Here is a 250,000-nt window from a genome sequence, read left to right as displayed (position 1 = left end):
GATGCATCCTGATTCAGCGTTCGCTAAAATAAGGCTATGTATTCGCATTATAGGCAATAAAATGTTACTAGTTTGAATGTATTTCCAATATTGTATATTCATTCATTTAACCATTTAACAAATATTTTATCCGATTAATCGATTGCTAGTTGCAGCCCTACAGCTCATGCTTGGAAGCAGCATTTCAGCATCTTGTTTGTCATTTGTTTTCAGCTCTTTTATAACAAACCGTCATTTTTCTGACCGTGCAACATCCGACATGTCAAGCTAAAAAGCTCCTCCTGACTTGGATGAGGCACTCTGCAACCGGCGAACATTTTGACATCCTGATGCGTGACATCACTGAGCAAACGTGTAAATCTGACACCGAAGTTAACGTCAGAGCGGAAATATGAAGCGACTCGTTCAAACTATCCCTAAATGTCATGTTTCATGACGGGACCCATCGAGTCCCTGCTGGTTCTGAAGGTCCGGCGCTCGGCCGGCTGAAACCCCGGGTTAGTAGTTACTATGGGGATGGGTGGTGGAGAGAACCGGAGCGAGTGAGGTAGGCTCTGGTTTTGAGGTGTAAAGCGTCATAAATAATGGAAGCTGAACCTCACATTGAAATGCAAAGGCTGGAGCTCAGGTCTGAGCAGAGGTAATGCTGGCTTTTTGAAATTTATTTTTCATAAGCATGATTCTCACGCAGCACCTCTGGACCCCCCAACACTCCACCACCCCCCACCTTATAGGAAACAGACTTTAACATACGTTTGCATTCCAAATTTCACAGAATCTGCCAGGGAAGATTATTCTTTATTGAATTCAGTCATCCATTAATCACACATCAGAAGCAATATCAAAGTGAGACTAGTTACTCTCAGCAGCATATTAAAATATTCTTCTTCTCTCTGTTGAATGAAACTGCGGTGTGGTAATAACGTATCTGCATATCATTTATGTGGAGCAGGTATTAAAAAGTTCATGAAGTGAATATTATTTACAGATTCAGAGGTTGGCGAGACTTCGCACACCTCCAGAGTCTGTCTGCATGAGAGTGAGATGGAGGAGAGTGAAAACAGTGTGTGTGTGTGCGTGCGTGTGCGTGCGTGTGCGGGGGGGCGTGCAGGGGTGCGTGTGTGTATGTGCGTGGGGAGAGGATGAATACACACTGCTTTGAGTTGCATTATGTCCAGAATAACATACCAGCATCAACTGAAGGAAACGAAGGTGGACATTCAGCCAGAATGTGGATGAGAATCCTAACTGTGTGTGACTGACTGGAGACATTTATGTGTGTGTGTGTGTGTGTGTGTTGGCGTGTGTGTTTGTGGAAAAGAGAGATGTGGCCACCACAGTGATTTTCCTCACATTGACCAGAGGAGAACCCTCTTGCTCTTAGATTTATAATGATTTCTCATGTAGATCAAATTTTAGCTCTCGTTTGTGTTTTTAATAATAATGCACCAATTGATCGATCTGCAAACAGAATCTGACAATTTTTTCCTTGATCTGTGAAACAATAAAAAGTCAGATTTTGTTTTCTTGTTCTTTAATTGCTTCAAAATGACAAAGTCCTATTGTTTTTCACTCTGTAAACGGATCAACAAACATCATGTTCTGCAGTTAAATGCAAAAAAAAAACTTTTAATCCCTTTATTTTTTATTTAGGTTTCAAAATTATATTCCAGGTATGAACAATTATATAAATAAAAATGTAAAAACAAAGCATAGCTAGGATGGACAACATAGACTTAAAGTTTTATAATGATATTTTGTTGTACTATTATGATAGTGATAAAACTGACGATTAAAACTATTATTGATAAACAATTCGATAAATGCTCCCCCCATAACATTTTAAATAACATTATTTAAAAGTCTTTTATTTTTAAACAAAAAAGCAGAAGTTGTTCCACAGGCATAATAATCTTTTTTTTCCATTTACTTTCAATTTCCTGATCTTCATGGTCAACAGATTAATTTTCCTTTCTTGTAAGCAAGACAAAGCGACATTATTCCTGTTTAAGCCAGCTGACTTGTGGTGTGCAGCAGCGGGTGGGGGCGGGGCATTCTCACTTCTCTAACCAATCAGAACTAGCAGGTCACACCTGAAAGTCAGCCAGAAACTGACTTGAACTGACTATTTACCCAGAATTCCCTGTGCTGTACTTTAATGATCAGTTTCACGGTGAGTTGATTGACTTTTATACAATTTAGAAGAAATCAGATATTGATCATTTCTACTTCCTGGTTGGTAAAGATTGAAGAAAAGTTGTGAAAATCTTTTCTCTCAATCTCAGTTTAGACCCTAAAAGTTAATACTCAAGAATCAGAACCAGATATCTCATCGCTGGATAGACACTCGCTTATATTTTTCATGTCTTTCGACAGAAAATGATGCAACTTGTCTGTTTGAGTGAGTAAGAAATCTTCTTATGCTTTTTGCATCTTTAAAAATCTCTTAGCGCTCTTCCACACCTGAAATCCTGTAAGACTCGTTGTCTCCAGGTTTGCATCAAGGTTTAAAATCTGTGTTGATTGACGGAGTTATAAAGATTTCTTCTTTTATTTTTCTCTTTTACTCTCAGTCTTACTGGTATTGAACTATTTTTGCCTGTTCAGTAAACATATTCAAATTAAAAACTATTTTCAGTTCATAATTACAGGTGAAATAAACAGGTTGGGGATAAAGCCTTGAATAAATCCAGGCAATCTTGTAATTTCATAATTTTCTGTTGTATTCTATTCTAAGTCCTTCATCAAAATCCCTTCAGCTCATTTTTATCCATTGTTAATAAAAAAGTTGCAATTTATAAACAGGTTTAACATCAGATGTGATTCAAGAAAAGCCTGATTGTTGCATCTCTGTTGAATATTTGACTGGGGAACCAAAATTGCAACATATTTTACATTTGTAGCTGTTCTCATTCACACTGTACTGTATCAAACCAAACTCTTTGAGCAACCTGTTCCCCTCCTCGCCTGTGGAGGCGCTGCACCAAGAACCACTGAAGGAAACTTCAGAAAAACCTCTGAAGAAGACAATGAGTTCAACTTTCTTCTTCAAGAAATGTAAACAAAAATGGAGTAGCATCAGATGTTAGTGGCTGTAGGATTTCTCTCTTGTCTTTAGTAAAAGATCATGAGACATTTCTGCTGCTAACACTAGACTAGCATGTATGTTTTGGCTGTATTTACCCAGAATTCCCTGCGCTGTAGTCCACTTTTTGCTTTTGGAACCGTCTCCAACAAAGCTTGGCGTTCACGTATGCATTCGAACCGCACCAGAGTTCACTTCAACCGAACTGAAACCAGTTAGATTGTTTTTTTGTTTGTTTTTTAGTCCACATCAGAGTTTGATTGCACATTCACACTTCCTCAAACAAACTGGATTTTCTGGGCAAACAAATTGGAGTTTGATTAAAGCAGACTAAACAGGGCTAGTGTGAATGAACCCTCCGTCTGCTTACACTATTTTTAATGACTGCACATATTATTTTTCTGATGCTGTAAAGTTGCCCTGACTCTACTGGTCTTTTTTTTTCTTTTTACTTTTTTACGAATCTGCATGGTTCTACTTCCTGTAACTGGCTGCTGTTACGCCTGAATTTCTCCACCTTAGGACAATGAATCTGTGTCCATCTTGACTTTTTAAATTTCAATACAATTGTTTGTATTACAGTGTTTCCTCTTTTTTGTGGTAGTTTTTGAGATTTTTCAGAGTTTACATCACAAATTATTTCAAAAGGGGAATATTATGGGTGTGCCGTGGTGGTGTAGGGGATAGCGCGAACAAAACAACAAATATTATGTAAAATCAACCTTTTGTAGCTTTATATCATTTTCTAATGTCATTCCCTCATAAAAAACATGCATTTTCTTTTGTATTACTCCTGTAACTATCGGCAACTGTTATAATGAAAGGTTAACCTGCACTTTATCCGTATAAAGGCTGATTCACATAAAACTCATTGCAATTTAGACTTTGCTCATATTTACCTTCTGATGTGAAGTATTGTAGTTGATTACTGCTGTTCTGTTTACTGTAAATATCTGACTGTAGACACAGCCTTGTTAATTCACCCCAAGCAGGTGAAAACAGTTTGAAATGTTCCTAAAATCAGCCTGACTCCAGACTCCAGGAGGAGAGCAACTTTCACAGAAACTGTTTTCAGCTGCCGCCCTCTTAGTAGAGCTGATTTGGGAGCCTGTGAAATATTACCCAAACAAATTCAATGTTTTGCTGTCTGCTTGTTTTGCTGTAAGTTTTATCAGCAACTTTCTCTTGTATTTTCTATTTATTATGAAACGCCTACAAGTTCGGAGCCAGGGAATTTGTTCAAAACATTTTAAGTTACACATATATAATCAGAGCAGGATCGGAGGGAATCGGCGCAACATTTGCAGTGAATTGCAACATGAGGCATTGCTGGACCCAAAACAACTTGAATTTAAAAGTGCAAAAACATGAACTCTTAGTTTGTGAAGCTTCTCCAGTATTTTTATTTTATTTTTAAAGCATGTTTCTGGAAACAACCAGCTCAGTGCACCAAAAATCATGTGTTTTCCACCTGTCTCTGTCTCGTCTCTCTGCACCGTCTGAGCTGAGAAGCTTTCAGAGAGATGTGGGACTATTCTGTTTCATCAACATAGCAATCAGTGCCACTCTCCCTCTGACACACACTCTCTCACACACATAGCATTGTGGGCTAGCTGCGTCAGACCAGAGCATCAATAAAGCCAGCGTGAGTTTGAGAGCCATTTAGGGGCCATTTTGCCCCAGACCTACAATCCTCTATACTGCTCACTACAGCACCTTGGTGACCATCAGCGTGACCCTGTGGAGGGAGAGACAGATGGAGAGATGAGGACGGGGCTGAAGAGATGATGGAGAAATTGTGGATAAAGTTGAAAAGCGAAAAACAAGAGGAGGCGGAGGGGAGGCTGCTTGGAGAGAATCAGTCGGTAAAGTGAAAGAAAGTGACAGAGAAGGAAATAAAATGGCGACAAAAGTTAATAAATCCTGTGTCAAAAATAAAACTAAAGACAGCGCTCTATCTAGAAATACAAAATGTGATCATTAGGTTTTTAAAATAAAAGTTCTAGGCCATTTCTAAAGTTTGTTCATAGATAAATATAGATAATGAATAATTAATTTCCTAGTTGATGACTTCATCAGGTATCCACATATCCATCGTCTGCTATTTTTAAAATAAAAAGATGTCGGAGATCACTATGAGGCAGTTTTATGCAAAATCAGCTGCAGGTTGTAGGTCATTTCTAAAGTTAAATAATGGATAAATACAGATAAATAATGAATACATTTTCTAGTTGGTGAGTTCTTCAGCTGTCCAGATAGCCATCATCTATTCGCCAAATATGAGACATCCTACAACCGCTAAAATCTGATGCCACTCCATTTTTATTTACTTTTTGTGAAGAAGGAAGTTGCGCTCAGTGTTTTCTTCACAGGTTTTCATGTTTCCATCAGTGGTTCCTGGTGTAGCGCCCCCACAGGCGAGCAGGGGAACAAGTTCCTCAAAGGTTTGGGTTCGTTTGACACAGTGAAACTGTGACAAATGTTGTCTGCCGGACTATCAGGTGGAAAAACACCATATATTACTTTACTTATGCATATAAAAACGTAAAGTTATTAGTATTTCTACATTTCCTAATTTCCTCACTCTTATAATTTCTTAAGTAAAGCGTTTTAACATCTGTCTTGACACTTTGAGTCCTGCTTTTGTAAATGGCACCAATTAGCACTGCAGTGCTGACGGATTCGGGTCATTTTTGGTTGATGAGGAGTTTAATTAGACAGGACGGTTACAGAGAGGCCACTGAGCTATAAATAACAAGCAGAGCTGCTCCGTTCCTCCTCAACTCCGGTCACCTCGTACTGATCACAGTCATTAATTATCCAGCTGTCGTCTTCATTAACATCCTACCTGCCTCGCTGATGAATCCATCACTGTCGTTCCTCACTGTGAGATTTCTGAACAGTCATCTTTTCATCAAATCCTGTCTTTCTTCATCTTTTTAGAACCAGTTTTCCTCTTCTATCCACCTCTAACATTCTGAACCCATCCCGTCTCGTCTGTCTTCAGATATCCCTCCTTCCTCTGGCCTACATCCCTCCCTCTCTCCCTCCCTCTCTTCCTCCCTCGCTATTGATCCAGCCATAGTTTTCTGTCTTCTCTGTGCTGGCTGGCTGGCTTTAATCAATATAGATAATTGTCTGCTTTCTCTTCATGCCAAACACGCTGTGTTTTTTCTCAATGAATCCAGGTCTTTCCCTTACACTACCCGCCACTCCCCCTCTCCTTCCCTCCCTCCCACGCGGGAATCCCTCCGTTAATGACAGGAGATAACCTGCTTTCCTTACCGATTTTTATCCTCCCTCCCTCCCTCCTCCTCTCCTCTCGTTCCCTTGTTCATTGATTACCGTGAGATATAACCCGGTGTGCCCCTGTCAACAAATGTAAACACTCTGGGCCACATGGCTGCCTCTGCTGGATAAACACACAAATTTACAGATATGGAAATGTTCAAATTTAGGCTAACTCAGTAATACATCATTTAAAAAGATCTACTAAATTACCTTCTCCTATTTATTTACCTAATGTTTAGAAATTACTTTTATAGTTTAGTTTTAATGGATTTTCTAAAAGTTAAATCCACCTTTTAAAAAAATAATAATAAAGCAAAACCAAATAATATAGTGCTGCAACTGAACGTTAAATTAGGAATTGATTATTCTGACAATTAATCAGGTAAAAAAAATTTGGCACATTCTGCAGATTTTCCATTCAATCTTAAATTAAATCAATATTAGAAATACATTTTACATGCAACTTTTTCAAGGAAGAAAAATATTTTATTGCCTAAAATACAATAGCATCATTTCTTTAGTGGGTTTATGCTTATTTGTAAAAAAAATGACACATCTGCAGCTAAAAAATACTTCTAAAAATCAATATGTGAAAAAGTCTGCTTGAAACTAAACTTTTTTTATTATTTCATTATATTTTTATTATTTTTGATTAACTGATTAATAAATGGATTTCCTAATGTGCCTAATAGATTTTCTTTGTTTTTTGCAGAATTTAAATTAGGTGAAGCTAAAACTGTAAAATTTAAAAATTTGAGATATTTTTATTCATTTTTTGTCTTGCTACTTTGTTGCTCTTTCAGCAAATGGCATTTTTTAGAGTCTGTATACTTCTGTATACCTCAGTTAACAATTAATCAACATAACTGATGACTGTTTCAGTTATAGATTCATCACGATTAGTCAGATTAATTGTTGCAGTCCTAATCTAATCTAATTTAACTTCTCAAAATATTGTGAATATAAAGTTAATCTAGCTAACACCTCCAGGGTCTTTTTTGTCAACACAGTCTAAAATGCTGGATAAATTTTTCTCTCAGTCCATTTCTACTTAATTTCTTTAACAATGTAGAGGCTTAAAGCATCTCCTCTGACACGTAGCTGAATTTATCTGGAAGTACTTTGTTTTTTTTTTAAATAAAGGGACTCAGATGTGGGAGAAATTTTGAGAAAAAATCAAAATCAAATTTTATTTGTACAGCACATTTCAGCAGCAAGGCATTTCAAAGTGCTTTACATCATTACAAACACAGAAACACAATGCAACATAGAATCAACAATCAAAACATGACATTAAGTCAAGTTCCATCAATAAATTTGTAATTGATTACATTTAAAATACAATCCTAAACAGGTGGGTTTTTAGTGGAGATTTAAAGGAAGTCAGTGTTTCAGCTGTTTTACAGTTTTCTGGAAGTTTGTTCCAAATTTGTGGTGCATAGATGCTGAAAGCTGCTTCTCCTCGTTTGGTTCTGGTTCTGGGGATGCAGATCAGAACCAGAACCAGAACCTGAGAGGTCTGAAGGGTTGATACAACAACAGCAGATCTTTAATGTATTGTGGTTCTGAGCCGTTCAGTGATTTATAAACTAACAACAGTATTTTAAAGTCTATTCTTTGAGCTACAGGGAGCCAGTGGAGGGACTTTAAAACTGGTGTTATGTGCTCTATCTTCCTGGTTTTAGTCAGAACGCCAGCAGCAGCGTTCTGGATCAGCTGCAGCTGTTTGATTGATTTGTTGGACAGACCTGTGAAGACGGCATTGCAATAATCAATGCGACTGAAGATGAACGCATGGATGAGTTTCTCTAGATCTGGCTGAGACAAAAAGTCATATTTAGGCTCAATGTCTTTCTGTTGATTAACATTGATTGATTGATTGATTAACTAAACTGTTAATCTGGATTTGGTAATTTAAAGAAATGTTGTGGGTATGGTTCTATGTTGGTTAACTTTCTGTTAAGTCTTTCTAAAAACTAATAACTTGCATGTTTGTGTTGTGTAATTGCTGCATATTCAGGTTAATTTGAGGCTTTCTGAGTTGTTTTTTAGGTAGAACACAGCTGCTGTTTGCTTTTATCGAAATTGTATCACAGAACACGACGACTTTGGCAAAAACTAAATGGATAAAAACATTAACATTACTGAACAGAACCAAAACGTCAAGTAATGTTTGCAATATTTCTCCTGCTGTTGAATAACTGTTGAGCTGTTAGACATTTAGCTGATCTTACTAATTTATTTATGTTAATAAGTTCTCATTATCTGTTTATTCAATTATCAGCTTTTTATATAGTTTATTTCCATTAAAGTACAGACATGCAGCATATTCTGCAAAGTATTTATGGTTGAATGTTCCTCATCTTCATATAGAGCTGTTTTGTTTTTCCAACTAATAGAAGTTAAAATTATACAACAAATCTGTAGTTCTTCTAGTTAGTTTTACATTTTTATACCCTGCAGTGTAAAAGTCAGAGCTAATCTAATCTTTTGTAACAAATACATAATGATATCATCACATTAAACAGCTTAAAGTGGAAGCCAATGCATCTGATTAGTAGTGAATAAGCAAAACGTTAGGACCAGAAAACACACTTCAGAAATGTTTCATCATAAAAACTCCTTGTTAATATATTTGTTTGTAAAACTGTGGGTTTTAATCCGGTAAATTAATACATATATCTTTATTTCCTTTATCTCTCTCTCCTTGAAACCTACACAAAAGTAATATCAGCTCTAACTTATTTAAACCATGCACTAAGAATCAGTTATTGTAATAAAAAAATGAGAAGCGGAGCGCGTACATGCAACTCAGTTTTAAAAGGGCTGTCCTGGATTTTATTTAGTCTATTACAAGAGCAACGAATAGAAATAAAACATTTACTCTTCTCCCAATAAGCCACAAAGGAGAATTCATAACGGATTCACTTATACAGTTTTTATAAACCAGCATGTCGTTAAATATTAAACTCCTGCATTGTTTTTTTTCTTTGCTCTTTAATTCCCTTTTTCATGTTTATTTACTCCAATATCAGTAAGTTAGATATTCCAGCTCATTGTTCTAGAGTAAACAAACATTTTTTACAAGTTAATGATGAAAATCTAAACTTTTACCTGTTTTAGCTCCTTTAGTTCTCATGAATTCATTCAAAACTTCAAAAAAGATTATTTTTTTCCAGATGAAAACAAATGCCTAAAGAGAAAACATGAATGGTTTTCAGTTCCCATGTGGCGGCTGACACACCAGAGCGTTCCGGCTCATAAAGGCAAACATTGGAGACCCACACAGCGTGCAGCCAGGAACCCACACAACCGGACCCTACAGGGGTGTCACACTCTAATTACACTGAGGGGAATCAGCATTTGGGAGGTGAAATAAAACCCACCATAATGATCTGAGGTTTAAAAAACCGCCTCCCAATCATTTGGGTTTCATAGCAACATCCTCAGGGTGCAGAAATATTTAAGGAATTAAAGTGAAAAAGCTGCAGAGACACAAGTTACAAAAGAGAAAGAGAAACTGAAAAGTTTAAACTCAAGAAAGCATCATTAAAAATCATATATAGACGTAATCAAAAGGATATTAAATCCAATATACGTTGAGAAAAGAACTCCCACTAATTTTGGTCTGTAAGGAATCAAATTATTCTTTATAGTATAAGGAATAATTACGTGTATTTTGAGTTATAATTTGTTTGGAAGTTACCTTAGTTTTTTTTTCTTGTTTACGTGCATCAGGGGCATGTAACCAACAACTTATCCCATTATTGTTCTTCTGCCATACGCATTTACCCATTTACCTCCTTTGCATCTCTCGCCTCGGCATTCCAGATGCTTAAAGCTGAAAGTGAAACTGACAGCATGACCTGCTTTGTGATTAGTGTAGCTAATAATTCTCTAAGCACTTTATTTCACTTGCAGAGCTTTGAGATTTCACAAAAAGTTAGTTGATTTTTAGCATCAAACCGGGTCCTGATGCAGCAGAACACTGTGAATATCACACCCTTGCTCCCAGTTCATATATACTATTTAAACCGGGAGAAAATCACTCGGTGTCCAACAAAATCCCTTTTATTTCCTGACAGTTAAACAGCAAGCACAATATTTTTAAAGTTTAAAAATATGTATGCAGTAAGCCATGAAAACAGAGGTAGGAGGCGCTGGTTTTATTAAATTTTATCTGAACTTTTAGCTTTCTGGATTCATATTTGGGTCTAAAGCTGTGAAGGTTTTGCACTGAGACACAGGACCAAATTCAAAGATTAATTGCTGCTGCTTTGAGCCTTTTTAATAATATGATGTGGGAATAGTTACGTTTTAAACTCCCTTTATTTTAAACTCATTTAGCTTAAAAAATAGAAAGACGAACTATCTTATCATGAGTAATTTCTTTTATCACTTGTTGGTAAACCCTGAATAATGATGTGCTTAGGCTGTAAATGCTGAAGTTTCCAAAATGTAACCCTTTCACACAAAATAAGTTTATTTTCTCCAATTTATTATCAATCCATCTCCAGTTTTCTTCTGTAAATTTTGAAGATACTTGATGAGGAAGAGCAAACTCACCTTTGTTTTCTCACTTGTCCGCCGCTGTAGCTTCACACACCACCGACTCTAACCGCTGCATTTCAGCCATTTTGAGTCTTTTTTGTGTGTGTGTGTGTGGGGGGGGTGATCATGCGTCGTGTTTGTGTGCGCTGTACGTGTTGTGTGTGTTGGTGCAGAGAGAATGGACCCTTATCCAATTTGTACTGGTCAGCGGTGTGAAATGGTGGTAGGTCGGTGGGCCAGGCGGGGGGCGTGCTCGTTCCAACGCCGCTGCGGCCGTGCAGCGTGTGTCGCCGTGCTTTTATCTCTCTCTCTCTCGGTTTCTCTCTTTCTCACACAGACACACAGCTAAATAAAAGACCTGATTATAGTGCAAATGATAAGACATACATTGTGTTCAGTGTATTATTGTTGTGGGGAAGCATAATGGCGTCACGCTGACTTCCCCGTCGTGTTACAGTCTGAACACACAATCATATTCCAAGCAGAAAAAGATAGACTTTTCCATTAAATTGGTCGTTATTGTATAGTCTACCCCCTGTGGATCTGATCCATACAATGACACCGACACACACCCGTGTTCTCTGTGTCGTTGTAATTATCTCTGCCCTGGATGCCTGTAATTGTGGCTGTGTGTGTGTGTGTGTGTGCGTGTGTGGGGGGGTGTGTGTGTGTGTATGTGTGTGTGTGTGTGTTAGGTCAGTTGCCTTCACCCTTCTGTTGTGATTATTTCAGAGCTTTTTTTTATCATTTTTGTGTGTATTATCAGGTGAAAGACGGATTCAAACAGCCTCTTTCACACAATCAGTTTTCTGGTAAATAAAATGTTTTGGCTGTGAAGTAGCTCTGAAGAGAATAAATAAAATGCTTTTATTCAAAAATCACCTGAAAGAAGTGACCTTGATGCTCTTGAAGTTTTCATCATTCTCGTCTTATTTTTCTTATAAAAGGATTCAATAAAGTCAAATGTAAAACAGATTAAATGTCCTCAGAAAATAAAGCAAAGCGAGGGTCACCATTTTCAGAGAAATGTTTCCAAATTGAAGAAAATAAGTCGTGATCAAACAGCAGGAAAGAGTCTGGAAAAGGTTGCAGAGTGCGTCCAAACTCGCTTTATGACTCACAATGGCTTCACAGCACCACGCTCATTGTCTACATCTGTAATTTGTGTGTGTGCGTGTGTGTGTCCCCGCGTGTCATTTGGTGAGTGAACATAAGTGGGTCTGGGGCGGTCTGTTGATGGAAGGAGTGTAAAAATAGAGAGATAACAGCCTCTCTGAAGCCAAACAGTCCAAGAAGGAGGGGGACGCCGTGGCCTTCAGCGCTCATTCGCCCCTTCGGACGGCCATTTTTTTTTATTTTTCTATCTGTGCGTCCGTCCGTCCGTCCTTCTCCACGGTTGGCACAACGATTCTGTCGACCCGCGTCAGCAAAATGGAGTTTAAGTGGAAGGTGGTGACAATTCTGGGATCTCGAAGTAAAGTGTCTAAACTGTTGCTGAGATGCTGAGGATGTTAAATCAGTAAAACAGATATTAAATAAATCAACATTTTGGCTCGATTGATCTGTAATCTCTCTGGGATCCTCCCTCATTTCGCTGAATGTTTGTTTCCAACATAAATACAACATGAAGTTTTCACAATTATTCATCAAATCTACACTGGTAAAATAAAAGTTTACAATAATTTAGTATATATTATATTTGTTAACATAATATACATTAATAACTTCTCTTCTGCACACAAAATTCATGAGACCATGAGAGATGAAATGATTTTTGAAAACCATCAACAGTCACTACGATGATGTGATTAATACTGATAAACCTCAGCACATCATAAAAATAATACGTTTTTTTATTTAAACTGAATTAGATGAAAATATAACTGAAAATCCACCATTTACTTACTTTTATTTTTTGTCTGTTTCCAGGTGGTTACAGAAAACATAAATATTTTAAAGGCCTTTACAGAACATATTGGAAGAAAAAATTAAAATAAAAACAGATGCAGGCAAGCTAACATCTTGTTACTCTACCTGACTCTCACATTTAGCCCTCAGTTCTAGAGCTGCATGAATTGCAGCAACAAGATGTGCAATCTTGACATTTTAAAAGCAATATTTACTGGACTTTTATACTTTAAGTGCCGTTCATTCACCCGTTGCCCATTACTGATATATCACATGGTTTGGATGGACTTTCAGTAAAAAGTTGTTGTAGTTTCCAATGACAGAGTTGTAATGTTGAGTGAGAAAAATGTGGATTAATCACAAGGCTGCAGTGTGAAGCATTAATACCATAAATAAATCCCTTCATAATATCAGGCACCATGCGGGCGACACTTCGCTCTGAGATCCTTCATCCCTGCTGTTGCTTTTCAGTTGAAATGTTGCATAAACTGCAAGTTTAACACAACTTATTAGTAAAACCAGATACATGCAAAGTAACGTCCTGTTATTGCAGTAATAGAGGACCGATAGAAAGTAATGAATTGGACTTTTTTGGTAACGTGCATTCGCACTGAAAGCTGATATGGTTGTTTGGATTGACTTTCACCGGCTTTGATGCAAAAATATGATCTGCATTTCATTAAGCAGGACATGATTTTACATTTTACTGATACGCTGTGACACTAACCTCATTCAGGAAGCAAAAAAACCTCAGCAGCTGCATTTGAACCCGGTTCTAAATGGGTATTTGATGAAGTTACTCAAACGGGTTCTAGAAGGTTACGGTTTAAAAACCACAAAAAGTTTACATCATTTTGTTTCTGCGGTTTAAAGCTCTTTAAATGAAATGCTGCAGAAAGTGACAAAGTGATCCAGGTGGATAAGAAAGTAGTGTGACATTTCCCCTCCCCCGCATGTTGCTGAGCATTGCCAGTCAGCTGGCTGAAAGAAAGCTTTTACACCTCCTTCATTCTCAATGCAAAATAAAATATTTTTATTTATGCGAAACCTAAACAACTAAAAGAGTTGCTTTAAATTTAAATTGTTTTTACTTATGTAAAAGTAAAAAGTAGTCATCCAAGAAATTAGAAAATAAACTTTTTTGCAAATCAATTTCATTCTGTTTGAAGCTTTAACAAAAACTGCAAGTCTGTTTCTGGTGAATTTTTGGTTAAAATAATTTATCTTAGCCAAAATTCAGTGGAATTACTAACAGTAGGTTAAGTATCCAGAAAATTTACTCAAGTAAGAGCAGAAATGCTTCAAAATAAAGTTACTCAAATAAAAGTAAAACGCAGCCATCCGAGAAATTACTCAATTAAGAGTAAAACAGTATTTCTTTAAGCGTGAAAGTATATTTCAATATAAGACTTTTACAAGAACTACAGGTGTGTGTCTCTTTGTCTGGTGAATTTGTGGTTAAAACAAGTTTGTTCTTTATTTAATGAACTCACACTGGGTACAGCATCCAGAAATTTAACTCAAGTAAGAACGTAAGAGTAGCGATACTTCAAAAGTAAAACGTTTGTTTCATAATATCCAAAAATTAATATAGAGTAAGTGTTATTTCTGCTGAAGTCAGTGAGTCAAAATAAGACTAAATCAATATTTAAAGCCATAATATTCATGAAGTTAGATTGTTTTGGTGTGAGTTTCTGTTCCAAACATAAGCAGTGAGCTCATGTAAAACATTTTTATTTCTGTGAAGTGGTGATCGTTTTCCTCCAGGTTATAAAACTCTTCGTCTCACAGGAGCGCAAACCGACTTCCACCAAAAACTGTGTTTAGAAGACGAAAGCAGAGCGCTGAACCCTCTTGTGGTCGTCCGCTCCGTGAAATGCTGAGAGGTTGGGTTCACAGCGAGGAGAGCACAGGCGGGTAAATCACACCACTCGACCTCCCTCTCCTCACCCCCGGCCCCAAACCGTCATCCCCCCCCCGGGGGTGATTGCAGGAACCTGCATCCCCATCCCATCTCATCCTTAAATTTGGAATCCGCCCGCAGCATCCTGATCCCCGGCTGCTGGAACTGAGGACGGTCACGCTCCCAGATTAGGGATTTCTGATGGGACAGCAGCTCAGCCCTGCAGCCGGGGTGTGTGTGTGTGTGGGTGTGGGCGTGTGTATGTGTGTGTTTCAGTTGGGGTGTTGGCGGATTGGGTGGGTTTTGAAAATGTTTGGCTGGGGGAAAAAAACAGCTTTTTGCAGGTTGTTAAAGTTTGGGCTGCTTTTCACAACATCTGGTGGGTTTTTACAAAATAATTGTCATTGTTGCCAATTGTTGTTATTGAAACCTTTAGAATCTGTTGAATGTGACATCATCAATGGTTAGTCATGGATTAATCAAGTGTAGTATTGATTAATACAACAAATCCCAGGGCAACATTATTTAAAAGGAGAGAAAAAACTCTTTGGGATATTTTTTTTTGTGGGGGTTTTATATCGTTTTTGGGTTGGAAACTGTCAGTCAGATCTGGCAACCCTGCTCAGTGAGCATCAGTGTTGCCAGATTGAGTTGCTTTTGTTTGTCTGGAAAAAACTGCTTTTTGCAGGTTGTTAGTTTCTTCTGCTTTTCACAACATTTGGTGGGCTTTTAAAACAGAAAGTTATTTTGAAATGGTTGTCATTGTGTGGCAGAAAAGCACAACATTTTTTAAAACTTCCAAAATATTGTTGCACAAAACTCCAGGGTCATTGTGTTCAAAGAGTCAAGTCCTCTGCAGGCCCAATGGGATCTGGTTCTGGTCAGAATGTAATAAAGGACAACCAGAAATGTCGCAAATTGTCACAAGTCTAAATGCAAGCAATGACATATTGGACACAAACTATTTATATGTATGACTGCATCTGGGGCTATTATGATGAATTCATTAGAAGTTGAGATTTGGGCTGGATTTTGTTTTGGGGCTGGAAACTGTCAGGTCTGGCGACCCTGTTGAGTGAGCATCAGTGTTGCCAGATTGGGCTGCTTTTGAACATGTTTGGTGAATTTTTAGAAAGTTTTTAGAGGAAATTTATTTCGAGTTGTCATTGTGTGGCAGAAAAGCATAAAACTTTTCATGAAATTCTGTGCTATTAAGTTGAGATTCTGTTTTCTTTTTTAAGCCACAATAAGCAATCAATTAATTGCACAATAAACTAAAATGAGCTCAATACTGTCCATTCTGATGATAAATATTTTTTTGAAGAGCTATTGTGTTTAGAGACTTCATAATCCACTTTATTCATAGTTTAGGTTCTGTTTTATTTTGGGTATTTAAGTATCTTCCAGTTCCAGTGTGGAGTGTTTGTCTTTGAGAGGGAAAACTTTTGTTATGCAATAAATTACTTTAAAATTGTCTCATACAACAGTATAATCAATTATTGTAATAATTATAGGGAAAATGTATCATCCAGAAAAATTGATTATCGTCAGCCAGATATGGCAACCCGGCTCAATTCATACAGCGTGTGTCCATGTTTTTGGAGTGAGATCGCGCTTTCATTTGCACTCTGAGGCTTCCTGAGCCGACGGTAAATAAAAGCCACCGCGCTTTGTCTCTTGACCTCTCCAAACCAGAAAGAGGAGGCAGCAATTTTCTAAGAAAAAAAACTAGGGGAGGGAGCGGGTGTTGGTGCGAGGCGGGGGCTGCAGGCAGCAACCGGCGGCCTCCGGCGTGCGCGGGTCTGGCTACCCCCTCTGAGGGGCCCCGATCGATACAAACTCAGAGCAATAAAGCTTTCCCCCTGTCATCTCCACAGAATACAAAGCAGAGCGGGGAAGGGAAGGGAAGGACGGGGGGATGGAGGGAGAGGAGGAGGAGGACGAGGCGCTGTTCCGCTAGCCACACCAATTTCCTAACCCCCTTTTTCACCTCCCTCGTCTTCTTTCTCCACCTTTCCTCCAAGCTCTCCACTTCTTCTTCTGCTTCCCTTCTTTATAATTAATGCTGTTTGAATAAATACACTTAATAATTCATCGCTGTTATTTAAGGCGAGATTGACGGATTGACTGAAAGAAAGTGTAAAAGAGAAGCCGAGCAAAGATCACATCTGGGGGAAAAGGACAGGAGGAAGCAGGAGAGCAGCTCTGTGTGATGAAAGAGCCGGGTTTAAATAGACGGAGGGAGGAAGAGACGGATGTGTGGATGGAGACGAGCTCGGATCGACGGGAAGGGGTAAAGAGGTCAAATAAGTGCTCTGTTTAATTGGGAGCCAATTTAAGTCGGGTCCAATCGATAAAGTTGTAAACCCGGCCATCTAATGGCCCGCAGCCCGTTCTATAGATCACCGGACGTCCAGCTCTCCTCCTTTACATGTTTCTCTGCACCTGTGGAGCCACACGCGTTGGCCTGACACCATAACTAGTTTTGCTGGATGATAAATTGTCCCAGAAGTTAATGTGATAAATGATGATATTGTTGTTTTGAGACCATTTTCAACTAATAATGGCATTTTAATGCAATTACACCCACTCAAAGATCAATAAACTTTAAATTAAATTAAACATTTAACACTGGAACTGGAAATGTCCAAAATAAATAAACAAAGCGACAAATAAAAGGAATTATGAAGTCTCTGGTATCACAATTATCCTTCAGAAAAGGGCTGGTAGAGACCAAAACTCCAGTTTTTCATAGAGAGAGAGATAACCGATAAATCATGCAAATGGAAATTGTTGTCCTTGTTTTAATTTATCATGCAGATAATTGATTTATTGCATCTGATCCGCAACAAAACCCTGCATGAAGAAAGCCAGCCTGGCTTCACACCGCTGGGATTTTCCGCCTCAATCCAAATAGTTGGAACATAAATATCCCGGCGGTCACATGACAACCTCATAAGCTCAGATTGAAAAATAATACGATCTTCTTTTTGGGGCGGAGGAAATTCTGCGCTCCTCGGGGGTTCGACTTTTCATCCCGTTTCAGTCCTGAAATTAAAAAACACTTCATTCATTTCATGCAAAACATTTTTAATTCAACTGTTTCTTCCTGCTTTGGTTTCTGAATCGCAGGTTTTCCATCGAGGCCTCAGCTTTTCTCAGACCGCCGTCTCGTTTTTCGGCCATCTCTCTGTCCGCCCCGTCGTTTCTTTTTGTCATTTACTCTGTTGCACACAATCTGCCCCCTCCCTCCTCATCCAATCGCTCACACTCGGCCCATCAAGGCGAGGCTGTGTGTCTTTGTTAGTCCAATTGTCACCATCTTCTCCTTTCCTGCTATTTCCTGCGAGGACGCTCCGTCACGCTGCTGCTCTCTCTGTTCCACACTCTCATTTTGGCCAATTTTTTCCCCCACATTTGCTCAATCCAGATGTCTTTCTTTGTATTTTGGTTATTTGTTGATTATTTTCCTTCGAATTTCCCTCAAGCAGACATTTTGTTTGCCGTCTCTTCTTGCTGTTTCCATTTTTTAAAAACACTTCTGGTCTCTTTTTGTCCGCCATTTTTCTCCAAAGTTTACGCCCTTCTACTCCAGCATCCCAGCCTCCATCTTTGAGTCTCAACGCTGAGATTCTGGAGGAAGAAGGAAGTACACCACAGTGGCCATTTCCTTCTTCCCCTTGTCCTCCCTCCCGTTCTTTCTGTGTTTTTATCCCTCCATCCCTGCGTTGTGCTCCTCAGGGAGGGTAGTAATAATGGTAGAGAGAAGGAGAGAGGGAGGGAGGTGCGATTATTGTCTTGTCGGGAGTCAGAGGAATCGATCGGCACAGAAATATGTGGTGCGAGAAAGAGGTACTGTATCGGATATAATAAACACTCTGGAGACATATTCAAGAAGGCGCCCGTGCACACTCACGTGCACACGGTGAAGATGCACGTGTGCACAGAACACAACACATTCAGTTCTTTTCCAATTGTGCATAAAAAAAAGAAAGAAACTCCTCCACAAATCAGCGTCCAAGCATGAGTTTACTCATTCACTCCCAGGCAGCTGCTTCTGTTTGCAGCAGATGCATGCTGAGGAGGAGGAGGTCGTCAATATTTAGGTGTAGAAGAAGTCCTCAGCTGCTCAACAGGAACATTTTCATGCAGATCGGAGATGGAAACTGATCATATCTCCAGTTTCTTTCAGGTCTGACCTGCCTTTTCTGTTGGTTTTCTAATGATTTTGATGCATAAAAGTGAAAGAAAAATGTCCCGACCGGTTCTTGATGGAGAGTTGAACATCAAAGCATGTGTCACTAACCTTTCTCTGATTTTTTTTGTTTCCAGTTTATAGACTGGAAATCTGGTTTAATACGTCCCAAAATATGTCAGATTTTTCACCGTTTGACTGTTTGGTTCGTCTTTAACCTTTACCTGAGGGGATGTTCTGCTGTTCTCCAGCATGTCAGAAAACAGAAACAGAGTGTGTCATTAACCCTAAACTCTGGTTTTCTGCTAACTGAGGAGATGCATGTCACCTGAAAAACAAATTTGAGACAACGTGTAGTCCTGCGCTGGTGTGAGAGCAGCAGACATTAGCATGCAGGACTTAGTTTGCTGCACTTTGGCACCTGCAGGGCAGAGAAACATGCTTATTCTTAATGATTAACACTCTCACAGGTGCACACACAACATCTGAGCAGAAGCCCTGTTCACACACACACACACCCCAATCTTACACTGCTGTTGCCTGGCAACGGGTCCATGTGTCCTGCGTTAGCTCTGTCCAGCAGCGCTGTGACCGCCGCCGCCGTTGACCACTGCTGCAGGGGAAAGACGAGTGGCGAGGAAGGGACAGTCGGAGGCAGAGAGAGACGGAAACTGTGGCTGTAATGTTACAAACGCTTCTCAGAGGCGGAAATAATCCGGTTTACCTCGACGCTGAAACCCAAAACTCGTCTGTCAAAGTAACGGCAGGACAGAGACGGATCAAAAAAGCAGAAACATCTGCAGGAAATTAATGGGAACAGGTTTAAATTGCTCTAAAGCACCTAAACAAAGTTTCAGTTCAGGGTTTAATTACAAAAAAAAAAAATTAAACTAACTTAAATATTTGTGTTTTATGCAAAATTTCATTTTATTTTTTTAAGGAAATTATATAAAATCTGTTTCTTTTTATGTCTCTCCACCAAGCTTTTACATTTTCAAAGGTTCACACATTCACTTGTCAGGAAAAGACATTTCAAAATGAGGGGAACTGGAGCTGGAATCAAACCGGCAACCTTTTACAACAGCATTTAGCATTAAAGTTGGAGTTTTGGATTTACAAGCAAGCTAAAACTTCACCTCTTGCACAAAATAAAGTTCAATAAATAATTACTGAAGGATAATTTAAATGTTAGGAAGGGTTAGAAGAGACTGAAGATGATGGAAAATAGCTCTTTTTTTTTTGATTAAATCAGCTATTTTCTGATTTAATCAAAAGAAGAACGATTTAGGGCAAAGAAGAAATAATAGAAACCAAAAAAGGTTGATATTCCTGTAGGAACAGATGAGATTAAAAAAAGTTTGTTAATCTAGATTACAGTTCAGTTAAACCAGACAACCTACCTTGACACTACAAACTACAAACCTTTCATTGGTTCAACTTCTGGCTTTGCATTTAAGAATAAAAATGCAAAACTCGGCTTCTGTTTCAGAGCGAAATCTGATCAATTCAAGTGCAATTATTCCAATTAATTCAAAAAATTTTAAAGCAGTGTATTGGTTTTACATTTAAAGGCCCAGTCAAAAGAAAGCAATCTTTTTTTTGTCAGGAGTGCAAAGCATTTTCATCCTCTCATTGAATCTAGATTTTACAGACTGTGGCTGTTTTTCATTAAAATCAGAAGCCATCACTGTAAAAACAAAATGTCAGTTAATTTACTCTAGATAAAGCAGTAAAACAAACTGAAATCCAAACAAATCTGAGTTTGTCTGCTTCCTGATTTACTGACCAAATATGGTCGTTGAAATGCTTTTCACAGATGTGAAGAATAAAAGGCTGAAAACATAAACTTATAGGTTTAAAGGCAGCTGAAGGGATTTTTAATTAAAACACAGCTTAACTAAGATCAAAAGCTTTAAAATGTTCTGGATTATTTAGAGAGAAATTACATTTAATTTGCTTTTTGTTATGAACATTATTTACTTTTTAATTTTAGACTTTCATCTTTATCAAATACAAGACTGTTGTTAAAAAATGTTTGAAATAGATCAGAACAATTACTTAATTTAATCTTTCTCATTTTCAAAGAGATTTGTTTGATGCAAACAGAACTTTTATTTAGAAAAAAAATTAAAATACAAAGATTTTCTTTTTTCAAATTCCTTTGACAAAGTTTCAGTTAAACAGATTAAAATCCTAATTTTATCCTCAACATTAAATAGAACAAAGTGAATTAAACATAGTGATATTAATTTTGTTTTTTTCTGCATTCTCTGCGCTGAATGTCAGGTGGGGGGGCAGACAGGTGGAAAAAAGGGAGGCAGCTTGTGTGTGTGAGGTGGCAGAGACCATGTGCCTGACCTTTGACCTCCACACGCCAAACAGCTCCAGCCTCCCCTCCCCTTTCCAGTCCACACACAAGAACCCACGCGCCGTCTGTCACCGGCCCCTGACAGGCGTGACCGAGGCGGGGAGGGGGGGCGCTGAGTTTCGGACCCCCTGCAGCCATTTTTACCCCCCTCACCCCCTGACTGCCCCCCCAACGGGGCAAATGCATTACTGCAAACTAATAAAACTAGGAAAATAATTATTATTTTCTCAATAATTAAGAAAATATTGTTTGATCCAGAAATAAATAAAAACTATAAATAATGGGGGGAAACTATAACTAACTGGAACTACATTGTTTGTTCATAAAACTAAATAAAATATACTGAAATTATAGATATAATGTCCTTTGTTTTCTTGATTATCAATCTATTTATTGGCCTTTCTAACTGATGTGAAATTTATTTTATTTTTATTTTTTCAGCTGTCGCCAAATTACGGCACTCCATGCGCCACAAAATGGCGGCAGCAAAAGTTGGGGAAAAATGCCAAAGTCATTTTAATTGAATAGATTTGTTTAAAATTGGCATCTTGTGTTGAGTATTCAAACACTGAATGTACAGTTAACAAGTTTAATATCTTATATTTTCCCAACAGTGGCAGCCACCACTAAAGCTATAAAAAAATGATAGATTGGGTTTTTTTATGTGTAATGTTGCGTTTGTATTATTCAGTGTTATTAAAAAAAATAAAAATAAAAAATCACGCTAAGTTTTTGCTCTTTGGGGCCCCCTGGTGGTGTGGGGGCTCTAAGGATATACCTTGGACCGGCTCTGAAATTACGCAATTTGACATTTTAAAAATGGAAACACACCAATTTAAAAAAAAAAAAAGTTTTTTGATTAAAAAGTTTTGGCTGAGATGTTTTTTTTGTTTTGTTTTGTTTTGTTTTTGTTTTTTTGGCAGAGTCAAAATTAGTGTATTTCACAAAACCGCAGTGTGTGCGCTTTTTTCACATCACACGAGTCACATGATCAACAACCGGATGTTGAAGACGTCAGGAAGTAGCTGGAGCATCATGGTGGTTCATGTTTTTTAATGACTTATTGCATGAACAAACTTATTCACGTGTGACTTTAATTATTTAATGGAAACACCACAAATGCAAATTTGTTTTTTCAACATTAGGGACACACACCTTTTTACTTTTACTTTAGAAAAATATGCTTAAGTATCTTTGCTTGAGTGTAATTTTTTTGTACTCATCTCCAGTGTAGACCAGAAACGGATCAAAAAAAGAAATAAAGTTTTAAAGATGTTCCAGCAAAACCTGATCATGGTACATCAGGAATATCTGGGATTCGGGATGCGAATGAACAGATGGGGCAGGATTTTTTACAAAATGGTAGAGAAAAAGGATCCAAGATGAATGAAATTAATTTAGTGGATTCTTGTGTTTGTGTGCAGAAAGAAAGTCTAGAAAAAGTCACATATTTGTGTTCAAAATAAATAAATTTTTGTTTAAATCCAAGCGTGTAGACTTCACCGATGGTTTCTGGAAATAGCTGAATCATAAAATCTAGAATATTACATTCTGTAAGATGTTTATGATATATATATATATATATATATATATATATATATATATATATATATATATATATATATATATATATATATATATATATATATATATATATACATATTTCTTTGTGATCGTGGGTGGAGATTTTTATATTTATTCCATGAACTTAAAACTTCCAGTCTCCTGAAATCTAATTTTATTCTGTGTTCATTGTAAGTGGGTGTCAGAATGACACCCACGTCACAGTTGTTCAGTTGTGCTAATTAATTTTAGCATTTAATATGAAATATTATGTCTTTTAATTGTTAAAAAAAAGAATAAGTAACTGGTTGTGAATTTTGTCTGCTTCCTTACATCTCAATTTTAAAAGTAAAATATCCTCCATTTGATATTTTAGTTTTTGTTTAAGTCAGAAATGTTATATCTTTATATCAATTAGGCACTCAGAATTTATAGTTAAAAATTATTACCTTCATTCAACGGAGGCTTTTTGCTCGCGTCCTTGCTGTTTGTTCGCTCCGAACACAAAGGGAGTGCTGCCACCTTCTGGTATGATTGTGGAACTGCAGACTATTCAAACCTACACCTCGTTAAACTGCTTTTTGCATTCATTTTAAAAATGTAAATTAAATACCGAAATTTATTTGAGGTTGATGTTTATATGTATTTTATCGTTCATTTAAATTCAAAGGAGAAAAAAAAGTTAAATAAATAAAAACAGACGCGATTGGATTTTATTTATATAATTACGCCCTTGAATTTCTTTTTTTTACACCTTGAACTTCTCTCTAATACTGACCATGACGTCATAGCACATGATAACATACAAAACTCACACTGGATTTTTATCATATTTGCAACTAGTTGTTATTTCTTTGAGTTAACATGTTTATTTTTCTGGCTATTACAGAAATATAAAGTTTTTTATTTTAAAATTAATACTACTGTAGGTCATTCATGTTTATTTCTATTTTTATAATTATTTATGTTAATTATTTTTGATTTATCTGCTAGTAGACTGAACATCTAACCTCCTTCTAACTGCATTTTAACCTTTTCAATATAAAATAAATAAAATGATGCATATTTAAAAGTGTAGGATAGACAAAGGATTAGAGAAAAGAGCTGTTTTATCTGGGAGCTGAAACTGCTCAGCATAGCAGTTTCAGCTTTTCTTCCAGGTCCAATTACTGCTGCAATCCCAGATGTGACCACAAACAGAAAGAAGAGAGAGAGATCTTTATTAGGAAAGTTTCCTGCCAGGAAAACTTTCTTTTTAAACCTTCCCCTGCTTTCATGCAGCAGCTTCAGCACATTTACTCACAGCTATTTCTGGAACAATTTTTGGCTGCAGTTCAGAAGTGGAGGCACTTATTTCAGAGGAACTCTGATTATAATTGGATGAAAAAGCACAAGATAAAGCTTAAAGTTTATAGGATTCAGATGCAGGCATGCTTGCTTGTGGACACTTTGGAGAAAAATGTGCTGGAAGAGAATCAGTAATGTTAACTCTGTTTTTACAATAAAAATAATAATACATTGTAACATGGTTTTGTGTAGCATTTACATAAATTAGACACAAAATTATTCCATGCAAGTCTAAAAAATAAAAAAAAAAGTGAAATAATCTTTAAAAAAATCCATCCAGTGTCAAAATATACATGTAAAAAATATTTTTTATTTGTTGTTGGGGTTTTTTATATGTATATATAAATGTTTGGTACCAGGATTCTTATGGTGAACATGTGTGTATTTTTTTGTAATGCTGGCAGTGTGTGCGTGTGTGTGGTTGTGTTTTCTGCAGATATCAGGATGTCCAAAGCACCAGGGGAGGAGAAACCTGGAGCTGAATATCCAGGCGACGGTTCAGGTACAAAACAATCAGTTGCATGAAATAAACCGCCTATCCTTGATGAATTTAAGGAAATAAATACATAAAATGTTCGAGGTTGCTCATTTGTGGTACAAAGATGTTTATTACGTCACTCAAAAACAAAAATAACCGTGCAAACAATTACTAATGGATAAAAACAGCGTGACTGATTGTGAAGGATCTCCTGTAGCAGTCTGTATTGCAGTGATTCTATGAAAGCCTCTGACTGAAAACATTCTGTTTTTGTACAACCGTGATGAAAAAGCAGCTCAGGATTTTCCTTAAAGTTCATTTTATGAAGAATGCTTCATTAAATGGATTAAATTTTGGGTGGGGGGAAGTGACTTGTCTGCATGATTTCTTCTTTTTTACCTTTTCTAATTATAAATTCAAATACTTTGAGAGGAGAAAACAGAAAGTTTTGATTTTCCACAGTTTTTTGCATCATTTGGAGAAACTTTTAATGGATTTTGGAGATGATGGCAGCATAAAACAGCCAGTAATATTCCAAAAAAATGAGGCTTTCAGCTCTCAATATGAAAAAAACTCTGGATAAAAACACAGTTCATGAAAAAAAACAAGTGAACAGTTTTAGTTTTAAAGGGTCTGTTCTCTTTTAATAAATAAAAACAGATATAAATTAGCCTCCAAATGCATTTAAATTGACTAAAGTAGTCAGTATTTAACCCTAATTATATGAATTGATGAACATGTGATTCAGATAGCATTATGATCATGTATATTTTTGTTTTTCAGACTCTGACAGAAACAGTCCTGATGACCAGGTTGGTTTTTAACGTTTCATAATATTAAATCTGATTACTTTAGAAATATCTGAACTTTTTATGTGCAATTTAAAAGTCTTCCTATAAAGTGGAATTTAGAATTTTTAAATATAAAATCATAAATCTCATGTTTCTGACTTTATTTTAAGGGTTTTTATGTTTGCTTGAAATCTTTGAAAATTAAATTTGGTGTTTTCAAGGTTTGGAAAGTTTTGACTTCTGTTTAGAAGTCCTTGAAAATGTTGAATATTCAAACTGTAAGCGTTATTTACAGTTGAAACCAGATATTTAAAAATAACAAAAAATCTTATTCACATGTTTTTTTTCCCTCACAATCTGAAGTTAAATCAAACCAAGATTTTCTTGTTTTAGGATATTTAAAATTACAAATACCAGACAACATTTTAGTTTTTAAGATATTAATAACAGTAATAAATCATATAATGGTGAATTTAATCTGTGTTTTTTAGTTCATTTGTATTGTTTTGGTGTTGGAAAAGTTTTAAAACTTATCTTAAAATGTTTTAAAATAATTTTACTGTGAGAAACGTGTATGAACATTTTATGTAATAAAATTACGGAAAATGTTTATTCAATCGGCACATTCAAAGATTTAAAGCAGTTTAATCAAATGCCAAAAGTTACGCTTTTTTTTTTTTCAAAGTGCTTATTTTATTTAAGAAATTATAGAACCGTTGAAAAGTTTGTAAAAGTGAAATGTTTAAATGTGAATGTTTTATTTCCAGCTGCAGATCCAGAAGATGAGAAGCAGTCCTTACAGCCTTTCACCCACAGCAGCAGGCAGCAAGGTAAACGCCTGATTCTGTTCAGTCGGTTTAACGCTAAAATAATCTGTTACACAGCAGAAAGAAACTAAAATTATTATAGAATTGATCTGCTTGTAAAACCTTTTTAATCACGGGGAGAAACATGGTGGAGAATGACAGCAGAAAGGATGGACGATGACTGGCAGGAAGGAGCAGCTGGAGGTCAGAGGTCAGCAGCTTGAGGAGAGGTTGACTGAAAAAGAGAGGGACAAGAGAAAAAAGAGAGAGAGTTTTTAAGGGAAACTTTCCCTTCAAACAGACAAAATTTAACCTGGAAACCAACCAACCATCCATCCATCCATCCGTCCATTCATCCATCCGTCCGTCCATCCATCCATTCATCCATCCATCCATCCATCCATCCATCCATTCATCCATCCATCCATCCATCCATCCATCCATCCATCCATTCATCCATCCATCCATCCATCCATCCATCCATTCTCAAGATTGATTGTTGACATTTATTTGCTCCTCAGTTTTTCAGTTTTTACTTTTGCATCTTGTGACTTTCTGAAAATGTAAAAACACCAAAAGAAAATAAACGGTTATAAATATTTTTCTGTGGAAAAAAATGGCTCCACTTATAATGCAGTAGTATCCTTAGAATTACTTTTTCTTTTAAATGATCTGATTATAAGTTCTTAAAGGTTCTGGGTACCAAAGCGTGTGGGTGCGTGTGCGTGTGAAGGATGCAACAGTAAATATTTCATAGCCATCCTTGTGATTTTCACTCTTTCCTCCAGAGTCGATCATCTTTGGGTTGTGTTAGCTGCTCTTATCGTCACTGTGAGCTTCTGAAAGCCTCAGCTGAGGCGGAGCAACAGCAGAGCATCAAAGTAGCTCTGATCTGGACTCTTTGTGAAGGAGAATTTGTCTTTTCTTCAAGGTAAAGAGCGAAGAGAGCTCAGAGATAACACACAGCGCCGCTGCTGCTGCCGCTGCCGCCGCTGCTCCTCCTGTTGCTCCGCCCTCCCAACAACAACAACAGCAACAGCAACAGGCTCAGCATCACCACACACAGCTGATGCTCGCCAGCAGTCAGCTGGCAGGGGTGAGAACACACACACACACACACACACGCCGAGAGAGAGACACAGCTGGGAATCATGCACAAAACTCAACAGCTTTTACTTATTTTTGTTTAATTTTAAGTTATAATGTGAGAAACAGAGATGGGTAAATTACCCACAAATTATACTAAAATAAGAGTAGCACTACTAAAATGTATTTTTGCTCAAGTAAAAGTAAAAAGTATTTGGTAAAAACTCTACTGAGTTACTGATCAAATTATCAATCGTTAAATATTTTAAAATTACATCATAAGTAGGAGCAAAATGTAAAGTTAAGTGGAAATTTTGGTATTTTAAGGATAAACATGACAATGATTGATATGAGTAACAAAATACAACAAAATCAGCCGAAAGAAAGTTTTTCCAAATTAGTTTCATTCAGTAATAAAACTGATGAATCTTTAACAGAAACTGCAAGTGTGTGTCTGTCTGGTGAATTTTTGGTTAAAACGTGTTTGTTTTTCATTCAGAGAAAGCAGAAATTTTACTTGAGTAAGAGTAGAGATACTTCATAATAACAAAACTAAAGTAAAAGCAGAAAAAATACTCCTGAAAGTAATTTTTATTAAAAAGGTTACTTGAGTAAATGTAACTGTTTTACTACCCAGCTGTTGTAAGAGTTGGTTTTGTTTCCCCGCAGCTCGCCGCTCTCCTCCCGGCCCAGCAGCAGCTGCTCCTCCAGCAGGCTCAGGCTCAGCTGCTGGCGGCCGCCGTGCAGCAGTCCAACGCCGCTCACGCCGCCGCCCACGCCGCCGCGCAGCAACAAGCCAATCAGCAGCAGCAACAGCCAACCAAACAGGAGCAGCCGGTCCAAGCTCCGCCTCCACAGCTGGCGCTGTCGCAGCCCATCCAGCTGACCGCGCAGGTAACGTCGGATTCATCAGGCAAGAGGCTGATGAATCGATGCTGCATATTTTCATACCAATATCACCGATATTGATACCAATACTGATACCAATATTTATGATTTAAGTATGATACAGTGGAACCTCAAGATGTGAGTTTAATTTGTTTTGTTTCGCTTATAAGCCAGTCTGCTCATATTTCAAACAAATTATCTGTATTCGAAATAACTCAAATAATTTTTATCCATTCCAGCCTACGTATCCCCAAACCACGATAATTATGAAAAAATACAGATTTTTTGTTAACGAATAGACAAAAGGTAGAGGATTAGGGCCACTAGAAAAAAAATTCAACAATAGGAGATCAAACAAATTAGTGTGCATTGCTTCTAAATAAAAGGCAAAAACTATCATTTAAGAGCAAATCAAAGAAAATGGTAGAGTTGAGATCGCAAAAAAATTTCAAGAGGTAATCTGAAACTAAAGTATTGATCCGACATTGATTCCAACTTTGCTACTTCACGCAGCGTCCATCTAGTGTGTGTCACTTCTGAAATGTGTGTGTGTCACCTCTGAAATGTGTGTGTGTGTGTGTGTGTGTGTTTGCTGCAGGACATCCAGCAGCTGCTGCAGCTCCAGCAGCTGGTTCTGATGCCGGGTCATCCCCTCCAGTCGCCGGCCCAGTTCCTCCTGTCCCAGCCTGCACAGGCGCAGCAGCCGCAGCAGGGTGAGAACGTGAACTTCACCTAACTCCCTCTGATAACAGGATCTCTTTGCTATCACTGATCGATTGGATTGTTTTGTTTTTAATTGGTTCTTCTTCCTTTTTTCAGGTTTGCTCTCAACAGCAAATCTGATCCAGCTACCTCAGCAAAGCGCAGGAGGCCTTCTCACAAGCCCGCCTCGCATGGGACTCCAAGCACAGGTAACTCATCTTTTTACAAGAAAGGAAAACATAAAACCTAAATAAAACCTTCCTGTAAACAATCCACTTTTATTTTTATGCACCTCAGGGCAGCTCTGCTGTCAGAAAAACATTTATATCTTTATCTGTACCACTTTAACATCACGTTGCAATTCAATTCTGTGTATTTTGGGGCATTTTATGTGACAAACCAACGCAAAGTAGCATTTAATTCTTAAGTAGAAGAAGAAATATTTACAATTTTGAAAAATTTCTACAAATATGTGAAAACTGAAGTACAGAAGTGTTCAGCTTTCAGCTAATAAATACAGTTTTATCTCGTTTAAACGAGAAAACTTTGTTATAATATGTAAAACTTATAATGAGATTTATCTCTCATTAAACTAAAATATCTTCTCTCTGAAATAAGAAAAAAATCAACACCTGTTGGGGTTTTTAGAAGAAACTGGGTGAGAAGAACACGCAGTAATTGTCAGTTTTAACACAGCGATTAATTGGGATTAATCGATTGTTGACGTAATAGTCAACTAATGTCATTATCGATTAATTGTTAACTAGATTCTCATTTCATTTGCTGAAAGAACAACACAGTTAGAGCAGTAATTAATCAAAAACTGAAAAAAATAAAATAAAGATTTTTTTTATTTAAGATGGAAAAATCTTTTTTGTTTGTAAATGTGTTAATCCAGAACTCCTACAGCGTCAGTTTTAGCTTCACCTGGTTCACATTATGTAAAAAGAAATCATTGGCTCTCCATTAATTGATCCAAAAACAATCAGTGGCTTAGTACACAGTATTTCTTAGCTACATGTTTCTTAGCTACAAATGATCAAGCATGCATTTTAGGTAACACCATTTTTATTTTCTTATTCAAAAAAGTAATTGAATTATTTGCATCCTTTAATGTGTTTCTAATATTGTATAAAATAGGCTTAAGTGGTTAACTGAAAAATCTTTATCTGAATAATCTATTACTTTACTAATTCTGATGTTTTCTGTTGAAAAGAAAGATGCTTTCCACTTTTTTCTGTTTCTAATCAGAATCAGGTGTGAACTGAGAGTAACTTTTTGCTTCCTGATGTTGCAGAGGGAGAAGAGCAGCGACGCAGGAAGCAGCAGCAGCAGCGCAGCCTCTGTAGCCGCCAGCGGAAGCAGCAGCGCTGTAACGTCTGTCGGAGCCAGCTCTGCATCCAGCAGCGCCATGGCCTCCTCCTTGACCTCTGGCTTGAATCCCGGCGGTCAGACGGCTCAAATGAGCGAAGAACCGAGCGACCTGGAGGAGCTGGAGCAGTTCGCCCGAACCTTCAAGCAGCGGCGCATTAAACTCGGATTCACACAGGTGAAAATGAGGGGAAGAGAGGCAAACAGAACATACAAAGTTCAGTATATTAATTCATTATCTTCTCTGTCAGGGTGACGTTGGCGTGGCGATGGGGAAACTGTACGGAAATGACTTCAGCCAGACCACCATCTCTCGCTTCGAAGCGTTAAACCTGAGCTTTAAGAACATGTGCAAGCTGAAGCCACTGCTGGAGAAGTGGTTGAGTGATGCAGGTGAGGCAGAAGTTTCATTTAATTTATAAGAACAAACATTTTTTCATAAAAGATCACCAGGTCCTGTCAAGTTCAGTTATTCAAGTAGACAAAATTTATCTTATGGCGATGTCGTGGCAGCAAGTATGTGGTGACAGCGGATTGGAACAACTCCAGATTAACAAAAACAAACCTCCTGCACAACCAGGTTTAGTTTCACATGCTATCAAGGACAAAGAGGAAGCATAGAAAATATAAAACATCTGCTCCAAAGAGGTCAAAACTCAAAGATTAAGTTGTTGAGGTTTTTATGTTTTGGATTCACCAAGCTTTTATTGATAAAAAATAACTTATTATCATTAAAATAGTGATGCAGATTTTATAAAGAAAGGGCCCCGAGTACAGAACCCTGTGGTACTCCATAACTCATCACATTAGGAAGCACTGAGTTCTGAAACTGCACGTAAAAGCTGCTGTTTTTAATTTTAATGTGATTTTAGTTTGGGTTGGTTTTTAATATTTACATAAATAGGCAGATTAAATTTAAATTACCTTACTTACTGAGTTATAAAATTTCCAAAAGCTTCAAAAATTACAACAAATATTTCATTTCGGGGTTGTCTTGTAGGTATTTTATAAGCTGTAGTTGTACATTAAGAACTTTTTGTTGAGGTTTTTGTCTCATCTTCATATTTTTGCATCTATAAGTTATTCTGATTTCTGAGATTAAAACTATATCTTCATGAATTCTTACTTATCTTCAGTTTCTCCCCAAAACAACTTTAAGAAATCTTTATTTAATCTTTATTTTTTGTGGAACCATTTACATTTTTGTTAAACATAGAGAATATTCTTTGATTTCAGTTTTTTCTTTTTACTTTTTTAATTTCTAATTGGTGACCTGTTAATTTTTATACATCTTTCTCTTTGCTTTTCTCTGTTGCTTTTTCCTGCAGAAACGATGGCGGTGGACAGCATGCTGCCCAGTCCGTCCTCCATCTCCTCCCCCATGCTGGGCATCGAAGGACTTCCTGGCCGACGCAGAAAGAAACGCACCAGCATCGAGACGAACGTACGAGTGGTGCTGGAGCGCAACTTCAACACGGTACGAGACGGATAAAAACTAAAAGATCAGTGAAAAACGTCAGGATTTGTTTTAGTTCAGCAACATATGCCAAAGAAATGCAGGTTTTAGACTTGACTCATAGAAATGCAAAAGTTTTATTCTGTTTTTTATTGACCTTTATTCAGAAGCCTGAGATTTTCAATCTGGCAAAAAACAACAAAATTGTACATGAATTATATTTATATGCTAATTATTTCAAGAGTAAAGTTTAACAATATGATAGTTTAGGTGTTTTTACTCATTTTAACTGATTGCAATGTAAATATTTTATTCAAATCAACCTTTTTCTGTTAATTTAATCAGAAGTTTGTTCTTTTTTTAATTAATGTTTTGATGATATTAACAAAAAAAAATGCAGAGATTATTTAATTTCATTTATGTGGTCAACTCAGGTGGATTGGGAAAAAAAAAATCCAGATTTTCCAAAGATTTATTTCTTTTTCCCCTCCTCTGCTGCTCCAGAACCAGAAGCCGACGTCGGAGGAGATCCTGCTGATGGCGGAGCAGCTCAACATGGAGAAGGAGGTGATCCGTGTCTGGTTCTGCAACCGCCGGCAGAAGGAGAAGCGCATCAATCCGTCGAGCAGCAGCACCCCACCCCTGCCCAGCCAGACCTCGCCTGTCGTGACGCACAAAGTCCACTGCTACAGCCCCCACATGGTACCGTCCAGAACCGAACCCTACACTATTTTTGTTCTGGTTTACAGCGCAAATATGTTAGCACACTTAAAATGAGACAAACCAAACTGACAGTTAACTTTTCAGCAGGAAATAGAAGCTTGTTTTTTATAAGTCCTTAATATTGGTGAAAAAGTACAAAATCTTGTTCCACTGGCAGGTAATTTCACTTATAACTAGTAACCTTTTCATGAATATTAAGGAATTATTGGATTAGAGCTGACCTATTATTCTTTCTATACGAAACATAAATATGTTTTGTCTAAAGCCTATACAAAACATATTTACGTTATTTGCACAAAATCATTCTTGGATAATGAGATTTTACCATGGTCAGTTCTGCTATGTTGAGGGGTTGCTAGGTAACGGGACTGGGCTTGGCTGGGGTTGCTAGGTAACGGGGCCGGGATTGGCTGGGGTTGCTAGGTAACGGGCAGTGCCTGCTGATTTGTGACGTTACTTTCTGGAGGTTTTTGAAAGAGCTCATTTTCCAGTCACCAAAAAAACCAGCTGGGTGTTTGTTTTAAAGGCTTGGACTGTTTTTAGAAGCAGTACAAACCAAAATGGAAGTACAAAAACATGCCAAATTTTTAAAATGAGCCCCTTTTTCTTGCTGTGAAGTTACTTGCACAGTTGAATAGTAACTAGTTATATTTACTCAGTTACATTTACTTGAGTAACTTTTTTGAAAAAAATGTACTTTTAGGAGTATTTTTACTACGCGGTACTTTTTACTTTTACTTGAGTAAAATCTCTGGATTCTCTACCCACTGAATGAAGGATAAACATGTTTAAATCAAAAACTCACCAGAAGTTTTTCATTGAAAACTGATTTGGAAAAAAATTATTTTGCCTGATTTGGTTATTTATATAAATATATATTGTCATTTTGTTCTTAAAATACCATAATTTCCACTAAACTTTATATTTTAGTCCATCTGATTATGCAATTTTTAAATATTAAATGACTGATAATTTGGTCAGTTACTCAGTACTTGAGTAAACTTTTTACCAAATACTTTTTTACTCTTACTTGAGAAATTTCTTGGATGGCTACTATTTACTTTGTAGTAGTGCTACTCTTACTTGAGTACAGGTTTTGGGAACTCTTCCCACCTCTGCTTGTAAGTCAGTTTTGTCTTACTTCAGGTTTGCTAAGATATTTGCACTAGAAACCAGACCTGAGCTACTTTTTGCAGTGTTACCTGAAAGTGGATGATTTTCTCTCCCTCCTCCAGATATCGAGTCAGAGTCTGTCCCAGGTCACCACCAGCCTCAGCACAACAGGTGAGCTGCAATTACTTGCTGGGATTTTAAGCCCAAAGGTCGCTGGCAGACGGATGAAACGGCTCCTGATGCGTCCGCGTTGTCTGCCGCTTTGATGAAACGCTTAAAAATGATTTTGGCCAGAGAACAGAACACAGTGATATTTTGTTGACATGGAGCCACGGCTCCCATCTTGAGCTGTTTACCTCCATGAGTCACGACTCGTCCCGGTGATTTATCGGCCTCGGCCGCAGACCGAGCGATCCCGGGCATCTCGGATTTGACAAACGACCTGATGGGTAACAAACACAGCTGGAAATTTATTGGCCCGCTGAGCCGCAGCTCGCACCGTGTAGCCTCAAACTTCTCCCTGCTTTGGAGACACAGAGGAAGAAGAACGGCAAAATGTTCATAACTCTCCACTGTGCTCCTCCTCTTTGTCGTAGGAGCCAGCTCTTCACCCTCAGCTTCCTGCCCTATGACCCCGATCAGCTCGGTGGCCATGTCGTCGTCTGCCACTCCTCCTCCTCCTCACAGCACAGCCAGCCCGGCTCCTTCCAGCCTCGGCACGGCCGGGCTTGCCACCGGGTCAGTCTCACCTCTAAACACAAAATCACACATTTAAAAACAAAGCAACCTTCAGGAACGGATGAATGTTTTTCTACATGTTTGAGTTTTGTTTTTGGGAATCATTTCAGGAACACAATGATGGGAGTAAGCACAGGGATGAACCAGGCCCTCATTGGCAGCAATCCTCTGGCTACCATGCAAGGTAAACCAGTGTGTGTGTGTGTGTGTCCCCTCTGGTCTCCATTTCCAAAAACCACTTCCCATTTCACCCTTCATCCGCTCTGTCTGAAATTAATTTCTCTTGTGAAGCCTCAGGTGACAGTCACCACCAGCCTTCCTCCTCTTCCTCCTCAGCACAAAGTTTTTGAATCGCTCAGTATGGTGAAAGATTCAATTTCATTCTCATACAATGCCGCACTATTATCACAGACCGGCAAGGGCTCCTTATGGCGGAGCTTAGGAGGCCGAGTCAGCTTACAGTCAACAGTTGCACGGACACAATCCCGTCCCTCACAATGTCCGCCCTGTTGGCTAAATAACCGGCTTTCCCCCTTTCTGAGTGAGATGATCTGCCGCCAAATCAATTAAGCATCACAAATAAGCCCAGCTTTGAATCCTGCATCTCCCTATAGCGCCACAGAACATCTCTCTTTTGAGCGCCGCCGTCCTCCGGGCCTTGTGTTGATGAGAAGGATACAGTCCGTTATGGAAAGTGCAGCTCTGGCAGTGCCGGCGCTGATAGGGTTTCAGGCTGAGGGAGGAAATAAAAGAGGAGCCCGGGTGAAAAGACGGAACTGAAATGAAGTGTTGACAGCAGAGGATTGCAGCTTTGGCTCCCTCTGGGGCCACACATGCGTTATATGAATGTTTACACTCATGGCGCTGTAATGGATTAAAGTGTTTAGTAACACACTGGAAGCAGAAAGATGCTGCCACTTCAACTGAGACTTAATCTGTAATTTATCAGAAAGGTCTTTTTAAGCCTTGAAGCGTTTATTTTTCAGATAAACGCTATAGTTGTGCATGTCTTGTCCTCAGTAACCTTCATTCATCCTCTTCTGACTTAATCTAGGTATTTACACAAACAAATATCACCACATCGTTTAAAAAATATCTATATATCGCACAAACGGGATCGGTTTCAGAAAAGTTTTCATCCTGATTGTTGTTTTAAATATGCCAAACCCGTAGGGGGCAGTATAGCACAAAGCTAAACTTCTGTCATTGCTTCAAAACAAGCACGACTTCTTGTTAGAAATTAAACATGGAGGCAAGAGGTCAATTTGTGTGGACAGATACATAGGCTAAGTTACTTTTAAATAGTGTATTAGAATGTGAAGTTAGTAAAACACATGACAATTAGAAATTATGTCAAAGCCACTATGTTAATTTATTGGCACATTATTTGTCGCAGATTTTTTGTGTATATTTTTGTACTTCTAGTTTTGTCTGAAGTATTTCTGTAAACTGCCCAAGCACTTGAAAAAACACCTGGTTATTTCTGAGCAATATGTTAAAGATGTTTAGTGTCTGGAAAATGATCCATTTCAAATCCAGAGTAATAATTACTTATGTAATCTGCTGTTTCCTCTATCATCCTCATTTCCATCGTCCTGGTATATTCGTTCCCTCTTGCTGTTTGCTGTGGTTTATTTTCTGCTTAATGAGATTATTTTATACGGAGCACCCTCGGGAATATGGGATTTTTTTCCCTTTTGTGTTCTTTCTCAATAAATTATTAAATTAAACCTTGGTCTATTTTGTATACAGTTAGTGATAACAAATGTCAATTTAAAACAGCACATATTAAAGATCATCAGTGAAAACATTCATTTTGCACATAGGTTTGTGGTGCATTTGTATCAGTAAAGAAAAATATATAAAATAAATTAAATATGAGATATCTCACTAATGAAATATTAACATACATGGAAAAACTGTTTAAAGACCTTATATTGTAGCTTATATATTTGCTACATGTCGCATGAACTGACTAGTACATTATTGCAAGAAAATGCTAAGGTTTTTCCTGGGAATGGGCTCTGTAATTTTATTCTGTATTTCTTCTGCTTTTTATTCACTTTCTCTTTTATTTCCTCCTTTCGCCGTCCTTGCTTGGCTTCAGCGCTGGCAGCCAGTGGCGGGCAGCTTCCCATCTCCAGCCTGGAGGGGGCGCCGGGCCACATGTTTCTGAGTGGACATGGCGGTCACTCCGTCCCCGCCTCCCTGCGCCCCTCTCTCTTCCTAAACCGCCCCGGCCTCCTGCCGATGGTGACCTGCTCCACGCCGACTTCCTCCATGCCCATGGGGCTGGTCAGCTGCGGCCCCAGACCTTCGTATTGCCAATCTTCGCCCAGCGGCACCAGCAACCTCATGAGCCCCACTTCCTGCCCAGAGGAGTCTGTGTCTCCCTGTTCAAGCCCCGCCTCTTTCTGCTCCTTCAGCGAAGCTTCACCGCCGCCACTGGGAGGAGCCATGGCCGAGTGATCGCCGACCGACAGCCAAAGCATCAGGAAGAGGAGGAGCAGAGCTTTAAAAATCAAAATCTACAACATCGCCTTTCAACCAAAGCCATCTCTCCGTCTGATCCATCTGTAGATTGTCTCTCTTTTGTCTTTTTTCCCCTCTGAAGTCTCCCGAAGCCAAAAATACACACAGACCGACGAGGGGAAGGAGGTAAAGAGGGTAGGAAGGATGGAGAGGATGGAGAGAACCGCAGAACGAAGGAGGGGAACTTTTGAAACCAAATAATGACCTACAGCTGGAGAGGAGCTTTTTTTGTTTTCGCTCGGCATCGTGAAATAAACGCCAAAAAAGAAAAAACAAAACTGTGGAGAGACTTGTCTGATAAGCTGAGAAGCTCTGAGAAAAACAACCTGAAATGTTTGTGTTTTCCGAGAGAAACCCAAACATTGCAAAGAAGTAAACCAAAATCTCCAAATACCAAAAACTGAAGACCAAAAAAGAAAGACAAAAAAACAACCAACAAACGGAGAGAAAAGCTTTAGCTCAAAAAAACTTTTATTATTCTGTGTCAAACATCCTCCATTCCACTCAGGATTCAGTTCTTTCTCCATTGTCAGTCAGAACATCTATTTTTCTATCATTTCTAATCATCGAGCTTTGAGGAATTTATAATCCCACATTTTTACAGCTGCAGGATATTTACCTACCTCTCACTTTCCAGCTTTACAGTGATTCGCCTGCCGTACATTTACACTGCTCACCTTGACAATAAGAAGAAGGCAAAACTATATTAGTCAATCCTAAAAAGCTGAAATTAGGTGTCTGATTTTTTCATTTTTTGGTAAATTCATTCATCTTAATATTGTCAAACCAAAGGAAACACACCAAGCTCAGCCTACAAAGAGGATTTACCTTCTACTCAAGCAGATGTGGACACATTGTCGAGGGATTTCTTGTTTTGTTTTGGGGGTTTTTTTTACATTATTTGCCTTCTTTGATTTATTATCCACCACCATCCCACCATCATCATGTCATCCTCCAGACCGTCACTCTTGGATACCAAAGCATCGCCTCTGGCAGCGTTCGTCTCTGGATTCGCCCGGGAGACGAGTGTCCAGACAAACCTCACACACAAATACAAGCATAAGAAACACCAAAAAGAAAAGAACAAAAGGAGGAGGTGAAACACCGACGTCCCCCCTTCCACCAACACCACCTACAAAAAAAACAAAAAACCTGCCCTCCAACCCATCTGCCCCTCTCCTTTGTCTCCAAAGATCAGATCAAAGGGCCAAAACAAGCGAGGAGGAGCAGAGGAGCCGAAGGGGGGGAGCAGGACGAAGAAGAGGAGTAGGAGGAAGCGCGCTTGAAGCGGCGGACCAAAAAAAAAAAAAACCTTCCCAAAACCAAAACCTACTTCTTCTTCTTCTGCTTCTCGTTCTGTGTAAGAAGTGAAACCAAAAACAAACAGAGTAATGGGGGGGAGGATGGAGGGGTGAGTAACTCCGTCTGTCTGTTCGTCTTTAACTGTGATCGCTGTTTTCGTTTCAGCAGACAGAATCACTCCCTCAGCCGAATCCGGCCCCCTCCCCGGCTTTGTTCGCTCCGTTCCTGGACTGATTAAGGAATAACCTCAACAAACTGACTTTATATATTTTATGTTGGGTTTTTTTATTTGCTTTTCCATTGTGTGTCTGTTTCCCCGATGCTACGTTCATACCTTCCCATCGCCTCTTCTGTTGCTCTTTTTCTTGAAATGTTTGGAAACGACTGTGAAAATGTAGCTTCCAAGATTTATGAAAGGCAGCGGGGGGAGAATATGCTGTTCAGAAAACCAATATCTTATATTTTTTAAAAACCAAACCAAATAGAAGAACCAAACCAATGCACAAGCTGAGTGACTGTGTGTCCGAATGTCTGAGCGCAAACTGATCCGAAATTATGGCTGAGTTTCTGTTTTTCAACCTGGACTTGTTTCTCGTCTTTGTAACAAAACAAGATATTTTCCTGTATTAGAAGTGAAACTAGTACTTTTTCATCAATATTGAGAAATTATTGACTTAAAACAAGGTATTTTTGCTGAAAAGTTACTTGTAAGTTAAATTTATCTTATTTCAAGTGTCTTTGAATATTTGAAATACTTAAAGATTTTGGTTTACTGTACTTTTTATTTTGAGATGAACACAAATCAAAGCAATTATCAACAATTTAGTGTTTTTTGCACTATTTAGTGAAAAATCTGAAGAGATGAGAATCTTTCAATTTGAGCAAATATGCTAGTTAAGAATATTACATTTGTAATCAGTGTTTCTATTTACACTAAAGACCAAATTAAAGTCAAGATCAGATCGTTCAAATTGCAGTTGGAAAAAATCTGGATTTGTTATTTGTCTCCACTTTATGAATGAAAACACAACAGGATCAACAGGATCCAGTGTCACCTTGGATAAAAACAAAACAATGTGTTGGTTTTGCTGCTCAAAATTTGCAAGCAAAATTCTATCCAAAGTGCAAATCTATTATATTTTGTAAACATAAGTACAAAAAATTGCTGTAAAAAATCACTTTAAATTGGGAGAAAAGGATTGTTAGTTGGATTTCTATTCTAAGATTTCAGATCCTCACTATTACGGTAACTTTGACTTAAAAATGTGAAACAAATATATGTAAAATGATCTAAATAGTTTATCTTAAAATATAAACAGAACAGTTACCCTTACTGCTTCTTGTTATGATTTTGATCCATAGACGTAAGAAACATAAAATATCCACCTGCTAAATTTGTATTCAGGTCTTTATTTGACAGAATATTACAATTTAAATAAGTAAATAAGTCAAACAGGCTGACATTAGCAAACAATTTTAGCAAGAACAGATCGAGAAAACCAGTCCAGTGTTGAAACCAGCAGGTTTTATTTTACAGCGACACAGAACTGCAGGCAGCAGGTGATGAAGATGGTGATGAAGATGGTGATGGGGGGTCAGGAGGCAGATTTTTAACATCCACTTTCAGTGGGAATGTAACCGTTTCTTCCTTTGACCTGATTCTCATTTTTACCGAGGCTGGGACTTTTATCCTCCGATGAAAACCGAAGACGACGATTTCTGAACCAAAAGCTTTAAAACTTTTTCCTCTCTCATGTGTTCTTTGTTGGAAAAAAAAGATATTTGTATTTATTGTATGAGGGAGATGTGTGCTTTTCCTGGGTGGGGCGGGAGGGTGTTGAGGGAAACAAAGTGTAATGTATTTTATGAACCTCTCTGTCCCTCACTTTGTTTATTTATTGATTATTTATGTATTTATTGGATTCTGTTTAAGTCTTTTTGACCTTTGTACTCGTTTTCAGGGGTCGTTGTGAGGCTTGTACCTACAGAGAGGCATTCTTCAGATTGTTTCAAACCAAAACAAACTTTAGTGACTGTTTTTAACTGAGACGGAGAGCGAGGAAGAGGAGAAATGTAACCGAGGAAACTCTCACTTAGAATTTGTTCTGCTGACTTCTGATGAGTTTTTCCTTCAGACTTCAGCTTTAAGTGACAAATTCCTCTTTAAATTCTAATAAAACGCCTTAATTTTTCTAACTTTCATATCATATATTTTAATTTTTCCACTGGCCTTCATTTTCCCCAGTAAGTTTTTATTTAAAAACGTCAGTAAATCTTTACAGGTCCAAAAGATTTTCTCATAATCTGTTGATTCTTAGTGCTTTACTGCAGTTTCCTTGACCAAAACTTGATCATTTGTAGAGGTTTGCATCATCCTGATGTTTTTATGCATCTGCAACCATAAAACTCAACAAACAAAAGAAGGATTTCAAATAGTGTAATTGTTCTGACTGGAAAATAATCAGAAAATAAACACAGGAATGCTGTTTATTTAGCATAAAATACCCTAGAAGCAAAATCACACTACATCTGATTTTAGGTTGAAGCAGTAAAACTGCATTTCAACTCTAGAAAAAATGAGCAAAAAAGTCATACGTTCATTCAGTAACTGACAACGTTTACGTTTTAAATAGTAGTTTTTAATGGTGAGAACATAATGTAAAAATATGCATTTTAAAGAGTCATACCCCAGATTCAGATTCAAACCCAAGATCTTCTTCATAAAGAAACTTTAGATATTATTTACATTTTTCCAATTTAATTGGACCAATCAAAGCAGCGGATGACTCTCCAACCTTCAAGGACTCAAACAAGAGATTTTCTCTATTTTTATCCACATATTTTACAGCAGAAAAATTGTTTTCTACCAGTTAAATATTAGTTTAATTTCCACTTTTTGGCACTCTGCTGCTTCAGTGCCTAAAAACATACAAATTTAGTTTTAGATACAATTATTTTAGCCACTGCTTATTCTATCAATTATTCTGACAATTAATTGATTAATTGAATAAATTGTACATGTTTTCTTACAGTTTTGGCTTAATTACTGCTGTCAGTGGGATGTTCTTTCAGCAAAGGGCCGTTTTTGAGTCTGCATACTCCAGTAAATTATTTGATTACTAGTTTACTTGATAGTCAATTCATCATAATTAATACGATTAATCGATTTAGTCCTAATTGCGTTCCTTTTTAATGTCTTCTAGTAGAAATTGTTATAAAGTAACTGAAAACCCTTTTTAACATCCAATTTGTCTCTTTTTTTGTACCAGTTATCTGTCTAGCTGCAGCATGAAGCATGTTTCAGAAACCATGCTTCACATTTCTCACATTTATCAGTGTTTTGACACATTACTATCGTTTTTTTATATCCTTTAACTTGATTTTAAATCCAGAGTGAATTTCCTCCATTTACTTCTCCTCTGTTCTCCGGAAAGCTCTCCGATTCCCCTTCGTCCCGTCGCGGGATCAGGACTCAAAACAAATACCTCTGATGCTCTGATGAAAAAAACCAAATAGACTTTCGAGCTTTAAAGATGAAAACTAAAACAAAGACGTGTCTGAACTCAGGAGTGAGGGATGTGAACCGTTTAAAGGCTTTAACCTCCATTTTCACTGAGGTGCTTGAGGGTTTGACAGAGAGGACGGTGTGTGCGCTCATCATTTCTGTCAGAGGCGTTTCAAACCCGGGTTTTCCGTGTTTTATTTGTATTTTTTTGACTCCATCTGTTTGTGTGCCTGTGCAGTCGGACTGTGGTGGCGACCGAGAATGATACCAAAGTTAAAAACTGCCACAGCGAGCCGCTACACCACAAACACATGCAGTTCCACGTGTATATATATATATTGTTAGTGACGAATTAAAGGAAACGAACGCCTGATGTTCATATAAACACGGATACAGCGGGCGTTTTCTACTGTAGTTCTTCTGTGGATGTGAATGTTCATTTTACTGCAACCATCTCCATGAAATAAGACTTTCCGATGGCCTCAGTGAGCGACTAGCAGACAGAATAAATGAGAGAATAACTTCTGGCCCGTGTTCTTGATTTATCGAGGAGAAAGCTAAAAAAATTTCCTTTCTATTTTTTCTACAATGCAGCTTAAATCCAAAGGTTAAGAGGACAGCAAAGATAGATTTTACTGCTAAAGAAAAAAACCTCAACAGTGAAAACCAAAGAGCTCCACTTTGATTTCTCCGCATTGTACAACCCCCAAGATTTTATGACAGGAACTCCTAAAGTGTTCTTTAATAAAGCCTAAAGATGGTGGTGATGAAGCTCAGAGAGGCACCACTCTGTATCTATGGGTGGGGGTCTGTTTTTATCATGTTAACGATATGCTGTTTTTTGACCTCAAGACTCTCTCTGTCTGAGTTTGTTTCTGAAACCTGGTTCTGTTGGGAACGTTTGGGTTTGAAACCGTTCTGTTACTGTCCCTTAACCCATCGCTATCTGTGTGCCTGTTGTTTTCCGGGGTGTGGGAGGGAGGGATGCTGGGGGGGCAAGAACAAACCTGTAAGTGTTAGAAATAAAGTGCGAATTTAGACCAAAGTCATTTCCTGTCCCCGTGTGGTTTATTTCCTGTCTGCAGGCAGAAAATCTAATTTTGGTTACATTCACACTGCAGGCCTTAATGCAGTTCAGATTTTTTGTGAAATCAGTTTTTTTTTTTTTGCATGCTCGTTCATACTTTCAAATATGACTTGTATGTCATCTTCCGTCTGAACTGCAAATGACCTGAAAGTTTTTCCTATCCGCAGTAGAGGGCGCACTAATCACACGTAGCGAGCGTCAGTGTTTTGCCAACCGCCATAAAGAAGAAGAAGAAGATGCGCGCTGTTTGCGGAAGTAAACACGGATGCTAACGGTGGCGCATATCTCACGGTTTTGAAGTTATTTTCCGACAGGTGACGTCACATTAACAACTTAATCCACATTATCGGCTGCCATGGTTGTTTTTCTTTTTGCGCGTTTCAGGACGCACAATAGTGACGTTTGTCGAGTATCAATGACGTTCACGTCTATAAATGCGACCTGGCCGTGTTCGTATTCGAAAAAACCCGATATGTGTTGAGATTATCATGAGAAGATCAGATTCAGGTCTTATTTAAGCAAAAAAAAAATCGGATTAGGGCTTCGGGCTGCAGTGTGAACGTAGCCTTTGATGCATATTACTGGAGAAGTGAAGAAAAACAAGCAGATTTTTGTAATCCGACAAAATCAGACATGGTAAAAACTAAACACTCTTGCAGCCTCGAAAGGATCCAGCAGAAATGTCAAAACTTTTTGTCACAAGGGCCAAAATCTCCAAGTCAAAAGGACTTGAACACCAAAATAAAAGCTTTTACCTGCTCAACAGTAAACTAAGCAGAACCAGATCAGTTTCTAGAACCATTTCCGGTTTGGCCAAATCAGGATCATGAATGTTAACAGAACAAATGTGATGATAAAGAGACTTTTAAAAGTTTGGGGGAAAAAAGTTGGAAAAATGATTCAAGTCTGTTGCACATCCCTGACCGTGGTGAGTCCAATATTTTTATTTTGTAATAATTACACACTACTTTGGCACATAAACATAAAGACTGAATCCTAAATAACCTATTCAAACAAATTATTGGCAAAAAAGTTAATTAATGGGTTAGTTACACTTTAAATAGGGGCGATTTATTATAAGCTTTAATACATCTAATTAGAGGACACACTTTATAAATTATTTTCAGTCTTTGCTCAAGGTACCATTGTTTTTGTCAAGGCTAGTTTAATTTTTTTATTATTATTATTTTTGTTGTACTTTTATTCCAATTGTTGATTCTGTTGTGTGTCCTGAAAGGCACAGTTAGATAAAATGTTTTTTTTTAGTAATTCTCTTGAACCACAATTCAAAAATTATGTCTGGTTTTCATTGGCTAATTTTCATTAAATTTTTATTTATTAATTTTGTGAGTTTTAAGTTATTCCAGTCAAAATTGGATGATTTTTAGTCGTTAACAGAGAGGCACCAACATTTTATATTTGTTTTTTAACCTAAAACAGGGACAGATTCATCTGATTTAAAGTTAGAAAAAGTTATGTAAACATCTGTTTATCTTTGTAGAACCTCCATCAATTTCTCTATTTTTTTTTCACTTCTTTCCACTTTTGTTTTGTTCAGAGTTTCAGTGAAACTTTTCCCCCTTTGTGTTTCTGTGTTTGTTGGTTTCCAGTGTGGCGAGGGAAGGCCTGAAAAATTCAGGGAAGATTGAGGCAGGAAAGGACAGCAGCCCTGCAGCCTGTCATGGATCCTATTGTGGATTTTTAATGAGCTCCTCGCTTCTGTTGTTCTGGATGTCTGGCAGCGCCACAAAGCTTACAGGCGAGTTGTTGCTGTAAAGGCAACAAAAATCGAATCTGCTTTCTTAAAACTGCATCTCCTCAGCAGTCTGTTTCGACACACTTCTCATCTGTTTTTCATGAGCTCCATCTTGGATTTGTAATGTCACAGATGAGCCAACAGGCCTCCTTCCTCCAGAGGCCACACCATCTCTCTGAATCTCGTCATTTCTGTCACTTTTCTTAATTTTTCCAGATGCTTCCTTTATAATATTTGCTTCCTAGCTGTGAGAAGCCGCCAGCTGTGGTGAAATACAGTCCCAGATATGAGGCTTCTGTGTGAAACCAGTTCTGACGGCTTCCCTTGGTGTCATTAAATAATGATGCTGCTGTTGGTTCTGGGTGGTTCAGATCTGGGTGGGCTCCTGTGAGTGTGTGTGTGTGTGTTTCCAGTCAGAACCTGTCCCTCTTCTGGGAACGATCGCGCTCCAGCCCACAGGAGTCCCCCAGGAGCAGCTGCTGTTTCTCTCCCCTCTCCGTAAACCCTGAATGAACCTCAGTGTTTGCACCTTTCACACTCTGCGGGCCAGATGTGGATCAGCCAAACCCAAACGAAGCGTCAGGTGTGAGGCAGCAGCTCCACATCCAACCACAGAGGTGACGAGAAATGCTAAAATGTTTCAAAAAACATCAGATTATTGAGTTCTTTCTTTTTTCATTACAAGTTTCTCTGAGCACAGTTGTGTTCAAAATGACATCATTAATCAGATCAGTCACTGTTTCCACAAAATAGATGAACAAGCTGTTAAAAATATAATACTGAACATCTTTTCTCAGTTGTTTTTTGCTATCAAAACTCTAGATTTTGTGATGCTAATTTAGAAACTTTGCATGAAAGTTTGATGTTTTGCTTATTTATGACAGTAAATGCAGAGTTGGATAGTAACTAGTTAAATTTACTCAGTTACAGAATAACCTTTTCGAAAGATTTTACTTTTCGGAGTATTTTTACTATCCTGTACTTTTTACTTTTACGTTAATAATTTTATTACCAAGTATTGCTATCTCTTTAAATTTCTACATTTTTTACTCACTGTAGGAAAAACAAATATCTCTTAACCAAAAATTCTCTGCAGAATTTGTTAAAGTTTTGTAAGTTTTTTTTATTGAAAGAAACTGAAAAAATATTTAGCCTGATTTTATTTTTTTGCTACTTACATGAATTATTGCCATTTTTGCCCTTAAAATATCAACATTTCTCCTTAACTTTATATTTTTGTCCATCAGATAATGTAATTTGTAAATATTAAATGATTGATCATTTCACCAGTTAGTACTTAGTAGACTTTTTACCAAATACTTTTTTTTATTTTTTCTTGAGTAATTTCTTGCACGACTACTTTTTACTTTTACTTGAGTAAAAATATGTTGAAGTAGTGCTGCTCTTACTTAAGAGCAATATTTTGGTACTCTCGAACTTTTTGTTACTCGCCACATCCACCATGGACTATAAATCAAGTAAGGAGTAAGAAATACTGCCACCTACAGGTGGGAGTTAGTAGGTTTTTAAACAGATTTTCACCATTTTTGCAGAAAATATGTAATGAACTCACAAAAGGAGTCAGTGATCTGCTGCAGAGAGATCAGCGAAGGTCTGCAGTTGGGGTGTCCAAGGTTTTTGTTGCAAGGGCCAAAACTGTCACGTCAAAAGGTCATAACGGCCAAAAATAAAGTTCTTTTACCCACTCAACAATAAAATAAGCATGCGATACTTTAGTTAAAGAATTGAGGTTTGTTATTGGACAGGGGTGTGTAACTTATTAAATAAACCCAAAACCTAAACACGTTCTTACAGGTTTTCCTTATTAAAATAAATGTTGCAAGTTATTTACGTATCAATTGGGAAAAAATAGAACAAAACTTAGTAAATTGTGAGCAATAAAATCAAGATTGAGGTTTCTTTGAAAATGCTTGCCATATTTATCAAAGTTTAATAATTTAATTTAAATCAGATTTGGGCGCAGCAAAGTGATCTTTTTAGTGAAAGTCACAGAATAGACGTGAATGCAGAAAGCATAGTTGTTAAAAACAAACAAATAAAAATATAATCTTACAAAGACCTATCTTTGTAAGATGATTTACTTTGTGATAAGTTTGGACTGAGTGAGAATAAATTTGATCATCTTCCTGTTTTTATGTCACGTATTTCCAGTCCATTAATGTTTATGAAAATAGTAGCAGTTTTAGTCTTGAGCCTTATTAACTGCTTTTTTGTTTGTTTGTTTGTTTGCTTGCTTGTTTTAACACAACCATGTAAATAAACTATACTAAAATTAATACTGTTGTCTTCATCAGGAGAAAAACTACATAGCCGAGTTAGTTTGTAATTTCTGAGTAGAAAAATGAACACAGAAGATTTAAAATGGCCTCATATTTAATAACTACACAATATATTTATGCTATGTTTAAGTTATGCTGATATTTTTCTATATTTTAAGCTTTTTGTATTTAAAAAAAAATCAGGAAAGCCCTTTTTTATTTTCTAAAATAATCCCGTTTAGACCGAAATCTGAGAGAATGCCTGTTTTACACATGCCACCAGGGGGCGCCATTAACCACTGTAACTACTGCCAGATGTTTACATCAGCTGAACATGCAGCAGTGAATCCCTTCTTAGTTTTATTGTTTGAATTTAACTAAATGACTCTTAGGAAATGGATGCATTTTATTTTTTGTGAGTTTCTGCATAAAGTAACAGATTTTTATGTATTTAGTCTTTTTTCACAACTTGGAATAGAATTAAATAAACTAGATGGAAAACTACTTTGACTTATTCCACAATGGGATAATAGAACAATTGCAGTCGTATAAAGACCATTAAAGTCAGTTAAATACAGAGTAGCTAAAAATGCAACTTTTTCTTCTTTCTTTCTCTGGTTTTTCACCCTTTTCTGGTCCAGCTTTTAGAATTTTGTTGCTCATTTCCTCGTTTACTTTTAAAGATCTTTTCTACATCCAAACCGCTGGAAGAGTTCTTCTATTTACGAAGTAATTTCAGTGAGTCAGAGTAGGACACAAAGATGCTCCAGTCTTTTATTAATCTTGTCTGCCAGCGTCGCTTCCCTTGCTTGGTTTACTATACTTCTTTGTACTTTCTGGTACTTTGCTATAAAAACAGGATATGTTCCAGTAGTTTGGAAGGTACTTTCTTGGAACTTATGTGGTACTTCCAGATATTTCATAAAATTAAAAAAAATACTTTTTCATAAGTTTGGGAGGGTATTTGCTACTCTGGTAAAGTACCTTCCATACTCTGGTACCACAGAGTACCATTACAATGGTACTCGATGGTACTTTGCTGCAAAATCAGGATACGTTCCAGTAGTTTGCAAGGTACGTCTTGGAACTTATGTGGTACTTTCAATTATTTTCCAGAAAAAAAGGATACTTTTTCATTGGTTTGAACGGTACTTTCTGGTACTTTACAGGAAAAATATGGTACATTCCGGTAGTTTGCAGGGCACTTTCTTGAAACTTGCACTGATACTTTCTGGCACTTTGCTATAAAGTAGGATACGTTGCAGGGTACTTTCTTGGAACTTACATCGTACTTTCAGGTATTTTCTTAGAACAAAAAAGATACTTTTTCATAAGTTGGTGTGCAGTTTCTTGTGACTTACAATGTTACTTTATAGTACTTTGCAGTAAAAACAGGATATATTCCAGGGGTTTGCAAGGTACTTTCTTGGAACTTACCTGGCACTTTCAGGTGTTTTCTTAGAACAAAACAGATTCTTTTTCATAGTTTGTAGGCACTTTCTTGCAACTTATATTGGTACTTTCTGGTACTTTGCTATAAAAACAGGATACATTTCAGGGGTTTGCAGGGTACTTTCTTGGTATTTACTGGGTATTTTCTTATGCTTTCCCACAAAACTGGCAATCTACCAGCCACAGGACAAACTCCTACCTCCTTATTTCCCCTGACTCTCAGTATGGAGTCCATCTTTATAAAACTAATTTTAAACAGCATTATTTGTAGTATTCTTCTTATTTTAATGTATTTCATCGTGTTTCTGATATCCTCTTTTAGAGTTTATTTCTTCAAAGATCCAGGTTATTTTCCAACCTCTTTCTGAAAGTTTGTTCATGGGATTAAAAATGAGCAAAGTCTGAACGGATGTCAATGAATACAATGAATACTGATCACGACTCCACAGGACTTTCCCTGTAAACAAACTCTCTATTCTGCTCTCACTTTTTGATCTGAAGCAAATGTAAATGAGCATTTCCCCGCTTTGAATACGAGAGCCGCCTCGTAACAGTTGCCGTGTTTCGCTGCATTTCACATGTAAATTCCCGCCCAACAGTTTAACTGTTTACGCTGCAGAACCAGTACAGCAACACTCCTCACACGTCGAGGTTATTTTGGGTAAATATTAAAATCACAGGGCAAACAGATCTCACTGTTCGCCATCATAAACCTTAAAGGTAATATTTAGAATATTTCCAGTTAAACTATCATGTTTCATATTTATATTAAAAGCAAGAATTTTATAGTCAAATCGTCCAGAAACTGTTAAAATGTCACAAATTTACAGTAGAAAGTTTATGAATGGTTAAAAGAGCTTTCAGTGAGTAGAGACCAGCTTTTCCCCATGTACAGTGTTTTACCTAAGTTGTTCATGGGGATTAAAAATGTAAACTCCTAAAATTCTGCCAGTCCAATCTTTTGATATTTTTCTAAAAATCCAAATGCTTTCCAGGTGTTTTTAGAGTCATTTCTTTGTAACTACAGAGACTTTCTTGAAACATGCAGTCTACTTTCCAAGAGTTGCATGTTACTTACGTGAGACATACAGAGCATCTTCTTTCACTTCTCTATAAAGAAGGATACTTCACAGGATACTTTCTGGTACTTTACTATAAACCAGGATACTTTCCAGGAGTTTGAATGTTACTTTCTTGAGGCATACAGTGTAATTTTTTATACTTCTCTTAAAAACAGGATACTTTTCAGTGCTTTACAAGATACTTTCATGGATCTTACAGGATGCTTTCCTAAGCTTCATAAGTTTGCAGGGTACTTTCTTGCGACTTAAAATAGTTCTTTCTGGTACTTTTCAGGAAAATGTGATACATAAACAGCATACAAACAGGATACTTTCCAGAGGGGATATCGGGTACGTTTTGAAATGTACAGGATACTTTCTGATACAAGATATACTTTTTTAGAACATATAGGTTACTTTCCTACAACAAATGGAATATTTTCCAGGAGTATGCATGTACGTTTTTGAACATACAGGTTGTTTTCTTAATGGGAACTAACTGGGAACTATCAGACCTTCTCATGATAATAAACCAATTGAATAGTTTGGATGTAAACTATTCAGTTGGTTACTGTATGTCTTTTTTTTAGACATAAAAAGTTTCATCTTTTTTTTTTGTCTAAAGATGAAACTCCTGATGATGGGAACTCTCGTCAGTTTTTCAGCTTTCTGCATCAGAGCCCGTGGTAACACGCCTATAATGTAAACATACGTGAAAACCCGTCATCGCCTGATGTTGGAGTCTCTCTGAGGTCCAGACTCCTCCAGATTCTGCCCTGCATCAGCCGCGGTGATGCAGACAGTCACTCTGTCGCTGTAGAAACCAAACGTTGTGCGGTAGGTGGCCGGCTGCTGCGGTCGGCTGGCTGGCTGGTGTCGTCTGGCTGGCTGATCGCCGCAGGCCTGGTGTGATGTCTGTTGCCATCGCGCTCTCAGCCAGAGCCAAAAAAGGAGCAGGACTCATGCATATTCCAGGATCCTATAGGCTGCACCGCTTCCAGCCAAACCTACACAAACACAGATCCAGCCAATCTCAACCCAACCCAGACGAACTCCATCTCCATCCAAACCCATCCAAACGTAACTGTGCAGCCAAGCCCACCGCTCCCCACCCTGCCTTAACATTTGATATTTTATATTCCAGACATCATTTAGCCAGCAGTCCGCCTCCAGGGCGACAGAGAGCTGCAGCGAGGGGAAGAAATCCCCCAAACTCCGGGTGGCTGGATCACCATGAAGGGAACTGAATCACATCGATGTCTGATGACCATGAAGAGCAAACTTCGTCTTCAAGCTCTAATGACTTAAATATCTTAAATGAGAGACAAAACCTCTAACCACAGTTAAATTATGAAAGATAAGAGTTTTCAAATCAAGTTCTTGTTCTTGTTGCTGGGAATAAACTAAAAACTTTTCCATTACAAAAAGTTTGGATCCCACTGATCCATGTTACGAAAAAACTAAGATCACCTGTGATGTTTCCAGAAGATTAAAGAAAGAAACTGCAGCTACTTGCTTCTAAACAAATACATTAATTATTTGATCATTAGCATGTGTTAGCATCTCTTTAAGCAAAGCCAGAGCATTGAGGCTGGGGTCAAACCAACGTCAGGCTGGAAAGACATCAGCAACTGTTGCTGGGAAGATTTTGAAGGCCATTTTCAAACAATTTGAAGTCAAATTGATTCAGGAGAAGACATCCCATCAAATTCATACAAAGATTAATATCAGACATTCCCAAAAGCTCCATCTCAGAGTCTAGAGGCCTCAGGTAAAGGTCACGACAAGTCAATTAGGAAAAGGTTGATAAAGGTTCACTTGTTTAGGATTGAAGAAGAAAACTTCCTCATTGTGAAAACATTGTTTGCAAAGCTGTATGTGAATGACCAAAGTAGAGATGTGTGGAGAAAACCAAGCAAGATATTCAACTAACCAGAGGTGGGGACTCGAGTCACATGACTTGGACTCGAGTCAGACTCGAGTCGTTAAAATCACGACTTGAGACTTGACTTGAAAAAATGCTCAAAGACTCGGACTTGACTTTGACTTTCATGCCATTGACTTGGGACTTGACTCGACTTGAAGCTGTTTACTTGAAAAGACTTGATATTTTTTACTCAAAGTCTTAAAATTTAAAACACATTATTTATAAAGTGGCGTCATTAATTAATTTCACTCATTCCGTATCAATATGCGCAGACCGTCACTATGGTTTTCCTCTCTCCTTATGTATGTATGTGTACGTAGCTGCAGCACAACCAATCAAATTAACAGGATTTGGACGTTTAAAAAAACGCGGCAAAGCTACAGAGCTCAGGGAACGAAATACGAAATAACGGCTCAATATGCTTCCGCGAGTAATTTCTTTTGGCTACGTAGGTTATGAACTTTCGACTAAAAAACGAACTGCAACTTGTAAAACATGCAAGAAGAGAATATCGGATGGAGATGCCACGACGTCCAACTTTGTCCGGCATTTGAAGCTTCACAAAGATCGGTAGGTGGCACTTTTCTTTTGCTGTAAGATAGTTGACTTTAGCTAACTTCGTGTTAGCATGTGTGCTCCGGGTTAAATTGGTGATGATTTACCATAAATCCGGTCCTTCAAATGCCTCCACAAATAATGTGCACCGTGTTAGCTCAGGAAGCCGGTGGATAGTGAGCGGGGCTCCGGAACAGAAAGCAGATTCTGGACCTGAACACAGGGAACAGAGTCTCTCTGTCCCATCATGATGATGAGCCGGGTCTAGTATCATCTAAGGATGGTTGGTGTATTTGAAGACATCTACGTTGGGAAATTATATTGACAATATATTGTTTACTGCAGTCAGTGCATTAAGTCAACTGTTTTTGACTTAATGACCGGCGTGACTGTCACATGTCGCACAGAACCCATTTCCAAGTAGTATAGCTTTGCTGGGAAAAAAAAAAAAAAGACCAAATACAGTGACTGTCCCAAATAAATTTTGTGTTTAGAATATCTGTCCCATATTTACGGATGACTGAAACTAACATACTTAGAAATAAAAGCAGAAAAATAAATGCACCAGACCTTCCTGAGTTTACTTGTGATAACTTCATTTATACTTATTTCATTTTTTGAAAACTATGATTGTTGTAGTGTTGATGTTTATTTATGAATAGAAGGAGTAAACTGAAGTCAAATGTAATTCATGAAAGGCTGTAATTTATTTTCTGACATCTATTTACTTCTGACAGATTTGAAGAATACCAGATGAATAAGAGGATCACAAATGAACCTCAAATACATATTTTAAAAAGAACAAATGGTCTAATATTTGAATTTTATGTATAATTGCAAATTATTAAAAAAATAAAATAAAAACGACTCGAAATGACTTGAAATTAAAGGTTCCTGACTTGAGACTTGACTCGACTTTTGCCTGTCTTTACTTGAGACTTGACTCGGACTTGAGGACAGAGACTTGAGACTTACTTGAGACTTGCAACACAGTGACTTGGTCACACCTCTGCAACTAACTTTGAAGCACGGTGGAGGAGGAGTGATGACTAGTGCTTGTTTTAGGAGTCACTGGATCTGGGCAACTTGTAGCTGTTGAGTCAACCATAAACTTTTCTCTATACCAAAGTTTTTTAGAGTCAAACGAGTCCTGCTAAAGCGTGGCACAAAAATCCCAAAAACAGGTGACCTAGTCAAAGTCCAGAGCTAGCCCTGATTGAAATGCTGTGGGCGGCAGAAATCAAAGTTGGTCAATTTTGATGAACTGAAGAATCTTTGGATGAAAAGTGGACCAGAACCAACATGATGACAGACGAAGTTCTGTCACGGTTAAAGTTTAATTTTTTAAACATTGTGTGTTATTTTAAATCTCTTCCAGAAGTCTGTATGATCAGCCTGAAGGCCGGCAGGTAGAGGCGTGTCGACTGACAGCAGGACCGCACAGGCTTGTAAAACACACGGCAGTAGACTATACACGTCAGGCCAAACATACACAACACATTCAAACCATAAAGACGACCGCCAGAGCTCAGGTCTGTTTAACCGTCTGCAACAGGAAGAAGAGGAAACGGTGACGAAGGCCAGAACCAGGCTGGGAAAAAGGAGAAGACGGTGGAGGAACTGAACTGAAGGAGTTCAGGAACAGAAAGACGAGACAAGGAGATAAAAGCTCAAACAACCATGAACCTGACAACACAGATATTAAAATCAACACCGGAGCAAATCAAACTCCTCGTTGGGATTTTTACAGGCGGGTTGCAGCGTCGGCGTCTCATAGGACACGTCCCACCCTGAGCCGACAGCAAACTAGAAACTACTAAACTGATGGAACGAACAAATAAAGAGTCTCCCATCATCACAACGGAGAGTTAATTAACGACTTAACTGTTTCTGTTGAAAGTACAGAATCAGCAAATTGACATTTAGGGGAAATATTTAATCCTGACAACATATTTGGTGAGGAGGAGCGAACTGATTAATGTCTTACTGCAAATTATATTTATATGTACATGACCATCGCAAAAAGAAATTACATGTTGAATTAAATATGTGTGCTTATGTAATTATTTAATTTTTATATTTCTATTGTATTTAAATAGATAAATAATTAATATATGCAGTAGATACTTAACTTATTTAAAAATTAATTAAATCAAATATTCAGTCGTATTGAGTAAATTTGAACTTTATTGAAACGTTGAAGTCTTTATTTATGGTAATTCTGAAGATTTTTTGATTACTGCTACTAAAAATATAACATGGGTAGAGAATCTGGAGATTTTACTGAAGTAATAGTAGCAAAATTTCATAATAACTACAAGTAGAAGTAGCAAAATTACCCATAAACGCACTTTTTTCCCCCAAAAACTAAAAATGTAATTGAGGAAATGTAACTATTACTACCTCACTCTGTCTAAAAGCAATCTGCAGCAGAAAGACAGTGCCTGGAATTCAATGTTTAATAAACCAAAACTACAGTTGGAGAGTGCCTAAATATTAAATTTATCATTAAAAATATTTAAATATCCAACTGGAAATGTCTGAAAAATCACCCGAAGGCCTCAAGAACTATGAAACATGAAAGTCAGACTGATTTGCAGAAACCCACCTGGTCTCTGGAGTTTAGGAAGCCGTTCCAGGAAACGTAAATCAATCCTTTAAACCCAGAGATCCAGTCTTAGAATACCCCGCCGCGCTCGGTGAGCCCATACCGACGCATGACGGAGCGGTCTGGGTATTTGTGGATGTGTGGAGGGAGGAAGTGGAGCACCGTGCCAATAGGAAGAGGGAATTCCTCCAGAGATAGTCCGAGGAGCCCGTTAGCACATGAGCTCAGGATAGACCGACACCGTTCCCCGCATGCCGGACCCGGTCCGCTGGCTGCTGCTCATCTTCATCCTCACTTCCTCACTCTTCATCCTGCCAACTTACCCCCTCCTGTCCTCTCAGGTTTCCCTTACTCACCTCTTTATCACAGACCTGGCTCAGATCTGCAAGTAGGCTGGGCTGAGTTCACAAAAATAATTGTACTCAAGTAAGAGTAGCACTACTTCAACATATTTTTACTCAAGTATACAAGAAATTACTCATGAGTAAAAAAATTTTAAAAAGTCTACCCAAGTACTGAGTAACTGATCAAATTATCAGTCATTTAATATTTAAAAATTACAGGATCCGACTAAAAGGACAATAATTCACAAAAGTAACAAAAAAATAACAAAATTATAAAAAAGGAAATGTTTCCAAATCAGTTTCTTTCAATAAAAAACTTATAAAACTTTAACAAAAACTGCAGGTGTGTGTCTGTGTCTGGTGAGTTTTTGGTTAAAACATGTTTTTCATTCAGTGGGTAGAAAATCCAGAAATCGTACTCAGGTAAGAGTAGAGATACTTCATAATAAAATTACTCAAGTTAAAGTAAAAAGTACAGTGTAGTAAAAATACTCCTAAAAGTAATTTTTCAAAGAAAGTTACTCAAATAAATGTAACTAGTTACTACCCAACCAGTAGGTTAAACCTTCATTGTCACATTCCCTTTCCTGATCTGAGCTTCCTGTGAAGCTGAATGTAGAGAAAAATTATGTGTAGCTTTGGATCAGCAACTAAACTGATAATGAAACATTTCAGGATAATAAGATAAAGAAAGGAAAGCTCTTTCTTGGACTTCTTTAGTCTTGAGATATTTACAAACCAGAAACAGCGAATGGATGTTTTTAGTGACGCACTAAAGCACCAGCGGGAGTTTCATGGTGGTTTAATATAAACCAAAAGTATTTACAGCGAAACTCAGGAGAACAATAAATACTGGATGAGGCGCAAGGGCGGGAGCAGATTGAATAGATTATACATCTACATCTCCCAAAATAAAATTAAGCATTCCTCCTTAACTCTGAGTATCTGTAATTTAAAAAAATAAGCAGAAAAACAAACATTTTGAATAGTTTTTTTTGTCCAATATTTATCCTGTTGTTTATCTTGAGGTGCTTCAGTTTGACCTGAGATATAATTTCTAGGAATTATTAAGAAGCAGTAAAATAAATGAAATAAAAAAAGTTTTTTTGTTAACATAATTAAATACTAAAAATGTGAAGAAACTAATTTAGCAGAGAAAAGCTTCTCTGGGATTACTGAGGTATGTTTACTTCTTCACAGCAGATCTGATTATTATGAGTCTAATTTGTATTTATAATTGTTGCTCCTGCTGATTTTAATGTATTTAGAGAAAACAAATGCCAGGCGAAGTTTTTCCTGAAATTCAATAAGTGTAAAAAGTTTCCAGTGACCTCCCATGGCCTAAAAACATCCTGATGGAAAGAGATTTTTCTTTCCATTTGTTTTCCTTTTCGGGACCTCATTCTCTGTCTCTCTGTCTTTCTCTTTCTCTCTCCTTCACTGTTTCTTCATCATCTTTTCTCTTTTTTTTGTTGTTTTTCTCTTCTGCTCGATGCAGCAGCGTGTTAATCCCATTATAGATGTGTGAATACCAGCTGGAGGGGTGAGGGTGAGACAGAGGGGAGGCAAGACGCTTCCCAAGCTGCATAATTTAAGTCAGTGTCCAAATTGTGGCCTGGGGGCAAATTTGTGGCCCTTGTACTGATTTTGTGTGGCCCCCAACTGCAATTCAAAAATGATACAAGTTTGGTCCATAGAGGGACATATTTTAAATTAAATGGTTTTTAATTTGTAGTCAGGCTAAAATAGTTACCAACATAATTTTCCTACACAATCAAATGTAAAGTGCAACACAAAGTATTCGTCTTCTTATAAACAAGACTTAACAGGAGAGACTTTTACTGGAAATCCGACTTTACTGCATCCAAATCAGGGTTTATTGTTTCTTAAGGTTGGCTAAAAATAGCAAAAGCATTTTGAAGGAAAATGATCCAAATTATGTTGTTATTACTGACAATAAATTCATTCAATTGAGCCCAAAGAAACTGAAAACTAGATGTTTTTCTTTAATACAGAAAACGAGCTAAATCTACTACATCTTCTAGAAAAAAACAAGAAAAAATATCTAATTTTTAACATCAGAAATTTTGTACAAAAAACTTGGTAATTTCCAAATTTCAAATGTCAAAAATTCTTTTGTTTTCTAAAAGATTTCTGAGATTAATCACAAATTTTCTGAGTTTTTAGCTTAAATTTGCTCCTTATTTTCTGTCTCCAGAAGGCCTAATACACCGTCGTAAAAATCCCTTTCAGGTTTTGGATACACGATAAATATCAGGCCAGTTGATTTTTAGTTTGCTTCTTCCCTCCAGTGATTACTTTTGAGTCTACAGTTTCGGCTGACATGGCAAAAAGTTTGGACACTTCTGTTGTAAATATTTTAAATACTCTGGTACAGAGAAAACCAGCATTTAGCTTCGTCACTGAGCACAACAGTTAATTAAAACCCATTTGTCCTCTTTGCTGCTGGGACACAATTACATTGAATTAAGTCCAACATCTGATTTCCATTGGCAGGTTTTTTTTTGTGTGTCCATGTGAATCATGAAAGTCGGTTTTATTGCATCATTAAGAGCCTTTGGTTAATGTGTGCTGAAGTCCTACCACAATCAGAACCCGACATTGATAGCAATGCTGTAAAAAAGGCCAGAAGGTTAAGGAACATGGCTGAAACTGAAGCTGAAGCTGATGGTGGTGCTGCAGCACAGCTGGTGCGGACAGGAAGCTAGGAAAGTAGCAGCTGAGAGAAGGGTTGTGATCTGTAGATTGTCGTTGCAGTGTCCTGTACATTTCCATATCAGTATTTTAGGCCCCATCCACACCAACACTGAGTGTTTTGATCTCTAATCCATGTGCAAACAGAAGTTTTGTTGAGAAAACAAAGATTTTTAAAAACAATAACATTCATACCTGCTGTCATTTTTTCCAATAGAGCCAACATCTATCTTCATTATGCCTCAGATACAGCTGATGTTTTGGACGTCCGTTATTTTAATTTTTAATGGTCCTATTGCTAATATTATCAACTTAATTTAGATTTAATATATTTAATAATCTTGGTAATTAACAGCCACTGTAAAGACCTTCCCTCCATCAATGAGGCATAAAAGCCACGGATTGGAGTAAGACAAAGCTGTAAAAAGATAAAGCAATCATAATAGTGATATGAATTTATGTGAAGGGAGCACTGCTTATACAACACCTTTCAAAATTAGTCATAACCCTTGAACGTTTTCTCATTTTGCTAAATTACAACCACATTCTTCAACTGGATTTTATGACACATCTACACAAAGTAGAGAATAATTATGTGGTACTTTATTTATGCAGTATTCAGACAGAAAATGTACTGAGAGAAAAGGAGGGAAGACATGCAGCAAAGGTCCAATAGCCTATATATATATGAGGCAATGATTATTCTGATTTTGGTTTGTAAATTTGCTTAAAAAATGTAAATGTAAAGATTCTTTAAGCTGTAAGTGAAACTGACAGCAGGACCTACTTTCTGATTAATTAGACTACTAATTGTCTGACCATTTGGGGTCACTCAGAGCATTAAAATGTAAGTCGAAGATGATTAATTGATTGATAGATTTGGAAGAATAATCAAACATGATGCGGATGTCATGGCAACAGTAACCTAACCCATTTTGATGCAGCAGAACACCATGAACTGCACAGCCCTGATCCCAGTACACATGCACTATTCAGAACGGGAACATGTTAAAATTGCTGGACATACTTCAAACACAGGACCTGATATTATACAAAATCCATTGAATTTCCTTAAGTTACTTACTTAATGTGTTAAGAACCCCCAAATCCCGACTGGAACCTGGTGCAGGGACAGCACTGCAAAAACAAACTATTTTTGTCTAGTTTCTAATTGAAATAAGTCAAAAACTAACTTAAATGTAACTTTTCATCAAGATCGGAGCTTGTTTTAAGTCAATAATTCTTTAATATTGATAAAAAGTATTTTTTTACTTACAGGAAAAATGACTTCTTGTAAGTGAAATATCCATAATAAGGGATTATTGACTTAAAATAAACTTCTATATCTTGCTGAAGAATTAGTTAAGTTAGTTTAGTCTAGTAAGATATTTGCACTAGAAACTAGGCCAAAAATATCTGGTAAGATTTTGTGTTTTGCGTTGAGGGAAGATCTCAGAATCGACAGGATGGATGGAGCTAAATACAGATTAATGTCCAGATCTAAATCCAGAGGAGAATTTGTGGCATGACTTGACAACTGATGTTCAAAGATGTTTTCCATCCTGCTTTTTTTTTTTTTTTAACAACAAAGAGGGAGAGAGGTCCGTTTCTACAAGTAGTTAAACCCCCTGAAACTGTAACTGAAGTCAAGTGGTTCTAAATACTGACCTTTGAGTCCTGATTATAAATGCACACCACACTTTTTAGATTTTTACTGGTAAAAAGTTTTTTCCTCTTTTCACATCAACGAAGTATTTACCAACAATAAATAAGATGAACTTTTAGTTTTAAGTGGGAATCAGATGGATTTCGAGCTGAATATTCCTCCATTGCCTGCGCTTTAAGTGGCCCAGAAATCTTCTTTCCATCCTTCGTTTGCTTGTTTTGGTTCTGAGCTGACCCGGCTCACGTATGCGATCCGGGTCCGGTTGCTGGGATGTCGGGCAGGCAATAAGGGCCCGTGTTAAGCAGCGCAGACAGGCCCAATGTGGCTCCTGGAGAGTTGAAGCGCCAAGAAAATAAACAAGCCTTTTGATCACAAAGGACCCATTCACTCCCTGCCTCACTCTTCCTTTCTCTCCACTTACCCTCAATAAGTAGAAGTTGTCAAGCTCTGTTTTTTTATCCTTCTTTAAAACCCTCTCTTGTGTGTTTCCTCCATCCATTTGCAACATCTTTCTTGCTTATCTGCACATGCAAGACAGCTTTGAGTATAAGACAAAGAGCAGCAGCGACAGACAGACATCATCTGACCAGCCAGAGGGCAGTTAGACAGGCAGATGGAGAGAAACATACAAGGGCCTCCTTCTTCCACAAACACGCTGTCGGGCTGGCGCAGAGCAACACGACATGGAAAATGTCCTCATCACTCCATCTTTAGCAGAAAAACATGAGCGCAAACTCTCACCAACCTAATAGGCTTCTCATTTTGGCCCTTGGAGTTGGAGGCTGTGTTTTCTTATGCGTGCAGATGGGCCGGCGTGAAAAGGCCTCCCCCGTTGAAAGCCACGCTGTCGAGGCAGTGCATGTCGCTCTCTGGGTGTGGCTCGGCTGCCATTTGACCCCCTCGGGCCGGTTTTCCATTTTCAAAACAAGCCAGATTTCCTCATGCAGAAATCGCTCACTTTAATGAAAATAAATAGAGGAATAATCCCGGTTCAGTCCGGAACATTTCTTCTGGGGTTTCATTTCGTTTTTCCACCATCTTGGTATTCACCCAAAAAGGCTTAGTCAGCACTTTTAAAATTCATAATTGCAAAAACATGAGAAGATTTTAACTTTTTTTTCTTTATTGTTTACCAATCAATGCTGATTGATTGCCCTGTTTACTGATTCCTCTCATTACCACCTCAGTAATGAACCCAGAGTGACTCTGGTTATCAATTAGCACCGATTAGCCCAGCAGTTCACACCAGTTTAGCCATCAGATCCCCTGCTGGGCTTTTGTTGCTGCTGCTTTCTCATGCAGCTTCATCCCCCGGCTGCAGAAAGTAAAACTCTGTCTTTTCTCTGCATCTGTGATTTTTGTATTGACTTTCTAAGAATCTACAACAAATCATTGGAAACTTCTGAAAAAGCTAATGGGTCTGAGCTTTCAGCACAGAAGCCTTTTCATAACGTCAAAACATTTAATTTAGAAAACATTTTTCCACATTCTTTTTCAGTTTTACTTCTGCAGACTTTTCAAATGGAAAATATCATGATTTTTTACTTAAACCTCCTCAAAAGAAGGTCAAATATTAGAGTTAATAATCGCAATTAGGATTATATTTTACGTAAACCAAAAAGCTTTTGAAAAATATTCACATGCGTTGAACTTTTTCACATTTTGCCATCTTACAACATAAAACTTTATGTACTTTATCACAGTTTTTGTCCATTGCTATGGTGCATTTCTCAGAACAGAATTGAAACCATCAAAACTACTTAATTATTATTCAAGTTAGAGTAAAAAGTGTAATTATACTTAAATAATTTAGTCACTTATGCACATCAAAAAAGCCTTTTCCTAATCCTCTGAGAAAAATGCAAATGCTTTTGTACATCATGCAAGTGATTATGTCCAATTCTCTGCTTTTTCATACATGTTTAATTGCTTTTGTCATGTTGCTCAAAACATAAAATCAAACTACATTCTGAGGCAGTGACTTGTTCAATGATACAGATATTTAATTTTCAGAGATGAACTAAAGATTTAGAGAAACTGAGTCTTGCAAGTAATCCAGGCTGTTTTCCTGATTGTATAAAATGCTGTAGCTGTGACTGAGAAAAACTGTATATTTTTATGCTGTAGAGAAACATTAGAAATGTTCGGCCCAAACTAATCTCAATTGGCAAATTTTAAACATGTTTTAAATCAAAATTTACTCAAATTAAACATTAAATGTGACTTTGTGTGTCACATAACTTCTAAATAATAATAATAATAACATTATATTTAAAAAGCAGTTACATGTGAATCTCAAAATGCTAAAAAAATGACAATAAAGGCAATATAAAAATAATAAAATCTCATTTAAACAGCCTTTCATATGTTTTGTTTTTGTGTTTCTAATTTCTTTCAGGATGCACGCAGACATTGTAAGCTTTTAAGATGTGCTTTTATTGCGGAATAAGTACAGCTGAATTTTAATGAACACGTGGTGTGAGGTTAGCTTTTCGATTCAAGCCATTTCCTGATGCTCTGTGGCATCTCCCCACCCACACAGCCACTCGGTTTCGCTCTCTAAAAACTCACAAACAAAAAGGAGAATTTTGTTTCATTTGCATTAATTTTATTTTATGGTATTTCCATTGAGCTCGGTGGATTCTTGTACGCAAATCTATATTTAAAACACAACCTCCAGACTGAAAAAAAGAAAAACATGGAAAAGAGAAAAGTTGGTTTCGCCTTTAAAGGTTTAATTGAAGCGCCTTTTGTTAGATTTCACAGGCGACTCTCAGTTTGAGGTTGTCGTGGTGAAAGAAAACAGACGTTCACGCTCCTCTTCCTCGAGGTGCTCCTCTTCGCACGTCCTCAGGTGGAGCAAAAGTTCATCCTGAGCTGAAAACCACATCTGGGACATCTGCTGTCACATTCTAACTGGCAGCCTGTCTGTGTGAAAAACCAAACATAAAAACGTCCGTAGCACCTCCAAATGTGATAGCTAAAATGTTTATTCAATATGGAGGAATTTTGCCCCATTTTTCAAATTCAGATTCAAACTACAAAATACTTTTTAATCCAAAAGGGAAATTAAATGTTGTAACTGAAATGAATTCAGATTCTTCAATGAGTTATTGCAGATAGTGATGGCTGTTTGCAGGAAGGATCTTTTGTAGCAGCCTGTATTACGTGTGCTGGATCTTCCCCGGGGTCTCCTCCCGGTGGGATGTGCCTGGAAAACCTCACCAGGAGGCATCCTAACCAGATGCCCGAGCCACCTCAACTGGCTCCTCTCCACGTGAAGGAGCAGTAATATAATCGTAATGGCATAATAATGCAAGATCACATTCTCAAAGATCAATAACCTTTAAATTGTAATAAATATTTAACACTGGAACTGGAAGACATTTTAAATATCCAAAGTAATTAAACAAAGCAGCAGAAACAACAAATAAAATTAATTATGAAGTCTCTGTAAATAAAATGGTCAATTAATTGATTTATTGCAACAGGCCTAAATGTAAACTGACAGTAAACAAATAATTTTTACCAAGGAACGTTGTATTTTTTCCATAAATGATGATCAATAATCAATATATTAGCTGTTCCTGGGGAGGTAAGTAGTCATACAGGTGGGTTGTTTTCAAGAGGGTACAAGCAGGAGAAGGTGGGAAATTAAAGAGTAGAAATGAGTAGAAAAGTAGGCCGGAAATGAGCCTTTTTATTGTTTGTAGGAGTTACGTCATCACTGATCTCAATAGAACCTTATAAGAACCAGAACTCAGTCTGATTAGGATTGTGAATCATAGCAAGGCTAAAGTTTGTGATGGTTGTGACTAATGAGCCGGAAATAAGGTGGAAAGAGCCGCAGCTATTCAACACTTTAGTGCTGCTGCCACTTCATCTCCTTCCTCGGCCCACCTTTGTGTAATTACTGCTCCTTTCTTCAAACACCTCTCCCTCCAAGAGCGGCGGTGGGAGCTGAAGGGCCCTTCATTAGCCCGGAAAGAAAAGGGCGTGTGGGAGTAACTCCGAGCTACATAATGCTAATGACAGCCTGATGAGCTGCAGGCGCTGTCCTCTTGTAATTACAATCAATGTAAATGCCCCAGTATCAATGTAAATGCCCCAGTATCAATGTAAATGCCCCAGTCATTCCTTTAGGACAGGACACCTGTTGATTGGACCCTTCCGTCCCCCAGCGGCCGAATAAAATGGCCGATTGGCCGCCTCGATGTCGCGGTTTACGGGTAAACACGGGCGCCTCTCGTCACCCGCGGCTGTAATCGGTATCCATGGCAACGCCTGGACGCGCGAAACGAGAGCGAGCGACAAAAAGCAAAGCGGCAATCAGCGACCGGGGTCTGCCTCAAAGATCGTCTATTAGTATGATGGGGGCACCATTGTTCAATAACTCATAATCATCTCAAGGATCATCTGTTGCTTGTTTGAGTTGCAGAAAAGTAACACGGGTTAAGTACTAAACACAGAAATATATTTATTTTTTCAGTAAATTAATCAGCAAAGTGATGTAGATAATTATTTTTCCTCATTTAAAACGGAAGAAAATAGGAAACCATTAAGTTAGTGTGATAACACTTCATTTGAAGACCTGCACATATGACTGACATGACACTGTCATAAACATGACAAAACAACTGTCATGGAGACTGTGCAAGGTTACATTAAAAGTATCCATTTTGCATTATTCAGTAAATAATGACACTTTTAAAGCAAAAATGCATTAAAACTTGCTTTAAAATATCAAATAGTCAACTTTGCATTAAAATAAACTATTTTCCTTTGATTCCTTCATATATGTGGATAACATATGGTATCAGTATCTGGTGTGAATCTTTATTGTTGTAGCATAACATTAATGAGATGTTTACATCTTAGTAAGCAGAGGATTTTTGTCCCTACTTCCTCTTTTAATATAATAAGAAATTTCTGCTTAATCGCTAAAAAAGAAATGATCATGTAATTAAAACCTGGCTTTCTCTTTGTCTTGAGAAAAACACCCACAAAACCAGGTTAAATCACAAGTAATTGAGGATAGAGTAGCCAAAAATTGTCCTCAAGTAAAAGTAGCACTACCTCAACATATTTTTACCAAAGTAAAACTAAAAAGTGCCCAGCCAAGAAATGACTGAAGAGTAAAAAAACTATTTGGTATAAAGCTTACTCAAGTACTGAGCAACTGATCAAAACATAAAGTATTCAATATTAAAAAAAATTACACCAACAGAGTCCAAAACAAAATCTTATGCAGAAATATTGGTATTTAAAAGAACAAAATTAGAGTAATTCATATAAATAGTATGTCTACGAAATAAAATCAGCCAAAAGAAACATTTTTCCAAATCTTTTTGTTGTTGTTGTTAATACAGAACTTATGAAATTTTATCAAAAACTGTAGGTGTGAGTCTGTGTCTGGTGAATTTTTGGTTAGAACAAGCTTGTTCTTTATTCAGTGAAGTTACTCACAGTGGGTAGAAAGTCCAGAAACTGTTACTCAAGTAAGAGTAGTGATACCTCACAATGAAATTACGGAAGTAAAAGTAAAAAGTACGGCGTAGTAAAAATACTTTTAAAAGTACATTTTTCCCTAAAAGTTACTCAAGTGAATGTAACTGGTTATTGTAACAAAACATGTTCTATCTTTTCATTAATAATCATAATGCTTGGCATATCATAGACGATCTTTGAAGAGTGGGCGTTCGGTTCCTCGCTCCCTCCCTCCCTGTGTGGGTCAGCGTGGGCGGCCCCGTGTGGCAGGAGGAGAGCGAAACACGACACCCCGGCCGTGTAAGAAGGAGGAGGGGGTGCTGGAGAGAGAACACGAAGTGACTGAGTGGAAAAAGGAGAAAAAGAGGGGGCACAGAGAAAGAAGTGAGTTGGCTTTGGTACTTTTGTTCCTCCCCGAAGCGCGGCTGTTGTCAGGAGGAAGATGCTGCCGCTGCCCCGGAGGACTCCAACATGCGACACCGCCGCCGCTGCTGCAGCGATAGGAGTGAAAATTTAAACTCGCCACATTCCGTTGCTCCAGAAGCGGCCAACGGCAGCACAGACTGACTCCTCCAAACTTTCACCATTCAGCCGGACCGGACTGGATTTCTCCCCCTCCTCCCCCACAGCTCCAGAGGCTTTGGGGCAACTTTACTGATTTAAACCAGCAACTTTCACAGTGAATCCGTGTGTTTTAAACTCCATTCGGGGTTTTTTTTTCTCGGCTCTTTTTTGGCTAGAACAACACCGGGGGGTGGAAGGAGTGCGGAGCCGCTGCTAACTCAGCTAAAAGCTACCGTCTGAAGTTACCCGTCGACGGGATTGGAGACGGAGGGAGCCGCCGAAGACTTCGACAAAGATGAAAACCCCGGCAGAGACGGGTGAGTGGACATTTCTGTGGTTTTTCAACCAACTTTTACAGACTCTGGTGTTTGTTGTTCCCGGTGAAAACGGCAGCAGTTAGCCTGTTAGCAGCAGCAGCAGCTCCAGGGAAAGTGTGACTGAATTATGGCGCTGCAGAGGATCCATCCGTCTGTTAAAAAGTTTCTATCGCTTCCAGCTCAGAACCAACATGACCCAAACCTGCTGGGCTTCCTGCATCAAAACAAGCCTCCATGTTTAGATCTTTACAATAACTGTGGAGTCACGGTTCACTATTACAGCTCTGTATTTACATCACTGAAATCTACTTTAAAGTAGAGTTTGATCTCTAAATAAACAAATACAGACTGTAAAGTTTATTTACAGTTTGGGCGATTTGAACACAATCTTGATTTACTCGGAAATGTTATTTAACTTATTAGGTAGGGGCAATGCACATGAATTAACTTTGCTGTAATACGCCAGAATTAGTCAAAATGCTATTTTTCATCTGTTATCCCGGGACAATGCTCAATTTGTTCGACTAAAAACAAAGACGTTACACATAACTACACAAATTATGTCAATAATGCAAAACAGAACAAACTGCAACACAATTGTCATAAAAAGCACAAGAAGTAATTAAAACTAAATTAATCTTTAAGAATACATTGAATTTATTTTTAGCAGCAAAACAGTTGTTGGGAAGGAGAATTAAGAGAATTCAGTATTATTATTCAGGTTTTAGTTACCAAAAATGGCAAATTTGATGTTGGAGATTTCATTTTTATTATCTCAGATAGTTTAGAATGTAACATCCATCTGTGCAAAATGCTCCAAATTATACATTAAACATATCCAATAAGGTACTTTGTGACAATTTTGAGAAACATTCAAGATTTATAACTGACTGTAAACAAAATATGAGTTCCCTTCATACCACTGATTGCAGAAAGGTTAGTTTAAAATACTAAACATTCATATAAAAGTAGTGATTGTTGCAGACGTTTACAAACTTGTGTGAAAATAAGGTGAAAAGTTGAAACCCAGCAAACATAATTTACTTGGTTTTGCAGGAAAAAAGTTTTACAGTGAAAATCCTCGAACTCAGTGGTGTTGGGAAGGAGACATAAGAGGATTTAAAGTGATTATCCTGCTTCTACTTTACAAAAGGGCACACTTTACGTTGGAGATTTTATATTAAACTGAAGCCGATCACGTGGTTGCTTCAGAAACTTTAGGAAGTGGTAATAATTAGTATCTTTGGGTAAAAACTATCCAAACAGATTACAAGAAAAAGCATTTAAGGTGGATACTCTGGCTCAATATAACCTCAGAAATGATGAAACCAATATGGAGATTCTTTGAGATTTGTTTATAAAGTAGAAATGCACCGATCTGTTTGCCAGAGATCAGAACCGGCCAATTTTTCATTGAAAATTCCCTTTAAATACTGAAAATAGTTGTTCCCCCCTACCCCATGCTTTCCCTCTCATTGTATCAAAATTTTTATCTCACATCATTCTTGGTATAGAAGTGCATTAAATATGAACTTGTCCTCTGTGTTTTTTAATTTAATTGCAATCAGACCAAGATAAGGGGAATAATCTTACTCTAACTTTATTCTCTGGTTGATGAAGGGTGTTTAAATCCAGTTTTTGATTCAGATTTTCATTTTTTTAAGCGTTCTGGTCATTAGGAATATGATTTCTGAACATCCTCCACCTATTCTTTTGCCTAAAATCAATTCACACCCACACATTTACCAATGTTTAACAGTTTATTTTGGTTCTGATTCCTATGAAATACCAGAGATTATGGCTTTTGATCAAACCAGAATAACTCTAAGTTGGTATATAATATTAATTGTGGATATATAACTACATTTGTTCATTTTAATCTATGTGTTGCATTTAGAAAAAATGTTAGTAGTTAAGGTGGGTATGAATTGATGTGTTATTGCTAACAAATGTGTGATTTCTGGGCCAAAATGACTATATTTGCAATGAAACTTTACCATTTTAAGTTGAAATCCTATTTTTATTACTATATAGCTTTTGATTGATCCATACAAATTGCATTAGTTCAACTAATCACAGCTGAATGACTGAAAATCGTGCAGTTAGTCAGGATCTCCTGCAGAAACTAGAGGGAAACTTGGAGATAGTTGCAATAAGAGGAATGAAAAATGCTGCCTGTTTGTTTACAAAGCTTTCAAATGAATCCCACTTCCAGAAAGATGAGGTTTAAAAAAAAGGAGCCACCTTCCACCTGAGATTCAAGCAGACCTTACAGCTCTTACAGTTAACATTCCTCCCATTTTTCTGTGACACCACCGATTTTGCTGAAATGATTATAATTTTTGCCCCATTGTGCATTTAGGTGCTCTTAAATTCAGTTTAGTCAGAAGAGCTTTGCGGTGACCTCGGGCAGGCAGGGATCCAGCAGCCCATAATAGACGCTTAAAGAGGGGAATGCCTCACCGCAACACAACGTCATAATTAGAAATGCGGCTTCATCCATCTCGTTGCAGCTGAAGGTGCCTTTTTATGTCCCAAACTGCTCTGGAGAAGCCGAAAAGAAGCTCAATCTTCACATGAAGGAGTGAAAACTTTATCTTTCTGAATCGAGCCTCCTTATTTTTGTGACTCCATCTTTATTTTTAGAGGACGGCTCAGACCAGCGGGTCATTGTCGCCTATTTCTGACTCCTGAACATTGTATTCCCTCCTAATGACTTCCAGCATCCAGGGGCTGTGTCACACTTCCGCTTGGTTTTAAAAGTAGACCGTCTAGTTTAACCCACATGCCACTCTCCTTTGTGTATTTTTGACCCGAGTTCTGGTTTGGTGCAGCTTGTAGCAGCTTGCAAAAGGCTTAGAGGAGTTTGTGTGGCAGCTTAGAGAAAGTTAACCCAGTTACATTAGTTTCTGTTGATTAAAGCCAGAGTTGGGTAGTAACTAGTTACATTTAGTTGAGTAACTTTTTGGAAAAAAATGTACTTTTTACTACACTGTACTTTTTATTTCTACTTGAGTAATTTTATTATGAAGGGTTGCTACTCTCACTTGAGTAAAAGTTCTGCATTATCTGCCCACTGAATAAAAAACAAACACGTTTTAACCAAAAATTCACACAGCTGCATTTTTTGTTAAGTTTCATAAGTTTTTTTATTGAAAGAAACTGATTGGAAAAAAATATTTTGTCTGATTTTGCTATTTTTTGTTACTTAAATGAATTATTGTCATTTTGGTGTAAAATACCAAAATTTCCATATTTTTACATTTTGGTCTGTTGATGTAATTTTTCAATATTAATTGATTGATAATTTGATCAGTTACTCAGTACTTGAGTAGACTTTTTACCAAATACTTTTTCAGTAATTCCTTGGATGGCTACTTTTTACTTTTACTTGAGTAGAAATATGTTGAAGTAGTGCTACACTTAATGGAGTACAATTCTGCAAACTTCATAAAGCCAGTTGATGCTTTTACTCCAAAGTTTTTACTTTAGAAACCATTTTGTGGTCTTGCAGACCTTTGCAGATATAAATATCTCCATTAAACAAAACAAATATGGGTCAGCCTGCACTGTCTTCCTATCAGGAAGTCACAAGTCTGGCCCCACCAGCTCCAGCTCCAATTTTCCACTGGTGTTCCTCCTTATATCAACAACACTCCACATGTGAGACGTCACAGCTGCGGCCGGCTGGGACCGCCCGCCCGCTCTGCGGCGTGTTGCATGTGAAAGGAGCCATACATTAGCAGTGAGCTGCTGTTTACGACTGGGAATCTTAATTGCGTGCGTGCACAGGCGTGCAGACACGTGTATGGCCGCCGGTCTGTCGCAGCGTGGCTCCACTTGATGTTGATGTGGTCACAACAAAACAAGTGTTTTTACTGTCAAGCTTCAGGAAGACCCCTTGGTTGTGGGTTGATGAGTGAAGTTGTGTTTACTGGAAGTAGAAAGGCAGTTTCAGCTAGCACTAATAAGCCTGGTTTAAGTTTTGGCTAATGAACCACATGCTAATGAACCACATGCTCTGTCTGTAAAAACATCAACAAACACCAATATGAACCGCTACAGTTGTTAGACTCACGGCTTAACCTGGAATAATAAAACTAAATCACATATAACCGCCAGGGATGTGCAACATGACATAAAATTCATATCCTGGTCAAGCCTGTCACAATAAACAATAGATTAAATAACCACATGATAAAACAAACTCAATAATTTCCATTTGCACAATTTATCATTTTTCTTTTTTCTCTCTCTCTACCAAAATCTTGGTGATGAAGGTCTTCAGTCTGGTAGTTGAGACCAAAGCACCAGGCTGAAGACTTTTATCATCCAGTTTTAGGTAGAAAGAGAAAAACAATCATCCAAATGTAAGTGATCAAGCTTGTTTTAATTCATCATGTTATTAATTGATTTATTGCGACAGGCTTACCTACAACCCAAAACTGGATCAACCTGCACCAAGTAGTGCCGAGCTGCAGAGTCAAAACAAATTGAAGCTTCATCTTCAACAAATGTACAAATAAAACCTGAAAAGTGAAGCAGCAGAAGTATTCAGCCCCCCTGAAGGCGTGCTTTATTGAGCCAGCTCCAGTTACACCCTAACCCTCCTACGACTGAAGCATAACTCAACCTTAGATTGAATTGGATCAAATTTATAGCCTTGCCACAGATTCACAATTAGATTTGGGTCTGTACTTTGACTAGGCTGTTCTGACATACAAATAGGCTTTGATCTAAAGCTGAGATTCTTAATTCCACATTTCCTGAGCTGATCTTGCAACTTTTAGATGCATCCTTTCTCCAACTTCTTATCAGACCTCTACAGGAGGGGATTTTGGTGCATAAAATGGATCTAGAAGTAGTTTTTATTATTTGTTTAAAATCCTAAAAGTAGAAACAATTTGTTTTTGCAATTTCTGGGGTCATGTTCATTAGGATCAGCCAGATGATGTAACAACAGACCATAAAACAATTCTTTTTTTTTCTGGTCCAACAGCTGCAGAATCGTGACAACTGGAAAAAAGCCAAACGTATTCTTCCCCACACCCACACAGAAACTCACAGATTGTACTTTCCCCAGTTTTTCCTCCCATTATGCGGTTACTGTGAGCGATTAGTTCGACAAAGGTCGACCTGATCACATTCCTGATTGCTAGCGAGCCAAGTCTGGGCAAGTGGGGCCTGGAAAAACCGCCACAGAGTGACGTCAGTGCCTCTCTGATGTGCTGTTGAGCAGCAGCCCGGGTCAGCGCCACTTCGATCATCTCCTGATGTTATGGCGGGCCTCTTTTCCAGGAAGTGTGTATGCACGGTGGCTCTGTGACCCGTAGCAAGCGCCGACTCCAGACAACAGGTTGCTCAAAGCACGACCATGCTGGCTAAACAAATAAAATTTCACATACAGGAAAGTTTGGCAGCTTCACCCACATCTTTATTGCTAAAATATATAAAGTCAGACTTCAAAATAATGTTTCCACAAAGGAAATTTGGCAAAACTTAATTTGAGAAGTTTGCATAAGACTGATATGATACTGTCATAAACATGGAGTCTTCATGAATGTTTACTACTGTTATGAACTATCCTTTGGTAAATGATGACACTTTTAATTCAAAGTTGACACTTTTAAAGGACTTTTAATGCAGCTTTGCATTAAGAATGTTATTTACCAACTGACACTTCATGACAACAGTAATAAATTTGTGACAGGTGTTGTCAGGTTTATGCACACCCTTTCAAATGAAGTGTTGCCTAAAATTCACACTAAGCGCTTAAACGGTTCCCATTTTTATTTCTGAAAATGTTTGAACATTTCAAAGAAACAGAAATATTAATCCACAATCTTAAATATTACAAAAATGTGTTTTTTAAAGTGTTTTTCCAATCAAAGCAACAATTTTAAAGTGTTTCAACAAACAGATGCTTTCATGATCTAATAGCTGGACTGTTGGGCAACGTGGAGTTAAGTGCCTTGCCCATTGGCACGTTTGCATGTGGAAGAATTGTTATTGTTTTAGAAATTAATAAAAACAAGGTGAGTTTATTTGCATTACGATATAATCACAAATTGAGAAATTTAAAGAATTTGCGGATAAAAAAATCAAATTAAAGCGTTTTGACAATAAATGGATCAATGAAATGTTGCTGTTGGGTGTAGAGAGGAGCGATAAAATGCTAATTTAAAACAACAGCCAAGGGGGATTCTTTATCTGCTTCCAGCTGAGATTACCTGCTGATCCGATTCCTCAGGGCTGGGTGTAGGCTCGTAACGGTTCTGGAGGCCCAGAGTTGGTTCACAAACACTGATTTAAAATAAAGTTATAGTATTTGCACACCACCAACAAACAGAACATTTTTATTCTAATGGAAATAAGTATTTTTTTGTTTTTTCGTGCTAGTACTTTCAGGAAACCAAAATGTAGTACAAACATTGTGAGATTTTGTTTCGCCAAATGTTATAAACTTGTATTTATGTTAATGACGTCGCTTAAAATGCTAAAGGTTCCAATATTTACCATCACAAGATTTCCTAACACATTAACACCTAGTCGCGTGTTTCTGTGTGTTATTTCTGCCTGTTTGTTTCACTGTAGCTCATAACTTTAAGTTGAACTACAGGAAAAGTTATTTTAAGTTGTGTTTTTATCTTTCAGCAGCTTCAATCAGCTGAGGAAACAGAACTAAACCACAAGCTGCTGTGGTTGAGTGAACTTTCTGTTTGCATTTACCTCCATCTGATAACCATCACTCCTCAGCACAGGATGCTTTATCAACTTTATCCCTTAGATCTGAGTGGAAATGCTCATCATCCATGGTTGAAATTATTCCTTTGCTCCTGAAGAGCGTTTAAAGGAAAATATTCACCTCTTTACTATAAAATACTTTTACAAGTATGTCGTCATTAAATGAAAAAATATTTCCTGTAAAGTTAAATTTTTTTCAAATTTAGAGGACTTCCAAATTATTAGAAAGCCTAAATAATCAGCACAGGGTATTATTCTGGTTACTGAAAATGCCTTTTATTCTGAGCTGATCCGTAAGAGCCTGGAGGTGTAAACTTTTCTCACACCGGTTCTTTAGTGAACGTTTCCAGCCATGAAAACATCAGGCAGTGAGCTGTGATATTCTCTGATTTTACACGCTTCACTTCATGTTTAAACATCTATCTAAACAGGAAGGCTTTCAGAATGCCTTGCCTAAAGGAACTAAAATGGTTGCCATGTTGCTGCCTGATTGAATGCATTAGTCTAAGTATTTTATTTTGCACGACAAAGGTAAAGTGAAAGAATGTGGTCAGGATCTGTGTCAGCCTGACCTGTTGGCTTGGTCCTATCTGTAAGTATTTATGACTGAGTGAATCTCTGTGACATTTGACCTCCAGTGAGGCCAATAAAACAGCAGAACAGGTCGAGTGGAACCAGCAGTCCACCTCAGCGATCAGATAAGGAGGAGCTCAAATGTTTCTGAAACGCCTGACAGGATGCCGGGCTTCTCGCAGAAAGATATTTTAATCAGGCCCGGGACTTTAACGCCTTAATTTTGATTAATTGGTTTTGACGCTTTTAATCACTTTTTTAATACATAAAAGAGAGAGTGTTCTTGCATTATTTTGCTACTTGAAAATGGTCTCAAAACAACAATACTGTCATTTATCGCAATAACGTCTGGGACAATTTATCGTCCAACAATATCGTGAAGTTGATATCGCGACAGACCTAAGTGCAACATCAACCAACAACAATCATCATGCATGCGTGCTTTTCTTCCTTCTTCAGTTCAGTTTCAGACTTTGTCTAAAACTGAACAGAGGTGTTTTCCGTTGAAACAGCAGATTTTAGACTCTTTCTAAGATCTAGATCACCAAACTAAATATTTGAGGTTTAACTAGAGGCAAAACTCCTCAAACACTATGTGTGATTTTAGCTATTTTAAGGAGCAATAATTGTAAGGTTGTCCTGATTCTTTACTTTTTTTTTCTTAGTAATTGGTGCAGAAATTAAGGTATTTTCATCATATTCTTGTTTATAATGTTGTCATTTTTCAGTCTTGTTTTTAATGTAACAAATCCATGTTTTCCCGATATGGTATAAAAACACACAGGCTTTCACAGGGTGCACGCTGCCTGCTGGAGTTGATGTTTTGCTGGCCTTTATGGCTCTGTAAAGTAGTTCCAGTGTTTCTGTCGAAGCCAAATCCACCACCATGTTTGTGAGGTTGGATCCAACAAACATGAGCGGTAGATCGGAGCCAGCCAGGTTATGTCCAAGTATTTAGGGTGACCCACTGTGGGTGGCAGTGTCATTAATTCGCAATAAAATGGGAGTATTGACATGACTTCCATCCATTCATCAGCATCGCATTACTTCACCAGTGGAAAGTCTTTGATAGTAAAAACAAACCTGTTGAATTTAGAAAGCGTTCAGGATTGATGCAGGATAAGCCTGAAGACCACCTGAAGAGGCTCTCAGGGGGAAACCTGCCAACTGGCGGCAGCGGCTCGGTTTGTGGTTGTTTGGACTTGGTTGATCCAGACCAGGCCTTTCCTGAACCTCTGTTGGCTTTGCACCTGCATTTTAAAGCTCCCACTGCTCTATAGAAAACATCCAGCTGTCTATCTATACTATCTATATTTTATTAATAACCCCACAAATAAACTCTGCAAAGAAGAGTTTTGCTGAAAAGCTGTTGAAATATTAAATTTTTGATCTTTATGTCAACAGTAAGGTCCTGTTTGAATCCCTTTGAGACAGACATCGACCCAGCAAGGCAGACAGAGACACTTTGTCCACACCTTTCGACATCTAGGATCTTTTGATTTGCAGGCCACCCTTCTTAAATCCAGGTTTTATGCTGAACTAAAAACTTATTTTTCATAATCAAACACGGTGAAAGAAACCAGGAACACACAGAAGACACAATGCTTCCTTTTTCTGCTGCATTAAATGTCTTTTATTCGGCTCATCAGAAGATATTTCTGAATACAGTTTAACCAGATGAATCATAAACTTTTACCTGGAGCTCTCACGCTACCTGTAAATGCTGAAAAGCCTGGAAGTTTGTTGGTTTTGATGGTTTTTGAAGTGTTACAGTTACTCCAACATGAGTTTTCTGAACCTCCTGCAGCTCTTTGCTCCTTCTGAAATCCAGTGAGGCATGAAACTCAGGCACCTGGTACTGAACCATGGATAATATCTGAAAAATCTAACAGGAGGTTTTATTATCACACATCGGGGCCATGTCTGTGGTACTGGTATTGGCTTTTAGAGAAAGTTTAGGAAAAGTTGGCATATTTATGAGTGTTTTCACCTCTGAGGTGTTGAATCTGTTTAAAGCTCACTTTTATTCATTTCCCATGGCCTAAAATAATACCCAGAAAAGAGGGGCGGGCATGTATAGGCCTGTAACGATAACTAATTTTGCTGGACAATAAATTGTCCTAGAAGTTATTGCGATGAACAATAATATTGTTTTGAGACCATTCAAGTCAGTGGTAATGGCATAATAATGCAAGAATACATTATCAAAGATCAATGGACTTAGAAGAGAAATGATGAATCATGCAAAAGATTGAGCTTGTTTTAATTTATCATGCCTTTAACTGATTTATTTCTTATTGCAACAGGCTTACCTGTATTCACATTAGCTATTCCAACCCTGAACACATCAAGCCAATAAATGAACTAATTTGGTTTGTTACAACAGATTTAGAAACCAAACCAAACTAACAAACTCATCAGCTGATTTGGACCAAATTAGCGTCGGGTGTGAACGTTCCTCTGAGGTTCAGAGGGTGGTTCTCTGCTGGGAACGGAGCAAACAGGTGATGATCAGCGTTCAGCAGCGCTCACATCATGTTTGTTCCAGTCATCACTCCGCTGGGAATCCTACAGCTTTGTCTCTCTCTTATGGCCGTCAGGGCCAGCCTTGGGAATCAGTGTGTGGTGTGTTTGTTGTGACTCTGTGTGAAGGTGCCGTACCGCTAAAGCTCAAACGCCTACTTTAAAGACGAGACGGAAACAAACTTTATAGACTCACAGTAAAATGCTGCAAAACATCCCAACTCAGAGCCGGATGGAGGAACTTTTTTAATCTTTTGCAAAATCTAGTTTTTGCTTTTCAGTTATGAATCTTATTTATGTTTTTTGCTCAACAGTTGGTCCACATCTACTCAGTATTATTTGTTGGATTTAATTTTGTTGCTGCTCATATGGTGATAATATTCTGAAAGATTCAGAGAAACGCTAGAAATACTGGAAACTGAGTTTAGCTAAATGCTAACAGGTCATGCTAACAATAAATCTTTTCACCTTTGACATTGACAGTTTTGAAAATAATGTGAAGCCCTATATGGCCTGAGCTGCTGCTGTTCATTTAGACTAAAAGAGAGATCAACTTCAGGGGCAAAATTTCTGTTTAATCTTCAGTTTCCTACTTTGATCTGTGATTTAAAAACATGCTGGATAGGAAAATGTTGGCATCTATAAATCAATGACATTTATCGATTTTAATGAGATATTCCAATCTGTATTTCAGAAAATCTGAAATCACAAATTGGCCTTAAAATGTTTGATGCGTCTGTAATCCGATTCCTTTTTTGGTCTAAGGCGCAATAGAAAATCTACCAGAAAAGAAATAGAAGGGCTGTTTATTACTTGGTTTATACATTCAATTATGTGTTTTTCTGGGTTTTTAAAAATGTTTTCCTAAGTAAGTAAAATGCCTTTGAGGTCTTCCATGTATTACTAGTAAAAAGATGTTTTTTTTCTACACTCAAGGGCATAAAAGAAACATTTTATATCAAGAACAATATGCACATGAGACTAAAACAACCTTGAAAGGTCTCAAATTTGATCAAAACGTACTATATTAGCAGGTAGGAGACTGTAATTAAGCACAGATGCATAATAACTGGGGGAAAGTCATATAAAATGTTAAAAATTGTTTCATAACGTAGTAAAAAAAGACCATTAAATGTAATGGCTATAAGGATGAATGATAAGCTTTGTTGCTTAATCACCTGCAGCACACAGACCAACCTGATTTCGACCCAAACCTTAATAAAAATAACAGTTAAATAACATTTAAGATGTAGCTTAGTTTAAAGAGCGAACTTTAGTCGTTTTTTAATAATCTGACTTATTTTCTGTCTGTGTAGTTTGTGTGAACACCAGTCGGTGACAGTGATGAATGAGCGAGAATCATAACATAAAACCCGTTAATCTCTTAGACTCCCACTCATTCTCCTCGCCCACTCTGAGCATGCTCCGTTTATTACGGGTCTGGACCCCCCACGTGCCATGAAAACGGCCGATATATGTCTTGTATTAATTACACACACACACACACACTCTTTTAATTTTCTCACTGCAGCTCGTGAGCGTGTTGCGCTCGTTTGGGCTGCCATCTCCCTGCGGTGACGCCGTCGTGCCTCCAATCTTTCATGTTTTTACAAACGGAGCGAGCCACTTTGTCTGCAGACTGGAAGACCCAGATTTAATGTAATGGAGGAATTAAGACTGCGGCGACTTTTTCCTCTGAGGAAAGGCTGACTAACGCTCCCAGACGTCACATATGTTGAAAGTCCCGTGTCTGCTGACACTCGTTTTTTAAAGTTTTTCAGAAGTTCAGACTCATTTCTCCAGAGCGGATCACTGTCGCTGTGATTGTTCTACAAGTCTCAAATGGCAGATAAATTACACAAACCAACGCCAGAGAGTGGCAGGGGCAGAACCGCAGCCGTCTGGCGGGAAAACAAATATTCGTGTTACAGTCTTGATGAAACTGCAGAAGTGATGACCCGCTGCATGCGGAGCTGATGAGGTGCTTTTGTTTAGGAGGGGCTTGAAAACTATTAGTCAGGAATGCTTGAGAGGCCAGATGGATCCAATCAACAAAACTTCCCACAAACACTGACTGATGATGTTAATCAGACACGAAGAACATGCATCAGATGATTAACAGCGCTTTAGTCTGGCTTTTTTCCCACAACACCTTCAGGCCGGGGCTTTTCCTTCACCCACAGGCTGTTTATGGATATTTGATTGAGGGCTGAAACGATTAATCGGATGATCAGCTAAATTAATAATCAATCTTTGGCTGTGAAAAAAGGTTTTAAAAGAATCTATCAAGGAGCTTTTTTCTGTCCAACTATTAATCAGTTTATCCAAAAAATAAACAGATTAGCCTGCACTGTATTGATGTTTTTCACATTTTGGTTTTGTTTAGCTGCAGATTTATCTTTGTTACAGATGATTAAGTGTAAATTAAGTGAATTCTGTGTAACTGCATTTTACGCAGTAAAATGATGATTTTCTTATAAAAAAGATTAATTATTTCAGTAATCACAATTTATCTGATTAATCGTTTCAGCCCTAAAATAATCGATTACTAAAAATAATTGTTAGCTGGAGCCCCAGTTTGATATGAATTTGTTTGAGAAATTATTGGCTAAACCATCAACAGGCTGCATGAAGAGCAGCTCCTTTAAATCTCCTGCTCCCGATAATCTATCCTTCAAGTTTTCCATCGTCCTGCCCACCACAGAGACGTGTTTCCCAGATCACACCAGTCTCGTGTGTTTTGACTGTTTATAAATGCCATAAATACTACTAATTTCATTGTGCAGTTTACTGTACAATGACAATAAATCAAATGTATCTAAGTTTTAAAATAGTTTGATTGGCTCTAAGTCAAGGTATTGGTTGGTCAGGTTGAGGTCTGAGCTTTGACTAGACCATCTCACCCCTGGATTCTAGCATGTTAACCGACATGACATGAAGCTATGGGTTTTGTGCATTTTTTCTGAGCATTTTTTCCATCAGACCTTGGGGTGAAATTCCATTTGCGAATCTTTTTCACCATGGAGCGGGGGTGTACAACTCCAGTCCTCGAGTGCAGGACTTTGCTGACGTGTCAAGGAGGTAATTCAGGCTATAAATTCAGGTGTGTTGGAGCAGGGATGCATCCAAACAGAGCAGGATGTTTCTTTCTCAAGGCCATTGCTGATGTCTCTCCGGCTTGGCGCTGTATTAGCACACACCTGTCTAATCCAGAGTTCCAAACTCTGTTTTTTTTGGATGTTACTTTATTTTTTGTGTGTGAAGCTGCAGCTAAATCTGTCAATAATAAATTAATTTATATGCTAGTTTTCTTATTTTTGTCTTAAAGCTCCCAGTTGTTGTTCTCATCCTAAACAGATGTGAAAAGGTTTTTATATTGATTCTTAATGCATTAGAGTGTAGGCTAACTTTGTAAAAGAACTTTAAAATCCCTTGGAATGAGAGTTAATCAGTACCAGATATGAATATTATGTGTTATGAGTTTGGCACCATGTAGTAATTAAAGTCGCTGTGATGTCTCCTCTGGCTGGGTCGGGAGGTTTTGTGACTTCAGGGGGGATTATGACATCGTTGTTGCTAATTTCAGATAGATAGATGCTGTTTCATCCTTCCTCTGTCACATCTCCCAACTGCTTGTATGCAGTTGTCTTAATCAACACTGGAGCCTTTCCGTCTGTTGGAAAACGCGCTGAAAGGAAAAACTGCCTTATTGGAAAGAAGCAAAATGAGAAGATGACATTTGATTGGCAGAGAGAGCGAGAGTGACTCATTCATGTAGCTCGTCGGATTCAGAGCTATAGATCTATTCAGGGCTGTGGTGACACATGTATGCGCGTGGTTTTGTGCGTGTATTCCTGCACACTAGTGTTCAGACGTCTAAATCAGATATCTGAAGTCACTCAGTGAGCGGTGCTGGGTTTGCTACTGTGCCTCTGTGTGTGTATTGGAGTAAAATGAGAGTAGTCTGCTGAACAAACCACAACACTGAAGCCATATTTGAGATTTAAAAGCAGATATTGCTTTCCTCAGATGTCCTCCCTCTGTTAAACCACAGCTCTGCATTAATACAATCACAAGTTGTTTCTAATGCTAAATATTTAGGTAAAGTAATAAAGGACTGTATACTTTGAATTTAATCTCTACGTAAATGCTTTATGGGGGTTATGGTTCGGTCTCCTTTAATGTGGTGCTGAAACAATCAATTGTGATCAATTATTCAATTAACCATCAACTAATTTAGCAATTGATTAATCATTAACTGGAATATACAGACTCTATGAAAGGTAATTTTGCTGAAATAACACAAATAAAGAGGTGGCATATAATATTTAATTTTTATGTAAATGTTTTTGGGGTAACATGGTTGAGTCTACTTTCATATAGTGCTGAAACAATTAATCATGATTAGTTGATTATTCAAATAATCCTAGACTAATTTAGCAATTGATTAATCATTAACTAGAGTATACAGACTCAAATTTTTTTTATTTTGATGACAGAACAACAGAGTAGTGATTAAATCAAAACTGTACAAAAATATGAATATTTTTGTAAAATATGAATATTTTTGTTTAAGATTAAAAAATATTTTCTTATTTATAAGTAAGAATAGTTTATTTGCATCTTTGTGTATTTCTAATGCTGTACAATCTGCAGAATGTGCCAGGTTGTTTTTTTTTTTACCCCATTTATCAATAAATCGTAAGAATAATCAATTGCTAAAATAATCACTTTACTTTTGTCATTCCCATATACTTGAGCCACTGTGTCTTAGTTTTTGAAAAACTGTTGTCATGATTATGAAGATAATCATAATAATTAATATACTCAGATATTAATGTCGAACATGTTTCACCTTATTTACATTAGTTGGGTTTCTGATTGCTGTTCTTAACCATTTGACTCCAGAAATAGGGCTGCACAATGGATTGAATCAATAATCTTTGTAATGTAAATGTTTGCAATTGCAAATAAGTAATATATCATATTCGTGTTACATTCATTCACTCTCCATGCAAATAAAATATTTGGCTAGTGAGATGTTAATGTTTCCTGAAATCGGGAAAATATAGGCAGATTATAATCAATATCCCAATATTTATTAAAAAATTATTTTGATATTATGGAGTCATGATCAAACAGCAGTCATCTTGTAAAAGCTTGAATTTATGTATGGCGGACTATTGACTTGTGAGAATATTAGCAGCAGAAAAACTCATAGAGAAGGTAAACTCACTTAAAGCACTTGAGAAATTAGACAACCAACTTTTGTGTCATTTTAACTTATGCTTTTGCACAACAGAGTGAAAATGCTGGTCAGAACCAGAGCAGATTGTTTATAAACTGCCAGAACTTTGGGGTTTCATGTGACTCTTGTTACATCTGTAGTAAATATGAGGCATGTTAAGCTTTTAAATCCTTCTATGAAGTACTAGTCTGAGACGTTAGTTCACCCAGAAAACATTTCTCCTGACTCCCTTCTTCCTTACTGGATGATTGGCCATATAAATCTTCTCTTAATAAACTCAAATTTAAGGTGGAGACTTTATTACTGCTGTGTTTGGTGGAAAAGGTGTTGTGTATTAATATCAGAGTTGGTTTTTCAACTTTGACGTCACCTCATTTGTGTGGACATTGTTTACTTTTCTGCATATTTGTTTGATCTATTATGGAAAGACAACAATTGATTTACCCAGAAAAAAACTATAAAATGTATTTTATTTTAGATTCTATGTCATGTGTCAGTAGGTAAAAAAAAAAAATCCCCGTTATTTCTTTGTCTCTTTCTCCTCACGCTCTGTATTTGACGTCTCGTTTGATCATTCTTTACAAGCCACGGGAAACACTTCTAAAGGTTTTCAGGTTTTTAACAAGCCTTTCTAGTAAAAAAGTGTTTCTCTTTTTCATCGCGCCGACCGAATGGCCAGTTTGATTCGCCTAATCAACGAAGAACCTGCCCGACTGTGGAGATGTCTGGTTTGGTTGACTTCACTCTGCAGGGTGTCGGCTTCACTCACTTCCTGCACACAGACAGATCCGTAACATGCAAACTTTAAAACTTTCAGTCTTTCTTCTTTTCTTTTTTTTTTTTTTACTTTCAATTATTTAAACCCAAGTTCATCCTCGTGCCCCGACGGCGGCAGGATGTACTACAGATCTCCTGCAGGGTAGTCACGCAGCCAGCAGCTCATTACAGGTGAATGTTCTACAGGGTTGTCATTTTCTGGAAGGGAAAGCATGCTCCGACGCGTTCGGCAGCACGTGTACATGCATGTATGTGTTCCTTCGCTGGGAAAACTGATAAGGCTTCAACCTTGGCTCAGGCGCTCCAGATTAGCAGATAGAGTCCTGAGCTGTGAGATCATCACCGATGCAATTGCTGAAGGATTTTGTTTCTCATTAACACTCGAGTAATGATGCGTTCCCATGAAGAGTTTTATTCCACCCACTGACGCTGCCAGGACCTAATTACCAGCTTTAATTGGATTGGAATTATGAAAAATCAAAACAGCTGTGTAACAATGAAGGCTTCGCTGGTTGTATCATATCATAATGACTGACTGAACATAAAGAGGTGCACATTGAACCTTTTTTCACTTCCGATGCAATCCAATACAGAGAAACGGAGCTCAATTGACTTAAAATGTTTGGGGGTTTTGAGACATAAATATACTAAATCACAAATTTATTTGAAAACTCTGCTCCGGTACAGCACACTTAAATAGCTTTACAAACTTGGTCAAACATCTAAAAACATGGTTTTTAGATGTTTTTTAGATTAGGGGTATAACAGCCAATGTAAAAATCAATAATAAACTGAAACTGACAAAAACGATGGGTTTACTGCCTTAGTGGAACAATACAAATAAACTTCCAGAAACCTTCTTTCAAATGGTTCAGAAAGTGTAATGAGGGATTCTATATAATGTAACAAAAAAGAAAGCACCAAACATAGAATTAGACTGAATAGATCTGTCCTTATGGACCGGACATATTGTCACGATACACAATCAAGAATTATTTTTTTAAATACTGGGACGGATACAGATATAGTTCCTGATGTTCATATTTCAACTCTACAGTTCTAAAAAGTGCATATAGACATTTAAAAAAAACGTTTTTCATTTCCTGCAGTTTTTATTTGAAAGTAAATGATACTAAGATGGTATTGGTTGATTTTTAAGCCTCCTTTCTCTTTGTTACCCCCAAATGAAATCCAGTGTAACAAACTGGAACCTAAACGAGGAGAATATTAATGAGAAAAGCAGTGAAAAGACTTTTAGTTACTCTGGAGGAGCTGCAGAGATTCACACTCGAGTGGGAGATTGCGTCAAAAAATGGAGGTTCACATTCCAGCAAGAAGCCAATTTACATATTACTGTATTTTCAAAGGTTAGAATGACCTAAATTTAATTGGAAATGTGTGGAAGAAATTTAAAAAATATCTTTTGATTCTCTATATCTAACCTGACTGAACCAAAGAAAAAGAATGTGGAAAAGTTTCAAGGTATTTTTTGCAACAAGACATGTAAGAAGAAAAAGTTTAGCAGCCAACTTCCTGCCTCTGAGTGTGGAGTTGGGACCTGCAGAGAGGTTTCAGAAGCAGCCAGGAAGTCACTTGTCTACTTTTTCCTCTGACTGAACTCGGTTTGATCTAATTATAAAGATTTGTGATAGATAAATCTTTTTCCCAGCAAACATTCCTTTTGTTGCTTCTTCAGCTCATTTGAAATGTGGAGGCAGTCGGCAGCAAGAAACGTTTTGTTGTGTAAATATAGAGTGGAAAAAAAATAGACAGGAGAGTGTTTGAACTTTCCGTTTATTAAACAACAAAACAAGGTTTGTAATGACAAAATACATTTTCTTTATCGTTCTGCACATGACAGTAATGTGGCTGCCTGCTCTGAAATTGTCCATCTCTAAACGGTGAAACATTGTTGAATTATTTGGTTTTCAGACTACAGGAAGTATCAAAGACATAGAAGCCAGATTCCAGCTCTGAGATCTGAGGAAGGGACTCATAGCATGTTTTCTAGATGCTTTGTACTTTTCTTAGCATTTCACTTTGATATGGGGGAAGTTTATCTATATTTATGGAGCATAGAGAGTTGAGTTCATACTATACATGCACCATAAATAGTTTGTTTACATCGTTATATGCGCTGACATCAGTCTCACCGCGCCCTCACTTTGGGGTTCCCACACTTCACCACTTCAGTTTGGTTGTGTGACTTTTTTCACTCAAATGAATGAGTTCATTCACACCAGCCCTGTTTAGTCCACTTCAGTCAAACTCCGGTCCATTTTCCTGGAAAGTCCAGTTTGTTTGAGGAGATGTGAATCAAACTCTGATGGGAACCATAAAAGCGAGCTCTGGTTAACCTACAAACTTTGATCTAGTTAGGAAGTGCACATGTGAACGCCAAGTGGACCAGAAACTGATTCAATACAGTACAGTGCATTCTGGGTAAATACAACCAAAATAAATGCACGTGTCTAGTGCTTACGAGAGAAATGGCTTGTGGTCTTTTACCAAAGTCAACAAAGAAAACCTTCAACTGCTAACATATGACTAAACTCTATTTTCGTTGATATTTCATGAAGAAGAAAGTTGCGCTCATGTCTTTTTCGGAGTTTTTTGTGTCATTTCCTTCAGTGGTTTTTGGTGCAGCACCCCCACAGGTGAGGAGGGGAACAGGTTTTTCAATTGGTTTAGATTGTTTGATGCAGTGCAGTGTGAAAGCAAACCATACCAGCTGAAAATGTAACAAATAAACTGACTCTACTGGGCTATCAGGTGGGGAAAATACAATTTAAAATCTTCATCTAGTCTCTTTCCAACAACTTTATTTTAATAGATCAGAAAAATGTCATCTGATTTTTGCGTTCAAGCTTTTCTTCTCTGAACAATTATTGCTTTTCCTGGAACGTTTCCCGTCTCTCTTTATGCCCTTCTGTCTCATTTTGTTTGTCTTGCGGCTGAAAAGGTAACTCAAGCTCACCTTTAAAAGCTTCTGTCTGCATCCTGGTTGGAGATTATTCTCAGTTCTCTTTAGCTGGTATCCTCTAACCTACGATGTGTCTCTTTAAGCCGCAGTGATCATGTGAAACCTGAGGGTTCACGCTGTCCTTGTTTCTCTTTGATCTTTTTTTTTGTCTCTTCCTCCGTCTCATCCTCATCTCTATGTTTCCACCTGAGTTCCTCCTCGTGCCGCCTCCGACTCCGCCCGGCTTTAAGCCCCTGGCTCCTCGCATCTGAACTCCATCCTTTAGGGGCAATTATGAGCTCAGCTCAGTGAGGAGAAGATTGTTTTTAAACAGCAGTTTGAGGCTCAGACCTCCTCATTAAAGCGGCGTTAGGCTGTCTTTTTGTGATTCCAGTGTGGCAGAGGGATGGTTATTGTAAAGTAAACATGGAAACCAGACGGTTTGATGAAGATGGCCATAAGTTGATCATTATAAACTGTTTGTTATTTTGGACTTCCTAGCTTGCAGCAGGGTGTTTATTTGTGTTTTTTTCCCAGGAATATAACCCGCCCAGCAGAGATTCCCCGTTTCCTGCTCTGTACCCATTTATTTCCTGCTTTTCTGCGCTGTCCTGATCCCGGCTCCGATAAACCCGATGCAGATCCCAGCCGGCCTGTTACCTCTGCGCGTTGCTCTGCGTGCCCCTGCAACGCACACCGACCTTTCCATAGGCTAAATTTAGATTCGGCAAAGAATGAGAGGAAGGGAGGGAAAAATAAACGGGGGATAGATGGATAGATGGAGTAGCGTGCTGCAGAAACTTTTTTTTTTCTGCTAGAGAAAACAGTTTTCCATTGGAGGCTGTGTTTGCTCTTACCCCCTCTAACAATACTCCAGTGATGTTAATCTGTTATTATGAGCAGCGCTCCAACAGCCGTGACGTCAGATTTCCCGAGGAAAGCCGGGCTGCGTGTCGAACCTGCACACTCACTGATTGCTGGCGTGTTTCTCTTGGAAAGGAGAACGCAGGTGGCTCGGTTCTGCAGGCTAATGGGGAATTCTGCTTTGCTCTTTTTCTATATTTAGACTCAGCAAAGGTCTGAAATGCTGCGTTTCACCTCTTCCTGTCTGGAGCAGAGTTTGCTTTATTGCACAAAGGCTTTTGTCCCGTGAGATCTGAGTGTTTGCTTGTACACTTCCTGAAAATTACCTGATCACTGAGGGGCAGCGCTGTCTTTTAAAGACTAATTTGGGTCCAATTTGACTCTAATAATCTTTAACAGAGATGATTATGATTCATTAGCTTTATTATTTGGTGGTGCTTCTTAATCAATTCTATCAAACCAGAAAGTTTCACTCCATGTAGTGTCTTTCTCAGAAAGTGATGATTAGATGCCTCTTTTTTTTGTTACAAATTTATGAAGTTTGCAAATGTTTTCAAACCCTCGTCAGCTGACAGTTCTAGCCTCCAGAACAAACTTTACATCACTCCATTAATCATAAAATTGTTCAAATTGAAATTACGAAAATAAGTTTGCTTAATGGAAACAGGGCAATTTTGAAAAAACTTGTTTTTTTGATCATTTTTGTGCTGGGATCAGGTGGTTCACTTTATTCACATCACAGGAGTCACGTGATCATCAGCCCGGTGTTACTATTGGTGGAAATGACAGAGAGCCTAAAAATCATTTTTCCCTCAATAAAGACTAATAAACACACGGACAAGGTCACGCTTTGTGTTTAAATATAAACTGGTTCCTCACCTGTTTTAGTCATTTGCTGCTGTGTTGAGGCTGAGTAATAGTCACTTAAGGGATCCAGTCATACATCCTGTTGTAGCGCTAAAACTCCTTCTGAAAGTAATTTAAAAATAAAGTTCACTTTAATCAAACTCTTGTTTGTTTGCCTAGAAAGTTCGATTCATTTGGGGAGCTGTGAATGCAAAATCAAACTCTGATTCAGACCAAAGAGGCAAACTCTGGTCCACTTACAAACCTCAGTCTCTGTTTGGTTAAAGTGAACTCTGGTCCGTTTCAAATGCATGTGTGAACATCATGTACACTACAGGCCAGGGCTGTATGCGCATGCTAGCGCTAGCAGCAGAAATGACTCATCATCTTTCACCAAACACAAAAAAGAAATCCTACACCTGCTAAAATCCAATGCCACTTCATTTTTGTTTGCATTGTTGTTCTCAATGTCTTCAGAGGTTTTGGTGCTGTTTCCTTCTATGGCTTTTTTTGGTGCTGCCCCCTCACAGGCGAGGAGGGGAATAGGTTTTCCAAAGTTTTTAGAACCATAGCAGCTGAAAATGGAATATTTAAATTTTAGCTCCCTAATCAAACCAAGTCTATTAGGTGTGAAAGCAGCGTGGATCTCTTTCTGAGCACTTCTTGTATCAGAAATGGACGAAGGACTAAACTTGTCCAGTATATTAGATCTGAACATTCCAGTTTCTCTCTTTTTATTTTTTCATTTTTCAACTAGCTAAGTAAAATAAATTATTTTCCAGCCCAATACAAGCTAAAATAACTGCACAGATGCCAGGAAACTGGGTGGTGTACTTCTGATTTCTAGTTTCATTCCCATCTTTATATAAGCAGCAGACTATTACAGCAATAAGTGCAGATCAGATCTACAACATCTGTGACCATCGGTCCAGTCCACTAAGAACATAAAAACCAGCCATAATTTCTATTGTATGATGCCATCTGTATCTGGTGCATCAGATTATAAAGTTAATGCAAACTTTAGAGCAGCTGTAGTACACAAGATCAAACAACAGACGTTAATAATTTAGCTGCATCATCACCTGTCCTTCTAGATTTTCTCTTGTTAATGTTTCCAAGGCAGGATTTCTGAACCACAGCATCATTTATGTTTGCCAGCATCATGCAGCAATAAACCGATAATACCACCACTGCCATTTATGTGGACCCAGGCCCAGAACTTCAAACTCCCGTGGCAACTTTTTCCGTTACTGAGTCTCATTTTGTCTCATTTGTCGTGACTCTTCTGTTTATTTTCGGCGCTGAAAGCTCCGGTTGCTAGGACACGGTTTGTCTTAGGAGAGGCTGAGCGAGGGAGGGACCTGTATGAAAAGGGAAAAAAGAAAGAAACGGCAGCAGCGTTGAGGGGGAGAAAGGCGAAATCTGTGAAAGCTTAACGACAAACGAACGAGCTATGAGTCAGCGGGGACATCTGCAGCGCACACGCAGTGGGCACGGTTGCTATTCCTGCGCTCTGTCTGTGTGCTCTGCGCACCCACGCATGAACCCACTTACCTCCGCTCACTAACCTGTCTCGTGTATCTTTGTACTTTGTGCCTGTGAAATATTAGCTCACCCACTTTAGTTTAAAATACCCTGACTGTGCACATCAAACTTTCCTACACGCCCCATCGTTAGGCAGCAGCGTTTTGTGTCATGGCGCCTCACCTGTGCCCAGTGACACCCGGCTTATTGTCTGAAGTATGGATCATATGCTCAGACCAAATTAGTAATCTGCCTTCAGATGGCTGCTAGCTATCTCAGCCAGCTTGTCTGTCTCTGTTGGCGTTCCCTCTGAGCTCCACAGGAGGTCTGAATGCAGCATGTGGTCCATTAGTCATCAGGAACGATTCGGTTTTCCTGGATTTATGATGCCGTTTCTCAAATCTTTACTGGTTAAAACACAAAGTTGCTGCATCTGATGCTTTTGGTCCTTAGATTAACATGAAGGAAAGCAAGAAAGTTGCATTGTTATAATATATAAAGGATGTATTCAGGGTTTATGTGTAGTATAAAGTTTTTCCAGTTATTGCCACTGTGTTTTCCAGAGACTCAAGTTTTTGTCCATGCTCTGAATTTTTGGAAATGTTTTGCAGGATGTTGCGCAGCTGCTGGCTTTGCATCACCACATGTTTCTATTCAAAACTTTCCTTCTGATTTGTTTTTTATTTCTTTTCATAAATCAAGCTCGGATTGCAACAAACGATTATTGTAGTAATTGATTACTCTTATTATGTGATTAATTGATTTATTGCTTATTGCTTACTTTCTAGGCATTCTTTTGCTTAGTTTTGCTTTTCATATGAAACGGCAGGTTTTTTTTATCAGGTTCAAATTATTTTAATAATTTTTAAAAGACAGAACGAGAAAGGATCATCATGTTGCAGGAAAACATCAGTTTGAAGCTATTAAGTTCAGTTCTATGGTGTTTTTTTGTTTGTTTGTTTCCCCTCCAGGGGGTCTTTTGTGGGCTCTAGTGTCCCTTATATGAAAGTAGGATGACAGGAAAGGGGGATGGAGAGGGGGGAAGACATGCGGCAAATATCGCCAGGTCCGGGAATCGAACCCGCGACGGAATTCAAGGACTCGAGGCCTCCAAACGTGGGTCGCGTTATTCCCTACGCCATCACAGCACGCACAATACTATGGTGTTTTTTAAAGTCAGTGTTTATTTCTGTTCAACTTCAAAGGCAACCAAAGAGTTCAATAGTTGGTCTTTAACCTCTAAATTGTGTAACTATATTGATGAATATTGATACAGTGTAGATCCACAGCCTTGAACTTGACCTTTGGCTATAATGTGGCAACGTTGTTCACCAGCAGCCACACTAATATTTTGTTCCTGTCTGAGTGGGCTTCTAGTTCATTGATGGGCTTCTGTTTAATGTGTTACTTTGACAGGAGCTGCTATTAAAACCCGGGTTGTTGCCAGATCTCCGCCGACTGCATGCGCCAAACTTCGCTGCGTTTCGCACGTTCAGGGCTGGACTTTGGTGTTACTATACCCAGCTCTCTTTTTCCATGACTCACTTTGGGTTTTATCAGCAGGTGTAAACGCTCAGTCTGGGTGGAGATTAGAGAAAGTGTGCGTTAAATTAACCAATGAGCACGTGCAGATTTGTAAATAAACAACCAAACAAGAACAGGGTGATCAGTTCCTTTTACTACCCGTTTGGTTTATTGTATAAAAAAAATATTTTGACTTGGCCATCATAACACTAAAAATAGGAGTGTGCCAAGAAAAGTGATTCACAAAAGAATTCAGATTCTCATTTACTATGATTCAGAATTAATAAAAAATAAATAAAATAAAACAAATCCTCTGTCTGTCAGCTGCCATTTTGTTGCTACACTGGAAGTTACTGGGAAGTACGTACATAATTAGGGGTGCAAATTATCAGTTAATCTAAAGTTTGATAAGCGGCCATTTGCTTAAAAACCTGAGTTTCTTTTGTATCTAGAGGGCCGACTGCCTTTCCGTAACATAAAGGGCAAAATTTTTCTGCTTGAGTTCTATTAAAGTGAAACTTAAGGAGCTTGTTGAGTGTTTATATTTCAGAACAGAAATGCATAAAGTGCATTTTGCATCCCATTCTGATATGACCCCGCCATCTTTATTTCTGTATTAACTGGCAGCCAAATTACAACATTTAAAAAGGTCTAAGCATAGGATATTAATCAATCAGTTGGAAGTAATTATAATCTTATAAACCATTTGTTGAAAATTAATCATAATTTGATTAATTATACACAATAAAGAGAAAACAAAAGAGAGAGAGATTCATTTGGCTCCATCTGTGTTGAATGCAAACATTTGGACTCAATTTTGATTTTTACCAAATACCCGGGAAGATCGAGGTTGACTTGAGCATCACTGTTTGCAATATTTTCACACAGTGAATGTAAATTGCAACATTGTCATTCATGGAGGAGGTTTATTTGCAGAAAGGTGGCGCTCTCTCCATGACGCTTTGTAAAACCAGGATGGAGGGAGGGAGTGGTGCCGTTTAACAGAGGGAGTCGATGTTGACTTAAATTTTTATCGCATTATTTTGTGGTAATGTTTGGATAGCAATTGAAAGTGATGAAATGAACTATCTATTACTTATTTTTTATGTAATTGCATCCTGTGACTGCCTGGTTCAACCACACAAACCCCAATACGCTCATGAAAAACATTCCCATTTGTAATGCACTTCTTTAGGACACCAGTTAAATGAAGAAGTGTGATTTGTGTCACTAAACTGCTCACAGTAACTGGAGTATTGTTGGAGTACAATTCGATAAACAATATCATCTTAGCATGGATTAATATTTAAAATACAATAAATGTGAAAGACATGTCATTCTTCCAAAGCAGACTGCAGTAGATCATGAGGATCCTTTGATCACCTACAGATTGAAGCCGAAATCATCATGAAAAATCGTTTTGAATCAGAAATTGATTCTGAATCAGATCATGAGAAAATAACCCATTTTTCTCATTGTTCTGCTTGGGTTCCCGTTCTCCATGAGTGTCTGCTGGGTTTCTTGGTCTCCATGGTGCTGAAGAACCTCTGAGACCAGAACCAGAACATCTGGATTTATTTTGAGATTCAATTAGACACAGCTGGGCTCCATTTACTAATTGGCTGGCTTTGAAAGCGATTGTTTGCACTGGATTTTATTTTGGCGGCAACATATGAATACATACCCCACTTTTCAAAGTTTAGTTTTTAATTGAAAGCTGACATAAAGAAGCTGCACTTCTTTATGTCGGACTAAAAAAGTGAATTTTATTTTAAGAGGAGCTAGAGAAAAGTAAATATTCCTAAAACGTGTGTTAAACAGTCCAGACATCCTGTAAAGTACAGATTTAGGAACTCACGTCTGTTTTTCGTCTAGGTTTTTTTTTGTGGTTCTTTTTCACTGTTATTGTGAGCTTTTAATAAAGTTCCTCCTATCAAACGCAGAAGGCAGTAAAGGATAAAAGGAGTAAATAATACAGTTGCATCATATGGCGCGTTCGGGCAATGATCGCATACATTGAGGCGTGTCGTTGTTGCATCATCCTGCTGTGATCAATAGGACGCAGAACGGCGGCGTGGCGGCAGCGTCCGTGACCATGTGCGTCGCCGCTGCACACATACAAGGGACTTTAAAGTGTGGGAAACAAATTGTAATCTTGGTATTTAGACGAGCGAGATTTTTTACAGCAGTTGCATGAACACACACACACACAGAGAGAGAGAGAGAATTAAGCTTTGTTATATTGTGCCCATATGTTTCCCAGCCTGAGTTTTCTCAGCCTGATTGCCAAGGCACATCTGGTCCTAATAAGGTGTGTGTGTGTGTGGGTGGGTGTGTGTGTGTGCGCGTGTGTGTGATTACGCTTCAGCTCTCCAGCCTTTCAGTCTGGCCTTCTGCACAAGTAGTGTTGAGTCTTTTACTGCGCTTGCAGCATGAAGCCCATACTTTTAACCTTTGTATAATAGTGTGTGGCTCGCAGAGTGTGTCCTGATAGTAGTTATCAGGCCGTATCTCATATTTAGTCTGCTCGTGTTTCAAGGCCTGATAATCTCTTAAAACAGTGTTGATTTTCCAGCTTTGATGCTGATAGGGGCTGTGGTTTGATATATCAGCCGTCTGTGGGAACAGATTCAACCGGAGTGATCATCAGCTGCAGCTTGAGGCGACAATGATTGGGTTTTATATTTTTCTAAGAAAGAAATTACAGATGACAGAAAAGTGTTTTTCAATCGTTCCTTCTGTTATACAGTGGAGTATCAGGGCCAGTTTTTTAATTAACAAGAATATAGGCACAATATTAGCAGAAAAATTTTATGAGAAAAAAGTTTGACATGACCAGCTCAGGTTGTGGTTCTTTCTTCGAAATAGTCTGTTTTACATAATCGCTTCAAAGTCCTGATAATGATTTGATGCTGATGTGATAACAGAGGAAGTATTTCTACTCAGAATTATTTCTTTAAAACTTATGCCAGTGTAGAACTTCACAATATGCTCAACATTCCTCATTTTAATTTTATGTTGTTGTTACCACTTTACCACTTTATTCTCCTTTTCATCCTCATAGTTGACCTGAATTCAAAGTTCAAATAAACAGAAACTGTAAAACATGCTTGTCTAACAAGATGGCCGCCATGGGTGCGCTGACATCACTCTGAACTATGGAAACCAAAGAACATTGATGGGAGTGGGGATCCACATTTTCCAAAAATAAAAACTTCAAAAACCCCAAATTGGATTTATTGCCCAGCCCTAAAACTGAACATGAAGTATTTTCTGTGGTGAAACATCACTAAGATGATCCCCTGTGTTTTTCCGGCAGGGTTCGCCTTCCCAGAGTGGGCCTACAAGCCGGAGTCGAGCCCGGGCTCCAGGCAGATCCAGCTGTGGCACTTCATCCTGGAGCTGCTGAGGAAGCAGGAATACAACGACGTGATCGCCTGGCAGGGCGACTACGGCGAGTTCGTCATCAAGGACCCGGACGAAGTGGCCCGCCTGTGGGGGGCCCGGAAGTGCAAACCGCAGATGAACTATGACAAGCTGAGTCGGGCTCTGAGGTGAAGCTTTCTGCCTTTTCTTCTTTAACTCACCAGAACTCGGGTTGGTTAAGAAGTTCAGACTCGATTTTACTCTGCAGGCATGTTTAGGTAGTTTTCTCTGCTCTCCGGTAAGGTTTTAAATATTCTTTTTAAATTTAAGCTGGCCTCTTATGTGTCCATTCCCCCCAATTCAACATTTACAATGTTACATGAAAATGACTGTAAATAGATGCGCAATTATACAACCGTACATCTTTGAAAAGCAGGAGTGGAGCCTCCTGCATAGTCAGCAAGAATTCAGCAAGTGGTTTCTAGATGGTAAGTCAACAACTAAACACTTGTTCTTTCTAGCAGCCATTGTATGGTAAAACCTGCTGAGCAGATGTCCTGCAGCTCTACTTGGGTTGCTAGGTAAAGGCACAATGCCACTGAACAATTGGGACTTTTTTAAAACGGCTCATTTTCCAGACACCAAAAAAACAATTTGCTGCCAAAAAACAGTTTTTTAAGTGTTTAGGTTGTTTTAAGAAGCAGTTGAGACCCAAATGAAAGTGTAAAAATGTGGAAAATGTGACTTTTGCATAACGTACAGGAAATATGCTTCAAATGAGCTTAAAATGCGGCTTTAAAGTCAGTTTTTAGACAAGCCTGCTTTGAGATGGACACCTTTTCATAGATCCTCCCTCAGCACACCTGTGCTTCATGCAGAAATCAGATCCTGATCTTTATTTCAAGATCAATGTTTCAATATTACTCTTCAAACTGTAGAAAATAAAAAGAAATGCATATATTTATGTGAAAGTGAAGAAGCTTCAGCCTGGGATTTAATGAGATCCATTAGTTCTCATATCTGTGACTCAGATGATCTGTCCTTCCATCCCTCAATCATCCATCCATCTGAATGTCCATCCATCCGTTCTGCCATTATCCATCCGTTCTGCCATCCTTCTGTTCTGCCATCCATCCATCTGTTCTTTCATCCATTCATCTGAACTTCTATTGGTCCATCTATCTATTCGTTCTTCCATCCATCCATCTATCAGTTTCTCCATGTCTCCTTACGTGTATCTGAGTCTGTCTCCATCCATTCACCCACCTATCCCTTTGTCCATTTATGTGTTGGTCCATCCGATTATCAATCTATCCGTGTGTCCCTTTGTCTATTCATCCCTTCATCTTTCTCTTTTTGTCCTTTTATTATCCATCCCCACTCTTCTTCTCTCTTTTACATGTGTATTTGTAGAAACATCTGCCATTGATTCATGCTACACTTTTATTGTTTCTTCTCTAAAAATTGACCAAAAGGACAGAAAACTGCAGAAATTTGCGTAAATAAAAGGATGAAACTTTGACCTGAAAACTGCAGGCGTTCTGGGAAAGAGTGGAATGGTTTTCAGGTTTGTTCTCCATCTTTTCCCGCCTTGTTTATAACTTGTGTTGGGTCGTCGTTGTGGCTGTTTGTGTGGTGCAATTAAAATGAGCCGTCGTGTTTTGAAGCAGCCTCTGCTCCGCGCCGAAGCTCCAGGGTGACGGCCAATTTAGAAACACACACCTTCACCCACTGCGGAGCACATGTGGGATGCTGCTGGGTTTTATTTAGCCACCCGTATGTTCTCATCCTTATTTACACACACATGCACACCCACGCCGACGTGCCCACGCACACACACACACACAAACACACACACTCTTAACATCCTGCTCCGTGTCAGTCCTCCTCCAGCCCATCTGTCCTGTCTGCTTATGAACTTTCTTCTTGCAAGAAAATTTTATTTTATGCCATTTAAATATTTATAAACAACACAATTTATCATAAATGTGATTCTAAATTTAAAGCAATTCATGATTTAGCATCAAAAATTAAACTTATCTGGACTGATCTAAAATCACACGATGCATAAATAAAGAGCAGACAGGTTCAGGTTGCAGGTACCTCCATGAACTTGGAGGGGCGTTTTTACGTAAAGCACAGATATAGAAACAAAGCTTCACCTTAATGGATAGTTTGAATAAGCAAACATGTCTGGCATCTATTAATACAAATGTGCCATAAATTGCTAGATAATCTGTCTGACTCAAACAAGATGCAGGCTGTTTTAAGGTGCAGGAAGAAGTGGAATTTTTCAGTTTTGGATGGGATCTAACTTTTCTTTGTATTTGACCTGCTGATTGCTGGTCGCTGGAAAAATTGACCAATTACAATAAATTCCTAATTAATTGATGCTTTGGAGCGCTGATTGCAGGACATTAAGGTGGTATTTAGTGTCAGTGCTTGTATTTGGATAGTCAATCTGTCCTAGACTCATCAGAACGTCTAAAGTTTTATCAGCACGTAAACAGTCGGTTTTAAAGATGAATTCTTACTTTCTCTCTGATCTGAGCGTTTCACATCAACGACAAGCTGGAACTGAACTCTGCAAGTTTCTTTGTTGTGGTTTCTGGAGCTTTTATACGAACCGCAGGCCGTTAATTGATTCTGACGTTGTTTGAAGAAACTTCCTTTAATCTTTGATGCTTTTCTGCGTCTTTTGAAGTGAGCTAGCAGTGGTGCACACGTGTGCTTTCATTCATGCATGTACAGTATGCACGTGTGGCTATGTTACTGCATTTTATGGCTGAAATATGACTCCTGTCTGTTTTAAGCAAAGATATTTGATAAGAAGAGGCGTGTGGTGATGCATTTTAAACTCACCTTGCTTCCTCCTGGTGTTTGCTTCTTTCACAGCTCTGCTCCGGTTCGCACCTTTGCTAAAACCCCAACGTTTACTATTTGGAAAGGTTTCACCACGTGTCCTCCATGTGCTCTACTTAGATTCACATTGAGTTATTCACCACTTCCCAGTTAGAATATTTACTTCATCTAGAAGTTTACAAACCTTTCTGATAACTACCTTCTACCTACCGACTACCTACTAGGAGTGCACAGATCGCAATTTTCGGGCTGATCACGTTCTATAAAAAGACTTACAATTCACATTTTGGTCAATACCATTAATTGACTATTATTTCAATTATTGATTCATCACAATTAATCGGACTCTTCTCAAACCAAACATTTCACTACATTCAAGCCATTTTTCTGATGAAGACTTGAACTTTGTAAAGAGAATTAATTAAATATCTTGTATTTTCATCAAAGTGTCTCTTTTGAGTCTCCAATCCCTAGTTAACGATTAATTGATTACTAAATTAGCTGACAGTTATTTCCAATTAATCATGTCAGCCCTAGTTTTTAGGTTATTCTAGATAAAAGAAAAAAACAATATAGTCACAGAGGAGTACATTTCCAACTCAGTACAAAAATACTCTAGATTTCAAAATTAATCTTTGTCAAAATGTTGAAAATTTGCTAAAAAACAAAAAACCATTAAAGCGTCTATTTACGACATTAACTCCAAGATCTTCTCTAAGATTATAAAGTCAGACATTTATGCTTGGAATCGTCTAGGAAGGAAGATCCACATCTGAAACCTGCAATCATCAGGATTCATATTGTCTATTATTATTGATCAAAACTAATGAAGGCAGCCTGCCTACTGTAACCACCTGTTTGTTCCTGAGTGATTAAATGACCTCAGCTCTTCATGATCTGATTACTTCCCCTGCTCACAGTTCCTGCCGGTTTTGTCCGTTTGCTGCTTTGTGCGGCCGCTCTCCATGTGAGAGTGTGGGAGTTCATCACAGCCGTTTCTTTCAGAAGAGGCCCTTCACTCTTTGAGTCACTGAGGGGCTCGACGAGCTCCTGCTTTCTCCCTCCTTTGTGCAAAACTCCCGTGACGAATATCATGTCTACGCTGGATTCAGCCTGAGCAGAATGACTCATATCCCCCATTATTGTGTGATTTCTTTAACCGTCGCTCCTAATGTGACCGATCACCTCAAGTTGTGTCGTTTCTTCATGTTTACCTTCAGGTTCCTGAAGATTAATCATCTCTCTTCCTGTCCCAGAATGAATATTTGTTACGCATGTGTCCATAAATAATAGCATTGATCTTTATGGATGGACGGATGTGTAAAAATTAATTGATTGGTGCTCAGGGTGCAGTTATACAAGCTTTTGTAATCTCATTCAGCCTGCACTGCAAAAAAAACTAAATTTTACTGAGTATTTTTTGTTTCGTTTCTATTGCAAATATCTTAGTTCACTTGAAATAAGACAAAATGAACCTTCAGGTAACTTTTCAGCAAGATATAGGAGCTTGTTTTCCGTAAGTAATTCTTGAATATTGATTAAAACATAGGGCTGCAATTAACAATTATTTTTGTAACCAATTGTTCTGTTGGTTATTCTGACAATTAATTTTAAAAAAATTAAAATTGGCATATTCTGCACTTTTCTGTGATTTGTAGCAAAAATGCAAATGCAGCTAAAAAAAATACTGTCTACTTATTTGTTTGTTTTGGGATTAATATTTGACTTTGCATAATGGGAGATAATTTTCCATGCAAAACTAAAAGAAAAAAAGGCATTTGAGGAGATCTGGGTTGAACAGATTTATATATTTTTCATATTAAATGCAAAATGTAATGTTTTGCATGTTGTTTCTTCAGCAAATAGCCATTTTTAGAGTCTATTAATGATTAATCGATTACTAAATTAGTTAATGATTATTTCAATAATCCATTAATCAGAATTAATTTGATTAATAGTTCCCGCCCTAATAAAAAGTACTGTTTCCACTGGCAGATATTTTCAGTTGTCATCTGTCAGTGGAGTAGCATTTTTCTCAATAATAAGGGATTATTGGCCTGAAACAAACCCCTTAATCTTGCTGAAATGTTACTTGTGAGTTAGTTTTGTCTTATTTCAAGTTTAATAAGACATTTGCACTAGAAAATACTTGGTAAGATTTTGTGTTTTTGCAGTGTGAACCAGACATCATCCATAAATCCATGTGCAGATTCACCCACCGATCTCCTCTGTGCTTCATGTAACTGGAAATGATGCGTATTACATTTCCCAGAATGAAGTGGCCGGTCTCTGCTGAATGAGGTTCTCCGATTTACTTGTTTTTGTGTAAAGTAGTATGAATGTGGCTGTTGGTGAGTCACACTGAGCCATTTTCTTGTCTTTTGGAGGAGCTGTCAGCAGCTGCCTATTCACTCTTTGCATCACTCTGTGTGCTGACGATGACTAATGCACTCCTACTAATGGAGCCGCCTGGATAAGACTAAATCTGAATGGATGTCTCACCTCCTTCAAGCTCACAGTGAGGCTTTGAATTGAAGCGTTGTGTTCAGTCAGGAAGCGGCCTGTTTATGGAGGTTTACATCACTCTTTCCATCAAGAACTCCCCTCCTCTAACAGCATTTTGTTTCTTTAAGCTGTGTTGATCAGTCTCACTGTGCATCATTGTATCTTTACCCACTTTGTTTGGTGTGTTTACTCTTTTCTGCACCAACCAGGCTTTTCCTTGCTTATTTCTTTGATAGCAGACCCACCTTGATGGCCTGTGGGTTTTTATTCTAAGGACTGTAGCATAAAAGAGAAAAGAAATGTTCTGCAGTTTCGTTGATGGAGGCCATAGTTTTGAATGCAACGGAAGGAAGGAATTATTATTCCTATTTATGCGTCAAAGAACCTTTTGTGTTGTTTTATAAGTCTGTGCTTTCATGCACATGAGAAAAGCAAAGTGTCTAGCCTCTAATCAGGGGTCCACAACCTTTACAAACATCCACTTTTACCCTCAATCCAGATTTTAAAAATTGTTTACAGCCTCAAATATAACATGACCTTTTGGAAAAAATGACAACTTCTCATTTTAGTGAATATCTAATTGGGAAGCAAACATATTATTTCCATTTTTAGGTTTTAAGTTGTGGTGGGACTCTATTAAAAAAAATTTGTTTATTGCAGGATCTGTTGTGCAAAATTCACTTTTTGCTTGTTTTTATACTTCTATCCTTTACTGTTTCTAGAAACTATTCAAGTGCTAAATAAAAGCCTTATGTAACCGTTTTCTACCAATAAGTTAATGGTTTTTGGTGTTTGAAAACAAGCCGTTTCAAAAACCCACTGATTAAGTCACAGTCGGTGGGTACAGCCCAGTTACCTAGCAACCCAAACGGAGCTCCGCCTACTCCACTATTTGAAGACAAGCCCGATTGGTCTGCTGGTTTTACTGCTGACCAACAATCGGAAACCTCTGCTGCATCCTTGATAGTTGTGCTTCTTCAGCATCGAAATATGCGGTTTTACAGCCATTTGCAGCCATTTTCAAGAGTCTAAAGGGCAAGTTTAAACGTTGACCTTGGGGGCGTGGCCAGCAACAGCTTATTTGCATAAAAGTGACAGAGCCCTAAAACGGCTCATTCTGGAACGAGTTCACAAACAGCAGAACTGAGGAGCTGAAATCTCATTGTAGGAGAATGATTTTGTTTTTATAACCCACAGACCTTTCCTAACTTACTTAAAAGGAAGCATAATGGGTCCCCTTTTAATATTTTTCACAGTATGTTACTAAAAATGTTTAAACTTTTACAGTGGACTTCAAGTATTCACAGGAGTTAGAGACCAACAGGTGCTGACAAAACAATTCGAACCTCTTATTTTAATAATCCAAACACTCAACATGCATTAATACACATATTAGAAACCATCTTGGCACTATTGCATAGACCTTAAAATACTGTTGGTTTATAGGTCACTGAACTTCTTAGCATCCAAATACTACCAAACATGGAGAAGCAGCATTCAGCTTCTATGCACCACAAATCTGGAACAAACTTCCAGAAAAACGCAAAACAGTCGAAACACTGAGTTTCTTTAAATCTAGACTAAAAACTCACCTGTTTAGAGTTGCTTTTGAAACATTATAAATGAAACACTGACCAACATTTTTTGTGTTTTTATGATGTGAAGCAGTTTGTTGCTGAAATGTGCTATAAAAATAACATTTTGATTGATTGATTTGATATTGTAGAAACGAATTAATTCAGACTAATTTATCCCCACTCTTGGGGTTACAGCCAATCAGCTTCAAAGAAAATAAATAAAGTTCCTGGATTGGCTGCTTTACAAACACCAGGAATTATTGTGTCAAGTAGCATTGAGAGTAGCTTCTAAAGCTGTATTTAATTTCCAATATGTTCAGTGGTTTGTATAAGCTTGAAAATCTCTCCTAAGGTTTTCTTTTCCACGTGATGAATTTAAACTGCTGCTAACTTCGGTAAATCTGGCTCCACGGTGAATAACCTGCAGGTGATAACATCTTCCTGTCTTCCGCTCTCTGCACAGATACTACTACAACAAGCGGATCCTCCACAAGACCAAAGGGAAGAGGTTCACCTACAAGTTCAACTTCAACAAACTGGTGCTCGTCAATTACCCCTTCATCGACATGGGCTCTGGTAGGTACACATTCGCAGCAACGTGAAAACTGCTGGCCGGGTCGGTGTTAAAGCGCGCTGAGGTGATTTACGCAGCAAGGAGGGGAAGCGTTACGCCTGCTTCTGGGGAAGGTTCTGTTGGTTTGTGTCGAATTTTAAACTGAAACATGAAAAACGAGATCCAGCTGTTGGATCTTTTACTCATCAAACGTTCATCTTCCTGCGTTTCAGACTTTATAGATAATTCAGTTTCATTTTAATCTTTTAAGCTTGCTTGTTTTAATGCACTTTTTTATTTTATATTCCAACATCTGCTACTTTTATTGGGGAAATGAATGCAAAGGAGCCATACTAAGGCTAAGGATTCAGACTATTTATGGTTACAGATGACACAAAAATAAGATTATGTCTTTTTGATATATTTTCTAACCCTATTTTTGAAAATAGCTTAACTTTTGTTATTTAATGCATATTTTAAATAGTTTGGAACTTTTGCATCATATAAAATTCAGTTAAAAACAAAAAACTGCAGACTGGCTTTGTTGTTTTTAATTGCCTTTGCATTGCATTTACTACACTTTTTACTATACATTGCACCTCTGGCAAAGACACATAAAAGTCTTTAAAGCAAGTTTACTGCTGTAGTTTAAAAACAAAAACTGTAAAAAGAGTAGATGAGAGTAGAATGTGAAAAACCCACAGTAGGCAGGAATAATTGATGCCTCTTTTCATTTATATTTAAGCCAATCAGAGTTTTTTACATTTTCCCTTAGATGATAACATTAATGGTTTTTGATGTGGCTCATTGCCCAGGGTAGCATATCACTGGGGGTGGCCTCAGCTACAGATTTTATTTATTTACTTGTCTAAGTTGGAAGTAGGCACCCACAGATGTGTACAGAATAGGCACTGAAATAAATGACTGTAAAGAAATATTTAATTGTTTGTAATGAATCAAAACTGACTTTGAGCATCGCCATTACGCTCATCAAACATGAACTTAAATGTTTTACACTAAAGAGAAATTCTTTCAAACAAAGTTTCACATTAATGAAACATTTTTTTATTATTGTGTGTAAAATACAAACGCTTTTTCAATTTAAATGGTAGGAGCTCAGACTACGGCACTTGCCCAGGGTGTCTTTTAAAGGGATGACAACCTGGACATGAACATGATGTATGAATGAATCACATTTCTCTTAAATATGGGAAAGAGAAGCGAACATGTTATTCAATTACAGCTAATGTGACAAATCTCACTCTGTCATTTTACGGCAGGGGTCACCGACCTTCATAACTCTAACTTTTAGAGTTATAACTCTAATAGATTGTTAGAGTTATAACTAGTTAACTAGTTAGTAGTTAGTTAGCTTTTTCCACCCTTTCTAATCAGGTTTTAGCTGAAATATTCTCGTTTCAGCTTCACCAAAGTTGTTAGATCTTTCTGCTGTAATAGGAGGGACAATACGAGCCAATGAAGAGCTAAATAAAACGTTTTTCTTACTTTTTAGTGGATGTTGATCTTCATTTTGTCAAAACTGACTCAGATTTCTGTTTTTAAGTTTTATTTCTTCTTTATTTCCTCCTTTAGAGGGAGCTGTTGAGCAGCTTTTTTTCTCCACAGGCTCAGTTTGCCAGAAAAAAAACCCCTAAAGATGTTGTTTCATTAGTGGAACAAATCAGAAACATGTTGAAGGCGTGGAGGCGTATATGCTGCTCTCTGACATTCGTCTTAATCTGCCCAGTAACCGACCGCATGCGTCTCCAGACCCCAGCGCGCCACGTCTGCGCTTTTCCCCTCCTCCCTGGGGCGCAGCCGCTTTGGGCCCGGCCACCCAGCGTAAACATGGCCCATATGGAGCGTTGGAGACCGGGTGACATAAGCGAAGCACGAAACTTTAATTATAGCCTCTGTGTGATGTGGCCCACACACTGACATGTTGTGATACGTACGCGCTTGCAGCTTCTCCTCCACCCGTCATTCCTGACACACATGGCACAGATGTGTTTTTCTTTTTTTAAACGACAGACGCTGGAAAAAAAAACAGAGGAACCCAGCCCATGTTTGTAATGGCAGTCGGGTCGACTTTTCCAATATTTAATCCCGGCATGTGTTCGGATGCCAAGAATTTATTGCAGTGCCACAGGCTCAGAAGGGGGAGGCAGGAGGAGCTCATCAGGCCTCGGCCTAACCTCTTGGTTCCTCTCAGCTTTTAAGGCTTATGGCTCAAGAGAAAATATAAGAATCCTCTTCATCTCATCTTGAATGTAAACAAATCAAAGGAAATGATTGTAGATTTCAGAAGAAAGAAGGTTAAATCAAACCTTATTTCCACCATGGGAGAAAAAGTGGAGGTGGTTGAGGAATATAAATAGCTCGGTGTTCACCTGGACGACAGGCTGGATTGGAGACGCTTCTATAAGAAGAGACAGAGCGACTGGAGGAAGCTAAGACCCGTCAAGGTTTGCAGCAAGACGCTGCAGATCTTCCATAACTTTGTTGTTTCATCTCTTCTGCCACGGCATCAGAGCAAGGGACCTAAAAAGTCTCAACAACCTTATAAAGAAGCTGGTTCTGTTCTGGTTCTGTTCTGGGGACGACTGTGGAAATCAAACCTTATTTCACAAGATGAAGATGCAAAGGCGGATTCTTCATAAAACTAAGAATACTATGGACAACCCTGGCCATCCTCTCCATGAGACTGTCTTAGAAAAAGTGTCTTCAGTCAGAGGCTTCTTTAGATTCACTGAAACACAGACTGCTACAGGAGATCTTTGCTGCCAACAGCCATCACCATCTATAATAACTCTGAAGAATCTGTATTAGTAGGAGTTACAACAACTGCCTGAAATAAAAGCCACTTTTTGAAAACATTTTCAATCATTTTTTAATTTTTTTTCTTTAGAAATATAGAGGCAGTAAAAATCAGTTACTATCAGTGGTGCTTTGAACTAAAACTTTTTTGAAGGACTATTTTGTTTACTGAGACTTCATAATTCATTTATTTGATTCATTTTGTTGTTTTATTTATTTAGGATATTTAAAATGTCTTCTAGTTCCAGGGTCAAATGTTCATTTGAATTTAAAGTTTATTCATCTCTGAGAATGTGTTTTTGCATTATTATGCCATTAAAATTATACTACTTGAAAATGGTCTCAAAACAACAATATTATCATTTATCACAATAATTTCTGGGAAGGTTTATCTCCCAGCAAAATGTTTTATTGTGACAGACCTAATTCTGTTGTTTTATTTATTTAGGATATTAATATCTTCCAGTTCCAGTGTTCATTAGTTTCATAGGTTTATTGATCTTTGAGAATGTGTTCTTGCATCATTATGCCATTACCATTATGTTACTTGAAAATGGTCTCAAAACAACAATATTATGATTGATCATAATAAAGTGATACGTTATGGGACAGTTTATCACTTATAAACGCCCACCGCTACAGGAAGCGAGTCTGAACTGTTCTCTTGTTCTGAACTGTTCTCTTGTTCTGAACTGTTCTCTTGTTCTGAACAGTTCTCTTGTTGGTCGCAGGTCGTGGAGTGCCTCAGAGCGCGCCCCCCGTCCCCACCGGAGGAACACATTTCCGCTTCCCGCCCTCCACCCCGTCGGAGGTTCTGTCCTCCAGCGAGGAGCTGCGCAGCCCCGGCGTGTTCAGCACCGTGGCGCGCCGCATGGCCCGCGGCTCCGTCAGCGACTGCAGCGACGGCACCTCCACCAACTCCGAGCTAGAGGAGGCGGCGGCGGCCGACGAGCGCGCCATCGGGCCCGACCGGGCCTTCCGGGGGCTCCTCGCCCCCCGCCTGCCTCACGAGTCCCTGTTCAGGTTCTACGGGGGTCACCCGACCCCAGCGGGGCTACCCAGGCCCGCGCCCAGGGTCCACCCCGACCCTCTGTCCCCGTTCCCCGTGTCCCCCCTGCCCGGGCCCGGAGGCCTGCTGTCCCCCGCCCTGTCCATGACCCCCACCCCCCACCTGGCCTACACCCCGTCCCCCTCCTTGTCGTCCCCCATGATGGGCTCCCACTTCTCCTTCAACCCGGAGGACATGAAGCACTACCTGCAGGCCCACACCCAGTCCGTTTACAACTACCACCTCAGCCCCCGGGCCTTCCTGCACTACCCCAACATCATCGTCCCCCAGCCGCACCGCCCCACCCTGGAGAAACCCGCCCCCCACCACCTGCAGCCCCCGCCCATGCCGCTGCCTCTCGGCCAGCAGCCGGCCGACGACGCGCACGCCTCGCCGTTCAAGTTCAAGCTGCAGCCGCCGCCGCTCGGCCGCAAGCAGAGGGAGGCGGGGAGCTCGCTGGCCGCCGCCTCCTCCTCCAACCACGCTTCCTCGTTTACCGGCGCCGGTCCAAACGCCGGATCTGCTGCGGGAGGAGCGCCGCCAAAGATCAAGGTGAGTCGGCTTTGGGTGCATCTCAGAGTAGCACTGGAATATTAATAAAATGATTGGTGTTTGAAAATGTAATTTATAAAAATGAAGACTTTTTTTTCACCGATGCATTCCTCGTGTTTCTGTAGTTCAGAGTGATGTCAGCACGCCCAGGGCAGCCATCTTGTTTCGCAAACATGTTTTACAGCTTCTGTTTATTTGGATTTGAGGTTACAATACGATGTTAGGGCCAAGCAACAAATTTGTTTTTTAATTACAAGAATAAAGTCGTATGACAGTGGATTTTAAATAATACAAGAATAAAGTGATTATATTAGGAGAATAAGGTCATAATGATACGATAATAAAGTCATTGCCAGAATAATGTTTTAATAATAAAGTCCTAATAATGCAAGAATAATCATTAACAGAATAAAGTCATAATAACAGAATGATAAATTAGTAATTTTATGACAACTCGAACATTGGAACGTTGAGCGACTTGGTCAACATACCTTACAGGTAAAATTTAATCTTTAAACACATCAGCGTCAAATTATTATCACTAGGATTTAGAAACGATCCTGTAAATGACCGAATCTATTTCAAAAAGAACCAAACTGAGCTGGTCACATCAGATCCGGATAAATATACTTTTTTTTAAGACTATATTCTCTTAATTAAACAGAAATTCTCATAGTCTGACCCTGAAACTGTCATAAAACCTTTTTTGAAAATAATGGATAAAAAGTTTTATTAAAATCGGATCTGTAACCAAAAACTGAGATTCTATTTTTAGGCCCCAGAGAATCGGAGATTATCGCTGATCTGTCGATCCCCTGCAGGTGGAGCCGGTCTCCGACCTGTCTGAGGAAGACGTGGAGGTGACCGACATCAGCGAGGAAGACGAGCTGAACCCCAACAGCGAGGATGAGGAGGGAGACATGTTCCCCCCTCTTCCTCACAGCCGTCATCATCCTCATCTCCATCTGAAGAACGGGAGCGGCGGCAGCCCGTCCGCTCCTCATCCAGAGGAAGACCCCGACGATGACGAAGAGGTGTTCAAAACTCCCGCCACTCCGCCTCCTGGCGGCGCCGCCGCCTTCCCGCTGGTGGGCCTGAAGACCGAGCCGGGCCAGGCGGCGGCGGCGCCCGTCAGTCCCGGCGGAACCCGCTGCATCCCGCTCAAACTGCGCTTCAAACGCCGCTGGAGCGAAGACCAGCGGATGGAGGCGGACGGAGACCGGGACGAGGCGGAGGACAAGAAAGTGAGAGGAGAGGGGGAGGACCAGGAAGACGGGAAGAGAGAGGGAGAGGAGAGCAGCGGAGCAAGAGGAGTGATCCTGGGCCTGATGCTGCCGCCGGCGCCGACCCAACGCCGAGCGAGCTCCGAGCTGCAGAGAGCTACGGCGCAGCTGTCGCTGGAAAACGCCAGCTGCTGAAAAACAAACCCAACATGGCAGGTTCTGCAGAACCAGACGTTCGGCCGGAGCCGGAAATCTGGCTTTAGTAAACGTAGCAGGTTTCATATAATGTTTTCAAAAAACCAGAACCAACAGTTTTGTTCTTTGCTTTTAGCTGAACTCATTTGGGTCGTTTGCAGGAAGATTTGTGCAATAATTCACAAATTCTGGCTTCAGTTACCTAAATCAGGTGTCCAAAGTGTGGCCCGAGGGCCTTTTGTGGCACTCAAAGTGATTTTGTGTGGCCCTCAACCAAAATACAAAAATCGCACAAACTTGATAGTCCAGCTCAGCGTTGGAGGTATGCAGTTAAACAAATCATTTTAAAAAAAGATGTGAATTAAAGTCTCCTAAATATTAAATATGGAATGTACAACACAAAGTACGCATTTAATTAAATTTTATAGTAAACAGAACCACAAATATTTTGCGATATTTTTTTTCTCTGAAGACTTTGATGCAAACACTTTTAAAGAAATCTATTTTCTGTTTTTGTTGCTCAGAATATACAAAAAATCCAAAGATAATAGAAAAAACATCAACATTTAAGATTGTAATTAATTTTTTTTAAACAAATAAAATTTGTGTTTCAGATCTACAATAAGTTACAGATCCCTCTTCTATTAAGTCAGACATCTTTATTTGAATAAATTATGTGTTCACTGCAAAAAATACCAAATCTGACCACTGATTTTTGGTCTAGTTTTCAGTTCAAATATTTTAGTTCAGTTGAAATAAGACAAAACTAACTTGCAAGTAACATTTTATCACAAAATAGATTTTTTAAGTCAATAATTCCATAATATTGATGAAAACGTTCCACTATCAAATCGTTTCACTTATAACAATGTTTTATTTTATTTGTGTAATTCGTGCTTTTTCATCAATATTAAAGAATTATTTACTTCAGACAAGCGCTTGGATCTTGTTGTAGAATTATTTATAAGTTAGTTTTGTGTTATTTTAAGTATATGATGTTTACTAGGCCAAAAGTACTTAAGAGTTTGTGTTTTTTGCAGTGTACTTATTTGTGCAGATAAAAATTAAACATTTAGCAATTTTTAAAATAATTTTAATTTAAACTGTTTTAAAATTCAATCTCACGTGGCCTTCAATTACTTTCAACTTGACAGTTTTGGTAAAAAGTTTTTAACTGAGCTAAATGAACAAATCATCTTCCTCCGCGTGACGCAGCGACCCGTTCGGAGCAAAAACAAGGAACAAAACGAGCTGTTTGCGCAGAATCATGTTGAAATCATGGTGTTTGCTTGGCGAATACAGCTGGACCTGCTCTGCGACACATCATCACGTCTTTAACACTAAAACTCAGATTTAAACCCGACTACAGAGTTGCCTCGGTCTACTTCTGATCACAATCGTGCCCAAATCCAGTAGATAAATGTTCGGGGGAGGCGACCGGACGTTGGGAGTCGCCTCCGGTTCTTGTTCGTTTCTTCTTTTACCCAACATGGAGCCGACAGATCCTGATGTTACTGAAGAATCAGCCGCCTGTACAGAGATTCTAGAAGTGCCTGGAAGACGCTCCGTCACTACAGATTATAATGCAGAAGAAGAAGAAAAAACGCATCGATTGGTTTGGTCTGGAAGAGACTCCATCTTCCTCTCCAGTTTCGCCGACGAGGGCATTTTCAGCGTTGTTGCCTTCAACCTTACCCATCATCAGCTTCTTCTATTTTTTTATATATATAAATATATATATGAAATAAAAATACTTATTTTTTCCTCTGGATTTAAATGGACAGTATTCTTCGGGCATTTGCAGAGATGATAAACTGATTAGTGTCTTTTGGGGGAGGGAGGGAAACAATGAATGTGGAGCATCAAGGCTAACTCAGGCAAACCTTCACTGAGACATAAAACAAGTATATTTTTAACATAAAAAGAGATTGTGCCCATTTTATCAATCAGATTTAAAAGAGATTGTGCCTTTTTGTCAGTTTTCTCCCCCAAGAACATGTATTATCTCTCAGAAAACCACCATGCCTTTGGCTTTTTGTAAAACTAAACGTATATATTTTATTCAAATATATATTAGAATCAGATATTCTATTTCAATATGGTCATTTGATACGAATTAGCTAAATCCTCCTATTTTTAATAGCAAAGATGTGTATATAAATATATATTCTGATGCAGCTGCGGCGACCCAGATCCGGCGGCTCGCTCTGATTGGACGGTCGGGACTTTGGTTTGAGACTTGAGCAGCTACAACACACAGCGTCCTGGTTAGTGCGGTTACAATAAAGGGAAACATGACATCACATCTGACATTAGACGCCTCTGCAGTCGCAGAAACTACACCCAAACACACACGCGCACACAGAGGAAACCTCAGAGCGACAAGGGACTTCCCATAATCCCTCATTCTGCCTGTGTGCGCGCTCTGTGGTTACCCCGTCTACAAACATCCAGCTTTTTTGTGATAAAGGCTCAACATTTGTCAGTTTTAAATAGTTCGTCGCCTCATTCCTGATTCACCAAACCGTTCGGAGACGTTTTCAGGACTAAACCACCTGAACTGTTAGACTCATGCTGCCTTACAGCCTCTTCTCTTTCCTCCATGCATTACTGTTACTCCTGTAATGATTTATATTATTAACATGACTACTTTATGATTATGTCGTACCCTTGTGCCGCGGCCCAAGCTCTTCCCCATGAATTCCCAGTTTGAGTTCTTGAACTGGTTTGCGGCAGGAGGAGGGTTGGATAATACTCATACAGCAGGGGGAAGAAATCCTTTTAATTTTTTTTTAGTTGTTTGTATATATATTTTTCATTATGGTGGATTCTGTAAGGAAAAAACGAGTGTTGTACTGTTTAACATTTTTAACATTTGTATTATTTGACACCTTTTTTCTTATCCTCCGTCTCTCCTCTCATGTTCTTGTTATTTTCACTCCGGAGGAGAGGCGGAGCTGTTTATTTTATTTTATCATGCTTCTGTTTCCATTCTGTATTTGTTCATCTGCATTTGTAATTAAACAATAATCAGGGTTCATTAAAAAGGTGAAAATGGTCACTTCCTCTGTCTTTATTTAATGTCTATATCTTGGTTTCCTCTTTAGAAGTGAGATATGGATAGAGTGACAAAGTCTTTCATTTTCCAACTACCAAGAAGTCGCTTCACTGCTTTTCCTTTGTATGGAAGTGACTATTACCTCTAGGAACCACTGAGTACAGTCACTGTTCCTCTGTACTGAAAACGCTCTGTTATCATAGGAAGGTTTGGACTAGAGCTGCTGCTCTTCTCCATCAAAAGGTCTAATATCTACTTTATTCAAAATAGTCACCGCTTTTCAACATCGAAGGGGCTCTTGCTGAGGAAGTAGAGGTGCTGCTCCTTTGCATCAAAAGGTCCATTTTACCCCATTGAAGTTTGAAGTAGAGTCACTGCTTCTCAATAGTAAAAGGTCTTCATTATCCCAAAGGAGCACTGAGTGGTGACAAAACCTGTCAAGACTGAACCATCTCTCCGTTCTTACCTGGAAACATCTTGAGATCCTGATGAGTAGCTGCAGAGGGAATGTTGAGGTTATTTCTAGGAACTTATCAGTTAACATGGAGAGTAGATTACATTTAATCCTTTCAAACTTGGTCTAGCAGATTTTTACTTATGCTATATGTATCACATTAAAAGTTGCATCATGAATTTATGCTAAGATATGTTCTAGTACATCATTTCACTTAGAACAATCTGTTTTCAAACACGTCGCAAAATATATAGACTCTTTTTGATAAATGTTTCTGTAGCCCTAAAGTTAGTTTACAGACTAAAATAAGCAGCCATTCAAGAAAAGGGTTTAAAGGTAAAAGGGCTTTATGATAATTTTTTATATTTGACTTAAGTTTTAAATCACAAAACAAACTTCCAGTAATTGCTGTAGTGAGCTTTTGTAAACTCAAATGTCTCCGACTCTATTTAGTCTAAAGCTTATATACAAAGCTTCTTATATAAGAAGCTTTGTATATTTCTGATGTTTTGTTTGTTTAATTACATCTTTGTTCCTGGTGTTTTGTTTAATTACATCTTTGGCGCCTCCTGCTGCCGCCTCTGGGTACTACAGCTCAGTTTCCCAAGCTTTGCCAAGCGGCTCTGTTGGCTTTGGTGGGGACGGCGGGGGAAACTGGCTCGTGAACGCAGAATGGTTTTATAATTGACTTTTCCTGGAGATTGTTTACATAAAACTGTAAACACGAGTTTGAGTCTAGACCCGCCGTTCAGCTCGTCTGGAAACTTGGACGAGGGAAAGCCTCGCTGTGGGAGGGTGTGGAGGGAAAATAAAAAGGCTCTTTAATATTAGTGTATCCATGTGAACTTTAGATGTAATTTACATAAATTCAGATGACATTTTTGACATCTGCCTCCCATCTGATCTGGAAACCTGAGATGCTGACCACAGCAGCTCTTTAAATACATTATGTCAGCTTTGGGAAGGAAACTTTTCAGTTTTGAAGCTTTGTGATCAGTTGTTCCCTAAAATTACTTTAAAGATAGAGTTGACAAAGATGAAAAGACAGCAATATCTATTCAGAAAATTGGCGGTAAAAACCAAATTAGACCTAAGTTAGAAGATAAATCCTCAAAAAAAAAAAATTGTTTGAAAAGGTAAACAAATACTGATTCCAGAAATTTGCTCAAAAAAACAAGCTATGATGCAAAGCAAGACAAATATTTGATGTAACTGAGAGGTAAGAGCAGTCCAGAAGATTTCTCGTTCATTAAATTGATCAATTACAGTTTTTTATGTCATATCTTATAAATTCAAAAGGCTGAGATATTTGGGGAACTTTTGCCAAATCTGGATTAACAATGCTAGCATATTTAAGCTAAGCTAATTATTGTAGTTTGGTTTAATCTGTTGTGTATTTCTGTCTATATTGATTGCACTGTACAACATCTATACCCTAAAATGTCTATTAGCCACTACAACATAGTAGTAGAAACAGTTGTCTTATAATAATTAACTTTGGGAGTTAGCATTCTCATTTGGTCTGTTGGACCTGTTTCAGTCTACCTGAAGGAGTAGAAAACCTCTAGTTTCTAGTCTCTTATCCACAGGATCTCTTATCCTGTGGATAAGAGAGGATCTCTGGATCCTCTCCAGGATCCAGAGGTTTGGTAAAACCTGAATGTTAGCTTACTGCTCTGCAGTTAGCAGAAGTTTCCAAACCACTTATTTTGTGTTTTGTTTTGTGTTTTGTTTACTTTCTTCTCTTGCTTTTACTCTTCCTGATTATATGAAATCAGCATCCAGTCCTCCTCCTCCTCCTCCTCTTTGTCATCTTCCTCTCTGCTGTGACAGTTTGAACCATTCAGCAGGCCGACTCACAGCCTGTTGGGCCTCCAGCAGAGAGGGGTTGTTGTCTGGCTGAGGGCAGAGGTCAGAGGTCACAGTCTGGAGACACAAAGCTGATCACAACAGAAGGCTAATTATCATGTATTGTTGCAGGAGTCCTGCTGGGACTTCACCCTTTTGCTTTCACCAACAGGTCGCAGTGAAACTTCAGTTAAAACCCAGTGAGATCCTCCTGATTAACATGTTTTATTGGCTGTTATTTATTATTTAATAAATAACAAATGTTTTATGGGACTATCTGCTGTATTTAAGCTGCTTCTTAACTAATCTGAAGCTAAAACAGCCACCTGTAAGTATATTTTACTGTAACAGTTTTATTTTACTGTAAAATATACTTACAGACAAAGGTGTTTCCATCCTAAATGCAAAATGTATTTACATTTTGTTCAGTTTTGGCCTAATTTCTGCTCTGAATATGTTGGGGATTTTTCAGCAAATGGCTTTGTTTTAGTGTCCAGTTAACAATTAACCGATTACCGAAATGCAATCATCTGAATACTTTGGCTTATTTCAGTCTGAGAAAGAGGCCATCGCATGAAAAATATCAAAGTTGTTTTAAATATTTGCTTAAAAGTAACTGAGTTGCTTTAAAGCTAAATTGTTGAGTCAGATCAGGTGGGCAGTGAGTGTGTGGATAATTTAATCTGTTACGGTGTTTATTCCACATGAACATAACTCTAAACATATCAAATGAGTCAGGATTTGCCTTAAAATTTAGATTTTCCACCTTTTAAAAATGTTTCTTATCTAAACTTAAAGCTCAGATATTTATAGGATATGAAACAGCGCCTTCTGCTGAGCTGTAATGATCAATGCAGCCACTGGTTTCCTTGATTTTACTTTAAAACAAAACGTATATTTTTATTGGAAACTATAAATAATTGTTCAGTGGAGTAATAATAATATAATAATGAGTTACTTCACTTATCTCAATAGTGTAAATATATTAGCACACTTGAAAAAAGATTAACTTACAAGTAACTTAGGAGTTTGTTTTAAGTATATTTTTCCTTAATATTGATTTTTTTTTTTTTTTTTTTTAAGTACTAGTTCCACTGGCAGATTTTTTTAAATTTCTGAGTTTGAAAAGTTGAAAATGTTTGAAAAGTCAAAACGTTTTGACTTTTGAAACTCAGAAATTTCTAAGTTTTTGTTCAAGAAAATTTCAAAGATTATTCTCAACTTTTCAAAAACTTCTTCTCACATTTTTTCTAGAAATGTTTGTATTTTTTGGCAGAAAAATATCAACTCCCTTTTTTATCTACAATGAGAAATCCACTGACATTTCTTTTTATCAAAATTATTTTTTTTCTATCTAAAATGTCGTAAGACACTGTTTATATTTCAGTCATTTTCTACAAAATGTAGACTACTTCACTTATTATGCTATTGAGGACATAAAAACAATTTTACTTTAGAAATAAGTATTTACAGTTTGAATTAAAAAAAAGAAATGTGGCCCTCTGGTTCTTACAACTTAACCACTGATTTAGGTCCAACTCTGATGTTAAAAGGCTCTTGAATGCTATTATGCTGTCAAATCCACTCTGCATTTTTTCCATTTGAATATTGAATATTTTATGTTGGAGAAGAGCAGTAAGGTATTTTTTTAAATACACACTTCAATCAGAGAGTTTAGAGCGATGAGTCCCCTTGGAGTGTGTGGTCTCCGGAGCGGTTCAGGAGTTAAGTGGCTGTAATGGGTTGAGTGTAAAGTGACTGGGATTGTTTCTGTGTGTGTGTGTGTGGGCACGAGTGTGTGTGAGAGAGAATTAAAGCTTGCAGCTTCATGATTCATTCTTAGAAAGTGTTAATACCAGTCGGATTTACAGAGCTCATTCACAAACGGCTCAGCTTCCTCCATCCTCACCGTCACCAGAGGCCGGTATAAAACCCTACAATTGTACTAAAGTAACATATTTTTACTCAAATAAAAGTAAAAAGTAGCCTTCCCAGAAATTACTTAAGAGTAAAAAGGTATTTGGTAATAAGTAGTATCTGATTTAATTATTAATAATTTAATATTTAAAAGTTACATCATCATATTGACCAAACTATAAGGTTAATTTAAATTTTGGTATTTTAAAGATGAAAATGACAATAATTTTTATTAATAACAAAAAATAACAAGATCAGGCAAAATAAAAATTTTCCAAATCAGCTACTTTAACAGAAACTGCAGGTGTGTGTCTGTATCTGGTGAATTTTTGGTTAAAAAAAATAAAATGTTTGTTTTTCATTCAGTGGGTAGAAAATCCAGAAATTTTACTGAAGAGTAGAGATACTTCATAATTTAATTACTCAAGTAAAAGCAGTAAAAATACTTCTAAAAGTAAAATTTATTTTTTTAAAAAGTTCCCCAAACCAAGAAGTAATTGAGTAAATGTAACTAGTTACTACCCAACTCTGACTGTTGATACATTCAACTATGCAGTTATGAATGATCAGTAAGACTGGGTGTGCGTGTGTGTGTGTGTGTGCGTGTGTGTGGGGGGGTGTGCGTGGGGATGTGTGTGTGTGTGCGTGGGCGTGTGTTTTCACAGATTTGACATTTCTCTTATTAGTTAAAATGTGTTCAGTGGATGATAGCGGGACTGATATGTCTGCTTGCTCTGTTTGCAGGAAAGGTTGCGCGTGCTCAGAGACACGTACAGCTTATGTAACACTCAGGCGGGTTATAACTTCACTACACTGGGTGTGTGTGTGTGGGTGGGTGTGTGTGTGTGTGTGTGGGGGTGTGTGTGTGTGTGTGTGGGCGTGTGTGGGTGTGTGTGTGTGTGTGTGTGTGTGTGTAGACTGCAATGCTGCAATCAGCCAGCTCTGTTTCATCGCTGAGCAAACTCACCATCTGAGCTAAACGAAACAACGCGCCGGGTTTGTTTCATCTGTTCGTGTTTTATTCTTTATAGAGCATCGGTGTCCAAAGTGTGGCGCGCGTGCCATTTGCCGCCCTCTGAATAATTTTGGGGTGGTCCTTGATCGCCAGTTGAAGAACTACAGAAATCTGACTGCTTTGCTTATTTCAATAAAATATTGTTTTTCTATGTTTATTTAGTAAAAATAAAAAATAAAATCATAATTAAAAATACTAAATTTTTGGTGGCCCCCATGACGAAACGGATAGTTTTGGGGAGTTTCAAATATTAATTAGAATTTATCAAAAATTAACAAATCAAAATTCTTATCATGACAAGAAATTCTTCGCAGTAAATGATAAACAATACAGTAAACGTCCACCCCTACAGGCCGGAGTACAAATGTCTGGACGATCCGTAATATTGATTTTTAACTTTTTCAAAAACCAAAAACCCTAATTTACAGCAAGCTGTTGTAACATATAATCAAACTCCACCTCTATGAGTTTATTTCATTTATTTATTTACTGATTTTAAACAAGTTTTTAAAAACTAACAAAACAAGTAACCAGCCGGACATGTCAGTGATGCATGATATATCGGCACTAACATTGGTATCGGTCACTTTTTTTAACATATCGGTTTCAGTCCGATAAAGAAAATTGGGCCAATATTAACAACCAATATTTGTTTAATCTTGTTGATATTTGTTTCTGGTTGTTTTTCCCAAAGGTGTCAAAAAAGAAGAGAAATATTGGTTATTGGCCATAACAGCAATATTAATATTGGATATTGACCCACATTTTTTATATCCTAAAACAACAAGTAATTTGCGTACAACTAATTTGCTGTTTGACAAGGAGTAGGAAGAAGTGAACTCATTTAATACTACTCCTTATCTCAATTTAATGAAATATATTGCTTATTGACTCAATAATTATCAGAAATTTGTAATTAAAAATATGCTGTGGTGTTCATATGCCTGTTCAATTTACTGTGCTACAGAACCTGCAAATAATTTGGATTATATACAACAAAATGATTACAAACTGACTGTCATAACAGGACAAGAAAATTCACCAACCCATAATAATAAGAGTAATAATGACAATTTCAAATAATCAGACATACAGCAGCAGAATAATTACTAACTCCTACAATATACACCATACAATATACTTACATAATCTGAGTTATATAACAAATAAGTGAGTAATCACTTGTTTTTAGAAAACTGTAATGGCTGTCATTGCAGCCTCTAAAGCGAGTGCTGCTGAGTTAACGGCTTTTCCATTATAGCTTTACACACCAATCTTTACATAACAATAAAGTGAGTGTAGTTTGGAAAAACTACTAGACATACTCGCTACCAGAGTTTTAATCCAAAATGGTTCCCAGATCAAAAACTATCATATAAAAAGCTACTTTCTGCTTTTCTAACTTCCAGTACCAGCTCGCTGTGCTGAGACGGTAATGCTATCTACAAGTGAACATGGACATCAGTTAGATATTTGTAGTTTTCTTGGAAAGGAGTTGAAATGGAATAACATCAAATTCCATGTTGAAAAAACAGCTGGATTTTTTTATTCATCCTGAAACATGTTAGCATTTTTGCTCATAATATATTATAGCCTGTAGTGAGCACAGCTAGCTAAAAGTTAGCTGCACTGACCCTAAAGAAGTAATCATACTGTATCAACAGGGTATGGTTATGCTAAACTGCTAAATCTAACAAAGTGAATCGAGTCCAGTTTGGTAAAACTGCTAGACATAATCACTACAGCTGTTTTTATACAAAATGGTTCCTAAGCAAAGGAAACAGATAATAAACAATTTCATAACTTCTGAAAATTCTGCTTTTCTACATTTTTAGTTATTAGTAGATGCTAATGCTAACTCCAGGTGGACATTTGAACATCAGTTTGATTTCTGCTGTTCTATTGATACCTTCTAGGAAATTTAAGTCATCATTAGTATTTGTTTTTAATAAAGTCTCGCCAGTGGTGGGCACTGCTAGCTAAAATGTTAGGTAACCTTAAAACACTAATCATAAAAAATTAGTTCAGCTAACGTGCAACACCAACAATAAAAAAAATATTATATTATCTTATTTGATCTTATCTTATGTAACTAGTTACTACAAAGCTCAAAGTTTATGTATGATATAATTTGAATTGTGGATGTCAGCTTCTAAGCCTTAATATAATATGATAACTGGACTTGCCATACTACTCTCCGCTGTTTGGTTAAGCTGATGGCAACAAGCTTAATGACCTCACCACACCACACGCTCATTGGCCTGCAGACATGAATCCTCCTAACCAATCATACGCTACTCCGGTGACGTACGGTCTCCGGCGGCAGCTCTGATTGGCCATGGGGCGGGACGATGGGATTCCGTCCTGTTTAGGACTTGCGCTGGTTGGCTGCAAGGAGGGGATACGGAGAGACTCAGCAGGAGAATTTGGGAGTTGGTGTTTTTTGTGGATCTTGGTGAAACTACACTCCACCTGTGGATCACAGTGACCACGCTGAACTTGCAGACCAACTACTATATAACACCGGGAGTTTATAAAACTTACATAAGCTCATGTAAAATCACAATCTAAATGGATGACATCTTGATCGGTTTAGGACATAATAGTTTGATGGATGTTTGGGGACTCTAGTTGAGTCATATTGGCGAAACTCGTCAAAATGTATATATAGAAATAAAGAGGTGATTTAAAAAAGAAAAGAAGCCTCTTTTCCTGCTCGGCGTTCCTGAGCAGAATCGCAGCTCTCCTATTGGTTCGCAGCTTCGATCTTCCAACAGCTGTTCCGTTTTCCCACACTCTTATTGGTTGAGACGTCCCGTCCGTCAAATTTACTTCGACGCGAAGCCCCGCCCTTTCTCCCTTTTAGCGCTGTTTTATTGGCCACTGTACTCCTTCTCACTGCGCCATTGGCCGGCCGGGCTGGTTGTCAAGTCTCCGGGTCTTCATTCACCATTTTGCGACTGTAGTGTAGAATGTCCAGGGCAGGAGTTACTGCTCCTTTTAAGTTGCTTTGCCGGAGAAAGATGAGCGGCCGCTGACGGGCAGCGGCGGACCACCGTGCCCTACTTTACCCGGCGGAGGAGCATCGTGTGAGGGGAGGATCAGAGGGGGATCTGTATTATCTCCGGTGAGTACAAGCTTGCCTACAAATCTCCTCCTGCAGCACTGCAGAGGGGCTTGTTGTGCCTTTTTCCCCACACCGTAACGTTCATGTTTATTGTGGCTATAAACAGAGTTAGCCGGGAGGGGAAAAAAAGGGGAGCGGTGCGGCTGGACGTCAAAAACTTTCCCGGAGAAATAAAAACAACGCCATTAAAAGTGAATGTGGACTTCCCAGAAATAATTTCCACCCCTCCATCCTTTGTGACACATTTTCTTCCTGTTTTGGGTGCTTTAAGGCGGCTGTCACTATTGATTTCTCTCTGTTTGTGGGCCTTCCTCCAGTTTATTGACACTTTCTCCCTCTCTGTACAGCACAAACTCACCCTGACAGCTTAAAGCCATCGACTTTTTGCGCTTTTCTTCACTTTGTTGTATTATTGAACATCCCCGTGGCCGTTTAGGTAACTCGACAGGCCACGGTGGGGTCAGAACCCCCCGTTAACCCAGTTATTTCCCGGTTCCTCCGAGCAGAGGACCTCTTAGCGGCCTGATTATGGAGCGCCGTAGCTGCGGCCTGGTCGCTGCACGCCTCGGCCTGCGGCTCTCATGGAGTAAAACTGGTAGTAACTGCGGTACTACGAGGTTGACACGGTACTACCAGCTTGAAGCAGAGGTGACGACATCCCTGCTTGTTGTTTGCATTCTCTGGGCCTTGTCGAGATGAAGTTAGCAGCTGTTATCTCTGGATTATTATGGTGCATTTGTTTACACGCCCCGGCCTGCTGTGAAAAGCTCAGTCGCAGCCCTGTTTTAAACTTAAAACAAGTGTAAAGCATTTAAAGAAATGTAAAATATCCACATCATGAGTGGATTGGATTTAAAAGTTTGGAAGTTTCAAATGTATACGCATAATAAAACGAAAACTAGAGCTGATTTGTGGTTTTCCACCCTGTCTGAAAGTTTTATTTGGAAATTTGCTGCCTTATGTTTTTCTTTACGCCACAAATCTCTGACCTGTGAATCAGAGGAGCTTAAATAGTCTCTAGGGAGATGAACTACTGTTGTGTCTAGCAACACACAGCTTCGGAACAATCAACAAGTATAATGGACACAATTTGTTCCCATTATCTCAATTTCCTAACTCAACCCATAACATTTAATTTAAAAGCTGGTTTGCACTGAAGAAAGCAGAGAACAGTAACAATGTCAAGGTTTTCAACTGTTTCCACATCAGGAATGGTAAAATAACACACTACATGGTTCATATAGTTTATAGTTTGGATGAGAGGAACAGTGAGTAGTTTTCTCTGGGTCATAAGCCCCTCCACCACCTGTTGCTGCTCACTGCCTATCAGTTTTTCCTCACTTAAAACAGCTGAAAACATCCAAACTTTGAAAAGGTATTAAGGAACTTTTAGTGTTTTTATGTCAAAATAATGCAATCCTGCAATCTGGTTTCAAATGAAAAATAAAAAGTTAATCTTCTCTAGTTTTGTAGACATTCTTAAGGTTTCTTTTTTCTTTTTTTTTTTAAAAATGTTCTGCTTTTTCCATCCAGAAGAATGTTTTTGTTTGTTAAGCTACGCGACTGGCCTGTGAATCATACGAGCTTAAATACACACCTAAACTGGAGAGAGGTGTACTAGCATTGTGTTTACAAACACAACAAACGACTGAGGAAGGAATCAGTTTGTTACATCAGCCATAAAGATGCATTTTGATCTTTTTTAAATTTTTTAAATCTTTTTTTCTCAATATAATTGATTCCCAATCCAGAAAGTTATCCTGGACAAAATGGAGAACAAAACAAACATCAGAACTAAATAAATATTTATTTTTCCAGATTTGGCCTGTTTTTTTTTCCCTTTCTTGCCTGGACTTTCTTGCATGTTCAACCCAGACCATGACAGCATATAATCCAGCCTGAGAAGGATATTTACATGCATGTTTGCATATCCTTTTGATATGCGTAGCAGCTAAATATGAACATTTAGGTCAAAACAGAGACTTCGCAGGTTTAAAAGGTTGATCTTATTCATTTTGTAGCTTTTTTGTTGTCAAATCTTAGCAAAATGTGTTTAAAAGCTGCTACAACCACAAATTACTCAATACCAACAATGTAATTCGACTTCTTCCACTAATTACTCATAAGCAGAGGTGAAGTTGCACTGTGTGTGTATGTCAGATAGCTCAATAAAATCTAATTATTGCCGTAAACAGAATAAAAACATGCATTATCTGCAGCATTATTCATTAAAACAGCTCACACTGAATTAAAGAAAATATACATACAATAGACAAACTTAATGAAATTCCAGACTATTACACTAGTGAATAAATTCAGAAATTACTTTACCATTCAAAACTTTAAGTATTTCTAAAACTATGTATTTCCTTTTATTCAAGTAAAAATGTTAATGTAGTATTTTTACTTTCACTAGAGTACATTTATGGCCGTTTATTTGTACTTTTACTTAAAGCTGTGTTATGTAACTTTTATAAAAACATATTTTTTACATATTTGGTGACAGTTTCACTATGCCCTGACAGTATGTTAAGTCGAAACAACCAATCAGAGCTAGGAGGCGGGTCTTAGTGCTGTCAATCACAATCTCCTTGCGCTCTGGTATGCTACAGCTAGCATATCCTGTTGTGAATGCTAAGGCTAGTTAGCATGGCCACCGATGACAGCAGACAAACACTAAGTTGTTTGCCATTGGAACATTTAACAGCCAGTACAGGAGGCTGATTGACAGCTCTAAGACCCTCCTCCTGGCTCTCATTGGTTGTTTTTGTTGGAGTGTTGGACTAGATCATACTTTTCACAGATTATTTGACTGGAAATGGTGACAGTTTTAACAAATATGTAAACATATTCTTAACAAAAGTTACCTACTGCTGCTTTAAGTGCAGATTTGAGTTTTTTCCCTAAATAATTCACTCAGCTTGTCATGTCAGCTCATGGAAATCCTCCAAATTAAAACCAATTGGACTTGTTACCTCTCGCTCCCCCGCTGCATAATTTCATCCCGGTTCAACTGGTTGCATCAGCGCACCTTTAATCTGTTATCATTCAGCTCATGGCTCTGACACCAGCTGTTGTACTCCGAGCACTACTGAGTAAACACATGCGGCATAACTCCATCGTGACCAAGTAAGGCCAGCTGCCAAATTATTTTATGACGGCCACTTTCCCCTAAATAGGGATTTACATAGAGTGCGGGGATGGCGGTGAGCTCACTGTCCACTATCGCTGCCAGTGTGATGCAGCAGACATTAAAAGGCCATGAATTGAACTCTAGCTTCCTATGACAAAACAGGCTGTGAAAAGAGAGCAGAGATGGGAACGAGGTAGGAAAGACATTTAAGTTAACAGACAGCTGACAAGTTGGCACTCATGTTGGTGGTTGATAGACGTCAAGACAGAAGATTTCGACAGCTGAAAATCGCAGCAGGAGTTTGGGAGAGATGACAGGCCTTAAAGGGCTGCTTTATTCCCTCTCTTTGAGTACATGTTGTTAACATATTTGCAGCTCCTTGGAGTCTGGAACACACAGCAGCCTTGACCTGAATCCTGCAAACAAACATTTCTACAAGGCGTCAGAATCAATGTAGCGCTGCCATTTAGGATTGTTTTAGTATCGGATTAATCAATTATGCTGATAAAGATGAAAATGCTTTTTTAAAATCTGAAATGCAAATTAAATATTTTTAGTACATCTTTGACTTCATTTGCTTGGGTACTGTGTTCTTTCAGCAAAAGTCAGTATGCTCTAGTTAACGATTAATCACAACATTAGCTTTAAAAAATGGCACATTTTACAGATTGTTTTGTTTTAAGACGTTTTTTATCCTATAATAGAAATGCAATTCAATTAATTGGTTTTATCTTAAATGCAATAGGTATATATTTTGGGGTTTATTACTGCTCTAATTATGTTGTTTTTTTTTAGTAAATGGCTTTTTTTGAGTCTGTATTTTCTGGTTAATGATTAATCGATTACAAAATTGGCCTAAAAATGGCACACTAAAGAGTTTTCATTGAACCACTTGCATCTTTGTATCCAATAACAGTAATCCATTAAAATATGAAAATAAACAGATAATTCAGTTAATTTGTTATTGCCTAAATGCAATAACATCATTCTTCTAGTAAATCTGACACGTGTGAAACTGAAACTACCCAAAATATTTGAGGAGTTTTGGGTGGAACATATTTACAGACAAAGAAGTTTATATCTTAGATGCAAAACGTGTATATTTTTGTAAAATTTTTGGGTTTATTACTGCTTTGAATGTGTGGTTTTTTTTTTTTAGGAAATGTTTTTTTGAGTCTGTATACTCCAGTTCATCAATCAGTTAATCTGATTAATCATTTCTCATTAATCTTTTCTCTTTCTAAAGCTATGAATGAGAGATTCTCTGAATGACTCTTGAGTGACTTTACAATTATTCTGCTTTTCTGGATAATTGCGACACAGAAAGAAAATGGAGACGAGGGGCAGAAATCGATATTGGAGGAACGAGGGAGTATAATAGTAGCAAAGAGAGAGGGAGGAATAAAGTAACGGGAAGTTAGGTAATGGTCTTCCACAGGAAATGGAGTTCGTAGGGGCGGATTGACTCCGCTTTGAAATACACAGATAAAGGTCGCCTCGGAGAGAGAAAGAGAAAGGGAGGGTTTCAGTATGTGAGCGCAGGAGGAATTCCCCCGCCTCTACTGCCCCAGCCAAGAAATAGTGTGTGAGTAAGGAGTGCACGCAGAGAGGCTTGTCTGGGCAAAACTCACTATTTCCATGCTGCGTTGTAAGACTGCATTGTGTTTACCCTACAATATGGTCTCCTGTTTTCTCTGTGTACCTGCAGTGGATGCAGGCTTCGTGTAATGTGAGTAGGACCCGTTATGTAATGAGTTAAAGTGTAATGAATATGCAGTGCACAGCATTCGGCTTTAAATTTGCATCTTAAAATGACTGGTTATGGGTTATATCCAGCTTTTATCGTGGTGCCACTTTTCAGAAACCTCTCGCTTTAACTCATCTTTCCGTATTGTGTGCAGTGTTTAGGCTTGTGTAAATGCCAGATGAGTAACCCACGCTTTCTGTTTTTTCTTTTTCTTTCTCGCAGAGTCCTTGACAAGTAAAGTGGGCAAGTGCCAGGGTCGCACAACCAAAGGCAAGACAGAATGAGAAAGACAGGCCCCGACAGAGGAGAGAAGTAGACGGATAAAACGCAATCGGGAACGCCAAGGAGATACTCTGGGATAAATAAATTAAAAGATCTGTTTGGAGAAAAGGCCAGCAAGATAAAAAAAAAAGATGAAGCCGATAAAGAAGCAAGGTCGGCGCTCCCCTCAATCCACTCGGACCAAAGGCGGGAAGCGCCGCGGAGTTGGGGAGACCTCAGATGGCGGAGAGAAGAGAGATTCAGATGAGAACAGAGATGAAAGCGGATCCCCTCAAAACCGAACTCTCTCCTCGTCTATCTCCTCCAGTTCCCACTCAGACTCCTCTCAGGCCGGTCTAGTGACAACGCGGGACGCTTCGGATGGGGAGGGAATGTCCGAGACTTTGGTTTTAATGGATTCAGGGAAGCTGCTGACATCCTCTGATGAAAGGTCCGGAAGGTCGGCGCTAAGCGGCAGCAGTAGCCACTGTGACAGCGGTGGCAGCAGCTGCAGCAACAGCAGCACGCCGAGTGCCAACAACAGTCCGAATCCCGCCTCCAGCCGGAAAACCGCCACTTTCAAGGCACGCGTTCCCAAGAAGAAGTACACTTCTGAGCACTGCTCAACAGCTACTGCCAGCAACCATAGCGACCCTCCATCCTCTACACCCCCTCCTCCAAGCGGTGGGGTCCTCAACCGGGGGTCAACGGGTTCAGGAGTTGAAGCCAATGTCTCTTATTCTGACAGCAACAGTCAGAGTGGGAATCTGATGGACAACTTTCCCAGTGGAGCAACTGGCAGGGAGAATTCCCAAGAATCCCCAGGACCTCCCACATTGTCTCTTGTAATGGAAAGGCCCAGAAGAAATGAAGAGCGAGTTTCCCCGAGCCCCCTGCCCCGATGTTCTTCAACAGACACTGCCAGCGAACACTCTGCTGATCTGGAAGTGGTCGGTGACATGCCGGCCATCCCACATTCTATGCCTCGGTCTGCGCCCAGCTTTTCCGACAGTCTGTCAGACACCCTGGCTAAAGGATTGAAAAACCAACGCGTCCTCGCCCGCCAGCTCAGGAGGCACAAATCTGAGGAAGTAGGGGGCGAAATGAGAGACAAAGGGAGGAGTTCAGAATTTGTGTTCAGGGCTGGAGTGGTGCGTAAGGTCAGCGGCGAATTCGGTTGTTTGGAGGTGCAACTGAACGGCGAAAAGACGATGTGCAGTTATCCTTACCGACATGATAGCCCTCCAGGGGTGGTAGAAATTATTTTAGATGCACCTCCACCTGGTGTCCAAACAATACAAATTGGCACCCGTGTCTGTGTACCATTTGGTGATGAAGATAGCAACGAGGGCCAGTTGCAGTGGTACAGAGAAGGTGTGGTGACTGAAGTGGACACACATCCTGCCGTGGCCAACCGTTACCGTGTCCTGCTGTCTGAAGGAAGGCCTCATTCTCTGGATGTAGAAGATGGCAGAGGTTCTACCCATGCTGTATGGGTCTCCCGACAAACTCTCCGTCTTCTGGTGCCACCGTGGGACCTAGATTTGCCATCCTGCGGTGGCCACGGAGGAGAAGAGGGCGTTAGAGAAAATGATAAAAAACATGAAGAAAGGGAAGATATAGATGTGGAACAGGAGGTGTGTAACCTCAGCCAAGGAATGAACACTGGCATGGGTTCGATGTTTGGGAGGGAAATATCGTACCCGGGTATTATCACTGTCTCCTCACCAGTTACTCGAGAATGGGAAATTGAGAAAGACCGGGAAAGGGAGAGAGAGCGTTTGAGGAAACAGGAGAGAGACAGAGAAAGGGAGAATAATGCAAAGCAGCAGCAACACCACCCATATTTGCCACTTACCCCTGAAGAAGACATGGAGGTGTCCCACTTCAACATGATCCCACTCGGGGCAATCATATCTGGGACCAAATCAAGACCAGTACACCAGATTGTCTCAAAGCCCCCGTCTGGCTACCTCAATTCCCACCTGCCTGTTGTGCGGGGCATTGGGATTCCTTCCACACACCTGGCCCTCAGTCCCCACCCTAATCCGTCGAATGTCCTCTTAGGCCTTGACTCAACAAATGCCGCAGCTGGTGCTGTCATTACTGCCCCCCAGCTGCCTCCTCTGCCTCCCATCTCCTCCTCTGTGTCCTCCAGAGCAGAGAAGGCTTCTGGAGGAGGATCAGCCGGTGGCGGAGGAGGACCAGTGTTGGGTTCGAACTCTTCCTCTGCAAACCGTTCCCGCACTCCTCTCACAGCAGCCCAGCAAAAGTACAAGAAGGGAGATGTGGTGTGCACACCAACGGGCATCCGGAAGAAGTTCAACGGGAAGCAGTGGAGGAGGTTGTGTTCTCGGGAGGGCTGTTCCAAAGAGTCCCAGCGTCGAGGATACTGCTCCAGACACCTTTCAATGAGGACCAAGGAGATGGAGGCCAGCGGAGGCGGCCGGGAGCGCAGTGGAGCCAGCAGCACCGGGACTCTAACGCCGTCCGATCTCCGACTGGGCAGTGGGAGAGCCAGCTCAGAGTTTGACTGGGATGAGACGTCAATGGAAAGCAGTGAAGCCAGCAGCCGTGGAGGAGACTCCCGTCCCCGCTTAGTGCTGCCATCCCTGCTTCCCCAGGACTTGTCTCGTTTTGACTTTGATGAGTGCGAGGCAGCAACCATGCTGGTTTCTCTGGGGGGTTCCCGCTCTGTCACACCTTCATTCTCTCCCATTTCCAATCAGTCTCCATTCTCACCAACCCCGTCACCCTCCCCGTCGCCTCTCTTCGGCTTCCGCCCTGCCACTTTTAGTCCAATCACTGCCCCACCTTCACTTAATCCACGCCGCCCTCGGCAGCTCAGTGGCACCAAGATGGGTACGCCGGGCTCTGAACGAGAGCGCCACCTGTCAGGAATTGTACCCTCCATACAGACCAACCTCACCTTTACAGTCCCTATGAGCCCCAGCAAGAGGAGGCCTGAGACCCACCCGCCCCCTCCTCTACATTTAATTCAGGACTATCAAAATAAAACAGACCAGCAGCAGCTGATGGGCGCAGGGGGCAGTATGGCTGGAGACCCAGCTGCTTTCAGAGTCCTCTCCCCCCACAGTCAGCCCACAACACCTTCCTCGCTTTCCTTTTCACGCCCTCGCAGCGCCACCAGCAGGCCGTCGTCCTCCGCTGCCTCTACGCCTCCACCCATGCTCGTTTCTCCAACGCCTCCTTCCCCATTACCCCAGGAACCCTCCCCACGCCGCATAGTACCCCTTCGCGACTCCCCAGTCATCGTCCGCAACCCAGACGTCCCCTTGGCGAAGTTCTCAGATGGTCCATTGGTAAAAAGAGAAAGAAACCAGATGAGGGAGAAGAACCAGCCACAGCACTCCACTCCCCCAGGCCTGCAGGCCCCGGTCCCCATCAACGGGGCCACCACCAATCCGGCCGTCCTCCTGAGGAACCCTGCGTCCACCCTGGTTCTGGTCACCTCCAGTTCTGTAAGAATACCTTTAGAGTCAAAGGTGTTTTTTTATGCTGATGTTTTAATATTTATCATGGGATTTTATATTAGGTTGTGCTGTGATATATTTCTATCCTTACAGATTTCACGTTTCTGCTTTTTTGCAACGATTGAATGCTTCAGAAATTTTTTAGTCTAATTCCTGTTAGATTACGATGGAGTATTAGGGCCAGGCTAAGAAAATAAAAACCTTAATCATGAGAATAAAGGTCTAGTTAATAGAAGAATAAAATTGCCCACTCCAACTTGATTGTCGTATTATTATGATTTTGTTCTTGTATTATTCCGACTTTATTCTGGAAATATTTTAATGCTATTTTTGTATTATTGCAACTTTTTTCTGATATTATTCCGACATTTTTCTTGTAATATTTGTTGTTGTATTATTATGATGTTATTCTCATATTATTACAACATACTCTTGTTTTCTAAAGTCGTTATTGTAGTATTAGTACATCTTTATTACTGTATTTTTCCAACTTTACTCGTAAAATTACAATTTTATTTATATCATTACAACTTTATTCCTGTATTTTACTGACTTTTATCTAAATCATAATGATTTAGATTAAGATAGTATATTCGTTTAATTTGTGTTACACTTCAGTGTTCAGTTGCAATGACTACTGTTACCAGAAACAGTAAAAGTCATATTTAAGTTTATTATGAAACATATTTTGGTATGATTGAATTCAGCCAATGATCCGACTCTTAACAACACTTATGCTAACTCAAAGACATTGAGACTCTCACACAGACTTGCTGTCAAACTTATTTCCATTTTGGGCCATATCAACATCATGAATGCTCTTAAAGGGCCGGTTGTCCCAGAATGTAGCGATAAAACGCATTAAAACTGTAAAATATCTAAATATCTGTCTCTGCATAGCATTGAGTAACTCCTAAATAATGTTGAACATCTTTTCACATTGATGTAATTTGGCAGTTGACAGATAAAATCTACATTAAACATAAAACTGTTTTAAGGTCCTCTTTATGTGTCTCTCTAGAGGCCAGAGGGCCATATAAAGAGCAATGGCGGGCCAGATTTGGCCCCTGGGCCTTGAGTTTGACACATGTTATCTAACAGGTTAAATAATTTATGTTTCCTGCAAACAGACTCAACGTCTTTCCAATGTCTCTCCGCAGTCATTGACCCCAGTCACAGCAGGTCACGCCGCGCTGTCCGGATCCTCTGTGTCCGCCCCGTCGGGCTCCGCTCTGTCCTTGTCCGGTTCCGGGGGCCGGGACCGGAAACCCGAAGGTTACCCGGACACCTCGGGTGGTGCGCTGCCGCAGCCGGTGGCCTGCCACCCCACGCCGACCGCCCTGCTGCCGCTCATACTGCCAGCTGAGTCGCCGCACCCGGCGCCGCGCAAGCAGATCATCATGGGTCGCCCGGGCACAGGTAAGGCAGGCGGAGGGCGTGGCGGCCAGACGACACCTGTGGGTTTGACCTTTTGTTTTTGTCAGAGGCAGAAATCTGCTGAGCCACGTTTGGTTTTACTGCGCTCCTCTCGGTTTCTTATCTCTCTGGGTTTACAGCCGTGTCATCAGAGTGCTTTGGCTATGACTCATGGATAGTTTACAGCTGCTTGTAGCGTAACATTTTAGAAAACGCTTTTCTGTCCCTGAGTTTTCAACTGAGGGGAAACATTATCCACTCCAGTCGGCTGCAAACTGCTGTCTTAGAAATGCTAAATTTTTTTCCGAGGGGAAAAAATTCCTGTTTTGTCCGGAGCTGTAGCTGTGAACTCAAGGGAAAGGAAAGTTTTTACATTCACGCCTTTTTGAAACACAAACTTGTAGCCAATTCTAAACTGGAGTCAATTTTATATCATTTACGCAAGTTTATTAAATGTACATTTCTAAAATTTGCTATCAGGAAACATTCGAGTGTGCCAAGTAGATAGGAAATGTCAGTGGTTCTGTTTGAGAGTCATAGTAGGAGTTAATTTGTAGGTTCTAACATTATTTAAATGTAACATGAAGAGTAAAAAACAAAATACACAAAAGACTGTTTTCGTCTATTTGACCAAAATTGAGCCAAAATTGAGAAGCTGTGTGTTGGAAAAACTAAGTGCACCCTTGCCTCTACTATAGGATTTAATAAGAAGAACTGCATTGATTTACTGATTGTCTCCAGGTGTGATCACCATTCAACACATTTTTCATTTAACCACTTAAACTTACTTTATTTTGAATTAGAAATTCATAAAATTACAGCTCTGAGAATGTTGTTCTTTCAGTAAATTACCTTTTTTTGAATCTGTATTCTCCAGGTGGCGATTAATCGATTACTAAATTAGTTGATGATTATTTCAGTAGTCGTCTGATAGTGATTAATCGTTTCTGAAAAAAACATTTATTTATCTTTTGTTAAATATCATCCAGATCTACAGTATCTCCTCAAACTGTTGATTTGTGGGTGTTTTAAGCATAAGTTTAAGGGTGTACTTACTTTCTTCCAATAGCTGCGCCTTTGTGTTTGCAGGTGCTTAGCTGTGTGTGTCCTGGGGTGAAACTGTACTGCATATCTGCGATCAGACGTTTGCATGAAAGAAAATGTGCTAGGAGGAGTACAGGTGCTTGGGTTCGTCGTGTTCTCTGTGCCTGTTTCCATGCCAACTTTGTGAATATGACAGCATGTGCAAGCGCTGGAAATGTAACGGTGATTTCTACCGTTTTCAAACGCCCCGACGTCGGAAATTCGGTCACTTCACGGCTGATGCTGACATTTGAGGAGTTTGTAGAGGTGTAAAGTGAAATGACATCACTTTTAGTGTTTTACATTTCACCTCCTGATGTTAAATAATCTCCTAACTTTAAAATGAAACCGCGTTTCCTCGCTGAGGTGTGAATATCAACAGCTTTTATAAATGAGTTGCTCTGGCAACTTCCCAAACCTGCTGCTGGCTGTGTGTAAAGTGTGACTCAGTGCGTGTAGTGCTTGTTTTTATCCTTTACACGCGTGTTTGTGAGAGATAAGAGGAACATCACTGAAACTTTTAAAAATCTGCAAGTCTTGATATGTCTGGTCATGTCCTCCACTCCTCTGTGAGACACAAACAGAGTCCGTCCCTGTTTTCAGACAATCAAACAGCCTCAGACGGAGCATTAAGGCCACTTGATGTGAATATGTTTCAGGGGGGTAATCGTATTGCCGACGTGTTGTCATGGATACGCCGCTCTGCCGGTTCAGTAAATTGTCCGAGCTGACTACGGCCGTGCACTTTTCTTTTTCTGTCTGCTTGTCACGTCCTTCGCACTGCCGCTAATGGCCACCTGCCTCTGTAGTGTAGTATTTTCTTTACCATGCATTTTTAAAAAAGAAAAAGGAAAAAGTGCCTAAAGGCTGCAGAAGCTCCAGGCAGCTCGCCTAAATATAACCTAGCGCCTCTGCAGCTGCATTGGCATCATAAGTTTCATTATTGCTCTCAGATGTACATTGCTGCGAGAAAACGCAGCACACATTGAATAGATTAGCATGTAGTTGATGAACTCATTTATTTATTTAACTTAAACACATTGACTACGGATTAACGACACACAGATTGATATTTCCTAGACGATAGGGCGATAAATCAATTTTAGCAAATAATCCTATTTTTGGTTTTTGAAGATTTAATTTTTGGAAAATATGTTTTTTCCCAACAACGCACAATGACATATCAGGACAACTGTAGACAGAACAATGAAAAAGAGCAAATTTATGTCAAAAGTCTCTGAAATTTTGATATTAATCTCAGAAATTTTCTGGAAAAGATTTCAATTTTCTGAGCTTGAAAAGTTTAAAATTTGACAGAAAAAACAGAAATTTTGAGATGAATCTGGAGAATTTTATTCTTTTAAATTTATTAGTTGGAAAAGTCAAATATTTGCTGGAAAAATACTCAAAAATGTTTGGATTAATCTTCTTAGACTGATATTTTTACAGTTTCAAAAGTCAAAAATATTCAACTTGAAACTAAGAAATGTACATATTTTTTTAATAGAATTTTTTTTAAATTTCTGAGATTAATCTCAAAATTTTTGGTAGATGTGTGCTCTTCTTCTTTTTTTTTCTAGTGGAACTCCAGCATGCTTGGTCAGCTGGTTAACAGCTGCTAGAAAAGATAATTGTTTTGTTGTTGACTTACCATCAAGAAACCACTTGCTGCATCATTGTTGGTTGTGCAGGTGGCTCTACTTCTGCTTTTCAAAGCGAACATTCTCTAAAGTAGCTCAAAATACTCAGAATCTCATTATCCAAGAGTGATTTTGTGCAATAAATGTGATGATCATGTTTTATCTAACTTGTTCATCACATGTTCAGTTCTTCACCTTTAGCACTACATAAATGTTATTTTCTGGGGAACTTTGTTATTCAGTAATGACCAAGATATTGGTGATGTTTATTTATGACTGAAGGGTGAAAGTAAAACTGGGACTGAAAGTGAGCTGCCAGCTCGATTTCTGACATCGAAGAGTCATGATTAGTCTGCAACATGTTACCATCACAATGTTAACATTTTTTAAAATTCAGGAGCCATTATTTTGCAATAGATAAAACTAATAAAACACTTTCCACTTGAAAGCCAGACACTGGTGTCTAAGGCCAAGAAATTCTCCACAAGAACATAATTTGTTGTGTTTTGACTCTGTGGCAAGAACAAGAACAAATTGGGCCGTTAGATTTTAAATTCCTCAAGAACTCTAGCAGATTTTCTAGGTTAGCAAGTATTAGCAAATATTAGCTCTTTTCTGGTTTAAACTGTGTTTGTGAGTTTCAAGAAGTAAAATCACAGAATTTAAGGAGAACTAGTGTTATATTTTTGTACACAGTTGAAATACGAGGTGTTAGCAGTTCTTAGCTGTTAGCAGGTGCTAATGTGTGTTACGTTACTAGTGTGAAAATGGTTTAACACCAAAGTGTTTCTGATGATTTCTGGAGAATTGGATTCATATTTTCTTCCTTGTTAGCAGCAGAAAATTGCCAGAGTGTGATCCGGTCTCACATGTGAAAACTTTTGGTGTTGCTCCAAGGTTGAGCATATAAGAGGCGCCTGAAGATAATTATCTTTGCTGCAGCACATTAATAAGTGCTTACAAGTCTTCCAGGTAATTTCTGGTGACTATTTTTGTGTTTATTTCATCATACATTTAATATATGAAACCACAATATTAATAGACAAGCAAGTGGTAAACAGCATGCAAGCAGGGAGAGCATCAAGCACTAATCTATATTAAGCTCCTACATTTGCTTGCAGTGTATTCTCAGGAGAAATACCAACTCTGCTCACACTTGGGCTCATTTTCTGCATCGTGTAGCCACAACTGTGGGAGGAAGCAGTAAAAAAGCGTTGATTTTGCACTTTCATTGGGTCACATTTTGACTCTCATGCACCTTCAGTGTAAATATTATATAGGATGGTGTTTTATATGCACAGCAGATAACACTGCAATCCTGTTGCACCTCTCATTGATGTTGGAAACTGTCTAAGAAGCATCTTCTTTAATTAGTATTAGATCCAATTAAAGATGAAGAGAAATGGCTTAACGTATTCTTGAAAACCATCTATTGCTAATTTAGTGCAATAAATTACATCCAGCATATAAAACAAAAAATAACAAAACGTTGAAGTTAGATGATGAGGATGTTTGAAACGTGGTAACTACATACACGTACTACATATTGTACTACTATACAATAGCTTAGAATAGAAATATTTTTATTGTCCTACAGGAGAAATATGGCAAGCAGTTGTGGCAAAGATTTAAAAAAAATTAAGAGACAAAATCCAAATGGGCACCCAACAGAAATGTTATTTGAAATAATAAAAACTGTGCAACTACCAGTAGACATATTTTTCACATGCTTTTTAGCTGCAGATGCCTGCTCTGCTACAAATGATCAAATGCCGTTTTTGCATTTTAGGTAATAAAATCTTTGCTTTCTCATTTCTAAAAGGTTTACCTTCTCTATTTATTAGATTTTTTTATGTATTTCTAATATTGTATAAAACAAGCTTCAGTGGCTAAATGAATAATCTGCGATTTCTTTTTTATTCAATTAATCGATTAACCATCAGAAGTTGTTCCTGTAACCCGGCCCTACTACTCCATCGTTCAATTCACAGATTGGATTATTTTAAATATAAAACATGTTTTCTGTCATTTCTAATTTCTTTTTTAGTAACAAAATTGATTAAAATTTGGTTTGGAATGAAAAAAATCTGAGATTGTGTTTTTTAAATTTAGAAGCAAAATTTGAGACAAACAGTCACAATAAGCAATAAATTAACTGATTGCATGATAATTGAAATTAGCTCAATAATTTGATCTGTTGTTCAAACAAAAATTGGGAGACAAAAGTCTTCAGTATAATGCTTTGGTTTCAACTAAGCCTCTTTTTGAAGGATAATTTTGTGTACAGTTATAATTAATTGTATTTGTTGTTTTTGTTGTTTATTTATTTTGGATATTTAAAATGTCTTTCAGTTCCAGTGTTAAATGTTTATTAGAAATGAAAGTTTATTTACCTTTGTGAACTTGCATTATTATGCCATTTCCATTATATTCCTGGAAGATAAGTTATCAGAATAACTTGTGTTATGAATTTGTTACAGTGACAGACCTGTAAGCAGCAGATTTGTGTATTTTGCCTGGTTGTGTTTACAAAAAACATGATATGAGCCAAGAAAAGTTCAGCCAGTTCGTGTCCATTTAACTCTAAAATATTAGACTCATTTTGTATCATAGCCGCCGATTGCCTCCAGCTTTCTGACTCAAGTGTGTTTGTTTATGTTGCGTAACAAAACAGTTATCAGTTCCTTGAGGTCTGATGTAAAAAAATATAATAAAAAATTCAGAATCAGCTGCAGCGCTACGTCCAGGACGAGTCGATAATGTATTCTAGTTTACGAGTTGTTGTGGTGAAGCTGAATTTGACCTCTGACCCACTCGTGTTCCCATGAGCTCTGACTCGTCAGCGGTGCTACCCCGCTTTAACAAACCCGCTTTATGTGTGTCAAACATTTGAATAAAGTGAACTTCCTCAGCTGAAGTTCCTCCTGCAAAGAGTCGGGTTAAAACTAGCAGAAAGTTGCAAACACAGCGGATTCAGTCGTAATAAACGTCAGAATCAGCATTTAAAACGGCAGAGTGTGTAACCAGCTGCGAAAATTATTCTGACGATTAATCAGAGAAAACAACTGGCACATTCTTCACGTTTTTCATTTAGCCACTTAAGCTTATTTTGTAAGATATTAGAAATGCATTAAATAATGCTAAGAAACAATTCAATTCCTTTTTTAAATAAGAAAATGCACATAGGATTTCTATAGTGAATGCTTGGTCATTTGTAGCAAAGGACATAACTGCAGCAACATCAGGACAGCATGTTTAATATTTTCTAAATAATTTGAACCAGGTGAAGAACTGTCACTCTAAAAAGACAAAGAATGTTTTTTAATTATCTTAAATGCAAAATGTATTTTTATTCAGCTTTAGCTTTATTATGGCTCTGAATATGTTGTTTTTTCAGCAGGTTACCTTTTTTTGAGTATGTATACTTTAAGGTAACGATTAATTGAGTACTAAGTTAATTGACAATTATTTTAACAATCGATTAATCATGATTAATCGTTTGAGCCCTAACTGTAGATGGAGCTCCATTTGGAATATTTTCCATATTGGAACCATTATTTCCATTTTAATACTTAATTAGCAGATTATTAATATAAAGTGAACCTTTTAGGGCTGCAGGATGGATGATTCTTTCAACTTGTGTTTTAAAGTATTTCTCTGTGGGGAATAAAAATGTGTATTAGGTGTAGAGTAGGGGTGTCTAAACTTTTTATCACATGGACTAATTCAGTCAAAAGTATTTGTGGGCCAAGAAAGTGAAAATAAAACTGAAATAAATCAAGTTGTGGTCCGCAAAAACTATGTAAAAGGTCCACAAATGGCCCCCAGACCACACTTTGGACACCCATCATGTAGAGAATGTCTCATTTTCATAAATGATGGTTTTAAAGTGGTAAAAGTGTGAAGAATGAATAGTTTTTTTGTATGTTTGCATGATATTTTTCAGTCCAGATCAAAGGAAGTGCTGAAAAATAACAGGTTCCCTCATCAGAGCCGCTCACCACATGACCCCTCAACCCTCATTACCCCGAGGGCTGATATGTATATGTCTGAATATGTCCATTTATGGACTTCCTGCTCAGGGCCTTTCTACGAAAGTGTGTTTTTCAGTGGAACCTGCAGCCAGAAGGCAGAACATCATCTTTCCTCTGAAATCACAACCAACATCGTCACATTTCACCTTTTTTTTTTTTCTTTGTTTTTTTCCACAGTTTGGACCAACGTGGAGCCTCGGTCGGTGCCAGTGTTCCCCTGGCATTCGCTCGTCCCGTTCCTGGACTCCAGCCAATCAGGAGCGGCCGGCCAGCCTGCTGATGGCCAGCAGCTTGTTAATCAGAGCAAAGGTAGCGACATGACCTTGACGTGACGTCTTTTCTTAGGCGGAGGACCAACCGGTTCTCTGGACGATATGTGAGCCCAGATGATGGTTCACATCGTTTGAGTTAAATGGAAGCACAGCTGTGGATGTATTTTAAGGTTTTCATGACAAGCAAACCACTTTATTGTGTGACATCATGAGGAAAATTAAATTAAATCACACAAGTTATCAGAGTTGGAGACCTAAACGGAGAACGACCGGAGCTGAAAGGCCATTCAGTTGAGAAGAATGCATTCTGTTTTTAAATGAAGTCTGATTTTAAATCATTTTAAACCTTTTATTTTGTAGAGCCTCGCTGCGGTGTGGCCCTGGTGAGCGAAGGGCGGGCGGGCCCCCCGGAGCCGGACAGGGGGTCGCCGTCTCGCCCTCCCCCGACCAATGACAATCCCCCAGCAGACAGGGGCGGGGCGGACAGCGAGACAGAGAGCGATACCGATGATCCGTGAGTATGCTGCAGGTTTTTTATTACACAGAAAGAAATATTGCTAAATGATTAGAGGAGTTCTACTTTGTAAAATTAACTTTTTGCACATTTCATAGTTCAGTTTGAGTCTAAACTGCTTCTAAAAACAGCCAAACCGCTTAAAAAAAACGAAACACCCAACTTATAGCTTTTTGGTCTCTGAAAATGAATCACATTTGATGGGCGGTGCACCGTTACCTAGCAACCCCAATGGCTGCTGGAAAAGACAAGTGTTTTGTTGTTGACTTACCGTCCAGAAACCACTTTCTGCATTCCTGTTGGTTGTGCAGCAGTCTCCAGTTCTGCTTTTCAAAGATGTATGATTGCATAGTTGCTCATCTGTTTGTGGCCATTTTCGCGTGCGAGTTTATTTGGATTTAAAGTGACGAGGCACTCTAAAATAAAATAAAATAGACAGCTAAAATCTCATTATTGAAGAATGATTTTGTGCAAAAAATTTTAATGAATATGTTTCTGTCCTGTGGGGCAAATAAGTGTCATTTTCACAGCAAAAACACAAAATCTTACCAAATATTTTGTTCTACTTTTTAGTACAAATATATTAGTTCACTTTAAATAAGACTAAACTAACTTACAAGTTTCATTTAGATAAAGGAGCTTGTTTTAAGTCAATTATTCCTTAATATTGATTTTAAAAATGTACTAGTTCCAGTAGGAGATTTTTACCAGACATTTTTACCATTTTACAAGTGAAATACTGGAACTAGCACTTTTATTTATCAATAATAAGAACTTCTTTACGTAAAACAAGCTGCTATTTCTTGTTGAAAGTTACCCGTAAGTTAGTTTTGTCTTATTTCAAGTGTAATAAGATATTTGGACTGGAAACTAGACTAAAACTATTTGGTAAGTTTGAATTGCTTTGAAAGACCGCAAATGGCCCGTGGGCTGCACTTTGAACAACGCTGCCGAAGATTTATTAAAACCTGTTCAAGGAAACCTAATAGATTACCTTTAAACATCAGGATTCCTTTGTGTTGGGTTACGTTTTAATTAAATTTCAGCTGCTGGGTTCAGTGCACAGTTGAGCATAGATTTCTTTCCTTGCGTGCCTGAATATTTCTCTCTGAAGTCAAGTAAAACCGTGATGTCTGGTAATATTTTCTCAGTTTCTGATCAAGCCCCTCGCACTCGTCGCTTCCTCTCTGCGACTCTGCGTATGACTCACAGCAAAGTGGGGAGTAGCTGTGATTAGATGCAGCTTGTCGTGTAGTTTGAGCCTTTTAAAACTCAAGGCCTCCGCCGACAGGTGCAGCAGAACTCGAAAGGAAGCGGCGCTTTTGTCTGCGAGTGTTTGTGTTTGTGTGCGTCCGTCCGTCTGCTGGAAGTTGTACAGTTCTTTCTCCTTCAGGCTTCGTGTCTGCATCTGGCTCATTTCTCTTTCACAGTGACTCAGACGTGCTGTCTGGTTCGTAGTGCGGTTATGAATGTTTCAGGGTCACAGGGATCTCAGAGGCTGGGGGCGCCAAACAAATACAAAAGTCTTACACCTGATTTTTTTTCTTTTTCCTTCCTGTGCATCGCTTTGAAAGGGCGAGTGTCATTGATGAAAACAAAGTCGACACACTTATCGACCTCGGGGGCTTTCAGATTTGCCAGGGTTGCTGTTTTTGTTTAGCTGTTGAAGCAAAATGACAAACGGAAACGCCCCCATATGTGAAAACATGTACACAAAATAAAGATGACATTTAATCCTCAAGCAAACTGACTCGCTGATCTCTCTGTTGATTTTTCTAACTTTTGCTTTGTCATTTTTTCACCAAGAGAATCCAAACAAATTTCAAGTAGAAACAGAATTCAGGTTATAATGGTTTTAAAATTTTTGCTCCTCACCAAAAAAATCTTACCAAGTGTTTTTGGTCTAGTTTTTAGTGCAGATATCTTAGTACACTTAAAATTAGACAAAACAAAGATACATACATATTTCTTGTAACTTTAGTAAGAATTATAAGGTTGTTTTAATATTGATTTAAAAAGTATTAGTTCTACTGCAGAGATTTTTTTCCCACATAATACGTGAAATAATCTGCCACTGGAACCGGTACTTTTTAAAAATCAACATTAAAGAATTATTGACTCTTAAGCTCCTATTTCTTGCAGAAATTTTCTCATTAGTTTGTATTGTTTTATTTCAAGTGCACTAGATAATTGCTTTAGAAACCAAACCAAAGTTACTTTTGTGTTTTTGTAACTTTTGGGCTCGATTGAAGAAAACTGAAAAAATATTTAATCGATTCTCTTCAATAAAAACAAAAAAAATGTCTGAGATACTTCAATTCCTCCAATATTAAGAAATAACATTTTAATTTTATGCAAATGGTTGGGACACCTCTAAATAAAATCATGTTTTATATATATATATATATATATATATATATATATATATATATATATATATATATATATATATATATATATATATATATATACAGTATATACATATTTAGATGTGTAGGCCCGGGGTCTTTCTGCATGGAGTTTGCATGTTCTCCCTGTGCATGGTGGGTTCTCTCCGGGTACTCCAGCTTCCTCCCACAGTCCAAAAACATGACTGTCAGGTTAATTGGTCTCTAAATTCTCCCTAGGTGTGTGTGTGTGTGTGTGTGTGTGCCCTGTCTGTCTCTGTGTTGCCCTGCGACAGACTGGCGACCTGTCCAGGGTGACCCCTGCCTCTCGCCTGGAACGTTAGCTGGAGAGGCACCAGAATTATTAGCATAAAGCCAGCTCCCATATCATGCTGAAAAATTACTTTTTAGTTACTTTTGTCTTATTTCTAGTGTGCTATGATATTTGTACTAAAAACTAGATCAAAAATACTTGGTAGGATTTTGTGTTTTGCAGTGAAATACAAAGCAAACTCATTTCCTTTCATTTAGCAAAGAAAATGTACAAAACTACTTCAAATTCTGCATCTACGATCATATTCTCCCCCCAAAAAAGAAAAATCTGATTACTGTTTTGTTTTTATAAAAATAGTTTATGTTTAGTTTATTCTTGACTTAGTTAAAAAAGTCACATTTTTGGTGATTTTTAGTTTTTAAACATTTTTGGTTTTTTGGCCCTGAGTACGTTTGAGCTGATAATTTTCTGAAACCATATTAATCTATATCCAGTACAGTTTAAATTCTTGTATACGAGGTGCATTTCTGCTCGCTCAGGGTTTTTGATGACCCACCAGATACGTTTCTGGAGCATGACGCAGCATTACGGGCCGATATTTGCATGCAGCAAACGAACTCAGATCCCCCCATGTGCTTCACAGTGGGAGGTATCCGTGATGTAATCATGCTTTTATCTGTGTGAAGATGAATAAAAGCAGAACCTTTGAGGTAAAGATCTGAAACTTTCACCCTTAAGACTAGTCCGGTCCGCAGCGGCTGGGTCTCCTCTTTGATTTTCTCTTCTCAAATCTACAACAGACCGTCTGAGTTCTTGGATAAAAACTCAATCTGTTTCATCATTTATTTTCAAAAAGATGTGTTAAAACCCGGCTGAGAAACTTTTGAAATAAAGTCATCTTCTGCAGAAAGGCAAAACGTGGGAGAAATAGTGTTAAATAATTCAGAGCTAAAAGCAATTATATTATTAGATTTTTACAGAAGCTTGAGATAACATTAAACTTTAGGTTGTTTTGCAGTTTTATTAGATACTAATTGGTTCATTGGCACTTGTTCCTAAAATTTCCAGGTGTTGATACGGAAAACCCATCAATACACTGCAAAAAGTCAAATTTGAGATAAGACAGAATAAACTCGCAAGTAACTTTTTAGCAAGATAATGGAGCTTAGTTTAAGTCAATAACTGTTTAATATTTATAAAAAGATCTAGTTCCATTGGCAGATTATTTAACTTATAAGAAAAATGTGCTGCTGTCAGTGAATAAACTAGTACTATTGTCATCAATGTCAAATCATTAGGGATTTTTTTAAAGTTAAAACAAGCTCGCATATCTTAGTTAGTTGTGTATTTGTTTTCTGTTTTTATTTGCACTAGAAACCAGTCCAAAACACTTTGGTAATATTTTGTGTTTTTGTGGTGTATTAATCTTCCTGAAAGTCCCTCAGTTTGAGGAATCTCCCTGATTTCCAGCTGGACTTTCAGTTTCCCTTTCCTTTGTGTTTTTTATGCAGGTTTTCCCCCGGTGTGGGGAACGACCCGTCTCCCTCCGCCGGACCCATGAAGAGACGCACGCAGTCGCTCAGCGCCCTGCCCAAAGACGGAGACAGGAAGGTGAGTCATCCGGGCTGACCTTCATTGACCTTTCTGACATTAATACCACAGACTTCAATATGTTTTACTGGGATTTATTATTATTATGGGCTTCTTCAATCTAGAAAACATCTTTACAAGCCTCGGGTTTTTTGCAGCGTCCATATCTAGTTTTCTTCTGGTATTTCCCAGATTTAGCTCCATTCATCTTCTCAACTATGGAGGACCAAAACTGATGAAAACAAGTGTTTTCATTTTAAAAAATCTATATATTTTGTTTTGCATTTTCTTTAAATATATTTTTGACAAGAACTTTTTATATTTTGTTCTTGACAAAAAACACTTGTAAAATGTAGAACAAAATATATACATTTGTCATGATTTGTGGTTAGAGCCGGTGAGGCAGACGCTGTGGACCCAGGTTGAAATGAGGGAAGTGATGATTTAATGATGAATAACACAAATAACCCAAAAGTCCAGGCAGCACAGAATGAGCGGAAGGCTAAGACTCAAAACTGGTAGCAATCAAAAACACACTGACAACAGACTTGACAGAAGACAAGACAGCAAGACAAGAACCCGACAAAGAACCCGAACACGGGTGGGTTTAAATACACAGGGAGACAATCAGGAGAAACAAGGGACAGCTGGGGACAATCAAGGGGTGGACAGGACAACTCGGAGACTCAATTAACTGAAAACGACACAAACATCTAAATTAACACAGAGAAAAAACCAAAACCTTAAAATATTTCTGCTTTTATTTCTAATTATGTCAGTTTTGGACCTCCATACTCAACATAAAGCCCTTATTTTATCTTAATTAGTTTTATTTTATTGTCATATTTTGTAAACATCAGTTTTTAATTTGACATAAACTATTGTTAAAGGATTTTTTGAAGGCAAAACAACAATTTCTTTTGATTCGTAAAAGCACAAGAAAAAAAAAAGTAAAACTTCCAAAACAGTGGATACTTTTTATGAGCACTGCAGGGTTTCTTAAGTAATTGTCTGCACTTGGGTTAAGCACTAATGTACAATATTTTTGGTCTAGTTTCTGGCAGAAATATCTTAAAATACTTGAATAAGACAAAACTAATTTATAAGTAACTTTTCTGCAAGATATAGGAGTTTGCTTTAAGTCAACATTTTCCTGATATTGATTAAAATCTACTGGTAGTAGTAGTGTTTTATTGGCTTGAAACAAGCTACATTTTACTGAAAGTTATGTCTTATTTAAAGTGTACTAAGCTGTTTGCCGTAGAAACTACGGTAATCGCATGTTTTTCTGCCTCTGAAATCCACCCAGAGGGAGAAGGATTACATCCGCCGCCCCATGAACGCCTTCATGATCTTCAGTAAACGCCACCGAGCGCTGGTGCACCAGCGGCACCCCAACCAGGACAACCGGACCGTCAGCAAGATCCTGGGCGAGTGGTGGTACGCTCTGGGCCCCAACGAGAAGCAGAAGTACCACGACCTGGCCTTTCAGGTTACCATGGAAACCCTCACTGATAGGACTTATTTCAAACAGACAGGCTGCATAAAAATCTTTAATCATTACAGATTTGATTTTATCAATCAATTTTGAAGATTTTGTTTTTGGAAGATTTGGATTTTTTTAGGGGAGATTTTTGTACCAAAGCTTTTGTTCCCACAGATCAGAGAGACGCCACCAAGCCCAGGGCGGCCATCTTGTTTGGCTAGCATGTTTTGACATCAGAAAGAATACTAGGGCCAGGCTACAACTTTTACATATTTTCATTACGAGAATACAGTCATAGTAATACGAGGATAAAGTTGTACAACAATAATGTAATATTAACAGAATAAAATCATAATATTACCAGAATAAAGTCATAAGGTTGGGAAAATTAAGTCACAATTTTATAAAGACATGAAAATAACATTAGGAAAGCTGATTATCTTGTATTGTTTTTACAGATAAGGTAAGGTAATGATTCAAATTTGAACACAATATTTTGGTAATATTAAAACTTTTTTCTCATATTATTTATTTTACGACTGTATTCTTGTAATATTATGACTGTATAAGACTTATAATTATAAAAAACAACTCTTGAATTTGAACCTGGCTCCAATTTTTAGTTGTACAATTGACCTGAATTCAAAATCCAAATAAAAGCTGCTTGTCAAATAAGATGGCCGCCCCTTTGATGTCACATCATGAAAAAAATCCAGATTTTGCAAAAAATTTTAAATCTTAAACAAACTAAAATTTGATAAACCGATTAAACAATTTATTGTCCATATTTAGTAGAGACTCTGCAACATATTCTGTAAATAAAATCTGAGTCTTTGGAAGTAAAACTTTGACATTTTTACTGTTTTCCATTAGATTTTCTGTTTTACGTTCTTTCTTCTCCTCCTGCAGGTGAAAGAGGCTCACTTCAAGGCCCACCCCGACTGGAAGTGGTGCAACAAAGACCGCAGGAAGTCTCTGTCTGAGGGCCGGGGGACGCCGAAGGAGCTGCGGGAGAGGAGCATGTCGGAGAGCATGGGTGAGTCTGCCAAAGTCAGCATTTTTCAAATCTCTGCAACATCCATCCATCCATCCATTTTCTGTTCACCCTTTGTCCCTAATGGGGTCGGGAGGGTTGCCGGTGCCTCTCCAGCTACGTTCCGGGCGAGAGGCGGGGTCACCCTGGACAGGTCGCCAGTCTGTCGCAGGGCTCTCTGCAACATATTCATTTAATTTCTTTACCGTTTCAACAGCTGGTTTATTTTGGTACCAAGTTAGATTTTAAGATCAAAAACAATTGAAAACTGATTCAATTGTTCTCCAATTTTACCTCTTAAAAGAAATTTCTGAACATTAGATATTTTTAAATGAAATCCAAAACCCATAATCTAATTTATTTGCAATAAGAAGAAAAACTCACGTTTCCAACATCATAAATAAATAAAAAACAATCTAAAATGTATGTGAAGTTTTATTCATCTTGTCCCTGATGAGGCTTTCTTCTCTTCCCCCCAGATGCGCTCTCAGAGTCCCAGGTGCTGGAGGGAAAAGGTGGAGGTCCGGGCTGGCCGGGGGCATCGGAGCGTCGAGGGAGGGGTTCGGGGGGCCAACACCCCCGTCCCCGAGCCTTTTCCCAAAGTGCCGTTCACACCCTGGAGCAGAGGGAGAGGCAGCGGGAGCTGGAGAAGGTATGAGGTCGTTAATCTGAGCCTCCCAGGCAGAAAAATAACTCAAGAGACAAAAAATAACAAAGAAACTATCTTATCAAAATGCTTTGATGGGACCTTTTCACGATTTTTAACTAGAATCTCGTAGCAAAATCATCTAACAACACAAAGACAGATGTCTTTAGATGGTAGTTTTCAACAAAGAAACCCAATTTCTCATTAATTTGTCCTTAAAGGATAAATTATACAATGTTCCTTTATACACAAAATATTCCTTAGATAGTGAGATTTTAATCTCAGAGGCCTTCTGTCTCTTTAAATCCTAATAAGCTGCTGCTGGCCACGCCCCCAGCCCAACGTTTACAATCAAATGTAAAATGACTGCAAACAGATGCGCAATTATACAACAATAACACATTTTGCTGGACGATAAATTGTCCCAGAAGTTATTGTGATAAACAATAATGTTGTTTTGAGACCATTGTCAAGTAATATAATGGTAATAATGCAAGAACACATTCTCAAAGACTTTAAATTCTAACAAATATTTAACAATGAAGCTGGAAGACATTTTAAATATCCAACAAACAAAACAAAAAAAAAAACAGAAGCAACAAATATAATGAATTATGAAGTCCCTGTAAACAAAATGGTCACATTCAGCAGTAAAGCTAACTGACCAAATGTGCTAGAGTTCCACTTGGGTTGCCAGGTAACGGGCGGAACGCCACTGTGGTTGCTAGCTAACTATTTAGTGCCAAAAAATGGTTGGGTGACCTTCTGAAGCACTTTTTAGAAAGCAGTTGAGACCCAAATGGAAGCACAAAATCATAAATTTTGCATAAAAAAGCCCCCTTTTAAAAATATTCTACAAAGGAGGAAGTTTCTGTTAGGCCTGTCACTACAACATTTATTCTGGATGACAAATTGTCCAGAAATTATTTAGATAAAATAATAGATAATATTGTCATTTTGAGACCATTTTCAACTAGTACAGCAACAATAATGGCATATTAAAGAAAATACGCCCACTCAGTGATGAAACACTCAACACTGCAACTGGAAAACATTGTAAAGGTGACTTATTATGCTTCCCACAAATCTATGAGTTATACAAAACATGTTTAGTACTTTTTCCCCCCACAAAATCATTCTTAGAAAATGCTATAATGAGCATAGTGAATTATGAAGTCTCTGTAAACAAAATTGTTCTTCAGAAAAAAGGCTAGTTGAGACCAAAATACCAGACTGAAGACTTTTGTTATTCAGTTTTTAGTAGAAAGAGAGAAAAGAGAAGAACTATAAATCATGCAAATGGGAATTGAGATCATTTTAATTTATCATGTGATTAATTAATATATTGCTTAATGCAACAGGCCTATTATTTAGGTTTTTGTTTAGATTGCACAGTTCTGCGGATGAATGAACTTGCAAAGCTTGTGTGAATAAAAGCACAGACTTCTTCAGAATCGTTTGATTGAATTCTACGAATCAAAAAGACACGGAATGGACTCTCCCCTGCGTGTTGTGTCGCAGGCAGAACCCACTGAAAGTTCTGTGGGAGTGCAAGGCTTTGGCTTCTCAAGCTTTCGCCTCTGCTGCTGCTGCATCGCTTCAAATCGCAGGGGAGCATCGCATGCATGCACGCACGCCGGCTGGCCGGCCGGCTTCTCTGTTTCAGGACGCGCGTTTGAAAGCTTGTGGCATGCATTTGATTTCTCCTGTTGTTTGGTTGCGTGTTTGTCAGCAAAAGTGCAAAAACTACTACGTGGGATGTTGTGAAACTTCTGCTCGTCTTGTAACTGCGACAAAAAAAGGTGTGAATATGAGACGCCAGTCTTGGCATTTCTGTTGGGTCTTTATTTCCATTTCTGTGTTGATGTAAGATCTTAATGCCTACTTTTAATCTGAAACGGAGAGTTTGATACCCAGCTGAAAGCAGAAGCTTGCATGAACTGAATAAAATTAAACACTTTTTGCTTATGCAATTCTTCCTGTTTTAGGTTATTTTCTCAATGATTTTTTTATTTGTTTTGCAAAAGCAGAACTTTACATACATTTCCTTGTCATCTGGTCTGCTTCAACATTTTCACACAATGTTCTTTCCTCAAGATGCTATCTATTTTGCGTAAAACACCCCGAAACACGATGCTGCCTCTTCCGTGTTCACAGTTCAGAAAGTATTCTCAGGCTGGGAAGCTTCCCTTTTCTTCCTGGTGGTCAAACACAACCGGACACAGGAAATGTCTCCAAAAAGAAAGGTCTTTGAAAATTGTAATCTGAGTTTTTTGTACTCAGTGGTTGTAAATCCAGACCTGCACCATTATGGTGTACAAAACATTTTAAACAAAACATAAAACATTGAAAAGGAGTCAAACCCTACCCAAAGCTACAGAGAGAAAAGCTCAAATATTTGACTGTTTATGATGCATTCAGAGTAATGACTTCTTCCTTGCTGCATGGCAGTTCAGTCCAGACTGATACAGGACACCTCACAGTAAATAATAATAATGTTCATTATGTCCAAATATTAAACTCTTAGTTTCACCAGACCTCATTTGAGAGAGTAATTTGTTCTTTGAAATCATGAGAATGAAGTCATAACATTACAAAAAATAAAGTAGTATGTGAAAAAAGTTGAAATAATGTGTATAAAGTTGTCAAAACAAGAAAATAAAGACATCATAATGTGAGAACAAAGTCACAATAATGTGAGAATGGTCATAATATAAAAATAAAGTCATACGTGAAGAAAGTCGTCATAACATGAAAATAGTTGTCGTAACGCGAGAAATAGGTCAACATAAAGTCTTAATATTATGAGAAGAAAGTCGTCATAATACAAAATAAAGTTGTAACATGAAAATAAAGAATAAAGTCATACTAGTATGACAATAAAGTTGTAATAATATAATAAACTTGTAATAATGTGAAAATAAAGTCATAATATGAGAATAAATTTGTAATAATGTGAGAATAAATGATCTTGTGGTGTTATACTTTGGTATCTATTTTACAAATAAGGAAATATTTCATCCTTACCTTCATCAAATTTCAGCAGCAGGATTTTGAAACGATTGTGGAAACAACTGAGTCTGGAAAAATGAACTACACCGGATTCCTGAGACCTTCATAACTATCAAATTTTCTTTTTCTCATAAAAACAACTGTTTTCTCCTAATTTTATAACTTTCATCCGTTAGTACCGCGTCTTTATTTTGCTAATATTATAAATGGGGTAAAAATACATTCTTGTAATCGAATTTAAAAAAATCTCCATGTCATCTAGTATTGTGTTTGCAAAATTTGGCTGAATATTCAAAAAAATAATTCTGTATTTTTATAATTTTTCTGTTCTTCCTGTTCTGCCAGGAGGACGGAACCGGCTTGTTTCGAAGCCGACCGCCGCCTCAGTACCACAGCTGCGCCAACGAGGATGTGACCAGCGATGAGGAGCGCATGGTCATCTGCGAGGAGGAAGGAGACGACGACGTGATGGGTGAGTTATCTGAGCTGAGTGAGCAGAGAGGCTTCTTCATCACCGCAAAGTGATAGTTTCACTTCTCATGATGGTCAGGAAACTCGGCCTTCTGAGTCAGAACGATTGTGTCAGCGCTGACAGAAAGAAAAAAAAAAAAGCCCCAGCAGACCTGTCATCTCGTGAGTGCCGACGATTAACTCCTGCAGCTAAAATAAGACCAGAGATTACAGTTTGGTCATGGTGATACTAGCAGTTTGGAGGCAGGAAGTCACTGCAAAACCAGCTCTGTTTTCATGTTTTATTCTCCAACAACAAAATGAATATCAAGAAGCCATTATTAGAAAGGCATTTAAAAAAAAAACCTACTTACATTTTACAGTTACTTTGACAAAAACAGCACTCAAACGTTAAACTGGTGAAGTAAAATATTTAAAATTGAAGAGTCTTACCAAAACCATGATTGAAAAAAATCAGCAACTGTTCCTGTTTATCAATCTGGGAAGGATGATATGGCCATTTCCAAACTATTTTCAGAAAGAAAAGTTGAAGTCCTTCAATTTCAGAGTGATGTCAGTACGGCCAGGGCGGCCATCTTGTTCTTTTAGCAGCTTTTTATTTGGACTTTGAATTCAGATCAAAACATGAAAATCAGGCTAAGATTTTATTTCTTTTACAAAAATAAAGTCATAAAGTTATAAGAATACAGTTGCATGAGAATACAATCAAAATAATACGAGAATAAAAATTTAATATTACCACAATAATATTAGAAGAATGAAGTAGTTATTTTATGAGAAGTTCATCTCCTCATTTTAAGACGTTCTGGTAAAATTGTGTCTTTATTCTTCTGATATTATGACTTTATTTTCCTATTTAAATAAAAATACTCATAGTCAAGCCCTAACACGCCCTTCATACAACTAACAGGAGGGACAATTGAAATAAAAGCCACTTTTTGAAAACATTTAGTCATTTTTAGAAAATAAAGGTAGAAAAATAATGCATTAAAAATCGGATCTGGTACAAAAAAATAGAGATTTTATTTTTATGCTATTCCGCCAACAATTCACTTTCTTTCTGCATTTTGATTCAGATTTATTTGCGTGTGTGTTGGTGAAGATTATATATTTATGTTTAATTATGTCATAACATGTACAAGTTTGTGTTGAGAGTCTGCTTTGCCGTAACGTTAATAGCGTCTCACATTTCGGCCCTCAGAGGATTCGTGCCCTGAAGGCTCCATTGACCTCAAGTGCAAGGAGAGAGTGACAGACAGCGACGAGGATGAACCGGACGGACAGGTTGGTGGAGGACTACTCATCCTCATGCTGGATATTTAGGTCTATACAGACATAAAATGTAAATATAGGGCATTAAATCAAATTTAAACCTGCAGCAAAAGTGAAACTCTAACAGAAGGAAGCATGTGGAAAAGTAAAAGCAGGAATGTTGCAACTGTATGAACCAGAATCAGCTTCATTGGGGGCAAAAATAAAGAACTTATCTATGGTTTCATGCAACATTAGATATAAATGTATAAACAGTTGAAATTACTAACACCCAAGAACAAAAAGATAGACACATTATAACTTTAACAAATCCTACACTGTGCTGGAGGATCCATCAGCAAAGCAAGGCAAGCATAAAAACGCTCCAAAAATGTACAAATATTAATGTTTCTAATTTAACAGATAAAATGGCATTACAAAATGTGGAAATGTTGTCAGGGATTTGGTTAATAACGTTGTTGTTGAATATCAAAGCCAGATTTTTGTATGTTTGTAGATGGATCCTAAACCCTAAAACTGGACAGGAAACACATGCAGCTCATCAGAAACCATCATTACTGTAAATCTGTTCATACAGCGTACAGATTTTATGATATTCACTTTTTCTACTCTTTATCCCTTGTATTTCTTTCTATTATTTCCCCTTACACCTTTTCTATTATTCCTACTTACCCAGGGCATTCTGGGTAAATTCAAACAAAACAAACGTGCTAATTTAGCGCTAGCAGCAGAAATGGCTTATGGTATTTTTTTTACCAACGACAATCAACCAAAACCTGACTCCACTACATTTTTGTTTACATTTTGCAAAGAAGGAAGTTGCGCTCAGTGTCTTCTTCATAGTTTTTGATTCTTGGCGCAGCGCCCCCACAGGCGAGTAGGGGAACAGCAGCAGCTGAAAATGTAACAAATGTTGCAGCTTTAGTCGCTATTTGAACCAAATGTACTGGACTATAAGATGAAAAACTTCCTCTCTTCTTCTGTTTTTCCTCCAGCAGGATGTCCAGCCGGAGAATCGCTCCTCCCCCTCCGTGTCCGACTCCTCCGCTAAGGGCGAGGCCGGAGGTCCTGGCGACGGCGAGGACAGGAACAGGAAGCGGGGCGCGGAGGCAGCGGAGCAGGAAGAGGGCGGTACCAGGAAGAAGGAAGTGTCTGGAGGCGGGTCGGGCGTCTCGGTCGGTCCGCTCCACCAGGGCCAGGTTCTGGGCGGGGTCCGGGTAGCCCCCCCGGCGGTTCGCCTGGCCGCCAGCGCTCCCATCGCTATCGCCAGCAAACCGGTGGATGGCGGCGCCGCCCTCAGCTCACTCTCGCAGGAGAAGAAGACCAACGTCCTGATTGGAGGAGGCGGCACTCAGCTCGCTGCGGGGGGTGGGTATCTATCTTCATCATCATCATCCTTACTGACTTACGCTCCTCGGACACCAAAGAGTGAGGTAACTCATCTCTTCTCCGTTTCCCTTTCTTCAGTCCAAACTCAGGCATCGGTGTTGCCAAGCAAGATGTTGGTTCCCATGGCAACAGTGAGGACCGGGTCCACGCCTCCTCAGCCCTCCATCTCCCTGGTGGCTCCGCCTCTTCCTGTGCAGAATGGCACCGCGACGGGAAACAAGGTGAGAGTGATTTCATCGTCTTTATGAGACCAGAAACAAACAAAATGGCCGCACGATTCAACTGAAAAACAGGCAAATCTGTTTGTGGGAAAATGTATTAAAAGATTTTAAATAAAATAAATAGATGCTTTCATATTTAGCTTGCTTCCTGCAGCTCCTTCACTTTTGCCAACAGCTTGTATTAATCCTGCTGTTCCTTTAGTATTGCAGAAATGGCCTCCTTTTATGGCAGGCCATTTTATCATAAAATCAGCTTTGTCTGACTATCTGAAAATTTGTTTTGACTAGAAACATCTACATTTTGGCTGCTGTGAATTGTGAAATTACCATTCAGGATGGTCAACACTCATTTTCAGATATCTAGAATGAAATTATAAAACCAATTCTATGTTAAAACGGCCTGTCAGATAATCTGCCAAGATTATGGCAGATTATTTGGTTTCAATGTATCTGCAATTTAATTTGCATTAGTCAAATCTATATACCTCCTATCTAAATGTACATTTAAATTGTTTAATTGGAATTATGATTACTTAGAACAAAAAGTGACATATCTCAAATTTACTTAATGACTAAACCTAATTTATTTGTTGATATCTGAAAGATATATTTCACAAAATCAGTAATTTATTCTCATGAATTAAAGCCTCCGTATAACTGAATGGTAAATCTGACTTATACAAGTCAGAATGTAATTAGAGATATTTTAATTAAACCAAAATGTGTTGCATCCAAATTTATGTTAAAACTTCCTGCCATACACTTTCTTTGACATGCAACATTTATGGCAATGTGACATTAATATTTGTTTATTTACTATATTTTCTTCACGTTTTTGTTTCTTTGTTTCTCCTTTCAGATCATCCAGCTCACCTCCATGCCCGTGGTGCAGACCAACGTCCATCCGAGCCCTGGGAGCCCCTTCCCCGTATCCATGGCGACAGTGATGGCTCCCGGAGCCACCCCGCCTCAGCCCGTCCTCCTGACCTCCCCGCCCACCAGGTCACTAAAGCAACATGTCAAAGCTGAAACATTAAAATGTAGCTTAAACATAAACACCTGCATATGGTGATTTTGTTTTTTACAGCTATGCTAACTGAAGTTACTATATAGTGGTAAAATATACAGATTTACTTAAACTCTTATAACTTAGAACAATTAAACTGGTCTCGATCCAGGCTAATTCACATTCAACACATTAAAAACAGTTTGGTTTAGGATCAGTTCAAATCTAACCTACATATTCCAGTACAGCCCATTATATGGTCAAATCAGGTCCAGTTATGTATTATGAGTATTTAGTCTTAATTTCTCCTAATTTAATTTTAATACGAGATTCAGTTGATTAAAAAATGCCAATAAGCTGCTGCTAAGATTGGGGTAGCACTTTAGCATTAGCTTCTGTTAAGTACCAGGTTGGTGTAGCGTTGTAGCATTAGCTTCTGTTATATAAGGTGCTGGTATAGCGCCGTTTCATTACTTTCCATTAAACACCGTGTTGGTGTGGCGCTTTAGCATTAGCTTCTGGTTCAGCATTATAGGGTTAGCTTTTCCTAAGTACCCAGAATCTACACAGACTCTTAATATTCAAGAATAATTTTTAGCATTTATGGTAATAAACATATTTTGAACTCATATACTTATCCTAACTTGTTATGGTTCTGGAAAATCTTACAAATGTATCTTTGAAATGCTTGAAAGGCACTTGAATTTGACTTTGTGGTAGAAGTTGTTTTTATGTTTTAGTTAGTTTACTGAACACCAGTGGGAAAAGCAGCCAAATAAAAACTGCTATAAAAACCTCTAGAATCCCTGAGAGCAGCTCATTAAGACAAACTTACATATTACGGGAAAGTAATAGAAGAATTAAACAATGTTCATATTGAATTCAAATGGTAGATCCTAACGCGGTTTGTCTCCTTCAGAATCACCTACGTCCAGTCCAGCCCAGGCGTTACCACAGCGACGCCCCAGCAGGGCGCCCAACCTCCCGGTCCGGCGTATCTCTCGTCACACCTGGCCACTCTGGGGTTCACCGCCATTGCCCCGGCCGGACAGACCCTGGTTCAGCCTCTGCTGGCTCAGACTCCGGCCCTCGGCGCTCAGTCGCAGACGCCGCCGGGTCAGACCGCCGCGGGCCGTCAGGTACAGACAACCTAACTTTTCCTAACTTACTAACATTTAGCGCACCAAGCTTGGATAAATTCCAAAGCGCTAATTTATAAGGTTGTTTATATTCATGCTCTTATTTTGAAGTGGCTGAAGACGTTTACGCAGCAATTCTATTTCTTCTCCTCCAGTTCTATCACCCTTTTATCTCAAGTATATTATTTAGAATAAAGAACATACAGGCACAAAATAAAACCCAGACAGCAGAGAAGAGATAAGCATAAATACAATATCTAAGGACTTTATAGAACATATAATTCAGAATGTCAAAATTAAGTTGATGCTTGAGGATTGAAGGTCAGATATAATTTGAATTGAAGTTGGTGCTTTTAGCATTAGCTTTTTTTAACTACCGGGTTGCTATAGTGCTTTAGCATTAGTTTCTGTTAAATACCGTTTTGGTGTAGCACTTTAGTGTCTAAAATTGGTACTTTAGAGTCAGGGGAAACTGCTTTGTAGATAGCGGAGTCCACTACTGGAAACTCATTTAAAAACTGTAGATCTGCTGTTTTTTATTCGCTTGTAAAGCAAAGCACTGCTCAGTTCTACGTAGATATTAGCTAAAGGTACGAAGAGCCTCTGTGACTCCTGACACAGGCAGCATCACAGAGGCAATTTTTGTGTGCTATCCACTCATAAACCCAACCATGACCTCCAGTATGTATTTCAGCAACCTTAAACCTGCTTTATATGGCCTTTCAGGTACTAACTGCCATCTACCCTGCACAAACCGTTGCCCTGGCGACCGGTGTGGTCCCGTTGGCAGCTGCTGTGCCGCCTACCGTGGCTTCTCCAGCCCAGGACGCGATAAACCCGGCTTCTCCGTCGACCAAAGCGGTGCAGGGTTCAGCGGTGGCGGCGACCTTTCAGCTGGGGACCGGAATGAAGGTGGAGGTGAAACAGGAGAGCCAGCTGGACTCTGAGACCGAAGGCTCATCAGGCTGCAACCCAAGCTGCTCGATGGGCAGCTGTGAAAACGGAGGCGCAACAGGTAAACGTCCACAAGTTTATGATCTGCAAACTTTACAATCAAAAACAGAACAGTGCCAGGATTTATCCATCAGGATTTGGGTTTTACTTGGGATGCACCAATACACTGTTTTCACTTCTGCAGAGTTTTTTAGTAACTACTGTAGTTACTGTACATGTACTTAAGTAACTTTTTTGAAAAAAATTACTTTAGGAGTATTTTTACTACAATGTTCTTTTTTACTTTTACTTTAGTAATTTTATTATGAAGTATTTTTACTCTTCTTAATTTTCTACCCACTGAATGAGAAACAAACATGTTTTTCTATCCAAAAATTCACCAGACACACACACACACACCCACACACACACACACACACCTGCAGATTTTGTTAAAGTTTTATATTGAGACAAACTGATTTAGAAAAAATTTCTTTCAGCTGATTTTGTTATTTTTTGTTACTGATATGAATTATTGTCATTTTAGACATTAAAATACAAGAAATGTAAAAATAAACAACAAACATTGTTTCAAATGGTTCCCAAAGTGCAAAAAGGAAATCAAAATATTCTGTAAAATTAATAATAACGTAATATCATGGCGTCACTCAGTTATAGAATTAGACTGAATAGGTTGCAAGACCTCAAATGTGCAAAAACTCACACTATATTCATGAAAAACAGTAAAATATGAAAAGATCTGTGTGAAAAACAAACTTTTACTTTCAAATCAGCATTCAGGTTGTTGTTTGGAACATATAAAAGTCATGGATGGACTCTTTTAATAATTAATTAGTTGAATATTGGGATTCTAATTTAATTTTTTTCTGAAAAACACAACCTCTAGGAGCAATATTTTGTGGCTTTGGGTCTCCTGGATATGAGCACTATGTGTCCTTTCTGCTGAAAACTTGTTTGCTTTAAGAAATATGATACAATGCAGATATGAAACAGAAACTCTGATGTGGAAAGCAGATTTTGGCTCAAAGGCTGCAAGGTTGTTGGGAAATTTCAGCATTTACAAACCAAAACAGAATAAAAGTTGGTTCTTTGTTTCTGTGTCAGCGAATAATTTGATTTGTTTTGTTTTTTCAGTGAAAAAAGAAGAAGACATCAGCCTGAGCATTAAGGAAGAAAATATGTGTGATGAAATTGAGAGGGAGCGACAAAGTGAGGCAGATGAAGAGCGAGATGGAGTGATGAAGGAGAGCAGGAAGGAAGCCAAAGAAACGGACAGAGACGACCGCAACGCGACAAATAACAGCAAAGAGGTAAAAACAGATTCAGCAAATTCTGTCATAACAAACATTATGAACGTCTTTATGTTTTCAAACCTGAATATTTTATTTACTGTATGCTAGCTTAGCATTCATGATAGTTGTTTCAGTTAAATGAAATTAAGTTTCCTCCACAGTTAAAGTGAATTTATTTCTTTAAGTTAAAAGATATAAATAATGTTGCAACTTTTCATAGAAATAAAAAAGTAAATGAATAAAATGCAACTCAGTTTCATGGAAAAAAATAAACAGGTGGAGCAAAGATGTAAAATAGATTCATGAGAAAATGTAGTGAAAACTCTTCAAATCCAAATATGGCATCAGTACTTCCTGCAAACACATGACCTCATTAACATGTTTTATATCTATTATTTGTCAGTATAGGTAATTAATACCTATATCAATTAATATAGGTATAAATTAATGTAGCATTAAAATGAATTAATGTAGGTAAAACTAATCTACAATTAGTAGATATTATTATTGTGATTGCTAATTATTATTACAAAATTTAGCAATAGTAATTAAATTACGGCTAATATATGTAATAAATGTAAGTTTCATCAATAATGTTAATAACAACTATTATTTATTTATTAAATAAATCAATAATCAATATAGCAATTTAACAGTATCACTGTTATCTATTAATTAAGTTATTATTATTGTTAACATTATTAATATTATTTTAAGAATATATTTCATATTCATAAAATACTAAATATTACAATATTATTATTATCATTAGTAGTATTACTACTAGTAGTAATGTGTTGTTGCCTTATTATTTATAGGAGTGATCATATAAAAAAATATATTTTTAGGGATTGTTAAGGAATTTCAAACATAATTATTTTCTAACATGATGACCCTCTCTCTTAATTAAGTTACTGAAATTAAAGTTTTGATTTTTAACATAAAATCGTGTCTCTTCCAACATTATGTTGATTTAATTTTAAGAGTTTTATCAGGAAACCCAGATATCTGACTTACTGAACCATGTGTTCCTGACCAGGCTGGACCTCGTTCCCCACCGCCACCTCCACCCCCGTCCTCAGGTCTGGACCCGCCTCCACCTCCACCAGCAGAAAAAGAAACCCCCTCCTTCTCTTCCTCCTCCTCCAAGAGAATTAAGTTTCGCCCCCCTCCACTCAAAAAGACCCCAGACGCTCATGACAAGTGAGTATCTTTTTAAACAAGCTCTAAAAACAGAAAGTAAACACATAAAAACAGGATTCCAGACATATTTCCTGCTGATTTTGGATGATAAAAAACTGAAAATCTGCCTGGTTCTTTTTAAAATCTGCTCATAAAAACACATTCTGAGGATGAGGCAGGACTCCCATCTGTTAGCACTCGTTTTGGAGCAATGCTGCATCCTTTTAGAGCCAACGTCCAGCTTCATAAGGCTGTAGTGGGAGCTCTGTTTACTGCGTGTGTGTGTGGGCAGAGTGCTGCACCCTGGATGTGCTTTATTTAGGCTGCTGGGAAGACGAGCGGAAACCGCAGAGAGAGAGAGGAAGAATAGCAGAAGTAGCCCTGAATGATTGAGAAAACACTCTGAGGAGATTCCCGTTATATTTTAATCAGATCATTGAGTTGGAATAGGGGTGTTCAAAGTGGGGGCTGGGGACCATTTGTGGCCCCTCAGGTGATTTTTGTGACCACTCAACCACAATTCAAGAATATCTTAAATAAATCAGGACAAATCACAACTTTGTAAGGTGACTTATTTTGCTTTCTTGAACAGTTAAGGATAGGTGTATGTATACAAAACATGTTCATGACAAAGTAATTCTTAATGAGATTTTTTTGTCTACTCAGTTCAGAATGAGTTGTTGTAGGGCTTCTTGTCACTTTATATTGAAATAAGCTGGTTCTAACCCCTCCTCCAACTCAACATTTCCACTTCCATGTGAAAATGGCTGCAAACAGATGCACAGTTATACAACCGTACATCTTTGAAAAGCATTAGTAGAGCCTCCTGCATAACAAAACACTTGTCTTTTCCAGTAGCCATCGTACAGCACATAGAGCAGTAAAACCAGCTGATTAAATGTGTTGGAGCTCAGCTTGGGTTGCTAGGTAACGGGGCTGGGCACGGCTGGCGTTGCTAGGTAACGGCACAGTGCCCGTGGAATGTGACTTAACAGTTGGGAGGTTTTTAAAACAGCTTGTTTATCAGGTTTATCAGAAAACATCGACTTGTTACCAAAAAACTGCCGAGTATTTTATTTTTATTTTTTATGTTGGAACATTTTTAGAAGTCGTTGAAAGTCAAAGCAAATGAAAGTACAAAAACGTGAAGAAAAAAAAAGTATTTTGTTTAAAGAGGTCCAGTTTAGATAAATTAGGACAAATTATGACTTTTAAATTAAAATCTATTCACAAAGATATTAGATGCAACACAAAGTAATCTTGTCCAAGTTTTATGGTTTCCTTTTGTTGTCATGGTAACTAGGACCACATCAACTCATTGACTTCACCTCAATGAATCCAAATCTGCGTTTAATTGCCGTTTTCTTGAATCGAGTTCAGAATGATAAGCAACTGAATGCCTTTCATTTAACAAGGAAAACATGAAAACCACTTGAAATTTTCCATCTACAATCTCGTTCCCACAAAAAATAAAAATATGATTATTTTATTTGCCCAAAATAAGTAGTTCATGCTTAGTTTATGGTTGAGTAGGTAAAAACAACTAAAATCGCAGTATTTTTAGTGATTTTAGTAAAATTATATTTTTGTCAGCTGATGAAGCGGCCATGTTTTCATCTTCAGGGTTTTGTCAGAGACGTCGTTCGAGGAGCGCTTTGCTGAGCTTCCAGAGTTTAACCCGGAGGAAATTCTTCCGTCGCCCACGCTGCAGAGCCTGGCCACCTCTCCAAGAGCCATCCTGGGAAGCTACCGCAAGAAGAGACGCAACTCCACCGGTGAGACGGACCTGCAAGACTTTTATTTTCTTCTTCCCTTTTATTTGGATCCCCATTAGTTGCAGTTTCCTGAAACTTCAAATTTTCTTTCTTAAATTTATAAATTTGCTGGATCTCTCCAGATCTTGACGGGGCGGCAGAAGACCCCAGCTCCCCCAGAAGGAAGACGCGCCGTCTCTCCAGCTGCAGCTCGGAGCCCAGCACCCCAAAAAGCGCTGCCAAGTGCGAGGGAGACATCTTTACGTTCGACAGACCAGGTGCGACTGTCGCAGAGTCGCCTCCAGGTGCCGCAGTGCAAAACACAAAATCTTACCAAGTATTTTTGGTCTAGTTTCTAGTGCAAATATCTTCGTGCACTTGAAATAAAACAAAACTAACTTAAGTAACTTTTAAGCAAGATATAGCAGTTTGTTTTAAGTCAGTAATTTCTTAATATTAATGAAAAAGTAGTAGTACCACTAGCAGATTATTTCACTAAGAACAACACATTTTTCCCATATGAAGTAATCTGCCAATAAAACTAGACATTGTTCATCAATATTAAGGGTTTATTGACTTAAAACAAGCCCCTAGATCTTGCTGAAAAGTTACTTCTACGTTATTTTTTGTTATTCCAAGTGTACCAACATATTTGCAATATGGAAACTAGACAGAAACTATTGGTACATTTTTTTATTTTTGCAGTGGAACCTTAAGAGACATAAAGACAGTTACAAAGTCAGACTTCTATTATATGTATTTAAATTGATGATGGTTTTTGGAAATGTCTTTTACTTGTTTCATAACTGGTGACTGTGTTATGTTTTTATGCTGTAAACCACTTTGAACTGCTTTGTTTCTTAAATATGTTATGAATGAGCTTGGTAATACTTAGTAAGATTGTATTTTATCTTTTTGCAGTGAGATGATGTATGAACCGTTTTGTGAGGTTGCTTTTTGTTCCAGCAGGTCCGGAAGGCGACGTCCCCCTGGGAGACCCGGACAGGGTTCCGTACTCGTCTCTGCGGAGGACACTGGACCAACGTCGCGCGCTGGTCATGCAGCTTTTTCAAGAACACGGCTTCTTTCCTTCAGGTAGATCCAGTCTCTGTCCTGATGAAAACAATTAAAGCGAAGTTTAGTTTTATTTTGAACTGTTGTGTTGCTGAAATGTCCTGTACAAATAAACTTACCGTAATTGATTAATTGATTGATCGAACATTGTCCTCCTCTTCTCTGTCTCGTCTCTGCAGCTCAGGCCACGGCTTCCTTCCAGGCGCGCTACCCGGACACATTCCCCACCAAGTTGTGTCTGCAGTTGAAGATCCGCGAGGTTCGTCAGAAGATCATGCAGACAGCGACGCCGGGGACCCTCGAGTCGTCCGACGCTGGGCCCGCCCCGTCCCACTGCCAATCAGCGCGGGACGATGGCGGGGCGGAGCTTCAGGGAGAAAAAGGCCAAAACTTGGAGGAACCGAAAAACGAAGGATCGTAAAAAAAACAAACAACAAAACGGAGGAGATCAGGAATCAGGAAAATAATTTCACTGAAAGATGAAGAGAGAAGGGTGTGTGGCACTGATTTCCACTAGACCTGGGCAAAAATAAGACTCCTCAAGACTAGCTTTGATTGTCTAATCTTAACGTGTGGGAACCACAGCAAGTGCTTCTTGAATTTCCTTTCATCCTGAATGTTGCCCAGGTCTGCGCTCAGCACATTGCAGTAGTTTGGGACTCAAACTCTGCGGTACACACTCTTTATCTCTCTGGTACACATACACACACACACACACACACACACACACAAACCAAATCAGACTGTTACGCTTGGTTGTTGCCGCAACCAAGGACACGACACACAAAGGCACTATGTCACTTACCTTACCGTGCAGATGCAGTTTGCTGTTGCCAGCCAGCCAGCCAGCCACCCCTCAGATGCCATCGACCTGACCTTTGACCTCCTCAGCACCATGGTCGGGCTGCAAACACAACCCCAACGACCTCCACTGATAACTCACAGCCCCTCGATGCTGCAGGACAGACAGCGCACACACACACGAAGATAATCAACCCGGGTCGGAGTAAGCCATCGGCCTGCACCGTTTCACGTGATTGTAGAGAGTCGGAGACGCAGAATCGGGACGTAGTGACCAATCTTTGCACCTTCAGTTGTTGCCATTACGACGGACGGAGCCGGATATCTGAGTCTGTATGAGATTATGTAAAGATTTGGAGGCATAAACTCCGGAAAAGCAGGATCTTAACCAAACTTCTCAGAAATGACGTTGCTTTTCTTCTTGTTACCGTTGCCGTGGAAATAACCAGTTTTACCGTGGCCTGTTTTTTCTCTCTGTCTCTCTCGTGGCTCTTATTGTGTTTCTTCTCCAGCATAAAAACTTTTAAAAAAGAAGAAAGAAAGAAAGCGGGAAACTGGACGAAGAAGGGGATAAAATCTGTCTGCGCCCTCCCTTCCCCACCCGGGCTCAGAAACAGGGCCGGGCGGGGTTTGGTTTGTGGTTTTGTAAAGAAAAACAAAAAAAAATCGTCAAAATCAGGTGTTTGCACAATTTGTGTGGCCTCTTGCTGTCGAGGGGGGTCGCCACAAGTTCAATCAGGAAAGTATTGTTTTTAAGAGATTGTTTTAGTAAAAATAACCTCGTCCCGTATGTTTTCCCAACATATCTTTCCCTCCCCCATTCAAAGATTTGTTAGAAAGTGCCCTTAAGCACTGGTCCCGGGTCAAGCGCTATGTAGCTCAGGATGGTTCTGGTTAGGGTTCAGTTCAGGGAAAGCAGATCCTAGACCAGCCCTGGAGGGCAAAACCTGGAGCCCTCCCACCCTTTCTCCTTTTCCCTCTCTTCCTCTCGTCTCGACACTTTATCCTTTCCCATCAAATGGTGCAATAGGACATTTATTTTTTTTGGAAATAGGTTTTTATTTTGGGCGGGGAGGGGCAAGGCTTTGTGCCATAGATATTCAATTGAAAGCAGCACTGCAAAAACACAAAATCTTACCAAGTATTTTTGGTCTAGCGCAGGGTGGGCAATCCTGGTCCTCGAGGGCCGGTGTCCTGCAACTCTTAGATGTCTCCCTGGTCCAACACACTTGAAACCAACAGCTGAATCACCTCCTAAATGCAGTCAAGTTCTCCAGAGTCCTGCTAATGACCTCATTATTTGACTCAGGTGTGTTGAAGTAGAGACCCATCTAAAAGTTGCAGGAGACCGGCCCTCCAGGCCTGGAGTTGCCCAACCCTGGAGCGTCTAGTGCAAATATCTTAGTACACTTGAAATAAGACAAAGTAACTTATAAATGACTTTTTAACAAGATATTGGAGCTTGTTTTAACTGCAAAAACACAAAATATGACAGTATTTTCATTCTAGATTCTAGTACAAGCATCTTAGCATACATTATTTTTTCTTTTCTTCCTGCAAAATGAAAGTTTATTTGTACACCATATTTCAGAAATAAGGCAGTGCACCTTAGAAACTTAACACAGCAACTAATTATGAAACATTCATTATTGAATATACTTGACAGAAGACTGACTTTGTAACTGTCTTTCTGTGTCTCTGAAGGTTCCACTGAAAAAACACAGAAATCCTAAAATTATTTTTTGTCTAGTTTCTATTGCAAATATCTTAGTGCACTTAAAATAACTTCCAAATAACTTGGAAGGTACTTTTCAGCAAGTTAAAGGAGCTTGTTTTATGTCATTAATTTCTCAATATTGATGAAAACATTATCGTCCCGTTGGCATATTATTTCACCTATTTAGGGAAAAATGTCTTGTTGTAAGTGATCTTGTACTTTTTCATCAATATTGAGAAATTTATCACTTAAAACAAGCTAATGTATCCTGCTGAAAAGTTACATATAAGTTAGCTTTATCTTATTTCAGTTGGACTAGAAACTACTCTTACTTTGTAAGATTTTGTATTTTTACAGTGAAGTCAATAATTCCTTAATATTGATTTTAAAAATGTACTAAACATTTTAACTTATAATATGGGAAAAACATTTTGTTCCACTTAAAACTAACACCTTTTCAATCCAAATTCAAAAATATTTTATTGATCCCAAAGGAAAATTAAATATTAATTCAGAAGTCTTCAGAGTTACTGTAGATGGTGATGGCTGTGGGCAGGAAGGATCTCCTGTAGCGGTCTGTGTTGCAGTGAATTTGAAGAAGCCTCTGACTGAAGCCTTTTTTGGGGTTGGGTTGTTGATAATTTTCTTGATTTTATATAAAGTCCTTCTCCAAAGGTTTATCAATATCAATGAATTATTGACATAAAATAACTTCTAAATCTTGCTAAAATGTTACTTATTTTAATTTTCTCTTATTCCAAGCACATTCAAGATATTTGCACTAGAAACTAGACCACAAATACGTTGTAATATTTTGTGTTTTTGCAGTGCAGTCTGAGAGGAACGAGCTGTTGTAATGAACTATGGTTTAAAAAAAAAAAAACAGCAAAAAAACAAAAAAGAATCACAAATATTGTCATTGTTGAAGAGATAGAGAGCTTAACTTACTAAAAGTCAACGACAATTATTTGAATAGCACTTTTTTGGCTCTTTGCTTCTTTGGTGAAGAGCGGAGCGGGGGTAGTTCTTATTATGGGTATCTCTTTTATTTCTCTGTATACATATGGATGTGTGACAAAGTATATATAAATATATTACAGGTATTTCCATATTTGTGCATCCATGTCTGTGTTTTGGGGGATGTGTATGTTTTTGCACATGCAGGCAGGTCTCCTTTCACCTCTCAGCAACATCATCGTCAGCATATTTTTCTGTATTCCTACTCAAGAGACGGTATTTTTATAGTCACCGTGACTATTTTCTCAGCCATCTAGACTGTTAATAAACTCAGCTGATTCAGGAGACATATATAAATATATATATAAAACACATATGCAGGAGACTCATTTTAGTACATATATGAATAAACACACACAGGTTAATAGTAGGCTATCAGCTTACGCCACTATGGGGGTTCTTTAGGGCTGTTAAGTGTCGATCTGCGTGCATGTGCGATCACATGCGCTCTTGCACACACCCACACAGACATGCATGCGCTCACACACATGTATGCGTGTACACTGTATGATTGTGCTTCTAAAATAAACCTATCCTTACTTTGGAGAAGGAATTTGTAGGATGAGCGATGTGAGTGTTATCTCATAAGCAGGCATGTTGACCATGTGCAATATTTCTAAATGACAACAAAAAGAAACTAAATATTAAAGATCTAACACAATGCCTTGTGTTGTTGAGTTTTTATTTGTAGTTTGCATCTCTTTCTATATTTAAAATATGTTTAAACAAGGCAACCTTCTAGATAAATATTTAAAAGAACCAGGTACAGTTTTTTAATTTAAATGCAACATTTTTTATTTTTGTGCACTAGATTTCCACAAAGAATGGCATTAAAAGTACCAGTAATGATTTATTATTTATTTTCTTTAGTCATTCTTTAACCTTTTCATACACATGTGAAAGAAGAAAACCAAAAAGCAATGGCAAAAGAAAAAACTGGACAGAACTAAAAGAAATAAACAATATTTAAATTCCTGTTGAGTCTGTAGACAAACTTGTAAAAGACAATAATCATAGTCAAACTATTGTATTTGTTTAGTAAATTATTTTTATACTTATAATTTGAAGAGTGAAAAATTATGAATGTGCTTTTAGATCCTCTTTGAAAATGACAACAAATTTCCTAAAGTAGATATTTGTCTAAATTTATAATTTGACTTTAAAAAAAATCATGTGACATTTGTGGCTCTAAATGAGTTCTATCTGGCTCTCTTGAGGGCAAAATGGCTGAAAAAAACTCCTATAAATATAAATTGAAAAACAGCATAGATTCTTAATATAATTGTTAATTTCCAAGTTCTTTCCAGAAAAATTCGAAAATTTATCTTGACATTTCTGAGTTTTTTGGTGGAAATTTACTCATTTTTTCCATTTGCAGTGGCCTCAAAGTAGGGGTGTATGATCTAAGAGCAGGTTTACTGCTTAAATTGGGATGTTTGGGAGTTGTAAATGTGAATTATTTTGTTTGATATTTAAAATTTTGTTTGATAATAAATGTTAAAATTGTTAAGGGTTCCAAGCAGTCTCAGCAACCTCATACTCCATTTCCCAGGTGGCATTGCGGGAGCTCAGTTTCTAGGTGTCTAGCAACAGCTTTCAGCCCAGACAGCTGGCGGCGGCAACTGGAAGGCTATTTTATAACATTATTCGCCGCTGCTTGTTCATATTTATTAGTCACTAAGCTGAAAACAGTGGGGAAAATAACTCTGACCTCTGCTCAGAGATATGAGCGGCAGCGGGCGGCCCAGGACCAGCTCGTTTGCTGAGCCGCCAGGTGTTCCAGGAGCCCTTGCAGCCTCCGCCGGATCAGCCGCTGCCGTGGGGAGCAGCACAGGAAAGTCCGGGGTCCCGCAGGCCTCCGGCAGCAGCTCGTCGGGATGCTCGAACCTTAAGCTTTCCAGTAAGTTATTTATACCTATTAGTTCTTAGCTTAAACTTTTATCCCTTGCATATATTACAGTAGCAATTTTAATGTTGAAAGATAACTAGATACAGAGAGTCATTTTCTCTCTGTGTAACGAAGAGCTAGCATGCTAACAAGATTGCTAACAAGTTCGTTAGCACGGCAGGTTTTTAAGGGTTTTTTCCCCAGTTGGAATAGTTACTATGCTAACGAACTTATTAGCATGCTAGCTAGCCTGGCTGTATTAGCCACTTGTTTTGTTAGTTCCCGGTCCGGATATCACCTCCTCCCTCCGCTGTGACTCCAGTTCAGAAGATCATTATTACGCCAGGCTATCAGGTGATCATCTGAATTTAAAATATAAAACCATGTCTGGCGGGGCTCTGGTTAATTTTACTGGGGTCAGATGGGAGTGAGAACATGAATTAGTCGGTGGTTCTTTGTGGCAAAGCCAGGCTCGGATAACTTGGATGCAGCATCGACAGGGCTCTTTTGTTGGTGTTCCTGTGAGAGGAGCATCAGCTGTCGGTCTGGCTCGCCTGGGGTTGGGTCAGGGCGGACCGATGCTCACCCACCAAGGTCACCTGTGGGGCGAAGACTCGGCAGCAGGTGGCCGACGCCTGGAGGATGCAAGTGATCCACGTCCAGCTTCAAAACACTGATGCCTTCTGGGATATCAATGAGTTTGTTTCCTTACTCAGAAACTAATATGAAACGCATCAAATCCATTTTAAATGTTGTATCTCATGTCATCACAATACATTCAAGGAGTCTTTGTGGTAGCAGTCAGTCTTGCAATGAATCTGAAGTAGCCTCTGACTGAAGAAGTCTCATGACTGTCCTGACATGTTAAGAATTCAATATTTGGGCAGAAAACACGATATAAAATATTTCCTCTGTAAATTAGTTAATTAGATGTCGGACTTTTCCTTTGAAGCTGGATTGTGTGACAGAATAATCCCTTTAAATGCTGGCTGGCATCACTGAACGCAGCTCTTCAGAATAAAGACAATGTTGGCCTATTTTTGCGGCTTCCCAGGTTAATTAGTCACACAGCCATGAATATGAACTCTGACATTCTGTGTATTAAAATCCATTAACTTAAATATTCCTCCAGGCAGCAGAGAGAAGGTCCAGCGATTTAACACCACAATGATCTTATTTTTAACATCTTTTTAGACTTTATCCCTAGATGGTTGATTAAATCTGTTGTTGCTTGTTGCCTAGGAGACATTGGGAAGGTGACGACGGTTGTAGCAACGCCGGGTCAGGGTCCAGACCGCCCACAGGAAGTCTCCTACACCGACATCAAGGTGGCTGTTTGCTCCGCTCTCTTTTGCTCTTTAATCACGGCCAAATGTTCCAGGTCACTGAAATGTTGGACTGCAAATAATGCCAAAGACTTTTAATGATTTATTTACCTGCAAATAGAAAAACTTTTCCATCCAGATGTGTTTCTTGGGTGGTAAATAAACAAATAAGACTTTAATTTGTGACTTGGAGCTTTACATTAAACATTTTCAGATTATTTCTCCCATGAAGTCGAACGTGTAATTTCTGATGGGAGTTTGCAGAAGCTACAGCATTATTGTATGGAGAACAAATCATGACAAAATTGGCAATAAATGTAGAAATAAATAAATGGCTTGATGAATATGTACCAAATATTGCATCCAAAGATAAAAGAAATGACGTTTATTTGTTTTTTAAGTGAAAAATTATCACTATTATTAATTTTTCCATTTTATTTCCTATTTTCAGAATTGATTTAAATCAATACTGATTTCATTATTTATTTTTGTAATTATATACTTTATTTAGGGAAAACAGGAAAGGAGAAAATGTATATGATTAAAAATGTAATATAAATACAGAATATGAAAACAAAATTTTAAAAAATTATGGAATGAAATGGATACTATTAGAACTATTCACCTGGAAATAAATTGGTCATATTGATGATCATAATTGAATATTGTTAACAATAGTAAACAAAATGTTTGTCACACTGTTTAATAAAATAAGTTTAGAATGTTTTTATTTTTTTTGGATATAATATTTGGCACATTGATCACTTTATTTAGCCATATATTTATTTCTACATTTATTGCCTATTTTGGCAGGTTCTGTCCTCTATATTGTTGGTAAAAGATCAGGAATCTGAGTTTCTTCTGCTAAAAATGGAAAAATAACATCATGTTTGTCAAATCGAGTCGACTCACTGAAACTAAAACTGGACGTGAAGCTGTTGGTCAGGTTTTCTGTTGCTTTGATAGATTCCAGAATAGAGCTCAGAAACCAGTAGCTCCCATCAGCCTTTACTGGTCTGACTGGTGTTCTGTAAATCCCGGCAGGTTATTGGGAATGGATCATTTGGCGTCGTGTACCAGGCCCGGCTCATCGACAGCCAGGAGATGGTGGCCATTAAGAAAGTTCTGCAGGATAAGAGGTTTAAGGTGAAGCTTTGGTCTGGACTTTATTTTAATCTGTTGGGTCTTTTATTTTGAAAAACTTCTCAATTTGTTTTTCTTGCTTTTTATTTTCAGAACCGGGAGTTACAGATCATGAGGAAGCTGGATCACTGCAACATCGTCCGTCTGCGATATTTCTTCTACTCCAGCGGCGAGAAGGTGTGGCTCCTCCTCTGGTTTGGGGAAAATGTCCATCCGTCTTTTCAGCTTCCAGTCTTTTTGTCTTTCTTTTTTGTCTTTGTCTTTCTTCAATCTTTCTTTTTATCTTTCTTTTTTGTCTTTGTCTTTCTTCAATCTTTCTTTTTATCTTTCTCTTTTTCTTTCTGTCTTTCATTATTTTCATCTTTGTCTTGTCTTTTCATGTTTTTCCTTCTTTCTTGGTTCTTTCTTTCTTTTCCTTTTATTTTCTTTTTGTCTTCCCGTTTTTCTTTTCGTCTTTCTGTCTTTGTCTTTCAATCTGTCTCTTCGTACTTTCTTCTGATATTATATTTTCTTATCTTTCTGTTTTTATTTCTTTTTCCTTCTTTCAATTTTCTCTTTTCATCTTTCTGTCTTTGTTTTTTTGTCCTTTCTTTTTGTCTTCTATTTTCTCATCTTTTTGTTTTTCTTTCTGTTTTGAAAATGCCTTTGATACAGTAAACATGCAGAAACTGCTCCTTGCTCCTCTGTGGTTCAGTAGTTTGTTGCTATAAACCGAAGCCATGATGGATTCCTGTAAACATGTTTTCATTCTCATGTTTTAAGATTCTCTTAATGTTTTTGTAATATTTAGCTTCAAACAATCTTTCCTGGCAGCTTGTTTTGTTTTTAACTCCTAAATCTTCTCTCTCCGTGACAGAAAGACGAGGTTTACCTCAACCTGGTGCTGGATTTTGTCCCTGAGACGGTCTACCGGGTCGCCCGGCACTTCAACAAAACCAAGAGCATCATTCCCATCATTTATGTGAAGGTAAAAATATCGTCAGATATCAGAAGTTTTGTTTTTCCTCCTGATGTGACCTGCTGTCTTTCCCTGCTCAGGTCTACATGTACCAGCTGTTTCGCAGCCTGGCCTACATCCATTCGCAGGGCGTTTGCCATCGAGACATCAAGCCGCAGAACCTCCTGGTCGACCCGGAAACCGCCGTCCTCAAGCTGTGCGACTTCGGCAGGTGAGTGGCGTGCGATGGCGGTTCCTGTTGAAGTGTTTCTGCCATTTTGATGGTTTTCTGTCCTTGCCCTCAGTGCCAAGCAGCTGATTCGCGGCGAGCCCAACGTGTCATACATCTGCTCGCGGTACTACCGCGCCCCGGAGCTCATCTTCGGCGCCACCGACTACACGGCGAACATCGACATCTGGTCAGCCGGCTGCGTGCTGGCGGAGCTGCTGCTGGGTCAGCCCATATTCCCCGGGGACAGCGGCGTCGACCAGCTGGTGGAGATCATCAAGGTGAGGCTGACCTCTGACCTTTGATTTACGCATGTATGGAGTCACACTGCTGCCCAAAAACCCAGAGGAGCTTTTTGGTTTACCGCTTGCTGTGATGCGTTCATGTTCCTGCAGATAAATGGAAAACAGAGCTTTTCTTTCCTGAGTCCTTTCTTCCATTATTTCTTCGTGGTTCTTGGCAGGAATGTGACTCCATATTGCTCCATTCTTTCAAGAAATGAAAGAATGACATTACATAATTAATGTTTTAATTATTTTTGTTGGATTGGTTTTTAGGTGCTGGGAACGCCAACGAGGGAACAGATACGAGAGATGAACCCAAACTACACAGAGTTCAAGTTCCCACAGATCAAAGCTCATCCATGGACCAAGGTGAGAAAACACTAAAAACAATTTTTTAATTTTTGGTTAAAACATGTTTGTTTTTCATTCAGTGGGTAGCTTTAAATTTTTACTTTGAATTTGGAATAAAATGCCACCCTTCAGCTCTTTGGCGCCCTCTTTAGGTGGAACCACCTGATTTCATTGTTTTTTTCCTCTTCAGGTGTTTAAACCTCGTACCTCTCCGGAGGCCATCACCCTCTGCTCCCGGCTGCTGGAGTACACGCCGGCGTCGCGGCTCTCCCCGTTGGAGGCCTGCGCCCACGCCTTCTTCGACGAGCTGCGCCAGCCGAACGCGCGGCTGCCCAGCGGACGCGAGCTGCCCCTGCTCTTCAACTTCAGCACCACAGGTCAGAGCCGCGTTCTTCCTCACCGCTCTCCTCAGTTTCTGCATCTTAAGGAGGAATCTGGTGTTTGCTTTTATGTGCAGAGCTCTCGATCCAGCCTCAGCTGAACTCGATCCTCATCCCTCCTCACGCTCGCTCGCATACGGCTGCTTCTGTCCACGGTGGGAAACCCCTTTTGTCATTTAGCCATCATCCTGTCGTATCATAGAAATACCCACGACTCCTCTGAAATCACAACTGATTTGGATTTTATGTGATGGGCAAACATGAAGCTAAAATAAAGTGTAAAGAATGGAGTTTTCAAAAACGTGCAAATTAAAATCTGAAAAGTGTGGCATGCATTTCTTATCACTCCCCCCTGAGTCACAACAACGTCTTTACCTGCTGATATTTCATCCCATTCCTCAGTAAGTCAGATTGGATGGAGAGTGTTTGTTTTCAAATCTTTCCACAGATTCTTAGTTGAATTTATGTAGGCCTGAACTTTGACTAGGCCATTCTAATTTAAAAATAACCCATATTTATTTACATTGATCAACTTTCACCAACATCTCTGTCCTATTAAAAAAAACTAAACCAGAAGTATTTTTGGTTTAGTTTCTGGTGGGAATTACTTGGTGCCCTTTAAAAAAAGATGGGAAACAATTTCTGCCAAATATAGGAGTTTGTTTTAGATCAATAATTCCTTAATATTGGTTAAAAATTCACTAGTTCCACTAATTGATTTTTACTTATAACAAAACATTTTTACCATGTTATAAGCTAACATGGCCATGCCACCAGAGGAGTTTCGAGTTGAACATATGGACACACAAAAAATTATTTTTTAAATCTGAAATGCCAAATGCTTATATTTTTGTTTATATGTTTTGGTTTCGACCTAATTACAGCTCTGAGTGTGTTGTTCTTTCAGCAAACTGCCTTTTCTTGAGTTTGTGTTCTCCAGTTAACAATTAATCGGTTACTAAATGAATTGACAGTTATTTCAATTAATCGATTCATCACGATTAATCATTTCAGCCACAAAGGAGAGTGAAAAGAAACACTGATTTCAAACTACAATTTCAGTTGAATTTGATTGGTAGGGATGGGTTGCCGAGGTAACGGGTCACCAAAGATTTAAAAATGTTGAACTCAATTCTAAAAAGTACGAATGGGAGTAAATGTGGCCTTTTTGTGTTTATTAGTGAGACGATATGCATGTTGTTGCTGGTTTTGGACAGAAGATGGCAGCATTGCAACAAGATTGGTTAAAACGTTTCGCTGTCTGTTTCCTCAGATGGTCCCGGTTCAGATTCATCTCACCACAGTTTGCTTCCTGGACCCGTGAACAGCATGTGAAGGGCAAACCAACGTCTACCTGCAGGCCTCTCTTTCTCAGACACACTCACACACACACACACACACACACGCACACACACACACACACAAACTCTCTCTCTGCTGCTTTCTGTCCTCTCTATAATCTGTCTCTGTACAGCAAATCTGTTAAGACTGTTAACTCTTTAGCTGCCGGGATGGAAACGGCAGGAGGTTGTTGTAGACACACACACACACTCACACACACCTGGTGTGGTGGAATGAGGAGGTTCGATAGTCGGGGCTGGTCCTCTGAAAAGAACGTTTTTAATCCACGTTTTGTTTTTATTTATTTACCATGTGGTCAAACGTTGATATTATTTTTAAAATCAGATCATTTTTTATTCTTACGTGTTTTTAAAACCGCGATGTTTGGAAAATCCAACCCAGAGTTTTGGTGTAAATGAAAACCTCCAAACTAGGATCAGGTTGGCAGGCGGCAGCAGCAGCCACAGAGATCCATTTTAGTCGTGTTTCTCACCTCTTACTTTTGATTTTAGTTTTAATTTAGGATGAAATGAATTTGTTGAAAAGTTAGTATTTACATGCAGTTGAGATTTTTGTGTGTTTCGCCGAACAACGGAGAAACACCAGACCATTGTTCAATCTGAAAACGCTTTGCAAAATGACGTCCAGCGACGCCTTTGGCTGTTTCTGACTAATTTTGTCTTTAAACGCATCGGATTTGTCTTGATTCAGAGTGACACCCGATTTTTGTGCCGTTAAAACATCTGTTTGAGAGTGCAAAGACCGAACAGCCTGTGTTTTTTATTTGATTTTTTTTCTGAAAATGGAGTAAGATGTAGAAATTAGATGGTCTGAATGTGAACCCTGCTGAATGCCGCTCCACATCTCAGGTTGTTTCAATGCCAGAAGAAAGACAGGACTGGTCTGTTGGAGACTTTGCTTTAAAATGACAGATTAACAAAGGAGTTTTACATTAATTTAGCCTTAAACTATATGGAAAACAAGGGAGGAGTAGGGCCTCGCTAAGAAAATAAAAAATAAAACAAGAATAAATTCAAAAATACTTTATTGATCCCAGAGGGAAATTAAATAAGTCATAATATTACGATTTTATTCTTGTATGACTTTATTCTCACACAAGTTTATTTTCGTAATATCATAAATTAATTCATATTATGAATTTATTCTCATTTTGACTTTATTCTTGTAGTTTTATGACTTTATCTTGTATTTTTATGTTTTTTGAGTATGACCCTAATACTCTGTCGTTAAATAAAAGTTAAAATTGAGCTAACTCCTGCCAGTGTGAAAACCTAAACACCGGATGTTTTTATTATTATCAGGTAGCATCTGTTGGCGAGTTTAACAACTTTACAACACAAAAATACTTATATTAACGTTAAAATTTTCAAGCACTTCTGATTGGAAACGACTGGCCATTCTTGCATTGCTTCGGTGTGGAGTGCGCAGCGTAGTTTCTTAGTTCTGTTTCTCTGCTGTGGCAGATCATTAGTGCCCTCCTGTGGTTGAACGTGGTAGCTGCATGTGACTGCCCAACCTGCTGGATGAAAGATTAACTTAGCGGTTTCTGTAGAAACCTGAGACGTTTAAAGTCGTCCACCGTTCTCATTCTGAGCCTCCAAAATGTTTATATCTTTACATCTATTATCAGTTCAGGGTTTTTATTTGCATTTCTTTTGGTTCATTTGCTTTTAAAAACGAGCTGCAGCCCCTCAAAATCGAGCAGCTTTACGATTGCGATTTTACTGCGTATCTGACAGAAGAAATAAAAGCTTTTAGAGAGAAAAATAAATGTAGAAATCCAGCGAATGTAAATCCTTGTGTTTGTGTCTGAGATTCTTACTGCGGTCCGAACTGTACGGTACCGGTGTTAGTCAGCAGAGCAGAACACGTGAAAGTTCGTAGTGTAGCGTGTTTGAACCATACGGGCCGCCTGGTGTTTCGCGTCGCTGCCAGCCGGTTTCTAACCGGCAACCTCTGGGTCTGATGAGGTCACTGCCGCCCACATCCTGCTTCCTTCCCTGCCCAGCGTCCGCTCCGCGCCGCCCTTCGTCCCTGCAGGGGGCGCCACCGTTCACGCTCGGAGCTGTCCAGATTACTGCGGCAATGAAAAAGCGTGAAATGAAAACGGATAAAATAAATAAAACCCCTGCAGGGAGGAAATCAGGCGTGTAGCGCCGATTTTTCTCCCACAGAAGCCATTTATTTCCTTATTGCACATGTAAATATCACTGATTTTATTTCTTTTTATTATAGACAGTTGGTTATACTTGACCTCCCTCATTCTGTCAACGTCTTAGTTTGTAAATAGTTTTTTTTGCTTTTGTTTTTTTCTCCACGATTCAAAATGTAAAAACTGCAAATAAGCATAAAACAACCACTCATCATGTTTGCAGATGATGTTTTTCTCTCTTTCTGTCGTTTTGTAAAAACTGTGAAGAATCTCGGCTGTTCTCCTTCTACCAGTCCGATCCAGGTTTGGTCCGGTCCTGTCTGGTTCTGATCCAAAATATCGTCATCCTCTAACCAAAAGAGACTGTACTCAGTTTGGGTCTAAAATGTCAGATTTATAAAAATTGTTTCCTTTTTAAATTTTTAAAAACTGCGTCCTTTTTAAAAAAATTATTTTCCAAACATTTGGAGAATTTTCCGTGTTTTTTTTTTTTTTTTAATCTCCAAAACGATGAAATTTGTATTTTTGGGTTTTTATTTAAATGTTCTAGACATCATGACGCAGCACAGCGCGGAAAAAGAAATCCAAGTTGAATTATTCTAGATAAGAATGAAGATTCTTCTTCCACATTTTGTTGAAAATTTCCCTAAATAATCGAAGTGATGATGTTTTGGCATCTGAACTGAACCTGTTTTAAGAATCATGAGTCCATTTTGAAGCGATGATCTCAGGACAATAAAATAAAGAAAATTATTTATTATAAAAAGTTTTAGGTTTTTCCAAATATTATTCACTTTCTTACTTTCTAAGTCAGTAAAATCAGATTAAGAGTAAATCAAACAGGCATTTTCTTCATCTGTTGCCTTAATTATGACGGTAACTTGTCGTGTTTGTAGATCAAAAATAAATACATAATACTACGGCTTTACTAGAAAAATCTTAAATTGTGCATGAAAAAAGGGAGATTTTCTCTGACAAAGTCATAAATATATATGACAAGTTTTTAAAATAATATGAGTTCAAAAATTGAACAGTTTGAATTGCCAACAGTTGAGATCTGGATATTTTCCACTTCAGTCTTAAAACATTTTTTGCATTGTTTTTAATCAGAAATCTCAGAAAATTCATGTAAAAATAAGACTTTATAATGTCAGGGAATATCTTAGTTAAAATATAGGAATTTATTCCTTCAATTGCAAAAAAAAAAAGATCCTTGGATCGGAGAAAATCAAAAATTTTGTTTCTTATAAGTGTGTAATTAATGTCAAAAATGTTATATTTTTCGTAGCGATTTGCCACATTTTTGTTCTTTTAAAATAACCCTTTTTTTTTTTAAAGGTTTTATTGGCTCTAGTGGCCTTTATTTGATAGTTAATTGACAGTAAAGTGGGTAATGAGAGAAGGGGGAAGACATGCGGCAAAGGTCACCAGGCCGGGAATCGAACCTGCGACAGCCGCATCGAGGATTAAGGCCTCCTTATGTGGGTTGTTATTAACCCCTGCGCCACCACAGCACATCCCATTTAAAATAACCTTGATAATCTGTCATTCCTTTGACACACTGATGACTTTATTTACATATGAAGTTAATTACATATTTAAAAACGGACCAAATATTGACAGGAATATAAAGATGCAGGTCTGCATCGACATGCAACAGTTTCTTTACATTTCTGTGCCCAAAGTTATGCTATTATATTATTTGGTTACTTATTTATACAGTTTGATGTAAACTTTTTAAATTCTTTATTTTGTTAGAATTATGCGTTCTTGCAGCAGGAACTTTATGTATGTCGGATTTTCAGGCTGAATTTCAAAACATTTTCACTCAGAATTCTCATCATTAACAGTTTCCAGCCTGTAGGTGGCGCCGTTCAGACAGGAAGTGGTTAGTTAGTGATATTTTGGACCAGAACCATGCGCCGTCTCAGACTGCAATATTAAAATACTGCACAGTATTTTACAGAAATGTTTCACATTACCTCAAATCTTTTATTAATCTGACGTGTTGCTCGTTGTTTTTTCTTTTTCCTGTGATAAGCTGTTGAAGTTGGTTCTGACCCGGGGGACTGTTCAAGTGGCGAAGGCTGAAGGAGAGAAAAACACAAAGCTGTCCGTCTCTGTTATCTGTGTGTACGATATCGACTCATTTGCTGTAATAAAGTGGTGAAACTGTGTTTAAAATGTCCGTCTGAATCATTTCAAAAGTTCTAAATTGCAAATTTATTGAATTTATATGGATTTGATATTTAAAACATGGATTTTCTCACGGAGAATTTAAACTTTTGGACCCATTTTTGTCTGCTTCCATTTCTCTGCCTGTTTTCTTCTTAAAGTTTTTTTTAGAGTTTCCTAATGGCATATACAGTGTTTCCTTTTCTGAACCTTTTGATTTCAGACTACATCTTGGATCATTGGACAGAAATGTAATTTAAATTTTTCTGATCTTAGAGTTCTTCATCAGAAACTCTAGAAACTGAGTGGGTTGGATAAATAGATAAAGAAAATCCATTAGATATAATTCTAATAAATTGTCCTGTGAAGAATTGTAAATTTACAAGATCAAAGGTATTTTCTATGACTAAAGTCTTAAATTTCTGGAATTAAAACGAATGAAAAATTAAGTCAAATTTTTGGGTCATTAGTGACATTTGTGCCACTAAACGGTCTTTTAAGGCTGGATTTATGTGGAAGACCTAGGTTGCAGTTCCACCTCCGTCCAGCTAGAGGGCCCTGATCGTGGTTTCTGGGTTCGCTGGAAACTCCTCCTCTCTCAAAGAAGGAAAGCAACGAAAAGAGTGAAGACGGAGTCGACTCTCCAAGGTAAACCTCACCGAGTTTGTGAGCTTCTACTATCTTAATAGCTCCGGTTAAACTTTATTCCGGTTTGAAATTAACATTCACGTCCACTGCTATCATTTTAACGTAAAGATGTTGTGCTATAAACTAACTTTGAGCTGTATGAAACTTTAGCGCTGCTAAGCTAGGAGCGTTAGCTTCAAGGCGGCGCCGGTTGGGAAAAAAACCGGCTTTGAGCCGCGGTAGTTTTTACCAAACTAGATATTTTATCACATTTTCTATGTTAAAACAGCATCAGGCGTCTGGGCTTGAATGACTCAAAGCGGATAAAAGTAGTTAAACAGCTAGCCGGGTTTCTATTGGTCTCGGTGCTTACTTAGCTCCCTGAAGTTGGTGTCTGAATCGTAGCTTAAGGACAGTATTTGATGTTTATTCAAATCTGTATTTCTTTAAATTATTAGAATAAATCAGAAAATCAAACAAAAGTAAGTTTCTAACATGAAGAGTTGTATTTGTATTATTGTAGATTAACAGCTCGTTAAAGCCCAAAAATTAAGCTTCTCTGATAACATAAATGTTACATAAGAACAATAAATACTGATATAGATGTTACATTGTGTCCGACATGAAATATTTGATGGTAAGACGTTAAAAAAAAGTCTGATTAAGCGGAGGTATTTTCAAATCTGAAACTTGTTTTCTGTATGTTTATTTGAAGCACTTTTTATATTTATCTTAAAAAGTGCTTTATAAACAAAGTACTTTAAATGATCATCAGCAGGATGACAGCTCTGTATTTTGCTTAATCTTTTTTACGTTCTAAGTTTTTGGATTTGTTATTTGTTGTAATGCTTCACAATTTCCAGAAATTAACTGCAAATTCAGTTTCGAAGAGTTGACAAAAATGTGTGAAAGATTTAGCAGTTTTGTTCAACCTGTGGTCTGAAATGTTTCATATTTATTTTATTAAGCTGTTTACAGTTGGAGAAAAGGTTGCTAATGCCACACAAATGGAGAAATTCCCATGTTTAGGATGTTTTCACAAATTTTAATCCTTTGTTATAATTAGATCACTTTGTCACCATTAGTTTTAAGTATCTTTACTGCTGAAGGTTTGTTTTGATTGCGCATTAATGTAAACTTCAGACTTACCTTCAACCTTTTGGTGAAAATCCAATAAATTATCTTCTCAGGGTTCGTACTTGTTTCACCACAGTAAAATTCAAACATTTTCAAACATTTTTAAGTGACTTACATTTTTTTCCAACAGTTTGGAGATATGAGTAATTTATTACCAATTTAAATAACTTGGGCAATTATAAAATATAAGACAAGTTACACAGATTAATAACGTATTGAGTGATTAGGAATATTAAATATTCATCAAATTGAAATGATCCAAACAAATCATGGTCATAAAATAAAATAACCATCCTGCTGAAATTAAATGCTTGAACAAAATATACTAAGAAAGTTTAGTTTAAAAAAATCTCTTAAAAAATTTTTCCCGCCAAGTTTTCTGACATTTTAGCAAATATAAATAATTTTGGTGACTAGCTGACCTAAAACAAGTAATTTTGATTTAACTTTAGAAAGTGAGGAACAAAAAGTCTTTTAATTAAATGTTATATTGAACTTTATTACCAAACTGCAGTTTGAACATAGCATTTCCAGAGCGTTCATGTCTTTATGTTTGGTGACGAGGTTCCTTTAACGTCGCTGCTCCTCTTCCTCCTCAGGCTGAAGCGCAGAGCCATGGCTCGTGGGCAGCAGAAGATTCAGTCCCAGCAAAAGAACGCAAAGAAAGCAGCAGAGAAGAAGAAATCTCATGGTGCCGACCAGAAAACTGCCGCCAAGGCCGCGCTGGTCCACACCTGCCCCGTCTGTCGGGTCGGTACCAACAAGTTCTTCAAAACCCAGACCTGATTACAGAAACTGTTAGACAAAATGAGCCATGAGTGGTTTAACTTCCAGACAGATGATTCCTCTTTCTATTTTTTTAACTGGTGAACCATTTCTTTAAACCTGAAGTTCTTCTGTTTGTTCTGGATCTTTCAGACCCAGATGCCCGACCCGAAAACCTTCAAGCAGCACTTTGAGAGCAAACACCCCAAGTCCCCGATGCCTCCGGAGCTGGCCGACGTTCAGGCGTAACGGGTTATTTTAGGAAGGTGATGATATGCCATTGTTTGAAAATATTTTTATTTATACTTTTGTTTGAGGAAAAGGATTCTGTTATCCAGATTTATATCTTGGATGTTTTTTTTTTTCTGAATCATTCCTGTTATTTGCAGAAACACGATGACCACAGATGACTCGGCTGCGTTGCTGGGCGATGTTGACGAACTCGGGACCTGTCAGTATTCAGAGGACAACAGGGGAGACGCACAACAGAAACCTGGGCAGACAAACACCAGCAGCCCCTTTTTATCCTCCATGTTTAAAAAATATATATTTATTACATGTTACTAACTTTTAGTGTAACAGATTTCAGTTTTTCCACCAATTATAATATTCTTCCACTGCAACAAAAAGTAGATTTCATGTAAAAAAATTTCCCCCAAAGACTGAATTAATGTTTTCACTGTACTTTGTTTTTTTTAACCTTTTCAATAAAGCAATCAATATATTCAACTTTTTAAGATTTTTATACATAAAGCATCACCATTAACTACTATTACAGTTTAATAGATTCTTCACATACAAAAACATTTTAAAAGAAACGAGGCATCAAACTGTAGAAAGCATCATTTGCCTGTTGACCTTCAGCAGCAACTGGAACAGTACTGTAATCATCATCTGGCACAAATCTAATGTTTTTATCCTTTTTACAGTAAAATAATGTCTTCTGTAGAAAACTAAATCTGTTTTTAAATAGATAAAAGTCTGAATGCCTGCAATAAATCTATGTGAAAGCAACAAGCTGAAGCCTCTGGATCCTAAAGCAGCGATTAAAGCGCGAACCGACCCGCCGTATCAGAGTTCATGTGGGGGCAGAGGGAGGAAGGGCGCCCTCCTCTTCCTCTCATAGACAGCCGCAGGTTTTCACCACCATGTTGCGATGCTTCTTCAGGATCACGTTGTTGTTGTCGTCGTAGAAAAGCACCGAGATGGAGCTGAGCTTGGTGGGGGCGCAGCAGGCCGACGGAACCTCGTCCGGTTTCATCAGGTGGACCTGCAGAACACAAAACGTTATTGATTAATGATCAGATGATTTTTACCGTCGACGCCATTAAAGGTTTGTTGTTGTTTATTGTTCTTGGATGGATAGGAGTCATTTTAAATAAATGTTTGAATATTGGCAGCCGGTGGTTAAAAGATGGCTTTTTATTATATTTTTCCAAAACAAAAAAAATCAAATAAAAATATGGCCATATTTTTATAAATAGAAAAAAATAATTGTTTAAAAAAGTGGATGGTTTTGTAGCTGTTTTTTTTCTTTTCAATTGTGGGTTTAATAGCGATCCACTGGCAATGTTTTCCCGTAATATTTTTACATATCCTGTCAACGTAACATCTTTTAATACAAAAACATAAAATTTACAAGAATTTGATGTGAAATTTACTCTTGATAGGAGCTCCGTGTAGCCATTATGAATCTGAAAAGCTGCTTTTTATTTTTATTCAGATGTATTTAATTCTGTTAAATGTAACAGAATTAAATACGGAGGACGGTGAGGCCATCGACCAATCGCTAAATGTTTGTTTCAGGCTAATGTAAAATTAGTCTGAAACATTTAAATGTGGCAAATAATCCAAATCTGAACTAATCTGTAGAAATGTTTCGGTGTGTTTGTGTACCGACCACTTGCTGGATGATGGCGTGGTTCGTGGCGTTCATGCAGGCGCCCATTGGATGGATGCATTCACCGTCGCAGTAGTAGGCGGAGTAACCGGCCGGAGCCAGAACCCAGTCCTGAACAGAACCAAACACGAGTTCAGCATGATTTCAGAGAAACAATAAATTCTCAAATAGATAATTCAAATTCAAAAATACTTTATTATTCTGCCCTGATGGGAAGAAAATAATCTGGGTTGTTGTAATCAGATACTTCTGGACATTTTTGCTTTAATTACTGATCTGAATGTTTTGGGGTTTTTTTTTAGCAAATTACCTTTTTATTTATCTGTATTCTCCAGTTAATTATTTCAATGACAGATTAATCTTCCTATTCTAACTCCTGACTCGCCACTAGGGGGCGTGTCTGAGTGAGATGGCAGGAATGTGACATTATAGGAAACTTTAACTGCAGTAGCCACAGTTTGACCTACAGAGGGCAGCACTGAGTCGGTTTTAGGCCAAATATCGTGAAATTAAACACATTTACACATAAAATAAAAAATTGTGGAGAACGATGGACCAATTTAGAAAGTTTATCTGCACAAATGAAGTTAATTTGTACTTTAGTTACTCTAAGTTTGCAGTACAGAAGTTCTGGACCAACAGAAGAACCAAATGTTCTGATGTTTCTGTGGTTCGACTCACCTTCCAGCCCAGGTCACTGAAGCTGACGTACAGCTCGTGTTTTTTGCAGGGTTGACCTTTACTCACAGAACCGCGACCTTGAAGAGAAGCAAACCGGCCCAGATTTAAACCGAACAGAACCAAGTTAAAGACTCCTGGGTTCTCCTAACGGAGAGGTTTGTACCGTGGATGGTGGGGATGGGCAGGTCGTATTTGGGTTTCTTCCTCCTGGGATTGGGCCGGACGGCGCGCGTCGGCCGACACGGGATCTGGCTCTCCCTGAAGAAGGTCACCATGAAGGGCTGCTTGGAGCGCGGGCCTCTGCGGCCCACCAGACCGATCCAGCTGGCCGACAGCGTGCGATCTGGAAGGAGAGCAACGCCGCTCAGAATCAGAAACACCCAGAACTTCTGCTAGAACCCGGTCAGGATACTTATTAAAAATCGTCTTCAACCTGAGGCTAAAGAACTGGTTGGATCTGATGGAGGAAACCCACAAAATGGAAAAGTTAACATTCATGTCGAGACTGAAATCTGAACTTTATAAAACAAAAAGATGGTGTAAACAAGGGGAGTCCAAACTGTGGCGCTGGGGCCATTTGTGGCCTTTGGACTGTTTTTTTGTGGTCCCTAGCTGCAGTTAAAAAAATGATACAAATTTGTTTCAATGGAAAATCTTTTTTTATCTTTTTATAACCAAGTTTTTATAATAATTAGAACCTCCAGATATTTTTACTGAAATGTTGGCTTTTTTACAACGTTCTTCAGCCAAAATCACCAGGCTGGAGACTTTTATCATCCAGGAAGAGAAAAAAAAACATCAAGCAAGTGGAAATCACAGATCTCGTTTTAATTTGCGGAGCGATTGGTCGATGGCCTCACCGTCCTCCGTTTCCACGTAGAGGCGGATGCCCAGGTTGCTGCGCGGGTGGAGCAGCCAGTGGTTGGAGGCGGAGGTGACGTCGAAGGCCAGCCAGCCCTCCTGTCCAGCGGGAACCGACTGCATGTCCAGCAGAACCAGCTCCGACTCTCTGCAGGAGCAGAACCACCAAACGTCATCAGAGAAACAAACCCGAGGCCCAGGGGCCGAATACGGCGCACTAAAGCTTTTAATGTGGACGTTTATCTTTATTCGGAACATTTCTCATCATAATATAAATTTCAATTTATCGTTGTTTCGGAACATTTAAAATGTTTTTACTACTTAATCTACTGTTTGTTCCAGAATTCACTGCAAAAATACAAATCTTACCAAGTATTTTTGGTCTAGTTTCTAGTGCAAACATATTACTGTGCTTGAAATAAGACAAAACTAACTTAAAAGTAATTTTTTTCTTCAAGATATACAAGCTTGTTTTAAGTTCATAATTCCTTAATATTGATAAAGATACTAATAATATGGGAAAAACATATTTTTTCCATATTAGAAGTGAAATAATCTGCCAATGGAACTATTACTTGTTTTAAAATATAAATATTAAGGAATTATTGACTTGAAACAAACTCCTATATGCAGAAAAGTTATTTTTAAGTTAATTTGATCTTATTTCAGCTATGCTAAATGTTTTACTGGAAATGAGGAAACAAACACGGTAAGATTTCCTGTTTCTTCAGTGAATCTGCACCTTTCAGGATCTTATGCATCCATTTAGTCAACATTGCAAAAACACAATAATGAGAATAATTATTCACAGACAAATAATGAGCTGCTGTCAAATAATGAGCTACATATTTTCACTAACACCAGATGATGGCGCCATAGGCAACACAACTACAGCCTCTATTCTGATTTTTTTATTCACACAATCAAAACATTCAGAGATAAGAAGATGCTGATTATTCAGCTTTATAAAGTCTTAAAGTTCAATAAAAACACAAAGAATCCAGTAAAGCTGGAGGATCTACCTGTTCCTGTTTTCTCGTTTGATCTCGTAGACAGAGATGTGCAGCGTCCGGTTCGCTCTCTGGCCGACGGTCAGCGTCTTGTAGATCCGAAACTCTGCCGCCGTCACCGTCTCACCCTGCGGCAGCGGCGTCAGGTCGAAGCGAAACTCCTTCCAGTACGGACGCGTCTGCAGCAGGTTGCGCTCCTGCTCCACTGCAAAGGGAGAGGAAAGGGTCAAAGGTTTCTGGGTTTAAGACAAACAAAATACAAAGAAACACTGAAGCTGTCCGTTTGCAGGAATACAAATTTAGAAGAGACTTTTTAAAGATAACACTAGAAATCACCACATTCATGCACTTCTGCAGCCAAACTTTCTTTTTTTAGAAGAGATGGGAAATATTTAAATCAAATAAAAATGATGACTCAGAAGATAAAATTTGACTTTAGAGGTTTTAATTAAATTAACTAAATTAAAACATTTATTTGTTTTAGAGACCAAATGATAGATATTTCTACTGTAGTCTTACTTTAAAAACTGTAAAGCCTGCAGGCTGAGGAGGATGGACAGAGGGACAAACAGAGGACAGTTGGTGGACAAAATGAATGGCTGAATGAAGACAGAAGGACAGAAATATTTTTCCACACTTGACCTGGAAAATATGCAATTTCAGACATTTTTTTTCCAGTCTCTTTATGAATCTCTTAAATATGAACACGAAACCAACCACAACAGCTGATCGTCCCGAACTAAAACTGGACTTTTTATAGTTCAATCTGAGTCAAAACTAAAATAAAGCTTCTTTGATAACAGAACGTTGCTTCAGCTTTTCATCACAACCAGCAGAGCAATTTAAATCCACAAGCAAGTTTCAGATCTTCTGCCTGGGATCCAAACATTAAACAGAAGCAGAATCATAAATTAAAGCGCAGATAAACGAGGATGATCAGGTCGAGCCCCCTGATTGGTCGGCTGCAGCAGCAGCTCTGCCTGGTAATTAGAGACACTTATTGCTGTGGACCGCAGCAGCTGCTCTGCACACACACCACTAATTACAGGCCTGCCCGGTATTTTTAGAGACGCTCCTCCACAGAAGCATTTTCATCTCGATCCGGGCCGTTGTGTGTCAGTGGGGCCTTTAATTCCCGCCAGCTGTTTCTTCCCATGACATATACAGAAACCCACACCCCGCCTCCACCGCCGGCTGCGTTCAGCCGCGTTCAGCCTTAGAAAACGTTTTCTGCAGGGAAACAATCGTTTGCAAATTATTGAGTTTTTTTTTCTTTTTAGAGTCGACTGATGAATTTCCTTTTTGCTAAAAGCTTGGAGAGGAGACAAATTATTCCCATGATAAAGTCTGCGTCTGAATCCCGGAGGAGCCGGAGGAAGGAAGCCGTCGGGAAGAGGATGTTTAGCTTTCAGGCTAACACAGATAGGCATCGACCAGACCGCTAAGCGGTTCTGACGGACTCCCTGAGGTCCAAACAGGTTCTGGGCGGCAGACGCACCAGAACCAGAATGATGCAACAAGTTGAGTTTAACGTAAACCTGGAAACCAGTTCGCATCGCGCTCATTTTTATGACAAACTTTAGCTCAACGTTTTTGTTTTAAGAGTTTTAAAAAGTTTTAGGACCACAAATAAAACCAAACTGATGTTTTATTAAACCGCCTAAAGCTGCAGTATGTCAGTTTTATTTAACATATTTGTTAATAGTGTCGCTATGTTTTGAGAGCTAACATGAGAAACATATGTGCTGCTACTGCTGTCGGAACAACCAATCAGAGCCAGGAGGCGGGTCTTAGCGCTGTCAATCAACCTGTGAACATGTTGCTAAAGGTGAAGAAACAACTTTATCCTCAATCATAGGTGGATATGCTAACTAGCATTAGCATTATGTGGTGAAAATTTTGTTTTATGCTCAAATGTTTTTTAATGTCCGGTGATACGTTTTTTTTTCCTTTAATGATTTTGTTTGATGTACTTAAGTTTTCTGTTTGCAATTTTACTTGATTCCTGTTAAGTATCTCAGTTTTCAGAAAAGCACTTTACAAATAAAATCCATTTTTATTATTATGATAGCAATGTCTTTATGCAGCATAAAGACATTAAAGCATGACAGAGGTGAAACAATTTAACGAGCGGCTGCTAAATAGACATTTAAGGTAAAAATAAAAAATTCAGAAAGAATTGGAAATGTTTTAAAAATAAGACCTTTAAAAACAATTCCTGGAGACGTCTTGTATAAATTTACCTTCAAGACTCAAAGGGGATCAAACTCTGAGGTTCAAACTAATCCAGGGGTGTCTAATGTGTGGCCCAGGGGCCATTTTCGGCCCTCTGGAAGATTACGGGCGGTCCATCCAAATTTTAAACTGTGCTTTTTTATGTTTTCTATCTACAATGAATTACAGATCCATTCTCTACAAAAATCAGATTTCTTTTATTTTAATAAAAATTTTAATTGTTCAGCTTATCATTGAGAAAACTAAATAAAAAGGCAACAAAGTTGGCCTGTCACAATAATAAATGTTTCTGGACGATAAATTGTCCCAGAAATTATTGCGACAAGTGATTATGTTGTTTTGAAACCATTTACAAGTAATATATTGATAAACTTTAAACTGAAAGATATTTTAAATATCTAAATAAAAACATAACAAAAAATAGCAGCAATAAAAACAAAAGCATATGACAGAAACAGTCCATAAAATGGATTCTGACATATCTCTAAACAAAATCTCTCTTAAAAAATATCACAATTACAATTATTGATCTCATTTTAATTTATCATGCAGTTTATTGCTTATTGCAACAGGCTTAACAAGAAGTTTGTTTTAAAATCTGAACAATTTTTGTGGAGGTGCGAGTCTTTCAGTGTCTATGTTCACGATTCAATTCAGAAACTTTTTTAAATTCAGTTTCAAGATTCTGTTGACTGGCAAACAGAAAAGAGTAAACAAATAAAACATTTATTTAAAACAAATCTTTTAGGTTCCATAAGTCTATAAGATTTAAAGCTGCAGTATGAAACTTTTATAAAAATGTGTTAAAACTGCCACCATGTGGTAACAGTTTGTTATGAGATAAATCTGTGAAAAGATTAATGTCTTTCCTGCAAAAATAAACAATCTGAGCCAGGAGGAGAGTCTTAGCGCTGTAAATCATCCCCATGAACGTGCTGCTAAATATGCTAATAGTGGAGAAACAACTTACCGTTACAGGAAAACCGTTTATCTGCGGCGGTTATGCTAACTAGCTTTAACATTCCCAACAGGATCTGTTGACGGGAAAAGCTGCAGCGGTATCAAAGAGCAACTTTAAAAAGTTCCTTACTGCAGCTTTAAGCAAACATAGGCTTGTGTAAGATTGTCATGATAACTAATTTTGCAGGACAATAAATTGTACCTCAAGTTATCGCGATAAACAATAATGTTTTGAAAACATTTTCAAGTAATATAATAATGGCATACAAAATATTCTGACATTCATTTTATTTGTTGTTTCTGTTTATTTTGATATTCAAAATGTCTTCCTGTTTAAAATGTTCATTAGAATTTAAAGTTTATTGATCTCTGAACAGAATAGAATATACTTAATTCAAGCAAATAAGTCATTTCTCCTTAGGAAGTACATTTAATTCTATTCTACTCAAAGATCAATAAACTTTAAACTCTAACGAACATTTAAAACTGGAATGGGAATACATTTTAAATATGCAAAACAAACACAAATAAAATAATCATGAAGTCTTGGTAAACAAAATGATCCCTTAAAAAAAGGGGGAAGTTGAGAACAAAGAACCAGACTGAAGACTTTTGTCATCTAGGGAGAGAAAAACAATAGTTTGTCTTAATTTATCATGAGATTTATTGATCTATTGTCTAATTATTGTTGCATTCAATTCTGATTTCCCATCAAAATGTTAAAAGGTCGGTTATCTCCACTGTCAGAACTAGGGGTGCAACCATTTATCTGCGCCAATTTCCTACATTTTGGGAGATCAGTGATCTTTTATGTGAAGTCCATCTTTTCCAACAATCTTATCTTCCTCAGAAAGATCTAAAAATCAGCTGCTGTTCTCTTCTGCTCTGCTTTTACATGTCTGACTGACGGACCGGCCCACCAGGTCATGTTGGCACGTTTACAGTTTATAGTAGTTAACAACCCACTGTTGCCAACTCAGCAACTTTCTTGCTGTACTTAGCAACATTTCAGACAAAATAAAAAAATTGTTTTGTCCAAAATCGGACCTCTACTCAGAACCGGTCTCCACCTTTGGCCACTCACCCAGGTTGACGAAGCTCATCACCGTGTCGGCCTCGCTCACCACGCTCCCCAGCGGCGGCGTGTGCGTGCTGAGCGTTGGCAGCGCGGCGTAGTTGACCTGCACGGCCGCCCCGTACCTCCCCAGGCCCGGCCCGTTCAGCGCCATCTCGTCCTCGTCGTCGGCTGACATGGCGTGGTACAGGTCCAGCATGAAGAGCGGCGCCGAAGAGGGCGGCCTGAGGGGCGGGTGCGGTCTGGGTCGGCCCGGCAGGCCCAGAATGTTCAGGATCTCCTTCTGCATTTCCTTCTTCTCGCGGCCACTGAGCCGGCGGAAGCTGGAGTGGACCACGGCCTCGGCCTGCTGGCTCCACAGCAGGACGGACAGCAGCAGGAGCGGCAACAGCAGGGTGGAGCTGGGTCCAGGGCCGGGTCTGGTTCCAGGTCTGCCCCGCAGCTGCAGGATCTGGTGCAGGTTCATCCTTCTGGAGCGCCGCTCTCCTCCAACTGCTGCAGCTCAGTCACCGCAGACAAAAACAGCCGAGATTTATGCCTGAGGTGTTTAGACGAGCGCCGGCTCTGTTTACCTCTAATCTCAAATCAGAAGGAAAATCCACCTCTCCCCTCAGCGCTCAGTCACGCAGCAGCAGCAGAGGCGTGCATGATGAGAGTCAGCATAATTACAAGCTATTTGAGCTGCAGTGAATATAGACAAAAAAAAGAGAAGCTTTGAAGCTGTAAACGTGAAAGATGTGGAGCAATTTCAGTGATGAGTGGGTGCTGGAGAGGAATTTGGGAGCGTTGTCATTAGGTTTAGAGTAATTCTCCTCTGGATCCAGGATAAGAGGAAGGAGTTGGAACCGGCAGGGATTCCCCAGGAGAACTTTTGATGCGCTGGTCGGCTCAGGAACGGTCCGATCCCGGTTCGATTCTCATTTCCCAGCAGAGGTGAGACGACTCTGCGCGCTGTGGACGCTCTGCGGAGTGAATCCTGAGCAGCTGTTCACAAGTAGGAGGGAGTTTCCCTCCTCCTCCTCTTTAACTTCTCTGCTCTTCATCGCCACCCCTCCCAGCGGTCTCCTCAGGAGACCTCATCTCACCGCCACACTTCTACCTCTTCATCTGTTTCCTTTCCTTCAGTTTGTCGTAAATTATTTTTATGTTTACAACAGAAAATTAAATGCATTTTTTAACTCTGAGCTGATAAATCCTCAATTTTTCCGGTGGAGTTTTCCTGCAGCAGGTCTAGAGCAAACATCCGCGCTCGGGTCCAAACCAGAAGGACTCTGAGGGAAGAAATGATTAAAATAGAGTAGAGAGGTTCAGCCCTGTGCCCGCTCATGTTTGTGCGCTCTTCTCTTCAAAGCGGGTTCGGTTCTTGTGGTCTCTTTGAGCGGAACGAGTAACACTGACCAAACCAACGTGGTCGCCGTCATTTTTGCCCGAGGCCAAAGGCAAGTCCCCGAAATGCCAGGAATTAATGCGCTACCCGCTTTGCTTTATGCACATGCCAAATCCTGGAGGATTTATCAGGAGAGGTGAAAGCACAGAAGAGGAAATATATATAAAAAAGAGGGAATGTTTGCCTCTGCAACTGGAATAACCCAACAGAAATAAAAAAGGCATTCCTGGGAGGAAGAAGTAGAGGTCTGTCACCAAAGTGAGGGGGTGAAGATGGATGGAGAGTGGACAGCAAACGAGTGGTCTGTGAGAGTACACACAGCTGCAGAGGAACAACTCAAACCATCACATAAACACGACAAAGTTTCAAATCTTCCATCACCGCCTGACATAAAACCAAAAATGTATCCCGGTCTGGGCAAGGCAAACACAAAGTTTAGCTTATTTCTCCCAAACCACCACCTGCCTCCGCTCTGTGTTTACCTCCTGTAGGAGCCATTTAACCTTTTCTGTGTTTATCGCCACCAGGGGGCGAATTTCATTTTGAGTTCTGTGTGTCTGATGGGGGATGGGTATTTAAGGTCAATGGTGATTCTGTTCAGGTGTTGTTAGTGGGAAGAGGCAACAGTTTTCCACTGTGTTTGGTTTAGGTTTTGAGGTCGAATTTACGTGTAGCTACATTGAAGTAGCAAACAATGGACATTGTTCTGTTCAATAAATGACCTTTTTATAAGTCAAACTAAAGATCGGCCTGATGAATCTCTACTGAACGCACGTAAGAACAACGCCTTCAAGCACAACAACCAGTAGCCTAAAATATAGGATTTTAGCCGCTACACCTCCTCTCAGTGCAGAGAAGTGAAGATCCAGGCGGGCACGTCTTTATCTTCTGCATTTCAAACACCTCAATTACAGAGAAATGTCCGGCGACTGGCTGCGAGTCTGGGCCTTGCCATCAGACACAAACGGAGGCCTGCACACACAGGAAGAGGGAAAAACAAATTAAGTTTGCTTCACTTCTCTCAATAAATTTACACTTTGAAGGAATACCAGCCAGGCACTCAGAATAAGGAGATGCATGCATGCAAATACACAAATACCTGCACAACTCATGCAAGCATTGCTAACATGCATGTTTTCACTTTAGCTTTTAAATTATATCAGATTAAAAATGCTTATGGTAGTGAAAAATTAAGTGGGATAACAAAGAAGCCTTTTTCAAAATTAGCAGCTAGCAACAGAAGCTAACTGCAGCCTTCTATCATCTTCCATAGCACTAATGAAACGTTAAACCCAAATTCAAAACTTTGACAGACTTATTAACTGAATAAGAACCGAAGATAATATTTTAATACATTCATATTCAATTAAATGTTTATAAATATTTTTGAAAAGCTGCATTGACAGCGCAGACTAAAAAACATAAGAGGTTCCCTACAAAAAAAATTAAGACTGTTAAGTTTTTTGAGTTACTGCCGTTGGAAATTGAAGTAACAAGATGGCGGGTGTGTGACATTAGCGTTCTGGTAATATTTGCCAACTTCGACATTCTTTCAACAGAAACGTACTATTTTCTCTGGTGAAACTGTTTCTATGCACTTTTTATTCTTCTCATTTGTTTAAGACGAGCTTTACAAACTTATGACATGATTTCTGAACAAGCAGAGTGATAAATCCAAACCTGGAAGTCGCCGTTTTCTAGCTTTCAGAAAGCCAAGAATGACGTCAGAGAGCGTCCCTTCAGACATTTCCCGGGCAAACAGTGGAATGAACCATTATGAGATTTTGGAGGGGGGGATCCAAAGCTTAGGCATTTTAAAACACTTGTCTCTTAATACCACAGATACCTAAAAACGTTAAATGTTACCTAAACATTTATATATTATGCTTACAATAATATATAAATGTTATTGTGTAAAAAGGGCGACTGTGGCTCTATGGTAGAATTGTCGTCTTGCGATCGGAAGGTTGTAGGTTCGATTCCAGCGTCCTCCTGCCACATGTCGATGTGCCTCGACAAGGCACTTAACCCCAAATTGCCTACCGATCTGCGTATCGGTGTATAAATGTTTGTGAGTGCGACTGGGTGAATGTGACTCTAGTGTAAAGCGCTTTGAGTGGTCAAAAATGACTGGAAAAGCGCTATATATTTAGAATTAACTGTTTAGGGAATGCTGACTGTAAACACTTCTATTTATACACTGAGAACGGAACTGGATACATTTTCCCCGTAAGATTTCAGGCATCACTTTCAATATAAAATGTTGCTCTCTTTACTCAGTTAATCTGTTTATCATTTAAAAGTCCAATTTTAAAAACTTTTTTGTAATATCTAAAACCCATTTTGCACCAAGAAAAAGTCCCTAACTTAATAATACTAATGACTTATTCAAAATGGGCACCAGAAAGTGGCATGATAGTTACCAGGCAGTTGCCAACACATTTAACAGAATTACCGTTGATCCCTGCCTATTTGTGGTTCGGTATTCATGGATTTTTTTACATTAAAAGAATTGATAGAAAAATCCATCTTGGGAAAATGAAATACCTTACACAATGCTAATTGACCTGCTATTGGCTGGTGTTCGCAAAGCAGAAGATCCAGGATCGCCACTTTTTTCCCTGGAGAAAGAAAACTGTAGATACTAGTTCTGGCCTTTAGTCTTAAAATTGGCGTTTTTAAAAGGAGTCTCGAGTATTTGTGTTTTTTAAGTTATTCCAATGGGTTCATACTGGTACTTGGAGTTTGACATGGGTCACAGTTTCCTGATGTTGGAACCATTGGGCACTGTGCACCATGTAGAGAATATTATAAGAATTATAATTATAAGAACTGCATCATCAATTATAAGAACAGTTTTGAATGTGTTTATTGGTGCAGCCATTTTGTTGCCACACCTGTTTCCATTAGATTTTTATCTTCAGGACTTTAATTTCTAAAACTCTAAAAGTTTGATGAGTGTTGAATCAAAGAAAAAACAAGACTAGAGGTAGTTTTATTGCAAGCATACTTTTTTAATACAAAAACAGAAAAAAAGTTTATAATTTTAGTTTATTGTTTTAATTTTACACAAGTGACTCCCTGTAACACCCCCTCCTCCCTCCATGTTGACTTCATCACACTGAGAGGACTGCAGCATCAAAAAGGTGGAGTAATCATTTCCCCATCACTCCCCCTCAGAGAGACAATAAATAAATAAAAATCAACCTTAAGATGTCTTCTTGATGTTATTTCATTAGTTTCCATAAACTTCATCTCTTAATTTGAGAAAACACTTAGACAACGTGGCCCTGTCAGCAACAGGACTTTTGAGGAAAAAACCTAGAAGAGACGTTGTCATTCATATCTGTGGTTCATCTCTACACATGAAGGGCAAACCCCTTTGGTCAGGAAAATGTAGTTGTTAGCGATAAAGAAAATTTAACAACAAGACTGCCACTAGAGGGCGCCCCAATGAGCAATGTAATGTTACAATAGCAGACTAGAAACAGGCTTTTACACACAAACCATGTCAACAAAAAAAAGCGGAGTGGGCATCTTCTCGGTACAAAAAATTCATAATTTCTTTAACCATAATACTAAATCACTCTCTGCCGACGGTGATATGACAAAAAACTGAAAATAAATAAATCTGTCTTTCAAGCTAAACAACAAAAAAGACCAACTGGTTCATAAATTAATCAGAAAACATTTGCAAAGTAAAATTTTGCATACAGTGACTCAAGTCAATGACCTCTGCTGCTTCCTGTAACAGTGCAGCGGGGTCACTAAGGGCAACACAGCGGCAGAGGATTAGTGCATGCTGGTTGTCGAACTCTTGCGAACACGGTTGTTAACATCATGTTAAGGTTACGCATGTCGTATATTGTCAGTTATGTGCTGTTAGTTGTCACCGTAAAAATAGTCCTTTCTATTGCTAGCTTGTGATTTTTGTGTAAAAAAGGAGAAAAAGAAACCACACCGCCCTTTGCTGAAATGCACGCTTGGGGCTGACAGGAGCGTTCCAGCGGTTGGGCGGAGTCACCACCTCCACCGATCCTCACAGGAAGTGTGTGTGTGCGTCAGACAGCGTTTCCTCAGCTCCGCCACTGCTGAGGTGACGGTTTTCTCGCCAAGCGACAGACATGGCAGTCGTTGCATATTTTCTCTGTTGACGCATCCTTGAGGCATCTGGACCACAAGTAAAAATAATTCTCCCACAATTCTTTTTCTGTTTGTGTAGCTGCGGCGTTGGCGGCGTGCCCCGATCCGCGCAGCACCGCGCCCCGCGCTCTACGGTCCGAGTGTGCCCGTAAAGCTAACATGTCCAGCTTTCAGTTAGAAAGCTGGACATGTGATCACGACAACGTGTGTAACATAAAGTAAGGCAGCATCATGTTTGAGAAGAGGAGACTGGAAGGCAAACCGGGGTCTTAAAGGGGGGAAAAGTTCTCGCTGACCCCTCGGATTCTGGTCCAGAGACCTTCTCCTCTTGTGCATGTCTTCAAGACTTGGGAAGGAGTGAGAGGGAGATTTACTCGGATCGCCATCTCCTTCATTCCCTGGAAAAACATCACCTATAGTGCAGGATTTTCACACCAGCCGTCTGGATGAATAATAAGAACAAGAACACCGATCGATTCTTCAGCTGGTTTACTTCTTCGCAGACCCTGGCGTCTTGGGGCTGGGAGCCTTCTTTGATATAGTTGGGATCTTTGAGGGTTTAGCGGCGCTGCCGGGCCGCCTTGGCGTGTCTGAAGTATCGGAGCAGACGGAGCGTGAGTCCTGAAGCTCCGAGGCGTCAGAGGCGTCGCTGCCACGGCGACTGCTGGCCCGGCTGCCCGCTCTGCTGCCAGCGCGGCTGGTTGGACCGCTGGCCGTCGCCGCCCCTCGCTTTGGATCTGATGGAGAGAGTTAGCTGTTAGCCGGCGTGGAACTGAAACCCAGTCAACCAAGCATTTTTGGTCTAGTTTCTTGTGCAAATATCTTAGTACACTTGAAATAAAACAAAACTAACTTTGCAGCAAAATATAAGAGCCAACAACTCCTTAATATTTGTAAAAAGGATTAGTTCCACTGAGATTATTTTGCTCATAGCAAAGAAAAAACGCTATCCACCTTATTTATTCCTGGGAGGCTTACTGGGGAAACGATTATAGGTCTTGCTTCTGGCACCCACCGGAAGTAGCAATATTTCACTGTAATTTGTAGGGTTGCAAATCTATATTCATGATAGAAGTTACATCTCTCTTATCGGTTATAATACAATATTTAGTCAAACTTGTTTAAGGACACACGGTCTGCTATCAGAGAGCTGCTCAGTACAGAGGATCGTAATTGTGAGTTTAATCACAGGGAGTGACAGGAACACCATCGTTAAGTTTTGTAAGGGAATGACGTGAATTAGCAGCGCTGCTAGCAGCTCGTTTCTCTGAAGATCTGACAGTAATAAAGAGAAAAGCAGAGAAGCTGGTCAGAGATCTGAGCTGCAGGTTTAGTATAAAACACCAGAACTACATAATATTAGCTTGGTGTGATGTGAATTTTATTTTTACTTTGAATTTAAAAAGTAATAAAGTTCATGATCTGAGTCTTAATCATTATGATTGGGCCAGTAAAATTTATTTATAAGACAAAATAAAATATCTGGGATTATTTAGTCCATCACAAACAGAACCTCGAGGTTCTCCTGAGTGTCGCTGCAAATCAGCTGCGAAATGACCGCAGCTGCTGCGCTTCAGACCGCAATACTGGACTAGAACCGAACCGAATCGCACATTAACTTGTTATAGAGAGCAACTTGACAATGGAAAGTGTCGTAAGATGCTCTTGTGGAGCTCGGGTAACTTGTGCTGTTCGTGACTGCGCTCTAATAATCAGACCACGTTTAGTTTGTGGCTGCAGCAGGTGTGTTTTGAACGGGCTCCCAAAACAAAAGCGGTAGTTTTCATCGCCTACCGACAGATAAGCAAATAAAAAGAATTTGGCTAAAAATTCTAAACCTGAACAGAGAACCCAAAATGTTTTATGTGCTCATTTCATTGTATGGATAAAAAGCCAACGGAAGAAAAGCCGCTTCTGCATCCGAAGCAACTGAGTCAGTGAAGTAGCTAACTATGCTAGTGTGGGTAGCTAACTATGCTAGTGCGGGTAGCTAACTATGGTAATGCGGGTAGCTAACTATGCTAGTGTGGGTAGCTAACTATGCTAGTGCGGGTAGCTAACTATGCTAGTGCGACTTGAAGAAATGCGGCCATATCTTCAAGTTGCCATCCCTCCCCGCAATAGCTGTAGGTTGCGGTAAAACAATATTGTCACATTTAAGCTTTGATAGCTGGTGTTCCCACATATTTTACAGCCTAAAAGTTCTGACGAAAGCCGGTTAGCGAGTTGCTAACATGTAAACAAATGGCGGTTCCGGTTTGCGGCGGAAGTCGAGCCCATAAATCACGCAAAGCCTCATGGGGGCTCGGAATAAGGTGGATACCTTTTTCACTTATATATAAGTGAAATAATCTGCCAGTGGAAATAATATTTTTTAAAACAAATATTAAGGAATTATTGACTTAAAACAAGCTGCTATATCTTGCTGCAAAGTTATTTATCTAATTTGAATGTACTAAGATATTTGCACTAGAAGATTTCCTGTTTTTGTATTTGCATATATTTCAGGATTTTATGCATTCCTTCAAAGAATCAGAACAAGTGTAAACACTGCAAAAATACAAAATACTACTAAGTATTCTTATGCCAATATTTCAGTACACTTGAACTAACTTGCAATTAAAGAGCTTGTTTTAAGTCAGTAACTTATTAATATTGATAAATTGTATTAGTTCCATTTACAACATTTTCCCATGTTACCAGTAAAATAATCTGCCAGTGGAACTAGTACAATTTATCAATATTAAGGAATTATTGACCTAAAACAGGCTCCTGTGTCTTGCTGAACAATTACTTTTCAGTTAGTTCTGTCTTATTTCAAGTGCAGTAAGATATATTAACTGGAAACTATATAAACGTACTTGGTCAAATTTTGTGTTTTTGCAGTGAACTCACCTGTGCGTTTGCTGCTGGGCGCCGTTCCTCCGTTCTCTCCAGTCAGCGAGCCTCGACTCGAGTGAAACGTCGGCCTCTTCAGTTTGGAGCCAGACGCCGCCCCCTGCAGGACAACACAGGAATGACCTCAGGTTAGCTGACCGAGCAGCCATTTTAAAACCGGGTCAACAGTTTGACACAGAAACAAAAAACAACAACACGGACAGATCTAAAACACATACACACAAACACAGTTACACTTGAACACAATGCTACAGTCGAACAGTGGAAGGTGTTTAATTCATGTACTACATGAAAACTAGACAAATATTTCTGAGGAAAAATCACTATTTGAATCATTTAAATAGTTAAGTGGCTGATAGAATTAATTATTCAGATTTCTTTTAAATTATTATTTTTAATTTCCAATTTTCTGTTTGGAAAAAAGCCTACAAAACAAAATTTTCTAAACTGCATCACCGTCAGGGACATTATGAGACCAATTTGTTAACCTGCTCCAGGTTATTTAATGCCTAAATCAATTTTCCCCAATTTCCAAATTCTCACCCAGTTAAATTGTGGCAGCAACAAAAAATATTCTAAAAATTTATGCTATAAAGGTATTTACACAGCAAATAAAATAAATCACAACAGAAATATATTGACTTATTAATAATCAAAATAAAAATGATTTATTTCTAAATTAAATTATTGAGGTGAAATGTTTATTTTTATATAACAATTTTTAGCTGTCACAACAATATTTCTGCTAGTCTCTGAACAACCGGTTTATATTATTTCTAGAACAATATTATTGTACATCCACTTTAAGTACATTTTTGGAAAAGTGATCAGACTCAATTGGAAATAGTCCGATATTCCTATTTCTAATAACTGCACAATATTTTTTGTTTTAGTTTTGTACAGTTTATTATGACTACTATTATTATTAGTCTTATTTTTTTATATATAGTGTAAGAACTTTTTATGTATACCTGAATTTCCTCTCTGCAGGACAGTGAAGGCTGTTTTTCCATTGATGCTGCAGCCCAGCTAGTTTTCACCCTATTAGGATTTACTTTGAATTTCAACACAAACAACCTTTAAAGCAGGGGTGTCCAAAGTGCGGCCCAGGGGCCATTGGTGGCCATTGGAGTGATTTTGTGTGGCCCCAAACTGCAATTCACGAATGATACAAATCTGGTATGTCAAAACTATTTACTTTTAATCAGGGTAAAAATGCTTATTAACATAATTTTCTTGATTGCGTTTTTATAACCAAGCTTTTATAATAAGTAGAGCCACATATATTTAGAGGCTTTAACTAGAAAAACTGACTTTCAAACAGATTTTATTTAATTTATTAAACTTGGCTGAATATAGCAAATATTTTTAAAGAAAGTGATTCAAAACTTTTTCTTGTAACAGAATAAATTTGTACAACTTCTGTGCAAAATTATTTAAAGTTTTGGACCTAAAATGAATAACATCCCTTTCCTCCAACAAACAACAAAATCAGACTACTTTAATTGCTTGATTTAAGTTTTTCCCAATTATTTTTTTATAGCCGCAGTGTTAGTGCAGTAGCTCGCTCAGAAGGGTCAGGGGTCAGAGGTCAGGGTGGGGAGGCGAGTGGGTAGGTTGGAGGTGAGTGCGTTACCTCGTGCCCAGGAGCGCTGTGGTTGTGACCGAAGTCTGGGCAGCAGTGGCACTTGGATGGCGTTGGAGTTTTACTGTGTGCAAGCCAGGGCTTGGCATAGTCACGCGAGTGAGTGAGGGAGGACTGAAGGGAAGAAGGGAAGGAAAGGAGGGAGCAGAGCCAAGCAGCGTAGGAGGAAGAGGAGGGAGCGGGTTATGGAGGAGGAGGTTTGGAGGGCAGCGCAGGGTGTTGTTGTGTAAGAGCAGTTCAGCAGAAATGGTTATAATTTTTTTTAAAATCAAACAGAGAACCAGGCGATGCAGGAAGGTTTTTTTTTGATGGGATGTTAGCAGGGTTGAAAACAGGAGAGAAGGCAAAAAAATAAAAAATAAAATAAAAAACAACAGAAAAAACACAAAGAACAAACATAAAACTTTACAGTCAAGGATGTGGTGATTTCAACAAGAAGAGGATGACGATAAACATGTAACATAAAATACACACAGAACCACCTGCAGTCAGGCTCAAAACCTGGACTCAAGAGCAGAACCAATGTGGGAACCAACGTATTTTTACTAAGTAAAAAAACAGCCATCCAAGAAATTAAAACGTACTTGGCAAAATATAACGGAGTATTAGAGCTATACCAAGAAAAAATTATCAAAATAAATAAATAACAAGAATAAAGTCATATGAAAATAAACTCATAATAAATAAATAAATATCATATTATGAATTTATTTTCATAAACATTGACTATTTTGTAAAAAACAAAATTATAGCCAGGCCTTATATTTTGTCGCTGCGTTGATCGGAATTCAAAGTTCAAATAAAATTGTCAGAGACGATGGCTTCCAGAATTAGTAGAAACTTTCTAGCTCCTTCCTTGAATCTTTAAGAAATATTAGCACAAAACTCTTGAGAACCCCGTTGTTGATGACAAAACTATAAAAAATGGCCAGCAAATAAAACATATCACTTTTAAAAATAATACTCAAGACCACATTTTATGAGTTTGAGACTTCACATGCGACATTTGGAAGGTTTTTCTTGCTTTCTCACGATGTGGCATATTTACAGGGTTTCACCAACTCCAATTTAAGACGTTTTAAAGCCTTTTCAAGACCATTATGAAGTAAATTTCAGACCTATATCTATGCAACTTTGTCCAACCAACTGGTGACACTTTTCAATGATATGTGCAAAAAAAAAAACATGCTAGCTACCTAGGACGGGAAAGTTAGTAGTGCGCTAGCGTCTTAAGTTAGAGCGCAATGAAGTTGTCACAAAAGTCCCCAAGAAAAAATACACAAAATATGAGATCAAATAGCCAAGGCCAAATTTAAGACCTATAATTAACGTATTAGAGGCTAACTTACCTTTTTAAATGATTTTATAATCTTGAGGCCTTAATTTTAGATGTGTGAATTTAAGACTTTTTAAGAATGACCTGATTTAGCGGTCATAAGACAGAAAATTGTACCCTAGATGAAGCCGAAGCCGTCGGTGTGGCAGGTGTGGAGGGAGCCGACGGGAGCGAGGCGCCGCTGTGGGAAGCCGAGGACGACGAACGGGTTGGCGAAGCATTGCGTGAGCCCGGTTTGGAGCGTCGACCCCGAGAGCGGAACGCAGCCAGGCCCTGAGACGCTCCTTCAGGAAGGATGAACTTCTCCCTGAGCTCCAGGTTGGTGCGACCTCGGGCTGCAGAATGAGACGAACACAGAGAGAGCAGAAACAAATCGTCAGTTTTTCTGTTGTTTTTGGTTTATCTTTGCTCCTCCAGCAGGGGGCAGCAGAGGCAGTGAGCAGAGTCAGGGAGAGAGAGTCGGTGCTTCCTTGGCTGCAGACATCACAGTCGGTGCGGTTTCATTTGAGAGTGCGCATGAGCAGAGTGCGTGTTTGGAGCAGTGGAAAGGTCAGGAGGTCATGAGGTTAAAGGTTGTGAGGAGGAAAGTGAAGTTGTGCAAGTGCAAAGGAAGGAGAATAAATTCAATATTCGCAACAAAAGCCAACCGGCCGTGGAGACACACTGTTATTGCTGCTTCTTAAGCTTTGAAAAGGAAAACCTGAACCTCTCCAGCGCCACCTACTGTCTTCTATTCATCATAGAACATCTGTAAACCTCCAGAAACACTAGTCTCCATCCTACTTACACTTTCTCCTTCCCTTCTGCAGTTACTGTTACATCACAATGTCATCTGCAAACATTATAATCCTTCTGTCTCTCAGACCGCACACCTCACCACTGTCTCACATACTTCCTCCTACTCTTCCCCCATCCTTCATGCTTTATGGGAAACAAACTTCTAAACCTTTGTGGAGAAGTCTTAACTAGTCATACATATACAACCCAGTCCTTCTAGGATGTTGCCATGTTTTTTGTGATTGCTGTAGCATAAATTGATTGATTTTGCAGCGCGTTTTGAAAAGATTATGGTCAAAGTTGCAATTTTTTAAGCTTTAGTGTTGCCATAACATGGTCTTAAAAAAAGTAGGGTTGCAACAACCAATTGTGTTGGTAATCTATTATTCTATCAATTATTCTGATGATTATTGATTAATTGGATGAAAAAAAGTGGCATATTCTGCAATTTCTTCATTTAACCACAACATTCCATACATTGTGGTATTCCTTTAGTGAATGCTTCATCATTTCTAGCAAAGGATGCATCTACCGAAAAACAACAACAAAAAAAACTTCCAACCTCAACATGTGAAAAGTTCAGCCCTTTCTGATCGGCTTACAGACAGGAGCTGATCTGGTGATTAATTTGTGGATTAACTGACTAATAACTGGATTGCAAAAGGTGAAGCTAAAAATGCCAGATGAGTTCTGGGTGAAATATTTACAAACAAAGAAGTTTTTTTTCATTTTTAATTCAAAATGAACATACTTTTACTCTGTTCTTTCAGAAAATTATGTTTTTGAATTTGTATACTCTAGTTAACAATTAATCGATTACTAAATTAGTTGACGATTATTTCAATAAATGAATAATCACGATTAATCATTTCAGCCCTGCAAAAAAGCTGAAATAGTTACACACAATCTTCCCTTTAACAGACAGGATTTTAACATAGTAAATATTTAAAGAGCGAATAACATTTCCAAATACCTCTAATACAAATAAAATAATGTCCTGAAGAGAAAGTATAAATAATAAGTCAATATTTATCATTCAAGTCAAAGTGAATTGTTTACACAGTATGAGCAAATCCTGCAGAATATCTCAAAAAAATATATATATTTTTTTACTGTTTAGCATCACATGCTTTCATCTTGCAGGTTCAGCTTTGAACATTTTTAAAGTTAAATTAGACGACGGCTAAAGCGATTGGTCAAAATTCAGCCGAGTCGCAGTGATTGGTCAAAAAGGACGGAAACACAGAAAACGTTAAGACAGATTTGCAGAAAAGTTTGCACCTTCACCTAAAATTTGCAAATGATGACTGAATTAGTTGCATTAATAGTTTTGATCATAGGGTTGACCAATTCTTGGAGGAATTGGTCAACAACATATGATGAAGTTGAGATCAGAATTAGCTTCTTTTATTGCTGCTTTTACGCAGAAAACATACACCAACTCAGGATGAAGCTCCTGAAAGTTTATTTCAGCTGAGAAAAACCAAGTTTGGTTTTGCTACAACAATAAATCACTTGAACAGATGTTGATGTGAACTCTGAACCTAATTAAACATTGAAAGCATCTCCAGTTTTCTGACATGAATGAAAATCCTAAGTTCCCTGAATGATTGCAGCACTTTCATTGCGTAGCTTCCTCTCTGATTAATTGGTACGTTCCTCCCAGCTCCTCTGTGTTTGCACAGCGTGAGCGTAAATATTTACTGTAGGCTGGTCACGCTTGTTCAGGGTTTCTCCCTTCGTCTTAAAACACTCAGGCAGCATTCTTGGACGGAAAGTGGTGCAGCAGCGCCAGCAGACAACAAAAAAGCCCGGAGAAGCCAGCCACAGAGAGACAGTGAGGAGGGAGATCGAAGCTAAATGAAAGGAAATAAAGTGAGCTTGGACGGCCGTCGTCCTGAGCAACCGGCCGGTCAGTTCAGACGGGTGCAGCCTGCAATCATGTCCCCACATGAAGCCAGCCAGCCAGGTGCACCCTGTAATTCTGTCTCCCACCAACCAGCAATCACATTTAAAGGAGCCACTCTGGAAGCAAGCGCTGTTAGAAACCCAGCCTGGCCACGCCCGGGTCGTAGGCTCCGCCCCTTTCTATTTAAACGACAGCTCACCCATTAACCATCGATAACTACTGAATTTATATTTATAAAGCTGTTTTTGCATTCTGCAGAAAAGCACTACACCTCCTCAGGCTAAAACAAATCAGCGGTTTTCACATTAAACTGTCTTTGCAGCCGTTATTAACCATCGCTAAGAGATGGCGTTAGAAGACCAGGGCTTGGCCAGGTCCTGCTTTGGTTGTGAGTGAAGAAAGCATGAGGCAAACATGTGGCACAGAGACAAGACTGAAGGCAACATCTGTGCACAGAAACATTTAGAAACGACACAAACATGGAGTAGGGGTGGGGCAATAATCTGGAGACATAGGTTGATGCTTAATCTGTACAATAAGGCACATTTTTGGTACCTCTGCTTTTTGCAGGGAGATTTTATGAAGAAACTTGCAACTATCGTATGATTGCTTAATCATTCATCGTAACGCGGAGTAACCGTTGCTTCCCACCCCTAACACGAACACACGTGAGACAGCTGATGTTAACGATGGAGGCTGACAGCTGGACGGACAGATGGAGTTATAAGATCAATGAAAAGGTGCGAAAGACAGAGAGGAAAGTGTAGATACCTCGGCAGCAGAAATAGCCAGGAGTGACTGTCACTGAGAGACACAAGAGACAATGTGAAATAACTGCATGCTCGAGGTGGGATGAAGAAAGTTTTGAACACAAATACAAACATACACACACTGCAAAAACACAAAATCTTACCAAGTAAATCTGGTCTTGTTTCTAATGGAAGTATCTTAGCACACTTGAAATACAACAAAACTAAGTTTAAAGTAATTTTTCAGCAAGATATAGGAGCTTTTTTAAAAGGAACCTACTATCTAAAATTCACATTTTGCACATTTTCATTCTTCATTTAGGTCTCACCTGCTTCTAAAAACAGCCCAAGTACTTTAAAAAAACACCAAGACGGTTTCTGGCAATAAGTTAAGTTCTTTTTGGTTTGAAAAACCTCCGGAGTGTAGCGTCTTTTCAAAGATGTTCGGTTGTATAGCTGCGCATCTGTTTGCAGCCAATTTCACGTGTGAGTTCAAACGTTGTCTTGTTCCACTTGCAGATTATTTCACCAGTGGTAAGCTGATTTACAGAATAAACCAAATTAATGTCACCTAACATGTTAGCTTTAACGCAACATAATGCTGATAGTATTAAGCTAGCATTAGCGTTTTAACTAATTTTGACTTCTAAAATAAACTTACTGGTGTACTGCACGGATTATCATGGTAGTGTAAGCTAACATATTTGGTAAATGCTAGAAATGTCTTGTTCCACTGGCAGATTATTTCACTTATAATTAGTATTTTTTTCACCAATGTTAAAGAATTATTGACTTAAGCCAAGCTCCTACATTGTGCTGAAAAGTTACTTTTAAGTGAGATCCGTTGCATTTCAAGTGTTCTAAGATATTTGACCTAGAAACTAGATCAAAGATACCCTGTAAGATTTTATGTTTTTGCAGTGCAGAGGCGATACTTCTTGGAAACGTTGCATAAAAAACACTTTAGATACACGAAAGGATCCAGATGAGCGTCTGTCGCCCCAAAAAATGGCAACATTCAAAGATTTCAGAGCTTTTCCAAGCAGGGGGAAACAGTACAACCGGGAAGACATTACGTTAGTCTGGAGATCACAATCAGCAACGAGAAAAGAGACAAAGATGATGCGATGAGAGATAGAAAAGGAAGACACCTGGGTGGGACTGTCCAGGTAAAAACGAAACAAAAAGAGACACGCAGCTGAGAGAAAATGTGAGAGAAATCCAACCTATACGAGATGAGATGGAGCTACTGGAATCGGAGCGGAGAATCTTAAGTCCTGGATGTTTCACTGAGGAAAGAGAGAAAAAAGGGAGGGAGAACGGAAGGAGGAGAGGAAGAAAAACTGAGGACCATGCATCATGCAATACTACCGTTTAATTTAATAAAATATGGAGAGAGAGACAGAGGGAAGGGAAGAGTCTGAGTACATGGAAATAAAACTTCAAATGGAGAGGATGGGAACAAAGAGACATCGTTCCGATCGGAACAGACGATCAGATCTTCACTGCGTCACCTGCTGACAGACGGCTGGACAGCGTGAAGTCATTTCAGAGCTTTAATGTGCGTGATCATGAATCCAAGAGCCTGACTGGTTCAAATATTCAGCTAGAAACATCACAGTCCAGATAAAAACTGTTAATATGATCATTTAAAACTATAAAAACCTGAAGCCAACAACTGAACTGAACAGAGACGCACCTGATCCCTTACTGGATAACAAAAGATATTTAACATATTTATTTATTAAAGAATTTGAACAAAGTGAAGCTAAACCTTTGTCACTTGAGTCCTGTTTGGGTTTTTTTTTTATCTTAAATGCAAAATATAAAAAACTTTTGTACAGTTTTGGCTTAATTACTGCACTAAGTGTATTGTTATTTCAGCAATTGCTTTTTTTGAGTCAACATACTGCAGTTAACTATTAATTACTAAATTAGTTGACAATTATTTCAATTGTCGATTAATCACAATTAATTTGATTAATCGTTTTGACCTTAACCTGAATTTAACACAATAAACAGTTTGTAAAGCAGAATATTTCATCTACAACCACAGAGTCTCAAAATGTTTAGAAAATTCAGCAAATGTGACCACAGGTGCAGAAAAACTCACTTTCTGTTCCTTTCCTGCATCCATCTGCTCAATTTCAGAACTTTTAGCTGCTTTTCAGCCAGACAATGCATCAAGCAACTCAAATAACTAACAGCTTTTAGTCTGAAGATGGTAAAGATCCAGAACCAGTCAGGTTCTTACAGGTAAACGTGAAACACGATGGTGGAAATCCCGTCCGGGTTCTAACAGAACTCACCTCTGCACGGATCGTTCTTCACCAGGAACTCGTCCAGAGCCATCCAGCCGCCGCCGACTCTCACCATCACGGTGCTGCGCAGAATCCTGACCAGACGCAGCTGCTGGGAGTCGCCGAACTGAGGAGGTTCAGAGAGGAAACACGAGTGGGAAAACCCAGTCAGCTGAACTGGTAATGGATTTATTCAGGATCCAACACAGAGAAACCCACAAACCAAAACTGGATCTAGTCATGCAATCACAGAGAAAAACACATGCACCAATTTTCAGCCACTCAAATCAAAGCATCAACCTTAATTTATGGACCCAAAAAAAGTTTAATTTTTTAAAAATTCACCCAGCGAAGCTCATTTTCAAGCAAAACCAACCCAGGAGGATTTCTCTGGACGTCTCTCCAAGCAGCTTCCCAGCTCCAGCACGCCATATTTTCACCCAACCACTAATTAGCACTTCAGCCGTGTCGCTGTCACTCGCCTCGCATTGTGCAATTAGTCAAACAAATCACAGCATGAACACAAGCGGACGGCGAGAACTGCTTCCAAGTTGCACAGCCACAAAGGAGCACTGCTGCTTCTTTCTTTATTCTTCTCATTTTTAACTCTGACTGCTGAAAAATTTTAGGGGTAGAAGTTTAGAGCCCCCTAGGGGTGATGGGGAAAATTTTCCTTTGCGTTCCCTTGCAGTAATGTATTTAGTACTCCATCTTGAATACTGAAAGTCTTTCTCTTACAATATAAAGTGTTTCCTTGTAGGAATTGAATGTTAGGGCTGAAACAGTTAATCAGATTAATCATAACTAATCAATTATTGAAGAAGCGCTTTCCCTGTGTGGAAAACATGGAAGCAGCTTCCACCCGTCCGCTCCCACCAGCGGCTGAAACTTTACCTGGTTTCCGAGGAAGAACTAGAAAAAGTCCGGCAGGAAACGGAGCAGAGGAACACGAGGGCAGGGGGGGAAGAAACAGAACGAGAATGAAACATTTATCACAGGACAAACATCTTCCTGATCTGCAGCTCCAGCTGGAAGTTAGTGGTGCGAAACGTGAATGCATGATGATGATGATGATGAGGGAAACAAACTCGCAGGCAGAGAAACGTTAGTTAGTCCAGCGTCCTGCAGACGGACGCCGGATATCATCACCCTGAGGATGATGATGGAGAAAAATGTTGTGATGAAGATCCAGGAGATGAAGCTGAAAATGAGGATGAGGAGTTAATGGCTGCAGCACAGAGACACGCCGACTCCTGACGAAGAGCGCTGCTCTAATTTACCATAAATTATTTATAAAAAAATCTAACTAAACCAGAAAATTCTGCAAAAATATTAATTTAGAGAAAATTTCAAGATGATCAAGTCACCAATTTTTATTATTTTCTGATATTTAGACACAAAATAAACCATCAGATTTCATGTAGGGCTGGGCGATATATTTTAAAATAAAATTTCATACCAGATCTGATTTTAATCAAGTTTACTCACTTTCTTTTCTAAAAGATAAAGTGCAAATGACAGAAAATATTTTCAAAATATGGCTTTTAATTCAGTAATCGCTTCTGTTAGTTGTATAACCCGAACCCTAGTTAAAAAAGATGGCCGCCCTGGTGAGCTGATTTCACTCTAAAACCAAAGAGTGAAAAAAATCCAGATTTTCCAAAAATTAATTCTTCAAAAACCAAAAATTCGATTATTAAAATTGATTTATCGCCCAGTCCTGATTTCATGAAAACCGAAGTTCTTGTTTTCCTCGGAGTATTTAGACATGTCAGCAGCCTCCCTCCTCCCTCAGAAACCTGCAGTGTTTCTGTGCTGCGTGTTCACACATTAACGGCCAGGTGATGGCAGAGTCCTGCCAGTGACAGGTGACTGGAATGTCGACACAGGCAAGATGAACACCTACAAATCCAACATGATGTGGGAAACAAACAGGTGAAAAACGCAGCGAGAGGTTATGTAAAGCCTGAGGTGAAGATGCAGATCAACGTGTCGTTTTTACTCTGAACGCAGTGAAACTGTTGTTACAGGTTAGTCTTTAGTTTGTTTTTTAGTTTGATATTTATTAATTTCACTGAAAACAAAACAATTACATACAATACAGGAAAATATACAAATCGATAAAATGAAAGGGAGCAGGAAGAATAAAAACATCGTATAAAATCTGCCCCTTTATTCCGAGAAAGCAATCAAACATTAGGGAAAAAAAACAAAACAAAGTTACTGGAGACGCAAAACGCCTCACAAAAAAAACCTTTTAGAATTTTATGTCACATTAAAACCTTCTAACTTTAATCCTTTTTATTGGGATTTTACTGGGACTATTAGCAAACAGTGAAACTGGATGCAAACTTAAAGCACACAAACAAAAAATACATTTTAAAAAAGAAAAATGCTGCAAAACTTTGAGATTGATTGAACTTCTCTCGTTTGGTGCTTTAACATCCGAGCTAAAAGTTCTTGAGGTCGATTCAATGGCGTTTTATTTTACAGCTTGTCGTTTTCTATTTAACTTTAACTTTTTGTTTGTTTATTTGTTGCTGCCTTTTGAACAGGACTGGTTTTATTTAGGGGCATCAGAATAAAACGGATAAGAATAAAATTCCTTTAATTTGGTCAATCCAATAAAATCCCAGTAAAATGTTTGGATATTTGTGGTTTTAATGCGATTCTTTTCTGTGACCTTCTGACCTTTTACCACCTCTAAATTAACTAAATTTATTTGCGCTTTCCTGTAAAAACAGTTGGACTCTGGTGCTTTATTTTGATGTAATCCTGAATCCGGACCGAACCGGACCCAGAGACTCACCCTGTACTTGTTTTCTCCGATCTGCTCCACCTGGAACCGCTTGGCGCACTTACACTGGGCCACCTGGCGGGTCACCTGCAGCGACACAAACAGACCCGGTTCAGCCGCGCTCCTTTGGCTTCATCCTGCCGTGTTTGTTCTGCCGCCTCGCCGTTACCTCGTCCTCTATCTTGTCGGCGTCGGTGGTCGGCCTGTAGGCGTCCTTGTTGGGGTGAAGCGCCGCCACGAACTCGTAGTAGTCGATGTAACCGTCTCCGTCTCGATCAAAGATGTCCGCCACGGCCGACATTTCCAGCTTACTGGTCGGAAATTCTGGGAAACACCATTTTCAAGTTTTTTTACTCCTTTATATTTGGTAAGATGAAGCAGAAACTGAACTGGAGGAACGTACTGGAGGCCAGGATGCCGTCGATGAACTCCTGCCGCGTGATTTTTCCATCTTGGTCCTTGTCGATGCGTCGGAAGAAATCCATGACGCGGGATTTCTTGTGGTTCATCCAGCGCATGTACTTCTTCCTCCACACGTCAAAGTCAAAGTTGGCGAATTCTTTGAGCTGCGAATGGATCAAATATTTTACTTATTATATATTTAACCCTTTTAGCTCCAAGAAAGAAAATTACTTACCAAGAGTTATAAATATTTACAGGTTAGGTTTAGTGTGAACAAAGGGAACCATAATACATTTTACTTTAGGTTCATAAACAATCTATTCCTTGCCCTATTTGTGTCGTTCTATTATAGAATTTCAATGAATAAAATGTGGAAATATAACAAACTTATTAAATAAAATCAGACAGATGAGTTTTCTTCCTATCCTCTTTATTTAAGAGTCACAGCTAAAAATTTAATAAAGATGGAAAAATAATCCTTCTGTTTGCAAAGCGAGTTGTTGTTTTTGGCCTCAGTCTACTAAATAAAACTAATTTAGAGCCGTAAATCTCACATAACCTTTGGTGAAAAGACAACTTGAATATCTACTATAGGAAACACAAAGCCAGGTTGTAGATCTCCATTCTAGAGATTGTACAATCTAGAAACGTGCTTACACTTATTTTACTTCTATGTTCATTTAGGAATATTATAATCAGGTCATTTTCTTTATTTGCAGGTTTTCTATATGTGATTTCTCTGAATGTTCTGAAAGGGATTTAAGTTATTTTGGGCAGAAATAGATGAATCCTTCCTCCCATCTAATTCTGCAGGAGGGAACTCAGGCTTTCTCTCTAACATAAAGGCTCTTTAACTGTTTGCACCAAATCCTCAGAGGTTTCCAGTCCAGTTAACTTTATAATGAATCCATCTGACTTCAGGTGGTTCACGGTTTTAAAAAAAGGCGTCACCTCCTCCTGGCGGTCCAGAGCGTCGTTGAGTTTCCGCTGGCGGTCCAGAGCCAGCAGCCACACCTGCTGCCAGCGCGCACAGAGCTGGTTGAGGCGCGGGTTTCCCCCCGAGAGCTGCATGCTGGGCTGCTGCTGCTGGTGTTTACCTGGACAGGAAGCAGAAAGTTTAACGGGAATCATAAACCATTAAGGTCGGCCTGTCGCAATAAACCAATCAATAAATGAGAGCGACAGTTTTTGTTGTCATTGTGTCGCTCTATCTTTTTACCAAAGAGACAAAAAGCTTCACATCAAGTTACTCCTCCCCTTTTGTTTCCATAGTAACGGGCTCGACAAACGGCAACGACGAGCCTCGGTTTTCCGCCACCAAACGCGGTAGGGACGACTGGAGGTGATCAATGTGGATTTAAAGTTTTATCACAATATGTTGTGATACTATTGTGATAATATAAGAGATAAAAACTATTCATTCTTGTGTTTGCAGCACAAAATGCAGCAAACATTTGACACAGTAGACTGTAATAGTTTACTGTTTTCTTCCCACTAAAGTCCTAACTGGTAGATTTTTCTGTTTCTGCCCAATGATGAATAGAATGAATAGATATGAAACAATCCATTTTATTCATTTTTGGTTTGCTTATTTTGGATATTTAAAATGTCTTCCAGGTCCAGTGATAAATGTTCTTCAGAAATTAGTTTATTGGTCTTTGAGAGGGTGAATTTGCATTATTAAGCCATTTTGTGCTACTAGTTAATTGCCTCCAATGACAATATTTCTAGGACAATTAATCAGCCAGTAAAATTAGCTGTGGTGACAGGAGAACCGGTGACATACGAGCTCCTCTCCTCTCCGCCAGGCTGCTGGGAGGCTCCGCTGGTTTCCTCTTGTAGCTTTTCGTCACTTTGTCCACGTCTGGCTGCTTCCGGGTCATTTCCTCCATGAACGTCTGGAACACAGAAACAGCAGAGGGGATTTAACCCAAACAGGAAATCTCCACTTCCACTTCCTGGAGGTCCAGCTGAGTCTCCGCAGGCCCACCTGGTGCTCCGTGATCAGCGTTTTCAGCTGTGGGATGTCCTGAGGAAGCGGCTCCGTGTCCCTCTGGACCAGCGTGGTCTCGGCCCACTGTAACCATGACAACAGCTCCTCCAGCAGGTTGGCGTTGTTGAGCACCTCCGTCAGAGCCGTCTCCAGCCGCTGCTCGTGCTGTTTGGCCCACGTCAGCACCTGTACAGCGAAGATGCATTGTCTTATTCTGAATTAGGTCTGACACTAACGACTTTAGTAATCGATTAATTAAATATTCTGATAATTAATCGGATAAAAAATGAAAGGTTTGTTCAGGCATTTTCAAGGTAAGTTTAAATGCAAAATGTACAGATTTTTGTACAATTTTGGACTGCTGACTGTTCTGCATGTGTTTATTCACAATATGGGCATTTTTGAGTTAACAATTAATCAATTACCAAATTAGAATAATTTGAATAATCGCTTAATCGTTTCAGTCATATTGTGACCAGACTCAAGTCTTTTTGTTTTAAATCATAAAACCATGGCAGTTATCAGAACCAGGCGCCTCCGTCACCTCCTCGAAGCGCGCCCTGATGATGGTGATCCAGTGTTTGATGGTGGTGATGGAGTCGGGGTGACACACGGTCAGGATGGCCTCTCCCATGCCGGCGGCCTTGTTCACGTCGGCCCTCTTCTCCTCCACCGTTCCCATGAAGTCGCGGTGCGTGTGCAGCAGCGGCTGCAGCGTCTCGGCCTCTTCGGGGAGAACTCCGCGGAAACGGAGCGTCTGCTCCGCCTCCGACAGCCACTCCAGCAGCATCTGCACCGCCGTGCGGAACTCCTCAGCCTGACGGAGGACAAAAATGAAAATTATCCATGTTTCTCACATTTTTTCTGGATAAAAAAACGGGAAAAAAGCGTGAATTGCATTTGGTTTTAGCCATCTTTTGTTAATATTTATAGCAGTGCTGTCAAGTGATTCAAAATTTTAATCAGATTAATCACTGCACCAATTAATTATACCAAACCAGAAGGAACCATAGATTGTATTGTCTTGAAATTATTTAATTTTTCATTTTTGACTAATTTTGACCCATGCGACAAAAACTTTGTACACCCCTGATGTAGGGAGCATAAAGGGTGAAGGTTTATGCCTCCAGATCTGGATTTAAACACTCCTGTACCTGTTTGAGCGCCTGCTGGAGGCGGGTCTGCTTGGTGACGGACAGAGCACACACTGTGTCCCAGCGGTTGCTGAGCTCCTGCAGCTGAACTTTGACCCACGCCGTGTCATCCCGGCCGGTCTCCATCAGGTCCCGGGCTGACCGCTTCAGAGCCTGAACGCTGCCGGTTCGTTTACCCAGTTCTTTCTGGAAAACCTGGAAATGTAGATCATACCTGCGTTAATCACTGCTCTAAAAGAGGAAGGAGGAGCTGATTTCTGCGTCAGCATCCTGACTCACCTTGTGTGCGTCCATGAGGTTGGACACCAGGTCCATGTCACCGTGGACCGGCTGGTCTTCAGCCAGCTGAGGCTCAACCCGGTACAGCCAGTCCACTAAAGCCTGAAGTGCTTCTGCAAACTGACCTGAGAACAGCAGAGCCTCCTCCAGCTTGTGCTGCCTGGAAACACGAGAAAAACACAATTTTAGTGATTTTTAGTTAAACCTGGAATATGCAACTTTTATGAAAAACATTTTTTACATATTTGTTGATAACATGTATGTTATGAGGCAGATAATCATGTCATACTCCAGTGAAAACAACAAACAACCAATCAGAGCCAGGAGGCAGGTCTTAGTGCTGTCAATCACTCTCCGTATGGTGCTACTCATCCCATCTCCCCTCTTGCTCTCTGCTACGCTGCAGCTAGCATAGCATGTAATGAATGCTCAGGCTAGTTACCATGGCTAGATCTGCTAGGCGATAAATTGTCCCAGAAGTTATTGCGATAAATGATAATGAGTAATATCATGGTAATGACATGATAATAATGCAAAAACTCAAATTCTCAAAGATCAATAAACTTTAAGATCTAGTGAACATTTAACACTGGAACTGGGAGATATTCTAAATATCCAAAATAAATAAATAAAACAGAACAGAAATAACAAATAAAATTAATTATGAAGTCTCTAACGGTAAATTGTTTCTCCAACATTAGCACATTTAGCATCGCGTACATGAGGATGATTGACAGCACTAAGCATCTCCCACTGGCTCTGGTTGGGTCGTCCTTTTCACAGATTATCTGTCTCATTCTGTCACAATATGATGACAGTTTTAAGAAATGTTGATCATTTCACGTCCTCCGTACCTTTCAACGCTCTTCCCACAGACGGTGTCCCACTTGTCCCGGACTTCCCCCACCAGGTGGTCCAGTTTCTGCTGGTCTGCAGGCAGCTGAGCTTTGTCCCTCATGGCCTTCCCTGACCTCACTGTGGTGTCGTAAACCGGCTGCTTGGATCCCAGCGCTTTCTGAAACTCCTGATTGAGGGAGAAAAACAGATTTCAGGGTGAGCAGAGATCTGGACTGGAAACCAGAGGAGCTGAAATGTGTTTAGATCGGGTTTCTCTGTGTGGTACCTTGTGTTTGGTCAGCTGAACTTTGATCTTGTCCGGCTCGTTGGAGATCTCCACCTCCGAGTCGAGTCTTTTCTCGGCTTCCTCCAGCCAGTCCGTCAGTTTCCTCCAGGCCTCATGGAACTGAGAGCAGAGTTAGAATTTAATTTCTAACCTTTAAACTAAAACAGAATTAAACTAAACGCATATTTCAAGTTACAAAATGTAATTTTTTTGTTTGAAAATAATTCCTGTATATCTTTTTGTTGCATGGGTCGGTAAACTACCTGCTTGGCTCGTTTCCGGGCCTCATCCAGGTGTCGGCCCCGGTCCAGGGACCTCTGGACCAGCTTGTCCCAGCGGGCCTGAACGCTGAGCAGCAGATTCTTGATCAGAACCACATCCTGCTTCAGACTGGCGAAGCGAAGCTGAGAGCCCGCTTTCTCCAGAGCCAGGACCTGCTCTCTGTGGGTGTTCACCTCGTTCACAAACACCTGGACGGACAAAGAAATTTAAATAAACCCGAGTCTGAAACCAAGGGCAGATTTTATAACATTATAAGCAAAATATCTGCCAAAGTCCAGGATATAATAATTATACAGGATATAATCTCAATGGTTCTATAAATCTGCCAGTAAAATTTTCTTAGATTTGTATTATTTTTAACATTTTTACTTCTAGAGTCGTTTCCTTCATTATTTTGTTTTAATTTCCACAAACCATAAAAAGTTTTTTTTTATATTTGTGTATATTTCTGTTTTTGCTAATGGCTAGCACTAACCACTAATGCTAACAGTGCTAACTAAGAAATTTGCAATTTCTGCAATTCTCACTGATCTAAAGTCAGGTACCGACCTCCACACCCTGGAGGAAGTCGAAATTAAGAGTTTTAAAGTCAAATTATGAGGATAAAAATAGTAATTGCAAGATTTAAAAGTTGTAATTTAAAACTGTGCATGTGCTACACATTGGCCAAAAAGAACCTTTGAACATTGAATTATGACTTATTCTCGTAATTACGACTTCAAAACTCTTAAGAATGACTTCCTCTTGGACTTTCGTTTCTGTCATCTGGTTGCCCCAGATATCTGTATGATTAAAAATGACTGCAAAATAAACCTTGACGTTTTATTTTCTAAAGTATACCTAATGTGTTAGAACCTCACGTGATGAACAGTAGAGAAATGCAGCCTTTATTTGTTTTAAAAAGCAGAAATTTCAGAAGAAAACATTCAAAATACACATGGGGATATTTAAAAAAGTGGTAATAGTGTATAAACAATAAATAATACACAATAAAATGATAAAGTCTTTCAAATATTTTTGTAAAATAAAAGGAAATGTTAACAAAAATGAAACAATACCACTGAAGATAGTTACATATATATTCTTACACATTGTTGATTTGGGCATTTTCAGTCTTCCGTACCTACCAAACACATTTTATCAATATTTGTGTCTAGTCTAGCTCACCTTGTGCTCATCGATCTGGAAGAGGACCGTGTCCAGAATGAGGCTGGGGGGTTGGGCCATGTTCAGGGTCTGTTCGGCCTGCGTCAGCCAGTTCATGGTGTCCTGGAGGGACGTCTGAAAACCTGTTGCCAAGGAAACGGCTTCCTCCAGCTTCCCCTGGAAGGTTTTTCAAAGCTTAAAGTCAAAACCATCCAGAAACAAACAACAGTCCAAATAGATGCTGCTGAATCTTCAGACTCACCCTGCGGTCGTCCATCTTGGTGTTGAGGCTGGCCCACTTGTTCTGCAGCATGGCCAGGTTCTGCTGGGTCTGGGTGGTTCCGGGTCCGGCTTCCTCTCCTCCTCGGGCCAGCAGCATGGACTCTCCCTGATCCAGCAGGTGGTGGTACTGTTCTGCCCGCTGGTTCAGCTGAGCCTGTAGCTCCTGCAGAAGCAGACGACACGAATGAAATGATCACCTGCCTCAGGTGAGCGAAGCTCTTTCTGGACAATGATCCGTTTGGAACAATGAGGCTCATTAAAGTTTGATTTGGACCATATGGAAAGTGCATCTGTGCAGACAACACCTCCTGAAATGGAGGATAAAAGCCTTATAAAGTCCTTAAGAAAGCACTTCATAACTAGCAACAGTACACCAAGGTGACTGTTGGTGTATTCTGGAAAATATTTCCTGGTCCTGGGTAACCTGCACTGCAAAAAAACATAATCTTACCAAGTATTTTTGGTCTAGTTTCTAGTGCAAATATCTTACCACACTTAAAAAAAGACAAAACGTTCCAGTGATATCAATTTCCATCCGTCTCTGCTTTACCATGTGCTGCTGTAGCTGCTCTCTGGCTGTTTCTGGGAGGCCTCCGGTCGGCTTGGCGGCAGACAGCTGGCTCTCCGTCCGCCTCAGCCATTGCAGGAACTCCTCCAGCTCACCATGGAAACCTTCAGCCTACAAAGAGACGGTTTGGAGAGGGGAAGGTCTGGATTATTCACTGCTGCGCTCCTCAGAGTGATTTCACTGGATGTGGACTGGGCGTACCTGCTGCAGGGCGGCCTCCAGGAGCGTCTGCCGCTCCTGGGTTTTCAGCAGCAGACTCTCCCAGCTGCGGTTGAGCTGGTCCAGCTGATCCCGCAGGTGGCTGGCCTCGTCGCCCGGAGAGGACTCCAGCAGCTCGGCGGCGGCGCTGTTCACAGTCTCCACCGTGGCATGATGGGACAGCACGTCGTTACGTAAAACCTGGGTTTACGCGGAGATTTAAATTTTAATAATCAGAATCGGTAACCTTCCAGAAGTTTAAAGGTGACCTATTCATTGAACTGTAAAAAAACCAATTAAAATCATTCTTAAATAATGAGGTGTCAGTTTCTCTCTTCAGCTGTTTTAGGGCCTCTTTAAATACAAATATCAAAATTTTGAATAGCAAAGACAACGCAGGTTGCAGACATACGTGGTGTTTTGCCAGCTCGATTTCGATGGCCTTGGGGTCGGAGCTGACGGGCCGCTGCGTGTCCAGAGTGGTGTGGGTGTGGCTCAGCCAGGCCTGCAGCTCAGAGAGAGCATGCTGGAACTGACCGAGAGCCAGCAGCGCCGCCTCCAGCTTGTGCTGCGGAGAAAAAATATAGATTCAAAAATTTACTTGTTCCTAGGGCTGAAATGATTAATGTGATTAATCATAATCAATATTTGAAATAATCGTCAACTATCAATCAATCGTTAAGCTTTGTAATTACAGTAATTAAGTCAAAACTGTTAAACTATTTACACATTTTGCATTTAAGATTAAAAGCAAACTGTCTGTAAATCTGTTCCATCCAGAATTCCTCCAGTTTTAGCTTCACCACATTCAAAAATAGTCACCAGATCAGCAATGTATTAACTGATTGATTGATTATTTTTTTTAGCTGTGGATGCAGCTAAAAAAAGATCATTTGTTCAGATAATTTGTTTTAAATGATCAAATGTTCTCTAAAGGAATGCAGTTATTGCATTTTAGACTAAAATAATGCATAGAAAATTAATTGATTTATTAACATTTTTAATGTATTTCTAATATTGTATTAAAAAGGCTTAATTGATTAGATAAAATATCTGCAGAATGTTCAAATTTTTAAATTCAAATAATTGATTAATCGCCAAATAATTAATTAATTGATTAAAATAGATGTTAGTAGCAGCCCTGACAGATTCGTCATACAGAATGAAATATTTGAAGCCTTTATTTCCTGTAGAATCTGTAGAAACTGCCATTTTTTAATCTGATTAATTGTCAGAATAAGTGATAGTTTAACTGATTACTAAAATAATCTCTATTTGCTGCCTTATCTGTTACTAGAAATCCATCAAACTGCGTTGTTTCCGTCCTTATTACCTGTCTTTTGGTGATTTTATCTCCCAGATTCTCCCAGAGGTGTCGCAGTTCTGTCAGCGGCTCCTGGATCATGTCCCGGTCGGTCTGGTCCGACACTTTCTTCAGCAGCAGCTCCCCCTGGTGGCAGAGCTTCTCCATGTCGATCTGCTGCTGGTAGACGTCCACCTTGTAATGCTGCTCGGGGGCGGTGACCGATAAACAACCGGGTCAGATTTACGATACAAACCTTTTGCGGTACTGATCAGGAGGAAACCGTACGAACCTTGAGCTCCTCTATCTGCTGTTTGACTGTTCCCAGATCAGTTCCTACGGTCGACATGTCGCACAGCTTGATCACGGCGTTGTCCAGGTAGTCGAACATGGACTGCAGGCACAAATAAATGCAGTAAAACATAAGCTCTGAATCTGAGGACTGCAGCGTAACCATAGCGACCCTGAGCGGACCTGCAGGGCGTCCTGGTACTGAACTGAGGCGGTCATGGCCTCCTCCAGCCGCTCCATCCTCTCCCTCCATGTTCGGTTCAGACTCTCCCAGGCAGCATTCATCTGGCAGGAACACAGACAGGATGTGGAGAATCTGTTTGTTCGTAGTGAAATCAATCTGCAAATATTCTCTCCCGTTTGTGGAGCAAATCTGAACCGACACAAAAAGGCAACCAGACACAATGAGCTGCCAGATAATGGGATGTAATTAACTAAAGGATCTATAACTGCATCTTAACGATGATAATTAACACTGAAAACTCAGTAATATTTCTGGCAGAAATATATTTTAAAAATGCCGTTTCACCGGAACACAGATTTTTCTCCTCATAATCAAAATATCCACATTTTTCAGTGTTTTTACACCAACATTCTTTTTGTTTAAATTGATTTAATAATTTATCCATTTCTATTATTGTTTATACTGTTAATCTTTTTTAAATGTTAAGTTCTTTTTCAATTATTATTTTTTCTTTCAATTAAATTGTTAATTTTTCTTTTCCTAATCAAGGTATTAGAATGTTTCTGTTTAAATCACAACCTAACAGCTTCTGATTGGTCCGGGCGAAATGAGGAAGATAATATTTTCTTTCCAGTTTTCTCACCTCATCGATGGTTTTCTTGACTTCAGGTTTCTCAGTTTCTCCGCAGGCGAAGATGAGGTCAGCCCCGAGCGTCCGGACGAACTCCAGCTCCTCCCTCAGGCCGTCCGTCTCCGCCTTGATGGCCTGGCAAACACAAGGATTTTAAGCTTCGACAAATACAGTGCGACTCTGCAGAGAGTCTAGTCCTGCTAGGATCATCCTCTGAACCTCAGCTGCTTCGATCTGCTGCTTGATGAGCGACGGGTCCACCCCGGGGTCCTCCAGCTCCCTCACGATGTCCTGGGAGTCTCTGAGCGTGCTCAGTAGAGCCGCCACGTCGGCCCAGAACTTCCCGGCGAGGTCCAGGACGTCGTTCAGCTTGCTCTCTCTCTCCTCGGCTCGCTGCCGGATCTCGTCCCAAAGGGAGCGCAAACGCAGGAGCCGAGAGCGAACGGCTGCAGGAGGGAAGAAGAAGACAAGTTTTACTTCCCCTAGGGCTGCAACTAACTATTATTCTGATGATTAATTGACTGTTCTGAGGATTAAATGCATAAAAAATGGAATATAACACATATTTCTCATCGAACCACTTATTATTACTCAGCATAAGACAGATCTGCTCTCAAGGTGCTAATTTGGACAAAGTGAAGCTAAAAACTGCTATTAGAGAAGTTTTGGGTAGAACATCTTTACAGAGAAAGTTTTTTGTCATTTTTAATGCAAAATGTATATTTTTTGTACAGTTTTGGCTTAATTACTACATTGCTCTTCAGTAAATTGCCTTTTTTTGATTAATGATTGATCGATTACTAAATTAGTGGACTATATTAGTTGGTTGGTCACGATTAATTGCTTCAGCGCTAATTTCCTGAGCTTTATGTAACGCCGGACAGATGCATCGCGGCGTCTCACCCTGAGCCGCCGGGTCGTCGTGTGCCGCCCGGCTGATGAGCTCCTCCCCGCGGGAGCAGAGGGCGGAGAAGCTGGGCAGCAGCTTGTCCAGCTCCAGCCCCTGAGCGCGGTGCTCCGCCAGCTGCTCCCGGATCTTCTCCACCTCGGCGGCGACCGGCGGAGGCTGCCGGAGCCTCTGCACCGCCGCCTCCAGAGTCTCCAGCAGAGGATCCATCTTGTCGTGGAACTGAGGGGAGAGAAACGAAGAGGAGGATTATGAAGAGGATTGGAATCTGAGTAACATGTTGAAATATTGAGATATGAATGCAGGAGGATCATTAAGGAAACAGTGATTCCCAACTTTTTAACCCCATTAAAAGGTTACACTCCTCTTCCTAACTCTCTAATTCAAGGCTTTTGAAAGTGCAGGAAGAGAAAAAGAGAAGTAGTAATTGCAGATGTTTAATTAACTTCAACAAGTCTGTCACTCGCTCATTCCTTCAGCGGCGCCACACTTTGTTTAAATGTAATTACATGATATCCATTCATGAATTTATCTATTTCTTTCTTCAATAAATGTTTGCAACTTAAATTAAATTAGTTTTGCCTGTTCATTCAACAGAAGCTCTGATAAACCTACAGCAGGCAAACCTTAAGAGAAATACTAAAATCAGGATTTATTTTCTATTCAGGTTATTTAATCGTGATAAAAACTAATACAAGCTGGCAGTAACTTGCAGGAAGTTTCTTCTTTCCAACGTTGCTCCGATTATTTCAGGGTTACAGATATTTGGTTGAAAGTCCTACCACAGCATTTCAATCAGATTGATGTCTGGACTTTGACTAGACCATTGAAATACCTTTGTTCTTCTAGATCTACTGCTGTTAAGGATCATCGTCCTGTTCATGACCCAGTTTGGGCCGAGATAAAGTCATGCTGCCATTTTTCTTTCTTTTTTGAGAAAAAACTTTCAGAATCAGAGTTTTTGAAAACAAACAAGGAATTTTGGTTCTACTTTGCAAAGACGACATTTTTTAAAATTCATTTATTTTTAAATTAGGACATTTGAATTCATTATTCTTTTATCCTTATTTTTTATTACATTTTTAATATAAATATATAAGAATAGGAATCAACAGATTTACTTCTAATAAATATGCATATATAGTTTTTTATATTTATTTTAGAAGGTTAAACTCTAACTTAAACTCCTATTTTCCTGCTTATTTATTATGGAGGCAGCAATATTGCACTTATTTATTGACTGATGTTTTTGGTGTTCACACATGTAATATTCCTGAACTGTGGTGCATGTGGAAATCTGCTTGTTTCTCCCACTTTGAGAACATTTTTGCACAGAATATTAATTTAATTCAAACTCTTTAAAATGCTGCCAATGCTTTGCAGTTGAAATGTTTGTTTTATCCATCATCACTTATTCAGAAAGTGGATTTTTAACAATACATGTGCAGCTAAAACAAGAGGTTGGGAATCACTGTTCCTTTAAATAAAAATATCTCAATATGTCACTTTAAACATTTCAAAGCTAAACTCTACAGAACAGGGGAAAGGGACTAAACAGACTGGAGGGAATATTTTACACAAAACAAACCATTAAGTCTTGATTTTTTTTTTTCAGGAATGTAAAAAAAATACATAATTACAAAGTAAAACTCAGGGAAACATTTCTGCTACAACAAGACTGATTGGAAAAACAAATTTCATGTTGTGAAAAAGTTTTATATTTTTTCCCCACAGCAGAAAGTGAAACAGAGTGAAATATTTCAAGCATTTATTTCTTGTAATTTCAATTATTCTGGTTCACATAAAATGAAAACCTGAAAATACCGATTATTTCAGTAATTGATTAATCAGTTATCGTGACGATTAATCAATTATTGGGTTTTAAAAATGTAATATTCTGCAGATATTTCATTAAACCCCTTAATTTAAGCCTTTTTAATATCTTATAAGAAATGCATAAAACTAAAACAATTCAGTTATTTTTTTTAAATTAAATAAATGAAATATTTGCAGAAACATTGCATTCAATTAGAAAACAATTGATCATTTGTAGCAATGGATGAATCTGCAGCTAAGAAGAATATTTCAATCATCATGTGAAAATCTTTCAGTAGGGCTGATCTGGTCTTATGGATCAACAGAGTAATAAATAAAACTGAGATTTTTGTTTTATATCATTTGAACCAGGTGAAGATAAAACTGTCACATGAGGATTTCTGCGTAAACTTAATTACAGCTCTGAATTTATTGCTTTTACAGTAAATTTTCTTTTTTGGATTCTGTATACACAAGGTAGCGATGAATCAATTACTAAATTAGTTAATGATTATTTTTACTAATCAATTAATCGTGATTAATCATTTCAGCTTTAAAATCTATATAATATTTATGTTTCTCTTTCTGAAATGAAGGACAGAAAATATTGAACTTTCAAAACATTCTTATTTTTCAGACATTCCTGTACTTTAGGAAGATTTTCTTTTAGTTTTTGTTTCAGCGTCGACGTCACAGAGCTGAAACTGAGCAGATTGGAGCTACTTTCTATCCGAGTGGAGGCTTGATGTCTTACCTCTACCAGCTGGGTGATTGCAGTGAGCAGTGACCATGGAGAAAATGGAGGTGAGGGGCAACAACACACACAGCAACATCCCACAATGAACGAGGGGCGGGTGGGATTAGGGTGGATTAGGGTGAGAAGGATGAATGTGGAGAGGAGGGAGGAGACAGAGATGGAGGGAGAAGTGTGGGTGGAGGAGACATGGAGTGGTTTAAAAGAGGGGTGGAGGGTGGAGAAACAACACGGTGAGTTCAGTCAGTCATGCTTTCAGTTGCAGAACAAACAGCAGCAACAGCGCTGATACAATGGTGCCTCAGGAGAAGAGAAATTAGACTGGAGCTACATTAGAAATGATGCAAAAACAACCATAAACCATTGACTGCTAGCTAAACAAGCTACTATAGCACAGATTATCACAGGACCTGAGGATGAGCTCAGATAAAAACAAAAAGATGTATTTATCCCCCAACAGATCTGTTTCTGTAAATGGATAATTTCCCCTCATAAGGAAATTAAATATCTGTTTCAGATAAAAAGGTAAAATTGTATTTTGTAGTTTCTGGAGAAACATTACCTATTAAATGTTTTTTTTTTACAGAGTTCTTACATGTTTTCAACAATTTTTTACAGTAAATTTTTCTACAGGTTTGAAATGTTCAACCTGCAAAAACAAAAGAATGTGGAGAAATGGATGGATGGATGGATGGATGGATGGATGGATGGATGGATGGATGGAATGATGGATGGACGGATGGAAAAATGGATGGACGGATGGATAGATGGATGGATGGATGGATGGATGGAATGATGGATGGACGGATGGAAAAATGGATGGACGGATGGATAGATGGATGGATGGATGGATGGAAAAATGGATGGATGGATGGATGGATGGAAAAATGGATGGATGGATGGATGGAATGATGGATGGACGGATGGAAAAATGGATGGACGGATGGATAGATGGATGGATGGATGGATGGAATGATGGATGGATGGATGGTTGGATGGACAGATGGATGGACAGACAGACGAATGAGCTTGATGAAGAAACTTATTTTGAGAAACTCCTATTTTTTCTATGTTGACAATCAGAAATGGCATAAAGTTTTTAAATATCCAAAATAAAAATAAAAACTTTTCTGTTTTCTCCAGATCTGGAAAACACTGAAATGCAGGGTTTTAGTTTCCAGACTGTGAAGGAACCCTTTGTTAGTTTTTGTTTGCATTTTTGATTAGAGACGCAAACCAAGAGGAACAAGTTTATGTTGGAGTTTCCATGACCCCCTTCCTATAAACACGATGCAATAAATCCTCGTTAGTTTCGAGAAAAACCACAAAAACATTTTAAAACATTTAAAAACAACCAGAAACTTCATGCTGTTTAATAACGATGTCCTTTAACTCATTTAACACGTTTATTTTTAGTAAATGGAGACATGAGGGAATCCTGCAGCTGGAGGACGGACATATCCGTACCTGTGCAGACTGGGACACTGCCTCGTCCAGCGCTCCGGCGCGATCTTTGACCTCCTCTTTGATGGCCAGGTAGCGCCTCTCTGCCTCGGTGTAGCGCTGCGTCACCGTCGCCCCCTCCTGGAGGCTGAGCTCGGCCAGCTGCGGCCCGATCTTCAGCAGCTTGTCGATGTGAGGTTTGTGCTCTGCGATCGACTCCCTGAGCAACTGCAGAGAAAAATCCTTCACAGTGAGAATAAAATCTGACCTGCAGAATTATATCCAGAAAAAATTAACTCTGCAAATTAGACAACACAATTAAAACATTGAGACGACTCAGACATTGATGTACACTTTAAAAACCTCGACTCAAAGAAGTGATTCGTCTTTTCCTTATTTACCCACAAGGGGGCAGTAAAGAGCTTTGAGTCTTTGAGAAATAAAAGTGGTCTGGGAAAAGCAAAACGTTGTCAATAATTTATATAACTTCATCCGTGATGAAGATTGTTCATCTTTGTCCCATTTCTTCTCAACACCCTGCGATATAGATTCCACACGACCACCACACCATTTAGATCAAATCCTTTTTTTAACAACTGGAAAAATAAATTACGTTTCTTCATTGTTTGTGTATTTTCCAAATAAAAGAAGATAAAAAAACAAAATAAAATTGTTCAACATGTCCTACCCTCATCTGGTCCTGCTGCAGCCGCAGAGCGTCCGTGTCGATCGCTGGAGGCGGAAGCTGAGTGATGAGGGCTTCGGTCTCGCCCAGCCACGGCTCCAGTTCCTCGTAGGTCTCCCAGAACCGAGCCACCAGAACCTGAGCCTGCTCCAGAGCCGAGAACCGCTCGCTGTGGCTCTGGCTCACCGTGTCGTAACGCGAGCTCAGAGAATCCGTCTTCACCTGAGGGAGGAGTTAACGCGTGACATCACACACTGGCTCATTTATTACAGGTAATCTTCATCTCCAGCGACGCTGTCATAACAAATACTGCTGGACGATGACAGAAATTATAGCAATAAACAATAATAATGTCATTTTGAGACCATTTTCAACTAATATAATGATAATGGCATAATAATTACGTTATCATTAATAGAATATTCTGTTGGAGAATAGAATAGAATATATTGTTGGACAATCAATTAAAAATTTGCCACATTCCTCTAATTTTTCATTAAACTACTTAATCCTTTTCTATACCACATTAAAAATACATTAAAAGATGTAAATAGATAAATACTTAAGAAGAAAATAAAACACTTGAGGAGTTTTGGGTAAAATATATTTACAGACACAGAAGTGCTTTTTTTCTTAATTCTTAATGTTTACGTTTTGTAGAGTTTTGGTTTAATTACTGCTCTGAAAATGTTGGGTATTTTCAGCAAATGGCCTTTTTTGAGTCTGTATACTCCAATTAAAAGTTAACCAATTACTAAATTAGCTGATTATATCACTAACAGACTAATCATGATTAATATGATTAATTGCTTCAGCCCTAAATGCCTGTCAAATACTAATAAACTCGACGATTTTACAGAACACGCTGCACTGCAACTGGATTTTAAATATCCAAAGTAAAACAGAACAAAAAACAATGAATAAAAACAAAATAAAAACCATACAATCAAAACCATAAATAAGTAGATTATTAAAGTTTCTGTAAATAAAGTTACTCTTCAGAAAATATTAATGATCACACTTTAAATTATGGAGCTCATGTTAATTACTCCTGCGATGAATTGATTAATGCTTATCTCTATAATGAGAGGCTGGCGACGCACCATCAGAGCGTCCTTCTGGGCGTCGCTGCAGGCTTCCAGCACTTCGTCTCGGACGCTGAGCAGTTGGTCGACGGTGTCTTTGTGTCGGATGATGTCGATGTTGAAGGCCCTCTGCACCTGCAGCTGAGCCACGGTCACGTCCGGCTCCAGACTCAGCGGGCCCAGAGACGCCAACTTCCGCTCCGTCTCCCCGACCCAGGCCAGCTCTGCATCCACCGCCTCTTCATACTGAGCCAAAGGGTTCAGTTATCGATTAATGAAGTCAGAGCATTACCCAAAAATTATACTCAAGTTAGAGTATCACTACTCCAACAGTCCAACTCCTCTGGTTGGAACTAAATTTAATTGCATCCATAATTAACACTGATTAAAAAACATTAACAAAAACAGATTTCTCAATAACTGGATGCTTCCTGCAGTACCTGCTGCGACCTCTGGATGGCAGCTTGCACCAGCTGCACACGCTGAGTGATGGTTTCATCGGCGTGTCGGTACCGCTGGTTGGCGTCGGCGACAAGCCGGTCCAGGCCTTCGCGGGCGCGCCACGGCACCAGATCCAGCAGGGCGTTGCCCACCTCGTTCACCGTGTCCAGAACCAGGCGCTTCTCAGCCGACACTTTCTTCAGCTCCTGCAGCAAAAAAACCAAAAATAAAACACAGCAACATGAAGCTGAATGCGTCTCATTTATCTTTCTAAAAACATTTTAAATGTCACATCATGAAAATATCATCTCAAACAGGCAAAACCTGGAGACAGGAAACAGATTACATAAACAGAAATCCTTTCAAAAAATGTTGCTGAGGTCCAAGAATAAAGAGCATTTCTATGGAAACTCAGCTGTGGGTGGGCTGATGCTGGAACCGTTACAGACAGAAAGAAACGACTCATTAAAGCAAATATGAATGACTTTTAAATCTGTGATTAAACGTGTGTAAACTGACCTTTATGCCTCTAAATAAAGTCTGAAATCGGCTTTAAAAATAAACGTTTACAGCTGAACAGCGACCACAAACTTTCAAATTCAAAAATACTTTAAGAATCCCAAAGGAAAATTAAATGGTGTAACACATATTAATTCAAACATTATCGTAGATCTCCTGTAGCAGTCTGTATCACAGTGAATTTGAAGAAGCCTCTTACTGAAGACCCTGTTTTCCTCAGATAGTCTCACGAAGAGGATTGTTTTTGTTTCAATAAAAACAAACGACGCAACTCCCCCACCTTCTGTCTCTCCTGGTAGGCAGGTGAGGCATCAGGCTCCACGTTGCTAAGCTCCGCCTCCACGCCGTCCAGCCATTGGTTGAGGTCATCGTGGGCCGCGGCGAAGCGCGTGGACAGCTGCAGGGCCTGCTCCAGCGTGCGGAGCGCCTTGCTGCTGCCGGCCGTCATCTCGGCGTAACGGGACTTGATCCCGTCCAGCTTCTCCTGGATCAGCAGCACTTCCTCACCTGGGAGGAAAACGCAGAGCATCCCGTCATGGAACCAGTGAAATTCAAGCACTTTTCAAGAGTTTTCAAGGCAAGTTTTCCACAATTACATAAAAACAATACAAATGAACTAAATGTCGGTTTCAATTCATTATTTCCTGACATTTATTATTGTTGCTAATGTTTTATGATGATATTTTACATTCTACTTCTATTTTACAGGGACAAGTTTAACTAAAATATTAATAATCACTTTCAAGGACGTCATACAGAAATCAAGCACTTTCCAAACCTAGAAAATGATCAGTTAAAATTCAAGCCTTTTTCAGGATTTTAAGAATCTGTATGAATCCTGTGGAAAATCCAGGACACTGAAAAGCAGCTCACCTGTGGTCTGCTTGAGTAAAGCTTGTCCGTTTTTGATGGCCTGATCCACAGTTTTCTTCCTGCTCAGGATTTCTTCATTAAGAGCCTGAAGAAGAAAAACAACAGAAAACAGCTTCATTTATGTTTTATAGTTCTGCTGTTTCTCTAAAATAAAGAAAAGGAAAAAAAAGCCAAAAGCTGCTTTTTATTTCCTTCACTTCAAAAACATAAAATCTTACAAAATCATTTTGGTTTAGCTTCTAGTTCAAAAATATTAGTACACTGTAAATAAGACCAAACTAACCTAAGATTAACTTTTTGGCACGATATAGGAGCCAATAATTCCTTAATATTGGTGGAAAAGTCCTAATTATAGGTAAAATAATCTGACAGTTGAGCAAGACATTTCGTTTTTAGGTCAAAATTAGCTAAAAAGCTCATGTTAGCTTAAATGCGATCATTACGTTGGCTCACACTAACATGCTACGTGAGTAACATTAACCTAATCCATTCAGTAAATAAATTTTAGTTATTGAGAAATAAAATTAAAAAAATAAAAGTTAGCTTAAATTCTATCTTTATTATGTTAGCTATACACTACCATGATGGCTAACACTAAATCTAAAGCTAATTTTGGTTTTCAAGTCAGTTAGCTACAAACCTAATGCTAGCTTAAATGCTATTGTTATTATGTTGTCTTAAGCCAGTAATAAGTCTAATTTAGCTTTTGAGAAAAAAAGCTGGAAAGCTAACATTAGCTTAAATGCTGTCATTATGTTAGATTATGCTAACATGCTCAGTAATATTAACCTAATTCATTCTGTAAATAAACTTTAGCTTAAAATGTCTTGTTCCAATGGCAAATTATTTAGCTTTTTTATTTACTTTTTCATCAATATTAAGGAACAGAAATTAGTAGGTTGGTTTTGTCATATTTCAACTATACTAGGGAATTTGTACCAGCAACTAGACCAAAAATACTTGGTGAGATTTAAGTTTTTTCAGTGTTGGGGTCGTACCAGTGTGTGTTTGTGCTGCTCGGCCAGCAGCTGGGGCTGGTAGCTCTGCACCGAGACCTGACCCAGTCTCTGAGCCACCTCCGCCAGCCAGTTCAGCACCTCCACCTCCTCCTCACCAAACAGCCGCGCGTTGGCCAGCGCCTGATCCAGCAGCGCCGCCCGCCCGGCGCACCAATGGGCGAGCTCGGAGTGACCCGACCGCACCGCCCCCAAGCGCTCACGCAGCCAATCACGATCGGCCGAGCAGCTGAGCGGGAACAGAGACTGGCTGAGGGACTCGAGGTGGTCAACCTCAGCCTCTCTGGAGGAAACGTCCTCCTGGAGCGCCTGGGAAGTGTGTGTGTGTGTGTGTGTGTGTGTGTGTGTGTGTGTGTGTGTGTGTGTTTTATATGAGCAGAAATGAGAAAGGAAAATAAAAACAACAGAAAACAGATGGATGAAAACACAAAGTAAGACCATGCAGATGAGAAATTATAAATAACAACACAAACATTAAAAGATGATAAACTGAAACAACATGGATGTTGGAAGTGTTTTTTTTATCCTTTTCAAGTTATTTTTTTTGGATAAAAATGTTGTGTTTTCTATTCACTACTTTTAGGACTGCAACTAACAATTATTTTAGTATTTGATTAATCGGATAAAAAAATGTAACACTCAACAGATTCTTCACTTAACCACCTAAGCCTTTTCCATACTACTTTAGAAATACATTAAAATATACAAATAATTCAATTAATTTTTTAAATAAGAAAAACATTTTATTGCGTAAAATGAAATACCGTAGCAGTAATTTACTAAATCTGAACTGGGTGGAGTCACACTGCCACTTCAGGAGTTTTGACTAAAACAAATTTACAGACTTAAGTGGAAAATGTGTTTAATTTTTGTAAAGTTTTGGCTGAACTACGGCTCTGAATATGTTGTTTTGTTCAGTAAATGGCCTTTTTCGAGTTTTCAGATAACTGATTACTAAATTAGTTGACAATTTTGATAATCGATTAATCACAATTAATCCAATTAATCCATTTACATTTGTATTAATTCTCTATGAAGGCAGACATGACCGTTTGTTGGTTCTTCTCCCTAATCTAATAAGTAAGTCTCTTGTCTTCAGGTTTCTGAACCGGCGCCGGTTCCGTCGGCAGACGGTACCTTGTGCTTGACGATCTGCTGGGTGATCTTGGCCGTTTGGGTTCCCATGGGCTCGGCGGAGCTCAGGCGTCTCTCGGTGGTGCTCAGCCATTCTCCCAGCGGCTCCAGCGCTTCGTGGAACTGCAGAGCCAGAACCTGCAGCTCCTCCAGCTGCCGCTGCCTGAGACGGGACAGAAAATTGGGAGTTTTATTCGTATTTTATTGCTTTTGCAGGCTTATTTGTCATGAAAGCCCATTTTATTAAATATTCATGAAGTTTTTATTAGATACAAGTCTATCTAAAGCTTCTTCTAAACAGATTTGTCAGACACAAACCAGTTTTGCTAACAGCTAAAATATTATCTTGTGTGTATGAGTTTGTGAGCGCGAAGAAAAGCTTGCAGCAGACGGTTTAATCATGTTTCATACTTTCCACCATGGTGCAAAGCATCATTGTGAAATGAGATTGAGATTTCTGATGACTCTCTTTATTGTGGTTTCACAAATATAAATTACATTTGCACCACAGCAACCAAACATTTTTCCATAACAGAAGAACATAACAGGATATAAGCAGGAGATATGAGGATGTCGACGTGCATCCAGGGCTGTTTTCAACTATCTGTACGATTAATCGATTAATCCAATAAAAAATTAGCACATTCAGCAGAGTTTTTGTTTAAATACTTAAGTCTTTTATATGCAATTTTAGAAATACATCAGAAGATACATATAAATAATTCATTGTCATTTTTAAATAGGAGGTTGGACATTTTATTACCTAAATTATAACAGCATAACATTCCTTCAGAGTACGCTTGATCAGTTACAGAATAATTCATAGCCTTCATACTCCAGTTAATTAATCAATTACTAAATCAACTGACAATTTTTTGATAATCACAATTAATCCTACTAATCATTTCAGCCCTAACTAATTCTGTAAACTGCTGTGGAAATATCTGCTCTCTCTTTCCCAGGACTAAATAAGATTCTGTAGTGATGAGTGACTGAAAACAACCGGATCAAATGTTCTGGTGGAACCGGATCTGCTCGGTGCGGTGGGGGGGTTTACCTGCCGCTGGCCTTGTCCAGCAGGTCCGACCATCGCTCCGACAGACTCTGCAGCTGGACCTGGATCTTCTCCCGGTCCTGAGAATCCGCCGTGGCGGCGATCCTGGCGCCTTCCGCACGGATCATCTCCACGGTCGGCCTGCGGTCGTCTAACAGTCTCTGCAGCAGCTGCAGAACAGGAAGTGAGAACATTTTAAACCTGAAATCCGTTTTGAGAAGGTGAGACTCCCACCTACAGGTTTCTAACAATCCCTGCACACAGGACACTAAACCAGATTTCTCTCTGCTGGCAGCTGATACTTAAACTTTGATCCAAACACCATAAAACTTGGCAACAATGAAACATATTTGCTGTTGATTTGGTTAACGGATGAGATTATAAGCAGCTTAAATATGTCTGGATCAATGTTTCTTTTCCAATAATAAATCAAACTTAAAAACTAATACTTCTGTTTTACACTGCAAAAACACAAAACTTTATTTCAGTTGTAACATGTAAAAAATGTCTTGTCATAAGTGAAATTATCTGCCAATGGAACAAAAGTATATTTTTAATTAATATTAAACAATTATTGACTTAAAATAAGCTCATACATGTTGCTGAAAAGTTATGTGTTAGTTAGCTTTGTCTTATTTCAAATGTACTATAATTTCTTCCTTTGTCTCATTAAACTAAACATTTTTTGTTGTGCCGCCTGAAAACAGCTCATATCTTCTTCCACATAAACAAACAGATTCTCAGAGCTTTAAATCGCCAACGTTGCTGTATTCAAACAGCCTGAGTTTGGTTTCCTGCCAGCAGCTGCGCTCTCTGTTTACTCTCTCTCTCCTGTCTGAACGGCGAAACGCTTTACGTCACAGAGGTAAACAAACATGATTGATCTGTAACTGGCTCTCATGAGCACAAACACAGGAAATATGTGAGGCTTAACAAGGAAAAGTGCGTCTCTGGACTGGCAGACATTGTTGTTTTTATAATGATCTATACAGAAAAATAGATATAATGTAATAAAAACACAGATTTTTTGTAAGTTTATTGACTTATTTTACCTTTTGCTCCTGGATCTGAGCCTTTACGACGCGGTATTCAGCAGAAGGAGGCCTCTGATTGGCTACCAGCTCCTCTGTGTCGCTCAGCCAGCTGAGCAGAGGCTCCAGCGCGTCCTGAAACTTCCCACAATGCAACAGGGCCTCTTGCAGCTGGGCGATACGTTCTGCAACCTGAGGCCAAAAAAGAAAAGATAAAAACACTTATTATTATTCAAACACTGCGACAGACTGGCGACCTGTCCAGAGACCCCGCCTGTCGCCCGGAACGTTAGCCGGAGAGGAACCAGCACCTCCCAACCCCGCCGGGGGCAAGGGTGTAAGAAAATGGATGGATGGATGGATGGATGGATGATTCAAACAAAGCAGATATGCACGGGATGATAAACATTTATTTTCAATACCATGAACTCAATCAAAAAAAAAAAAAAAAAAAAGAAAATTTGAAAAAAAATTTTTGTGCAAATGTGAAAAATATACAGAAACTTAAATATGAAGGTGCATCATTGGAGCGACAGACAGATATTTTTGTGAGTATTTACTTTAATAACTTTAACTTGAATGATGAATGTTACAAGATGGAGAAAGGCTGTGATGTATAAAAATAGCTGAACTGATATTTCAATTTTAGGATAAAATTTTTTACTTTTACATTTTGTACTTTTTATTTCCTAAGACTTTGCCAAAAATAATAAATCAACTGAAATTGCATCAAGTAATAGTTTTTGATTGTTTAATGTAAGTTTAAGGCTCCTAAGTGCTTCTTATTTTAACTAATTTAATCATTTTAAAAGGTTTTTATTCACAACAGATTTGGTGAAACCTTTTCCATTCTATTTAATTTGTAATATATTAAAGTTAATACATTAAATTAGATTAAAAACTCAGGAAGCAAAGTTCATATTGCAGTTAAATAAACCAGCCTGGTTTTTGTTAAGCTGAGGGGTTTAACTCTGTTTTTTTTTGTTTGTCGGCGCCGTACCCGTTTGTTGAGCGAGTTCCAGCGCAGGTTGGTGGTCTCCAGGTCGTGCTCCAGCGCCTGCGTGTCGGTGTGCTTGGCGGCGCTCTGGATCAGGCCTTGACCAACGGCGTTGACGTGCTGCAGCTTCGGCTGGATGCCGTCCACCTGTTCACGCTCCACAGCCTGACAAAGTGAAAAAACATCAACTGACAGGAAGCAACTCCAAAAATATACCTTGATTTATCTTTTTTTTTTACCATGCTGCTTTTTTTCTTCATCCTTCTAAACCAAAAGTTTTTCCAAACAGTTCAGATTTTCTCAACTATAAATCTAAGTGAACAAAGACGACAGATTAAGTTCCTTAAGGTTAATTTAATTTAAAAGCGACATGCTTCCTTTAGCTCCATTTATACCATATGCAGACGACAATAAATTAAATATCGCAATAGATACATGATCATTATCAATGAATAATACTTCTGACAGAATATTCAACATTCAATATATCGAATATGCACTGGATAGCCCCAGCATTCTCAGAGATTTAGGAAGAGGAAAGACTTTAGCCACTAAGCTAGGTTAGTGGAATCTACTAACTCACTCACTCTTTGGTTGCCTAGCAACAAAACAGTTGCTAGACTTTGGTTACTTAGCAACAACTTGCTGAGTAACTTGCACAGCAGCAGTTTCAAGTTTTGCCATCGTCTCTCATAATTCCGTAAAAATTAAAAACAACAGAGTGGAGTGAATAAAACAGGAAAGACATGACACCAGTTTGGCAGTTTTTTAGATACTTAAAACAGAGAAACTAATCAATAATTATTGATAAATTGACGCTGATAATGTGCAGCCCGAGTCACCACATTACCACAGTCCATCACAGGGACTCAGAGTTGCAAAATTATGAAAACTGGATTGAAATGGTCTCCAGTTTAATTCAAAACACCGTATCGCATTTACAGCAAACATGATCGCAAAAGAAACTGATCCGATCTGGGTCGATTCAGTCCAATTCCACACAGGCTCAACGTCATAAATTCCCGTTTGATTCTGATTACAAGGAACTGCAGTCAGGTTCAGTTGATTCATCAACCAGAGAAAGTTTAGTAATAAATCAGACAAGTATCGTTTTAAATATTGAGAGAATTTAGGGATTCCTGTCAAAATAAGACTTGGAAAACTGATGCGTGCTTTTATTTTGTAGTAGATTAGATTATAATACAAAAAATCTTTTGTTACTTTAGGTCAACAAATCTCAAAATAGTTAACTGAACCAATATTTGACAATTTAATAGAGAAATATTATAATCAAGGTTCAGTAATGAAGCGTACATTTAGTCTGCATGACAACAATATGTAGCTACATTTAGAAGCAACTGGATCTGAGGAAGTGTGAATACTGGGAGACAGGAAGGGAACTGGAACAACGAGGGAGGAGGAATTAAAAAAAAATGGGATGGGAGGCGGATTAGGGGGATTAGACTTCAGGATGAGTGAGTAGCTGGCTGGAAAAGGCTGACTCGACACACACACATGCACACACACACACTTATTCTGCACTTCATCACAGACGTTTATAAAGTATACACACACACACACAACGTCGCCTGTCTGGTCACATTACTCACACACACATACAGATAAGACTGGGAGCCATGTTGGGATGACAATGGGAGCAGCCGTCAGACACTAAAGACAACCAGACTTCACTGGGCTGGCTGGGAAACACCCAGCAGCAGCCAACTCGTCTCCTCTGCCGTAGTAAAACTGAAACCAAATACGTCCAGACAAAAGGCTCGTCTCACTGACACAAACATTCCACCTACAGCCACTTAACGGGCAAATCTGCACCTCATCCGCCTTGTTTAGGGTAAAACAAGCAAGAAAATATTAAAATGCTGTAAAATTGTTCATAATTTTCTTGGATTTTAATGGTTAAGTGTTGCAGAAATGACCACAAATTGGTAAACATCACTTTACAGAATACCAGGATATTTTACAAGGAAAAGTCATTTCTGACTTGGTGGCAGCGTTTTCCACCAATCAGAACGTTTGGTCTAGAAATAAGTCTGCTGTAAACTAAACACCAGTTGGCTCAAAAACAGACCAGAGAACCATGTGAGATGACACTTTAGAAACTTTAAATTGGAAAAGTACCTGTTAGAATAAAACCGGGTCCAAATAAACATCCTTAATTCTTAGTTAACTGCAGCAAAACAAAGATATTTTTTGGATAAATAGAGAAAAATTAAGATTCTAAATCTGGAGTTAAATATGATGCAACTATCATTTTCATTTCTCAAAAAATTTAAAACTCAACCTGGCAAAAACTTGCTTTGGGAAATAATATGTTTAATTGGTTTGTGTCTATTTTAAGATTTTATTATTATTAATCAGGATGCAACTAATGATTATTTTTGGCAACTGATCATTCTGAACATTAATTAATCAGATAAAAAAATTCGTTCATAGATTTTTCATTTAACCACTTCAGCTTTTTTATGTAATATTAGAAATGCATTAAAAGATGCAAACTAACAAATAATATAAATCATTATATAAATTAACATTTGTTGTCTAAAATAGAACATATTTAGAGAAAAAGTTTTGTTTTCATATTAAATGCTAATTGCACAGTTTTGGCTTCATTATTTTTCAGCAAATAGCCTTTTTAGAGTCTATACTTTAAGTGAACGATTAGTCAGTTACTAAATTAACCGACAATTATTTCAAATATTGATTTATCGCAATTAATTGTTTCAGCTCTAATTATTAATATTAATAGTCAATATCTGATATAAAACTTGTTCTGCTGGATTCCTTTAAGTCATTCTTTTTATTCTCAATAATTCGCTAAATCCATAATTTCACCCTGTTATGTCCAACAGCTGACCAGCAGGAACGCCGTATCACCACAGAAGGATTTTTCCCCATTCTGGTTCTGGGACTAATTCCCTCAGAGTGGGGGTCCGCTGCGGTGATGGGACGGACAGGGGGGTCCGAAAGCTGCTGAAATCCTGACATTTAAAGCAAACCCACAGAGGGTGAAGCAGACATGGTGGTGATTTGCGGCGCTGCAGCAGCCAAACCCCAAACAGCCACACATGAGATGAAACCCACACATGCAGCAGAAAAATATCTGAACACTGAGGAGAAGTCCAGTCAGAGAAAACTGATTATTACTTCAGATTTTACTTCATTATGGTTTGGCTTAATTTTTGGTGATAAAGACTTTGTGCTTTTCTTATTTATTATGTAATTAAAGAGAAAGTATTACGTATTTTCCAGCCACATGGTGCCATTTTATAGCGCAATCAAGTAACTATGTTACCTTCAGTTGTTATAAAGATGCTGTAATATCAAATATGAGTTAAAGAAATTTGACTTTGTAATGCAACATCTGTCTCTTTAAAAACTCTGCCTTCAGGAAGTCATCACAACATCCATCCTTTATTAACCCTTTAACAATTTTTTTTTTTTAATCAGCACTTTACTGAAAAGTAGCTCCTAAAATGAGCTTAGCAGATGTGCAGTTCCACCAGGTGTTCGCTAATTGCTGCTGGCTAGTCTGCAGGAGCTGCTCTGTGAGGTAGAAGCTCATTAGCTTGGAAACTGCAGCTCTGAGGAGGTCCTGCGCCTCAAAGGCATTTTGCACAGCTGAATGGTTGCCATGGCGATGCTTTGAAAGAATCAAAGCAAAACTCCAGATATGTTTTTGATGAGGGAATAATATCATACCATCATGTATACCTAATAAGTCGATTTAAACGCTGGTAAAATAGTCATTTCTGTTGTCTGAGTTGGAGTATCTGAGGAAAGCACTTTTAGTTGTGGGATGTAATGGATATATTAAAAACTAAAGATTGTTCTGGGATCATTTTCCATGTTTTCAAATCATAAATATAATATCTTGCTAGAAAAAAGAAAGAAATATCTACTTTTTGCGTTTTTATGAGAAGAAAAAGCATCAGGTCAGCTGAGTTAGACGGCAGGTCTTGGTGGTTTCTCTCCAGTTTTAAAACAAACATGGCAGAAAAACCCTCCTCTTCACTGACATGAGGCAGTTATGGACGTTTATCAGATGTTTTCTGAAGCCGAAGTGGTGAAGCTATAGGAGCCATGATGAGCTGAAGAGACGACACCCAGCAGACACAAGAAAAAACAGAACCACCGCTGGCGTTTTTAGGATGCTTTAGGCACATTCAAGTCTATTAACTTTACCAGTAAAAGTGAAACATTTAGACACAGGTTTGGTTCCATCTAGTCTGGCTTTGCAGCCAACCACAATTAGTTTTAATGTTTTTTAATTCCATTTTATTGTCTAGACATATACTATAATCAAATCTGAACCAGATGAACCCATAAATAATATGCCAGGTTCCGGCTATTCGAAGTACATTATTCGCTTATATTTTGAGGAATGCGACTCCAAAATCCACCAATTTGCAGATTTTACCGTAAAGAAAGTCTAAAGTATTCAAAAGGAAATACCTGGAAGCATTAGAGTCATTAGAAGCAAGAAGAAGTGGAGCTAATAACCACCAGCTCTCTTTTTGCACTAAAACAGTGTTTCTCCAACTTTTTCAGGAACACTTAGCTCATTTAACAAACACTCACAGACCACCTAACATGAAATTGGTGGAAATATTAGTCTCTTAACCCACTTATTGTCGTCTTCTCTGTTCATCCTAATGAGGTGATGCAGTTTTGTAAATCATGATCAAGTTTATTCTGGGTGTTTTGAGTTATTTACAGATTCTGAAAATGTGAATTCAATGATGGAAAACACATGGAAATCAAAAGAAAGAACTTTTTCATCAATATTAAGGAATTTTTGACTTAAATGAAGCCCCTATATTTGCTGAAAAGTTACTTATGAGTTAGTTTTGTCTTATTTCAAGTGTGCTAAGATATTTGCACTAGAAACAAGATCAGAAAACCTTGGTAAGATTTTGTGTTTTTGCTTAGGGGAAGCAGAAAACAGGACGATATTAATATTATTTGTGCAACAACTATAAAATCAACTAATTGTTTTTCCATATGTAATAGCATTTACCTATTATTATTTAATATTTTAAATATATCTAAATTTTAATCATGCTAGCTTGGTGCTCTTGGGGGGCCCCCGCTGGTGTTTGGGCCGTTAAACAGCCACTTAACTCGCATTATGCCTTGGGCCGGCCTGTGCAGATGCTCTGGAAGTTGTTGAGTGTTTCTGATTCTCCACAGAGGGTCATAATCAGTTCACACCTCGGCTCATCTGGCTTAAATAAAACACAGCTGCAGCCTTCATGCCAGGTTTGGGGTAAAAAGCTCCACAGGTACGAGTGTGTGCAGGACGGGGCGTGAATGAGCAGCTTTTGTGTGTTTTTGTCCCTGGATGGTGGCGTTGGGCGTCACAGCTGCCTGGAACAGGAAGTCTGTCGGCCAGAACAACAATGGCTGCAGCCGTGACCCCTCAGCCCTCCGCCCTATCCTGACATGTGTGTGTCTAAGATACGGCGCAACGGAGAGGGAAAATAAATCAAGCCCTCCTGTATGTCATCGACATACGAGGATGTATAGAAACGACGTTTTATTCCTTTTTTACTCATGCTCTGGTTTTTCTCTGCGCCGCCACTTCGGAGTGTTTGAATAAACCACAGCTCTGGAAAAATTCCCACATACTTGTCATTCTTCCCACCTCCGCCAGCAGAAACCACGCAGCTCCGAGCTGAGCTCACTTCACCGTCATCCTCTTCCTCACTTCGTTGCTCATCGCTCCACCTTTTTCCACTTCCTTTCTCAATCTGGCCATCCCTTCATTTTCTTCCCTCTCCACTCCTCTTTGACTCAACCAGTATCTGGACCGCAAACCAGCACCATTTCCAGTTCTGAAATGAGGCTAAAAACCAGTAAAACTGACTGAGAGAGCAGCTGGTGGAGCGTCTCCTGTTTGCCAAACAGGTGCAACCTTTTTTTTTCTTCAGGTTTTTACAGTCTAGATGTCTTTTTTAAATTGATTTCTGTGATTCATGCCTGAATCTGTGGACAAAACGAGAAATAAAACATCCTTCCAGACAAAGTAAAGAACAAAAACTCCTCAGTGTGACGTAAAACAAACAAATTATAAAATTATTTTCCTCTTTTATGTGAAGTCCTGTACGATTTCATGAATAAAATCTTTAAGAATAAAGACAAAAAACCTGCAATAATCCTGGTGCATAAATTTGCAAACCCTAAACTAACGTTTATTAACCATTTCCTACTAAGTAGTACCAAAGTTGTTCAGACAGATATGATGTCATTTATAGGACTAGCAAAGCTTTTATTCTGAAATATTCTGAAAATGTTAAAATGAACACAATTTCACAATGATGGTGTTTCTATTAAACAAAAAATGTAATTAAAATCAGACGTGAATACGTTTGTTGACGTGATAAGTCATTGAAAAACATGGCAGCGACAGATGTAAACAATTACATGAGATGTATTCAAATTCCAGTGTTTCCATTGGAGTTTTCCGAAATATCAGTACGGTTGAAAAACCACCTCATCCTAGTGCAAAAAACGTTTAAAAGAGACTGGAGACTTTTTGAAATTGCTGTGTTTCCATTAAACAAATTTACTTTTATAATTTCAAGATGTGTGAAATTATGAACCAGGAAGTGGCAGAGATGTCCTCAGACAGATGGATTCCCAGTAAAGAAGCCAGAATGCAGAAACGGATATTAAAGAGGCTCCAAACATTGTTTATTTCAGCCCAACGCACCTTTTTTACTTTCCATATTTTCCCTTAAAATCATAAAGACCTTATTTTAACAGGGGCTGTGAACACTATCTAGACCCGCAGTATGAAAACACTAATCAGGTTTGCTGTGTGGAAGTGATAACACTGAACGCCTTAACATTTTTAAATAATCGCCATGCATCCGTGTTATCAGGTTACTGCAGCAGTTAGCAGAGGAAGCCATGATTGGTCAACAGACCAGATGTTTTTGCATCTGTTTATGAGCTAAAAAAAAAACAACAGTAATGCAGCTGATGCTACGACAAGAAACACGCTGATTTAAAAGCTTTCCCAAACACTCCATATATCAAATCTCAGTATTGGAAACCCAGAGTAGAGAAATAAAACATTAATAAATAGTAATGTATATTAATATATATTAATTAAATACATATTTTAGGACTATTTCAGATTTTGAAAGAAGCATATTGTTGTGCAGAAGCATGAAAACGATTGTTTATCAACTACTCCATTTACATTTCACTTTGGATTTGATGTTTTTAGATCTGGGAGCAGCTGATTAGCATCTCAAAGGCTATAATAATACCTGAACTACGACCCCAAATCCCAGAGGAGGAGAAAAGAGAGAGGAGGAGGACGTTCAGACCATCTCTTTTATCTATCATAACGGGCAACTGCATCAAGCCCAAAAAAGGAGCCAACCAGTGTGTTATACGCATCTTATCCCCTATTTCAACGACTCCCTGCTCAGCTTTCTAATCGTTCGGCCAGACAGATTTAAAGAGAAGCGGCAAAAGCAAATGAGGAGGATAAGCAGTGCTAGCTAACAACTGATGGTTTCATTCAGGACGAGTTACTGTGGAATATCGTCTTTGCTACCTCAAAGCTTAGCTGTTAGCATGTCATTATGCTGTCTGACTGAAAGCAACAGTCTTCAGTCAGAGGCCGCCACACATTCGTTGTAAGATGGACTGCTACCAAAGATCTGTTGACTCTTTGAAGGTATTCGGATAGTATGACTTGGATCAGGCAAGACGAGGGGAAAACATCCAGTTTTTGAACCAGATGCAATAAAAAGCAAAAAATGAACCATCTTCAGAAGCCCTCTGGATGAATATTTGACATGAAATACATGTTTAAAGAGTAAAATCACTGAAGAAGTCAAACTAAACATCCCTTTTATGTTTTGCCTCTCTGAGATCTGCGCTCGTTTCTGAGCAACAAGCTTCAGACCAGAAGGAAAAGTGAATTTTTCTGCAGCGAGGTTGAAGTGTTTCTGCTGCCAGCAACATGGCAGCCAGAAACGGCTCTGCCTACACCACACTCCTCCTCCTCTTCCTCCTGCTGCTGCTGCCTCGTCCTCTTCCTCTCTTTCCACTCTCGTCCTTCACTCCTTCCTCTCTTTCCTGGATCGAGGAAGGAAAAGACTTCTAAACTAACCGCAAGCTGGGAAAACTTTGACTTTGTTGCCAGGGAGGCTTTGTCTCTCTCTCTCTGGGATGGAAGGGGTTAATGGTTTCATAAATCCCATTTGAACGCGACGTCCGACATCAACAAACAGATACAAATCTCATGCAAATATGAGCTGCATTCAAGCCCAGTTGGCTGGAACCTTCCTTTACATCTGGTGTCCGACCAGATTTTGTTTCCCTCCTCTGAGGTTGGATTCATCTACCTGAATACCTTTCGCTTTTCTGGGTAGATGTTCAGGTTTTATTATTAGAAGCATTTTTAAACAAATAAAGTGCCAATAAAAGAAAAACTAAACTACCTGCTGCATCATTTTGCTTTCATCTCCTGCTTGCCTCCATCTTTTTCCAGTTTTCATCCCGGAGGCGGATCTCTCAGAACCAGAATTACCACATCAATCAAAACCAACGTTGGAGCCGCCGACCTGCAGCTCCTGCTTGTGATGCTCTAAACGTTAAAAGCAAAGAATGTAAAATAAAATCTTAGATATTTTTTTTACCAGATCTAATTTCAATCTATTATTTCGGGGTTTATTTTCTAAAAAATAAATTATTTCCATCATCCCTTCTGTAAATTGTAGAACAAAATATTAGGGCCAGGCTGCGAGAATTTTTGTCTACAGGTGACTATGATGCTTCCTTCAACAGGTTTGGATATTTCTATGGGATATACAAAACATGTTCTTGAATATTAAATCTTAAATTTTTTTTGCACAAAGTCATTCTTAGCTATTGAAATTTTAGATGTGGTTTAGGGCCTCTGTCATTTTAAATCCAAATAAGTTGATGCTGGCCACGCCCCCAAACTCAACGTTTGCACTCGCACGTGAAAATGGCTGCAAACAGATGCGCAATTATACAACCGTACATGTTTGAAAAGCATCAGTGGGGCCTCATGCACAACCATCAAGAATAGGACAAGTGATGGTAAGTCAACAACGAAACACTTATCTTTTCCAGCAGCCATTGTACTGCGAATACAGCGGTGAAACCAGCTGACCAAATGTGCGGGGTTGCTAGGTAACGGGCTGGGCATTGCTGAGGTTGCTAGGTAACGTCGCAGTGCCTGCTGACTTTTGACTATTTTCCAAAGGTTTTAGAAACGGCTCATTTTTTGGGGTGATTTTTTTAAAGTGTTTGGGTTGTTTTCTGGAAATAAAATCATGCTATCCAATGCTATGCTATTCAAAAATTAAATCTTTAAAGATCCAAAATTTTATTAATCAAAAAAATCGATTTATCGGCCATCTCTGGGAAAATGCCACCAGATTTAAACCTCCAATAAATACCACAGAGTAACAAGAATGTTAAATTATCTGCAGATCTCAGCTGATGGTTTTAATTAGCCTAAATTGGTCCAGATTTGAGGACTTTAGAGTTGCAGCTGCTTCAGGCAGAAACATTTCAGATTCGCCTGCCATCGGTCGGTCTGGCTGTGCTGCATGTTCCCACGCTTCACTTCATCGGACGGGACGGAAAGCCAGTCCATCTGTCCGTCTGTCCCTCCGTCTGTGGACAAACTGTGCTTTAAAACGAGATCCATGATAATCCAGAGTCCTGCTGCTTGTTCCAGTGTTTCCCAATCCGTCACTTTATCCGGTCTGAGGGATTCCTGCTTGGTTGAATATTTTTGGTTTGCCCAAAAAGCTGAAGCATAGCGCTGGGCAATATGAATTAAAAATAAAATCTTCAGATTTTGTCCCACAATATCAGATTTTTTTTCTTAGTTTGTGGTTCTTCCTTTCACATAGATTCAATTGTTTGCATAGAATCTTAAGTTTTTTAATCATACTAGATCCAATTTCCATTCACATTTTTGTTTTATTAAAAAGAAATTAGAAATAGCAGAAAATATTTTCAATTCTGTTACTTGTACAATGAACCTGTAGGACCAGCCCACATTTTTTTTTTAATTATGAGAAAATAAATTTCCCAAAGAAGTTTACCAATTTCTTTGTGAAAGTCCTGCTGTTCTGCTGTTGAAAATAATTTGATGCTATGTTTAAATTTTAAGTATGTCCTTATCTAAAACTGCCACCAAAATATAACGTCACAAGAAGCTCAGAAATCCTCATTTTATTTTGGTTATTTTCCATGTTAAAGTTCTCATAAAATTACTACTTCATTCTGCTAATGTTACGTCTTTATTCTGGTAATACAAACGCTTCATTCTTGCATTATTTCAACTTTACTGTTGTATTACAGCGACTGTATTATTGTAATATTATGACTTTACTCTTGTAATTATATCTTAGATTGGCCCTAATATTCTATCATAGAGTTGACTTGAGCTAAAAGTCCAAATAGAAGCTGTAAAACAAGATGGCCGCCCTGGAGGCTCTGGCATCACTCTGAATTATGGATCCCAAAGAGTATTGGTGAAAAAATCCAGATTTTCAAAATAAATTCAGATTTAACCACCAAATATGTGATTATTTGATAAAATGGATTGCAGCAGCATGTTACAGCGTCCCGGCCTCAGAGTGTTAGCTGTGGCACGCGCTTATCTGAGATCTAAGTTTATATTCCCCAGACTACTTAGCAGGCTGTTTGTTTAGATGGTGTTGGCAGAGGCAGAACCTCCTCATGCAGAGCTGCAGGATTTATTTCTCACCTCCTTATCTCTGCCACAAACCACCGGGCGTGGGGGAGGGGAACCGGACGGGACGGAGGAGTCAAGCGAGGACAGAGAGAGTTTCATCAAGGCTGAATGTTTTCTGATGGACTCCATACAAGAGTCCAGGTTACAAATCAACTACTGCTACAATTAGGGGAAAGAACTGGGGTTGGGAAGGATTTGGGTGATTTTTACTTTGTTGGTTTCTAAGACAAACAGAGAGGACAGGGCTGGATGGATGGTGGATGACTGGATGGACGGACAGATGGATGGATGAATGGATGGATGGATGGATGGATGATGGACAGACAGGGCTGAAAACTTAATTTTATGCTTTAAAAAAATGAAAAAGGTTTTTTTTATTCAAAATGAAAGCACTTGATCAAGTTTTTCCGGAAACTAAATGTCACAAAATCCTGAAAGTTTTAAATGTCTCATCCATTATTCCTGAACCTGATGAAACAAAGTAGTAGACACTGGTCCGTCCATCCGTCCGTCCGTCCATCCGTCCACCTTAAAATCCCCCAAATCACCCAGCTGGTTGTTTTGAGGAGGACCTTCATCTCTAATCTGAACTCTTCATCTCTTCTCTAATCCCTGCTCCTCCTGCAGATGAAGTTCTTTTCAGCTGCTTTGTGTCCAGATTTATGTAAGTATCTCCTCACTAAAGGTGAGGGCTGGAACAGAGACAGGTCGGTAAATCAAGAGCTTTCATTGCCTCTAAACTAAGCTCTATTACAGACCAAAGCAAAACCCTCAATCCATTTATCTGCTGTTTTATCCGGCTGGGAACTGACTCATTCCTGGTCAGACGGAGAATATCGTATCGCACTGAGAGAGAAATTGGTCATTCATGTTCGCTGCAGCCCTCAGTAAAGGTGGAGCTGATACCTGATTGCATTAAACTGAAGCCAGAGCAGATAAACCAGCAAAGCTAATAATAAATAACAAAAATAACAGCTTCCCTCTGACAAATATAGAGTCCAGGCGAGCAACTAATGGAAAATATAATGTGATTAAACACTGATTGAATCATTCAGGCCCTCAGCATACAGAAATAATTATATTTATCTGCCATGGGGACATTTTTAGAATGGCGTCCAGCCACAGCCATGGTAGGAGAAACTTTACCATAGGAAATACTTCCAACAACAGAGAAATTCTCTGGAAATTTTCTACAACACATCTTTTTCATAAAAAAAGACCAATAAAAACACAGTTCAAACAAAGCAAATCTGACAGTCTGTCAAACAATATGTTTTACCTGCAGCTCACATACTTCAGGGAAAAAGGGGAGTGACAACAATGGGTAGGTTGGGTACAGAATACATTATATTCATTTACCTACCCTGTAAATCAGTAAACCTGTAGACACTGTGGTTACGCACCAAGTAACACAATGGGAAGCTCAAAGTCAGTCCAAAACGTGTCAAAATGTTCTGCGAAACAGCAAAGCCTTGCAAATTGGATGAACAGGAACAAACAAGTAATAAGCCACAAGTATGTGGATGGACATTAGGGCTGAAATGATTAATCGGAGTATTGCAATTAATCAAATATTGACATAATCAAATAATTTAGTATTTGTATGTATATATGCTCCAGTTAATCACTAACTGGAGCATATATACTTAATAAGGTAATTTGCTGAAAAAAATCAATATATTGAGAGCAGTAATTAAACCAAAGCTGTAAAAAATGCATTTAAGACAAACACACCTTTGTCTGTAAATAGGGTTTAGCCAAAACTCAATTTTAACAGTTCTAACTGTTTTAGCTTCAGCTGGTTCAGATTTACTAAATAAATGTTATTGTATTTTAGGCAATAAAATGTTACCTCTCATTTTATAAAGAAATTGATTTTTCATTTATTTTCATCTTTAATGTATTTCTAGCATAGTATGAAAAGGCTTAAATGGTTAAATTAAAAATCTGTAGAATGTGCCAATTTTTAAAATCTGATTAATCAATTAATTGTCACTTGCAGCCCTAATGCATATTAACAATAACCCCCATTCTGACTAAAGTGCACCCCCCCCCCCCCCCCCCCCCCACACACACAGACTAACCCCACAGGCCTATAAGTAGCACCCTTGTTGCATCAATCTAAAGCTCGACTGAAAGCCAACCAGCTAATTATGGCGTCTAGATAACTTTAGCACCCCTCCCATACATTTTCCACACCATGTCTACATCAGTTGACATCCTTTGCTTCCACATTCTCACGTCTGCATCCGACACAGCTGAATACTAAAAACCTTAATGATCAGACTAAAAGTAAAAACTTACCTCCAGATGGGAGTCTGTGTCCAAACACACAGATTCTCTCTCTTCTTCAGTGCTCTGATCTGCTTGTGAGGAATGCATAGCCTCTGTTTGGGGCCAATCATCCTGGGGCCCACATGCTTGTATCTGACCTAGCTCCGTCTGGGAGAACAGGCTTTGCAGCAGGCCTGGTTCAAGCTGATCCCAGGTGGTGTCACTTGAAATAACGGGGGTAAAGTCTGGGGCAGAGCTGTCCGACTCCCAGTCGCTGTCGCCGGTCATTGAGCCCAGGACAAACTCGACCCCATCCACACCGGATTGGGTCCCCTCGGAGTACGAGTCCAAGTCAAGCTCCTGAGTATCCTCGCAAGCTGAGCCGCCCTCCGAAGGACCGGGCTGGGGCCGTTCAAGTGCGGCCAGGTAAACAAAACTGTCAGGAGAAAGGATTGATCCATCCTCCGCCTCTTCTGGGTCATGGTAGCAAGGTGGCTTAGAAATGGGACTGGGGGGGAAGGAGTCCACAACTGGAGAGGGGGGACAGTCACTGGAGCACTGGGGAGGCACAGACACGGCCAGGTAAATAAAGCTATCTGAGGTGACAAAGGCCTCAGAGTCTCCAGCATCCAAACCTGCACCACAGGAGTCAGATTTATGCCGAGGGGATGAAGATGGAGGTGCTGAGTCTGATTCAGGGATGCTGACAATCACGTCTGTTCTAGTTTCAGAAACTGGGACTTGCTCAGACTCAGACGATCCTGAGGCTACATTCTCAGACACAAAGGATCCCTCTTTTGGGTCAACACTTGTTTCTGTTAAAGGTCTGCTTGCACATGGAGGGACTGCTGCTTCTTGACCGGAAGTTACAGCATCCTGTGTACATTCAGTGAGGAGCGGAGGCTCCAGGGAGTCATCAGTGAAAGCTCCCTTGTTGCTATCCAAACATGGCTCAGATTGATCCCACTCTGTTCCCAAATCGGCGTTTTCTTCTCTTCTCTCTTCTTCCTCCTCTGCATACGGGTTCAAAGGTCTTTGAGATGGAGAGGAAGTTGGCTCATCATAATCCTCCCCATCATGCTCAGACGACGCCCCGCTGTCCAGGTCTGTTTCAGTCTGTGAAGGCTTTTCAAGCCCACAATCTGTCCGAGAAACTGTACTGATTTCAGTTTTTTCCGGTTGGGATGTTTGGACCTCACTGGAGTCCGACTCCAGTTGTTGACCGAGAGCAGAGTCGGTTGGGTAACTTTTGTCCTCCTCCTCTACCTTTGTCTTATCCTCATTATATTCAGAGTCACATTCTTCGTCTATGAAGCCGTGCTCCCTTTCATGATCTTTCCAGTTTAGGATTTCTTTTATGTGCTCAGTCAAATTTGATTCAGAGTTTTCTTCAGTTTTCACAGAATCAAATTCAACACTTTCAGGGTCTGCAGAGTGAACTGAATCCAGAGGAAGAGTCCCACAAGTCTTTTCTTCCTCCTCCTCCTCCTCCTCTTCCTCTAAACAAGGCAGAGTGTAGGGATCACAGATAGGCTCCGGGTCGACACTCATCTCCACTCCCTCCTCCCCCTCTTCCTCTCGACACTGCCTCTCTAGCTCTAAGAAGAGGTAGTCTGACTCCGCTCCTGAGCTGGGGGACGGTGAGGTGCTGGGGGCCCCAGGGCCTCCAAACCCAGTAGGGGGCGTCAGCACAGGCCAATGTCTGGAAGAGCCTGTTAAATCCCATCCCTCTGATTCCAGTGTTTCCCTATCCCAACACTGGTCAACTATCTCCCTGTTCTCCAGTTTCAGAACTGCCTCCCACTCTCTTTCCTCTCTTAGAGCTCGCTCCCTTTCTCTTTTCCAGGCCTCTTCCTCCTCAGTTGTTTTCCTGTAATCGTCTTCCCCTTCGAGCTCCTCGAGTATCCTACGCTCGTCCTCCTCAAATTTGAGTTCGGACGCGGTGCGTTCTCGGAGCTCGCCACCCTGAGTGCCCCATCCAAGCAGCCCCTCTTCCTCTCCTTCATGACTGATACAGGGTGACAGAGGAAGGCCTCCGTAAGCTAAACCATCCTCCTCCTCCTTCAGGAAGGGAGATGGGGGGTCTAACAGATAAAGAGACTCCTCGTCTGTGGCATTATCCTCACCCAGTAGAGGAGGCAAAGGAGGAAGTGTGGGTAAGTTGCATCTCAGGCCAACCTGAGTCCTTTTTCCTGTGGTTATACTCCGAGGCCAGGTGCGCGCTTTGGTTGGGGGGCAGAAGACAGGTTTTGGAGGTATGAGAGGAGCACTATCACCATGGTCCTGATCCAAAAGAGGTGAGTCCCTCTCTGAATCTGAGGTCTTCACAGCTTCAAAAGCCTCTTCAGGGATGAGTCTGATTCCAGCTTTAGAAGAGCTCGCAGTCCGTCTGTGCTCCTCTCGTTTGCTGTGCGTCTGTCGAGGCTTTAAGGGGCTGCGCTGTGGTGTTTTTCCAGACGGATGGGGGCCTTGCGTTGGGCTGATAGCAGGCGATTGTTCCTTCAAAGGAGAAGACACCACATTACTCTGTTTCTGTTGCTTCAGAAGTAAAGGATTAACCTGCTTCTGCCTGCTGAGAGGATGCTGCTGGGGGCTAACCGCGGGTGTCAGAGCTGGTGGAGTGGAGACTGAAGGAGTCTGGGGTGCAGATGACAGAGGGGAGGGAGTGTAAGGAGGTAATGAAGGTGTGGAAGATGTGGGAGTGGATGGGGGGAGTTGAGAGGGAATCTGTTGGAAAGGAGACAGAGGAATCCCTGCTCCAGACGATCGTTTCTCTGCCCCATCGACAGCAGAGAATTCAAGTCTTTCTGCAAACTCAGGAAAACTCGGGTGCATGAAAGCTTTCCAAGATCGTCGGTTTGGATTGTCCTTCTTGTCTCCACCTTGATGTCGCCTCTTGACCACGGCAACCACTCCCCCAGCTCCGGATGAGGACGGAGCAAGGGGCAAACCTGAACTTCCAACTGGCGGAGACATTATCTTAAGATCACCAGTCAGCTTTAAGGCATCAAAAATTACCCTCTCATCTAGTTTCTTCACTCCCCCTGGGTTATCTCCACCTCTGGAGACAAAAACACCTCCAAGGTCAGCTCCGATGGTGCCGTTGCTGGATAAGGTACTTCCTTCTCCCCTTACTTCTCCGCCAGAGCCTAAGGTGCTCCTTGAAGGTTGGCACAGTTTGGTCCCTTGGTCTATCTGTTCATTGATCCGCATTGTGTCATAAATGGATCGCTGAGGGACGTAGCAGTCCTCTATGTACGCCTCGTCCTCATCTCCTTTCCCAAGGCAGCGGGGACTCTGCCTCAGACAGTCTGGACGGCTCAGGGGCTTCCCCATTTTGTTTTCACCAAAATTCCCTCGTGATTATGATCTAAAGTGGCACTTCAAGAAAAAAACGTAAAAAAGAAACAGTCCCACAGATAATCCACAAAATTAAAACAGTCCATGTGGCTGCAATTGAGCAAATCCTTCAGGCTTCACATTCTTAAAAAAATTACTTCATTTCTCAATAGTTTTACCTCAACTCTGCATTCTTCCGTTCCTGCTAAGTCACTTCAACAGTCGAGCATTTCCTCGGTCTGTCAGGGATGCATTGTGGCATCAATAAGAGAGCGAGTAAGACATCCCACCCCCTCGACACCATATTAATCAGCTGCACTGTTTACGTTAAAGGCTGGTAAGAATGAGAGAGGCAGAGAGATGAAGACATGGAGGATGGAAAACGGCATCCAGCATCCCCATGTCTGAGAGGTCCAACATGAGCGAAGAACGATAAGGTTCCTTTGTTTTGCTGTCAGAACAACAGTCCACTTTCCTCTACTTCATATCTCAAAATATGCAGAGCAACTTCTCCATTTTTCCTCCCCGTCCAGCTCCTTCCTTCCTTCCTTCCTTTCTGGTCATCTTTCTTCAAACAACAGGAAAAGAGGCAGAGGACTCAGACAACTTTAACAGTTGCAGCTAGAGGCAGGCAGAGAAGTGCAAAACTCTCCTTTTAAGGTGTGAAAACCCACTCTTGGTTATATAAAAGAAAGGCTGCGTGGGGTGCTCTGAATGAACTGAAGACGACATTTGTTTCATGAGGACAAATGGACAAAATGAAAAACCCAATAAACAAATGGATGTCTTTTTGATTCAAGAAACTGCAATCCAAAACTTTCCTCAGGAGGAAATTTGTGTCTCTTCATTCTTCCAGTGAAAGAAAATGAACTCCATCGTTTTTGCAGTTCAGCATCCCCCCCAAAAAGGCTAAATCCAAACAAAGAGGTCAAGAAATCCCTCGTCAGTTCTTTTATCTCCACGTTTTTCTTTCGTCTGCAGCTGCAGGGGAGAGCTGGTACAGTAGATGGAAAGCAGGCAGGCTCCTGGAGGGGTGAGGCTGGAGTGAAAGGGGGTGTCAGGGGCTGGAGAGAGAAAATAGGTGGTAGAGCTGCAAGTCGTGGGACCGTATCCAGAGGGCAAAGTCCCAGACAAACCCCCTCTGCAGCTACGGTGCAAGCTTCGCTTTGCAGGAAGAGTCTTTCCCCAATAAACCGGCAAACAATCCCAGGACACGTTGCCAGACTGCCACGCAGCTTCTCCTTTTTTCTCCACTAAACGCGGTTGCTCCCAGCTTTCCTCGTTCTTTTCTGTCCCTCTACACAGCTGAAATGGTTTGCAGCTGCTAAAAAAGAAAAAAAAATCTCCCTATTTCCTCTCGCTCTCCCCCCCACCGTTTCTCTCTCTCTCTTTCTGTGTCCCTCCCCCTCTTGCTGTTTGTGTTTGAATTCAGCTCCGTTTGTTCTGCTTCCTGCACTGGTATTAAAACACAGGAAGTGCTCCAATCAAACTGATTTCCTTTACTCCAGAATAAAAAAAGGGAGAGTAAGAGGCAAATTGCGAGAGAGAGGAAAAGATGTGCAGAGGGGGATTAACAAGAAAAAAAATTAGCTGAACGCTGTGATGCAGCTGATTATCCCACGCTGAGCAGCAACAGATATTCTGCCTCTGATTTAATAAGAAAAATAAAAAATGAGGTGAATTAAAATGCTTTCATATCCAATAACAGCCAGGATGAGCGCTTCCTTCAGGCAGGCAGCAGATAATCAAACAGTCATTGCAACAGAAGGCAGATTTGGCAGCGTGAGGGAAGAGGAGCAGGAATCCGGCCATGTGAGATGGCTACATTATTCCCAGATTTGTAATCCCCATTTAAAAGTCTGGAAGAAAACCACCTCCGCCTCTCCGAGGCTCCAAAAAAAAAAAAAAAAAACAATGTGAAGGGATACAGAGTCAAAGAAAAGAGAGAGGGGGTGGGACTGCGACCACAACAGAGAAAGAGGCTTATCAGTAATAAGCTGGCTCTCCCGTTTTCCCCCTGAAGCGACAGTCCGGGCGGTCGGCTCACGAGGAAGTTGAGTCCGGCCGGAGTTTCAGTGTTTTCATTCTGCCGTTGCCTCCATTGCCAGAGTTACGCCCGTCTTTAAAGGATTCCCGGCTGCTGGAGGTGGAGAGCAGACGTGGAAACGGTGCAGGGATATTCGCGGGACACACTTGTGCATTCCCGTCTGCGACTTCGCTGAAACCCAATCCGGCGGAGAGGAGGGTCCCTCAGAAAAACACCCATATCAGAAGGGGGATACCCACAGACATGGCAACCTGCAGCCCAGACAGGGAACCTTTAAACCTCTTTGTTTTGTTGTTCTTCTCGAGCGTCTCTCCTCTTCTTCTTCTGTAGTTTTCTCTCTCTGAACTCGCAGGAACAGTTTCCTCTCTCTTCCCATCAACTGTTGCACACAGCAACCCGTGGTCTGCATGTCAAATATGCTAAATACTCCCCTCTTTCTTTATAACTGCCCCCCTCCCTGTCAGTTGCTCTGCAGCTGTCACTGTCGCTTCCAAGGAAAACGTCTTCATAGAAACAAAAGGGGTTTGTCACCGTCCTGCGACGCACACCCACACAGGAACGCAGGGCTCGCAAAAGCTGTCACGTGACCCGCGGTAACCGACGGACCCCCTCACCCCCCCACACTCCAACTTTCACAACAAGATTCAAATCCAGATGTGGGCAAATTCCCAGCAGCAGCAGCAGCAGCAGAAACGGACGGGAAGCCAAGAGAGTCAAATTTATTTATCTTTTATGTGGAAAACCAAAATCACAGTAGTTGGTTTATATTCTCTGTTTTCCTTAATTTACTGTCTGTTTCACGTCTTTTTAGGCATCTGGACCAATTTGGATCTTAAATTTTAAGCTTCATAAAATTTTAACTCGTCTAATCTGACTGCAATCTGGAAATCCAAATATTTTAAAGGCATATTTTTCATATCTAATGTCTTGATTTCAGTGAAAACTCTGATCTACGAAGGTTTAAACTCCAGAAAACTTGAAATTTTTATTTATTCAAGATGTTTGAGATTCTGTTTGTCTTTTAGATAAATTACAAAGAATACATGAATAAAAATATAATACTAATAAAATAAACTGACAAATAATCATTAAATACAGAAAACAAAGAGGTTTAACGAGTTTAATTATTTTTCAGAAATTCTTTTTTTAAGAAAAATTTTTAAAAAATACATATAAACAAATAAAAATGATTTGATGATAATATTCCAAATAAATATATAAAATATAAAAAACCATATGGGTAATCAGCTAATTATAATAAAAAATTTCAGGTTGTTTTTTAGATAACATATATAATATATGACATATATTTTTTATATAATTTATATAAATGTTATATCATTTTTTTAAAATAAAAAAGAGAATAAAATTGAATGTCTGAACACTTACATCTTCTTCCTTTCCAAACCTTTTCTAGACTGTATAGAAAGCCTAAAGATCAATGTGAATTTAGCTGTATAACGCCTTAACAATATTTATAACTCAATTAAACCAAATAAACTGTAAAACAAAAGACAAAGTTAACAAAAAATGATTAAATATCAACCCCCCCCCCCCATGGACCAGCCTGCTCTTTCTATTGTTTTTCAGTTAAAATTCACCTTTTTTCTGCATTAGTGACTCCATCGTTTGCTGCTCCACCCAGGAGCCCCGTCATCTGGTTCAGATTAAATCTGATTAGCACACTCCTCCATGCATCCAGCTCTGCTTCAGCCCTCCAGTATCACTCGTTTCCATTCATTCACTTACAACTTGCCAGAAAACCACACATTAGTCTGAAGAACGTGTTCAGAAAGCGGCGTAGCGACGCCAACGTAGCGGCTCTGTTCGTGTTGTTACCCAGATATAAACCGAACCGTCGAATGAAAAAAACAAATCCAAGCTGTTTGATGTGCACCAGAACAGCTGTGTCTATTATTCTTCAGCATAACCACACCCAACACACGCTACAGGCCGCCATTTCACCCCTTCATCCTCAGAAACAAAGCTTCGTCTTTCATCATTCAAATTAATTTAAACACTTTGTCTCCACCTGCATTATAGTAAAATTTTAATGTTGGAGAAAACATTTAAATGGTATATTTTATAAAAATATATATTTCTCTAAGGACATATAACAAGTTCAGTAAGAAATGTACAGCAGATATTTGTATCCAGGTCAAGCCTTAAAGAAAGAAAACGACGGATGGATGGACATACGATTATCTCAAAGCTAAAAAAACAGCAAAACAGAAACTTGCAACACTAAATCCATCTTAGCATTTATGTTTATTTAATTTAATACCAACACTGAGCTTTGAGATGCATTCCTAAAAGTGCCTCCATACTTTTTCCCAAAAGGCTCCGGGTTCTCCAGATTCAGCTGATGGAGAACCCGGGTTAAGTCGGGACGCTGCTGCACGTTTTGTGAATTTGTCTGAGTGAAGCGCTCACCCTGCGGCCGCCTGCGTCAGGAGGCCTGAAACCACTTAGTGACGCCAACTATTGACTTTTCTGGGTCATTTATTTGCTCCAGAGGAACACCTGTCGGCGGGTAGGTTATTGTTTTTCCGTGTTTCTCTCCCACCATCTTGTTTTTCGATCTGCCCACCCTCCCTCTGGTTACCTGGCAGCAGGAGGATAAAAAAACGCAGCCGACATTCTCCTTCTTTCCAAACACAACTAGTTTTATATTAACCAGCAGAGCGTTTCACCTGCTGCTGCGTCTGAAAGCTTTTATTGTTCTCACACAGAAAGACGGATACAAAAACAGTTACACACACACACACACACTTTCCTCCACCGTGACGTTCATAACATGCCAATCATTCACACACATGCCTGACGGTGATAACGGCAGTTTCAGACATCGCAGATTTCTGTAGCTGATTAGCTTTCTGTGCGGGTGGGCGACCGTTTGAGTCCTTCAGTTTAACGGTAAATTAACCCACATGCACACGCACACGCCCACACACACACTGGTGGGCCAATAAACACTTGGCCTCGTCGAGCTCTGCGTGTTTTCATTCAGCTGGCATCCAACGTTACAGATGTGCGATTAGCGCAGGAAGAATTTTCCACATTATAAACACTTCAGAGGTCAGTTTTACAGCAGCACTTTACACCATTTGAGTGGTGTCAAGTATTTTACACAAAGTATTTTACTGCACCCTTTTTCTTTCCTCTTTCACACACAACAGAATCACCTGTGACGCATCGTCCTCACAGGTCATATTTCAAGCCCTCTCCTCTTCCTCCATCACTTCAACCTGAGACTCCCTCTTTCAGGGATCCTTCATCACCTCTACACTCCGGCGCCAAACGTTGCTCATGTAACCCAATTATTCTCCTCCCTACAGCTTTTTATTAGTCATTACCAAGAATCTTAAATCCACACGACGACCTATTATTCAATTCAATTTAACTAAATTCAGAAACACATTATTTATCCCAAAGGTAGATTAAATATCAAAGAGTTGTGGTGGAACAGTGACTGGAAGCAGTCAGTCTTGCAGCTAATATAAAGAAGCCTCTGACTGAAGACACTGTCATGACATGCTAACATGCTGACGTTAGCATGCGAGCACTCAGCTAAAAACCAAGTGAGCGAGCTCTGAAGTTAGAGTAAAGTTAATTTTTCGATTAGCATTTTTGCTAACTTTGAAGACATTTAGCGAACTCAGCTTCCCCTAAATTAATTTTGCTGAATGAGTTCTAAGATGCTAATGTACTTACCTGTTTTGTAAACTTTCGGTTGAATAAAGTTTGACATCTATGTTAAAGTTTTGTTTCCTCTCCATCTCCAAGGTCTGTTACAAAGAATCCCTTCCTGAAGCGCAACCAGACAGTCTGAAATAACAAATTTGACACCTGAGGTTGATGTCCTACTTTATAACAAACATTGTGCTATTGACACAGGTCGGGTATCAACGTGGTTGAATTTAGTGCTTTAGTATTAATTTCCGCTAAATAGCATGTTAGATTAGCTCATTAGCAAAACTAATGTTTATGACTAAAACTTCAGTGTTGGTGCAATG

General features: G+C 39.0%; 7 protein-coding genes and 1 long non-coding RNA gene across 29 annotated transcripts in view; 5 read left to right on the top strand and 3 right to left on the bottom strand.

Moving 5' to 3' along the window:
- The window catches only part of pou2f2a (POU class 2 homeobox 2a), a 65,545-nt gene extending 28,624 nt beyond the window's left edge, over positions 1-36,921 (top strand). The window contains exons 2-16 of the mRNA XM_032579952.1: positions 24,648-24,713; positions 25,473-25,501; positions 26,248-26,310; positions 27,218-27,382; positions 28,042-28,266; positions 28,859-28,973; positions 29,080-29,171; positions 30,260-30,511; positions 30,585-30,726; positions 31,662-31,810; positions 32,294-32,491; positions 33,748-33,796; positions 34,222-34,363; positions 34,474-34,547; positions 36,471-36,921. Coding sequence (XP_032435843.1) covers positions 24,648-24,713; positions 25,473-25,501; positions 26,248-26,310; positions 27,218-27,382; positions 28,042-28,266; positions 28,859-28,973; positions 29,080-29,171; positions 30,260-30,511; positions 30,585-30,726; positions 31,662-31,810; positions 32,294-32,491; positions 33,748-33,796; positions 34,222-34,363; positions 34,474-34,547; positions 36,471-36,832 — 2,123 coding nt within the window. The 3' untranslated portion in view covers positions 36,833-36,921. The remainder of the gene's footprint in view (positions 1-24,647; positions 24,714-25,472; positions 25,502-26,247; positions 26,311-27,217; positions 27,383-28,041; positions 28,267-28,858; positions 28,974-29,079; positions 29,172-30,259; positions 30,512-30,584; positions 30,727-31,661; positions 31,811-32,293; positions 32,492-33,747; positions 33,797-34,221; positions 34,364-34,473; positions 34,548-36,470) is intronic.
- Positions 36,922-64,888: 27,967 nt separating this feature from the next.
- erf (Ets2 repressor factor) lies at positions 64,889-106,197 on the top strand. Of its 2 annotated transcripts, XM_032581671.1 has the most exons (6): positions 64,889-65,023; positions 65,380-65,520; positions 92,425-92,659; positions 99,879-99,991; positions 103,517-104,385; positions 105,207-106,197. In XM_032581671.1, exons 2-6 carry the CDS (start codon positions 65,499-65,501, stop codon positions 105,801-105,803), a joined length of 1,836 nt encoding a protein of 611 aa, XP_032437562.1. In that variant the 5' UTR covers positions 64,889-65,023; positions 65,380-65,498; the 3' UTR covers positions 105,804-106,197. The 2 variants fall into 2 exon arrangements, with proteins under 2 accessions (XP_032437562.1, XP_032437561.1); XM_032581670.1 differs by having other exon boundaries at positions 64,890-65,520.
- A 10,806-nt stretch (positions 106,198-117,003) lies between these two features.
- On the top strand, positions 117,004-158,455 carry cica (capicua transcriptional repressor a). Of its 4 annotated transcripts, none has more exons than XM_032580680.1 (22): positions 117,004-117,222; positions 122,325-125,845; positions 127,018-127,276; positions 134,208-134,339; positions 134,663-134,816; positions 138,989-139,088; positions 140,377-140,559; positions 141,463-141,589; positions 142,066-142,238; positions 145,590-145,716; positions 146,917-146,999; positions 147,986-148,355; positions 148,455-148,597; positions 149,457-149,599; positions 150,523-150,742; positions 151,469-151,757; positions 152,831-153,006; positions 154,028-154,191; positions 155,794-155,945; positions 156,068-156,229; positions 156,894-157,019; positions 157,178-158,455. In XM_032580680.1, the coding sequence occupies exons 2-22, from the start codon at positions 122,516-122,518 to the stop codon at positions 157,417-157,419; spliced, it is 6,855 nt and encodes a 2,284-aa protein (XP_032436571.1). In that variant the 5' UTR covers positions 117,004-117,222; positions 122,325-122,515; the 3' UTR covers positions 157,420-158,455. The 4 variants fall into 4 exon arrangements, with proteins under 4 accessions (XP_032436571.1, XP_032436572.1, XP_032436569.1 ...); XM_032580681.1 differs by having other exon boundaries at positions 147,983-148,355; positions 156,068-156,202; XM_032580678.1 differs by having other exon boundaries at positions 147,983-148,355.
- On the bottom strand, positions 156,555-157,255 carry LOC116731143 (uncharacterized). The gene is made up of 2 exons (XR_004341543.1): positions 157,145-157,255; positions 156,555-157,037 (listed from the first exon to the last, which is right to left on the bottom strand). It is a non-coding gene; the product is annotated as an uncharacterized LOC116731143 (long non-coding RNA).
- A 3,636-nt stretch (positions 158,456-162,091) lies between the features above and the next one.
- Positions 162,092-171,812, top strand: LOC116730700 (glycogen synthase kinase-3 beta-like). Its single transcript, XM_032580106.1, has 11 exons — positions 162,092-162,433; positions 163,664-163,749; positions 164,791-164,892; positions 164,983-165,066; positions 165,746-165,856; positions 165,928-166,058; positions 166,132-166,336; positions 166,613-166,708; positions 166,881-167,067; positions 167,148-167,225; positions 168,344-171,812. The coding sequence occupies exons 1-11, from the start codon at positions 162,259-162,261 to the stop codon at positions 168,403-168,405; spliced, it is 1,317 nt and encodes a 438-aa protein (XP_032435997.1). The 5' UTR covers positions 162,092-162,258; the 3' UTR covers positions 168,406-171,812.
- Positions 171,813-173,274: 1,462 nt separating this feature from the next.
- Positions 173,275-176,017, top strand: LOC116730702 (zinc finger protein 706). The gene is made up of 4 exons (XM_032580108.1): positions 173,275-173,407; positions 175,123-175,273; positions 175,442-175,554; positions 175,678-176,017. Exons 2-3 carry the CDS (start codon positions 175,139-175,141, stop codon positions 175,535-175,537), a joined length of 231 nt encoding a protein of 76 aa, XP_032435999.1. The 5' UTR covers positions 173,275-173,407; positions 175,123-175,138; the 3' UTR covers positions 175,538-175,554; positions 175,678-176,017.
- A 232-nt stretch (positions 176,018-176,249) lies between these two features.
- bmp8a (bone morphogenetic protein 8a) lies at positions 176,250-185,832 on the bottom strand. The gene is made up of 7 exons (XM_032580107.1): positions 184,020-185,832; positions 179,753-179,945; positions 178,730-178,878; positions 178,033-178,212; positions 177,870-177,946; positions 177,189-177,299; positions 176,250-176,558 (listed from the first exon to the last, which is right to left on the bottom strand). The coding sequence occupies exons 1-7, from the start codon at positions 184,474-184,476 to the stop codon at positions 176,409-176,411; spliced, it is 1,317 nt and encodes a 438-aa protein (XP_032435998.1). The 5' UTR covers positions 184,477-185,832; the 3' UTR covers positions 176,250-176,408.
- A 2,555-nt stretch (positions 185,833-188,387) lies between these two features.
- The window catches only part of macf1a (microtubule actin crosslinking factor 1a), a 212,946-nt gene continuing 151,333 nt past the window's right edge, over positions 188,388-250,000 (bottom strand). For 7 of the 18 annotated variants that reach the window (XM_032580101.1, XM_032580102.1, XM_032580103.1 and 4 more), the window contains 43 exons: positions 227,545-227,706; positions 226,566-226,736; positions 225,517-225,683; positions 224,463-224,622; positions 223,308-223,634; positions 222,310-222,394; positions 221,717-221,943; positions 220,917-221,123; positions 220,495-220,722; positions 219,395-219,613; positions 218,731-218,934; positions 217,264-217,272; positions 214,691-214,916; positions 214,007-214,233; positions 213,800-213,922; positions 213,156-213,257; positions 212,974-213,075; positions 212,712-212,885; positions 211,791-211,946; positions 211,382-211,579; positions 211,163-211,291; positions 210,593-210,775; positions 210,352-210,507; positions 209,166-209,372; positions 208,903-209,022; positions 208,634-208,803; positions 207,780-207,939; positions 207,501-207,695; positions 206,891-207,163; positions 206,344-206,532; positions 206,140-206,251; positions 205,305-205,450; positions 204,355-204,517; positions 204,121-204,275; positions 203,964-204,038; positions 202,049-202,066; positions 201,164-201,281; positions 200,081-200,143; positions 198,877-198,909; positions 195,537-195,754; positions 194,075-194,197; positions 192,436-192,538; positions 188,388-190,277 (listed from right to left, as the gene is read on the bottom strand). In XM_032580101.1, the coding sequence (XP_032435992.1) occupies positions 190,030-190,277; positions 192,436-192,538; positions 194,075-194,197; positions 195,537-195,754; positions 198,877-198,909; positions 200,081-200,143; positions 201,164-201,281; positions 202,049-202,066; positions 203,964-204,038; positions 204,121-204,275; positions 204,355-204,517; positions 205,305-205,450; positions 206,140-206,251; positions 206,344-206,532; positions 206,891-207,163; positions 207,501-207,695; positions 207,780-207,939; positions 208,634-208,803; positions 208,903-209,022; positions 209,166-209,372; positions 210,352-210,507; positions 210,593-210,775; positions 211,163-211,291; positions 211,382-211,579; positions 211,791-211,946; positions 212,712-212,885; positions 212,974-213,075; positions 213,156-213,257; positions 213,800-213,922; positions 214,007-214,233; positions 214,691-214,916; positions 217,264-217,272; positions 218,731-218,934; positions 219,395-219,613; positions 220,495-220,722; positions 220,917-221,123; positions 221,717-221,943; positions 222,310-222,394; positions 223,308-223,634; positions 224,463-224,622; positions 225,517-225,683; positions 226,566-226,736; positions 227,545-227,706 (6,831 nt within the window). In that variant the 3' untranslated portion in view covers positions 188,388-190,029. The remainder of the gene's footprint in view (positions 190,278-192,435; positions 192,539-194,074; positions 194,198-195,536; positions 195,755-198,876; positions 198,910-200,080; positions 200,144-201,163; positions 201,282-202,048; positions 202,067-203,963; positions 204,039-204,120; positions 204,276-204,354; positions 204,518-205,304; positions 205,451-206,139; positions 206,252-206,343; positions 206,533-206,890; positions 207,164-207,500; positions 207,696-207,779; positions 207,940-208,633; positions 208,804-208,902; positions 209,023-209,165; positions 209,373-210,351; positions 210,508-210,592; positions 210,776-211,162; positions 211,292-211,381; positions 211,580-211,790; positions 211,947-212,711; positions 212,886-212,973; positions 213,076-213,155; positions 213,258-213,799; positions 213,923-214,006; positions 214,234-214,690; positions 214,917-217,263; positions 217,273-218,730; positions 218,935-219,394; positions 219,614-220,494; positions 220,723-220,916; positions 221,124-221,716; positions 221,944-222,309; positions 222,395-223,307; positions 223,635-224,462; positions 224,623-225,516; positions 225,684-226,565; positions 226,737-227,544; positions 227,707-250,000) is intronic. The other 11 variants (XM_032580097.1, XM_032580099.1, XM_032580098.1 and 8 more) reach the window with 9 other exon arrangements.

This window comes from Xiphophorus hellerii, chromosome 13, assembly GCF_003331165.1.
Source record: "Xiphophorus hellerii strain 12219 chromosome 13, Xiphophorus_hellerii-4.1, whole genome shotgun sequence".
Classification (NCBI taxonomy): Eukaryota; Metazoa; Chordata; class Actinopteri; order Cyprinodontiformes; family Poeciliidae; genus Xiphophorus; species Xiphophorus hellerii.
Note: the sequence above shows the minus strand (reverse complement) of the source record. Positions and strands in the feature narration are given on the sequence as shown.

What these genes read in the sequence shown, in the direction of transcription:
- LOC116730700 (XM_032580106.1), top strand. Translation starts at nt 162,259, where the DNA reads ATGAGCGGCAGCGGGCGGCCCAGGACCAGCTCGTTTGCTGAGCCGCCA. An exon ending in AAGCTGTGCGACTTCGGCAG is followed by an intron (nt 166,059 to 166,131) that starts GTGAGTGGCGTG and finishes CCTTGCCCTCAG; the next exon opens with TGCCAAGCAGCTGATTCGCG. An exon ending in CTTCAACTTCAGCACCACAG is followed by an intron (nt 167,068 to 167,147) that starts GTCAGAGCCGCG and finishes TTTTATGTGCAG; the next exon opens with AGCTCTCGATCCAGCCTCAG.
- LOC116730702 (XM_032580108.1), top strand. Translation starts at nt 175,139, where the DNA reads ATGGCTCGTGGGCAGCAGAAGATTCAGTCCCAGCAAAAGAACGCAAAG. An exon ending in ACACCTGCCCCGTCTGTCGG is followed by an intron (nt 175,274 to 175,441) that starts GTCGGTACCAAC and finishes TGGATCTTTCAG; the next exon opens with ACCCAGATGCCCGACCCGAA.
- cica (XM_032580678.1), top strand. Translation starts at nt 122,516, where the DNA reads ATGAAGCCGATAAAGAAGCAAGGTCGGCGCTCCCCTCAATCCACTCGG. An exon ending in ACCACGACCTGGCCTTTCAG is followed by an intron (nt 140,560 to 141,462) that starts GTTACCATGGAA and finishes CTCCTCCTGCAG; the next exon opens with GTGAAAGAGGCTCACTTCAA. An exon ending in GGCAGCGGGAGCTGGAGAAG is followed by an intron (nt 142,239 to 145,589) that starts GTATGAGGTCGT and finishes CTGTTCTGCCAG; the next exon opens with GAGGACGGAACCGGCTTGTT.
- bmp8a (XM_032580107.1), bottom strand. Translation starts at nt 184,476, where the DNA reads ATGAACCTGCACCAGATCCTGCAGCTGCGGGGCAGACCTGGAACCAGA. An exon ending in GATGAGCTTCGTCAACCTGG is followed by an intron (nt 179,946 to 184,019) that starts GTGAGTGGCCAA and finishes CTCCCTTTGCAG; the next exon opens with TGGAGCAGGAGCGCAACCTG. An exon ending in TCAGTGACCTGGGCTGGAAG is followed by an intron (nt 177,300 to 177,869) that starts GTGAGTCGAACC and finishes GGTTCTGTTCAG; the next exon opens with GACTGGGTTCTGGCTCCGGC.
- erf (XM_032581671.1), top strand. Translation starts at nt 65,499, where the DNA reads ATGAAAACCCCGGCAGAGACGG. An exon ending in GAAAACCCCGGCAGAGACGG is followed by an intron (nt 65,521 to 92,424) that starts GTGAGTGGACAT and finishes TTTTTCCGGCAG; the next exon opens with GGTTCGCCTTCCCAGAGTGG. An exon ending in AAGCTGAGTCGGGCTCTGAG is followed by an intron (nt 92,660 to 99,878) that starts GTGAAGCTTTCT and finishes CTCTCTGCACAG; the next exon opens with ATACTACTACAACAAGCGGA.